The following is a 288,358-nucleotide window of genomic DNA, read 5'->3' as shown; positions in this document are numbered from 1 at the left end:
CCTGGTGGCGCAGTGGTTGAGAGTCCGCCTGCCGATGCAGAGGACACGGGTTCGTGCCCCGGTCCGGGAAGATTCCACATGCTGTGGAGAAGATTCCACATGCTGTGGAGCAGCTGGGCCCGTGAGCCATGGCCGCTGAGCCTGCACATCCGGAGCGCCTGTGCTCCGCAACGGGACAGGCCACAACAGTGAGAGGCCCGCGTACCGCAAAAAAAAAAAAAAAAAAAAAAAAAACTGATGGCAGCAATCTTTTCCTTGACAATTTCAGTAAGGACCAATGCCCTCTAATTACATAAATGCCCCTTTACCATGAAAGAGGTGGTGAGTTATACAGGAAAGATCACTGTACTTCTGAATGACATTGGGAAAACCGTCTTCTCTCTGCCCAAGCCACCTGACCTCCAACCCTAGGCAAACCTTTTTGTAAAGTATCTCTCCTTCAGCCCATTAATTGATGGTGAATGTATTCGTTATCTCAAGCTCAGTAACAAATTACCTCAAAACGTAACAGCTTAAAACAACGACAAATGTCATTTCACAGTTTCTGCAGGTCAGGGACAGAGTGCAGCTTAGCTGGGTGCCTCTGGCTCCAAGTTTCTCCTGAGGTTGCCGTCCCGTGGCAACCTGAATTCCTGCTTCATGACCAAAGGTAAGTCATCCAGCCATTGTCTTCTTCACACAGACACTCCTTGAAGATGTCTCTTTCACCATCCTAGCCATTTTGTGTGCAACATTTTGTCCATCAACAGTTCAGATGCAGCACAGGTAGACTTTTCTTGTGGTTTTACACCATCACTCCCATGGCTGGCAAGGCCAGTGCCCTCTCTAAATACTCAGTTCCCAGAAAACCATCTGCAAGGGTATCCTCCAACACCATCTCTCAGAAGCCAAGATGCCCTGCATCTCTCAGGCCTTCCATCACAAGGATGTCTCTCCCTGATTATGTGCTGTGCTTTGTCTTCAAAACCCCACACAGCATTTCATGCACTTCATCTTCCTTAAAATCCCTCTTTAGAGCTCTTCTCCAAAAGTCAAGGGCTGGGCAGTTACCGAGTTGTGTTTTATCAGTGCATCTCAATTACATTAGATGCAGGACCAGGAATTTGTTGTTTTTGTTTGTTTTCTCTTTTAATTCCAATCCATCACTACCTGATATTATCATAAAACACAATAAAAATGAATTACTATAAAAATGAAACGTCTGTTGGATTCCGCAGCAGTGTCAGGTTGCTATGACAGCTCCCACGTATTACATCTGTGGTCCGAATTTCTTTCGTGGATGGGTAACCAGCAGTTCATGGGTCAGCACCAGTGCACAGAGCACACTTAGAGAAGCCTTGATCGACCGTCTTCCTCCTTCTACTCACCTCTGTCCCCCAAGCCTTCCCCTCAAAGACCCTGTTCTTCCGTGGACATTTTTCCATTCTTCTTCCATCTGACATTGAATGTCAACTCAGGCAAAAGGAGTCCTGCAGTTTCCTGGCCCTCCAAGTCATCATTTCTGCTCCTGGATGTGAATGTATCCTGGATCTCTGTTCTCCACATGTGTTCAAATCCAAATCTCTCTCCTCACCAAGTTTGCTCTTTCTCTCAAGCTATCAACTCTGTAAAGAGATTGTGATTATCCCCGCCACTGATTGGAGACCACAGCCTCATCTACACATTTCCCTTCCTTTTTTCCCAACACATCCATTTGGTGGTCAGGACCCAGGGATTCAAGTCCTGCAATGTTTTCTTGTGCCTTCCCTTTTCTGCCCCACCCCATAGACACACTCCTAGCTCAGGGCCATATTATCTCCCAACCAAATTATTACGGTTGCTTCTAAATTGGCCTTCATGCTCCCTGCTTTCCTCATTCTCCAACTTGTTATGCAGAACGAGTCCAGAAAACAATTTCTAAACCAGAGCCTTGATGATTATCCCACAGCTTCTCTAAAGCCTTTAGTACATCCCCAGAGTCTACAGCATAGAAGCTTGTAGTCCTCAGATGCACATCCAAGCCCTCCACAGCGGCTAAAGGTAGTGTCTTTCCTACAGGTCTCAGCCTGTCTCAGGTGAGACCTGTCTTTCCTTAGGTCTCAGCCAACCCCAAGAGTATTCAGGGAGTGCCAGAGAGGTAACACCACAGGAAGAGCCCCTGACTAATGAGGGAGAGGAGTTGGTGGATCAATATCTCAGAGGACCCCCAGTGGTGGAATTAAGCCCACCATGGTAACTCGTTCCATGCCAACTGGAGCCTGAGGCAAAAGAAATAGGTACACTCCTATATACAATTTTAAAGTAGTTTTAAATGGTTAATGGTTTTAATAAAAATATTATCATTGATGAGTTTGTTTCCATGAAAACGAGTAAAGTAAAATTATAATGAAATTTGTGTTTCATGTAAACTAGTATTTAAATTTAAAATAATGGTGTGAGTTTTAAATACACTTATTTGATTTTTCAATATCTTTTCAGTTATTTTCATGTTCTGAAGCAAATTCACCATTTTAAAAAATACACTTAGAATGTGTTTTTACATAATTTTTTCCTTTTGCCTCAGGCTCCAGTATGGCTCAGCACAGCACCGTCAGATCCTATCTTTATTTAAAATGTTGATAATTTTTATCACATTTTTGTGGTATTTTGATATTTAAAAAAATTATTTCATTAAAATACTATACATCCTGATTACTGAGTGTTTGGCACCCCTTACAGTAAGTTCCCTACATACAAACAAGTTCCGTTCCAAGAGTTTGTTTGTAAGTCCAGTTTGTTTGTAAGTCCAACAAAGTTAGCCTAGGTACCCTGCTACACAGTCATTATCGCTTGGTGCTTCTTACCAGTAACAGCTACATCATCGCTGCTTTTACGCTTGCTTCCAGACATCCTGGGCTTGAAATAAAGATACAGTACTACTGTACTCTATAGAGTATTGTACAGTAAAGTACACAAAAGCTCAACCAACTGTAGAGGATGCATGCATGTAACAACGTATACCAGACACGTGAACTAACTTACGTGATTGGACGTGTGAACCCATGTTCGCATCTTTGAAAGTTCGCAACTTGAAGGTTTGTATGTAGGGGGCTTACTGTACTTCCTGCATCGAGGTCAGTGCCTCCCTTACTCCACCCTATCCTGGCCCTGGTGGGATCTGCTCATTCTTTCCCTCATCTCTCCCTTGATTGGCTTTCCTCCCTTCCCTGCCTCACTTTGCACTCCCCTCACCCTACTTCCTGGGATTCCTTCCCCAAAAGAATAAAGTCTTTATTTTAGGATCTGCTCTTGGAGGTATCCAAATTAAGATATCCTTTGTGGTCTAGTAACAATCGACTGTCACAGAAACACTCACACCACTGTCCTTCGAACCTACACTCAGCCAGTTCAGGGTGTTTTCTACTCCTACCTTGATTAACTGTAATAAAATATGGGGAAGCCCTTGTTCAGAAAGCTCTAAATAATCATGGACAATCTTTATTAACTTCTTGTTTGTCTAGGAAACTCCCTCTCCCTAGAATTCCTTGAGTCTATGTTTACCAGTTAAAAAATGAGTCATGCCACCACCCCCATGAAGTCACTGTTCCCACATTTCCTCACTCAAATTTATCCCCTTTCTCTCTGTCCCCATAGCTTAGTGATCATCTATATGAGAGCCCCTATCCCAGGCAATTTATATCCTGGGTATTTTAATACCCTTTATCTCTTCTACTAGACCATCAGACTGAAAAAATGGGGACAACCACTGCATCCTATCTTGTAGTGGCCCATTGCATGTTAAATGTCTGGTGAATTGAATTAAATGAAGAATTCAATAAACTCAGAACCAAATGCATTCAACAACAGGACCTTCACTTGGGTGAACAGAGCACGTGGAGATACACACAAATATATTCAAAGCAGAGCTATCAGGGAACACAGCATACCAGATTAGTTGGCTTGACTTGTGCCTGGGTGGTAGGTTCAGAAACATGCACCCAGCAAGCTGGAGGTAGATCTGGCAAACAAGGATACACAGAAACTCCTGGCCTCACCCAACAACTAAAGGTTCTATCTTTACTGTTACCAAACTCTCCGATGCTGATGTTTGCCTCCTCGTGTATTAGGTGCCAAGTATTCCTGACAGGTGTCCTCAATCAGGTCAGAATTGGGGCATGAGAAAAAATAGCTGGCATCTGCTCTGATCCTGATGGTAGGGTTGATTTAAGCCTTGGCAAGCTCTTCTCAAAACCACCCGACAGCAAATCTGAACACACCCACATATGCCATTCAGTTGGCATTTTATAGAACTTCCATAAATCTCTAGGTTCTCCAAATTGCTCTATGGACAGCTGAATTTTCCTTGGCCATGATTAAACTGCTCATGTCACCAGCCCCACCTTGCCAACAATTCAGGCGGTGCAAGAGCCAAACAAAATAACACCCTGTATTTCTACCTCACAGGCTTTCCCCACCATCTAAGTCATAACAAGTTGTTCACCACAGCATAATTTATCATAGTGGAGAACTGAGAAAAAACCTAAATCACAGAGTAATGATTAAGCAAATTATTCCCTTTTCACAGGACTATATATAGAAAAAAATTACACTAATAGTAATATACTAATAATACTACTAGTTGTAATAATTTAGATTATACAAACATGGACGATTGTTTTCTCCCTTCCGTTCATAATCCATTTTAATGCATTATGGATATGTATTCCTCTAATAAATATATGAAATAATGATACATGGTACACAGTTTAGAAAATTAACTGCATGGACAACCTAAATTAGAGAAAAGTCATAAAAGAAGAGCACTTGGGAGAGAGAAGTTCTAATCTGATTCTTTGCCTTGACAAAGACTGACAAATTCTCAATGTGAGTGGTGGTGGTATGTGTTTGTGTGTGTTTATGTGTGTGTATAACATCTAGTTGTAATGCTCATACATGTTTAACAACTGGCTCTAATAAATATCTCAATCTGTAGCATTTGCTGATTTCCATGACGTAAATATTCTCACTGTAGACAAGGGTTGGGCAGAAATGCACACAATTGATCTCACAAGGCTATAAGAGCAGAGCCAGCCCAAGGCACCTTTGGACTTCATTTACCATTGAGAGCGTCCCTGAGCTAGCCACCTAAAAGTGGCTCCAGGAAAACAACTATCATGGTCAACTCAAAGCTCCTCTCCAAAGTTCATAGCTCCCTGATAAGACAAACTCATTGAGATACAAGATAGAAGGAGAAGATGCACGTTGCCTCTGCCCATCTGTCCATTCCCCTTGAGTCCCTCTTCTTCTCCTGAACCACTGGAGCCTTAGAGGGCTAAAGCCTGAGCATCAGATAGGAAACTCAGTGTGGGCTTTTTTAACAGAAATGGCCAAGTTATGAAAAATGTTAAATGTGAAAAACACGTGTGAAGAAGAGCAGTAAGCATACTTTGGGATTTGTAAGTAAACATGAGAAAACCAAAATATCAATTGAAAAATTGATCAAGGAATGGCAGGGCTAGTGGGGGCCTCAGTGAATATTTAACTGTTCATTCTATAGAAAACAAAACTGAGAACCAGAGAGTTTGACTGATTCAAAGTCAGATTTCAAATCACTGTATCCTGATTCCAAATAAATTGCTTTTGCCATTAATTCAGCACCATACAAAAATTCATGTGAGCTCAAATTTTAGACGGTTATAATGATATATTTCAAGACAACAAAGACTCTAAGAATTTTTTATATTTTTCCCAGTGAGTTTAAGTAAGAAGTAAAATTTTTTTTAATATCTTCAATAAGTTTATATTCTAAGCAGAAACTTTTCCCACACCTAACAGGAAGGTATTGGTATTCATTCTAAATGAAACCCTCTCTGATACTTTTCTGTTCCCTGTTCTGGTAGAAGGTAGGCTGCCCCCATTCACCTCTTTCCATTTCATCAAAGTGAGTGTGTCCCACGCACACACTGCAAGGAAGCCGCATCTTTGACTTCACTGCAGACGTTAGTCTTTGTGGAATGAAATCTGGAAATGACTTTCTCGGGAGAGCTGGCAGCTTGCTTTCGCTGTTACTGCCAGTGGGCTGCATCTTGTCACAAGTGCCTACATTTCTGAGCGAAAACCTGAGCACTCTGAAACCTCATAAAACCATCCAGTTAAACATAAAACAGTGGAAAGCCAAATTCATATCCGTGCTTATATTCTCGCCATCACATTTGTTAATTTTATGAGCCTGTCTTGGGATGTGCAAATCAACCCAAGCATGTCAGACACATTAAGAGGTTTTCTTGATTTGGCCACATAACTCCAGTTAGAATTTCATGTGAGCATTTCTCATTACTAACATGCAAATATATGTTAATATTCTGTGTCACTGGCTGGAATACAGATTCAGTCTCAGGATGAAAAGTAGAAACATACTACAATACAAGCAGTTTAAATGAAAGTAACTGGTTCGGCAATTAAGGCATCGACATAATCCATTGTTTATGGACCATAAATTTAGCAAAATCCTAAAAAGCATAATTCCCCAGCTGATATATTGAATCAGTAAGCTTGCGATACTTATTTAAGTTTCTTCTGGGTTGTATTGGAGGGGGATTAGAAGGTATCCAATGGGCAGAGAATAATATTTGGGGGAAAGTAGGAAGATCATTACTCCGAAAGCTCTTACTTCTGAGACTGACGTTTTTCCTGCAATGAGAGTGTGAAATTGTAGAGAATCCATCCAGGTACCAAACCACATTCACATGATGATTTAGGGAATTTGGACTTCAGTATCACACTTAATAGAGTTATTTAAAATGGCTTTAAAGTTATCTATCTATCTATCATCTATTATCTGTCTATCATCTATCTATTATCTATCTATCACCTATTATTTATCTATCTATCATCTGTTTATTTGCTTATTTGCTTACTTCCAGAACTGGAAGTTAACTTGGGGAGAATCATCTGTCCACTTGCTACTCAGAGCGTGATTTCAGATTTCACAGCATCAGCATCACCTTGGAGACACTAGAACTGCAGGATCTCGGATCCCAACCCAGACCTACTGAATCAGAGTCTGCAGTTGACCAACATCCCAGGGGATTCAAGTGTGCATTAAAGTTCAAGAAACACTGGTCTCAGTCCATTCACACCTGGAGCAACTGAAGAATTGTTCCAAGTTCTCATAGCTAGTTAATTGATGATCAAAACTCATGCCCATCCTTCTCTCCACCCCCTTGTCATTTCTGTTTGCATGAAATATCTTTTTCCATCCCCTCACTTTCAATCTATGTGTGTCCTCTGCCCTAAGGTGGGTCTCTTGTAGGCAGCATATTGTCGGCTCTTTGTTTTTTTATGCAGTCTGCCACTCTACGTCTTTCGATTGGAGGGATGGACTGGGAGTTTGGCCTTGGTAGATACAAACTATTACATTTAGAATGGATAAACAGCAAGGTCCTAATGTATAGCACTGGAAACTATATCCAATATCCTGTGATAAACCATAATGGAAAAGAATATTAGAAAAGAATGTATATATATATGTATAACTGAGTCACTTTGCTGTACAGCAGAGACTGGCACAACACTGTAAATCAACTATACTTCAAAAAAAAAACAGAAAACTCAGACCCAGAGTTCTTGAATTCCAGAATTCCAGAACTACATCTTTCCCCTGCTTTCCGCTCTTCCCTTGACGCATTTTTAGGCAAAAAATGGACAACTCTTTCTCCATAACCACTTATTACTAATCCAGTTGTTATCAATGCCCATCATTAATGCCGGGTTTGGCTGGATCTATTCTCTGCAGTGATTTAAGTTTTGACATCTTTTATGTTAATATAGTCCCAACTTTGACACAGGTGCAATGGTTGGCAAAGTCAAGAGGAATGTATTGGTATCTGTTGGCAAAGATGAATCTACTCAGGAGACCTGGACAACGGTCTTTGGAGGATTTGTCAGTTTATCAGCAAATTAGAGAAGCTTAATTCCCCCCACCTCGTTCCAATCAGGAGAAAGCAGAAGTAGGTCTTGAAATATCTTATGTTTTCCTAGAAGCAACAAAGTAAACGGAAATTTACTTCAAAAAGATGGCGAAGTACAAACCAACAGAGGAAAAAAGCTTCAACTGACAACTCTCTACGGATGGGAGATTCACAGCTGGTGAGAATGACCTGGAAGCAGATCATAGGAAAAATAGTTTATTTTCTATCACCCTAAGAGGAATGAATTGGAGAATATGGCTTGTTTTTTCCAGTCTCTTAAGTTATATCAATGAAAAACAACAGCCATTACACAGCAGGAATGGGGGGAGGAGGGGGGAGCCAGCACCAAAGCAGTGTCATTGCAAAGAGACAAAGACCCACTTAGTGTTTTAGCTGAAAGTTTAAAAACTGGCACAATAGATTTGCCGTGGACTGTTATCGCATAGATTTCGCCAGATTCCCATTTTTTTACGAAGACGCTTTTACATTATTAAAAGTGAATGTGAGAAGGCACTGTCATTTGACAGTAAAGGAAATTAGGTTCAGAACAGTCTGAAGGTCAAAGACAAGGTGCGTGTGAGGAACCTATGAATCCGGCTCTCCATCCAGCACTCAGACTTGGCATAATACCCGCACTGACTGCCTGGATTTCAAGCTGGATTTTGCAAATGGAAATAATCTTATTTCTTGTTTAACAATTCCATAAGAGACTATTTCACAAAAACAGAAAAAATGTTAAGATCTGGGGGAAATAACAAAAGGATGTGGGTTAGCTTTGGAGGAATCTATTCTCCGGAATTTAAAATTTTGACATCCTTTTATGTTAATAACATTCAGGCGTAGAGATCTGGTTCAAATGGGCTGAAGGTCACGAGAAGTCTGCTTGCATCAGTTGCCAAAGAATAATGCATTCAGGAGGACTGGACAGGGGTCCTTGAAGTCTTTGGGGCTTAATTAGTAACTCAGTAGTACATGTGGCTTTTGGTAGCGCTCCTACTTCTGTTTCCTAACTTTAGGAAATGAGAATTTGGCCTCAAAGCTACAGACAGCTGTGAAATTGAATGCTCTATTGGAGCATTTTAAGTAGCACATTTGGCCCTTTGGAGGTAACTAAATGGGCTTCACTTCTACAGATTTGTAGAACTTGCTCTTTTGCCCAAATTTCCACCTCTTCCAGCTTGCTCATTCTCAGGACTTTTGAACCATGCCCTTCATTACCCTCATTCCCTACAGTCTGTAAGGTAAGCTGGGATTGACTTCACACAAGACTAGCAAAGCTTATTTCCTTTCAGATGCTAGAATTTTTATCCATCTCTTTTCCTTCCCTATCCATACACTGAAAAGTACAAATTGCAGATACTCTAGTCTTGTGCCACTAGAAATGAAGATATGGTCAAGGGGTGACTTTTAACCTTGGGTGCACATTTTAAAGTCTGGGCAGCTTCAACTAATCCCCATGTCAGACTGTTTTCCAGTCCAGTTTCAATAGAACCGGCTAGGTAAGACCCAGGCATTGGTATTATTTAAGCAACTCATCAGGTGGGTCCAATGTCTAGCTAAGGTTGAGAACAATTGGTTTAAAATAGTTCTTCTCAAACTTTGGTAAGTGTCAGTATCACCCAGGGGCTTGTTAAAACACAGACTCCTGGGCCCAACGGCCCAACCACTGGTTAGCAGACGACTGCCTCAGTGTTACTCAGGCTGTGGCCCTCAGCCAGCACGACAGCATCACCCAAGAGCTTATAGAAATGCAGATGCTCACGTCCTACCCAAGACCCAGTCACGGGAGGCGAAGCTCCTGAATCTTCAAGACTACTAGCTCTCCAAGTGCTATTGATGTTCACTAGAGTTTGAATAACAACCCTCTAACAATGAATACAGCTGAAAATATCTCACCAATAATATTTCAAACTATTCTAATAGTCTAATCACTCTTTAACTGCCTGATTGATCTTTTGATTCTGCAACACCCTGACAACTGTAGAAGGCCTGGTCAAATTCATTTGTTTTGTTTGTTTGTTTGTTTCTTCAAGTATAGTTGATTTACAGTGTTAGTTTCAGGCGTACAGCAAAGTGATTCAGCTATATATATATATTCTTTTTCAGATTCTTTTCCCTTACAGGCTATTATAAAATATTGAGTATAATTCCCTGTACTATACAGTAGGTCCTTGTTGGTTGTCTATTTTATATATAGTAGTGTGTATCTGTTAATCCCAAACTCCTAATTGATCCATTTTTGATTCCTCATCTCACCTTATCTCCCCAGATGAACCTTCCTGATTCTCTCACAGACAGTACCCGTAAATGTTGAGGTCACCTCAGAAGAAGAGAACCCCTTACGGCTAAGCCAAGTCTCTGAAAATTAACACAGTGGTATGTCTGCCAAGGACCCAGATTCTCATTTTTTATCAAGGCTGGAGGAGGGGAGTATGATTTGAAAGCAAAGTCCATGACACCTTAGAGGGAAAGTGTCCAGGACAAAAATGTACGTGGGAGCCTGGCATATCTTGCTCCAGCTTCAATCAGGCACGATGTTCAATCAGGCTTCTAGCTGCTTCATGGGGCCCAGACAGTGCTCCAGACACAGAGCATACAGGCAAAAGAGCTTCTACATGGACCTGTTTCCAGCCCCTCTTCCTCCAGCACACTTCCCTGGATTTAGACCCAGGGCTCCACTGCTTCCCTTCCCTAAACCCTCCCTTATTATTTGCCAGGTCCTCTGAGGTACCTCAGCCCCTACGGTTTTTTTTTTTTTTTTTTTCTGTTCAGCCATTGTCTGCCTCAGGTGAACACTGTCCCAGAGCTGAACCAGAATGTCAAAGTCACCAACAATTACAGGGTTATCTTTCAGTACCATCATTGGCCTTCAGCAGTGTTATAATGAGCCTATGAACTAGCCCCTTCTAACCAGAGAAACTCCAAAAAAAAAAAAAAAAATAGCTTGGATGCCCCGATGGTTGATACACAAATCACGACTTCCCGGCCTCTATCCATTTTGAGCTCAGGGACAAAAACTGTGACTATCACTTACGAGCACAAGTCACTTTTTTTCTTCCCTAATTAAAATGCTACCTCATGTCACAATACGAGGTAAAAACAATCACTAGTGTTTCAGACACTTGATAGACATCAGGGAAACTCACTTGAAAATTAACCTAAATATTTTCACTGTGAGATTTTGAGTGGCAGGACCAGAAATTTGCCTTTCTCTAACAAAAGGAAGAAATATAAATCTAAGAACAGTGGGGTGAAGCTGACCTATGTTGAAATTCCCCATAGGGAGCAGCAAGCTTCTTATGCTGGTTGTGGATTGTGTATAATATTTTATCATTTCCCATGCGTTTTGGCTTATAGAAGTGCGAGTGGAACAGAATGCCTGGGATCAGGAAAAACATGCAGATTCAATAATTGCATAAAAGCCTTAAACAATTGCTAGTCTCCAGGTTGGGTTGTTCTCTTTGTTATGAGTTTTAATATAACCACCTGCCCCCTTAACATTATATTTTAAAAATTGGGCTCACTTCGCACATTGATGTACGTCCTCCTTAGGAAGGTGCTTTGTAACCAGGAAGCTGCATGCTAATGCAGGGGTTGCTATGGTAAGCAATCTTTTCTATTGAGCAGGAGAATAAACAGTTCCATGAATTCCTAAATCAATAGCTGGCACTGAACAGGATCCAACCAGGTATTTTAGCCCCTAAATACAGGTTTGGAGCTAGCAGAGAGTGTCTTCTCTGTAAATTCCTAATATAATTATAGGTGCTTCAGGAAATCTTGTGTTTTCCTCTTGCAGCTAGCTGATTGTTGATATTTTTTTTCAAAGTTTTTCATAACCCTCTAACATTTGTTCAAACATTTTTTTTTTTTCAGCCAGATAAAGGCAGCTGAGAAAAAACTGCTGATTTTCATAGCTAAGAAAAGGAGCTTGCAGACTTAGGCCCTAATTAATGAATGCTTAATGAGCTAGAAGTGTTTAATGAACATTAACTAATAACAGTACAACAGGTATGCACTTTTTAAGAAAAGAACACAATCTAAGCAAAAAGCTTTGTTCTATTTTTTTGAGAAACTTAACTATCCATATGCTGCTGGGTATTCTCCGCTCACCTCTGGCCCTCTTCTGCTTGAGAGCAAGAGGAACTTACCCGCATGGACCAATCAACAGGCTCCTTGTCCCCTCCCCCCAGCTTCCAACTGGATTCATCCAATGGGTGATACCAGTGGGGGATGGGAGGAGGACGGGAAAGTAGGGTTTGGCTCCCTCCTGCCGAGTTGCTGCAGGTTGGCTGAGATTCTCCACCTATAGTCACAGCTCCTGGGTGCTGGTCGCTGTTTTCTCCCTTATTCCATTCCCGCCTTGTAGTGATAAAGAGCCCCTCACTATTGCTAGCCCCAGGGGCTTCACAATTCGTTGTTGGTTCCTCTTCATCCTGCACACAGTTTTGTAAACATATTTTTTTAACTCCTCAAATTCCCCATCTGAGTGTGCATGTGATTCCTTCTGGGGCCCTGACCCCTACTCCTAGGGAGTCAATTTTTCATTAGGATAAGAAAATAAATAGATTAAAAAGCATAACTAAATTTTTAAGTATACTTTTTAAGCATATCTTTTAGGATATAAAGCTCCATTGGGCAATTTCAGGGCCAAATCAGCCACCTCTCTGACACAATTAGTAAGGTCAAAAATACTCTCTCATATTCTTATGAATCACTTTGATCCATAATTTGTACCTTATTTGCATCCTGTTTCCTGTATGTTTTCCTTGTCTTCACCGAAGTGAAAACTCTGTGAAGGAGGCTTTCCAGACAGCTTTTGTACTCACCAAGGGGCAAGAGACATAGGGAAGAGCATAAAAATTCAACCTGCTACGAAGGAGGATGCTGTGATGAAGTTTTCCACTGTGCACTTTGTCTTTTACTCCCATTGGTCACTTCCATCTGAAAGGTAGGCCCTTTGGAGGGAGGCCACCCACTCTATATTTTTTCTCTCAACTCTAGATTCTCTTGAGTAAATTTATTGGTCGTGATTGACAAGCAGACACTGAGCAAAAAACTCTCTTTGACCGTCACAGTGGGCAGGTGCTTTACCTCAGAGCCATAAGGAATGGTAAGGTATGCATTTTAAATAGAAGTAGCGGTGTCTTTTTCTTTTCTCCATGGGCATGTCCTCCTTCAAATCCTGAGGCTCTGCCACCCTCCACAGAGAGGCATCCATGTAAGAAGCATCAGGAGAGAGGCAGGGGCCCCTCTTGCCCTGACAGAGCAATCATCTCATTAGCACAGCCCTTGAACAGGCCTCTCCCTCTCTGTGGGACTCTACATGATAAATGACTCTGTCATTGGGACTCATTCGGCACACTCTAATTTTCAGACACATCATCCCTCCCAGGAGAATATTGGATGATGGTGTATTAGGACATTTTCCCTGTGTGTGACGGTGTTGATGGCAAGAACCCGCATCTCCTACCAATTTATGAGTAATATTGGATATAGCCCCAGGGAGATAAGAAGCTAGTTGGGCTTTCAAAACTGCCTAATTCACAACAAAAGAACAGCTTAGGCCCAGAAAGATATAGGCTTGTGAAGTTTTAAGTGGAAAATCAAATGTAGCCACATGCTCCTATGACTAAGTCTACTCTCCTATCAGACTCTTGAAATAGAAGCTGAAAGTGCCCACTAACTATGAACATATATAAATTCTATGACCCACAATGCAGGTTTTACATCTGCCCATATATTTACCTTTACTAAAAAAGTTTACATTTTCATATGGCTTTGAGTTACTATCTACTGTCCTTTTGTTTCAACTTCAAAGACTCTTTAGCATTTCTTGTAGAGCAAGTCTATAGCAACAGACTGCCTTTGCTTATTTTTTAAATCTGAGAATGTCTTATTTCTCATTCTGTACTTCTGAAGGATAGTTTTACTAGAGGTAAATGGTTTTACTGGATATAGATGAGATATTGACAGGTTTTTGGGGTTTTTTTCATCTAGCACTTCAAATATATCTCCACTGCCTTATGGCCTACAGAGTTTCCACTGAGAAGTCAGATGTTATTCTTACTGAGGATCCCTTGTCTATGAGGATCCCTTGCTGCTTTCAAGACTTTATCTTTGTGTTCCAACAGTTTAATTATAATGTGTCTTTGTGGGTATCCCTTTGCTCAGGAATCACTGAACTTCTTGGATGTGTAGGTTCACGTATTTTATCAAATTTAGGAAGTTTGAGGCTGTTATTGGTTCAAATATTTTTTCTGCCCTTTTCTCTCTTCTCCTTTTGGAAATCCTATAATATTTATGTTGGTATGCTTAGGCTCTGATCATTTTTCTTCAATCTTTTTTCTTTCTTCTCCTCAGGCTGAGTAATTTAAATTGCCCTATCTTTGTAGTCACTGATTCTTTTGTCTACCCGTTAGAATCTCTGGTTTAACTTCTGTAGTGAGTTTTTCATTTCATTTCAAATCCAGAATTTCTATTTGGTTCCATTGTTTATTTCTATCTTCGATCCCCTACTTGTTCATGCACTATTCTTCTGGTTGGCTTCCGTTCTTTGCCCATGATTTCCTTCAGCTCTTTGAGCATATTTGTTTTAAATATGCAGTTTAAGTAGACTGTTTTAGTCTATTTAAAGTCTTTGTCTAGTAAGTCCAATGTCTGGGCTTCTTGAATGGTTGCTATTGATTAATTTTTTCCTGAGAATAAGCCATATTTCCCTGTGTGTGTGTGTGTGTGTGTGTGTGCTTTGTAGTTTTTTGTTGAGAACTAGGCATGTTGAATATGGTAATACGGTAACTCTGGAAATCAGACTCCCTCCCCTGGGATTACTGTTGTTTCTTATTGAGGGCTACAGTTGTATGTTTGTTTAGTAACTTTTCCATATTATTCCTACAAAGACTCTATTTCTTGTCTGTGTGGACACTGAAGTATTTGTTCTGTTATATCATGGTCAGCCAGTAACCTGACAAAATTTCCTTGAGTGCCTAAATCCAATAAGAGAAACAGAGAGAGAGAGTAGGTGTTCTTTCATAGTTTCTTCTGTAGATGCTGCCTGGGAAGCCACTTTAGCCAAATGAGTTTTAAACAATGGATAGCCTCTATGCTGGTCCCAATGACCCACCGGGCAGATAAAAACACACAACTTCAATTTTTAGAGAACAAGGTCCTTATTCCACATTCTGGCACAAACAAGCTGTACCAGGATCTCAGGCTGGAGATCTCATGGCTGCTTGCCACAGGGCTAGGAGATGGAGGAGGGTAATTACTGTGCAAAACCCTAAAATCCACTGAAATTTATTAGCCTCTTTCTTCAAGGACTCCCTTAGATACTATATGACTAGATACTAGAATTCCAAAATACTTCATTCTAATAGTTCTTACCAGCTCAGTAGTTGTTGTGATGTAGGGACCAATTCCTGAAGCTTTCTACTCTGCCATCTTCTGTGATGTTACTCAACATATTTCAATATTTGGTAAACCAAATTCCTTATGTGTCTTCTATTGTCAGATTCTTTTTTTTTTTTTTGCAGTACGCGGGCCTCACTCTGCTGTGGCTTCTCCCGTTGCAGAGCACAGGCTCCGGACGCGCAGGCGCAGCGGCCATGGCTCACAGGCCCAGATGCTCCGCGGCATGTGGGATCCTCCCAGACCAGGGCACGAACCCACGTCCCCCGTATTGGCAGACGGACTCTCAACAACTGCGCAACTGCGCCACCAGGGAAGCCCTGTCAGATTCTTTTTCTAACTTCTTTTGCATATTTATTTTTCCAGGCAAACATTAGAATAGTTTTTGTCACTCTTAAAAAGAAAGAAAAACAAAATCATACTTGTTTTTCTTTGTAAACTGAATTCAATGTATTGGTTAATTTTAGGAAAATTGACTTATTTCCAGTATTATAGCTATACCTATATAAGATATAGTTCTCCATTTATTCAAGTCTTTTTCTAAATCATATGGATTTTAATATTTTCATATAATGCTTGTCCATTTATTGTGATATTTTTATTATTTTATATTTGTGAAATAATATCAATATTTAAAATACTACTATTGTAAATGCAATAATTTTCTGTATTACAACTTCTAAAGTATCATTATTTTACAAGAAAACTATATTTGATTGTTTATTTTGTGATTGGCCACACTACTGAATTCTTCCATTAATACTAATTGTCATTTTTCTTAGCATTTCTTGAATGTATAATCAGATAATTTGCAAATAATAATTATTATTTTCTTCCTACTTCCAGTATTTCTATTGCTTGTATTTTCAGAACAATTATAAAGAATAGTGATGATTGCAATTGTCCTTCTTTTGTTCCTAGTTTAAATGGGAAAGTGCCTAGTGTTTCAATATTAATCATGATGCTTGCTATTATTGTGTGCTATGAATACATATATAAACTTACCTATATATACACATATAAGTATGTGGAAATTATATTTTAATTAAATATTATTCTATTATTATTATTAAAACTACTAGGTGCCTTAGATATAATGTGAATTATATACCTTTTTAAGATGTACTGAGATAACCGTAACCTTCATATTTTTTAATAGATTTATTCATATAGTAAATCTGTTAGTAGATTTCTGGAAATTTGGTTGTTCTTCATTTTTAGCATTAACCTCACTTGATCACTGTAATTGATAATATTTCCTAACACGGTTCATAATTTTATTGCGTATAATTTAACTTGATCAGTCTTTTTTTTCCTCTTCAATTTTGTCATGATTTGTTTAATTAAGTTCACTGGAAAACTTGTATTCCCTTTCTTTATTTTAAAATTGTATAAAATGCAGACATTTATAGATTTTTTTTGATGTTTAAACATAGTAATGATAAAAACATATATTGTTTTCCTTTTGTGTAGGTAGATGTTTAAGTCTTTACTGTATTTTCTACATGATTATTACATTATTTAGACTTTAAATTTGGTAACTTAAAATTTCTTAGAAAATCACCCATTTCAATTGTTTTCAATTTATTAGCATAAAGCTATGTAAATACTCTCATAATTTTCTAAATTGCCTCTTACAAGTCAATATCTGCCTTTAGACGTGATTTATTTGGTACATTTATTTTGTGGCTATATATATGGGTGTACATATACAAACATTATAAACATATATATATTTATATATTATACAAATATATACTAGCATTATGTATGTTTCATTCACCTCTCAAAAACTACCTTTCATTACATTTCTGTCTTATATTTATTTATTACTATTTTTAATCTATTAAAAAATATAAGGTAATGAGTTCTCAGATATGTCACCAAAACCACAATCTATGAAAAAACCAATAACTTAAACTTTATTAATAATTTAAAATTTTGCTCTGCAAAATACTCTTGTTAAGATGATAAAAGACAAACCATAAACTGGGAGAAATTATTTGACAAAGGTTTGGATACAGAATATATTAAGAATTTTGTAAACTAAATAATAAGAGAACAAACAATGCAATTAGAAAATGGACAAAATCTTGGACATTTTGTGAAAGAGAATATAAGGATGACAAATGTTCATATAAAAATATGTTCAACATCACTGGCATTAGTGAAATGCAAATTTAGGCTATAATAAGATGCAACCATACACCGATTAGAAGGACTAAAATTTTTTAAAATAGTGTTAATTTCAAGTGCTAGCAAGGATGTTAAACAACTGATGTCTCATACATTGTTAGTGGAGATATAAAATGGTACCACCACTCTGGAAAACAGTTTCACAGTTTCTTGTAAAGTTAAATATAACAATCATCATTTGACCCAACAATCATATTCCTGGATATTTATCCTAGAATCATGAAAATGTATGTTTACACGAAATCTGTGCATGAATGTTCATAGCAGTTTTATTTGTAATTGCCCAAAATTGGAGATAACCCAAATGTCCTTTAACAGTTAAATGAACAAACAGAGGTTCATGCACACAATGGAATACTTCTCAGTAATAAATGGGAATGAACTACTGATGTATGAAACAACTTGAATGGATCTCAATGATATTATACTGAGAAGCTAATCTCAAAGGATAATATGCTGGGTAAAGATGAATATATATATGTATATGTATATATATATATATATATTACACACATACACTCTTTAAAGAAACCAAATTATAGTCACGGAGACTATATCAGTGCTTGGTAAGGGGTAAAATCTCTCTGAAGAGGACTACTTAGGGAATCCCAAAGTCAACAAGGAAGAAGAAAAAAAGGCACGCTAGAGGAACTTAAGGTCATTTGTACCTATCGCTAGGGTAAACGTTAAACATAGTCCAATTTTTAGCCAGGTTAACCTAAAACCTCACACTAAAGCCTACTTACTTTAATTCCTAGTATCTAAGTTCCTTTCACATGTGCATCTTTCAACAAAAATATTAAAAGGCATGTCAATAGGCAGATGTGGAGGTTGTTTGTTATATAGCATTTTGTAGTAACAAGCTGACTAATAAAGAAATCATCATCTATAAATGTTATCTAAATTATTCTGTCTTGTTTATGGCATGTGAAGACATTTATGGCATGAGGTTGAAATCCCAGAGGCCCAGGCAACGAGCTCCATAATTCATCACCGAGTCTGGGCTGAGGCCTCACCTCCCAGGGCTGCTCCCATTCAATCATGGCTCATGCTAAGGTGGTTCTTTCTGGGAGACACAGGACTCCTCCTCTGATGACTGACTTTGGCTCAGAAACACCCAGAAAGCCTTGCTAGAACTCAGACTGTAAAGTGGTCTAGGAAGTTTTCATCCCATTTTTATTCACTCTCACTTTCTCTCCTGGTCAGATGTGCATTGTTGTCTGACAGCTCTCCCAGATATTCCCAGCTCCCTCCTTATTTTTTCTTACAGCTGTTCCCCCCCTAAAAAAATCCTTTGTGTTTAATGCTTTCTTGCCATCTGTTTCTCAGAGGACCTGGACTAATAATCTCTTATCCCCTCACTACCCCAGACTGATGAACAGTGTTTCCTGGTGGGCATTTTTAAATCACAGATATTCATAGATAGAAACCGTCCATATTTTTAGATTTATTTTCTCCAGGAACACAGAGAAATTCAGGGAACTTCCTCAAATATACACTCAGGGTTAGTTTTTGAATCTCTTGAGTTTCAGGATGGGATGTCTTTTTAGAAAACAGTGCCATATCCTTTACTGTAAACTGGCATCGTAATAAAAAGAAAAGACTAGATCTAAGAAATGTAGAGCCTGTCCACAAGATTCTGTATGATAGCCACACATGTCATGGATACTTAAACAAAGCCAGCAAGATGAGCTTTCATTTTTCAAATTTAATTATGAATCTTAAACACACTGAGGTTTTGTAGACACATGGCCTCTGAATTAGCTCATGAAGTGATTGGGTTAATAGGACACAGTTGGATCTTTGCAATTATATAGCTATGACCTTGGTTTTATTTCCCTAAGCTCTGAGGAATTTGGAGGCTAGGAGCAGATTTTAAATAGATTAAGTAGTGTGTGTGTGTGTGTGTGTGTGTGTGTGTGTGTGTGTGTGTGTGTGTGTGTGTGTGTGTGTGTGTGTGTGTGTGTTGTGTGTTTATGTAAAGTAGGCCAATGTGTGTGTATATTGTGTGCATATGTAAACTAGGCCAGTTATGTTTTCTTAACTGTCACAACAGCATGTACGTGTGGTTCAATAATTGCATCTTTTGTGTATTCAATTTTGAACACTGCACCCCAGCTAAAATCCACAAAGGAGATGGAACCATAATTTCCTTGAAGCTATTAAATTCTTATGGAAAATTACTGATGCACTGAAGCCAGTTTTCAATTTGAGACTCACCAGGAGTTTGGTATTCTTAGGGGAAGTTAAGATCCTTTTTGGTATCATAAGTCCAAAAACACCCTTGAGGAAACTGCTCTTTGACACTGGTCTTGGCAACACATTTTTAGATATGATACCAAAAGCACATGAAACAAAGGCAAAAGTAAACAAGTGAGACTACATAAAACTAAAAAGTTCCTGCACAGCAAAGGAAACAATCAACAAAATGAAAAGGCAACCTACAGAATGGACAAAATATTTGCAAACCATATATAGAATAAGGGGTTAACGTCCAAAATATATAAGCAACTCATTCAACTCAATAGTAAAAAACCCAAATAACCTGACTTAAAAATGGGCAAAGGACGTGAATAGACATTTTTCCAAAGACAACATGCCAAAGGACAATAGGTATATGAAAAAGTGCTCAACGTCACTAGTCATCGGTGAAATGCAAATCCAAACCACAATGAGATATCACCTCACTCCTGTTAGGATGGCTATTATTGTAAAAACAAAAGACAACAAATGTTGGCTAGGATGTGAAAAAAGGGAACCTAGCACACTGTTAGTGGAAATGTAAAATGGTGTAGCCATTATGGAAACAGAATGGAAATTCCTCAAAAAATTAAAAATAGAACTATTATATGACCCTGAAATCGTACTTCTGGGTATATATCCAGAGGAATTGAAATCAGAATCTGGAAGAGATACCTGTGGCATTATTCACAATAGACAAGATATGGAAGCAACCTAATGTCCACTGATGAAAGAATGAATAAGGAAAATGTGGCATATACAAACAAAGGAATATTATTCACCCTGTAAAAAGAACATTTGGCCATTTGCAGCAACATGGATAGACCTGGAGGACATTGTGCTAATTGAAATAAGCCAGACACAAAAAGTCAAATACTGTATGGTTTCACTTATATGTGGAATCTAAAACAGTCAATCTCATAGAAACAGAAAGTAGAATGGTAGTGACCAGGGGCTGGAGGAATTGGGAAATGGGGAGATGTTGGTTAAGTTTCAGTTTTGCAAGATAAATAAGTTCTGGAAATCTAATGTATAGCATGGTGCCTCTAGGTAACAACAGTGAACTGTGTACTTGCAATCTGCAAAGAGGGTTAATTCTAAGTGTTCTCACCACTGCACACCCACAAAAAAGTTAACTATGAACTGTGCGAGGTGATAGATATATTAATTAGCTTGATTGTGGTGGTTATTTCATAATGTATGTGTGTATCATATCATCAAGCTGTACACTTTAACTATATTAAAAAAAATCTTGAAGCCAAACTTGCTTGGGTCAAGACGGAGGTGGGTTAAAAAGTGCACAATATTTCTAAACAAGTAAATTACCCAAGAGTCATTTGAATTTTCTGTGGACAAATGAATACAAACAGTTCTGTGTATCAACACTCAGGTACCCACATACCTGAAAAACACCTGGCTAAGAAACCATCAGTTCATACCAGTTGTTCACATGGGCACAACTGATCTGCTATAGACCTAGTAAGTCAAACTTTGGACAACTGACCATTCATCAAGATTGCTGGAAAGAAAAAAAATTCCATTGGAAAATGGTTAATCTATTGTTTCTGAATAGAAAGAGCTTTAGTTAGAAAGATAGAAAACAGTTTTTCAAAGTAGGTAGTTGAACTGCTAATATCTTAGAGGATAATAAGAAGTAAAAGAAACTCATTAAAATGAGTGTTTGCACCACACCAGAAAACTTGGAATCCATTCTTTTCCCATAACGAAGGGGAGTGCCTCTTTAGTCAGAGCTCAGTTTTGCACTTCCTTGATTTACAGATGGAAAGAATTCTAATTCTCTATTTACTTTGTAATGCTTGGTATGTGAACCTCTAGCTGGCTCAAATAGTTCTGATGAAATGCAGGACAATGACACCTTGAAAAGTGGTGACAGTGTCTCCACTTGAAAAGTAATTGCTCCTGGCTTCATGCACAGTAACTTCAGGACGGAAAATACATTCAGAATAGCAAATGCCAAGAATGCTTCTAATCCAACTCGAGTCCCTCCTTTATCATTTTAGGGAGGCAGATAGGATAAAAATAATGCTAAAAAGCATTATTTATTACATCAAAATTTAGTGTTTAAGTGTCTATGTTCTCTACTTTTCCTGTCTCTTTGTGTCTGTCTCACTTTCAAACTCTCTTTCTGTCCCTCTTTGTTTCTCGCTACCTTCCCTCCTTCTCTCTACACCCCCCAACCTACCCCTCAATTTCTCTATTTTTAATGCTTTTCTTCTTTTCTTATACAGGGCTTCCACCCAAAACTATTAACTGAATTCATTTTCAAAAGATTAATTAGTCTTTTAAAATGTAAAGCTCTGGAGATATTTTGTCTTTTTATTGTTTTGAATTTATTTTAATTAACTTTTGATAGGGTGCAAAGAACTGACAAATGGATTGATTTTACTTTTTTAATATGTAAAGTTTGATGCATACAAAAGAATATATGTAACATATATGTAAAACATGTAGCATACCACTAACAACCCATGAAACATCTCTCACTTTATTTTAAACTATTCTTAATATTGATGCAGTCACTTGTTTCCCCCTTTCCTACACTTTACCCCTGACTCCTCCTCAACCCCTGAAGTAACTATTATTCTGTATTTTGTTTTTATCATTCCTCACTATGTTCATGATTAGTTTGTCTCCTATGTATACAATAACTACTTCTTTAGTCAAATGTATCTATCTGGATTTATGTTTAGTACTTTTTGACTCATTTAAGACAGACTTCCTTCTCCAAAGTTATGGATATATTCTTCCAAATATTTTAGTTTGCCTTTTAAATTTAAGCCCTCAATCTATCAGGAATATACTTCTGTTGGGGCTATTTTATTAGGTGCATACAAATTTAGAATTTTATATTTTTCTGTTTTAATTTTTGTTATTGTTGCACAAAGACCCTTTCCACCCCTAATCTTGTTTTATGTCTTAAGGTCTTTTTTGATTTATTTTAATATATTAATTATACCAGACTTCTTTTGGTTGATATTTGCTTTGTATGTTTTCCACATACTTCTACACTCAAATTTTCCATGCCCTTGCCTTTTGGTTATGTCTCTTATAAAAAGCATGTTGGTGGATTTTTAAAAATACAATCTGACCATATTTCAAGGATTGGAAATTATCAATAAAATTTAACCTTCCAGCTAGAACTCTTCATTTACACAGGAAGTATATGTACAGAGGGCACTATCTTATAAAAATATCAGATTGGATTTTATTATGCAATTGATTATTACCATAAAGATGAATTAGCAGCTTTAAGAGAAGTTAATTTTATCTCCAGCCTGATTCTTTTAGAACAACTTATGTGGACACAGCCCTAAGTATACGTTACGTTCCTTGGATCATCTCAACTCTTAGAAGAAAAATCTTCCAAAGAGAAATGAAAATGGCCCTATCAAATATTATAATCAATCACACATTTAACAATATGTCGTATTTCAGACTCATCTAAGCAGGGTGAATACCGAATTATTTAATCACATTTATTCTTGACTGCATTTAGCAATTTAGCCAGGAAAATGCCCAGGTGTAACTAAAGAAATCTTGTGAGATGTCCCCTTCCCCACCACCTCCCCAGGAGAGTATTTTCTCCTATTGGGAAGATTATTCAAGCCACAGTTCTGGTTCTGAAGGTCTGGGCTCATGAAGGAAAGTAAGAGATTTATCCACAGGGAAGCAAAGGCTTCATGCTTGTGGGTTGGAAAAGAAGTCTTCTGGTCTTGGTTAGGCTCAACACGTAGGTAGGTGTCACTGGCTATTGGCCGACTTAGGATGGGCTTGGCTGGGTTGCCTTTTATCTACTCTTACATCCTCCAGCAGGCTTGCCTAGACCCTGTTGACACAGACATTACAGAGAGCAAGAGAAGCATGTGCAATATGCAAACACTTTTTTTTTAAGTAAATGTATTTATTTACTTTTATTTTTGGCTGCATTGGGTCTTTGTTGCTGCACGCGGGCTTTTTCCCAGTTGCGGCGAGCAGGGGCTACTCTTCATTGCAGTCCGCGGGCTTCTCATTGGGTGGCTTCTCTTGTTGCAGAACACGGGCTCTAGGCACACGGGCTTCAGTAGTTGTGGCACTCAGGCTCAGTAGTTGTGGCTTGTGGGGTCTAGAGTGCAGGCTCAGTAGTTGTGGCGCATGGGTTTAGTTGATCCGCGGCATGTGGGATCTTCCCGTAGCAGGGCTCGAACCCGTGTCCCCTGCACTGGCTAGTGGATTCTTAACCACTGTGCCACCAGGGAAGCCCCTGCAAGCACTTTTTGAGCCCCTTCTTGCATGAAGCTTGCTAACATCCTATTGGCCAAAATAAGTTATATAATCTAATTGAGTTTAGAGTCAGACAGGAGGAATTAGTGGGGCCATTAATGCAATTAATCTACCACAGAGACCAATTTCCTTCCTGGACTCTGAGAAATATAGGATATGAGCAAAACAAGCCTCTGGAGAGGACTGACAGGGAACCATCGTCCCCAAGGAAAGGTGAGTTTCGTCGGAGGCATGACCTCTCTGAAGGACATCTTGTCCTTCAGCCTGGGCCCTCAGCAATCTCTGCTTACTTTTTGATAGCTTGCTTTTTTGATAGAGCATCTAATTGCCTTGCATCAATTTTTACAAGGAGAAAGAAACAACCAACCACAAAGAAGCAGGGTCCTTTGTCTAACATTGCATTTATGGCAGGCAGGAAGCAAGATGGTAAAGTGACAGTGCCCATAAAGGAAAGGTATATTTCTTCTCAGGGATAGAGAGAGCTTTGGGGAAAAAAGACAAGTCTCTTATAACTGCTGGTGGGGAAGTGTTGATCCTTGATTTGCATAAGCTGTGGGCATCTCCTTTGAATTTTCAAAAACTTGCAAATTGAGAAGGACAGATACATTGAGAGGGAGCATCTAGATTTCTGAGACACAGTAACAAAGTACTAAAGAGCCTTGATTTGGGATAATAAAAGGTACTCATGATTTCCATATTTTATATTTTGGAACATCCCTTTAATTGTTTTAGTGTGTGTGTGTGTGTGTGTGTGTGCATGTGTGATAGTCACACTACAGACTTGATACATAATTTTATTGGGGTTGGTTCCACAGTGTAATATTAATGAACGTTTTTGCATTCACTGCTGGAAAACAGGGCAATAAATCTTAGGACATTCAGACCTAATCTGTGTTGTCATATGAGAATGAAAAGCTAGAATTTCTGCACATATTTTAAGCTGCTTCTTTCCTTAATGCCTTGTGTCATGTTCTTAGCAGTTTCTCCCATATAAGTTAGGCTTTCAGTGTGCATGTCGGCTTGGGGGAAATCTTGCTCCTATGTATTAACTGCTGACTCCTTTAATCCTGTTAGAATTTAATTTCCCTTGATTGAAGGCGGTGTTATCACCAGGTGCTGAGTGGCCCTTTCCTATCAGTACATATAAATCCTGTTAGTCCTCCCCAGACTCCACATGTTCCAGAGTCTTCTGAGATCAGACTCTTCTGAAAGAGTGTTTACTCTCAGGCTCATACAATGCAGAGAGTGACAGTCAAACTTCTGGACACAGATGTCTTCTTTATTTGTGTCTGGCTGAGTTGTGGAACTGAGGCCTCTCTGTCGACAGCCTGTGAGAGTCCCAGCTATTTTTAATCGCTTTTGCATTAAACAGCAAGTTCAAGGACTTTTTAAAAAAAGGCTTAAATTAAGTTGAAAGGTGTTCATTGATTAGCAAGATACTGACTCATAAAACTCTGTATGGTTTTCAACTCTTCCACTTTTACTAAACAAAGCATTTCATTTTTATATGTGTGACCTGTTTTAGCTACTTGTCCCAGGAAACTTACTGGGATTTGTAATGAAATCAATTCACGAGGATCCCAGTGACTTTGGTTCTCGGTGAGACAGTCTTCCCGCTCCCAGCTTTGTCTTTCTGCATCTTATCTGTTGGCCATTTCCTGCTAATTATCTTCCTTCACCAGACCAACAACAACAACAGAAAACACCAGTTCGGTTTACAGTCAATTTTGCTACTTGTTAGCACCTCTATTTTTTTCAAAAGTTTGATTTAAGAAGAAATTATTGGATAAATTGAGGTGTTTGGGCATCTGTGGAGTTCAGGAATTAATTAAAATAAATCCACTGTACTAGCAATCAAGTTTGGTATGTATACTGACAATTTTTTAAAGCTCTAATTGAACTATTTCACTAACATTGAAATAGATCACATAAAATGTAGTCTAAGTGCTCTGTAGCATGCTGTAATTTAAAGATAATTCATTGAAAGCACTTGTCCTCAAGCAAATGAGAGTTTACCGTCAGATTTTTTTTCAAGGATCTCAAATTCAAAAGCACCTTTACAAAAGAATTGGGCCAAGTGGCAGTGTGCGGATCCCAGGCCCCAGCTGAAAGAGGGAAACCAGCTGTATTAAGCACGGCCATTGTTTCTATGTAGGAATGCTAGTCTACTGATGCCAGGATTCAGGATTTCTGGTTTTTCAAGAGGAACTAGAATTTTGGATTTTTATGCACTATCTCATTATTTATAAAATTTAACCTTCATACTAGCTTTATAAATGATTAATCCACTACCTTTACTGTATATTTACCTTTCCAGTGAGATTTATTCTTTCACATGTGTCCTTGTTACTAATTAGTACCCTTTCTTTTCAGCTTAAAGAATGTCCTTTAACATAACTTATAAGGCTGGTTTAGTGGTAATAAGCTCCTTTAGCTTTTGCTTGTCTGGAGAAGTCTTTATCTCTCTCTTTCACTTCTGAATGATACCTTGCTGGGTAGAATATACTTGGTTGGAAGGTTTTTCTTTCAGCACTTTGAATTTCCCTTCTGGCCTGCAAAGTTACTCTTGCAAAAACCTGCTGCTAGTCTTATGGGGGTTTCCCTGCATTTAAATTGTTTTCCTCTTGTTGCTTTTAATACTCTCTCTTGTCTTTAACCTTTGACATTTTAACTATAATGTGTCTTGGTGTAGTTCTCTTTTGGTTTCCCTTATTAGAAATTCTTTGGGCTTCCTGGATCTGGCTGTCTGTTTCCTTCCCCAGGTTAGGAGACTTTTCAGCCATTATTTCCTCAAATAAGTTTTCTTCCCCTTTCTTTCTCTTTTCTCCTTCTAGTAGCTCTATGATGCAAATGTTACTCTATTGGATATTGTCCCATAAGTCCCTTAAGCTATCTTTACTTTTTTCATTTTTTAAAATGTTTGCTGTTTTGATGGGTTGACTTCAAATATCTTCGAGGTGACTGATCCTTCCTTCTGCTTCGTCTAGTGTGCTGTTGAGACCTCCTAGTGTATTTTTCAGTTCAATTGTTGTATTCTTCAGCTCTGTGACTTCTACTTGGTACTTTCTTATATTTCCCATCACTTTCTTGAAATTCTCATCATTTTCATTCATTCTTCTCCCTAGTTCAATGAGCATCTTTATCACTAAGACTTTGAGCTCTTTATCAGGTAAATTACTTATCTCCATTTCATTAAATTGTTTTTTTTTAATGAGGTTTTATCTTTTTCTTTCATCTGGGCCATATTTATTTTTCTTCATTTTGCTCAAATTTCTGTGTGAGTTTTTATACAGTAGATGAAATAATCACCTCTCTCAGTCTTGAAGGAGTGGCAACATGTAGGAAATGAACCTTGTCTCTCAACCCTGCCTCAGCTCCTGGTTGTCTCTCAGACCTCTGTGCTCATCCAAGCAGCTTATTGTATCTTTAATAGCTCCCACTAGTTGAGGATGTGGCATGACCTGTCAATGTCCCAAGGGGAGGATCTCAGCACCTAGATGTAAGCTGACTGGAAGCCAGACCCTCAGGCATCAGCTTTTAAAAGTATATGATAAATACAATAATAAAAGTATGAAAAAAAAACCTTCCAGACAAACAAAGGTCCAGGACCAGACCACTTCACTGGTGAATTTTAGCAATCATTCAAAAAAGAATATAAAATTAAAATAAAAAGACATTTTGAAGTTACAGACCATGTTTAGCCTTCTGTTACACCCTTTTGCAAAGAACAGTTGCAGATCCAATGATCATTGACAACTGGCAGGGCATTTCTTATTGTCTCCTGCAAGATTGATTGTTGAGTCCTCAGTGAGCTATAGCCTAAACACCATAATCTACATATTATACAAGAGATGCTTCTCATTACTTGACCAGTAAGAGAGAATTACAGAGATAGTGGGCAGAACAAAGTAGAGATGAGGAAATATAAGCCCTGGGAAAGGGAGACCCTTGGATCCCAATAGTTTTCTAGTTCTTGGATTATTTTCCACTGAAGCTAGGGTGTATTTCCTGCACTAAGGTTTTATTATTTCTCCATGTCCTTTAATAACTTGCCCCTTTTAAAATATATAACAAATATATGGGGCAAAATACATATAAGAAAAACGTTAACCAAAAGAAATCTGGTATAGGGCTTCCCTGGTGGCGCAGTGGTTGAGAGTCCACCTGCCAATACAGGGGATACGGGTTCGTGCCCTGGTCCAGGAAGACCCCACATGCCGCGGAGCAGCTGGGCCCGTGAGCCATGGCCGCTGAGTCTGCGCATCCGGAGCCTGTGCTCCGCAACGGGAGAGGCCACAACAATGAGAGGCCCGTGTACCACCAAAAAATAAATAAATAAAAAGAAGTCTGGTATAATTATATTAAAATGAGTCCAAAAAATCTTTAAGACAAAAATGAAAATGAAAATTACAGTCTTTGAATAATGATTTAAAAATGTAACACAGAAAAATAAAAAGTTCTAAATGCTAAAGTCTAAATTAAAATATGGAGCTGGAGTCTTTTTGTGGTTCAGATGACAATGAATCACATATCTGTTAGCTAATAAGGAAAAGAAGGAGGCTGACTTTGGTCCCCATTTAGTTGTGCACATTTGTTATGATGTGATATACTGTAGTTTTATATGTTCCAGGTCACATTGAGTTATGGATTATATTCTCTGAAAGAGTCAAAACTTTATAATACTCATAAAACTTTGTAATGAATGGGATGGTACCAGGTACCTAATAATATGGCTTCAGAATATATAAGCAAAATTTGACAGAAATAAAAGAGAATGATTGAGAGTAACACATCATAATAAGATTTTCATACAACTCTCAGTATCTGATAGAACAAGTAGACAAAAACTAGTAAGACTCTAGAAAATATAAACAATTGGATTAATACGTTTGACCTGATTGTCATGTTTAGAATACTATACCCAACATCTTTAATATTATTTCAAGTGCACACAAAACATGTACCAAAATGAATCATATGTTTAGCTGTAAAACAAATCTAAACAAATTTCATGGGATGGGAATCACACTTAGTTTGTTCTCCGAACAGAGTAGAATTCAATTGGAACTCGATAACCAAATCAATCAAACAAACAAGCAAATAAATAATATTAGGAGACCCCTTTACTAGTGGAAATTAAATACTGACTCCTAAGTTATAAATGGGTAAATAAAAAACAAAGTATGTTAAAATGAATGAAAATAAGACAAATCAAAACTTGTGGAACATTGCTCAAACTATGATTCAATGAGACTCTACAGCCATATATACACAGAAGAGAAGAAAAACTGAAAATCCATTATCTAAACATTTATGCCAAGAAGTTAGAAAAGAATAGCAAATTAAACTTGGAAAGAAAAGTAGAAAGGAATAAAGATTAAGGAAGGAATTAAAGAAATGAAAAGTATATATAAAATAGAAAGAATCAACCAAGCCAAAAGCTGCTTTTTTAGAAAGAAAATGGAATTGATGAACCCCTGGCAAAACAGATCAGGAAACTAAGAAAGGGGCACAAAGCACCAATATGCAGAATGAAGATCAAGCACCACTATAAGTAAAAGATAATAGAAGAATATTATGAAGAACATTGTGGCAAAATTTGTTTTGTTTTTTCTCTTCTGTTTTTTCTTTTTCATTGAGGTGACTTTGCTTTATAACATTATGTGTTTTGTGGGTACAACATTAAATTTGACTTCTGTATACACTACAGAGTTCTCACCACCAAAAATTTAGTTTCCATCCCTCACCATTAAGTTGATCCCTTTTATCCATTTCACCATACTTCCCAATCTCTTCCCATCTGGAAACCACCACTTTGTTCTCTGTATCTATGTGGGTTTTTCTTAATGTTTTAATTATTTTATATAATTTTTAAAGGTTACTTTCCATTTACAGTTATTACAAAATATTGGCTAAATTTCCTGTGTTGTACAATATGTCCATGAGCCTATCTTATACCCAGTAATTTGTACTTCCCACTTCCCCGGCCCTGTATTGCCCCTCCTCCCTCCCCACTGGTAACCACTAGTTTGTTCTCTATATCTGTGAGTCTGCTTCATTTTTGTTACATTCACTAGTTCGTTGTGTTTTTTAGATTCCACTTATAAGTGATATCACACAGTATTTGTCTTTCTCTGTCTATATCACTTAGCATAATGCCCTCCAAGTCCATCCATGTTGCTGCAGATGTGTGGCAAAATTTTTTAAAAATTTAAACACAATGGATAAACTCTTGGAAAAATACATCCTACCAACTCTGAGTCCAATAGTTTTTTTGTTTTTTGGTTTTATTTTGCGGTACGCGGGCCTCTCACTGCTGTGGTCTCTCCTGTTGCGGAGCACAGGCTCCGGACGCACAGGCTCAGCAGCCATGGCTCACGGGCCTAGCCGCTCCGCAGCATGTGGGATCTTTCTGGACCAGGGCACAAACCCATGTCCCCTGCATCGGCAGGCGGACTCTCAACCACTGTGCCACCAGGGAAGCCCCAATAGTTCTTTTTTAAAATTTTAATATGTAATTAATAATTTTTCCACCAAAAAATCCCAAAAAAACAAAGACAACTTTGGACTCCAAATTACATTACCTGTGATTTCCACCAAATATTTAAGGAAGAAATAAGACCATTATTACATAAATTATTCCAGATAATAGAGAGGGAAATCACATGGCTTCTTTTTTTTTTTTTTTTTCTGGTACGCAGGCCTCTCACTGCTGTGGCCTCTCCCGTTGCAGGGCACAGGCTCCGGACATGCAGGCTCAGTGGCCATAGCTCATGGGCCTAGCCGCTCCGCGGCATGTGGGATCTTCCCGGACCGGGGCACAAACCCGTGTCCCCTGCATCAGCAGGTGGACTCTCAACCACTGCACCACCAGGGAAGCCCACATAGCTTCTTTTAGTAATATATCATGGCAAGGTGGAAGTTGTTCCAAGAATGTGCAGATGGTACACATTCAAAGTTCAATCAATATCACCACATGGAGGGAATAAAAGATAAAGTATTCGATAAAACTCAATATTCACAATAAAAAAATCATTGGCAACTAGGGATAGAAGTGAAGTCTTTGAATCTGATAAAGGGAGTGTAAACAAGCTGCTTTCCTATGATATTGGGAAGGGGATACACATACCTGCTGTAGGGGAGGAGGATTCGCCACCCCCAAATAGGTCTCTCTGGCAAATTCATTATCTTAAGCTGGTTATTTCCTATGAAACAGAAGACATGGGAAAAACTCTGAAAACGGAGTAGAAGTTATTCTTTTGTAAGAAACAATTGCATTTATAAGGGAAATCTTCATTTGTAAGCATGTCTCCCTAGATGTACCAGGGAGAGGAAGATCATCCTCAAAATCTCTAGATGGAGAAGACAAAGACTTAAATCTGCATAACGACCTTACCCCTGTTTACTATGCTTTTCCTGGTCACCGTCCAGAACTGACTGTCCCCACCCTCAACACCCTCTTTTGTCTTTAGCTGAGGGTGGTATTTAAAGTGAGGGCTTCATAAACAGTGTCCTACTGTATAGCACAGAGAACTATATTCAATATCCTATGATAAACCATAATGAAAAAGAATATTTAAAAAAAAGAATGTATACATATGTATAATTGAATCACTCTGCTGTACAGCAGTAATTAACACAACACTGTAAATCAACTATACTTCAATAAAAAATAATAAATAAACTGAGGGCTTCAGCCATTTTCACCTGAAGTGAGTTACTCAGTTCTCCTGGGTCTCTCCCGTGTATACATGTTATTAAAATTTTATTTGATTTTTTTCTGTTAATCTGTCTCATGCCAATTTAATTCTTAGATCAGCCAGAAGAACCTAGGAGGGTAGAGAAAAGTTTCTTTCTCTCCGACGCTACTATGCTATTATAACTTCTAATCATTATTGTAGTGGAGGCCTAGCCACTGCAGTAAAGAAAGAATAATAAATAAAAGGTGAAATAATATGACATGAAGGAATAAAGTTGTCATTATTTGTAAATGAAATGATTGTGTATGTAGAAAATCCAAAATAAAGACTATTTGTATTAAAAATAAAAAGGTCACTGTATACAAGATTAATTTAGAGGATCATTTAAATCCTATTTTCCAACAAGAAACAATTAGAAAGCAATTTTAATTGATATCTTTTTTTTTTTTTTTTTTTTTTTTCAGTACGCAGGCCTCTCACTGTTGTGGCCTCTCCCGTTGTGGAGCGTAGGCTCGGGACGCGCAGGCTCAGTGGCCATGGCTCATGGGCCCAGCTGCTCCGTAGCATGTGGGATCTTCCTGGACCGGGGCACGAACCCGTGTCCCCTGCGTCGGCAGGCGGACTCTCAACCACTGCGCCACCGGGGAAGCCCTAATTGATATCTTTGACTTAGACACTGAAGATTCCATATAATTCCTGCTCTATTAGCTTCCTCTCTATGATGGAGGAGATCATGAGATTGATGCTTGTGAGTGCTGTTCATATTCCTTGATGTATTTAAGGTTTTATTCACTTAGCATATACTTTTTGTATTGTTGAAAAGCACAGATATTTTTACTGAAGTGCTAATAAATGTTGAAATTTAATCAGTTAAAAAAAGGATACCCCTTTTAATAGCATTTAAAAAATCAAACACCTATTAAAAATTTAATGAAGGGTTTTTAAAACCTCTACAGAAAACAACAACAACTAAAGAAACCAAAGAAATACTTCAAAAATGGAAAGATTGACTATTTTCTTAAATTGAAAATTTCAACATATTTAAGATGTTAATACTCCTCAAATTAATCTATAGGTCCAATGAAATTAATCTAAAGATCTCTTTAAAAGCTGTGATATTTTTAGGGGAAATTAACAAGCTAATACTAAAATTTACATATGAATAGGGACTAGAGAGCCCAACAGTCTGGAAGATCAGACTCCTGGATATGATGACTTGTACTACCTATTATCACGATAAAACCTCGGTAAATAAATCAAAGTGGGATTGTCTGAGGGACGGATGAATAGATCAGTGTAACAGAATTTAGAGTCCAAAACCAGACCCGTTCATGATAGTTGATTGATGACAAAAATGGCACAGTAGAATCACAGATAAACGATAGTTTTTCAATTAGTGGTTCTGAGTCAGTTGAACATCTATATAGAAAAATGCAAATTTTCACCTATTATCATCTACAGAAAATCAATTCCAGGCTGATCATGATGGTAGAACAAAATATAAATGGTAACTAATAAAACTTCTGGGATGTAATATAGGAAAATGCCTTCGTGTGGCTGGGCTGGGAGAAGACATCGTAAGCTTTTAGCACTAACTATGAAAAAAGAGATGAGTAAATAGGACTTAATTATCACTAACCACAAAGAAATAGATGGATGAAATGGGAATTAATTAAAATTAGAAACTTCTGTTCATCAACTAAGTTGTTCATACAACTAAGAGAATAAAAAGGCAAGTCAGAGGATGGGTAAAGATTTTTGCAAAATAAATAACTTGTATCCACAAAGCACTTACATTTAGAAAACATAAACATTCTTACAAATCAATTTAACAAAGAAACAAATAATACGATGGAAAAATGGACAAAATTTCTGCATGGCTATTTCACAAAAAGAGATTATGCAAAGGGCCAATAAACATATGAAGAAATGCACAACTTCCCTAGTCAGTGTAGAAATACAAATTAAAACCATACCAAAATATTTTTTATTACACACCAGATTGCCTAAAATTATCCAGAATAACAATACCAAGTGTTGGGACATATATGGAGCAACTGGGTCTTTCACACATTGCTGGTAGAAATGTAAGATCATACAACCACTTTGGAAAACTGTTTGACAATTTCTTATAAAATTCAACCTATATTTACCATATAACCCAGCAATCATACTCCTAGAACTCAACAGAAATGAAGACGTGTATGCAACAAAAGATATGTTAAAAAATGGTTATAGCAGCATTATGTCATTATCCCAAATTTGAAGTAAGCCAAATGCCTATTGACATTAAAATGAATAAATAATTTTAGTTATATCCATATAAGCAAGCACTGCCTATGAATGAAGACAAATGACCTATCATTTCTTGCAACAAATTGAATGAATCAGATAAACATAAATTTGAAGAAAAGAAACTACTCACAAACGAGAACATGCTGTATTCTCTCTTTATATAAAGGTTGAAAACACTATTAGATATCCCTTTATGAGAGACTGAAGGCATAGTTACTCTACTGAAGGGTCAAAAAAGTAGCTTATGGGATGTGGGATTGCTCTATTTTGGGGCCTGGGTATGTTTATTTTGTGATAATTCATTGAATCATAGGATTTATTCACTTAGTGGATGGCATACTTCAAAAAGTATTCAAAAATGTATCTGTATAAATAAAATTATACACAGAATTGAGCCTAAAACTTTAAAATTGTGCTATTACAAGTTTTAAGCTAAGATTTTTAAAATAATGAGGAATATTCAATCTCATTATTACTAGAAATATTTTAATGTGTTCATTATTCATAACTAAAACAAATAATATATAATGATAGCAGCAATACATAATAAAACAGCATAGCAAATATAAAATAATGGTTTAAATATTTATATCATCTTTTTTCAGTTTTTACATTTCTAGTTTGTTTGAGCTTTATAATGTACAATCTATCTTACTGTAGCAGGTCATATATTTAATTTATAAATATGTAAGTATACTTATAGTATACACATGTAAGTATATGTACATGATAACAAATTTTTTACTTCTAGGATTGCATAGTTAATGACACATGGACACCAGTGATTTAACTGATTAACAATGACACCCAGAGTGATAAGCTAACAGCCAGCTGAGAATAAGGACATCCTTGCAGGTTTATCACCTTGAGGAGTTTGCAGGAGAGCAGTTTAAGAATATTTGTAAGAAACCAATCATCTTAAATTAAAATCTTATTCATTTACTCAACTAGTAAGTGTTCTATTGGTTTCAGAGGTAATATCATGTTATTGAAAGGATCCGTAAAGTCAATAAGACTCAAATTTATCTACTGATTGTCTGACCTCTTTCGAGTTTTTCTTCTCCTTATATCTTGATATAAGAAAATATGACATGACCATCCCTAATTATTAATATTGAGAAAAGTAAATTAAACATTATACCTGAAAGTTCTTAGCACATGGCTGGCAAATAACAGTTGATCAATAAATGGTAATTCTTTTGTCCAGCCTTTCCCTTGTTATTCTGAATTATTGTCACCCAGGTTGCTAGGGGATGTTTGCATGAACTCTGCCAAGGGTGGGTATGGAAGTATAATTCTCAACATCCAGAACATGCAAGGAATTTCCCCATCATCACCCCCTCCAAATATAAATAACATTCCCTGGCTATTTACATACAAGAGCACACATTAACTTGGACACTTTTAATATAAGTACCAATTTTTGGATTCTTATACTCTTGGGTTAATTCAGCAACACAGATTTACACTATGCAATATATTTTCAAATTTCCTCCTATTTACAGTAGTGTCCATGAGATCTGTGACTGAAATTGCTGTTTCCCAACTACTGTTGACATTTTGGATATGGAAAATATTGGCATACTCTACTGCCAACTTGCATCACTTTTTCTTCAATTATGACATATAAACCTAAAAAATCACAGCATGGTGATAGCTGAACAAAGGACCCCATTGTCTCGAGCTTTACATCCACTTCCTGCCCATTTCCTGTCTGCTGCATTTAATCTGCCTGTAAACTCCACGTCTTGAAGAAGCCAATACATCTTGCCAAATTATTCGCCAGGGTCAATTCTCTATTCAAATTGCCTTTTCATCCTTCTTAAATTTTACAAAAGGAGTTTGGCTTCTTTCTGTTTCAATTTCCCCCTCGCTTTACCATTCAATTCTTGCATTTGACAGCCCTGGAGTAGGTCTGGATTAATACCAATACGAGATGCCTGTGTTCTCTGAGCCTACTGTTCTCAACTGTGAAATTCCATGTTTTTTTTTTTCAAAAAGGAAATAGAACGTGTATAGCTGATCCAATGACATATAACAAATTACATAGATAAATGAAAAAGTAAGCTACCTTATTTCAAATAATAAGCCACCTTTCTCTGGTAATAGTAATACTTTGATGTATTCAACATATTTTAGTTGAAGTGAGCCAAAGGTGAAATTTGCCTGGCATAGGAAGTCATCCCTCCATCCCCAAATAGCAATATTTCTTAGACTTACTTTATGAATCATAACTCAATGGCTTATGAGGAAGGCCATGAGGATTATCATGGCCTGAGCCCATCCACCTGCTGGGATGTTGGTGGGAAGAGACTACACTCTCCCTTAGCCTCAAAAGGCTCCCTGGCTGCTTCTGGAAGCTTTCCGTGGCATTGTGTGATGGGCACTCAGAGCCTTTATGTTCCTGCTCCCTGCCTTCCTCATGTACCATCTAGCAATTTTCTCTTTGCCCAGAATTTCTCTTAGAATAACCCTATGCTCTAATATCAGCCCCCTCTGCTGGTTGAGGCTACCCCTGCAAGTCTGAGAAACAGTCACCCCCATATCTCTTTGTCCCAAGTGTGTACATCGGCCCTATTCTTTTTTTTTTTTTTTTTTTTTTGGCGGTATGCGGGCCTCTCACTGTTGTGGCCTCTCTCGTTGCAGAGCACAGGCTCCGGACGCGCAGGCTCAGCGTCCATGGCTCACGGGCCCAGCCGCTCCGCGGCATGTGGGATCTTCCCGGACCCGGGCACGAACTCGTGTCCCCTGCATTGGCAGGCGGACTCTCAACCACTGTGCCACCAGGGAAGTCCTGGCCCTATTCTGATTCCTTGGAACATACCAGAGGCCAAGCTTAACTTTTAACAAGGTGTCCCTGAAGTTTGTGCATGACCACAGATGAACTGATGGCAGCAACACAAGCGTAGCTCCATCTAAAATCTCAATGTGGCTGGCCACAGGCTTCTTACTGTCTACACTTACCAAGCCCATTTCAGCCTTCTCTAAGTTCTAGAGTCACAGCCAAACAAACTAATTTTGATTTTTAGAGAGAGGACGGTTCTCTTACATCCTTCTTTAAAATCTGCATAATGGGCTGAATGGTGATCCCAAAAAAAGAGAGGTCTGTGTCCTAATTCCCTAGAACCTAGTTATATGGCAGAAGATGTGATTATACTAAAGCTCTTGAGAGGGTTAGCTTATGCTTCATTATCTGGGTGGACCCTAAATGTAATCACATGTATCTCCATAAGAGAGAGTTTTGAGACAGACACACAGAGGAGAAAACACACAAAAGAGGAGGCAATGTGACCACAGAGGCAGAGATTGGAGTGATGTGGCCTCAAACCAAGGAATGCCAACAACACTAGAAACTAGAAGAGACAAGGAGTAGAATCTCTCCTAGAACCCCTGAAGGGAGACGGCCCAGCCAACATCTTGATCTCATACCTCTGGCCTCCAGAACTGTGACAGAATACATTTCTGTAGTTTTAAGCCACCAAGGTTATGGTCATTTGTTATAGCAGTCCTAGGAAATAAATACAATCTACCTTGCTAAGTTTTCATTCTTTCCCCAAGATTCACCCCTCTGTTTCAGGGGCAGAGTTCAACAAACTCTAGAAATAGGCTGGGTAATTTCTTATAAACTGAAATTATTTAACTGGACCCTGAATTGGTGTGGTCAGGGCCCAGATTGTCAGAGTCTTTCAAAATAGTAAAAAGTTAGATATTGTCTCCTTTAGTTAGAAAACAATAAAATAAGGTTCTGTGTAGGCAGTTATAGGAATTTCTCTGCCTCAGCCATGTGCAAAACCCATGTGCTGGGCCACCACTACATGTCTGGCACCTGCAGAGAAGCCAAAGGCCAACTTCTGTGAGAGAACAGAAGGCCTGGGATCTTCCTAAAGCCTCGTCTGCCCCTTCATCCCTCAAAGAGCCAGGGGTTAGTATTGTTCTAAATGAAACTCAGCTCTCCTCCCATTCTCTCCATGATTCCATGCTCCCCAATATCACTTAAACTGACCAACATTTATGTCAGAGGAAGAAAAGATCAGAGAAATGAATGTTACTCAAAACAAAATGATCCACTTGCATGTAGAAAAGAAAAAATTTACACAAAGCAAAAACAAAAGACCCAGGTGTGCATTAACCTTTCATGAACTTATGATTAAAAGAGAATGTAATGTTACTTCTTACAGATTTTATACACAGTGGAAAGGGAGAGTAAAAGGCTTTACATGGGTGATTGATTACCAGGAAAATTGATTAAGAAAATGTCAATTCCCTCCCAGAGAAACCCAACCCCAGTGGCTCTGACAAGAGACTCAGAAAATAGCTCACCTTTTGTATATTTCCTCAAGTCTTGGTTTCCCAGCCCTATTTGTTGCCCTTTATTGAATATCACTGGTGTTAGCACCTAAACAGAATTTCGAAACTCACCCCCTCCAGGTCTAAGATTTCATACTTTGCAAATCTGAATTGGAAGCATCAGGGTGTACTAGAAAGGGTGAGGCAGATACAAGTTCAAGTTTAGATTTAGCCACTTCTTAGACAGGAGAGCTTAGGAAAGTTATTGGTTATTTACCTTTTCTAATACATATTTGTTTAATCTACTAAGACAGGAAACTGACGTATCACAGAATTGCTGTAAGAAATCAATACAAAGAAAGATATTTGTGAGGCCACTTTCCTTCCATGAACATTATACCCTGCATTGTACCATCCATGAACAATAAGTATTATTAGGGCATAGTAATTACAGGTGATTCTTCTTATAGACCAGGGCTACAGTAACTATTTTAAGCTTTGTAGGCCATGTGGTCTCTGACACAACCACACAACATGGCTCTTGTAGCATGAAAGCAGGCTAAATGAATGAAGTGTAGCTGTGTTACAATAAAACTTTATTTAAAAAGTAAGTTGTGTCTCAGTGCCTTTGGGCCACCATAACAAAATATCACAGACTGAATAGCTTATAAACAACAGACATTTATTTCTCACAGTTTTGGAGGCTGGAAGGCTGAGATCAAGGTGCCAGCATGGTCACATTTTGGTTAGAGCCCCCTTCCTGGTTCCTAGCTGGTACCTTCTATGTCCTCACACAGTGGAAGGGACAAGGGATCTCTCTGGAGCTTTGTTTATATGAGCACTAATCTCATTCCTGAGGGCTCTGCCCAGATGATCTCATTGCCTCCCAAAGATACCATATCTTAATACATTACCTTTGAGGGTTAGGATTCAACGTAAGAATTTAGGGGGGACACAAACAAGTGACATCCTACATTTGGTTTGTGGGGCATAGTTTGCTGGCCTTTTGTATAGACTTCCTCTGATCATAGCAATAGGGAATATTTAGTTGGAAAATATAACTGTCCCGTATGGGGTCAACCTAAAACATTAAGCAATAATTCCTGAATCCCAAGTTCTCATTAATGATTCCCTACAAGGATGAATTTACTCATAATTTAAGCTATTGCATACTTACTGGTACTACTTAAAGATAACAAGTTTGGATTTTATCATTTAATACATACTTTGTTCATTCTTCCATTTGTTACTAAAACTGCCTTTTTCAACTTTCAAAGCATCTTGCTTGATTTTAGTACCCTTACTAATCATAAACATAATACCTGTTTGACATCATCTTTCTAAATGACAGCCTTTTTAAAAACATAAAATGTGATAGGTACCTTGTGAACATTCAAATACCTTTCCAGGGCAGGTAGTCCTGGAAAAAACACCCTAGTTTTTTGAACTCACCCCCTTTTAAAAAAATTTTTTTTGAGAATAACAGGCATATAGTAAAGTCAATGATCTTAAGTCTAAATTGATTATACATATGCATACACCTTTGCAACCACCATCCCCAGAACAAGATCTACAATATTTCCAGCCCTCCCGACAGACGTGTCCCCTGTGCCTTCCCAGTTAGTACCACCTAAAGGGTAACCATTATTCTTTTAAAGGTTTTTAAAACTTCAAGCAAATCCTATTACCAAATGCTTTCTTGCCTTTTTATTTTCTAAAAGTAGTAGATAAATTGATCAGGCATAGTTTTCTCTAATTAAAAAAAATCTGTCTCACCCCAAATGTTCTGTTCAATTAAACATTTGATGAAGCAACCTTTTTGCAGAAAACCCACCAGCTTACCAGGTATGCAAACGAGGTTCATTCTCTGTTATTGCCAGGGTCATTCTCCTTGGAAAGGCTTCTCATGGATGGAAGACATGTTGTCAGGACCCCAGTTCATAATCCAGCATGTACCATCAGCCCAGTGATTTCACATTTCTGTCAAGAGTATTCCAATTTTGCCCTTGAACTACTGCGGCTTCTTAACAGATATGTTTCTGAGCAATTTATGCAAATTGAATTTGATGTCTTCTCAAAATGAAGTATTTATAACAAAACCTGAATGTAAAAATGTTTAAAGCAAAGAAACTGCAGCTGGAAGGCAGGAATTTAATGGCAAATTTTTATGAAACATGAGAAAAATTTAAAGGAACTCTTTAACTGTCTGTATCCTCATATATCCAATTTATTTTTAAGCAAACTGTACCTATAGGGTGGATGGTAAAAAAATCATGTTCAGAATCCTTACACACCACTTTAAAAGGGCACTAGTTTGTGTTAGGAAAAGCACTTAAAATTTTATTCAAGGGGTGAAACTTAACCCCTATACTAAAGATTTAGAATTTAAACAAAATAGTGTGGACATGCTACACTAATTACCTGGACAGAGGTATTTAATGATGGCTAAAGTTGATTGGAATCTAGCAATGTATGTATCTGTTTATAAATATACTAATTCACTTGGCTATAGATGCTTAACGAACCACCCCAATATAGAGTGGCTTAAAACAGATATCATCAATTAGCTCACAATTCTCTGGATCAACTGTGTATTTCTGCTGATTTGGCAGGGATTGGCCAATCATAGTTGGGCTTACCCATGTTCCTATAGTCAGTTGGAGTCTATCTGAGGACTCCCTGGTCTAGGAAGTCTCAGCCTCATGGTTGATTTCTGCTTCACATGGTCTCTTACCTTCCAGCAAGCCAATCTAGGCCTCTCTCTCATGCAGCTCTCCTAGAGAGAGCAGAATTGTGCAAGGTCTCTCGAAGCTTAGGTGCAGAACTTGCTTCATTGTCACTTTTACCACATTCTATTGTCCAAACAAATAAGAAATCTGACTCTGATTCAATACGTGGGGATATAGACTCTTCCTGATGGAAGGAACTGTAAAGTCATATTGTAAAGGAGTGGAAGGGTAAAGGATTGTGGGTATTTTTTTCAATGATTCTCCCAAACATGTATATATGCATGGATATATGTGTATGCTGAAATATTTATATAAGTATATTAAATAACAGAAGTTTTCCACAAATGGTGCCGTTATATATTGACTATGTATAATCATTTTCTCCAAAGATAAGTTTTCAAACGCACATTTAAGTTTCACTGTTTCACATGTTGAGGCCACATTCCCCAAACTGACCTGCCTGAAAGGAAATTAAAACTAAATAATTTGGACTTCCATTTCTGGCCAAGCTGGAGTAATCAGGACCAGCTTTATGCTACCACCTGAAACCACCAGAAAACAGACAAAATATATGAAACATATGTCAAGAAACTGAGTATTAGGCAATAAATGAACAGGGATCCTCAAAAGACAGGAAACAAACATGGCCAGACCTACAATTTTCCCAGCTAACTACCTGGAGAGTTTCCACGCCATGGTGCATGGAAGGGGTGCACAGGATGAGACCAGTAGGCTCTGAGCTGTGAAAACAGAGATGACAGTCTTGGGAGACCAATGCAATCAAAGTTCATTGGACACAGAACCAGAGAGGAGAGAACTGAATATAGAGAGAACTCAAGAAATAAGCAGAAGGTTCCACTTGGGTTTTTAACTGAGTACTGATCAGTGCATATGTGTGAGGAAACATCTAGAGATGAAAGTTACAATGTCTCAGAAAATTACACTGATGTGTTAGGTAGTTAGTCAGACATTAGCAGCCAGGAGGCCACAGTGGCAAAAGACAAGAGGGGAGTAGTCAAGTTACACCCACTCGTCTGGGGACCCTCCCCTGACCCCACCCAGAATGGGCAAAACTATGGTCATGTGGTGGGCAATTTATCCTGATAAAGAGGGAACACAGTAACACTAGGGAACTTCCCTGGGCTGCGCATGCCCAGACTAGACAGGTGTATAACCTATAGTAAAACCAAACTCATTATACCATCACTATAATAAAATATGCATATGGTTTGGCAAACCGCCCCCCACCCCGCTGACCCCGGGCTGTTCTTAGCGAATCAAGGGTAAGGGCATGAGCAATAATGAACTTGTTACATAGATGGGGACTGTCAATCAAATAATGATACCCCTGTCACTCACCCATGATTGCGCCCCGCCTTCTCCCAGAACTCTCCTTATAAACACCTTTAAGCCTGTACAGGAGAGCTGGTTTCACTTAGTAGAAACAGCCCACTCTCCCTCTGAGAGTGTAACTATACTTTAATAAAACTTTGCTTTGCACTTAAGCCCAAAGTGGTAGTCTGCAATTCTTTGCTTGCTCTCACAAGGACCGAGATTGCTGGTCCGGCATTGACCTCCTCTGTTGGAGCTATTCTGACACAACGCACACCAACCTGGTAACAGATGGAATTAACGGCAGATTAAATATGCAGAAAAAAATTAGTAAACTTAAACACATAGACATAGAAGGGATGTAAAATGAAACAGAATAAAAAGAGAACAATAGGGACTTTCCTGGTGGTGAGTGGTTAAGAATCTACCTGCCAACACAGGGGACATGGGTGCGAGCCCTGCTCGGGGAAGATCCCACATGCCACGAAGCAACTAAGCCCGTGCGCCACAACTACTGAGTCTGCGAGCCACAACTACTGAGCCCTCACACCTAGAGCCCATGCTCCGCAACAAGAGAAGCCACCGCAATGAGAAGCCCACGCACTGCAACAAGGAGTAGGCCCCACTCACAGCAACTAGAGAAAACCCATGCACAACAACGAAGACCCAACACAGCCAAAAATAAAGAAATTAATTATTTTTTTTAAAAAAGAGAGAACAACAGCAACAAAGCAGGACATCAATGAGCCACGGGGCATCTTCAAATGGCCTAACATATGTGTGAGGGACATGCACAGAGAGAGGAGAAAGGGGGAGACAGAAGGAAATAGTCAAGCAGTAATGGCTGAAAATTTTCCAGATTTGATGAAAACCTGCAGATATGAGTAGCTCAAAGAATCCAAGCCCAATAAACTAGAAGTAAATGACATCAAGGTATATTATAATCAAAATACTCAAACTCAGTGATACAAAGAAAATGTTAAAAGCATCCAGAAAAAAGGACATATTATGTATAGTGGAACAAAGATAAGGATGACATGAATACACAAAAAGGATAACACATCATAACATGTCAAAACTTATCAACTTCCAATATGTGCAGTTTATTATATGTCAATCATACCTCAGTAAAGCCATTTGAAAAAAGGAAATGATGTTCTCCTGATATAATTTCCATCTTCTATTTGGGAATTTTGCCTTCAGACGCACTGCTGAACAACGTCTATATGAATGATTACACTATGAATTGTAAATATTGACCAAAAATATTCAATAGTTTTGCAATTCAGAGATGCACTAAGGGTAATTCTCTACTTCAAATTTTCCTTTTTAAATATTTTGAATTCCTTTTAAAATGGTTAAAGAAAACCACATATATTAAAATAAACTAAATATACTGAGGATTGGGACTTCCCTGGTGGCTCAGTGGTTAAGAATCCGCCTGCCAAGGCAGGGAACATGAGTTCGATCCCTGATCCAGGAAGATCCCACATGCTGCAGAGCAACTAAGCCTGTGTGCCACAACTACTGAGCCTGTGCTCTAGAGCTCATGAACCACAACTACTGAGCCCGTGTGCCACAACTACTGAACCCTGCACACCTAGAGCCCGGGCTCCACAACAAGAGAAGCCACTGCAGTGAGAAGCCCATGCACTGCAACGAAGAGTAGCCTCCGCTCACCGCAGTTAGAGAAAGCCCGCATGCAGCAACGAAGACCCAATGCAGCCTATATATATATATAATATATTATATTATATATATATATACTGAGGATTACTGATATTTTAATTTATACTGGTGGCAACTCATTTTTGTGCAACTCTCCAAATAAAAGTCCTCCTGCTGTCTCAGTTTAATTAAAGTGTGGCCTGAGTTTGCGAAGGCTCCCCATGTATTTGTACTTGGTGTAAACATGTTGTGGATCTGAAAGGTTGCTGTTCTGTACTGACCTTTCGTGACTTCAGGCCTGTGCATGTTCATCTACTTAAAACTGTACAAGTAAGTTCAAATCTACAGAAAAGGACACCATGCTCTATTAAATACAAGTAAGACCCAGGCATGTCAGTCTAGCATAATGGGATCCATCAGAGTAGAAATATATTATGCAAAATTTTGTATTCCTTATGTATTTAATGTGGTTCTTACCTATTTTATTTTTAGTACACTTTTTTGTTGTTGGGATAAAACAATAATTATTTAAGCCATAATTGGATCACTGATTAAAAACAATATTTGAAATGAAAATTTGATGATGTAACTGGCATGATCAAAAATGCTCAAGACGGAGCTACAAATCATGCTCTATTAGCACCAGGTGGATTCTTGAGCTGTTGCTAATCACACTGAAAACAATACATAAAAGCAAATGTTAAAAAAAAAAAAACCTTATGCAGTGACTTTTAACTAAAAAACTAATTGAAACTATAATGTAAGGAGTATGAACTTATCAACATATTTTTTAAACTTTTTAAAAATTAAATTTAATGACACCAAGCCGTGTTGGTGAGTTTTGCCATATTTTCTATGGCTTCCTTGGCTACACTCTACTGCCCTCAGTGCTGGTCTCCATCCCAAGTCTGGGCACTGCGTTCAAGCTCACCTGCTCACAACCTTGACCAAAGGGGACCCCCTAGATTCTGATCCTCAGAACTTGAGGCTTCGTGACAATCATCCAGGCATGTTCTTGACAGTCTGAGAAGGCCACAGTCTCACCCCCAGCCTTTGCCCTGGAGTCTCTCATCTTTTAAGACAATCTAGCTCTAGGACCCACAAGAGCTAAACTTTCCAAAACAGAAACTATCAATTCTCCCCTGGAGCCAGAGGAACTCAAATGACAGGAAGCAAATTCTTCCTTGCTACTTGCAGGTCCATGTTCCCCCATGCTCTCCGTGTGAAGCGTCTGCTTGTACAAGCGGGCTGGCGAGGCTACAGTGACCCAGATGTAGGGAGGGACTGTCTCATTCCTTTGCAGATGCCTGTAAGTGGAAGCTGGCAATCTTTCCTTCAGGTCATTCTGTGACAAAGTTATTTGCTATCTTGGCTCACCTATAGAATTTTTGCAAAATAAACTTATAGTCATTTTTGCAGACTAATTCTATAGCTAGTCCTATGAAGTCACAGTGTAATTTTTAATCAAAATAAGTTCAGCCTAAAAGTATTTCAGTTTCACTTATCATAAATCAAAACAATAAATGCTGTCAGAAATTTTATGAAAAACAATAAAATAAGCTTATAATGTCATTCAATGTAAGTTAATGCCTTCAATTTTCATACATTTTATGTATTTTAAAGTGTGTACTTATATTTTTTAATATATTAAAATAGCAAGGCAGTGACTTACATAGAACATATATACAATTTGCTTTGTTGTTTAGTAAATATAAATGTAGGACCAGTGTTCTCTTCACAAATTGTACCTTTTTCCTGTTGCATACTGCCTCCTTTTTTTTTCTTTTTTCTTTTTTTGGCTGCAGTGGGTCTTCGTTGCTGCACGCGGGTTTTCTCCAGTTGCAATGAGCCAGGGCTACTCTTTGTTGCAGTGAGCGTGCTTCTTATTGCGGTGGCTTCTCTTGTTGTGGAGCACGGGCTCTAGGCATGCGGGCTTCCGTCCTCTTTTACACCTTTATCTCTTTTTTTTATTTGATAGTAATGTTTCTGCCCCAATTTTTTATATCCTGTAAATAAGGTAAGACTATTTTGTAAACAAATTTAATCATCTGTTTTTTTTTTTTTTTTTTTTTTTTTTAACATCTTTATTGGGGTATAATTACTTTACAATGGTGTGTTAGTTTCTGCTTTATAACAAAGTGAATCAGTTATACATATACATATGTTCCCATATCTCTTCCCTCTTGCGTCTCCCTCCCTCCCACCCTCCAATCATCTGTTTTTTCATAGGAGAACTTAGCATGTTCTCACCTAAGATAATAAATGAAGTATTGATTTTATTCTGTTCACCTTTCTTCATATTTTCCTTTTTTTTTTTTTTTTTTTTGCTTTCTCAATTTTTTGTCCTTGTTTCTTTGGAAGAAACTACATGACAGTGTAGTTTCTGATTCCTATGATGATTCTCTTCAAAATGCCAGCACTCGTTATCAAACACAAATTTCTCTACTATATGAAAGCAAGTTACCACGTATTTCCCCTCAAAAAGAAATTCTCTTCCCCCACAACTCACATTTCAACAAAATGAGAGCTTTAGATATTTTTGACTATTTTTTAAAATTCATGTTATCAAGGAAAAATTCACATATAGCAAAATACACAAATCCTAAGCATACAGTTACAGGAATTTGACCTCTGTATGTAATCTGGTAACCACCGCTCAGGTCAAGATGCAGAGTATTTCCAGCAGCCCTGAAAGTTCCCTCAGGCCTCTGCTTAGTCAATACCCTCCATACTCCAATATAGTCACTACCCTGATGATTCTTGAACTTTTAATAAAAGGAATCATATAGTATGTGTTCCTTTGTGCCTGGCTTCTGTTATTCAGCCTTATGTTTCTGAGATTCATAAAAACATCTGTCAGTAAATTATTCTTTTTATTATTGATCATATTTTATTATATGAATAAACCACAATTTATTTATCCATCTCCCACTGATAGACAATTGGGTTGTTTCCAGTTTGAAGCTATTATTAATCACCCTCTCATGAACACCTGTATATGTAGCCTCATTTTTCTTGGGCATATATCTAGGGGTGGAATTGCTGGCTTATAAAGTAGGTGCATGTTTAACTTTAAAGTGTCAAATGTTTTCCAAAGTAGTTTTACCAATTTGCATTCTGATTAGCTATATATGAGAATTTCCATGGTTCTTAATTTGTTCCAACACTTGGTATTGATGGTCTTTTTAATTTTAGGCATCCCCAAAGGTTTATAGTTATATCTCAATGTGTTTTAATTTGAATTTCCCTGATAACTAATGATGATGAACACCTTTTCATGCCCTTATTAGCCACTCATACATGTTCTTTTGTGACATATATATTCAAGTCTTTTGCCATTTAAAAAAAAATTGTGCTTTTATTCTTATTAGGATTTTAGAAGAATAAAATATCCATTGTATATACATCTCTAAGAATTAGTAAAGAGGACATGGAAAGAGCTCACTTAAAATCAATAATAAAAAGATTACATGCAAAATAAAAAGAGGCAAAATATTTGAACAAGTAATTTATAGAAGTAGAAACCTGAATAAGCACAAAACATGAAAAGATGTTCCATCTTTTGAAAATTTAGGAACTGCAAATTAGAACATTAATGAAAAATCAATAACTATAATAAATTATGCAAAAAAAAACAAAAGTGTGACATAACCGAGGGTTGGTGAGGATGAGGGAAATTGAGAACCTTTGTAAACTACTGATGGCATGCAAACTGGAACTACTGCCTCGAAGACTCATCTGACAATATCTAGAAAATTTGAAAGTGTACATCGCTAATATTTAACCATTTTGCTCCATGGTATATATACACTGGGAGACATGTAGAAAAATCTTCATTACAGTCTTGTTTATAAAAGCAAAAATTTGGGAAAATGGGAATAACCAACAGTAGGGAAATGGATACATAATTGTTCTAGAGCAGTTAATATCAATGAAGTGTGTGTATAGATATGTTTCACATGGATAGACCATGGGAACACAATTTTGAATTAAAACAAGTGATAACATTACATAGAGAATATTTCTTAAAGTAAGAATTAATATATATAAGTGGTTCTTAAAATCTGGCGCCTGGACCAGCAACATCAGCATATCCTGGGAACTTACTAGAAATGCAATTTCCTGGGTTCAACCTCAGACCTACTGAATCAGAATCTCTTGAGGGTAGCATCCAGCAACCTGTACTAACAAGCCCTGAAGGGGATGATGATGCTTACTAACGCTTGATAACTATGCATTGTAGATCTACATATTACATAGATCTGTATTTACTAAAAATATAGTATAGATAGCTGGGACAATACAAAGAAATTTCCTGACTGTTGTTACTTTTGGAGCTGGAGCTGAACAAACGACTTCAAATATCTGTCATGCCATGTGTATAAATATTAAAACAGATCTTAAGAAGGAAGGATGAAATACTAATATGTGTTAATTCTCAGTGGTGAACATGAGGGTCTTTTATATTATTCTCTGCATCCTTCTAAATACTTTAAACTTTCCAAAATTAAAAAAAAAGGGGGGGGGTGCTACAGAGAACATGATGTAAGTGATTGTTGAATAGTGTAGGGATTTAATGTGGTAACCAAAACATCTTAGTTCTTTCTCAAGTCTCCAAGTTTAATTAAGAATATCTTGAGATTGCAAGACAAGCTCTTAAAAAACAAAACAGATTCCATGATTTGTAATCATTTACAATGTTTAAATTTACTGAATCAAACTTTTCATGATTTTCAGCTCAAAAAAATGTAGAGAAATAAATCAGAGAGCAGAGTGTATGTTAAATGTAACTGACATCTATAATCTCAATTTTAGCTATTTAATTTGATCAGAATATTGATATAATTGATTGCATAGTAAGAGAAGTTAAAATTAGAAAATATACTTAATTGAAAAAAATGTTACTTGTATTTGTTTATATATTGGGATTGTGTAATTAAACAAACAGCTCACTGCTTTACAAATGGTTAGCTTTGTAAGGTGATGTTTTAATTCACTCTTCTTCCTGGAAGGGCTCTCCTTCAACCCCCAGATAGAGATATTATTTTACTTGAGTAACTTCAGATTCCCCAGCTATTCTTAGTAAGGATTTTTTAAGTCTTGCAACTCAGATCTTAGGATGTCTTTATTATCTTCTGCCACATGACAGCTCTGAAAAGACAATAACCATTTCCTGTCACTCAGAAGATACTCCCCCAAATAACTAAGCTCACAATTAAGCCTACTTCACTTGTCAGTACTGGAGGTTAAGCCCATACAGCCAGTATACCCTGGCTTTCTTCCACTGAACAGGGACCCTCTCCATGTAGCACAAAAGAAGTACAAAAACTGCGCTTGACCACAAAAGGAAAAATTGAAGGCTTTTATGCTGCTAAAATATTTCCAAAAATTTACCCATATATGATAATGGGACCATTCCCAATGTATAAGCAAGAAGAGACTTCATTACATCTTTTCTAACTCAGAATCATATTTTTAATTAAACTTTTTATTTTGAGATAATTGTAGATTTACATACAGTTGTAAGAAATAATACAGAGAAATCCCATGTACATTTTACCCAATTTACCCCAATTTTGCAATGATCTTGCAAAACTTTAGCAAAATGTCACAACCAGGATATTGACATTGATACAGACAAGATACAGAATGTTTCTATCACAAGGATTCCTCATGTGGCCCTTTTATAGCCACACATAATTTCCTCCTGTCCCACACCCTCCTACTTCCAGGCGACCACTAACCTGTTTTCCATTTCTATACTTTGTCATTTGAAGAATGTTATGTGAATGGAATCATACCATGTGTAACATTTTAGCTTTGCCTTTTATCAATGAGTATAACCTTTAGGAGAATCATCCAGTTTGTTGCATGTACCAAGCCTTTGTTCCTTTGTATTGCTGAGTAATAATCCATGGTAATAATATCACACAGTTTGGTTTAACCGTTCACTTGCTGAAGGGCATCTGTGTTGTTTCCAGTTTGGGACTATCAAAAATAAACCTACTAAGAATATTTTTATTCATGTTTTTGTGTGAACGTACATTTTCATTACTCTGAGATAAATGTCCCCAAGAGTGTGATTTCTGGGTCATATGATAGTTATATATTTATTTTTATGAGGAACTGCCAACTGTTTTCCAAGGTGACTGTACCATTTTACATTTTCATCAGCAGTGTGTAAGTGATCCAGTTTCTCCTCATCTTTGCCAGCATTTTTTTAAAACTATTTAAGTATTTTTTAATTTTAGCCCTTCTGATAGGTATGTAGTGTTATCTCATTGTGGTTTTAATGAATCGTGTCATTTTTAATCTTTACTAATTTAATGCAAGAAGTGTTTTTTCATTTTAATTTGTTCTGTTTTTCAGCTTCTCAATTTTTCGACATTTGTCTTTCCTCTATAAATTATAACTCATGTGCTTTTTCCAATTTCTTATGTTTTAGTGCTTTGAAAGTATATGTCGTGTTTATATATTAATGATATTAGTCCTCCACTTTTTAACTTCTTTCTTTTCCTGATAGCACCGGAATTACTTGAGCAAGTAAATATTTTCATTTGCTTATAAAGCTTTGTTTTCAAGCCTTGAATGGCCACTATACTCTAATAGATACTTTTGACATCTATTTCACCTCTTTGTCAGGTCATTTGGTTGATTTGAACTGAACTGAAGGCTCTTAAAATTCTGCATAGAATCTTCCCCTGTATATTATACATAAACTACTCTATTTCTATTAAGATTATGCATGGTTCATTATTCATCTATAGTACCATGTTATTTGCTATTATGGATTATCCGTTCTCTCTGAAACCAGGTTTGTTGGTTTCCTGTTTTTTTTTTTTTTTTCTGGTTAGTATTTTGTAGTCTTCAGCCCATTTCTCAGTCCTGGAATGCAAGTACTATACCTGGAAATACAGGCATTTAAATCCACAGCATGTATATAGATTTCCGAAGAAAATAGAGATTACTCATGTAGTCAAAGGACTGACAGAGCTTAAGAATTTTGCACCTGGAGATGTTCATTGAGGCTCAGCCATGAACTTGCTCAGTGACCTCAGGAAAATTACTCAGCCCCTTGCCCTTTCCATTTCTTCTTCTCTAATCAGGGATCAAACCATTTTCTGCCCCCTTAGTCTGATCCAAGAACTTCACTGATGAGATAAAAGCAGTGAAAAGGTTATGACAAAAGACAGCCTTTAGCTGGGAACAGGTTCATTTTAATTATCCACCCAGGGAATATTTGTGTTTGCAGTAACACAAATATTGATTATCAAATGTGGGGGAGCGTATTGATGTCTGCAGCAGAAGGCATGGGGGGAGTGTTTCAGGACGCTCACCCAAGACCCCAGGTCTACACTAGCAGCCAATCACAATAACTGAAAGCACCATGGAGGTCAGCCTCAAAGAGTCTTAACTACACCAAGGATTATTCCTAAGGGCTGCTGTCCGCAGGTACAGTCAGCCCGCTCTCTAGATGAAACCAGATGAAAGAACTCATGGCAACGTACAAAGGTGAAACCATCTGAGACAGAGGCAAACGTTGTGGGCTGAATCTACTGCTTAGAGTCTGAGAAAGTCAACCCTTGTCAGAACCGATCCTAATTACCGCGGGAGGGAGCAACCACTTCCGGCAGGGTGAGATTCAGTGAAACATCCACCTCTCTCTGAAGCACATTTACCTCTGGAAGACAAGGATTTACCTGTGGAAGGCAAGCCCCTTCCTCTTGGCTGGAGGAAGCCACCTCCAGAGTATTCCAAGCAAGGCCAGAATCCTCCCTGCACCCCCAGACTCCTGACATTTTGAGGTTCATCTAGGCCAGAGGTTGGCAAACTAATGGTCACATGCCCAAAGCGGCCTGCTACCATGTTTTTGTCTGTGAACTAAGAATGATTTTCACATTTTTAAATTATAGAAAAAAAAAATCAAAAGATGAACAATATTCCATGACACGTGAAAACTGTGAAATTCACATTTCTGTGTTTATAAATAACATTTTATTGTAATGCAGGCAATGCTTATTTATGTATGTGTGGTCTGTGGCTGCTTTGGGGGATACAATAGCAGAGCTGAGTAGTTATGACAGGGATTGTATGGCCCAAAGCCTAAAATACTTACTCTCTGGCCCTTTACAGAAAGAAATTGGCTGACCCCTGACCTAGGCCATCCTTCCACGCAATCCTTGTATAGAGCCAATAGACCATCACCTTGTTTTGTGCCTCACTCCTGTCGTGGCAGGGAGTTCATCACCTCACAAGCCAACCTGTAACTGACAACAACACTTCTCAAGATGATCATTATTTTGAACTCAAATCTGCAGCCCACTTGGCCTAATTAGGCTGTATTAGAATGACCTAGAATAAGTCTACCCCCTTCCATGCCTGAAGGCAAAAGGACATAAGAAGAAAATTCTTCCTCTGTTTATACAGCACACATGAGTTGTTGTCAGCTGCTCAACACCATGAGCTTCCAGAGCAATCTAGTCCATTCCTCACTCTCCCCTCAGTGTCATTGAGGAGAGTTAGGGTGTGCAAGAGCTGGGAACCACAGAGACCCACCATGTCCCACCAAGCACGCTCTTGTCCGTGGCTGGTCACAGGGGCCAAAGCTGTGGTCCTTGAGGAGTTATATGCGGTTCCCATTTGGCAATCCCAGGTGAACACACGTGGAGCAGAGACTGGCTGACATTCTGGCCTCTCAATTCTCTCAGTGGCACATCTCGAATCACTGAATTCCTGTCATTTAACATTTTATCCCCAGCACTTTCACTTCTTAGCCTATAAACCAGTCTCAAGGAAGCAAGGAAAAGTATAAGGGAGTCTCAGGTATCATCTGGTCCACTGTTGCTCAAAAAGAGATCCATGGACCAGTAGCATAAGTATCACCTGGGAGCCCCCAGCCAGACCTTCTGAATTAGAATCTGCATTTTTACAGGATCTCTGGGTGATTCATATGCACCTTAAAGTTGGAAAAGTATGCAGCTAATCTATTGCCATTCTATAATTTGCAGACCTGAGGTTTAAATGTAGTAACTCAAATCTGGGACCTGATTCTGATCTTACTCTTGTGAGCAGCATCCAATAACATCCAGGAGGAGTCATGATCATGCCTTTCAGTGAGCAGCAACCCAGAGGGCTACCTCAGCTCCATTCTCTTAATTCAGAATCAGTGCTCCTGGAGATCAAACCCTATTCCATAATTGATCAGCTCTGAGCTTTATCTCTTCATGTCTAAGAAGAGAAATAGATACATAGAAATTCTTAAATAAGTTTTCGTCTTTTGTCTCCCGTGGGTGAATAGATAAACAAAGTGTGATACATCCATCCCATTCAGACCACTTAGTATTAAAAAAAGAACAAACTACTAATACACACAAAAACTTGGATACACCTCAAGGAAATTAGGCTGAATAAAAGTAGCCGATCTTGAAAGGATATATATTGCAAGATTCCATTTATATTACATTCCTGAAATAACATAATTAGAGCAATGGAGAACAGGCTGGTGCTTGACAGGGGTTGGGTATGGTGAGGAGAGGATGGATATGACTATGAAAGGATAACATGAGGTAGCCTTGTGGTGATGAAAGAGTTCTGTATTTTGATTGTGGTTGTGGTTACACAGAGTAGCACTAGTGAGAAAATCGCATAGAGCTACACACACACACACACACACACGAGTGCTTGTGTAATTGAATAAGCTTTGTGAATCATACAAATAATGATTTCCTCAATTTGATACAGTTCTCTAGCTATGCAGGATGCAAACACTTGGGGAGGCTGAGTGAAGAGTACACCGAACCACCCTGCTCATTTCTTTGCAACTTCTTGCGAATTGGTAGTTAAATATTTCACAAAATAAAAGGTTAAAAAAAATTTTAAAGATGCATTAATATGGATGAATAAATGAGCCAATTAACAAACAGAACATTATCCACAATATGAGTGGGAGAAGTAGGTCCCCTTCAATTGAGAATGTGTTTTCTCTATTTTATATTACCAAATGCTACTAAGATTTCATCAGTTATAAATCTGTCCTCTATTTTGTCTGGTTCTAACTAGACATAGTTTTGCTGGCATTTGGGAAATGAAGGGGCATTTTTAGACTTCTGATAAGTGTACCTAAGATATAGGTATATAATCAATAAATACATCACAAATCTAGAAACCCTCATTAATGAAAAATCTTTGTCTTTCTGTAAAGCCACAAAAATACATCATGTCTCATGCGTAATACTTTTATCTAAGACATCTATCTGGGGCTGAAAGTATTAAAAACACATTCATGGGGCTTTGAAGTCAGGATCTTAGTATATAGGCCCTGTCTCCACCTCCGGTATCTCAGATCCTTTTCTTAACAGCCAACTTAAGTAAAATGAAAATGGACTCTGCATTTTAACATAATAGCCGCTTTTGCCCTTGCACATGTAATTGCTTGAATTTTAGTTTTAATTCTCCCTCTCTCGCTGTAATTATGAGAACAATTAAGGGCCAGAGTTCAAAGCTTCTCAATTTTAAGAAAAGAGGGACAGCCAAATGAACTCCCTTTTCCTGCCTTGAAATTCCAATTTGCTAAAACAGCTGCAACTAACATCTTCTTAATGCTTTGCAACTGACAACACACTTTCGCTTAGAAAGCTCCACTGAGGAGTGGCCTCAGACGGTATGGAAAATGGTGTTAAAAGTTATTAAACTAGGAACAGAGGATTGTGTGGACATTTTCCAACCAATCATCAAAAGCCTGTCTAGGTCCAATTGAGTCCACTGACACCAAAGAAGACTGGAACCCCCCAAAATCTCTCATTCTGACTTTTTGGACTCCTGACTATGGCCCCCATCACTCTCTAGGAGAACCTGATTGTGTCCTGAGCTTGGGGGAAGGAAACAAAGCTTGAACCAGGACCTGAATCTACTAAACACTGGTGAAAAGTAATGGCTCAAACTTGAGTGAGCCAAAGTCTACTCATTGGGTGACGGCCTCCCACTAACTGGCTGTAAAATTTACCATGACCCAGCTTCTTGGTTCTTTGCGACTCCCAGTAGAAAACCTGAGTTCTTGTGGAAAGCAAACAGGGCAGTTATTCCCATGGGCTGCAGAACATACATATGTATTGAATCCTTGATAGGTATGTGATTTGGGAAAGCAACTCTCACCCAAGGCTGCAGGGAATATTAGAATGAGTTGAGAGCAGAGCCAAACTAGAAACCAAGTATGAAAGTTCAAAAGGACAAGCTCAAGACACTACATTGAAGAGGCAAGGAGAAGGAAAAAAGCAAGGGTAGATACAAAGCCTGGAATTCAAGCATCAGGGTGCTGTGTGTCTATGACGAATGGTTGGGGCATTACCTAGGGCAGACAATGTTTTCAGCATCGGTCTTATGGGCCATGTAGAATGTAGGTAAGCTGGCCAAGCTGAAAAGATCAGAAGGTAGATGGACTGAAGAGATGTGAATAGAAGGGAATAAGATGTATTTTCGTCAAGTACAGTGGAGAAGTGAGATGACTTCATTGGTAATAAAAAGAAAAGCAGAATATGGAAAGTGCCTTGCTAGAGAAACAAATAAAGATCCAAAGGAATATGGGAAAAAGGGACATTGGTTTTGATTCAGGGAATCTTGGAAGGCTTCATGGAGGAGGAAGCATTTGAACTGGATTTTCACAGATAGCATTTCAAAAGCAGAGAGGGTGAGGAGAAAACATTCTGAGTGGAAGAAATTCAAGTTCAAAAGCAAGAAAGCTGAGAATATACAGAGCATCCTTGGAATGCATTTCTGGAATATATAGAGGGCAAAATGTTCCCATATTAATTTGGTTGGATCATTTAGGTCAAGTTACCTAGATGCAGAGCCTGAGACAAGAATTTGCGTCCCAAGACACATGATTTATTGAGGGTGCTCTTGGGAGAGGAAGAAGAAGATGTGTCAGGAGAACTAGCTGAGCAAGACAGCTTCCACTTGATCCCACAAGCAGCTTTACAACAGGAATTGTACCACAGAGTTGGTCCCAACTTAAGGAAAAAGGATCAGCCTTCTGTACCCCTGAAGCCATCACTCATTGGCTTCAGGCTGTCCTGAGTCCAAGGAGATGAGCCTCACGTCCTGGGCACAAAGGCTTCCGCTGGCTTAGGGCAATTTTCTAGACAAGGGAGCAGCTGTGAGTCTTTAGTTGCCAGCACACAAAGCAGCTGGGCATGGATGTACTGTCCTAGTATATGGGATAGAGGTGAGGCACCAGTGCCTGCTGCCTACCAGTTTGGATGTTCACCTTAGATAACCATATCCTAGTGTATTTCAAATAAAGGATATTTTGGTAACTCATAATTTCTTTAATTGTCCCTTGTTTCCTCCATGGAGGATGAGCTGGAAGAGAATATGTTCCAACTCATATCTCTAATGGACACACCTTGAACCAAGGTCCTGGTGACAGCAAGAGATCTGGCAAGAGAGTGCCACACTCTCTGAAACTTCTTCCACTTCTAATCCCAGCTTTTCTTTTCCCCACAGAGTGTCATAGTCAGGATATATTCTTGTCTGAATTTGAGTCATGATCTTCGTTGCCTGGGTAACATTTTAGCTTAACCATCCATTGATCTCAAATTGCAGGAAAGACCTGAGCCCAGAAGTAAAGCAAGCACTGTATAAGAATACAAAACAAGTGACCAGAATTTGGTGCTAAAATTCTGGATCAACCAAGGCCATTTCTAAGGTGAAGGACTTTTAAGTGAGCTCTGTGTGGTTGAGAAGCAAGAGTATATGATTTTCAGGAAATACCAGGATCATAGTTCAGTTGCTTATAACAAAGAATTAATGAAGGCAGTAGTTCTGGATTTGTTCACTTAATGAGCTTGTTAGTTTCTGGAACATGATCGTAGAAAATAGTCTGCCCAAGGTTTGTTTGTTAGACCAGAAATTTTCTTTCAACTATAAAGCCTTGGGGTTATATCATAAAGACATGGGAGTAACTTGAAGGACCTCTTGCTGGCCAAATCTAGAACAATTTGAGCACCAAAATATTTAAGGAAGGTAATCCCTGAGTCCATGCCCAAAATAGCTAGACAGACCAATAAATAAACAGGGGAGGAGGAAGGCTCTTGCTTCAACAAAATGCTGATTCCTGGCTGGTAGATGAAGCAGATGAGCAAGTGTTTGAAAACCATTATTTTGTAGCCATCATAGCAAAGATAGGAGCAGGCAAGAATCATCAAGGGATGCTTAATTCATGGAGAAATTTTGATGAGGATCAAGATAGTTGCATGGTCGTGTCTTTGACAAACTGTTTTATTAGTTGCAAGTGAAGCATATTAACTACACTGTGAAGAAACTGGACAACCCCTGGAAGGGGAAAACCTTAGATAATACTTTGGGTGATCAAAATCATCATCACCAATGATGGGCCGGTGGACATCCTGTGCCTCTGAATGTGATATCTTGACAAAGGCACAATATCCCCCATGCGATATCCCAGCTGAAAATACAGAACTGGATCTGGGCATGAGGAACTCTGGGAAATTCCCAAATGAGGAATATTCAACTAAAAAGAGGCAGTCATACTATTTAAAACTGTCAATGTCATAACTGAAAAGACAGGCTGAGAAACAGTTCCAGATGAAAGAAAACTAAACAATTAAATGAAATGTGTGCTCCTACACTGGATCTTGCAGTAGAAGGAAAATAATGCCATAAATGTCCTGAAATTCACAAGTGACTGTGGTTTATTTAAAGACTATCCTTATCCTTAGGAAATATACACTTAAGAACCTTCTGGTAAAAATTCATAATGTATGCTACCTACTCCTTAATGGTTTACAAAAAATATATTTATGTATATGTGTATGTATGTATATTTAGAGAGAGAAAAGGAAAATAAACAAATAAGTCCAAATGTTGAAAACAGATAAATTTGGGTGTTTGTTGTGCTACTGCTGCAGCTTTTTTGTAAGTTTCCAAATAAAAAGTTATTAACAATTATGATGTTAAAAAAAAGTAGGGGCAACTCAGTACAACTATATCAATAGCATTATCCCAAAACTATTCCCTGTCAGCTGAATAAAACGGAGTCCATTCCTTCTACCTTGACTCCCATGCACAACCAGTGACCTGACACCTAGACCAGTGTTGATGCTTCTGGAGTGGTTTCTCAGGCTCTGAAATTCACCCTCTCTAACCACTTGGATCACCGCACACAAAATGAGTTACCCTATGGAAGGAAGCTCAGTTAGGGTGGTGTCTGTCCTCTACAAAAAACCTTTTAGGGCCCCAAGTTGACTACGAAATACTGATCAAACACATTTGCTTGACCATCAAGACCCTCCAAATGTGACCCCAAATCGATGTTCCTTCTCTACCTTCTGCTGATATCCACAACAAAAGCTAATGTAATAAAACATGAGCTTTGGGGTCAGAAAGACCCTGAGTCCCCACACAACTCCAAAAGGCGTTGTGTGAGATTTGGTAAGTTCCTACCCCTCTCTGAGGTGTAATTCCTCCATTTGTCAAAAAGGAAATCATAGCACAGAATAAAATAAGATGATGACAAGGATGATTATATTATTCCACCTCATCAGCTCCCCTGGGTCTGTAATGATTGCCATTCCCCAATTTTCTGCAAAAGTTTCTTTTGACAGGAATTCCCTCATCCTTGAGTTTTCTGTCTCCATGAGAGCATTCTTTGATCCACCCTGAACCTCGCTTCTTCTGTAGAAAGTCTTCCATCTTCCCCACACATCTGTAGTTGCTCTCCATTCTACATTCTCATAACCCTTTTTTTCATAAACCCTTTGTTTATAAAAACAATATTCTATTCCCCAGACTTGTCTCAAGATCAGACCAGATGAGCTTTCAGTAAGTGTGGGCTCAGGGCATGTGGGTCCTTCTGCCCTGCTGAGCATGGGGTATGAGCACTGAGTATCCCATGTAGTAAGTACTTGTATAGTATTATCTCCCATTTCAGATCACACATTTGTTTAGGGCAGTCACCACGTCTTGTATTCATCCGAATTCCCCACAGGGTACTCAGCAGGGTGCAGTGGGCTTCTGTGCCCTCAGTTCTGGTGAAATAATAGTAATGATAATAACCACTAACATTTACTGAGTACTTACTACCTTCCTGGTCCTTTTCTAGGTACCTTATACACATTAAAACATTTAATCTTCACAGTGATTTTTATGAGGTAGACAGTATTACTAGTCCATTTCCCAGATAAGAAAACTGAGACACAAAGAGGCCAAATAACTTTTCAAAGCCAGCAAAGTGGCATAGCCAAGAACAGAACCCAGAGAGTCGGGATCCAAAATTCACCCTCTTAACCATTACACTTTATCCTTAGACCACATTAGGGCATCTGAAGGACAGCACAGTTCACCACTGTGACAGCAAGCAGAAGGTCTGCAAATAGAGAAGGTGTGTCACTTGAGGTGTCCATGCCACAGGCTAGCCACCCAACTGGTCGTTCTCAGTGGGCCATGTTCTATCTGTTATTGTCTGGGGTCTCTCCAGCGAGGACACTGCTTTCTTCCAGCATCTTCCCTATTCCTTCCCCCAAGCCAGCAACTACTCTTTTCCTACCACTTATCTGTGAGGACTTCGGACCCTGGATGTCTCACCACCCAGTCTCTCCCTCTATTAGATTTTCACTGCAGTAATGCTTTGTAAACGCCCCCCCCATCCCCCTGCCACCCAAATCTCAGTGGCTTAAACAACAGATGCTTATTTCTCTTCTCTAAAGGTCAGCTGTGGTTTGGCAAATCTTGATTGAGTTTACCTGGTTCAGGTGGGCTAGGTTGGACTCAAATTCAGATCACATTCAAGTCTTCTCTGTGTGTTTTCATAATTTTGAGACCAGATAAACATCAAAGACAAGTTCTTCATAAGACAAATGGCGGCACAAAAGCAGCTAAACTAACCACAGAGCATATTTAAGGTTTCTGCACATGGTATGTCTGCTAATGCTTTATTGGCCAAAGCAAATCATATGAACCCAAAATAAACAACATAAGAATGAGTACTCTGCCTACTCTACCAGAAGGGAAAATCACGTGGCAAAGGAGCATGGAAATATAACTATATTTCAAGAAGGACCGAAAAATTGGGAATGGTAACCCAGTCTACAGACCCCTCCAATGCCCCAGAGACAGCAATGCAGTGGGGTCCCAACACAAACAGCATGTTTTGCCCTTGGCCTCCGATGTGGACTCAGGCCCAGCCATCGTTTGGGAGTGGCTGGATGAGACCACACCATCAGTCACGGCCAGAGCGCATATCAGGTATAACACACATGCCTCAGAAATGTCATGTTGCCCAGTTTGAGTAGGCGGGGTACCATTATGCAACCAACCAACAAAAGCTATTAAACACCTCACCTGCAACGTCAACTCAGTGTTATTGAGTCTGAAAGAGAAACGGTGTGTCAAGGACCAATTGACCTCCCCAGAAAGACGTGACTAACACACCTGGCAACACTGATTGAACAAGCCGGTGTGTGTGATTAAGTTCTCAGCCACATAGAGGACCTCCTGGAGAAAAGGATGGTGTTTTATAAAGTGGTAATTGCACAGCACAGAGCACATGCAGAGAAAGCCTTGGGGAGCTAAGAGCTTTGAAAGAGGACCTTGAACGTCCTAGAGATAGAAAAAGCAAATAGAAAGTGTTAGATATGCCTTTCCAGAAAGGATAACCAAATAACTCAGGAGTGACGGGGGCCGATAATAGTGTAGGATATTATAGGATTGTCATTTAATAGAGTTTTAGAAAATGATATTCCAGGACCAAGAGGGAGATAAAGGAAAATAGCCTGGGCTGACAAATACCTATGGCTGCCCTGATCGGGGAGAAATTCCTAAGCTGTCTTTTCGTGTTAAAGTTCCATTTTCTGTGTTATTTTTTTACTGCTTCAAGCCCATGTACTCTCTGACTAAACTGTGTAGAGAGAAACAAAATTCAAATGATCCAACATATATCACCCAGAACCACCGAGCCCTGCCGTTCTTTTTTAAAGACAACCCGCATGAGAGTTCTAGTTCCGGTTTGAGATTTCCATTTCAACCAGAGCTACCTGGGATGATATTTTTCTCTTCTCTCCTCTTCAGTGTGGGAGCCAGTTGGGATTCTTTAAAAGGCCTGCTGAGGAGCTGAGTGTTCTGGAAGGATGCAGCATTGCAGTAGCTCTGGCTGAACCAATAAATCAGGACCTGGAAGCACCAGCCATTTTGGCCGCCTGTTTATCACAAACAAAAGGAAATGCAGGGCTTTTTCTTTCTTCCTTTGTGGCAATGTAGGACCCGAGGGGTTTAAGATGAGGAAAAAGAATTAAAAGCTGAAAGCTAGATCATTTTCTAGCTTGAGTTAAAATCTACTTTGGGATTATAAATGTCATTAGAGCGATTTCTAGCTCTCACCCAAATCTGGTTTCAGGAGCACAGGAAGATTAAACATCCCTGCCTCTTGGCAGTGGGGTGCAGGTTTTGGACAGGTTCTGGCCAATGGCCAGAGATGTGAATGAAGCAGTGAAAAGTTGGTGCATGTTTTTCTTCCCCTGCCTGTTGAACAAGGAGGCTGCTTGTTCTTGATGCTGTGGCTAAAAGTAGCGCCCCCATCTGCCTGGACCACTATTATCTGGAGGACTGTTATCCTGGGGGATTTTGTGGACACTCAGTGGATGTTGCCTAAGCAAGAAATACTCCTTCCTTGGGTTCAGGCACTGAGATTCCAGGACCATTTGTCAATCAGGCACTGAGATTCCAGGACCGTTTGTCAATCACAGTTCAAGCTACCTACCCTGACTCATAAATGCTAACCAATATCTATAAGGGACAAAAATACAGTAACTTTAACTTAGGCTAGAATAATTATGACTAGATAAAGTAGACCCCGAAGGGCAGAGGGCTTGAGCAGCATGAACTGATCCTCCAAGTTCCTCTGTGGGTCTTACTCATAGATGAATCCCTCAGAATATCATTTAGAAGCTAGTAGTTCTCCCTTTAAATACAATTCAAGCAGGGTTTCTTCTTTCTAGATTAAAGCAGAAAATTGGAAGGGAGGGTGTTCAGAGGTACCCTTGCAGCAACAAACAGAGGCAGCTGACAACAACAGCTTATCCACTGGGTGTTTTTGCTGCATTCTTGATCCTGAAGTAGGTGAATTATCAAGTTCTCCTTTTTAATGTCTGATTTTCTGAAATGTCACTTTGAATGTATCTTGACAATGATTGTTCAATGTCTCCTCCATGACCTAGATCACCCTGTAATATCAAACATTTCGTAGAAAGGATACAGTTTAAAGAATATCAGGCGCATGGTGTTGTTGACAGGAAGCCAGTGCAAGCACATAGCTTGAATATACGCCATGGTTTCTTACCACTGGTCCACAGCATGGATCTGAGTGTAGAAACAGAACGCCTAAGAAGTGTAGGGCATTAGCTTCTTATTACCAAAGAACAGTGTGATTTACAGTAGGAACTTCATCATACACGTGCAGACATACAGCAGCCCTGTCTAGGATTGCATGCTTCACCTGTACTGTCACAATCTCTTGGGGACTCTTTTCTAAGGCCAAGTCTACCTGCAAATTAGGAACCCCAGGTAAACAGAACTATAGATCTTTGGTTGTCATTTTCTCCTGCACACTTGACCACTGTTCATATACAGCAAAGCTGGCACGTGGTGCAGGAGGGAAATTTGATGGATGCAAACAGATCACATTGTTCTAGAATCATTAGATGTTTATGTCCCACTTTGAGATAGTCATAACCCACCTCTACAAGCTAATCAAACCATAGGGTTTCCTAAGCATCATCCATCACTTCTCCACATCAGAAGCCAAGCAAGGAGGGTGACTAATAGAAAAACTATGGTGAAGTTAATTTCTAACCAGTTACCTCCCTGAGTGGATGTCTTGTCTTTCTTTTGAAAAGTGCCTTGGAATTTAAAGATGGGTACCCTGTTTTCTGGGCCAGCCTATCTTCCAGAATTGCAACTGAAAAGTCTTTGCCTGTGAGCACTGGCTAACATTTCTGTTTCACAACAAGGAGTTTGGAGTGATGCTGAAAAGAGGATAAATAGGGCTGAGCCATGCCAAGTAACTAAGTACAACCTCTAGGAGGTCCCTGTATCTCTATGGCACATGATTAAGTGTCTTTGGTAAAAAGTCCATGTTGAATGGGGAAACTTACAGAGAAAGAATTCAATGGTGACTAATTCTTTCACAAATTAGGGGCAGTCAAGGGCCGCTCATTCTACCTTTCATGGCCACAGGAATAATCAGACCTTTGCAGCCATCATGTACAAAGTGGGTAGTCAGACACAATCATTTGTAAGCACAGTTAAGAATAATGAATTTGTGGACAGGGTCCTGATCTTAGTTGTAGCCTTCTCTATCAGTTAGACCAAATGGTCAGGCTGAAATGATGGGATTTAACTGTAAGGGGACTTTAAAGTGGGCCTGTGGGTGTCACTAGTAACTATGCTCATATTTTCAAGAGCAAGAGTCATCTGGTTTAAGAACAAATATACTGTAATTCAGGGCTTTTCTTGATGTAGACTCAGCGACTTGCAAAACTAAAAAGAATAAAAAAAAGAAAAAAGGAGTTAAGAAGTTACTCTGTCTGATCTATCCACTTTTACCAAGGAATTACTCTTTCCCCTGCGCTCCCCAGGAAACATGGAGCTAAAACAAGACAAGTTTCTGCTATAATAATTGAGATCACATCATTTATGTCTTGCAAACTCAAGAATGCATATATTTGATTGAGGAATTAACATTTGCTTACTTTTGAAGAACTTCTCACTAATATGTGACAGTTAAACTATTCAAAGAAACCACTTTAGTTTCACATGGCAGAGATTTTGCTTATTTCTGAGAGGTCATGAAATGAACGATTGAATCATTGTATTTTTGTTCTCTCAAGCCTGTAAAAGTAGAGTAATCTGCTAATTCTGCCCCTATAGGTATGATATTGAGGCCTGCCCTTTGCTGACTGAAAGACTAGAACAAGAATGGTATAAGACCAGAGGGTACTGTTTCAATGTGGTGTTTTTCTTTTAGGAAACCAGACTAATTGAGAGGCCAGTAAGCATGGAGGAGTAGTTGATATTTCAATAATGGAATGTTGTTAAGGCCTATTGATTCTTTCCTACTTAAGTGATTCTGAAACAGTCATGGAAGAAGGATGACTGTGTGGGTGTGTGTGTATAAGAGAGGGATGGAAAGGGTTGAGCTACCTCCCAAAATCATTCTGCATGAAAGCATAGGTCTGTCAACTTAAAGCTCATCCTTAGGCTGTTTTGTTGGTGATCTGTCTTCAAACACACCCCAGCAAAGGCAGGAAAATGCAGTGCGGATGAAAGAGGCTCAGAAGCTTTGTGCCGACTGGGTCTTGGTGCTCCAGCCGGTTGTCAGGCCTGAGGCTCTGAGGTGGGAGAGCCAAGTTCAGGATGTTGGTCCACCACACACTGCCGGCCCCTCATAATATCAATCAGCAAGAGCTCTCCCAGAGTTCTCCCTTTCAACACTAAGACCCAGCTCCACTCAACGACCAGCAAGATCCAGTGATGGACACCCCATGCCAAAACAACTAGCAAGACAGGAACACAACCCCACCCATTAGCAGAGAGGCTGCCTAAAATAGTAATAAGGTCACAGACACCCCAAAACACACCCCAGGATTCAGTCCTGCCCAGCAGAAAGACAAGATCCAGCCTAATCCACCAGAACACAGGCACCAGTCCTCTCCACCAGGAAGCCTACACAATGCACTGAACCAACCTTACCCACTGGGGGCAGACACCAAAAACAACGGGAACTATGAACCTGCAGTCTGTGAAAAGGAGACTCCAAACACAGTAAGTTAAGCAAAATGAGAAGACAGAGAAATACAGAGCAGATGAAGGAGCAAGGTAAAAACCCACCAGACCAAACAAATGAAGAGGAAATAGGCAGTCTGCCTGAAAAAGAATTCATAATAATGATAGGAAAGATGATCCAAAATCTTGGAAATAGAATGGAGAAAATACCAGAAATGCTTAACAAGGCCCTAGAAGAACTAAAGAGCAAACAAACAATGATGAATAACACAATAAATGAAATTAAAAATTCTCTAGAAGGAATCAATAGCAGAATAACTGAGGCACAAGAACGGATAAGTGACCTGGAAGATAAAATAGTGGAAATAACTACCACAGAGGAGAATAAAGAAAAAGAATGAAAAGAATTCAGGACAGCCTCAGAGACCTCTGGGACAACATTAAATGCACCAGCATTTGAATTATAGAGGTCCCAGAAGAAGAAGAGAAAAAGAAAGGGACGGGGAAAATATTTGAAGAGATTATAGTTGAAAACTTCCCTGACATGTGAAAGGAAATAGTCAATCAACTCCAGGAAGCGCAGAGAGTCCCATACAGGATAAATCCAAGGAGAAACACGCCAAGACACATATTAATCAAACTATCAAAAATTAAAAACAAAGAAAAAATATTAAAAGCAGCAAGGGAAAGGCAACAAATAACATACAAGGGATTCCCCATAAGGTTAACAGCTGATCTTTCAGCAGAAGCTCTGCAACCCAGAAGCATGTGGTAGGATATATTTAAAGTTATGAAAGGGAAAAACCTACAACCAAGATTATTCTACCCAGCAATGATCTCATTCAGATTTAAAGAGAAATTAAAACCTTTACAGACAAGCAAAAGCTAAAAGAATTCAGCACCACAAAACCAGCTTTACAACAAATGCTAAAGGAACTTCTCCAGGCAGGAAACACAAGAGAAGGAAAACACCTGCAATAACAAACAAAAAACAATTGAGAAAATGATAATCAGAACACACATATCAATAATTACCTTAAATGTAAATGGATTAAAGGCTCCAACCAAAAGACATAGACTGGTTAAATCGATACAAAAACAAGACGTGTATGTATGCTGTCTACAAGAGACCCACTTCACACCTAGGTCACATACAGACTGAAAGTGAGGGCATGGAAAAAGATATTCCATGCAAATGGAAATCAAAAGAAAGCTGGAGTAGCAATTCTCATATCAAACAAAATAGACTTTAAAATAAAGACTATTACAAGAGACAAAGAAGGACAGTACATACTGATCAAGGGATCAATCCAAGAAGAAGATATAACAATTGTGAATATTTATGCACCCATCATAGGAGCACCTCAATACATAAGGCAAATGCTAACAGCCATAAAAGGGGAAATTGATAGTAACACAATCATAGTAGGGGACTTTAACACCCCACTTTCACCAATGGACAGATCATCCAAAATGAAAATAAATAAGGAAACACAAGCTTTAAATGACACATTAAACAAGCTGGATTTAATTGATATTTATAGCACTTTCCATCCAGAAAAAACAAAATACACTTTCTTCTCAAGTGCTCATGGAACATTTTCCAGGATAGATAATATCTCGGTTCACAAATCAAGCCATGGTAAATTTAAGAAAATTGAAATCATATCAAGTATCTTTTCTAACCACAATGCTATAAGACTAGATATCAGTTGTAGGAAAAGAACTATAAAAAATACAAACACATGGAGGTTAAACAATACACTATTAAATAACCAAGAGATCACTGAAGAAATCAAAGAGGAAATAAAAAAATACCTGATAACAAATGACAATGAAAATATGATGACCCAAAACCTATAGGATGCAGTAAAAGCAGTTCTAAGAGGGAAGTTTATGGCCATAAAATCCTACCTCAAGAAACAAGAAAAATCTCAAATAAACAAACTAATCTTACACCTAAAGCAATTAGAGAAAGAAGAACAAAAAAACTCCAAAGTTAGCAGAAGGAAAGAAATCAGAAAGATCAGAAATAAATGACAAAGAAACAAAGGAAATGATAGCAGAGATCAACAAAACTAAAAGCTGGTGCTTTGCGAAGATAAACAAAATTGATAAACCATTAGCCAGACTCATCAAGAAAAAAAGGCAAAAGACTCAAATCAATAGAAGTAGAAATGAAAAAGGAGAAGTAACAACTGACACTGCAGAAATACAAAGGACCATGAGAGATTACTACAAGCAACTATACGCCAATAAAATGGACAACCTGGAAGAAATAGACAAGTTCTTAGAAAAGCACAACCTTCTGAGACTGAACCAGGAAGAAATAGAAAATATAAACAGACCAGTCACAAGCACTGAAACTGAAACTGTGATTAAAAATCTTCCAACAAACAAAAGCCCAGGACCAGATGGCTTCACAGGTGAATTCTATGAAACATTTAGAGAAGAGCTAACACCTATCCTTCTCAAACTCTTCCAAAATATAGCAGAGGGAGGAACACTCCCAAACTCATTCTACAAGGCCACCATCACTCTGATACCAAAACCAGACACAGATGTCACAAAGAAAGAAAACTACAGGCCAATATCACTGATGAACATAGATGCAAAACTCCTCAACAAAATACTGGCAAACAGAATCCAGCAGCACATTAAAAGGATCATACACCATAATCAAGTGGGGTTTATCCCAGGAATGCAAGGATTCTTCAATATACGCAAGTCAATCAAGGTGATACACCATATTAACAAACTGAAGGAGAAAAACCATATGATCATCTCAATAGATGCAGAAAAACCTTTCAACAACATTCAACACCCATTTATGATAAAAACTCTCCAGAAAGTAGGCATAGAGGGAACATACCTCAACATATTAAAGGCCATATATGACAACCCCATAGCCAACATCATTCTCAATGCTGAAAAACTGAAACCATTTCCACTAAGATCAGAAACAAGAAAATGTTGCCCACTATATTATTCAACATAGCTTTGGAAGTTTTAGCCATAGCAATCAGAGAAGAAAAAGTAATAAAAGGAATCCAAATAGGAAAAGAAGAAGTAAAACTGTCACTGTTTGCAGATGACATGATACTATACATAATGAATCCTAAAGATGCTATTAGAAAAGTACTAGAGCTAATCAATGAGTTTGGCAAAGTAGCAGGATACAAAATTAATGCACAGAAATCTCTTGCATTCCATACCCTAACAATGAAAAATCTGAAAGAGAAAATAAGGAAACACACCCATTTACCACTGCAACAAAAAGAATAAAATACCTAGCAATAAACCTACCTAAGGAGACAAAAGACCTGTATGCAGAAAACTATAAGACACTGATGAAAGAAATTAAAAATGACACAAACATATGGAGAGATATACCATGTCCTTGCATTGGAAGAATCATCATTGTGAAAATAACTATGCTATCCAAAGCAATCTACAGGTTCAATGCAATCCCTATCAAACTAGCAGTGGCATTTTTCAAAGTACTAGAACAAAAAATTTCACAATTTGTAAGGAAACACAAAAGACCCCGAATAGCCAAAGCCAAAACGGAGCTGGAGGAATCAGGCTCCCTGACTTCAGACTATACTACAAAGCTACTGTAATCAAGACAGTATGGTACTGGCACAAAAACAAATATAGATGAATGGAACAGGATAGAAAGCCGAGAGATAAATCCACGCACATATGGTCACCTTATCTTTGATAAAGGAAGCAAGAGTATACAATGGAGAAAAGACGGCCTCTTCAATAAGTGGTGCTGGGAAAACTGGACAGCTACATGTAAAAGAATGAAATTAGAACACTCCCTAACACCATACACAAAAATAAACTCAAAATGGATTAAAGACCTAACTGTAAGGCCAGACACTATAAAACTCTTAGAGGAAAACATAGGAAGAACACTCTATGACATAAATCACAGCAAGATCCTTTTTGACCCACCTCCTAGAGAAATGGAAATAAAAACAAAAATAAACAAATGGGACCTAATGAAACTTCAAATCTTTTGCACAGCAAAGGAAACCATAAAGACAACCTCAGAATGGGAGAAAATATTTGCAAATGAAGATGAAAAGATGAAAAGACAACCCTCAGAATGGGAGAAAATATTTGCAAATGAAGCAACTGACAAAGGATTAATCACCAAAATTTATAAGCAGCTCATGCAGCTCAATATGAAAAAATCAAACAACCCAATCCAAAAATGGTCAGAAGACCTAAATAAACATTTCTCCAAAGAAGATATACAGATTGCCAACAAACACATGAAAGGATGCTCAACATCATTAATCATTAGAGAAATGCAAATAAAAACTACAGTGAGGTATCACCTCACACCAGTCAGAATGGCCATCATCAAAAAATCTACAAACAATAAATGCTGGAGAGGGTGTGGAGAAAAGGGAACTCTCTTGCACTGTTGGTGGGAATGTAAATTGATAGAGCCACTATGGAGAACAGTATGGAGGTTCTTTAAAAACTACAAATAGGGCTTCCCTGGTGGCACAGTGGTTGAGAGTCCACCTGCCGATGCAGGGGACATGGGTTCGTGCCCCGGTCTGGGAATTTCCCACATGCTGCGGGGCAGCTGGGTCTGTGAGCCATGGCCGCTAAGCCTGCGCATCCAGAGCCTATGCTCTGCAACGGGAGAGGCCACAACAATGAGAGGCCCGCGTACCACAAATTAAAAACTACAAATAGAACTACCATACGATCCAGCAATCCCACTACTGGGCATATACCCTCAGAAAAACATAATTCAAAAAGAGACATGCGCCACAGTATTCTTTACAGCTCTATTTACAATAGCCAGGACACGGAAGCAACCTAAGTGTCCATTGACAGATGGATGGATAAAGATGTGGCACATATATACAATGGAATATTACTCAGCCATAAAAAGAAATGAAATTGAGTTATTTGTAATGAATGGATGGTCCTACAGTCTGTCATACAGAGTGAAGTAAGTCAGAAAGAGAAAAACAAATACCATATGCTAACATATATATATGGAATCTAAAGAAAATAAAAAAGGTTCTGAAGAACCTAGGGGCAGGACAGGAATAAAGATGCAGACATAGAGATGGACTTGAGGATATGGGGAGGGGGAAGGGTAAGCTGTGACAAAGTGACAGTGTGGCATGGACATATACATACTACCAAATGTAAAATAGATAGCTAGTGGGAAGCAGCCACATAGCACAGGGAGATCAGCTCCATGCTTTGTGACCACCTAGAGGGGTGGGATCGGGAGGGTGGGAGGGAGACGCAAGAGGGAGGAGATATGGGGATATATGTATATGTATAGCTGATTCACTTTGTTATTCAGCATAAACTAACACACCATTGTAAAGCAATTATACTTCAGTAAAGATATTAAAAAAAAAAACAAAAAACTCCTTACCCACACCTAGAGATGTAACCTTTTCTACAGGTAGCATTCTAACTTAGAGTATCTTCGTATTTCCACCAGTCTCAATATGTCTATTTAAAGTATCCTTGCTACCCAAAACTCATATTCTATATGGAATTGTTAGTAATGAGAGACCCAGACCATTGTTCTCCATGATCTAATGTCTCCAATCATACTGGAGCTCTGACCTTGCACTCTTCTAAATGTTTGACTGTTTCCCTGAGCTTGGGGCCCACGAGTAGACATCAGGGGATCCACGAACATGTTACATTCTATGAAACTGTGTGTGAGCTTGTGTATGTATGTGAGTGTGTGTTTCTGAGAGGAGGGTGCATAGCTTTCGTCGGGGTCTCAGAGTGCATTCTTAATCTTCACCCCAAAAAAGGGCAAGAAACAGTGCCCAAAGGAAGAATTCCTTCTGCAGCACACACCCAGCTCAACAGTACAGGTACTCCTTCTGTCCTCTCAACATCTCTAAGGAGAATGTAGGCAAAGCTCATCTTGGTCCCTCTTTACATCCCCCTTCTGTTTCTTCTCTTCCCTGCACTTTCTTGTCCACCTGGAAGCATCCTTGGCCCTCTATGAATCACATCAAGGTGCTCTCTGTTGAACGTATCCCCTCATGGGTGTTAACTACAGAATATATTAGCTCTCCCAGCACTCTTTTGCTCTACATTTAAAAACAAACAAAAAAGTCAGAGAGTTTACACCCAAGGAATAAATCTGATAGAATTTCAGACACTGTGGTCTCTAAATTGAAATTACTTCAGGGTTCCCCCAAGCGCCTTTCCAATCTCACCCGTAGGCAACAATATTATGCTGCTTACAGGTGTGGCTGATTCTAGACAAAGCATTTTCTTAAACCACAAGAAGTCTCCAAAAGGGCACAATTCTAGTTCACCGGGAGAAAAATCAGCCAAACTTGTTGAGAGAGCAAAGAAGGGCTGGCTGATTTTCACATTAATTTGTATTCTGATCACATAGCCTTATCTCTAAATTGTATAATGTCTCTTTAATAACCTTGAACTATACAGGAATCTATACCAGTGCCCTCTCTACAAAGAGAAAAAAGTAGGGTACGGCTGAAGTTGCTTATCTTGCTTTTACTAAAACACAGAAGAGCATCTTTTAGAAGAAAGTGCAGGCAGGGGAGTGCTGTGCACTTTCTTGGCTTGCACTGCACTTCTCCAGCCCAGAGCAGCCTTTAGAGTCTGTGTCAGCTCACATGTACAGACATCATCTTCTTCTCCTGGAGAGGACAATGTAGCCAGTTATCTGTTGATGGTTCTAAGAAAAATATACGTGTCTAATGAAACTGCTTAAATAAGCCTGGAAAGAAGGACCATTTTAGACCATCCCTGCAGTTTCTATGGGTTTCCTGTGACATTCCCCAAACCTAATCATCTTTTGCCCACTTTTCTGAGCAAGGGTGGGTGTATGTGTTTCTCTGTTCCATTATCATTAATGGGAATTGGGAGCACTTAAGAGGAGGCAAGCCTTTCCCTAGAGATGTAATTTCGTGCATTAAGATATTAAAACATGAGAGGATACACATTGATACATAGTGGATTCATGTGATTGGCTCCATTAACACTAATGGGAATGAGGCCCCCATCTCCCCGCTGCGCTGATGGGGCAGATAGAAAAACCCTTGCACCCCAGGAGGCCCAGGCTTGCTGACCAACCTCACCCTTGTGTGTATTTTCCTTTGTTTTCAAATCCAGCTGAATATATATGGCAGAGGCCCCTGATTGAATATAGATACCGGGTCTTCACCCTGCCAGTGGGTAGTCTATGGGGAATGGCTTTAAATGAATGCATGAGCCTGATTCCATAAGCCACATATAAACATCAGTCCAATCAATGTATGGTCACATGCTTCAAAGAACAGGCAAAGCAAATTAGGGGTATCAGTTTTCCCAGAAAGGAGATGCAACATCCTGAAACTCAAAGATAACTGCATGCTGCAGACTCACGCTTACGCCTGCTACCCAGGGGACCAGCTGTTCCCTGATGGGCTCACCGTCCACATCATTCCACTCCAAGCCTCATCTGCCTTCCCTCCTTTAAGATAAAATGTGTACTTAATTGCCTTTCCTTTGATGTTTTTTCTCTGTCATACTTTCTGATATTCTCTCCCCTCTGAATGTTTTGTGTATGTCATATATACTCAATTACAAAATTCCATCCCTCCCAAGCATAAAGAGGGGATACAACATTATAAGGAAAAAGACAACATGGTCAAATTATTCACCAAGAGCCATAAGTCAGCAAGGAATACAGGTCAAGGATCCAGGGGAAAGTAAGAGTAATGTGTAGCAATTAAAGCCATGAAGTTGGCTATTCCTGGGTTCCAGTCAAATGTTTAATGTGTGATCACAATCAAGTCATTTAACCTGTCCTGTTTCCACATCTGTTAAAATTAAAAAATCAAGTCAACCTTGCAGGATTGTGAAGCTTTGGATTGGCAATCTGTGGCCACCATAATGCATCATAAAAAACATGCCCCAAATCCCAATGACTTACAAGAGTAAACATATTTTTGCTGATGGATCTGTGGGCTGGCTGTATGGTTCTGAAGATCTGGCGTGGCTGACATCGGCCAGCTTGCTTATGTGTCCTTGATGAGTTGGTCACTCAGGTCTGGCTGGTCTAGGATGGTCCCAGATGGGATGGCTCATCTGAGCTCCCTGTGGCCTCTCCTTATCCAGCTGTGCCCCCTATGCTTGTTCTGGGGACGGGGCTGAGAAAGACAGAGGGCAGTACACAGGGCCCCCTAAGGCTCAGAGTGGTTACACAGTCATTTCCATTGCATTTTATAGGTTCAAGCAAGCCACATGGCCAAATTCAAAGTCAAGGGCTCAGGAAATAAACTCCACCTCGTGAAAACAGGCATTGAAACAGGACCATATTGCAAAGGCTGTAGCAAAGGAGAAGTAGAGGATTGCCGCCATTTTGCAGTCCGTCTTTCACAAGTCCAAATAAGTCAGTTGTTAAAGGGCTTAGCAATGCCCAGCACACAGCAAATTGCTCAGTAGAATACACCTATTGTTAAAACCATGACAAACATAATGTCAATCCTACTTATTAATTATGAATTGTATAGTATTTTATCTGACACGTTATATGTGTCTTCAGATTCCTTTGGTACTGACCTCTCCCAGATTCTCTAAGACACTTGCTCTGTCTTAGTTTATTGTACAAATGACCGACTCTGCTCAGACCTCTTTGGCCCGACTACAAGTCACTTACCCCAGGAATGTCAGGCCCTCCACCTAGCTGAGCTTTTGGTTTGTCCCATGACATCCGGACTAATGAGAAAGACCACTGTGGGGTCTGAGGTCTGTCACTCTGAGGGGCTGAAAAGCCATTGGATAAATAAGTCTGGATGTGTGGGGGAGCCAGTCCCCTAAGGGGTCACCTTTGACCAGTGGAAAATAGGACACAAAAAGGAGCAGGCAAATAAATGTCCTCCCCTCATCCTTTCCCATGGACTATTCCACAGGCATAGTCTTTATAAATCTGGTACAGAGACATTGCCTGGGGCTGAGCAAGCACATCTGCCAGTCAAACATACTATATCTGTTCACAGATCCTCAGGAAGTAATGACTAGTACAGTACCTGCCATCTTGATTTCCTTCCTTCCCCGCCTCACTTTCCTCTGTCTTCAGTCCCACTGTCCTGGGTTTCCAACTCCCAAAGAGAGCTTTGACATTTAATCCTTGCCTCAGTCTCTGTTTCCAGGCAACTCTGGATAAAATAAGTGCATTTTTTATATAACTTGTGCATGTATTACACATCTAAGTTACATATGAATCCATTTAAGATCATCAATGTACCAATATTCATCTAATGACTGGAGTTTATAGGCATAACTTCTATATAATTCACACTTGTGTTCAGTGTACTGATGAGGAGAATTCATATCCTTTTTGTGATGAAGTGATACGACTGCTTCTGGAACAGCTCGGAAAACAGGCACAGAGGCAGGCATTGGGGGGAAAAACAAATCTCTCTAGTGCCACAGTTAGTGCTGGTTTCAAGTTGGATCTGAGTCATGCAGCAGTAGATGTTCTGCAGAGCAGGTTGAATGGTTGTGGGGGCTTCCTTCCTTGTTCTCAGGTGTAGAAGAGCTGACACAAACTCTCAAGTCTGCTCTGGGCTGCAGAAGTGCAGTGTGTGCTAAGAAAAGTGCCCGCCACTCCCCTGCCTGCACTTTCTTCTAAAAGATGCTCGTCTACATTTTTAGAAAAGTAAGATAAGCAATTCTGGCTGCAACCTACCCTTTTCTCTTTGTCGAGAGCGCACTGCTATAGATTCCTGTATGGTTTGAGTTTACAGACATAATTATACAATTTAGAGATAAGGCTGTGTGATCAGAATACAAATTAACGTGAAAATCAGCCAACTCTTATTTACTCTCTCAACAAGTTTGCCTGGTTTTTCTCCTGTTGTACTAGAATTGTGTCCTTTGGGCAACTTCCTTTAGTTTAAGAAAATGATTTGTCTACAATCAGCAGCATAATATTGTCACTTCCGGGTGAGACTGGAAAGGTGCTGGGAGGGACCCTGAAGTAATTTCAATCTAGAGACCACAGTGTCTGAAATTCTATCAGATTTATTCCTTTGGAGTAAACTCTCACTCTTTCTTTTTGAATGCAAGGAAAGGCTGGCCAAGCTGTACACATCCTGCAGACAAAGTCCGGAGTCCAGAGAACCAAGTGTTTTATCTCATCGAGTCTGCATTTCCCAAGTAGAGCCCAGTTGTTCTCCTTCCATACCTGCCTTTAATATCCCTCCTTACATATCCCTCTCTTCCCTATGTTGTGACACAATGTCTAAAGCATTTCTCCAAAAGGAGAAATAAGAAGGAAAAAAGAAGAAAAAAGAAGAGACATGAGAAAGCTTGCTTCCTCTCTCTGCCCTCTGCCATGTGAGAATACAAGAGAAGATGGCCATCTGCAAACCAGGAAGTGAGCCCTCACCAGACACGAGCTCTGCTAGCATCTTGATCTTGGACTTCCCAGACTCCAGAACTGTGAGAAATAAATGTCTGTTGTTTAAAAATAAAAATAAGAAAAGCAAAACTGAGATGCCAGAAATGGACTAACAGGGGAGGAAGTTTTGCTCCCTCCTCCCACGATTCCCAGATCCTGCTGACTCTTATAAGAGATGCTCAGAGAGCCTCAATATCTTGAATATCTGATAAAAGAGTTGTTCTGGGGTTGAAGGCAGTGGGGGTGGGGTGGGCTTTATCAGAGTCATGATACTGTAATGCTAGCTGTCTAGGTTATCCCTTAGTTGGTGTGACCTCAGTTTATTGGGAGACACTATATGATGGCATTTAGAGCAGGACTTTGACAAGGAGCCAGACCTGAGTTAATACGTGGGTTGTCACCCTAACTAAACTTGTGACCTTCAGTAAGTTGTATCATCCACCCTCCCTGAGTCTTGTAATTGGTAATATAATCCTCTTGGGCTAATGTCTTGGGTCAGCTCCCCGTAATATGAGAACTCATGTGCAAGTAATTTTCTAAGGACTCGTGCGCAGGAGAGACTGGTGAGTGAGGAAAGCTGGTCGAAGGAAAGAAGCCAAACAAGTAGGGAGAAAGTTCAGGTAAATTCCTAACATCAGCCTGCTCCCAAGGGAAGCTTTGGAGTATGAATTACACTCCACAGAGTTGTTGCCACCTCAAAGCAAATGAGCTGAGCTTTCATATTTCAAGACCAATCAGAAAGGCTTGCCTCTTCATCTATAAAATGAGAATCGTATCTACATTACTGGGCTATTTGAATTCTACACTGTAAGTGGGTAAAACACTTGGCAAAGTGCCTGGTGCATGGAAAGAACATGACATGTGGTGAGTTGTTCATAATAATGATCATCATCATTATTGAAGAAATTGAGCAAGCTGCTTACGAGTCACATATCCGGCCACAGGAGAGCCTTGAAAGAGGACATGTGCTTGATCCTTTCCCTTGAGGCTCCCTGAGGAGTCACAGAAACTCTAGGCTGTGAGTTTACACTCTGGGTTATTTGGTACCCAAGTGTCTTCTTCTGCATGGTTCTAATTCTAAAACCAATTAGGATTAAAGTGAAGAGTAAAAATGAAAATGATTCTGTCATGTGTTTGTCAGAGTTGTTCTGAAAACCTGAATATAAAGATCAGACAATTCAAAAGGTCTTCATCCATGTGGATGCATTCACATGGAAGCAAAGTTGAATTGGAAATATTTCACGTTGACCAGTGTCATATTTTTGTTTGAAAGTAGAGTTTTGTCATCTCCCATTAGGTCTCTAAAACACACCTAGTACGTGGTAAAATGGAAATATATAGTGTGAATGAACCATATTATTTTTTGAAAATATTCAGCAATTTTCCATCTTTCTTCCTCCTCATTCTGTGCACTTTGCTTCTAATAATGAGGCGCTCCGTGGTTCTTATTGGAAGAATATTCTCAAGTTACTAAAGACATTTTTCCTGCACACCCAGAGCCAGGAGGGCTGGGAGTTTACATCTTCCAGGATGAACGTTAATAACTGTTTGGCACTGAACCATGAAATGCCAGTTCCCTTGTCCTGAGGTAGGGTGAACTGTGGAGCTCCCCTTGAGGTCAGGCGGAGCTGAGAATTTGCCTGAAATTTCTCCATCATCACTCAGCTACTTCCTGTCCCACGTCTACCTTTCCTTACTCCTTCATCAGTCTTCTTTGGGGACAATTCCATAATAAATCACTTCTAAGTGAATTTTTGTCTAAGGGTTAACTTCTGGAGTCCCAACCCAAGAAGCCACTAGTACAAAAGGAGTTTCTTAACAATTGTAAGACCAAGGTAAGCTAGTAACACTGCATAATAAAAGTTAACATTTTTTGCATGACTGCAATTTATTAGGAAATGTGTAAAACAATCTATAGGTTACAGTATCTATGGGCTAAATTTATAGATAAGGGACCCATACTAATAAAGGTTAAGTAGACTATTCATAGTCACGCAGCTAATTAGTGACTAACCACACTTTGATTCAAACTGATTAAAAAAAAAAAAACTAGATTCTTAAGCAGCCACCACCTTTGAACCCTTGAACTTGAAACTAAGAAAGTGTGAAAGGAGATCCTTTAATTTTTATTCCAAGAGGCATCCATTTCAACCTCTGGATTAAGAGTCCAAGGAAATTCTGTCTTTGCTTTCAGATTTTCTCCTAGGTCAGCTTTGTGAATGTTCCTGGATATTTCATCATATTCCATGGAGAAAAGTGTGGACTGACATTCCTCTTGCACTTTCATACTCTGTTGCTTAGATCTTCTTAGAGACCCCGTTGAGTCCCAATGCTAGCTGCCAGAGATTCTCCACCAAGGAGTGGAGTTTTAAATTATCAACGACAATAAAGGCTCATCCTCCAGAAATATAATATCCCTGAAACCTAACCTTCTTGAAGTTCAAAAGATAGTATCACTAAATTAAAAGGAAATCCTTGTATGTAGGATTGATCTCATTGGCCCTAATGAGGACTAGAGTTTCAATATGCCTCTCAAGTGTGTTGTAATGAGGAAGGAAAGAAAGACAAACAAGAAAGTGCAGATGAGGCTAATTCCGTGAACTCAGTACCACAAATGTATTGAACGTCTTCGACATTTACTCACTTTGTTACACTAGGGCAGAACCCACCCCCCCACCCCTGTCTTCATTTTGAACTTCACCATAACTCCTACAACCACATTCAACACAGCACCAACACTTCATAATGATTCTAAGGATAATACTCCCTTGGTATTTTTCCTTCATTCATAAAACCTATGTGGAAACCACAGAGCTAATGGTCATAAAAACGAGTGAACACAGATGTATCGTCAAAGAGAAAAGAGCCATGGACTTAGAACCTTTCCTTGTTTCTTTGTTCTTTCCCTCCTGCCATGTATTAACTTAAAGAAGGACAGATAGTAAATCATTGAGATGCTTACATTTTTGAGTGGATCCTCCCACATACTGAAGCATGTAAAAGATACTGTAAGTAGGTGCAGGAATCTTCTTTCCTACAAGAAGTATACAGTCTAGATGAGTGGTAAGACATTTAGATGGATGGATAAAGTGTGAAATAAGTAGATTCTATTTACAGTTCTATGGGTTTAGTGGATGAAGAAATCATTTAGAGCCTGTCTGGTCAAGGCAAGCACTGTGAAGGAGGACAATTCTGAACAATAGCCTGCTGTGGGCAGGCTAAGAAGACTACAATAGGCATCCCATGCTCAGGGTTCATATAAGCAAAGGTGTCACAGAAGGAAATTTATAGGACATTATCTGACGCACAGTGGGCCTACGTGCAGCAAAGAGTTTACAGCAAAAATTTGAGATATTTTAACTAAGGCTACATAGCCTTTTAAATAGTTTTGAAATGCCAAAGTCTTCCTTTATTAAACAACAATTGGTTGTTGACTAAAAAATTGTATTACTAGCCTATCTTTGAATAACAAACCACCATAAACTCAGTGACTTAAGACAACCACCATTTTATTTACTCATAATAAAGCAATTATGGACAAGCAATGTGGGTTGAGCTCAGCTGAGTGGTTTTTCAGTTGGTCTAGTCCGGGATCAACTCAGATTGGGCTGGGTGGTTTTGATGGCCTTGAATATATGCTCCTATTTGGAGACAGTCTAAAAGCATGGATTCATTTGCATTGGGGGTATATGTTCTACCTACCTCACTCTGTCCATACCCCCAGACACTTCCATCCTTTCTATTCTGCACTAGGTGGTATCTGGCTCATGGACTCTGCCCTTCCAGCAGTGTCTTGGTGAACACTGATAAATGATAACCAGAGAGATAAGAGTAATGGATCTGAAGCCAAAACATTTATCATTCTTTCATTATAGAGAAGGAATTCTAAGCAAGATTTCAAATTTGGAGATAAATCTTTGCTATTTATCCTACTTAAAAAAAAAGTCACCTAGTACCATGAATGTTCTGGAATAGTTAGATTGAGAACTGATCAGCCTGCTTTGTTCAGTGCCCTACAATCAGGCATGGAAGGAGTCCATGGTCTCAGGAGAACATAGTTGTGATGAGCCTGAACAGTAGTCGTGACATTCTTTACTCAGTGGGGTGAAAATAAATCTGTGCGCTCCTGGTAGATGTCTGCAGGCCCTGACATAGATATGAAAAGAACATCTTCCTCCCTTTCGGCTTAGACATGAGACATAGAGCATACCAGCAACCTTTTCCCCTTAACACTTACATAGGGATCTGTCAATACCTGAAGTACATTTTCAGTATTGAAAATCTAGCTTCTTAACCTCCTGGTATTTGAGAAAAAAAATATCATTTGGTGGCCTGAAATAGAATGTAACTAAATGGTACCCAAATAGGTTCAAATTTTTCATGTCTTTTCTAAAAGAATCCAAGACAGTCTTTTTTACAAGGAGAATACTTTGTTGCAATGCTCCGTCTGCTTACTGCTGCTTTCCCAAAGGTGGGGAGGGTTCTCAAAGTACTTCAGAAGTGTTAATACATTTGTTCCTCAAATGCCCTTAATTAATGTATAAAGAGCAAGAATTTATTGCCATTAAATAAAAGAGCCACATTAGCATCTGTCCACATCCCCTTTGCTCCTAACCCTGTGGTGCACATTGACCTAAAATCTAAATGTCACCATTTGCATCTCTTTGCCTGAGGGCTTCTCTTGCCCCCCACATTTCTCTGCCCTGTTGCACAGCAGGCTGAAAAGGACTAGAGAATGAACATTCCTCAGGAGCAGCCATCAATGGCTGTCAGCAATGACTGACAAAAATTGAAGATCCATAGACAGCGGCCTCCCCCTACAGCAACCCCTCCCCTCTGGTGGCATAATTCTGAGGCCTCTGTTTTATACCGGCTCCAGGGTCCCCCAACAGGAGTAAGCTCCAGTTACCCACAGTGACACTAAACTTGAGAATCTACCCTGAATCACCTACCTTGCTGCCCTGGAGCTTCCTCCTAAATAAATCACTTGCTCTTCAATCTGCATCTCATATTCTGCTTCTGGGGAAAACAAATCTCATGCAAACACTGATGTATAGAGGTTGCCTTTAATTAAATGAGATCTAATCTTTAGGTTTGAGACCCAGAGCTCCTTCTATGAGAACATTCTCTTCTTTCTATATTTAGAATTATGGAGTTTAAATTAGAAAAGACCGTAGAGAGTTTTATCCCAATTGCCTCATTCTACAGTTGAGGAAATTGAGGGTCAGAGAGGTGGAGAACTTGCTTCTTAGGGGTAAAGCAAAGCATCTTTTTGTTCCCAGAACATCACTGTCCACAATAAGCCACACCATATCGATTGTTTTGAGAGCATCTTTATGTCTTTCCTTATTGAATATGATGCAATGAAAATAGTATACATCAATGAGGGAGAGAGACAAACTTGCAGATAACAAGCAAAACAGGCAAGAAGAAGAGAGAGGGAAAGAATGGAGGAAGAAACAAACAGGTTAGCATAGCAGTGAAATGTTATGTGTGCAGTGGTTCTCAATTTTGGACATATTGGAATCACTTGGGGAGATTTTAAAACTACTGAAGCCTGGCTCCATTCCCTAGGCATCCTGATCTAATTGACTTGCTGCATAGCCTTGGTATTGGGACTTTAAAAAACCCTTCAGTTGACTCTAATGTGTAGCCAAGATTGAGAACCACTGGTTTGGTGTATCCAACTGTGCAGTTCTTCCATGATTAGAAGATAAGAAATCATATTGCTTCAAGAAGGGCCTCTCAGAAGTCAGAAGAGGCTCCAAGGTTATTTAAAAATGAATAAATATCAGAAGTTGTTTAAAAAGGTATATTTTTAGAGGTTTACATTTAATCATTTAACATTTAAGAGCACTGTGTGATATACATATTCAATCGTGGTGCTTGTTGTAGGTCAAACAACAGCCCCCAAGAGGTCTTAATCCCCAGAACCTGTGAATACAATACCTGACTGATAAGAGGGACTTTTCAGATATGATTAAGCTAAGGATCCAGAAATGGAAAGAGTTTCCTGGATGTGCTGGGTGGACCCGATGTAATCACAAGCGTCCTTATAAAAGAGAGGCAAGAGGGTCAGAGTCTGAGAAGAAGGGAGGCTAGCAGAGGCTGAGTGATGTCATTGCTGGAAGGGGTCCACACACCAGTGCAGGTAGCCCCTAGACATTGGAAAAGGCAAGAGATGGATTCTCCCTTAGAGCTTCTAGAAGGGATGCACCCTACCAACCCCTTGATTTTAGCCCCCAAGACCCATTTTCAGACTTCTGGTCTCCAGAATTGTAAGGTCATAAATTTGTGTTTTCTTAAGCCACTAAATCTATAGTAAATTGTTACAGTGACAGTAGGAAACTAATATAGGGCTAATGGTGTGGTCTATTCATGAGATAAAACTTTAAAGTTGTTTGATAGATATTTCCTTTCACTCCTGCACCCACTCCTCTGCTGATGGATAATGTAACCTGAAGATACCGAAAGCCTGGAATTAAAACCCTTTGTGACTGTGCAGCCCAGGCCAAATGACCCCCTGGCTCCGGGTGATAAGCTCCTACTCCAAGAATACATGACAGTGTTACAGTAGATATGAAATAGGATAATGCCGACATCTGCCTAAATGCAATGCCCAAAACAGAGAATCAGAGATTCTAAATAATCATGTATTCACTTATTTATCTATTCTTCTATTCATCCATTTATTTATCCATTCAACCAACACCTTTTGGCTCCTGCTATTGTGTTAGGCAGGGCGTATGATATAGTACAGTTAGAATTGCCAGATAGAATACAGTACGCCCAGCTAAACTTGAGTTTCAGACAAACAGCAAATGATTTTTTTAGTATAAGTGTGTCCCAAATACCACATCATATTAATATTGTAATATTGTTTGGTGTTATTTGAAATTCAAGTTTAACTGGGCACCTGATATATATTTTTTGTGAAATCTAGCAACTCAAAACATAGTGGTTTTCTGCCAGAGTTCCAGGATACACTACTGTTATTGGTAATTGGTTGCTATACTTTGCTGATGATCTATGTTTATAAAAATTAAACCTGGTTCTGTCTCCCAGAATTTATTCTGATATATAATCTGGTGCCAGAGAAAGAAGAGTGGGCTTTTGGTCAGACTGAAAAGAAAAAGGCTATGCCCACAACACTTGGGCACTCCTCGGGGGATGGCAGATGCCAAGTTTTATTGAAAGGTAGGAAAAAAGGGAGTGTATGGTTGGTCTTATGTGTATTTCAGAGGCTATGGACCATCTTTGAATTTTGGCCCTGACATTCACCAGCTGTGTGACTTCAGAGAAGTTACATAATATCTAAACTTCTGAGGTTTTTTCCTAAAAAAAACTGGAACATTAGCCAATTTACAGGTCATTCAGTTAATCAACTGGTGTTTATTGCATACCTGCTAAGTTTCAGGCATCATTTCCGCTACTAGAGATACTAGGTTGAAAAAGCCAGACAAAGTCCTTATTCTCAGAGAGCTTATGTTTCTTTGGTTATTGTGATAATTAGAGAAACTGTCCCAGTAGGTGTTCAATAAATATTATGGAATGACTTCTTTGAGTACTGATGACTTAAGACTCTACCTTCAAGGGGCTTACCCTCAAGTGAGCAGGTTAGTACTGCCTGCATTGTTCTATCATAGGCCTAGGACATTCTGTTCAGGGAAAAACTAGTTTAATCATGTGCAAAAATCTGGCAGTAGCCGTGTACTCTGAGATTATAGAGGAAAGAAATGTCTGATGGAATCCATAATGTTCTCCTCATCGTGACGTGCTATAACTTCTTTAATCTGTGTGCATGCCTAGGAAAGTATATGTAAGAAAGACATTTATCCACAGAATAAAAGAGAAGCATCTGTTTATTCAACAACTACCCACTAGATGTCCTTTATTAAACATAGTGCTGTGCGCTAGGGAGAAAGAGAAAAAAAGTCATGTAAGACCTTGCTACTTAAAGTGTGATGGATCCATGAACAATTAGCATCATCATCTTCTAGAAGTTCTTCAGAAAGTCAGAATCTCATGCTCCACCCCAGACCTACTGAATCAGATTCTGCATTTTAACAAGGTCCCCAGGTATTGATAGTTTGAGAAGCCCTGATATACGATACAGTCATGATTACCTGGATCACCCCAAGGAGAGAGAATTTACACACAAGTTATTAAATAACAAGGAGAATAACAATAGGATTTTTCTCAAAGTAAAGTCTAAACTTCTACAATGTTGTTCTTCTCTTTCTTTTCTCTGTGATTTGAAACTTTTCTGACCACAAGCAACAGTGCTGAACTAATTGAAAACCATATTATTGATGTTTGTATTATTTACTTCCTGGGTTTCATTTCTTCCTCATGAATTCTTAGCTCTGGGCATGCAAATTCTCTATTTACCCTCTTTTTGAATAATGCAACTTCACTAATATGGAGATGCTTTTTGCCCTCAGCTTCAAATATTTCTGCCAATGGATGGTATCAGATTAACACAACAACAGGTAGAAAAATGACCCCAACATCGATTATATCAGGCTTTACAATATTCTTTTTATTTGTGGAAAGCTTGGTATGTCTGCTTTTCTGTGAACTCACATTGATTTATTTTAATTGAAATGTGATTCACATACAAAAAATGATAACCCTTTTAAAGTATACAATTCAGCAGGACTTCCCTGGTGGTTCAGTGGTTAAGACTCCACGCTTCCACGGCAGGGGGCACAGGTTCAATCCCTGGTCTGGGAACTAAGATCCCACATGCCACGTGGTGTGGCCAAAAAAAAAAAAAGTATACAACTCAATGCTTTTGAGTATATTCACAGGACTGTGCCATCATCACCTCGTTTCCAGAAAAATTTCACCTCCCCTCCAAAGAAATCACATACCCATTAACAGTCACTCTCCTCCCAGCAGCTCCTGGTCACTGTTAATTTACTTTCTGTCTCTACAGATTTCCCTATTCTGGACATTCATATAAATGGAATCATGCAATATGTGGCCTTTTGTATCTGGTTTCTTTCACTTACCATGTTTTCAAAGTGCATCCAGGTTGTAGCATGTGTCAGTTCTTCCTTTTTATAGCTGAATAGTACTCCATGGTATAGGTACACCACATTTGTTTATCCATTAATCAGTCTGTAGACATTTAGGTTGCTTCTGCTTTTTGACTATTAGTAAAGCTGCCATGAACATTCTTTTACAAGGGTTTGTGTTAACAGACGTTATCAGTGCTCTTCTGCATATACCTGGAAATGGAATTGTTGGGCCATATGGCATCTCTATGTTCAGCATTTTGAGGAATTGCCAAATTGTTTTCCATAGTAGCTACACCATTTTAGATTCCCAGCAGCAATTTCTCCATATCCTTGCCAACACTTGTTTTTGTCTGTGTTTTTTATTATAGACATGCTATTTGGTATGAAATGGTATTTCATTGTAATTTTTATTTGTATTTCCCTAATAACTAATGACGTTGAAAATACTCTCATGTGCTTATTGTCCATTTGCATATTTTCTTCGGAGAAATGTCTGTTTAAATCTTTTGTCCATATTGGTCTTTGTGCTGTTGTGTTGCAAGGGTTCTTTATATATTCTGGATACTAGAACTTTAAGAGGTAAATTATTTGCCAGTATTTCCTCCCATTTTGTGGAATATCTTTTCACTTTACTGATGATGTTCTGTGCAGCACAGTTTTTTTTTGTTGTTTGTTTCTTTGCTTGTTTGTTTGTTTTAATAAATTTATTTATTTACTCATTTATTTAATTTTTGGCTGCTTTGGGTCTTTGCTACTGCACGTGGGTTTTCTCTAGTTGCTAAGAGTCAGGGCTACTCTTTGTTGCAGTACACTGGCTTCTTATTGCAGTGGCTTCTCTTGTTGCAGAGCATGGGTTCTAGGCGCGCGGGCTTCAGCAGTTGTGGCACACAGGCTTCAGTAGTTGTGGTTCACGGGCTCTAGAGCACAGGCTCAGTAGTTGTGGCACATGGGCTTAGTTGCTCCATGGCATGTGGGATCTTCCTGGACCAGGGCTCGAACCTGTGTCCCCGGCATTGGCAGGCAGATTCTTAACCACTGCACCACCAGGGAAGCCCCGTTTGATTATTTTAATGAAGTCTAATTTATCTATCTTCTTTGGTTGCTTGTGTTTTAAGCATCATATCTAAGAAACTATTGGCTAATCCAAGGTCATGAAGATTTACACTTCTATTTTTATAAAAGTTTTGAAGTTTTAGTTTTAACATTAACATCTTTGATCCATTTTGAGTTAAATTTTGTATATGGTGTGAGGTAGGGGTCCAATTTATTTTTTTCAATGCTGGTATTCAGTCATGCCTATTCATATATAGTTTTTTTTTCCTTGTATTGATAATATCTTTCTCAATTCTGGGAAGTGTATCTTCCTCTTCTATATTTTGCAAGAGTTTGTAAAGTTTTTTGCTAATTTTTCTTTAAATATTTGATAGATTTGCCAGTGAAGTCATCTGATCCTGCATTTTTCTTTGTGAGAAGTCTTTGATTACTAAGTCTCTACTTGTCATAGCTCTATTCAGATTTTGCATTTCTTTTTGAGTCAATTTCCTAGTTTATATCTTTCTAAAAAGTTGTCTATTTCCTCTAGGTTATCTAATTTATTGGCACACAATTTTCATAGTGTTCCCTTATAATCCTTTTTATTTTTGTAAGGTCAGTAATAATGTCATCTCTTTCAATCATGATTTTAGTAATGTGAGTCTTCTTTTTCTCTTGGCCAGTCTATCTCAAGGTATGCCAATTTTATTGATCTTTTCAAAGAACCAAGATTTGGTTTCTCTGATTTTCTCTACTGTTCTCTACTTCCATAATGTCCTCTCTAATGCTTACTAGTTCCTTCCTTCTGCATGCTTCAGATTTTGTTTGCTCTTTATTTCCTAGTTTCCTAAGGTTGAAGATTAAGTTGATTTGAGAATTTTTTTCTTTTTTAATGAAGGTGTTTACAGATATAAATTTCCTTTATATTGAAATATAAATTATAAATTTATAATATAAATATAACTTATACATTTTAGTGAAATTTCTTTCCATTTTATCCCAAAAGTTACAGTATTTCATGTTTTTGTTCTCATTTCAAGTTATTTCCCCATTTTTTTTGTCCATTGGTATTTAGGAGTGTGTTCTTTAATTTACACATATGTGAATTTTCCAAATTTCCTTTTTTTATTGATTTCTAATTTTATTCCATTGTGGTCAGAGAACATATGCTATGTAATTTATCTTTTTACACATATTGAGACTTGTTCTATGGCCTAACACAGGTATATCCTCAAGGATGTGGCATGTGTACTTGATAGAATGTGTATTCTGCTGTTGGGTGAAGTGTTCCACAGATACATGTTAGGTCTATAATGTTTATAATGTTTATAATGTTGTTCAAGTCTACTGTTTTTCTGCTGATCTTCTATTTGTTTTATTCATTATTGAAAGTGGAGTATTGATGTCTCCAACTATTATTGTTGAATAGTCTGTTCCCTTCAATTCTATCAGTTTTTGCTTCACATATTTTGGGGCTCTGCTTTTAGATATATATATATATGTTTACAATTTTTAGATCTTCATATATTCATGTTTTATCATTATAAAATGTCCTTATTTGTCTCTAGTAACAGTTTTTGTTTTAAAGTCTATTTTGTCCAATATTAGTAAAGTCAATCCTGGTATCTTTTGGTTATACTTTGCATCATATATCTTTTATGTTTTTTTATTTCTAATCTATTTGTGCCCTTGAATATAAAGTATATCTCTTTTAGTATATCTCTTTTAGACAGCATATAGTTGGATTATGTTTTTGTTTCAATTCATCATGCCTTTTAATTTGAGTATTTATCCATTTTCATTTATTATAATTACTCACAGAGTTAGGCTTAGATTTGCCATGTTTTGCTATTTGTTTTCTATGTGTCAAATATCTTTTTGTTTCTCTATTCACTCATTACTGCTTCTTTTGTGTTAAATAAATATTTTTCTAGTGTTCCATTTTAACTCCATCTTCCTTTCTTTCATTGCATTTTTGGTGTTATTTTCATGATGGGTGCCCTGGGTATTATGGTTAACATCTGAATTTGTAACTATCTAGTTGCCTTAACACAAGCTTAGTTTCAATAGTATACTGAAACTTTGCTCCTGTATTGCTTGATTCTCTGTTTGATCCTTTGTGTCTTTACTGTCATATAAATTACATCTTTATACATCATGTGGCCATCAACACAGATTTATAGTTGTTGATTTATGCAGATTATTCTTTAAATCAGATAGGAGAAAAAAGAATTACAAACAAAAATACATTTATAATGTCTTATATATTTACTTATATAGTTAACTTTACTGGTAGTCTTTATTTATCATCTGGATTTGATTTACTGTTTGGTGTTTAACTTCAGCCTGAAAGACTTTCTTTAGTATCTCTGTAGGGTAGGTTGGCTAATGATAAATTCTCTGTTTTCATTTATCTGGTAATGTCTTCATTTTGCCTTCATTTTTAAAGAATAGTTACACTAGGTACAGAATTCTTGACTGAATTGGTTGAAAAAAAAGTCTTTCAACACTTTAAATATATCATCCCATTGCCTTCTGGCCTGCATGGTTTCTGATGAAAAATCAACTGTTAATCTTATTGATGATCCCTTGTGTGCAATGAATTTTTTTTCTTTGGTGCTTTTAAGGTCTTTGTCTTTCAATAGTTTGATTATAGTGTATCTAGGTGTGAATATCTCTGAGTTTACTTGAAGTTTGGTAAAATTCTTGTATGTTCAGATTAGTATTTTTAATCAAATTTGGGAAATCTGAGGCCATTATATATTTAATAGTTTTACCCCTTTTCTCTCTCTTCTCCTTCTGGGACTCCTACTATGAGTATATTGATATGCCTCTGAGTTTCTTTCGTTTTTCTTCATTTTTTTTCTTTCTGTTCCTCAGAATGGATAACCTCAATTAATCTATGTTCAATTGTGCTGATTCTTTCTTCTGCCTTGTCAAATCTGCTATCATGTTCCTCCAATAAATTTTAATTTCATTTATTGTACTTTTCAACACTAGAATTCTTATTTGGTCCTTTTAGACATTTTTCTGTCTGTTTATTGATATTCTCTACTTAGGAGACATCATTCTTATATACTCCAATAGACTGTATGTTCTTCAAGCATAATTAAAATAGCTGTTTTAAAATCTATGTCTAGTAAGTTCAATGAGATTCCTCAGGGATGATATCTATTGACTGCTCTTTTTTCTGTGTATGTGCCATACTTCTTTTTTGCATGCCTCACAATTTTTAGTGGAAATTTGAACATTTAAAATAATGTGTCAGGACTTCCCTGGTGGCTCAGTGGTTAGGAATCCACCTACCAATGCAGGTGACATGGGTTCAAGCCCTGCTCTGGGAAGATCCCACATGCTGCAGAGCAACTAAGCCTGTGCACCACAACTACTGAGCCTGTACTCTGAAGCCTCTGAGCCGCAACTACTGAGCCTATATACCACAACTGCTGAAGCCCACACACCTAGAGCCTGTGCTCCACAACAAGAGAAGCCACCACAATGAGAAGCCCACACACCGCCATGAAGAGTAGCCCCCACTTGCTGCAACTAGAGAAAACGCATGCAGCAGTGAAGACCCAATGCAGCCCAATTAATTAATTAATTTTTAAAAAATTAAATAAAATAAAATAATGTGGAAACCCTGGAAATTAGGCTCTCTTCCCTTCCTGTATTTTGCTGTTGTTACTGTTTTTTGGTTTATGTTTGTTTGTTTGTTTTTGTGGTTGCAGTGGTGGTGGTGGTGGTTGGTTGGTTTAATGGCTTTTATGAATTAATTCTGCAAAGTCTCTACCTTTTTTCCCATTGTGGCCACTGAAGTCTCTGCATAGTTCACACCATGGTCAGCTAATGATTGGACAGAGATTTCTGTAAGTGTCTACAACCGGCAAGTCTCCCAATCTTTGTTAAAGAGCTCTGTGTGTACATCAGGAACACTTTCAGTACTCAACAAGTATTTGACAATTCTGCCTTACCCTTTACTTCCTGCTTGCAAAAAGCCTCAAGGTCAGCCACAGGTGAGGTCTTTCCCAAGCATACACACTGCTATGCATGTACATCACCTTTTTTTTTTTTTGCAGTACATGGGCCTCTCACTGTTGTGGCCTCTCCCGTTGCAGAGCACAGGCTCCGGACGCACAGGCTCAGTGGCCATGGCTCACGGGCCTAGCCGCTCCACAGCATGTGGGATCTTCCCGGACCAGGGCAAGAATCCCTGTCCCCTGCATCGGCAGGTGGACTCTCAACCACTGCGCCACCAGAGAAGCCCACACATCACCTTTTAGATCCTTGTAAGTATGTAAGCTTTTCAAAACCCATGTGGACATCTCATTTCCCAGCTTTTCCTTTTAAGCATTTTGGTTAGCCTATTGTTTTCTCCAACTGTCATCTACTACTTCAGACAGCCACAAAAGTAGGCAGTCACTTCTAATTTTTTTTAACATCTTTATTGGAGTATAATTGCTTTACAATGGAGTGTTAGACAAATACCCCAGGTTAAAGGTTAGTTGAGGTTCAAGTCAAGGCAAACAAAGACAAACTTGCAAGTGGAGTCTTCCAGAAAACCACTAGACAGGTAAAATAATGACAATCTATGGGCATGAGGTTTGAAGGAGCTTCAACCCTGTTCCTCTTCTAGTGGCTGTTGGACTGCTATATTTAATCATGAGAGGTTTCCATGGCTACCAAAGAGCTGAAGGGTGGGGTGATGGGAATGGAACAAGTTAAAATGCACTAAGAATAGAGCTCATTGTTTTTACTGACATTCACCCATTGTGATTGAGTAATACTTCCCATATGATGGCAAGTCTTTGGGTAATTTCCAGAAGTATGAAAACATTTATTCTGTATTTTTAAACAATTTTCTTGTAGATTTTATAAGGAAGAGAATTTTCAAAGGTCCTAGACCCTTACTCTGCCATTTTTGCTGACATCCACTGCATTAATTATTTTAAAGTAAAGATATAAAAGATATAAAATATTGATCTGAGTGGAAATTAGTAAATTCATCTTGTTTTACTATTCAACACTCCCCTGTGAGGAAACAGTATGTTATGTGTGTGATATTCTAGCTTTATAAACATTATGCATATTCATTTTACTGAGAATACTGTAAAGGTATTTAAATGGTCTGTATTACCTTAAACACAAATAAATAGGAGGATATTTTTTGAAGATGCATATTTCTCAGGATAGTAGCTCGACCTTGAAGACATAGACTACCTTTCTAGGAGAAATAAGTTACTTCAAGGCTGGACTTAGAATTCAAGAAGTAGTAAAAGAATCCTTGATTTAGGTGTTTTGTGTTCAAGACGGCCTCAAACTTGAAGCATTGCAGGAGCCAAGGGTAGAATTGTGGAGTGGTAACCCAAAGAGGAAGCAAGCTAGGGTGCAATCAGTCCTTTTTTGTTATAAACCAGACTTCTTATGATCCCGGTATTGACTGTGTTTATTTTATTTCTGTTACCATTATGGTGATATGCCTTTCTGAAAGCTACATAAGGATATGTATTCAGGAGAAATCTAGCCTTAGCCTGTTCCGATCTAGAAAATTAATTGATCAAAAGTCAACATTTATCCTATTTCAGATCATGTCCAACACCATTGTATGTCCTTAGAGCTTATCATCAGGGGCCAGGAGGACAATTTGGCTTAGGCTACATAGTCATGAAGGATCTCAATGTTTGTTAGACTTTCAATCTTGCCTTTAGATTATATCATCTGTATGGTTACAGAGGAGGGAAAAGCACTATAGCACTGAAAGGAAATATAAGACCTTGCTTCTTACTACTTAAAGTGCAGTCTGTGGACAATTCATATTACCATCTTATGAGAGATGTTCATATATGGAAAATCTAAGGTATCACCCTAGACCTACTGAACCAGAATATACATTTAAACAAGAGCTCCCGGTGTTTCATGTGCACACTAAGGTTTGAGAAGCACTGCCATTGATAATCTAGGCATGGATTGTTGAAATTTGCTTGTACACACTCCATTAAACAAAGCCTTGGGGGATTTAAAAGGTTGTTTTTGGTTTTTCTAGATATTCTGCTGCTTCAATTGCAAAAGCAACAGGGCAGCTAAAATATTCTAACCTCAAAGTGTCCTCTTATAAATTATTAGCTGAACTATATTAAATATCATTCTATATAATGTCACAGTAAAGTTTTTCTGGCAAGAAACAGAAACGTCAAGCTTATTTTCCCAAGAAAGTTGATTTATGCTTCCTAGAGAAATTCCACAGTCATGTCATTCCATCTACTAAACAGAGTCCACACCCTCTTTGGCTGCTTCTTGAAAGAGATGCCAGATGCCATTCTTAGACTTTAAATAGGGAGAGGGGAAAATGAAAATAACGGCTTCAGGTGCAGATGTTACCTTGTTTCATAAGTAAAATTTCTAAAATTTACTAAATATATGAATTGTCACATTATATGAGAAATGCAGTAATAAGCTGTCCAGGGTTCTTGGGAGAAAAAGCCCAGGAAGGTAAGAAAGATCAGTGGAAATCAAGAGTTGTCTTAAATTCAGTTCTCTAAAAGTAGAGCATGAAATAGGGATTCAGATGCCTGTGTTGTACTGAGGGAGGGCTCTCAGGTAGAGGGGTGTAAGGGAAACGGGATGCGGCAGGGAAAGCAGACGAGCTCATGACATATCTAGCTTCACCCTGATCCCCAAGTAACTCTGGGGTATGAATTTCACCACAGAGCCCACTTTGAGGCAAGAGGACTAACCCGTGGTGGCCCCATGTCAGTCAGTCATTAACCGCTTCTGGAGGGTAGACATGACCTCCTGGGTGAGGCAGCTCCCTTTGGCCAAGGGCAATTCTCCAGGAAGCAGTCCCTGTGACAGTCAACAGAACAGGTGGAGGAGGGGTGCTCATCTGGGAAAGGAGATCTGGGCAGGGCCTCAACAACAGGGCTGCAACAGATGCAGGAGGGCAGGGTTCTAGGTCATGCTCTCCCAATATGGCATTCCACAAGCTTTCCCTTCTCTAGGACTCCATTCCTTTTTGTCTAAATGTAAGGAGACTGGACTTGAGAATGTCTACAACCTTACACTCCAGACACTGCTCTGACAAAACCCCAGCCCTCGTCTGATGGAACTAGTCCCTGGTGAATTTCCCACCTCCTCAAAAATGTTACTCATCCAACATGTTCCTCCAGAAAGGTCCAGGAATGCGTTGGTCCTGCCTTAAACCAGGGTGGCAAAGTCGTTCCTCACATTAAAGGTCATCTGCCCGTTTGCAAGGTACATAAAGCGATCCCATTCTGTTTTATTTGTTTCAAGTTAGCCACCTTGTATCTCTGTTAAATAAAACTCTAGTGGAAATTCTTCACCTCATCAATTTTCATGACTCACAGCCAATTCAGACACACCTTCCCTCGGTGTAGAAAGCTCTTCTACAGTGTGTCTTGGTTTTCAATCTACACGAACAACTATCTTTAAATGAATTTATACAAAATGTATTATTTCCCACTGTATAATATTTTTAAAGAAAAAAATGATACTTGTGAGAAAATGTGCTGATGGATAACAGAACAGACTATGCGTATGGAAAGCCTTTCCATTCAGAATACACAACCACCACAATGCCAGGGAGGCGGGGGCTTCCAGAAACCTTAGCCATAGAATCTAGGAATAAATAAAATACCATCCCAAATCTAAAAAATGACAATAAATGTTAGTGCTTATAAGTATTCCCAGATCTACGTGGTCAATAGCAGAATCTAAACATGCCAGGCGATCAACCTCCCAATTTAGACAGAGATCTGAGCTGTGCTTCTCTGAATAAATCCATCTGAGAGAATCAATAGCATATGTTACCCTTGAGTTTGGAGTAAGTTGGCAAATGCAAGTTCAATCAAAGGCAATAATATAACAAGTGTTCCACGTGTAATAATGGTAAATTTCAACAGCCACATTAATAGGACAGGCAAGACCCAAAACCTAGGTGGCAATTAAAGCTCCTCTTTTAAATGGGAAAACTCAAGCTGTGTAGAAAAGAGGCACGTAATTGGTCACACATGCTAGAAAGGTCTAGATTCCCAAGGACAAGGGGCATTTTTAAATTCCACTAAAATAAATAAATAAATAAATAACCATTCATGGCTAATGTTGCAGGACTAAACTGCACTCAGTGAAAATTTTCATTTGGCTGCTTTTTTTTTTTTTTTTTTTTAGCGGTACGCGGGCCTCTCACTGTTGTGGCCTCTCCCGTTGTGGAGCACACGCTCCGGATGCGCAGGCTCAGCGGCCATGGCTCACGGGCCCAGCCGCTCCGTGGCATGTGGGATCCTCCCGGACCGGGGCACGAACCTGTGTCCCCTGCATCGGCAGGCGGACTCCCAACCACTGCGCCACCAGGGAAGCCCCTGGCTGCTATTTTTGATAAACCATTTCTCAATGTTCAGTAAGAGCTGGACTCCAGAGGGATCAGATTATAAATGTCATGTGTTTATAAGAATTTGAAGGAAAAAAACAGTATATCTGTCAGCCTTATGACATGCAGTAATGATGTCTCAAATTTTATGCATATAACAACTTTGGAAACATTTTAGTTTTGCTCTTTTGGATTTGAAAACGTAGCTGCAAAAACAAAACAAAACAAAGGTAAGTGTTCACTTTATATATTTGCATTCTCTAGCCAGACACATTATTCAAAATCTGAAGTTTCATTAAAAAGAGGGACTTGGGGACTTCCCTCATGGTGCAGTGGTTAAGAATCCACATGCCCATGCAGGGGACCCAGGTCCGAACCCTGCTCCGGGAAGATCCCACATGTCACGGAGCAACTAAGCCCGTGCGCCACAACTACTGAGCCTGCACTCTACAGCCCATGAGCCACAACTACTGAAGCCAGCGTGCCTATAGCCTGTGCTCCACAACAAGAGAAGCCACCGCAGTGAGAAGCCCCGTGCACCTCAAGGAAGAGTAGCCCCTGCTTGCCGCAACTAGAGAAAGCCCGCACACAGCAAAGAAGACCCAACACAGCCAAAAATTAATTAATTAATTAAAATAAATAAAATAAAAGATGGACTTGGAAGGGACTTTAAAAGCCATTTAGTCCAACTTCCTATCCATGCAAGAATTCCAAACAGGTATTCATTCTTGGTTTGGATACTTGTCGGGGGGAGGATAGATAGGTCATTTGTCAAAAATCTCACTCTGCTACAGGCCAGGATTGTATTTCCTCCTTTCTTCCTCCCTCCAACCCTCCTTCCCTTCTAAGCCCCCTCTCTTTCCTCTTGCTCTTCCTCTTTCTTTCCTTCCTTTTCACCTTCCTTCACCATCTTCCTTTCTTCCCTTCCTTCTTTCTCTCCTTCTTTACATCACCACTCTCTATAATTTCTTCCCTCTTTCTATCCCTATCTTCCTTTCTTCCTTTTAGGGACTTCCCTGGCAGTCCAGTGGTTAAGACTTCGCCTTCCAGTGCAGGCGGTGCAGGTTCTATCCCTGGTCAGGGAGCTAAAATCCCACATACCTGGTGGTCAAAAACCAAAAAACATAAAACAGAAGCAATCATGTAGCAAATTCAATAGAGACTTAAAAAAAACAAAATGGTCCACATTCCCCCCAAAAAATCTTTGTTAATGAAAAGTTTAACTGATTAATGTGCTAAAACTCCATTCCCTCCAAATTTCCCATTCATGTGCAGTTCTCGGCCTCAGGGCCCATCAGGATGAGTCTCTTTGGTTTGTCGGATAATTTTCTCCCAAATTCAACCAAAGCGTCCACACCTCTTTTTTCCCAACTTCCAAATCTCTCCCCAAACTCACACACATGGTTTGCAGAACTGGAAATCAGGACTGCAAATTAGGGAAGGAGCATTGTTTTGAATGCTTCTACATTAGCTACATTTTTATGACTTTGTGACTTTGTCTTAGCGATAGAAGAGGAGCTGGCCAGAAATAACACAGTAGACCAATCTACTGCATATTTATCATCTGCCAGGTAACTTACAAGTACTTACAGACACTATCTCACTGAATTCTCAGTACCTCCAAGAAAGCTACTTTTAGCCTTTTTTGCGCTGAGAGTTCAAGAAACATGCCCAGGGTCAGCCAGCTCAGAAAGGACACTGTCGGGTGTTAAGCCTTTATTAAGTGCTCTCATCCACTACCCAGGCCTGCCTTTACATGTGTGCAGTGTCTAATTTCCAAAAAGGCACTGTACCTAACTTTTCATTCCAGCCAGTTTCATAGTTAGAATTCCCAGGAGCCCCAGAAGCTTCACTCGCATTTCTGAGCTCTCTACCCCAGCAGGAAAGGTACCCAGCAACCATAAGACCTGCTGGGTTATCTCCAGCCTGCTGTCACGTGATGTCTGCACCCATCCTTTCAGACCTGTGCGTGTCCAGCCTGCCTCATCACAGTACCTGGAGATCACCTCCTGTCCCCGCCCCGACCTCTCACTCCACACTTTGCCTCAGGCCAAAAAACATGCTGACCTCTGGTTGAAGTTCTGCTGTGGGAGCCTTTTCATCTCCATCAGATTATGAGAGCTTCAAGGGCTGAGTCCAGGCCCTACATAGTGCTTTGCAAACAACAGGTTCTCAACTCATGTATTTTTATATATATGTATGTGTATATATATATATATATATATATGTATAAAACAGAGTATAATTGATTTACAACGTTGTGTTAGTTTCAGTTATACAGCTAAGTGATTCAGTTATAGATATACATGTCTCTATTCTTTTTAGGATTCAACTCGTGTATTTTGGAAACGTTCATCAACACATCTTTCCTAGCATCTCCACTGAAGGTTCAAGATGCCTTCCCTCCCCTGACCTTCACTCACAGCTCTGATTTCTTGAAAGAGCATGAACATATCTCAATTCCCAAATTCCTTTTTAAGCTTGCCCCTTCTGCTTTATAGCGTCACCCAAACTTTGAGTTTCTCCCAACAGCCTGCACGAAGAGGGAATTTAGTAAGCAGTCAACAGTATAATTTGTGCTAAAACTCTTGTTCACAAGCAACCAAAAAAGAAAAAGGATACTACAGGCCCCTGAGGATCTCAGCTTCCAAAGGAAATGTTAGAAGATTTCCTTTGCCGGAGGCCCTCAAGAGGAGCCTGGGCTTCCCACGGCTCGTGTAACCGTGAACGGGAGGGCCCCAAAGCATTCAGGCATAATTTAGCCTCTGAATAAAACATGAATTCCAATGTAAAAGGCTGCATGGGGACCCTGATTACTAGTTAGTGGGGCCATTCCGTCTCCCCATGCCGCTCTGACCTGCTCTGGGAAGCTCTGTAACATGCAGAGATGGAGGGATGCAGATGAAACCAAAGAGGAGGCTGCACAGACCCAGAAGAAGATGCCAAAGCTCTGCTCTCAGGTCTGACGTTCCCATTTTCATCAGCTGATCTTCCATTCCCATTCATCAGACCATCTCACGGAGGCTTTCTCCTCTTGGGTTCTGTGTGGCATCATCTGCACGTTATAAACACACATGCAAGTGCTCTTCCTTCTGCCTAGGAGCTCACTGCCTTACTTTACGGTCTGGCTGATTTGTGGTGGCAGGAGCAGCTGCTTTCCACTTTTTGAACACTCCCCAGTAGACAGGCCCAATGCTTGGCACATTAGTTTGAGTTATGTCTTTTAACGCTCATAAATCCTGAGACAGATACCTATATTATTATTATAAACCTGTAATCAATAATACTATGTTACAGAATTCTGTGTAATTAAATTAACATTTAATAAAATGTACAATGGCATGTGCAATTAAATAATAATAATCCCCATTTTGCAACTTGGGTTGGAAAGATCATCCCATGACCCTCAGCTGATAAGAAATGAGCATTGCATTCAAGTCTGGTTTTCCTATCTCTCAAGCTCTTACATTTAACTACTGTGATATACCACCTGTCTGTTCATCTTTCAAGGCCAAGTTCAACCGTTATCCCCTATGTGAAGAGCCTTCTTTGGTGACAACAGAGCTAACTGGGTGATTTTTCTCCATCTCCCTATAACACTTGGACATATATAACTGAGTAAAACTGAGTCTCATAAAGGCTGATCTCAACATAGTGCAAAAATCAGAAGAAGCATCAGTCCCAGATACAGAAATTGTAGAAAAGTAGTCTAAACCTTTGTTGCAGGCTCTTGAAAGATACCAAAGGTAGATGGTATTCATTAAACCTAATGCAAAATATTTTAACACATAGTTTTTTTATATATATATTGGGTTGGCCAAAAAGTTCGTTCGTGGTTTTCCCTAAGATGTTACAGGAAAACATGAATGAACTTTTTGGCTAACCCAATATGGAGAGAGAGATTTATATATATATACACACACACACACACACACACACACACACACATATATACCCACCCACATATGTATTTATATAGGCAAACAAATAATAAATGTTACCTAAAAAGCATAACTCATGGTTGGAGTGGGTTAATCATAAAAGTAGCTTTATTTTTTCCCCTATTTTCTTTAAAAATCTATTCGGTGTTGGTTCTTCCCTTGCCCGTGGGTGAGAAACCCTAGCCAGCCCCATGACACATCTGGTCACAATTATGTAATAAAATGTCCCATGACTTTAAATTAGAATAGCATTTAAAATGTCCAGTCCTTGTAAGAGTCACAGGCACTTGCCAGCGTCTGCTGCAGGTAGGGAGGCCTGCCATTAGGAAGGGGGGAGCCGTTGGGAAGTTTCTTTTCTTTTCCTGCACCTCCTTCCATAGCTCTCTAAGTTTGCTTTCTCAGGATTAGAGCCTGAGAAGAGTTACAGAGAAGTTTATACTTGACTGAAACTCTTGCAAACGCCTTTGTAACTTCTGATAACAAAGCAATACATACTGTGTAGCAATATATCATATTAAATGTAGCAAATATTTTTTTAAAATCTAAAACAGAGCAAAGAAGGAAACAGAAGCCACCCATAACCCCATCAACCCCAAATGACTTCTGTCAACATTTGGGTGAACCCCACTGATATTTCATTCTCATTTGTAGATGTACATATTGCATATGCATGTTTATGGGAGATTTTTTTTCCTACATTGAAACTTAGTAATGAAGCTTCACTGTCATATATTTCTTGAGTGCAATAAATAAAAAGAAAACATACATCATCTGTTGATAATAACTATAACTACTTTGCCTTTTACAAATATGCCAGAAAATGGTGTAGTGTACAGGATAAGACGCTACACTCCTGGGGTCACTACAGTATCCCCCCACTGATTAACTGAGTGCCCTTCAGTAAACAATCAATGCTCTATGTCTCGGTTTTCTACTCCGTAAAATGGGGATAATCATAGTAACTTTTCTCATAGGGTTGTCATGAAATATAAACACAGAAGTGAATATGTATGTTTAACATTCTTAGAAGAGTGTCCAAAAGATGGTAAGTCCTTTATAACTGTGAGTTACGAAGATGAGGATGATGACAATGACGCTGAGAGATTCACACAGATGGAAATATAGTCCTCAAGAAGTTTGTAATTTACTTTGTGAGATAATGAATGTAAAGCAAACAATTAGAGAAGATTTAAATGCTAATCTAATCACTTTGATTCTTAAAAAAGTCATAATAGGTTTGAATAAGCAAAGTAGAACTTGGGAGAATTTCAGTTCATTTGAGTATGATGTTTGGCAAATATATAGATACATATATGTTTTCTCAACATTTGTCTGGGTCTTTTTCATGCCTCCTAAAATCCAGTTCGTTTTCTGGGATGAATTGATGAGAGTAAGCTTCTCTAATCCTAATACAAAAACAAAATGCATCCTCCCCCCATAAGAAAAGCACACAGGAACCTCACTGGTGCTATCAGCTGTCAGCACTGCAGTCCCCTGCATCCTCCTAGACTTGTCTGATAGGAGCAAATCAGAAAAAAGGATGAAGCTGACAGACTGTCATCATTCCCTCCTCCCCAGTCACCTGCCAGTGGATCCCCAGAAACTGGTGTGATTGGATCATCTCTTCTAAAAGTAAGAGGCCTAAAAAGGATTGGGTCAGATGGTACACCCTAAAGGATTGGGGCAGCTGAATTCTTCAGGTGTAAGCTGTCAGGATGTAGATGGGCAGTTAGTGATCATAAGTCCAGATATTTCAATACTGTCATTCTTAATGTTTGCAAGCTTTTTCTTTCCCTTGATTATTTCCTTTTGTTCACTGGACCTAGGTTTTGAACCACGAACAGGAGCTTTTCAAGGAGTAAAGAAGTGAGAGCATTCCATACAGAAGTATTTCTCTGCAATGAAATGAAACATGTAGGGTCCTACAACTGGCTCTTGGAGGCCCCATATGGTTCCTCTCAGTCAGTGGTTCTCAATCCAGGCTGCAGAGTTGGAAATATTTGGGGAGTTTTTAAGAAGCCCAATACCCAGGCTGCATCAAGACCAATTTCAGTCAGGAAAGCAGAGGGTGGAACCAAGCATCAGATTTGTTAAAAGCTCCCTGGGTTATTTCACTGGGCAGGCAAGCTGGACAACCCATGCAGTAGGCAATAGCTGAAGAGTCCAGCTTTGTCCAAACATGTGTGTTCCTTCTCTGTGTACTGAGAACCCACATCTCAGCTTAGCTCCTTGATCACAAGAGGAACAGGATGAGATTTGCAGGACTGCAGCATGATGGAAGAGAAGACGCCAGGTTTTGTGGCCTGAAAGTTCTGTGTTCATATCCCAGCTCTGTCACCAATTTCTTAGCTGCATGGATTTGGATCAGTTTCTAAGCCTCATTTTCCTTCCTTGTTCACTCCATGGGAATAATAATAATATTAACTTTGCAAGTGTTGTCTAAAATTAGAGGGATGAGATGAAAAGTGCTTTGCACAGTACCTAAAACATGACAAGGGTTTGCGAACTGGTAGCTGTTATAGTTATTATTTGCTAAACCTACAATTTTAGAAATAAAATCGAGTGTGTGCTATTGACAGGGGAACAATGATACCACAGTCACATACATAGGAGAGCATATTTCAAATGAATATATGTTCACACTACTGATTTCTTTAATGTTAACACCTGGCTCTAAATTCATAAGTATTCATAATTATGGATATTAACTTTCTAAATGGAGGAGGTATTTCCCATGCAGGATGTGATGCAGAAAGTGAATTGACATTCAATGGATGCACTCAGTGTCTCTGTTGAAGACCTCTAAGCGACGCAGAGACATTATTGCATCCATTTTGGCAGGTATCCAGTGGAGTAGATAAGAATATGTGCTATCATCCAAGGACAGATCAACTAAGTGGCCCAAGAACTCCGGGAGTCATAAAATCATAAAATGTTTAAGTTGCAAGAGATCATCTAGTTCAATGATTTTAAAATATATATATTCTCTCAGCAGTGGAACACTTTTCTCAGTAGAAATTTTAACTGGTAATGCCCAATTTTGGCAAGTGAAATTCTTATTATTGAAGTGAGGCTTACCTACTTTACCCTGAAGGGTTGTTTGGAGTTCTAGAGATACAAAAGAACACACTTTGAAAACCAATGACTGAGTTAAAACCACTTGGGGTAAGATTGTTACTTTGGTAGCATCCAATGAAACTCACCTCCTGCTATTCTCACTGTTGTGTATTCTCTTCCAGCATTGAGTATAGCCTTGGCCATGTGACTTGCCATCGCCAATGGGACATTGACATGCATGATGCGAGTAGATATGGTTTTGCTTCTTGGTATATCCACTCTTTGAACCAGTTGCCACGCTCTAATAAAGCTTGGGCTAAGCCACTGTATGATGAGACCAGGTTAAAAAAAGAGACCACAAAGAGGAACATGGAGGTACCAGATTTCTGAGTGAAGTCCTGCTGCATCTTCCAGCCCCACTTTAGCCTCCAAACAACTACAGCCTTATGAGAGACTTCAAGGGAGACCAGAAGAAGAAACACCCAGCCACGCCCAATCCAGCTTACAGAATCATGAAGAAATAAAATGATAGTTGCTTTAAGCCAACAAGTTTGGGGATGAATGGTTATACAAAAACAGCTAACTGAAAAGTTATTTACTAGAGCCCCTCATATCTCTGGCATATCCTTGTAGCTTGCATTTTAAAAATTCTTTAATAATAAGCACTGAACGGGATTGGAACCAAGATGGCAGAGTAGAAGGATGTGCTCTCACTCCCTCTTGGGAGAACACCAGAATCTCAACTAGCTGCTGGACAATCATCAACAGGAAGACACTGGAACTCACCAAAAAAGATACCCCACATCCAAAGACAAAGGAGAAGCCACAATGAGACGGTAGGAGGGGCACAATCACAGTAAAACCAAATTCTATAACTGCTGGGTGGGTGACTCACGGACTGGAAAACACTTATACCACAGAAGTCCACCCACTGGACTGAAGGTTCTGAGCCACACATCAGGCTTCCCAACCTGGGGGTTCGGCAACGGGAGGAGGAATTCCTAGAGAATCAGACTTTGAAGGCTACTGGGATTTGATTGCAGGACTTTGATAGAACTGGGGGAAACAGAGACTCAAATCTTGGAGGGCACACACAAAGTAGTGTGCTTAACAGGACCCAGGAGAAGGAGCAGTAACCCCAGGGGAGCCTGAATCAGACCTACCTGCTAGTGTTGGAGGGTCTCCTGCAGAGGTGGGGGGGGGGTGGCTGTGGTTCACCGTGGGGACAAGGACACTGGCAGAAGAAGTTCTGGGAAGTACTCCTTGGTGTGAGCCCTCCCAGAGTCCATCATTAGCCCCAAAAAAGAGCCCAGGTAGGCTCCAGTGTTGGATTGCCTCAGGCCAAACAACCAACTGGGAGGAAACCCAGCCCCACCCATCAGCAGTCAAGAGGATTAAAGTTTTACTGAGCTCCGCCCACCAGAGCAACAGTCAGCTCTACCCACCACCAGTCCCTCCCATCAGGAAACTTGCAGTAGCCTCTTAGATAGCCTCATCCACCAGAGGGCAGACAGTAGAAGCAAGAAGAGCTACAATCCTGCAGCCTGTGGAACAAAAGTCACTTTCACAGAAAGACAGACAAGATGAAAAGACAGAGGGCTATGTACCAGATGAAGGAACAAGATAAAACCCCAGAAAAACAACTAAATGAAGTGGAGATAGGCAACGTTCCAGAAAAAGAATTCAAAATACTGATAGTGAAGACAATCCAGGACCTTGGAAAAAGAATGGAGGCAAAGATTGAGAAGATGCAAGAAATGTTTAACAAAGACCTAGAAGAATTAAAGAACAAACAAACAGAGATGAACAATACAATAACTGAAATGAAAACTACAACTAGAAGGAATCAATAGCAGAATAACTGAGGCAGAAGAACGGATAAGTAACCTGGAAGACAGAATGGTGGAATTCACTACTGTGGAACAGAATAAAGAAAAAAGGATAAAAAGAAATGAAGACAGCCTAAGAGACCTCTGGGACAACATTAAACACAACAACATTCGCATTATAGGGGTCCCAGAAGGAGAAGAGAGAGAGATAGGACCAGACAAAATATTTGAAGAGATTATAGTTGAAAACTTCCCTAACATGGGAAAGGAAATAGCCACCCAAGTCCAGGAAACGCAGAGAGTCCCATACAGGATAAACCCAAGGAGAAACACGCTGAGACACATACTAATCAAACAGGCAAAAATTAAACACAAAGAAAAATTATTAAAAGCAGCAAGGTAAAAATGACAAATAACATACAAGGGAACTCCCATAAGGTTAACAGCTGATTTCTCAGCAGAAACTCTACAAGCCAGAAGGGAGTGGCATGATATACTTAAAGTGATGAAAGGGAAGAACCTACAACCAAGATTACTCTACCCAGCAAGGATCTCATTAAGATTCAATGGAGAAATCATAAGCTTTACAGACAAGCAAAAGCTAAGAGAATTCAGCATCACCAAACCAGCTCTACAACAAATGCTAAAGGAACTTCTCTAAGTGGGAAACACAAGACAAGAAAAGGACCTACAAAAACAAACCCAAAACAATGAAGAAAATAGTCATAGGAACATACATATCAATAATTACCCTAAACGTGAATGGATTCAATGCTCCAACCAAAAGACACAGGCTTGCCGAATGGATACAAAAACAAGACCCATATATATGCTGTCTACAAGAGACACACTTCAGACCTAGGGACACACAGAGACTGAAAGTGAGGGGATGGAAAAAGATATTCCATGCAAATAGAAATCAAAAGAAAGCTGGAACAGCAATACTCATATCAGATAAAATAGACTTTAAGACAAGGAAGGACACTACATAATGATCAGGGGTTCAATGCAAGATGAAGATATAACAATTATAAATATATATGCACCCACCATAGGAGCACCTCAATACGTAAGGCAATTGCTAACAGCTATAAGAGAGAAAATCGACAGTAACACAATCATAGTGAGGGACTTTAACACCTCACTTACACCAATGGACGGATCATCCAAAATGAAAATAAATAAGGATACAGAAGCTTTAAATGACAAAATAGACCAGATAGATTTAACTGATATTTACAGGACATTCCATCCCAAAACATCAGATTACATTTTCTTCTCAAGTGCGCATGGAACATTCTCCAGGATAGATCACATCTTGGGTTAGAGATAAAGCCTCAGTAAATTTAAGAAAACTGAAATCATATCAAGCATCTTTTCTGACCACAACACTATGAGATTAGAAATCAATTACAGGGAAAAAAATATAAAAAAAAACAAACACATGGAGGCTAAACAATACATTACTAAATAACCAAAAGATCACTGAAGATTCACAGAGGAAATCAAAAAATACCTACAGACAAATGACAATGAAAACACGATGATCCAAAACCTATGGGATGCAGCAAAAGCAGTTCTAAGGGGGAAGTTTATAGCTATACAAGCCTACCTCAAGAAACAAGAAAAATCTCAAATAAACAATCTAACCTTACACCTAAAGGAACTAGAGAAAGAAGAACAAACAAAACCTGAAGTTAGCAGAAGGAAAGAAATCATAAAGATCAGAGCAGAAATAAATGAAATAGAAACAAAGAAAACAATAGCAAAGATCAATAACACTACAAGCTGGTTCTTTGAGAAGATAAACAACATTGATAAACCATTAGCCAGACTCATGAAGAAAAAGAGGGAGAGGACTCAAATCGATAAAATTAGAAATGGAAAAGGAGAAGTTACAACAGACACCGCAGAAATACAAAGCATCTTAAGAGACTACTACAAGCAACTCTATGCCAATAAAAATGGACAACCTGGAAGAAAAGGACAAATTCTTAGAGAGGTATAACCTTCCAAGACTGAACCAGGCAGAAACAGAAAATATGAACAGACCAATCACAAGTAATGAAATTGAAACTGTGATTAAAAATTTTCCAACAAACAAAAGTCCAGGACTAGATGGCTTCAGAGGTGAATTCTACCAAACTTTTAGAGAAGAGCTAACACCCATCCTTCTCAAAATCTTCCAAAAAATTGCAGACGAAGGAACACTCCCAACCTCATTCTATGAGGGCACCATCACCCTGAGAGCAAAACCAGACAAAGATACTACAAAAAAAGAAAATTACAGACCAATATCACTCATGAATATAGATGCAAAAATCCTCAACAAAATACTAGCAAATAGAATCCAACAACACATTAAAAGGATCATACACCATGATCAAGTGGGATTTATCCCAGAGATGCAAGGAATCTTCAGTATACACAAATCAATCAATGTGATACATCCTATTAACAAATTGAAGAAGAAAAACCATATGATCATCTCAATAGATGCAGAAAAAGCTTTTGACAAAATTCAACACCCACTTATGATAAAAACTCTCCAGAAAGTGGGCATAGAGGGAACCTACCTCAACATAATAAATGTCATATATGACAAACCCACAGCAAACATCATTTTCAATGGTGAAAAACTGAAAGCATTTCCTCTAAGATCAGGAACAAGAGAAGGATGTCCACTCTCGCCACTATTATTCAACGTAGTTTAGGAAGTCCTAGCCATGACAATCAGAGAAGCAAAAGAAATAAAAGGAATACAAATTGGAAAAGAAGAAGTAAAACTGTCACTGTTTGCAGATGACATGATACAATACATAGAGAATCCTAAAGATGCCACCAGAAAACTACCAGAGCTAATCAATGAATTTGGTAAAGTGTAGGATACAAAATTAATGCACAGAAATCTCTTGCATTCCTATAAATTAATGATGAAGAATCTGAAAGAGAAATTAAGGAAACACTCCCATTTACCACTGCAACAAAAAGAGTAGAATATCTAGGAATAAACCTACCTAAGGAGACAAAAGACCTGTATGTAGAAAACTCTAAGTCACTGATGAAAGAAATTAAAGATGACACCAACAGATGGAGAGATATACCATGTTCTTGGATTGGAAGAATCAACATTGTGAAAATGACTATACTACCCAAAGCAATCTACAGATTCCACACAATCCCTATCAAATTACCAATGGCATTTTTTACGGAGCTAGAACAAAAAATCTTAAAATTTGTATGGAGATACAAAAGACCCCGAATAGCCAAAGCAGTCTTGAGGGAAAAAAACGGAGCTGGAAGAATTGGACTCCGTGACTTCAGACTATAGTATAAAGCTACAGTAATCAAGCCAATATGGTATTGGCACAAAAACAGAAACATAGATCAATGGAACAAGATAGAAAGCCCAGAGATAAACCCAAGCACCTCTGGTCAACTAATCTATGACAAAGGAGGCAAGGATATACAATGGAGAAAAGACAGTCTCTTCAATAAGTGGTGCTGGGAAAACTGGACAGCTACATGTAAAAGAATGAAATTAGAACACCCCCTAACACCATACTCAAAAATAAACTCAAAATGGATTAGAGACCTAAGTGTAAGACCAGACACTATAAAACTCTTAGAGGAAAACATAGGAAGAATACTCTTTGACATAAATCGCAGAAAGATCTTTTTTGATCCACCTCCTAGAGTAATGAAAATAAAAAACAAAAATAAACAAATGGGACCTATTGAAACTTCAAAGCTTTTGCACAGCAAAGGAAACCATAAACAATACGAAAAGACAACCCTCAGAATGGGAGAAAATATTTGCAACGAATCAACGGACAACGGATTAATCTCCAAAATATATAAATAGCTCATGCAGCTCAATATTAAAAAAACAAACAATCCAATGAAAAAATGGGCAGAAGACCTAAATGGACATTTCTCCAAAGAAGACATACAGATGGCCAAGAAGCACATGAAAAGCTGTCCAACATCACTAATTATTAGAGAAATGCAAATCAAAACTACAGTGAGGTATCACCTCACACCAGTTAGAATGGGCATCGTCAGAAAATCTACAAACAACAAATGCTGGAGAGGGTGTGGAGAAAAGGGAACCCTCTTGCACTTTTGGTGGGAATATAAATTGATATAGCCACTATGGAGAACAGTATGGATGTTCCTTAAAAAAACTAAAAATAGAATTACCATATGATCCAGCAATCCCTCTACTGGGCATATACCCAGAGAAAACCATAATTCAAAAAGACACATGCATTCCAATGTTCACTGCAGACTATGTACAGTAGCCAGGTCATGGAAGCAACCTAAATGCCCATCAACAGACGAATGGATAAAGAAGAAGTGGTACATATATACAATGGAATATTACTCAGCCATAAAAAGGAACAAAATTGGATGATTTGTTGAGACATGGAGGCATCTAGAGACTGTCATACAGAGTGAAGTAAGTCAGAAAGAGAAAAACAAATATCGTATATTAACGCATATATATGGAACCTAGAAAAATGGTACAGATGAACTGGTTTGCAGGGCAGAAATTGAGACACAGATGTAGAGAACAAATGTATGGACACCAAGGGGGGAAAGCGGGGAGGGGGTATGGGGTGGTGGTGTGATGAATTGGGTGATTGGGATTGACATGTATACACTGATGTGTATAAAACTGATGACTAATAAGAACATGCTGTATAAAAAAAGATAAAATTCAAAAATTAAAAACAATAATAATAAATAATAAGCATCGAACTAGTCTGATTAACCAGTAAGTAGATGAATTAAACATATAACCAAAGTCTTCTTGTTCTAATACAGCCCTTGTGCTACAATTCACCTGATCCCATATTAGTGGGATAAAACCTTTAAACTCTAGATATTCAATCTAGATTCCTTAACATTATTTACATTTTGAGATAGAAAGAACTACTTTGGTCCTTAAATCCTTAAGTTTCTGTTAACTACGAAAACAGCTAAGAACAAGAGGCTTTTAAGCAATGAACTAAGATGTTACAACATCCACGGACTTTTCTTAGGAGAAGCTCTCTCAAAACCTGCATGCCCTTATTCTAGAAAAAATTCTATTTTAACATGGTTTTCTGGATTCCTGATTCATAGGAATCACACACATATATGTGTGCGTCTATACATTTATATACAATGGATAATAAATAAACTATACATAATAAAGGCCAGGTATATTTCTAAATAAATTTAATTTACTAGATGAAATTTATATTTAATCGGATTATATTGTGTATGTCAAGACCAGATCAAATCACACTTGCACACCATTCAAGGATTCTGTTGGAATTCCACTATATCGGTGAGCACTCAATCTGAGATATTTCTCAGCAGAGCGTCTGTGACAGGGTCTCTGACCTGTAGGCTCTGCCCTCACAATGAATCTTTGACTCTAGTCTCAGTGTTTCACCACTGCTACCATCACTGCCACACCCGGTAGTTGTTATTATTCTTTTAATCTTACTGACCATAGATCTGGCTTTTATAAGTGCACAGAAAGAAGTTAGGAGGCTACTGGTGGGTTTATTTCTTTCCTTCCCCCAAAAGAACATGGCAAGGAAATTTATTTCCTCTTAGAATGTGAGAGGATTGTGGAGCCTGTGAATTATACCCCACAATGTTGGGTTAAAAAATTCGCTTTTCTCTATTTCTCAGAATCAAATACTAAACTCTATTCTCCTGCTTGTTGATGAAAAATCCCATCTTACTGTTAAAGTATAATTTTCAAAAGATAACATAAGAATGCTCAGGCAAATAGAAAGTGAACACATGTAAAAGATTTACTCAAGGGCTTCCCTGGTGGCGCAGTGGTTGAGAGTCCGCCTGCCGATGTAGGGGACACGGGTTCATGCCCCGGTCTGGGAGGATCCCACATGCCACGGAGCGGCTGGGCCCGTGGGCCATGGCCGCTGGGCCAGCGCGTCCAGAGCCTGTGGTCCACAACGGGAGAGGCCACAGCAGTGAGAGGCCCGCGTACCACAAAAAAAAAAAAAAAAAAAAAAAAAGATTTACTCAACTCATTAATTACTGAGAGAAGCAGTAAGGTGTTAAAAACAGTCCGAAGAACATTTGAGAAGATAGGTATTTATAGGTAAACTAATAAAGGCAGGTGAGGATAGGATTTCAAGGATAGATATAAAACTGATTAACGTCTAACAGGGTGATAAACCCTAGCCTCTGAGGTGACCTGTTCTAGTGATAAGAAATAATTTGCATCTCAACTGAACACAATTCTGCAAGATAGCATGTAGCTTAAGTCTGGGACCGCTAACCAATAGCAAACCATGAGTTAAAGAACAAGCATTTGCCTAATCCCTGGGTGGGCTTGCACCTCCATAAAACACTGAAGAAACAAGTCACCCACCACCTTTTGCTTTTGTCCAAATTTTGAGTAATTTTTATCAATACTCATTTTTACTGCACCTCTCTCTGCTTGTCAGTGGGTTCAAGCAAGAATTATGGAGCTTTCAGAAGCCAGAAAATAGGAAGAAGGCCAGGCCAGCTAGGCCATCATCTTTACCAGTGCCCCTTCTGTGACCTAATCTTGATGTCATTTCAGGCTTCTACCACATCCTCCTCAGTGTTGGGGACAGACCCTAGGATAACCCCCAGTGACCACCACCTTCTGGTATCCCTGCCTTTGTATAATCCCCTCTCCTTGTGTGTGGGTGAGATCTGTCCCTTGCCCCTAGCTAATATACTGAATAATATTGCAAAGGTGAAGTGATCTTGCACAATGTAATTTAAATCCCAAACCAATTCATTCTTTGTAAAAGGAGATTTCCTAGGGTGAACCTAAATTAATCAGGTAGGTTTGGATTAAGCAAAGCCCTTAAAAGGGAGACTGAGCCATCCCTGAGCCACGAGATTATCCTGCTGGCTCTGAAAAAGTTAGCTGCCGAGTTAGAGAGCCATGTGGCAAACAGCTGCAGGTGACACCTGTGATGAGAGTGGACCCAAGTGAGCCAGCAAGGAAACCTCAGTCCTACAACTGCAAGAAACGGAATTCTGCCAACAGCCGTGTGTGCTTGGAAGAAGACCCCAAACTCCAAAAAGGGACAAGCCCAGGCAACACCTTGATCATAGACTTGTGAGACCCCAAGCAGAAGGTCCAGCTAAGCTGTGACTGAACTCCTACCCCACAGGAACTGTGAGATCGTAAGTGTGTGCTGCTATAAGCCACTAAGCTTGTGGCAATCTGTTACACAGAAATAGATAACTAATACACTCAGGGGAACGCCACACAGCGCGTACTTCCCTGACGGCAGACATGCTCAAAGAATTCCCCTCCAATGCTCTCAAGGCCATGGTGCTTATTTTCAGCCATCTTTAGCATCCATAGAGGCAATTCCTCTGTCTAGGAAACGGAGTAAAGCCAGCCTAGGTCTCTGCCAGTCACAGAAAACCCTGAAGACTCCATTCTTTATCTTAGACCCAGAGATGTACCGTCACCTTATCACCTCCCCGAAATCATCTCTTCTTTTCAAGTCAGCCTCCTAAAAGCTTCTACATCTGAATGATTACCCTCTACGTCTTCCTCTTCGGAATCCCCAGGTAAAATCTTCTCCCTGGGCCTGAAACTCCAAAGCTCTACACTTACCAGTTTTGGGAAGAGGGAAAAAGAGAGACAAATTGTTATAAGGATTGCTCTGGCTTTTAGAAGATTCAGTGTTGGCCTCCATTTACTGGAATGAGAGAGGAGAAAGAAGATTCTAACACCATTTCAGTGTTGCTTGTTTGTTTTTTATTAGTAGTAACTCACCGTTTTAAAGAGAGTTACTGTAATATACACTATATAATCAGGCTACAATAAAGTCTTTTAGGGGCAGAATTATAAAATAAATGGAGGTTCTTGACACCTTCCTGATGATGCCCTTTGTATCTCTTAAGATCATGAAAGAAAAAAAAAGGAACCAGAGGCAAACATGTAGTGTTTAGTGGTAAGGAGTCAGAGGACATGGCAGCAGAGGAGGACGAACCCGGTTCAGCTCAGGAGAAACTGCTGAGAGGGCTTCGCAGAGGTGAGCTTTGGGGATCAACCCACTGGTGAGGCCAGATCTGGGACTTACTGGTTACTACCTTTGCACCGGCATTTCTCAAATTTGCCTGCACAGTAGACTCACCTGGGGAGTTTTTAAAATCCCAGTGCCCAGGCCACACCCCAGATCAATTAAATCACTGTTTGGGGGGCTGAGACCCAGGTATCAGTATTTTTTAACGATCACCACTTTTTAAATTCCCCAGGGAATTGTAATGTGCAGGCGTTTTAAAACCACTGCCTCACACTCTCTTCTTTTGTTCAGGAAGAATGCGTTCTCACACCTTAGCCCCAAAGCATCACCTGGAGAGACTGATAACACCCAGTTTCCCCTGGCCCCAGCCCCTGGGGTTTCTGATTCAGCAGACTTAGAGTAGAGCCCAAGAACGTACATTTCTAACACACTCCCAGGAACTGTTGACACTACTAATGGGGGAGCATTCTTTGAAGAGACAAGGGCTAGATTTTTACCTTAATGAAATTGCAAGCACAAATCTTAATAAGTGGCTATTGGCTAAATATTTAATGAACCATAACCGTATGTGACCTGTGTTTCACGCTTATGGAGTACTTACAATTAATAATTCCAGGGGCTTCCCTTCCCTGGTGGCGCAGTGGTCGAGAGTCCGCCTGCCGGTGCAGGGGACACGGGTTCGTGCCCCGGTCCGGGAAGATCCCACATGCCGTGGAGCGGCTGGGCCCGTGAGCCATGGCCGCGGAGCCTGTGCGTCCGGAGCCTGTGCTGCGCAACGGGAGAGGCCACAACAGTGAGAGGCCCACGTACGGCCAAAAAAAAAAAAAAAAAAAAATCCAGATTCTACTCTAATTTTTAATTTGTCTTGTTCCCTAAGCAGCATCACACAGAGACCAATGGCCTCCAGAGAGAAAGACCTTTGCACAAAAACCACTAGGAAAGGTTTGTATATTTATCTCATGTTCCCTGCACGTTAGAGTCTCCTGGGGGTTAAGTAAAAGATACCAGTGCTTTGTTCTCACCCTTGGAAATTCTACTTTACTGACCCTGAGGAGTGGCTTGGATGGGCAATGACATATATACATACATATATACACACACACACACACACACACACACACACACACACATACAATATACATACACACATATTAATATATACACATATGCATACATTAGAATAATTGATAAATATAATTGTTACATATTACACATAATATGTATAATGTATAATATATCATTAGTTAATTAATTATTAGAATTTATTTCTTAGAGCAGTTTTAGGTTTATAGAAAAATTGAACAGAAAGTGCAGGAGTTCCCATATACCCTCTCTTGCCTCCCTCACAGTTTTCTGTATTACTAACATCTTGCATGGTGGGATACATGTGCTACAATTAATGAACCAATATTGATACTTTATTAGCTAAAGTGCATAGTTTACATTAGGATTCACTCTCTAGTGCTGTAGAGTTCTACAGGTTTCACCAACTGTATAACAGCATGTATCCATCATTATATTATCATGCAGGATAATTTCACTGCCCTAAAAATCTTCTGTTCTCCACCTATTCGTCTCTCCCCTCTATTCCCGAAATCCCTGGCAATTCCTGATCTTTTTGTTGCCTAAAGCTTTGCCTTTTCCAGAATGTCATATAATTGGAATCATACAGTATGTAGCCTTTTCAGGCTGGATTCTTTCACTTAGTAGTATGCATTTAAGTTTCCGCCATGTTTTTCTGTGGTGTGATAGTTCGTTTCTTTTCAACACTGAACAATATTCCATTGTCTGGATGTATGTTTGTTCATTCATTCACCTATTGGATACCATTGCCTCCAAGTTTTGTCAATTACCAATAAAGCTGCTATAAACATATGTGTGGATATAAGTTTGCAACTCATTTGGGTAAATTTAAGGAGCCTGATTGCTGGATTGTGTGGTAAGATTACGTTCAGCTATATAAGAAACTGACAAACTGTCTTGCAAACTGACTGTACCACCCTAGCCCTTGGTATTGTCAGTGCTTTGGATTTTAGCCATTCTAAGAGGTGTGTAGTGGTATCTCATTATTGTCTTAATTTGCAACTCTGATGACATGTGATGCACAGCATCTTTTCATAGGCTTATTTGCCATCTGTTATCTTCTTTGGTGAGATGTCTGGGCAATAGTATTTTTAAAACAACTTCCTAGGTGATTTTCTTATGAAACCAGAGTTGATGATTACTGAAGCCTGGAACTCCCAGAGAAGACCAAACGGGGAACCCAGGGACATTGTGAGAAGAATAAGTTCCGTTTTTCTGTCTTGTAAGCCGACTCCATAGCATCCTTGTACATCTTTGCATTCCACCCATATCCCCTCAGCCTTAGGGTCATAAAGCGTAATGGCCTGATTTCTAAGCCCTAGGCTTTCTCTGATCCCACAATCCCTCCATACTGCACAGGGAAGACTGTAAGTGTCAGAGAAGTAACCCCCATATATTCCTCAGGAGCAGCCCTCAACCAAAGAAACTGATAGGAATTGGTGTATAAACTCCTTGGCTGTCTCACCCCTCCAGGGGATAATTCTAAGATGTGTTCTACACTGTCTTGAGAGTCCCCCTAGCAGGACTGAGCTCCAGTTCCCCATAACGGTAACTCATCTGTTTCATATCCTTAATTCTCTGCTTTCCTAATCCTCTACCAGTGTTTCCTGGCATCAACTGACAAATAAACTACTTACTCTTATAATCTGGTCTCAGGATCTGCTTCTAGAGGAGCCCAAATCAAAACAGCCTCTGGATAGAGTAAGGTTGGTGCTGGAGGAGATTGTGCCAGGGCATAGAGGGGAAAACTGAGTGACGCTAAGAAGGCCACAGAGAAGATTAGTCACTGGTCAAAGGGACTGGTTGGTAGTCAAACAACATAACATTGGGAGCCATCAAGTGGCTTACCTGTATCACTCTGAAACCCCTCTGCCATGGATGGATTCTCAGGTCACTAAACTATTTCCTAGAAAATGGGGAACTACACAAATCAATCAAAACCTGCTCTCTTTTACCATTTTCACAAACATAATTGATCTTACCCTGAGTTCATCAGACAGCTGAAGGTGAGGTTAAGGGCTTATGTTATATTATTTTATTAGGGTATGTAATGCCAGGGAAGAGGAATAAGAAACAGGGAGAGTCTGGAAGGGAAGGAGGGAGAACCAACAGGGGGAGGCTGCACTATGCAGGTGGTTGCCACAAGGGAAAGTGGTTACTCAGTCATGGACCACTGAGCCTTTGCTGACCCACACAAGCTACATCCCAAGACTGATGGCAGCTGAGTGTAGTGAGAGAGGAGAAACGATGTAACCACTGGCTCCCAGCACCAATGATCCGGAGACGAATTTCCAGGGGATGGTTGGTGAAAAAGAACAGAAACAATCCTCCCATAGTTGATTGACCTCCAACCCCTAATGAATATTCTACAGAAGAACGTGTGGCCTTCATTGTCTCTCCTTTCTGCCTTTTTCAAGAGGTTGGGTGTCCTAATTTCCCAGAGACTGATTGTGAGGTATTTCATATATATCTTAATTCTCTGTAAAAATTCAGTAGCTCTCTTACCTTAAGAAAGAAAGAAAAAGGAAAGGAATAGGAAAGTCAGCACTTTCCCAGCCTTTTCAATATAACAGAGCTGAGCTGAGCTCCTCTGGCCCTGATCTCTCAAGATACTGGAGCCTCCGTGAAACTCTACCCCAGGATCTAGGGTCACAGCCTCTCCTGTGAATCCCTGCAGCTGTGATCTGCCCCAATTAGGGTGTGACGAGAAGCACAATCTTCCTTCCAGAAAGAAGTTCTGCACAGACAAGGAATACAAGGCAGCTCAATTACATTATAATTGACTCTAATTGGCTCTCCCACGGGCTGTTAAGTTCTTTATCTGCAGCCTGGTAGCACATTAGAAAGCTGTAATACCTCTATCCTGCCCTGAAGAACACAAGAGAAAATGTTTAAAAAAAATCCACCAAGCAGCTGAGCTTGGAAAAAGAGAGCTCCGGTGGGGTCAGTAAAGTGGAGGTGTTTTTAGGAAGAGTGTGAGGAGATATCAGGGGGAAAGTGAAACTTCTGACTGCCTTCTAACTGCAGACAGAGAAGAAAAAAGTTCTGGAGGAGTTATTATTGACATACTAAGAGAGTTTCTTAAATGGACATATCTTCCAAGAAGCGTTTCTACTTGCCTTCATTTGTTGAGTATGCATAGACTCCACCGTGTCAGGGCTGGAGATACAGAGTGGAGAGACATCCTGTAGAGTCTGGCCTGGGAAAGAAGATCCAGCAAGATGACCCCAGGCCCAGATGAAGGTGTGTGAGTGGAAGGAGAGGGCAGGTGAAGAGAACTGGCCAGGAATGTTCCTGGTAACTGGAAGAGCCAGGGTGAAGAGCCAGAGTTCAGAGTGGACCCAGCAGGATTTACCTGAGCCCCGTGCTCTTGGAAAACAGAGAAGCAACCCCAATTCTCTTGTCTTCCAGAATGGCCTACTGCAATGAACCACCCTTCCACATCGGACTTAGATGAAACTCACCAGGACCTCCTTGTTCACTTAGACAGCGCCAGACACAGACCCTCCAAATTCCCATTCTTTGCTCCATAAGTGATTAGCTAAACCTCTCGTCCCCACTGATCAAATGGAACAAAATGCTTGGAAACCAAACGTCACTTAAGATTCTCTCCTTCCCCTAGAGCCCTGAACTTTGATCCCCCTTCAACCTGAATCAGCAGATAGCCCCTCCTTACAGCCCCTCCTAAGAAAAGAACATCCTCTGATTGACTGTCTTGTCATGCCAGCCCCCCTTCATTCCACCCCCCACTCCAGGTTCTATCCAGCTGTGTTCACTCTTCTCTATACAGGCAGACCTCGGAGATACTGCAGGTTCGGTTCTAGGCCACCTGAATACAGCGAATACCTCAATAAACAGGGTCACATGCTTTATATGCACTGGTTTCCCAATGCATATAAAAGTTATGTTCACATTACACTGTAGTCTATTTAGTGTGCGATAGCATTATGTCTCAAAAAACAATGTACAGACCTTAATGAAAAAGCAATGTTGTTGGAAAAATGACATCAATAGACTTGCTGCTCAATGCAGGGTTGCCACAAACTTTCAATTTGTAGAAAACGTACTACCTGCGAAGCCCAATAAAGCAAAGTGTAATAAAATTAAGTGTGCCTGTAAAAGAAAAGACTTCTGGCTTAACCCTTGGGCTGCTTGAAGATCTATGGACAGGGTGCTCTCCCTATTACAAAGGTCCTTCTCCCCATAGTAATACTCTTTAGAAGAAAGTCTCCCGTTACTAAGTCAGTCCTGATTTGTTTTTTATTTGACATGACCACACATGTGTACTAGCCGTTCATAAAACTGAGTAGTACTTTTTTTTTTTTAAGTGTAGTTGATTCATAATGTGTTAGTTTCTGGTATACAGCAAAGCAACTCAGATATATATAGATAGATAGATAGATAGATAGATATAGATATAGATTATTTTTCATATTTTTTCCATTATAGGTTAGTACAAGATGTTGACTATAATTCCCTGAGAGTAGTTCTTAAACTGGAGCTTCATCAGAATCCCCTGAAAGCCATGTTAAAACACAGGATTCTGGGCCAGAGTTTCTGATTCAGTAGGTGCGTGGTAGGCCCTGGAATTTGCATTACTAATAAGTTTCTAGGTGATGCTGAATCCTGCCCACCCAGTGCCTGCCTTAAGAACCACTCACATAGACTAGGACAGGGAGAGGCAAGTGTGAGGGCTGCCAGAGAATTAGGCAGAGGCCAGGCGTGAGGGACCATAGAGTCTACACTTTTATCTCAGGCACTATTGAAGGATGGAGCCAGGGAGGGACTTGACCACATCTGCCTGTCTTGGAAATCCCTCTGTCTGAAGTTTGGAGAACAAATTAGAAGGGGTACAAACCAGGGACAGGAGGTCTGGAGGAAGCTGCTGTGCGATCCAGGTGAGAATGGTGGGGCCTGGGCTGAGGTGGGCAGGGGTTGTGTGCTGGTGCCTGAGGAGAAGCAGAGATTCAGGTGGTCTTTCAGCAACAGCGTGCATAGGACTCTGTAACTGACTGAGGGTGGGGCATAAGAAAGAGGATGGGGCAAATTATTTTAAATTAATTAATTAATTTACTTACTTATTTTTGGCTGTGTTGGGTCAGGGCAAATATTTTAATTAATTAATTTATTTATTTACTTACCTATTTATTTATTTATTTATGGTTGCATTGGGTGTTCGTTGCTGCGTGCGGGCTTTCTCTAGTTGTGGCAAGCGGGGTCTACTCTTCGTTGTGGTGTGCGGACTTCTCATTGCAGTGGCTTCTCTTATTGCAGAGCATGGGTTCTAGGTGCGTGGGCTTCTGTAGTTGTGGCACGCGGGCTCAGTAGTTGTGGTGCACGGGCTCAGTAGTTGTGGCGCATGGGCTAAGTTGTTTTGCGGCATGTGGGATCTTCCGGACCAGGGCTTGAACCCGTGTCCCCTGCATTGGCAGGCGGATTCTTAACCACCGCGCCACAGGGAAGCCCAGGACGGGGTTATTTATGACTCATCTTTCTGTCCCCTGCTAGATTACAACCTGAAGAGCACTGCTATTTATTAGTAGTTTTTGCCAGTTGTCCCATAAGGAGTTTGATACCAATTCCAGTGTGCCTGTGTGTGTGTTAGGGGGATCCAGGGGGTGGTTCTACACCACCGAGAAATTCTCAACCCAGCTGGGTGTCCTATCATTCAACTCAATTCTGATGCCATCTACCCAGAGACAGCATCAGGTTCCACAGGCGAAGGGCTTAGTCCAAGACTGCCCCTCACTTCAGATGCCCATCACAAGTCCAGGTTGTTACCTGTGCTTTGGACCAACTGACTATAAATCAGAGGGTCCCACGACCCCCTCCTTAAATTCAATTAATTTGCCAGAATGCCTCACAGAACTCAGGAAACCTGTTTGCTCACTAGATGACCAGTTTATAACAAAAGTTATTAAAGGATGTGGTCAACAGCCAGATGAAGAGATACACAAAGTGAGGTTCCAAACAAAGGAGCTTCTGATCTCCTGGAGTTTGGGACCCATCACTTGGAACTGTTCTGGCTCCCAACTTGAAAGCTCTCCAAACCCCCCTTTTTTGGGTTTTTAATGGAGGCTTCATTACATAGGCATGATTGATTAACTTAATTGGCCATTGGTGATTGATTCAACCTCCAGCCCCTCTGCCTTCTCTGGAGGTCTAGGGATGAAACCATCCCTAGAAACTGGTTGGCTCCACTGGCAACCAGTCTCTATTCTTAAGTTTGGTCCAAAAGTCACCCTCATTAAAATAACAAAAAACACCTTAACACACATCACTTAGGAAATTCTAAGGGTTTTAAGAGCTCTGTGACGAAACAGGACAAAAACCAAATAAATATATATTCCTTATTACAAATCACAATATCACATCCCATCTAATGCTTATTCTTCTTGGAGAGTGTGTTTGACAGAATCAACAAAATCAATATTAATTTGTCAGTGTTTGTTTTTAAGATATAGCAAGGAAGCAAGTGACAAATATTAGGAATGTCTTCTCCCTTGGCTCCTTTCTACCAGCATCATTCAACAAATAGACACGTGAGAGATGACAGATTGACCCAAGGATAAGACACTGATCAGCAGGCCTGAGCCGGGCACACAAAAGAGGAAGCCACACTTCCCAATAGTGCTCTAGACCTATTGTACTGACATTTTTAGAGAGGATAAAATGTAGCTCTGTGCCCCAGAAACCATTTGTTATATGGTTGTGCATATTTATATAGAGACTGTTATATTTTTAGTTGGAGCGAGGTGGGCTTTTTCTCTGTTTCTATGGTAAATTGCTTGTACAGTCTGCATTTGTATGATTAAAGTATTGACACTGAGGCTTCCCTGGTGGCGCAGTGGTTGAGAGTCCACCTGCCGATGCAGGGGACGCAGGTTCGTGCCCTGGTCCGGGAAGATCCCACATGCCGCGGGGCGGCTGGGCCCATGAGCCATGGCCGCTGAGCCTGCGCATCCGGAACCTGTGCTACACAGCGGGAGAGGCCACAACAGTGAGAGGCCCGCGTATCGCAAAAAAAAAAAAAAAAAATGTATTGACAATGAATTGGCCAATTTGCCCAAGTAGGAAATGCACCCCACTGCCCAATTTTAAAATACATGTACCCTTTATAAGTAGAACCATGCTAATGGGAAAAAAAAATGGAATATATATATATTTTTTAGTTTACCATCCTTGAAACGAAGCAGAACCCTGTGGGGTCCTCCCAGGTACAAATCCTTCATTTCTTGTTTGTAAGAAATAGGCTTCATTCAGCCTCCTTGACCTTCCCTGAGTTCCAAAGTGTAAATTCAAACAGTTGCTTATCAGGGAAGGGAGGGAATGCAGAAAGAAAGGACGAGCAGTCAAGAAATAATAGTGCAGCCATGGGGCAAGGTCCTGGTTCCTCCTCAAGGAATATACATAACAAAATACCTCTGAATTCTTCTGCAGGAACTAAGGTCCAAGATTCCTGGAACACCACGAACCAATTAGAAGAAAGTCTGTACACAGTGGAAGATAACAAAGACTCTGACTCCTTCCCCAAACAATTCTCCCTTTAAAAGCTTTCATGGCCGAGAATAATCTTTGAAGTTGGTTTTTGGACATGAGTCTGCCTTCTCCCCAGGTTGCCAGACTCCTGAATAAAGCAAACTCTCTGTGCCTACTAGCACCCATCTCTTGAGTATTGGCTTTCGAGTGGCGAGCAGCTAAACTTGAGTTTGGTAATATCCTCAGGCATGAAGTTAAAATCCCCCAATCCTACTTGTCTCCCAAGGACAACACTCGGGAGTGATGGGTCTGCTCCCACCTCCTACTCACCTTGGGGGGGATGGGGCACAGGGCCCACCATCAGGACCAGGCTCAGCTCACAGTAGTGCACACTGTGGGACCCACGAGCCACACGTGGTTCCTGGGCACTTGAAATGGGTGAATCCAAACTGAGATGTGTTTTGTCAGGTATGCACTGGATTTGGAAGAATGTAAAATGTTTTTATGTTGATTACACGTGAAATGATAATATTTTTGATATACAGTGTTGACTAAAATATGTTATTAAGAAAATCTTTTCACTGCATGTGAGTTTGCTAGGGCTGCCATTCACAAAGGACCACAAACTGAGCAGCTGGATTGCCTCTAGTTCTTGGATTGCCTCTAGTTCTTCTTGCTAGAAGTACAAAATCAAGGTTTCAGCAGGATTGGTTCCTTCAGAGGCTAGGAGGGAAAGGTCTGTCTCTCCTTGGCTTGCAGACGGCCATCTTTTCCCTGAGTTTCTTCACATCCTCTTCCTTCTATGCATGTCTGTCTGTGTCCAAATTTCTTCATTATAAGGCCAACAGTAATACTGCATTAGGGCTCATGTTAACGACCTCATTTTAACTTGATAACTTCAGTAAATGCCCTATCTCCAAATAATGTCACATTCTGAGGTACTGGGGATTAAGACTCCAACATACTTTTTTCGGAGTGGACATAATTCAACAAATAACACACTGTTAATCTTTCCTTTGTTTAAAAGTGGCCACTAGAAAATGTAAAATCAAATATGTAGCTCACACTTTTCTTCTTTTGGATCACACTGCTGTAAAATTACTTCTCTCCCATAGTCTGGTGCAGGCGGGAGACGGAGCACAGGGAGACAGGGATTCCAATAATCTGAAAATTCACCAGCCTATTGAATGACATTGATAGGGATAGAAGAGGATAGTTAGTTATACAGGTAGTTGTAGAGGTCCCGGTAGGGGATTATAGATAGAGAGGGAAACCTAGGAAACTTTGGGAGACCACTGTAAGTTAATGATCGCTCAAGAAAGCTATCAGTACATTGTGGAATGAAGCAGACTTGCTTAACTATAAAGCTATAAATAAAAGCCCAAGATAGGCCCCAGGTCATTAGATGAAAGAAAAATGTTACCACCCTTCTGCTGATTTGAATAAGTGCTATGACAGTCCTAGTTTGACCTCATAGGGTCAGAGACTCTCCTGCCCAATACAAAGGAAGAGCTAGTGATGTAAGCCTGACATCTACTCAAAGAAGGCGGTCTTTTCCCCTCCCCACTTTCCTTTGATTATAAAATTGTAGCCCACTTAAACCTTGGGGCAGAGCCTCCTTGCCTGCCCGCTTCCATCTCTCACAAGCGTCCTATATTCATACATCTACTTCTTGCCTACCACTTTGCCTCTCACTGAATTCCTTCTGCACTGAGACACAAAGAACCTGAGCCTCAGTAAGTCCAGACACCAGGTGAGTGATTCTAACTAAAAGACTGTGGGTTTGAGTCCCAACCTGGGTTTAGGCTGGGTTCGAATCCCGGCACGTTGGTTCAAGTCCCAATCTGAGGTGCACAGTTTCAACATGATCCTGTTTCCCATAATCCTGCGAGAAGCCTGGACCTAAACTGAGCTGGGAAGACCACCACACTGTGGGTAAATGGAATTTTCTTTATTATTTGGTGGGAATTGGCTGCAGAGAGAGTGGAGCCCATTTTACCCACTCACTCATTCATCCACTCATTCAGTCCGTCATTCACTTTTCATATTCTATCCCATTGATTTGGAAACCTACTAAAGCAGAGAGCTTGGTAATGGTGTTATTCAAAGAACTGGGTTCACTTCTTGAGGGGCGTTGAGCCAAAAGACACAGCCAAGCCAAAATTTGGAGAAGGAAGGATTTATTTCTTGCAGCAAGTAAGGAGAACACCGGCATCTTTCCCAAAGCAGTGTCTCCCCAAACAGCAAAATTGGGGACATTTTAAGCTAAGGGTACATGCCTATTCATGGTGGGGCTTGGGTGGTTCACAGAATCCAAGGTTTAGTTGATTGTGTTAGGTAGGTAGTCTGACATTAGCAGCAAGGAGGTGACTGTGGTGAAAGACAAGAGGGGAGTAGTCACATTATACCCCAACCACCTGGGGACACTCCCCTGACCCCACCCAAAATGGGTGAAACTATGGTCGTGTGGTGGGCAGTTTATCCTGATAAAGAGGGGCAGCATAACACTCGGGAACGTCCCAGGGCTGTGCATACCCAGACCAGACAGGAGTATAACCTACAGTAAACCCGCCCAGGTGGGCGTTTCTTAGCGAATCAGGGTGAGACCATGCGCAATAGTGAACTTGTTACATAGCAGGGGACTGTCAACCAAATAATGATCCCCTGTCACTCATCCATGATTGCACCCCGCCTCCCCGCAGAATGCTCCTTATACACCTTTAAGCCTGTACAGGAATGCTGGTTTCACTTTGCAGAAACAGCCCGCGCGCGCTAAGTAACTATGCTTTAAAGAAACTTTGCTTTGCACTTAAGCCCAAGTGGTAGTCTGCAATTCTTTGCTTGCTCTCACGGGGCCCGAGATTGCTGGCCATTGACTTCGGGTGAAGCCATTTGACACAATGCACGCCAACCCGGTAACAACTGAAGTCACGAGGGTCAGCAAAGGTCAACATCATCATCTTTTAGGTTCCAGTCGATCTGGTGGTTGAGGCTTCAGGCTAATCTTTACCACTGAAACAGAACTGGGAGTCTTTACCACTGATGTATTCTCTTTGCTGTTTTTACTTCTCTAGCCTGACAACAGGCAATGTTTCTGCATTCTTTCATTCCCTTAAGATCATTAATTACTGAGACCTGTTCAAAGGCAAGCACTGTGGCCAGGCTTAGATCACAGAAGGTCTTAGGCCCAAAATGGCTTCTCTTCTGTCAAGAAAGCCCTGCCTGGTTCTCTTTCTCCGGGACACCCCCCTGCCCCACCTTATCTGCTTACTGTGGGAGCTGAGGAACATAGGTTTTTAAATAGGAGGGTGGACAGCATTCCAAGCTATGGAGAGAAACATGGAAAAGAGGTCAGGGAAGGCAGAGGAGAGACACATGAGAGCAAGAGACAGGGACCAACATTCAGGTTCTATCCAAGAGCTTTCTCTTCCTTATTTCCTATGCACGTGGCACGGGAAGGCTTTTTTATTTTTTATTTTTTTTAAGAAAGTTTGCCCAGAAGTTAGATGTGAACTCTTCTCACTACATACCATTCCTGTCAGCACTTCTTGACACCTCCTGAGCATTCAACACCTGTGGGAATTTCTGCTTTGCCAAAAATAAATAAATAAAACAAATTAAAGATTGGGAGGGAGTGGTCACCAATTCCTGCTCTTTTTTACCAAGTCATGGAGCAAAATTATTCTACTTCAGCAAAGGCACAGAAAATGAGCTGGCTAGTTATGGGGTCCAGGACGTGCTACCCTGAACTATGGCATCTTAGCCTCTGGAATATTTTTAGCTGAAGGAGTTTGAGAAAACAGCAGAAGCAGGAAGGACATTCTGACCTTCCCTCTCCCCTTCTCTCCTGAACCAGATCATAAAACCTTCCTGTAAGGGGTGCCCTCCATATACCTGGAGGCAAGGAGCATCTTCATCTCTGAAGACAAAGGGACACAGAGCAGATGCTGAACAAACAGGCCTCGCCAAGTCTCCTGCAGTTTACTCCGCTTCCGTCACACTCCTTGACCTATCATATTTCTCCTGACTGTCCACTATTCATCAAACAGCATAAAAATATGCAGGTTCAACTGTTTCTCTGGGTCTTCATTTCCTTACGAAGCCTCCCACATCACATAAAACTGACATTAAATGAGCTCGTATGCTTTACTCCTGTTCATCTGTTCTTGTCAGTTTAATTTTCAGACCCAGCCAGAGACCTTAAGAAAATAGAAGAAAATGTTTTCTTTCCTGACAATAGATTCTTGAAAAGTACAGAAATCTGAATTTCTTTTGGACCAAATTGGGACTGAGTTGTCTCCTGTGTAAAAATCACGTGCAGGGGGCTTCCCTGGTGGCGCAGTGGTTGAGAGTCCGCCTGCCGATGCAGGGAACACGGGTTCGTGCCCCGGTCCGGGAGGATCCCACATGCCGCGGAGCGGCTGGGCCCGCGCGTCTGGAGCCTGTGCTCCGCAACGGGAGAGGCCACAACAGTGAGAGGCCCGCGTACCGCAAAAAAAAAAAAAAAAAAAATCACATGCAGGTCCTCTCCCTGGATGCACAGCATGAAGTCTTTTTAACAAGCTTCTTTAGAGTTGTTTGCATCTCTCAGATGAACCCCTTAGAGACTGAGTTACTCAGAACTAAAATTAACTGCAGCCTCTCACTTCCCAGATTCATAATAACCGGGCACAGTACGGGAAGATGGTGGTAGGCATCCTAATCTCCCTGGATTGACCTCTTTACCATCCTCCTTATCACTACAGCAAAGCACATTTCCTTCCCAGGGAGAAGACGCAAAACTATTCCAAGTTGGCAGAACAGCCTGGAGGAGATAAGACGGCACTGCATTAACATTCCCACCCAATATGCTCCTGGTTCCAAAAGGAGAGAAAACCAGACTCAAATTAATTGGGGTTATTACTGACATACTTAGGGCAGGTCACAGATTTTAGTCTGACTCTCCCTCCCAGGTCTGGACATCTCCAGCAACGCTTTCTCTGGGATAAAGGGGCAGGTGGGTGAGGCAGCTTATTTCTGACTATCTAAGATTCAAGAGACAAATCCATCTTGTGGTACCTGCCAGCCAACAGCTTTCTCAAATGCTGACACAAAAACACTTTAAAGGCAGACCACGACAGGAGGTCCGAAGTAAACCATGGACAAAGGACTTGGCAGAGATAACTGGTCACACACAAGTGCCACACTGGTACCCAGTAAAGTTGAACTGGCCATAAATCATCTGGGCAATCATAAACTTAGCTTTTGTTGAGTACATGAATAGGACAGAAAGGACATGGTATCTCCCAAACCGGAAATGAGAAATAGAATGTGTTCCATATACTTTTCCCTATGTTATCATAATCTAACCATCATATTATAAAGCCATCAATCTATCCACTTTGTACTAGTGCTCATCATTTCTGGCTGCAGTTCACTGAGATCCAGCTGTCTGAGGTATCCCTGTTCCAACAGTCCCTTTTTCAGTGAGAACTGTAATTCTAAGGCTGAATTCCTGCCAATTCCTATTTAAGACCAGGTGTAGTAGCTCGATGTTTAATTTAATTAATTTAAATGCAATTTAATTAATTAATGCCCTCCTTGCATCCATACTCTGTCCTGTAACGTTCGAGCCCCTCCCACTCTAGCTCTGGACTTGGCCATGTGAGTTGTTTAGACCAATAGGAAGTTAGCAAAGTGGGGAAAGCAAAGGCATGGGAAACGCTTGCACGTGTCTGCTTCCTCTGTCGCTTCTCTGGGATTCCCTGGACTCACAGGCACACGTGAGCTGGCTTAGTGGAGAGATGGGAGAGACTCCTCAGCAGAGGACACTTCAGACCAGCCAGCCCTAAGCAATGTGCCAGCACACCTCAGAAAATGAGCTGTCCCGGCCCAGACCAGCAAGTCTCCCAGTCAACCCACAGATTAGTGAGAAAATTTTTAAAATAATAATAATGCCTTAAGGCACTGAGTTTTGGAGTGATTGTTATACAGCTGTATTATGGGAATAGCTGAGAAGAAGGGAAGGTGATAATTGAATATTTGAATTTGTTGTTGAATAAGAACTAATAATACACCTTGCCAAATGAGTGTAAATACACCTTACCACTGATGACATAATTTGCTATTTGACCATCTTATGTCTTATGCCAAAATCTGACATTCCCTAAAACTTGGCTCAGAGACTGGAAATATTGGGGGAGCTGCCCTGCTCCTCCCCTGAGTTCTGGGGGCATTCAGCGTGAGCCTGTCTCCTGGGCCTTGGGCTGGGACAGCATCAATTTCTTCCCTTCTGCAGAAAGCAGTGTGTCCTCTCCTGGATTTCTGGCAGTCCTATCTCAAGCTAATCCTACATGGGCTCCAAAAAAATCAAGTTCGTATGCTTGATATGGTATTCATTGTTTTCCTTTATACCTATCATAAATTTGCCTGTCTCTTGTCTTGAAGAGAAAGTGTATTTGCGAAACTTTTAAGCGGAAAGAATGTTGATGACCATCAATTTTCTTATTTGCATTAGGACCTGTCTTTCTCAAAAGGAAATATCTGGGCACTGCTAATTATCTTTTTAAGGCAAAAAACAGCACTTCCTGTTTGAGGCAGGTCAAGGGGAGCACAGTGGAGAGAACCCCTCTTCTCTGGACCTTCTCTTTCCCTCTCCCACAGCCCCCAGAGGAGCCCCAGTCACCCAGGATCAGTGTTTCTCAAGCTTTACCAAGTGTAGGTATCACCTGGAATCTTGTTAAAATTCAGATTCAATATCTCTGGATGGGGGCCTGAGATTCTGCATTTCTCACAAGCTCTCAGGTGATATAACACAGCTGGTGCAGGAACATACTTTGTGTGGGAAGGCCCTAGAACATTTCGGAGCAACTCAAAAAACACTGACTTTTCCCAGTCCCTCCTTTTGCAAAGAGCGGGTGTGACTCCAGGAAGGTGACATTTAAGGTCAGACTGGGACTCCCCACACACATATGAATGTTCTCTCTTCTCATCTCTGCTTCTGACCTAAATCCTCGCAGGTTCATATCTGACAATAAAAGTACTAGTTAATAAACATGTTGATCTAGGCTTCATATATGCTTTTTCTTTCTGCTAAGATGTTTTAACTCACGAAAAGAATCTCTGGTTTTAAAATCAGCTAGTTCCAAGAAGTTTTGCAGAATAAAAATACTTGCAAAGATGTCCAGTTTAAAATAGCATCTGTTACAACACCGTCCGTGCCACTAAAACACATACAAATCCACAGAAGATGAAACGAGCAAAACAAATGATCACATGACCCCAAAACGAAGGGTGCCAAGTGGCCTAGTTCCAGAATTTGGAAGGAATGTCCTCTCTCTGTAAAGTCGTTGAGAGGGTGTTGTTCATGTTTTGCTTCATGACACAGAGCAGCTCTACTTACTGGGAGAAAAGAAGAGAAAAATGCTTCTCATGAGTCTGACCCTGAGTCCCAGAGCCTTGGCATCTAACCCCCCAGCAAAGCCGCAGCCAATCCTAGTGAGAGAACCACGTGGAGAGGAGACACACCCAGCCCAGCAACGTCACACTGGATGAAATCCACACGTCTGAACTGGGAGCTCTACAAACAGCATTAGCTCAGGGTCTAGCCTTGACCTGAGAAAGAGCTTCCCCATCACCCATGTGGACAGAATGCTGAGCTTAGGCCAATCCGCTGGTTCTGTGCCCTCCCCAGGTCCAGAGAAAAACTCCCCTCAAGGCTAAACACAAAATGCTCAGATATGATCTCCTTAAAAATTCTGCAGATCAAGGGAAAGAGGATTTTATGCTAAAAAGTCAGAGGATGAGCACAATGGAAGGAGCAGAATTTTTTACCTCCTGTGCCCACTTTGCCTACAAGGCTCTCAGCCACCTCCTCCAACACTAGCTCACTCCTGCTCTCCATTCAGGTTTTAGTTTCAATGTTACCTTCTCAAGGAGTCCATTCGTTACCCCCAGATCACATACTTTCAGGGTACCCTGTGATTTTGTCAGGATATAATTATTTGTGTGATTATTCTGTTTAATGTCTATGACTGATAAAGATGCTACTGACATGAAATAGGTGTTCAGCAAATAATTGTTGAATGAATGACTCAATCCCCATTGACACAAAAGTTATGTCTTAATCATTATAAAATAGAAACAGAAAATCAAAACAAACAAAAAACAAGATGAAATATAAAACCTCAGAGTAAGATACAAAAGGTGAGTGAGGAGATAGGAAAGGCTTTTAAGGACAATGATGTTAGAAAATCCAATAAAAATCCTCACTAGAGGGAAGGGAGCAGATCCAACATCATTGAGAATTTAATCCATGAGGCAGAGACTGCAAAGGACAGAATTGAGAGGTTTTTTTTTTTTTTTCTCAGAATTTAAAGAAAAAAGATAAAGAGATGAAAACAATGTGGTAGAATATCACATATAAGGAGATAAAGAATAAAAATCTAGCTTCAGAGTTATAAACATACCTGGTGAGACAAAACAAAAGAAAATCAGAAACAAATGCAATAAAGACTAAGTTTAAATGAGAAGAGGTCAATAAACTACCCAAGTATGATGGTTAAAAAAAGTTCACACATTCCAGCAAAAAGAGTTAAGGAAAAAACCCACAACTAGACACCTGCTAGATGCATGTTTGAATGTGTAGAATACAAAATAAATAAATAAATAAAAACAAAAAATCCAACAAAACAAGGTGAGGAAGATAAATAACCTCAAAAGAAAGAAAAATAGCGCCAGTAGATAATGGTGCAGAGTCTAGAAACGACAAGGATGGTAAACCAGTAATTTCATAGACAAGCAAATCACTATTTGTGGGAAGGAAGAAAAATAAGATAGTAAGCATGCAAGACTTCAGAAATTATATCAATCCTATACCCTTTCTGAATAATATTAATAATAAATTACCAAAAGTTTACATTCCTGCTCAATGAAAGATGATTCAAATTAGTGTCGTGTTTTATTGTTCAAATATACACTTGCTATGTAAATTTAGCAGTCATAAAATGGTATGCATAAAATAACAGCTCACCAATGTATAAATTAAAAACTTTAAGATGAAATGGACAGAATTACAACTAATGGAGAAGACTTTAAACAAAGCGTTTCAGGGTTTGATAGATGAAGAACACAGAGGTAGATGAAGAGGTAAACAAGTGCATAAAGAATTTAAATAATATAAAATAAAATGTGTAGGGAAGGACTGAAAGATATAATTTGTAAACAAAAAAAATGCACCTCTTTTCCATCTTGCCTTGAAACCATTACAAAAATGTATCATGTATTAAACAACATGAACAAAACTTTGCAATTTGTAATTAACAAAACTTACATTTGTCACATTTTCTAGCACAGATGTTTTACAATTAGAAATTACCAGTAAAATTTTAAACAAGATAAAAATAAATCAGCCTTTTGGAAAAGATGGATTTTGTCATAATTTTAGTGGAGTCCTAGATATGAGTGTGAGTTTTCACCTTAAATTATGTGACCTGAAGTTTAAGATACTTCAGTACAAGTAGAGAATAGACACATGTATGTTCATCTCAATCTAGACCACTGGTGGACATTCAGTTGCCTTGGGTAATGATCCACCCCCTAGAGGAGTTTGTTACCATTCCATTAAAGCCCACACTCTAAGGGTGATTACTACAAGTTCTGCAGATATGTTGACCTCAGAACAACAACTAAGTTTTTGTTAATTAGCATAATTGATATCAGAAATGAATTTTCTTTAGTAAGCCTAGTAGTCTCCCTAACGGTCACAATGGATTTTAGAAATGAGTGTATCTTGGTCCTGTTAATTGTGCTCAGGATATTTGGGTTGGTTAGAAATAAGTGAGAGCCATTCAGACCTGTACAAGCAGAGAGCATAGAATTCAGGGTCTCCTGGAGTCTTCTCAATCAGGAATGGTACCCTAAGCTTGATTTGTAAAATGATTCAGCCTTCAGCAGATAATGAACAGGATTCTTAGTTGTCTGAGTCCATTGTAGGCTTAGCTGCAACTTGCTGCCATTGTCTTGGGTGGATATTTTATGGAAACTACTATTAAGTCACCAGAAAGTAGAGACAGAGCTTTTATTGGGCCTGCAGAGCAACGTGTGTGGACACTTAGGTCTGCTTGCTAATAAATGTCTGTAGGTGAAGCAGAGCTAACTAGATCTGAGACTTGGCTTCACTGCAGGTTTTAGCAGGTTCTCCACTATGGTTGCTGCTGGAAGTCCCCCCAAAGAATAAACTGGCTGAGTTTGACCTCATCAGTTTAAGTCAGTCCCTAACAGGGCACAGCAATGCTTCAAATATACCAAATTAATGGCCTATTTTGACCTGTTATACGAACTTCTAAGTATAATAGCACAATTTTTCACCTCACTGATTTAGAGTAAAATATTAGCAACAGTAATTAGTATACTGCTAGCTCTAAAGACACAAATGTGGCTATTATAATTAACAAACTCATTTTCTAATTTTATCTCATTTAAGTTAAATGTAAACTAAATAGCCACATATGGCTTGTGGCTACCATATTGGACCTCAGAGATATAGAACATTTCAGTTATAATAGAAAATTCTATGGGGGTGACACCAGAGTCGAGAAGGTGATAGCATGACTCTCCTGACACATTGCTTCTCTTGACTGCATTCATAGCCCCAATAAATAGGATCCCTGAATTTTCCTTGTACTGTAACTGTGTATTTCCTTCCCACTCTGAATCTGGACATGGTTATGTGACTTGCTCTGGCCAATGAAACAAGAGGAAATGTGCCACAAGCAGAGACTTTCTTGCCCTTGCTTTTCTGCAATGATCATCAGGACATGCCCACACTAGCCTGCTGGAGAGATTGTCCCAAGTGAGGCCATCCTAGACCAGCGAGCCTCTAGTTGACTCCCCAGTTGACTGCAAGTGGATGTGTGGGCTGGCCCAGTCAAGGTCAGTAGAACCACCCAGTTGACCTACAGACTCACAAGAGACAATGAATGGTTATGGTTTTAAAGCACTAAATCTTGGGGTGGCTTGTTATATTTGTCCTGAAGAGTCAGTCACAATCAAACTCAACTATTGACCTAGTTGTTAAACTCAAGTAGATAAGAGGAAATAAAAGTCTGGGGAAGTTTGGGCAGAAGAAGGATGGTGTTATGGATTGCATGTTTGTTTTCTCTCTAAATTCACATTTGAAGTCTAAATACTCAATTTGATGATATTTGGAAGTGGGGCCTTTGGAAGAGAATTAGATTATGAGGGTGTAGCCCTCATGATGGGATTTGTGCCCTTATGTTAATATCTTAAGAGACATGAGATATTCTCTCTCTCTCTCTCTCCACACCCTCCTTTCTCCATCAGTGTCCCCTCCCCTCCTGCCATGTAAAGAAAGAAACTGGGAAGAGGACCCTCTCCAAGAACCCAACCATGCTGGCACCTTGATCTCAGACTTTCTGCCTCTGGAAATATAAGAACTGAATGTTTGTTGTTCAAGCCACTCAGTCTCTGGTATTCTATTATGGCAGCCAGAACTGACTAGGACAGATGGCATGCCCCATTCCTCAGGTACTTATTTTGACCCTCTCCCTCCTCCCCATTCAGGGAAGTGCCTGCAAAGGAGTTTCTGGTCCCTTTCTACTCAATTACTTACCCCTCTCATAGAAGGAGGAGTTGATAATCAGATGGACCAAAGTATGAAAATTTTACTGGGTCAGGTATCATAGGCATAGGAATTCTGTCTAAAAAAGGCAGTGTCTAAGACCCCACACATTCTCTTTCACTTACTGGTCCACATGAAGAAGCTTACTGCTTACTGTCAACATGTTCTAAGCACACAAGGAAAGGCTACAGACCTGGTTTCCAGAGGAAAGCACCATTCTTGCCCATGTGACCAACTGGAAAAGAGTTGTCAGAATCACTTCACTGCAGCAACATTATTTAGATTCTGAATAGGACATGGGTGACAACACACTTTGGCTCCAGAACTAAGACCAGCTCAGCTGTAATTTGAATATGGGATTAAGCTGCCTGACACTTGAGGGCCATAAATTAACAACACTGCTCTTTGCTTCTCTTTTGGCTACTGATCCTTGTGTACATTTTTTGCATGGTCAAGTCCTACCAGGAAAGGAGGAATAAGAGAAAGCCAATGCCTCACAGCTTGTTAAAAGTAATCTAAATTGATTTAAACTCAACTGTGGCTACCTTCCCTTATTCTATGTGTCCCACTTCTTAAACAGACATCCAACAGGCAACATTTCAGACATTGTGATTAAATTGGTTTGGAGAATTATCATACAGAGAGGTGTTGGGAAAAGAAGACATTAACAAATTGTCTATTATTGGAGAGTACACACCTAGATTTGTAGTTCAGGTTGAGAAAGTGATTAATAGGAATAAAATCACTTTAAAATATTGGTGTTATGACAGAAAGATGAGCCAAAGGCACAGAGGTGGAGAAAATATCACCTTAAATGAAACACTTGAGATAGAGTTTGTACCTTTAAATAAACTCAGGCTGCCTACAATCAAAAGAAAAGGCAAGAGGAAATCAACAGAGATCCTATACAAAACGTTGGTGATCCAAAGGGTGCAAGGTATCAGACACGCATGGAGTAAATGAAAGCGCTTTTTGGTTCCTCATTCAAATGTGAGAATGTAGATTTGGAGCAAAGGTATTGAGAAGTAACATTCTGCTTTACAGCTCAAAAGTTATCTGAATATGATCTTCCTATTGACAAATCAGACCTGGGGTAGGGGGCAGTGGGGCATGGAGAGATTGAATGCATGGATAAATGGAGTTTGTGTCAGCAGAGATTTCAACACAGTGCCAAAGCAATTGTTTCTTCAAATTTCCCTCAAATAAATGACAAGTAAGGCCAGTCTAAGCAAAATTGTGAATCAAAGCCCATCTCTATTCTTGCCCCAACCTCCCAAAGCTTGCTTTCCAATCATCTTCACTCTATCTCAACTCACTTATATCATCATTCTCGTTGATCTCAGACAATCCTATGTTTTGATGATTTACTATTCAGCATAAATTTAAAGTAAAGCCATTAAGTCTTCCCACAGAGGATGCTAGCAACTCTCCCTACCTTGAGTGCTCCTCATGTGTAATACCCAAGACCTGAATCAAAAGACCAGACTGCTCCCACAACTGGATTCAACCAGGTACCCTCGGCAACACAGTAGGTGTTAGTCACTTACTGCTGTGTAACAGATCACTCCATAAGTTAGTGGCTTGGGACTTCCCTGGTGGCGCGGTGGTTAAGACTGTGCTCCCAATGCAGGGTGCCCGGTGTTGATCCTTGGTCCAGGAGCTAGATCCCACATGCATGCCACAACTAAGAGTTTGCATGCCACAACTAAGGAGCTATCTGCCGCAACTAATGAGCCCGCGTGCCACAACTAAGGAGCCAGCAAGCCACGACTAAGGAGCCCTCAAGCCACAACGAATGAGCCTGGCTGCCACAACTAAGGAGCCAGTGAACTGCAACTACGGAGCCCGCCTGCTGCAACTAAGACCCAACATAACCAAATAAATAAATAAATAAATATTTTTAAAAAGTGGCTTAAAACTATAATCATCATTTATTATCTGTTATGGTTCCTGTGGTCAGGAATTTGGGGCTGACTCAGCTGGGCAGTTCTGGCTTAGGGTTTATCATGAAGCTGCAATTAGGCAGTGGTGGAGACCAGCGTCACCTTTAAGCCTTCTTCACTCACCTGTCTGGTGACAGGGCTGCAGAGACTTAAACAACTGGTGACTTGAATATCTGGGGCTCCTCAGGCTACAATCTCTATCTCATGTGGTCTTTCCACATGGTTTCTTCAGAATGGTGGCTTTGGTGTAGCTGAACTTTTTACACCTCAGCTCATGGACCCAAGGTGCATGTCTCAAGAAAGAACCAGGCAATAGCCATGTAATCATCTCTAATTTAGCTTTAGAAGTCATATAGAGTTATTCCCACCCTACTTTATTGAATGAGGCAGTTGAAGACTTGTCCAGGATCAAGGCAGGAGTGTCAGCATCACAGTATAAGAAGAGCTTGTACACAGATTGGTGCAGATGTTTCTGGAAAATACAACCTGTCACTTCTCGTTTGGTAACCCACAGAGCTCTTCAATTTGTCCTGTCTGATTAAACATTACAACGAACGTAAATGAAGTCAAATCAAAGAGTTTATTAAAGCTAGTAGAGAATGTTAATGCAAGATATATCAAAATCAATATCCAGAATTATCTCTTGGCAGACTTGGACTGCTGAGTTGAAAATAACAGGATGAAGTTTATAAAGGGCCATGTGTGACGTTTAAAAATAATTCTTTGAATACGCAATAAGGAACTCCTGGGTTGGCAGGAGTTCCTATGAGAAAGAGCTAGGAATTTTAGTGAATCATAAGCATGATATGTATAAGAGTGGGATGTGATTGCTTAAACAAACGAGAAGCTGATCTACACTTAGGTTGTATTTATGGTATATGGTGTTCATATTATGGGAAGTAAAAGCCCAACATCCCCTGCATTCATTTAACCATTCATTTGCTCCATTGATGTTTATTGAGCTCCTGCTATGTGCTAGGCACTGTCCTAGGTGCTAACAATATAGCAATGAACAAACACCCACAAAACCCTACCTTCATAGAACCTGAATTCAAATGGAAAGGACAAATAATGAGCCTGACAAAAATGCTAGAGAAAAAAAAAATAAGAAGAGGATGGAAAGAAGGAATGCAACAGGGAAGGAGGGAAAGAAGGAAAGGGAATAAATGTTGAGAATGACAGGGTTACAATTTTGGATAAGTTGGGTAGAGAAGTCTTCGCTGAGAGGGGCTATTTGAGAAAATATATGAAGGACGAAAGTGAGTGAGCCATGCATACCTCTGGAAGGAAAATCCCAGAGAGAGGAAATATCTGGGCTAGAGGTCCTGAGGCAGTGATGCCTGGCAGTGAGAATCCCAGTGTAGCTGGAACAAAGTGAGCACATTGGATAGTAATGAGACGCAATCAGAGAAGTGATGAAGAGCCATTTTCCAGGCCCCCGTGGGTTACTCTCTGAGCCCTGGATCTCATTCTGAATAAAGAGGGAAGTAGCTCAGGGCTTGAACAGGGAAGAAACATGATCTGACCTGGAATTTAACCAGCTCAGCAAGAGTGGTCACTGTGCTGAAGGGCTGCAGGGAGATTAGTTAGGATATATTTTCAATAATCTAGAGAGGCGACGGTGGTGGCTTAAATTACGATGGTAACAGTGAAGGGTCTGAGAGGTGGTCAAACTACGGGCATATCTTGAAGGAAGAGTAATAACTTTTTCTTGTTTATCAGATATGATTTATGAAACAGAGAAGTCAATGATAATACCAAAAGTTGGGGCCTGAGCATTTGCTGAGGTAAAGAAGATTGCAAATGAGCAAGTTTGGGGTCAAATAATGGTAGCTCAGCTTTGGATGTATCTATTTTAAATAACTATGAGACAACCCATTGGATATATCAATCAGGAGGGTGGTTAAAAGGGTCTGTAGTTCAGGAGAGAGGTCCAGGCTGGTAAGATAAATCTGGCAGACATTGATAAAGGTATTTAAATCCATATCTCTGGTTGAAATAACCAAGAGAAAGAGTATAAGAAGTTCCAAGGACTAAGCTCCTGTATACCCTAAACTTTAGTGACTGGGAAGATAAAGAGTGGAAAATAAAAGAGAAAACCAGGCAAATATGGTCCCCAGAAAGCCAAATGGAAAAAGCATTACATGTAAGAAAGGAGTTTATCATCTGCTGCTGAAAGCTCAAGTGAAAGAAGGAATTAGGTTGAGCTTATGATGAGATTTGTAAATGTAGAAATCATTTGAGACCTTGATGGAAGCAGTTTTAATGGTATGAAGAAGGCAGAACTTGATGGAGTGAGTTCAAGAGAGAAGCGAAGACTGAACAACTAACAACCCTTCAAGGATTTTACTGTAAAGGGAAGGATAGAAGTGAGGTGATGGATGGATAGAGAGAATTATTGTTAGGATTGAAAAAATAACCGTGTGCTTCCAGTGTGAAAATTCTGGTAAAGGAGAAATATTATGAAAGAGAAAGACTTCCTTGATTGATGACCTTGGTAACTTGCGGAAGGGATGGGATCTAGTGGGCAAATGGAGGTACTGCCCTTCGCTAGGAGCGTGGGGCATTCAGGCATGCTAATAGGAGAAGAGCTAAATAAAAAGGCATGGATGCAAACAGGTGGGTATAAGTGCTGATGGGAGACTGTAGGAGTACTACTCTGAATGTTTCCATTTTCCTTATGAGATGGAAAGCATGGCCATCATCTGAGAGTAAGATGAGGAGGGAGGTGTGGAAGGTTAGAGCAGAGATCAGAGGGTTCGGAATGGTTTTCTTGAAGGTTGGGAGAATCAATGAATGGAATAAATAAAAGTGCCATGTCCTGGTAAGACACACTTGAGGTTGATGACCATGAATGAATATGAGACCCATCAGTATGGCTGTATATTTTTCTCCAGCCACTTTCTGCTACAGGTGAGCAGGTAGAGGGGAGGCAGAAAGTTGGATTTAGCAAGGCTGTGGCTTAATTTACCAAGTATCTCAACAAGGGTGTTGAGTCTATAAACAAGACTGTGATGATGATGGTTAGTCGTGGAATTTAAGCTGGATAAGGAGAAAAGTGAGGGGTTTAGGTAGTTGTGAGGGACTGAGAGAAGGTGGTAGTACCAGCTTAGAGTTCTCAGTGGGATCTAGGAACTAGTGTAGCTGGTGGACTAGAGGGATTGGGAGAAAGGTGAGGAAGAGGTTGGGGAGATGTTTGACTCTGAGATAATAGAAGAGGATGCAGTCACTGGCAATGACAATGCCTAGAGGATGAAGATGCAAAGTGAGTGAGGTAGGGTGCAGGACAAGAACATAGCAAGACAGGGCAAGTAACTGAGCTACCAAGGAATTGAAACCAGAGAGCCTGGCAATTGCCCAGGAGCTAAAATGTTCAAGATATATGAACAGAGAGCTGGGAGTCTACACGTAATTGCAACAAGGAAGGGGAAACCAGTGGAATAAGGTAATGGCATGAGAGTCAAGTTGAGGGACGGTATTTAGAGAGGGATCAGAGAGATTTTGAAATGGCAATAAGGAGCAAACAGGACACTCACTCATCTTCAAAACCAGTGGTACCGACAATGTGAGAGAGAAGACAACCACCAGTTGAGTTGCAAGGGAAGTAGGGTGCGTCCCTTAAGGCTTTCCATTAGAATGAGAAGTGAAGGAAATGTTCCCAGGAGAAAGTGAGATTATGAGGGATTTTACTCATGACTCTGAGTCCTATGGGTACAGTCGGATGTTTGGGAAATGGAAAGAGTGGGCTATGGGGTCAGAAAAGATGAGGTACAGAGTCATGTGAGAAATAAGGAATTCCCTGGGATACCTGGGCTTCTTAAAGTTACTGATGTTTACAGGGGATACAGGTTATAGTGCGATTAGTCCTCATAAATCCAAGGCACAGAATGATCTCCAAACTGAAGCTTGGAAGGTGGAAAAGGTGAAAGCTCTTGCAAGCAGTGTGCAGACTCCCATGTCTGGAGTTCTCTGTTCAATGCCTGATGCTATTTTAAGAGAATATAGATGAATTAGAGTTCATCAAGGTGAGCAGGCCCAGAGCAAGGAGAATCCAAGGGAATTCCATTTTAGGAAAATCAATACAAGAAACTGAGGTTTCATAGGTCCTTTGGGAGCAACTGTCTTCAAGTATCAGGAGTGTTGTAATGTAAAGGAGGGTTTCACTTGTGCCTCATTGCTCCAGAAAACAGAACTTGAACTTGTTGGCTGGAAGTTATAGGGAAATAAGTTCCTGCTGCTCCCCGATGATGAAGCAAATGACATCTACAGAAAGTGTGGTCCAAAAACCAGTGCTGATCAGCAAATTACTGGTTACCAATCTGTGATGAGGGAAATATAAACCTTGAGAGTGGGCACTTAGAAACTTTATAAGCAATTTTTCTGTTTTATGTTTACTCATTTTTTGAAGCTCAATTTTAATTGTTTACTCAAATGTGTTTTACGTGTCTTTCATTTTATTTTTCTAGTATTTTATTTTTATTGTATTTTGTAAAAATGTTAGTCCTCAGTGGAAAGGATTAAAATAAAAAAGATTTGTCACCATAGATGGCTAGAGAGATTGAACTAACCTGGAGTATCACAGGAGGCATTTAACTGTCTATTCAAGAAAGTCTTCGGGGGACACCAGACAGAGCCTGCCATTCAGAGTGGGAGAGTGAATGGAGATCTGGAGAGGGACCTGGCTGTCCCTTTACTGAGATAAAGGCAGGTCACTTGGTTTCACTGGGTTTTGATCTCCTCATCCATAAAGGGGAATGGGAGCACTTTTATCTATCCCATACAGCTAAGACTCAAATGACAAAAGCCATGGAAGGAATTCTGGAAAAATATTATAATCTATATATTAGGAAGTTTGGGCCCTGTTGTTACACACAGAGAAATCCCTGCATGGAAGATCATTTGAACCGACTCCAATGACAAATGACACATGTAGGTAAGTGCCAGAGTGGTGATGTCATAATCACTTTAGAAAGCATTTTTTAAAAAAATTGAAGTATAGTTAATTTACAATGTTGTGTTATTTTCTACTGTACAGCAAAGAGATTCAGTTATACATATATATGTATATATACATATATATACACATTATTTTTAAAATTCTTTTCCATTACGGTTTATCACAGGATATTGAATATAGTTCCCTGTGCTATACAGCAGGACCTTGTTGTTGATCCTTCCTATATATAATAGATTGTGTTTGCTAACCTGAAATTCCCAATCCATCCCTCCCCACCACCCCCCTTCGGCAACCACAAGTCCGTTCTCTATGTCTGTGAGTCTGTTAGAGAGCACATTTTAAAATTAATTAATTAAATTTAAAATAGACAAAAATATATAAATGTATATAAAAACTGATCCCCAGGTCCCATTCCCAGAGGTGCTGATGCAGTACGTCTAAGATACTGTCTGCAAATCTACATTTTTAACCAACTCCCCAGGTCATTCTAATACATAGCCAGACTTGAGAAACAGTAAATTAGGCTATTTCTAAAATCTCTTCCTCTTATTTTGTGATCAAATGTTAATGCCAAATGATTATTTTTTTCAGATATGTGGGCATCCTTTGAGAAAGAGTTAAATGTTTGAAATGAGAATAAAATTTTAGGGATCAGCCAGTGGGTGAACCAAAGGTGTTAGTCATAGTTTGCTCTGCCTATGTATACATTCAATTCAGCAGGGAAGGCCTTCAGAGTAGTATGGAAAAGTCAGGGTTGCTAACTCTTCATTTAGCTGGGGTCCCTCAGAGTGTGTGTAATGTGTGTGTGTGTGTGTGTGTGTGTGTGTGTGTGTGTGTAAATCAATTGGAACATAGCATATATACAATAACATGCATAAGGTGGAAATCTTACGTGTACAGTTCTGATAGGCACAGAGTAAAGGGACAAATTAGGTAATTAAATAGCTAATCCCACTAGGGGATTGTAAGTAAAGAACAAACTATGGGAGACCCCTGTAAGTTAATGATCATTCAAGAAAGCAGGTTTAGTTAACCACAAAACCAAGCACGCTTGCTTAGCAGCAAAACCCATGCAGCAGAAGCATGAAACATGCCCCAAAACAATAAAACAATGGTGGCATGAGACCCACATCCTGCCCAGTGAGCTCAGTAAGTTAATGACCCCCAGGACATGCTCTCTGCACACATAAAAAACAATAATTTATGGAAAGGTGACATTTCAAAGTGAAAGACCCTCATTGTACTGAAACTTAAAATAATTTTTCCATAGTGCCATGGCAGTTCTGGCTTGACCAGGTAGGTGCAAGAAAACTCCCTGGCCCAACCTGGAGTAGGAGCTGATGATGGAAGCATGATGTCTACTGAAAAAAGAGGAAGAAGGTGGTCTTTTCCTCCTCACCACTTTTCCTTTGATTATAAAACTGTAGCCCACTCTTTGGTGGGGCTAATGGTGGACGGGGGGAGGGCTCACACCAAGGAGTACTTCCAAGAACTTCTGCAGCTAGTGTCCTTGTCCCCGTGGTAGACACAGGCACCCCCCCCACACCTCTGCAGGAGACCCTCCAACACTAGCAGGACAGCAGGAGGGAGCTTCAAGATGGCGGAAGAGTAGGATGCAGAGATCACCTTCCTCCCCACAGATACATCAGAAATACATCTACATGTGGAACAAATCCTACAGGACACCTACTGAACGCTGGCAGAAGACCTCAGACCTCCCAAAAGGCAAGAAATTCCCCCACGTACCTGGGTAGGGCAAAAGAAAAAAGAAAAAACAGACAAAAGAATAGGGACAGGACCTGCACCAGTGGGAGGGAGCCGTGAAGAAGGAAAGGTTTCCACACACTAGAAGCCCCTTCGCAGGCGGAAACTGCGGCTGGAGGAGGGGGGAAGCTTCGGAGCCACGGAGGACAGCACAGCAACAGTAGTGCGAAGGGCGAAGCGGAGAGATTCCCGTACAGAGGATCGGTGCCGACCGGCACTCACCAGCCCGAGAGGCTTGTCTGTTCACCCGCCGGGGCGGGCGGGGCTGGGAGCTGAGGCTCGGGCTTCGGTCGGAGCACAGGGAGAGGACTGGGGTTGGCGGCGTGAACACAGCCTAAAGGGGTTAGTGCACCACGGCTAGCCGGGAGGGAGTCCGGGAAAAGTCTGGACCTGCCGAAGAGGCAAGAGACTTTTTCTTCCCTCTTTGTTTCCTGGTGCGGGAGGAGAGGGGATTAAGAATGCTGCTTAAAGGAGCTGCAGAGACAGGCGCGAGCCGCGGCTAAAAGCGTGGACCCCAGAGATGGGCATGAGACGCTAAGGCTGCTGCTGCCACCACAAAGAAGCCTGTGTGCGAGCACAGGTCACTATCCACACCTCCCCTCCCGGGAGCCTGTGCAGCCCGCCACTGCCAGGGTCCCGTGATAAAGGGACAACTTCCCCGGAAGAACGCACCGCGTGCCTCAGGCTGCTGCAACGTCACGTTGGCTTCTGCTGCCGCAGGCTCGCCCCGCATCCGTACTCCTCCCTCCTCCCGGCCTGAGCGTGCCAGAGCCCCCAAATCAGCTACTTTAACCCCGTCCTGTCTGAGCAAAGAACAGGCCCTCAGGCGATCTACACGCACAGGCGGGTCCAAATCCAAAGCTGAACCCCGGGTGCTGTGCGAAAAAAGAAGAGAAAGGGAAATTTCTCCCAGCAGCCTCAGGAGCAGCGGATTAAATCTCCACAATCAACTTGATGTACCCTGCATCGGTGGAAGACCTGAATAGACAACAAATCATCCCAAATTGAGAACATGGACTTTGGGAGCAACGATATATACCTTTTTTTCTCTTTTCTGTTTTTGTGAGTGTGTATGTGTATGCTTCTGTGTGTGATTTTGTCTGTATAGCTTTGTTTTTACCATTTGTCCTACGGTTCAGTCTGCCCTTCTCTTTCTTTTTTTTTTTTTTTTTTTAGTATAGTTTTAGCTCTTGTTATCACTGGTGGATTTGTTTTTTGGTTTGGTTGCTCTATCTTTCTTTCTTTTTATTACTTTAAAAAATTTTATATACATCTTTTTTATTTTAATAACTTTTTTACTTATTTATTTTATTTTATCTTCTTCTTTCTTACTTTCTTCTCTTTTTTTTCTCCCTTTTATTCTGAGAAGTGTGGATGACAGGCTCTTGGTGCTCCTGCCAGGGACAAGGCTGTGCCTCTCAGGTGGGAGAGTCATGTTCAGGATATTGGTCCACAAGATACCTCCCAGCTCCACATAATATGAAACGGTGAAAATCTCCCAGAGATCTGGATCTCAATGCCAAGACCCAGCTCCACTCAATGACCAGCAAGCTACAGTGCTGGACACCCTATGCCAAAAAACTAGCAAGACAGGAACACAACCCCACCCATTAGCAGAGAGGCTGCCTAAAATCAAAACAAGGACACAGACACCCCAAAACACACCACCAGACGTGGACCTACCCACCAGAAAGACAAGATTCAGCCTCATCCACCAGAACACAGGCATTAGTCCCCTCCACCATGAAGCCTACACAACCCACTGAACCAACCTTAGCTACTGGGGGCAGACACCAAAAACAATGGGAACTACGAACCTCCAGCCTGTGAAAAGGAGACCCCAAACACAGTAAGTTAAGCAAAATGAGAAGACAGAGAAATACACAGCAGATGAAGGAGCAAGATAAAAACCCACCAAACCTAACAATTGAAGAGGAAATAGGCAGGATACCTGAAAAAGAATTCAGAATAATGATAGTAAAGATAATCCAAAATCTTGGAAATAGAATGGAGAAAATACCAGAAACGTTTAAGAAGGACCTAGAAGAATTAAAGAGCAAACAAACAGTTATGAACGACACAATAAATGAAATTAAAAATTCTCTAGAAAGGAACAATAGCAGAATAACTGAGGCAGAAGAACAGATAAGTGACCTGGAAGATAAAATAGTGGAAATAACTACTGCAGAGCAGAATAAAGAAAAAAGAATGAAAAGAATTGAGGACAGTCTCAGAGACCTCTGGGACAACATTAAACGCACCAACATTCAAATTATAGGGGTCCCAGAAGAAGAAGAGAAAAAGAAAGGGACAGAGAAAATACTTGAAGAGATTATAAATTGAAAACTTCCCTAATATGGGAAAGGAAATAGTTAATCAAGTCCAGGAAGCACAGAGAGTCCCATACAGGATAAATCCAAGGAGAAACATGCCAAGACACATATTAATCAAACTATCAAAAATTAAATACGAACAAAAAACTATTAAAAGGAGCAAGGGAAAAACAGCAAATAATATACAAGGGAATCCCCATAAGGTTAACAGCTGATCTTTCAGCAGAAACTCTGCAAGCCAGAAGGGACTGGCAGGACATATTTAAAGTGATGAAGGAGAAAAACCGACAACCAAGATTACTCTACGCAGGAAGGATCTCATTCAGATTTGACAGAGAAATTAAAACTTTACAGACAAGTAAAAGCTAAGAGAAATCAGCACCACCAAACCAGCTTTACAATCAATACTAAAGGAACTTCTCTAGGCAGGAAACACAAGACAAGGAAAAGACCTACAATAACAAACCCCAAACAATTAATAAAATGGTTATAGGAACATAAATATCGATAATTACCTTAACTCTAAATGGATTAAATGTTCCAACCAAAAGACATAGATTGGCTGAATGGATACAAAAACAAGACCCGTATATATGCTGTCTAAAAGAGACACACTTCAGACCTAGGACTGAAGAAAACACTCCCATTTACCATTGCAACAAAAAGAATAAAATATCTAGGAATAAACCTACCTAAGGAGACAAAAGACCTGTATGCAGAAAACTCTAAGACACTGATGAAAGAAATTAAAGATGATACCAACAGATGGAGAGATATACCATGTTCTTGGATTGGAAGAATCAACATTGTGAAAATGACTATACTACCCAAAGCAATCTACAGATTCAATGCAATCCTGATCAAACTATCAATGGCAGTTCTCACAGAACTACAACAAAAAATTTCACAGTTGTATGGAAACTCAAGAGACCCCGAATAGCCAAAGCAATCTTGAGAACGAAAAACGGAGCTGGAGGAATCAGGCTTCCTGACTTCAGACTGTACTACAAAGCTACAGTAATCAAGACAGTATGGTACTGGCACAAAAACAGAAATATAGATCAATGGAAAAGGATAGAAAGCCCAGAGATAAACCCACGCACATATGGTCACCTTGTCTTTGATAAAGGAGGCAAGAATATACAGTGAAGATAAGACAGCCTCTTCAATAAGTGGTGCTGGGAAAACTGGACAGCTACATGTAAAAGAATGAAATTAGAACACTCCCTAACACCATACTCAAAAATAAACTCAAAATGGATTAGAGACCTAAATGTAAGACCAGACACTATAAAACTCTTAGAGGAAAACATAGGAAGAATACTCTTTGACATAAATCACAGCAAGATCTTTTTTGATCCACCTCCTAGAGTAATGGAAATAAAAACAAAAATAAACAAATGGGACCTAATGAAACTTCAAAGCTTTTGCACAGCAAAGGAAACCATAAACAATACGAAAAGACACCCCTCAGAATGGGTGAAAATATTTCCAAACGAGTCAACTGACAAAGGATTAATCTCCAAAATATATATAACATCTCATGTAGCTCAATATTAAAAAATCAAACAACCCAATCAAAAAATGGGCAGAAGACCTAAATAGACATTTCTCTAAAGATGATATACAGATTGCCAACAAACATATGAAAGGATGCTCAACATCATTAATCATTAGAGAAATGCAAATCAAAATACCATGAGATATCATCTCACACCGGTCAGAATGTCCATCATCAAAAAATCTACAAACAGTAAATGCTGGAAAGGGTGTGGAGGAAAAGGAACACTCTTGCACTGTTGGTGGGAATGTAAATTGATACAGCCACTATGGAGAACAGTATGGAGGTTCCTTAAACTAAAAATTGAACTACCATACGACCCAGCAATCTCATTACTGGGCATATACCCCGAGAAAACCATAATTCAAAAAGAGTCATGTACCACAGTGTTCATTGCAGCTCTATTTACACTAGCCAGGACATAGAAGCAACCTATGTTTCCAACAACAGATGAATGGATAAAGAAGATGTGGCACATATATACAATGGAATATTACTCAGCCATAAAACGAAACGAAATTGAATTATTTGTAGTTAGGTGGATGGACCTAGAGTCTGTCATACAGAGTAAAGTAAGTCAGAAAGAGAAAAACAAATACCGTATGCTAACACATATATATGGAATCTAAAAAGCAAAACAAAAGAATGGTCATGAAGAACCTAGGGGCAAGTCGGGAATAAAGACGCAGACCTACTAGAGAATGGACTTGAGGTTACGGGGAGTGGGAAGGGTAAGATGGTACCAAGTGAGAGAGTGGCATGGACATATAGACACTACCAAATGTAAAACAGAAAGCTATTGGGAAGCAGCCGCATAGCACAGGGAGATCAGCTCGGTGTTTTATGACCACCTGGAGGGGTGGGATAGGGAGGGTGGGAAGGAGGGAGACACAAGAGGGAAGAGATATGGGGATATATGTATATGTATAACTTATTCACTTTGTTATAAAGCAGAAACTAACACACCATTAAAAAAAAACTGTAGCCCAGTAAGTTCTCAGGGCGTGGCACCCTCTTGCCTGCCCACTTGTAAGCCTCACAAGCATCTTATTCTAATAAATCACTTCTTATCTATCACTTTGCCTCTCGCTGAATTCTTACTGTGCTGAGACATAAAGGACCGGAGCTCCTTGGAGCCCCCCAAAACGACACCCATTGGTTTCAGTTCCATGATTTTTTATGTCTACATAAAACCCACATCATACTCATACAAATCAAGATATAATTTTCAACACCCCATAAGGCTCCCTGTGCTCCTTCCCAGTGTGTAGTCACCCAGCCAGAGGTAACCACTCTTCTGCCTTCTGTCACCATCTATTAATTTTGCTGCTCTTGAACTTCATATAAATGGAATCACGTAGCATGAGCTCTTTTGTGTCTGGCTTCTTTCCACAGAACACTCCACAAAATATCTGTGAGATTCATCCATGTTGGTGCATGTATCACTTTCATGGTATTTCTTTATTGCTGGTCTTTCAGTTCTTAGCAAGCGCTCAAGATGATCAAGTTCATTGTCAATGTGTAAATGAAAGGATTATACAAATACAAGGACAGAATGACAAATCAAAGATGGGAAATTTCAAAGATGTTGAGGCTCAACTAGGGTAAACCTTGCCATGAGAAAAGAAGGAATCATTCACAGTTAACCCCAGCAGAATCTCCAGGAGTAAATCAGAGTGTGTGTTCCACACCACCACCACCACCACCAAGAAATCTACGTTTTTTCAAAACAGTCTTCATGAACTGTGCATATGCTAATATTTGAGAACCATTGCTGTGAACTTTAAAGAGAATGTAGATAAAGGGCTTTTATTAATGGAGCTGCCTACAGGCTGCTTAACAAAAGCTAAGGTTTTAAAATTTGGCTACAGGGATTATCACCTAGAAGGTCTGAGTTTGATCTAACAGTGAGTTTAACTCAGCTCTTTTTTCCCCCCTTCATCGAAAGCTGTCTGCCCTGGGGTAAAAACTTTTTTTGCATATGACTTAATAGAGCATTTTTAACCTGAAAGGATAAAGAAAAAGATGGGCCAAACAAGAAGAGTGCTGATTTCTTTTCAAACATAGCGTCAAAGCTGATTATCAAAGCCACTCTCAGGGGTTCCAAGGAAGACAGCCTTCAACAAAGCCACAGGAGCTCTCCCTTATTCTCTGTGGTCCACTGTGCAGTCAACCACAAAGGCACACAAATACACCCACAGCAAAACCGCTGGGCTCTACTGAGCACACTGACAACAAAAGAACAGTAGTCTCAAATACTGTTTCAAAACTCTTTGTGAAACACCATGGTTGCCCTTCCCTGGGTTAGTCTGTATTTATTAGCTAACACAGTTTTCATGTACTAAGTTCCAATCAGATAGAACAGTCAATCAACATGTTATACTGACCATCATTTTGTGTGGGTTTCCAATTGCTGCCCTTAACTTTATTGCACGTCCCACCATACCATGGTCTTCTTGTGAGGTAGAGATGGACACAGGAAAACAAGAATGCAGAACTCACAGCATCATAGAACCTCCAAAAAAATCCCACTTGGGGAATGTTTCATTAGAACTTTCAATGACACTGACGGCCAGCATTGGTAACTGTGACTCAAAAAGCTCTTTACCTAATGGATTTTATTTGATCTCCAGCAGAATCCTGTGAGATAGAAAATGCTCTACTCGTTTCACAGATAAGGAAATGGAACTTAAGTACCCTTTTTTCCTGAAGTTTCACAGTAAGTAGGCACAATGTCCAGTATTCAAATTCATGACTTCTAGCTCCGAATAACATGTGGCTTTATTTTTCTATGATAAAAATGCTTCTGTTAAGAATAAATCAGAAGCTGGGACAAAGTGAGACAGTGGCATGGACATACATACACTACCAAATATAAAATAGATAGCTAGTGGGAAGCAGCCGCATAGCACAGGGAGATCAGCTCGGTGCTTTGTGACCACCTAGAGGGGTGGGATAGAGAGGGTGGGAGGGAGAGAGACACAAGAGGGAAGAGATATGGGGACATATGTATATGTATAACTGATTCACTTTGTTATAAAGCAGAAACTAACACACCATTGTAAAGCAATTATACTCCAATAAAGATGTTAAAAAAATGATATGAATAAATAAATCAGGAAAAAGTCAAATTCCTAGAAACAGAGAGTAGAAAAGTGGTTCCCAGGAGTAGGAGAGGTGGAAGAAATTGGGAGAGGTTGATAAAAGGGTACAAACTTTTAGCTATAAGATGAGAATAAGGTTTGAGGATAATGTAAAACATGGTGCTTATAGCTGATAACACTATATAACAAAATTGGAATTTTCTAAGAGTAGAACTTAAATGTTCTCACCATAAATAAATAAATAGATAAGAGAGGAGATGGATGTGTTAATTAACTAGATGGGGGCATCCTTTCACTATGTGTGCATATATCAAAGCACCATGATGTATACTTTAAATATCTTACAACTTTGTGTGTAAATTTACCACAATAAAGCTGAAAAAAATTTTAAGGCAGAAGAGGAAAGGGAAATAACCGTTCAGTGCAGACAGGTGTGCCCTGCAATGGACGGCAGGAATCCAGGTGTCTAATCCAGCTCCACCAAGTATCCAGATGTGGTTTTTAAAGTACTCTTACCTTTCTTGGTGTCTAGTAGTCAACATTAAATAAGCCTCTTGTCCCTACACCATCTTTGAGTCTCCTTCAGCTTATGTTGGATTTCTTTAGGGTGGAGAGAACACTTACGAGCAGAAATGTGAGCATGCTGTAGCAAATGCCTCCGGTGCATTGTACCCCATCGTCTCAGCCCACCTGGTTTTTGCACAGGTTCGGATAAGATACAGGCAGTGAACGACAGCATCTCAGCTGTGAAAGGCTGCCAGATGGCAGAACCCCAAAGCCCAGGGCATTAATACTCCTGGAAGCAGTTCTCCACCAGAGGTTGGAAGGAGTCATTGGATAATTATTCCAGCGTCCCCATCCTCCTGTGGGACAAGTCAGGGGCAATTTCCACACAATTCATCAGAATCTCATCAGAATTGAGCCCTTCTCCCAGAGCAGTAACTGGCTCATTAACATACCCTTATTGGCTTTCTCCCTGCCCCATCTCAACTCCCCAACTACCCTACTTTTGTGCTTCCTACTGTACCCACCTCCAGAGAAACTACTTGCACTGATATCTTTGTCTCAGGCTCTGCATTTTAAAGAACCCAGAGCAAGATTTATGCTTTAGAGAAGTGTAACTATCTGAATACAGAATGGGGTGGTACACAACATATTAGCAATTAATGTATATGCAATTAACCTCTTTAAGCTGTTTCTTTACAATTTAATGTGATACTTTCTAAATAGCTCTTTACGTGTACCTGCAAAGTTTAGATAGAGAAATGAGGGCCTGGCATAATTAGTGTGTGATGCGGCCGTTTCTAAATAGGGGAATCCCCATGAAGTTTTTTTTTTTTTCTTTTAATAGAGACTATTGGATACATCCTGTTTGTACTTTGTACAATTATAATTCTTCATTTAGCATCCCAAATCATATCCTCGTCTTAAATAATTGGCTTGAGGGTAAGATGTTAAGGCAAAAATCTGTACCAAATTTCTCATCAGGTGATTTTCTTTTCTTTCTTTCTTTTTTTAAAAAATATTTATTTATTGAGTCTGCACCAGGTCTTAGTTCCAGCATGCATGCAGGATCTAGTTTCCCGACCAGGGATCGAACCCGGGCCCCCTGCATTGGGAGCGTGGAGTCTTACCCACTGGATCATTAGGGAAGTTCCTCATTAGGTGATTTTCATTTGAAAGCTGATCACAATAGTTTCCTACCTTATTAGTCAGGATACTTTTGGTTCAATTATAAAAAACCTCATCTGAATTTTGAAAGTGACTGACTATCCTGATTTTTCTGTGACTATCCTGTTTTTAGCACTGAAAATCCTACTTCCTGAGAAATGCTTGACTTTTTGCCACAAAACTTCATTTTCTAAAGAACACAATATCTGTGAAACATAATAAAGCAAAGCTCAATAAAGCAGGGTATGCCTATATTATTTTTGCCCCTTTTTTTCCCTCTGCCTCCTAAATGGGTTTTTCTCCCTCATTTTATATTCCAGTCCCAACCCTCTCATTTTCTCAGTATCCCAAGGGAATCACACTTCCCTCCACCATCTGCACCACCAGATCCAAATAAAAATATGCTCCAAGAAACATGTTACTCTGAGAAAGGAATGTATAGATGCATTACAAACTAAACATAAAAATATGTTATAGAAATTTTAAATGTATACCTTCTTCCCTTTGGCTCACTGTTTTGATGAATGCTATTCGCTCTAAAAAATTTAAATGCCCTTCTCTTAATTCACATAAAACTTCGTGCTTATGAAACTTGTGGCCAGAAAGTAAGCATTTTGAATAGTCACTAGGGCCCTGTTTGGTGTCTAAAGTAGTAACTCACACAGGCTTAAAAACCCACCAGAAAGATTGTTAAATCTTGCACTTGAGTGCAACTACTGCACTTGAGTTTTGATTCCTATGTTTAAGGTTGAAGCAGCAAAGCACGCAGAAACTCTAAAGGACTGTCTTGACCAAAATGGTGTTAAGGTCTCCTCAGCTTGACTAAACCCTAGACAGGCTTCTTCCGGACTCCAGTCCACTGACCTCCTTTTTCTTAGAGCACTGACTTTAGGAACTTGTAATTGTAAATCCTTTCTCTGCCCTCTGATATGTAAATCTTTTCTTAAATAGCCCCTGCCAGTTTTCCAACCCAGAAATGTCTTTCTCAAGGATCAGGGAACCACCTCTCTTTTTTTTTTTTTTGTATTGAAGTATAGTTAATTTATAATGTTGTGTTAGTTTCTGGTGTACAGCAAAATGAATCATATATATATGTATATTCTCTTACAGATTATTTTTCATTATAGTTTATTACAAGATATTGAATATAGTTTCCCATGCTATACAATAGGACCTTATTGTTTATCTATTTTATATATAGAAGTTTGTATCTGTTGATCCCAAACTCCAATTTATCCTTCTCCCCTTTCCTCTTTGGTAACCATAAGTTTGTTTTCTATGTCTGTGAGTCTGTCTCTGTTTTGTAGATATTATAAGTTCACTTGTATCATATTTTGTTAGTTTCTACATATAAGCAATATCATATAATATTTGTCTTTCTCCGTCTGACTTATACTTCACTTGGTATGATAATCTCTAGGTCTGTCCATGTTGCTGCAAATGGTATTATTTCATTGTTTTTTACAGCTGAGCAATATTCATTGTATATATATATATATATATATATATCACATCTTCTTTATCCATTCATCTGTTGATGGACATTTAGGTTGCTTCCATGTCTTGGCTATTGTAAATAGTGCTGCTATGAACACTGGGGTGCACGTATCTTTTCAAATTATAATTTTCCCTGGATATATGCCCAGGAGTGGAATTTCTGGATCATATGGTAACTCTATTTTTAGTTTTTCAAGGACCCTCCATACTGTTTTCCATAGTAGCTGCACCAATTTACATTCCCAGCAGCAGAGTAGGAGGCGGGAACATCTCTTTCAAATGTAATCACCCAGGAAGAGCGCACCCCTGTCACTCAGTCTCTGTGGGAAGAGGAGAAGCCTGACTTCCAAGTTGTAAAATGACCTCCTATCATGAGGACATGAGAAAGTTTACTTTTCTTTCAGATAAAGCCCAGTTAGTAACCAAAGAGGGCTATGAGCTTCCCCTCACCTCAGCTCTTAAAAATCCTACTCTCTTTTGTTTCATCAGAGCTGAGTTCAGACTCAGTCCTGGCCTCTCTCCTATTACAATTGCCTTGAATGAAGTCCTTCTTGCCTATTTAACTTTCTCCAGGGACATCTTTGCTCTGACAGTCTACAGAGATGCCATCGGTTAATAAATAATTTGCAATTGTTATCAAAAACAATATAAGGGAAAATGGTGTATTCAGGGGTCTTTTTCTAGGACACGTCATCATCCCACCCCTATCTCCTCAGGTTCACATATAGAAACATACTCACTGCACTGCATTTCTAAGATTCACCTGACAACAGCAACTAACATTTATATGGAGGAAGCTTAACATGTACCAAGCACTGCTCTAAACACTTTACATAAATTAAGTTACTGAAACCTCATACAACCCTGTGATGGAAAAAAAAAAATTATCTCAACTTTTTTGTATGAGGAAACTGAGGCACAGAAAGGTTAAATGTCATTTAACCAAGATCACACAGCCAGGAAATTTCAGAGACTGGATTTGAATCTAGGCAGTTATAGATGCAAAGTCATGTATTCACACCTTAGAGTGAACATACCAATTATGGATATTGCTGACATTAATAGTTCCAGTTTCTCACACTTCCTGCTATCCATAGCCTTTGGTAGTGCCCTCCCATGTGGACTCTGGGCTTGACCATATGGGTTGCATTATTCAATGACAATAGCTAATTTGATATAAGCAGAGCATTTACAAAGTACTTGAGATTTTAGCATTCTCTTTTATGTCCCTTGCTACTGATATGAAAATAATACCAGGCTACCATACTGGAAATTTTTAGAAACAGAGATCGGAGACAATTTGCCCCAGCTGAGGTCATCCAACTGACCCATCAGCTGAAAGCAGATGCATGAGAGAACCCAACCAAGACCAGCCAAGCCAGATCCATAGCAGCAAAACTCTCCTGGGCAACCTACTGGCCTGTAAAAAAACAATAAACCGTTGTTTTAAGCCTCTACATTTTAGATTTGTTTGTGACACAGCAACAGCTAAGTAATTCAAATGCTTAGTTTTAAAATTCAAAGTCTTCAAAACTTTGGTGCCAATATCTTGCCACCCTCCCAGATTTTATCTCAAGAGGACTCTGTCTTATCTCAGGTCATTCCTCATTCTGTGGAGCACCCTCGATCCACCATCTTATCAAAATCCTGATCAACCCTTCAACGTCTTAGAGCCCTGCCATCTCTTCCATGTAGATTTTCATGATCAATGTGACCAGAAGTATTCTATTACTGCTCCTAAATCCTACAGTCTCTATCGTCTTGACTTGTCCTCATTTGTTCAAGTCATCTCTCTCCTGCTATGATACAAGAGTACTTTAGAGCAGGGCCATATTTTACATAACGTTGGATTGTCTACTATCAGCCTGGTGCCTTGTTACAGTGGCTCAAAACCGCTTGATAAAGTTCGATCAATGGTTTTACATATTTGTTGGGATAGGCTCACTGCTACAGCAAATAATCCTTAGGTTTCAGCCAGTGACTAAAATAAATATTTATTTCTTACTCAAGTCCAATGGGGAATTATTGGTGATTGAGCTGGGAAGGAGGCATTGCTCCATACAGTCAGCCAGTGATCCAGGAGCCTTCCATTTTGGTCATCTACCTTTCTCTACTCCCTTTGAGTCCTCCCTACATGGCCAGCAGATAAAAAAGAGAACACAGATGGCTACCTGGGTGTTTTTGTTTTCGTTTTTAAGGAGGCAGGCATGGAAGTGATGCTTTTAGGCACATCACCCCTACCCACATCCCAGGACTCAGTCACATGCCACACCCAACTCCAAGGGAGGTTAGAAAATTTTAAATCTCAGAGATTAAGAAATCTTTTGCCTTATTATTCCAAATTAGGGTTTGAATACCATGCCTCTCCAAAACTGCAGATGTGGACTAGAAAGTGGAGTCTGTTTGGAAACAGGAGAAAAATACTCTGGTTTGGCTCTGCCACTAATTATATGGGCATGGTGATCTCCTTGGTTATGGTTTCATCTTCAAAGCATCATCAGGTTGAGTAACGTTTAAGCTTCTTATGGATTTCTGTTCTCATGGATTTCTGTTCTCTGTTTTCTGTTTCTGTTCTGTTTTCTGTTCTCTGATCTCTTATAATTCTATGGGCCTTTCATCTCTGCCTTCGTTGCTATCACTGCTTAATAGGCTATTTTCTGTCTGGAGATTTTGATGTTTTTCAATTCAATAATTTCAGTGTCTTTGAGTCAGGGTCATTCTAATGTCATTCGAATGACAAATTTAATTCTAATAAATTTCATTCTAATGACAATTATGGCATTACCACCTGTAGCAAACACTGTTTTGCTCTGCTCATGTTTTGTACCCCCATCCCCAAGCTTCTGTTTGCCTTGCAGACTGAGTTTCTCAGAGGCCCATATTGGGCTGTTGGAGTTGCTTCACCCATATTCACAGAGAACTAGAAGTTTCTAGAAGTTCATATCCCTGGGGCAGCTTGTAGCCAATGACCCACCGGTGGGGGATTAGGAATCCTAGATTGTTCACCTTTATGCATGACTCACTCTGAGATGTATTTATGCTCCCAAGCACCCCCTGCAATTAGGTGGAGACTGGGATTTTACCTGAAAGTGAGCTCTTGATTGGCCTCTTTCCCTTCTCTGTCCTTCTTCATCCACTCAGTTTCTCCTGGGGATGTTTCCTTAATAAATCATTTGCACTTGGATCCTTGTCTCAGGGCCTGCTTCTGTGAAACTTGTCCTAAGATACCACCTTCCCCAATAATTTTGATGTCTTGTCAAACACCTCAACAAGACATGTCAGGCTCACTGGGGTCACAGTGACTTTCCCAGTCTTATCTCTTGCCTCTCTTCCCAGGTTCCTCAGTGGGCCATCCTGAGCTAAGTGCTTTTTGCTCGTGTTGTTGCTCTTCCATCTGTGCTCTTCTCCTTGCCCCCCATCCACCCATCCTTTAAGACTCATCTAAATTACGTAGGACCAATGCTGGAGAACCTCGACAAATTCTCTTTCTTCCCTCCAAGTCTAGGCAGAGGTTTTCATGTCCTTTGCAGAAATAAAAACAGCTCAAACATAGCTCTTTAAAAATACACAAATAGGGCTTCCTTGGTGGCGCAGTGGTTGAGAGTCCGCCTGCCACTGCAGGGGACACAGGTTCGTGCCCCGGTCCAGGAGGATCCCACATGCCGCGGAGCGGCTGGGCCCGTGAGCCGTGGCCACTGAGCCTGCGCGTCCAGAGCCTGTGTTCTGCAACAGGAGAGGCCACAACAGTGAGAGGCCCACGTACCACAATAAAAAAAAAGAAAGAAACCTAGAGATGAGATGTGACTTTAAATTTTTTCCTCTTTCTCCCTTTTTATTTTTGATGACTTTTGAAAACCTGTGACCCTGAAAACCTTAACTCCTCAAAATGAGATTCTTCATTTTCAAAGGATGCTAAAAAAAGCATTATTTTAATGCATGGACTTCATCAAAATTACTCTTCCCTGGGACTTTGTCTCTAGAGATTTTAAGAGAGCTTTCCATTTAGTGAGTCATTCTAAAATTCTTGGAAGTTTTCTTTAATAAGTTTTTAGATTCTCAAAGATGTTGAGAAAAGTTCCTAGTACTTAAAATTACTGGGAAATGATTTTAGTATATAAAGAGATTAACTCATGAAATCATAGCTCTGTTTGCCCCTATTTAGCATGCAGAATTATTTAATAATATCTCTAATGATGTAGATAATGATTTCAGGGACACGCCACGTTTTCCTCCAGTAGTCACTGTAGCTAAAGATAATGTATTCCCTTCTTAATCCCCATAGTGTTTCATGTTTGCCTTTTTTTAATATAAATTTATTTATTTTATTTATTTTATTTTTGGCTGTGTTGGGTCTTCATTGCTGCACGCAGGCTTTCTCTAGATGCCGTGAGCAGGGGCTACTCTTCGTTGCTGCATGGGCTTCTCATTGCAGTGGCTTCTTTTGTTGCGGAGCATGGGCTCTAGGTGCACAGGCTTCAGTAGTTGTGGCACGTGGGCTCAGTAGTTGTGGCTCACAGGCTCTAGAGTGCAGGCTCAGTAGTTGTGGCACACGGGCTTAGTTGCTCTGAAGCACATGGGATCTTCCTGGACCAGGGCTCGAACCCATGTCCCCTGCATTGGCAGGTGGATTCCTAACCACTGCACCACCAGGGGAGCCCCATGTTTGTCTTTTAACACACATCCCTTTGCATCCTGATTTGGAGTTCTATTTTTACTTTTGTTCCCATATTAGATCATACAGTCTCACCGAAGTCTAGCATTGAGTCGTGGGTACAGTAGGAGCTTTAAAATATTGGCTGAATGAATAACCATGGCCAGGAGGTATGTGTGTGAAAATAAATCAGTGAAATACTCTGGACAGCACATCCTTTATAGTTATAAAATAGCATATAGATTCATTTGACTCACACAAGCATACTGATAATATTAATGACCAAAAGCATTGAGTTTCCTTCTCCAAATATATTCAATTTATTCTTCCAAAGAACTTAAAACCTATAACCAATTTCTTTCACATATTCACATCCCCATGAAATCAGTAGACAGTGTAAAGAGGAGAGAGCACAGGTCATGCCACACAAAACACATTTAAACCCAACTCATATCCACAGTTCTCTCCTGACTGATGGAACAAACCAGCTTTGACTACAATACCTAACACAAATGAATGGAAACTTCACCTTGCAGTCAGGTCCTTAGGGGAATATAATTTCCTTTCTTCTGATTTCCTAATTAGAATTTCTTGTCCAGTCACTCTGCCACCAGAATGCCATGTCTGACTCAGTATTAAGAGTCTAGCTATGCCTTCAGCATCTACATATTAATTTCCTCTGGGCATCTGGTTGATATTACAGAGAACGCTCCCTGCTAGTTCATGCTCCTGCCGAGCATGAAATCAATTTTATGACAATCCCAAACCACTTTTCCATCTATGGTTCCTCAATTCTATTCACTGGGGTAGCAGTAAAATTAGTCTTAAGGCAAAGATACTTTACTCAGATTGAGGATTCTACTTCTAGGTGGTTTGAATGTTTCAGTGAAAGAGATTCAGAGCAATCTAAGATTATGTAGGATTTGGTAAACAACTTACTTTCACCTTGTATAAAGATTAGTTTTATAAATTTTTCAGTGGAAAATATATAAGTTTTACCAATTCATTTAAAAAATTGGCAACTAGAGTAGCCAAGATGGTGGAGTAGGAGGACCCTGAGCTCATCCCCTCGCATGGGCACACCAAAATTACAACTACAGACCAACTATTAATGAGAAAAATTGAAAGACTAGGAGAATAGGTCTTCTACAACTAAAGAAGAAAGGACCACAATGAGACAGGTAGGAGGAACAGAGATGTGGTATAATCAAAACCCATACCCTCAGGTGGGTGACCCACAAACAGGCAGATAATTACAACTGCAGAGGTTCTCCCCAAGGAGGAATGGGTTTGAGCCTCACATTGGGCTCTCCAGCCTGGGAAGATGAGCCCCCAGAATGTTTGGCTCTGAAGGCCAGTGGAACTTCCTTTGGAAGAGCCAGAGGGCTAGAGGAAATAGAGACTCCCTCTTAAAGGGTGCACACAAAATCTCACCTGCTCCAGGACCCAGGGCAGAAGCAGTCATTTGAAAGGAGCCTGAGTCAGACCTACCTGCTGACATTCCCTTAACCCCTCCCTGGAGGTCACCTACAGCTCTGGAGGACAGGTCTTGACCATGCAGGCAGCTTCCTACCCAAACCTCAACATCTAACTCTCTGTAAGGATTTTTTCCTGGTGTAGGAGCCACTCCAGCTAATGGAGCTGGAAGTGCAGGGATGTTAACAACCCTCCCTAGGATCAACCTTCAATGAACCAGGAATGGGAATGGGAGGATAAACACTCCTGTCTCCTCCCCACTTGGAAGAACAATTATAAAGTACATTTTATAAAGTCTCCCAGAGCATATCATATCATATCCCAGGGCTGAACCCCAGTTGCCCACAGAAGCAACTCAGTAATTAATATACCCATTACTGACTTTCTTCTTCCCCCATCTCACTTCTCTGCTTCTTCATCGAGAATCTGGGATCACACACCAAATAAGGCACCTCCATTCAAAATGTTTCTCTTAGTGTTTGCTTTTAGGTAACTCTTCAAATCAAGACACTTTGTTTAGGGGACATTGCCTTAACATAATAGACTATATATTTAATGATCATGAATTTTACTAATTTTTACTAAAGTATATTTTGAAGCATAAAACTAACCAGACATTGGTTCAAGATGACAGAGTAGAAGGATGTGCTCTCTCTCGCTCTTGTGAGAGCATCAGAATCACAACTAACTGCTGAACAATCATCGAAAGAAAGACACTGGAACTCACCAAAAATGGTACCCCACATCCAAGACAAAGGAGAAGCCACAATGAGACAGTAGGAGGGGCACAATCACAATAAAATCAAATCCCATAATTGCTGGGTTGGTGACTCACAAACTGGAGAACAATTATACCATAGAAGTCCACCCACTGGAGTGAAGGTTCTGAGCCACACATAGGCTTCCCAACCTGGGGGTCCGGCAACGGGAGGAGGAATTCCTAGAGAATCAGACTTTGAAGGCTACTGGGATTTGATTGCAGGACTTTGACAGGACTGGGGAAAACAGAGACTCAAATCTTGGAGGGCACACACAAAGTAGTGAGTGCATTGGGACCCAGGGGAAGGAGCAGTGACCCCATAGGAGACTGAACCAGACCTACCTGCTAGTGATGGAGGGTCTCCTGCAGAGGCAGCAGGTGGCTGTGTCTCACTGTGAGGACAAGGACACAGGCAGAAGAGGTTCTGGGAAATACTCCTTGGTGTGAGCCCTCCCAGAGTCCGCAATTAGCCCCAACAAAGAGCCCTGGTAGGCTCCAGTGTTGGGTTGCCTCAGGCCAAACAACCAACAGGGAAGAAACCCAGCCCCACCCATCAGCAGACAAGCAGATTAAAGTTTTACTGAGCTCTGCCCACCAGAGCAACACCCAGCTCTACCCACCACCAATCTGTCCCATCAGGAAACATGCACAAGCCTCTTAGATAGCCTAATCCACTAGAGGGCAGACAGCAGAAGCAAGAAGAACTACAATCCTGCAGCCTGTGGAACAAAAACCACAGTCACAGAAATATAGAAAAGATGAAAAGACAGAGGGCTATGTACCAGATGAAGGAACAAGTTAAAACCCCAGAAAAACAACTAAATGAAGTGGAGAGAGGCAACCTTCCAGAAAAAGAATTGAGAATAATGATAGTGAAGATGATCCAGGACCTCAGAAAAAGAATGGAGGCAAAGATCGACAAGATGCAAGAAATGTTTAACAAAGACCTAGAAGAATTAAAGAACCAACAAACAGAGATGAACAGCACAATAAATGAAATGAAAACTACACTAGAAGGAATCAATAGCAGAATAACTGAGGCAGAAGAACAGATAAGTGACCTGGAAGACAGAATGGTGAAGCTCACTGCTGCAGAACAGAAAAAAGAAAGAAGAATGAAAAGAAATGAAGACAGCCTAAGAGACCTCTGGGACAACGTTAAACACAACATTCATATTATAGAGGTCTGAGAAGGAAAAGAGAGAAAGGACCTGAGAAAATATTTGAAGAGAGTATAGTCAAAAACTTCCCTAATATGGAAAAGGAAGTAGCCACCCAAGGCAAGGAAATGCAGAGAGTCCCATACAGGATAAACCCAAGGGGAAACATGCCAAGACACATAGTAATCAAATTAGCAAAAATTAAAGACAAAGAAAAATTATTAAAAGCAGCAAGGGTAAAGCAACAAATAACATAAAGGGAACTCCCATCAGATTAACAGCTGATTTCTCAGCAGAAACTCTACAAGCCAGAAGGAAGTGGCATGACATATTTAAAGTGATGAAAGGGAAGAACCTACAACCAAGATCACTCTATCCAGCAAGGATCTCATTCAGATTCTATGGAGAAATCAAAAGATTTACAGACAAGCAGAAGCTTCGAGAATTCAGCACCACAAAACCAGCTCTACAACAAATGCTAAAGGCACTTCTCTAAGTGGGAAAGACAAGAGAAGAAAAGGACAAACCCAACACAATTAAGAAAATGGTAATAGGAACATACATATCAATAATTATCTTAAATGTACATGGATTAAATGCTCCAAGCCAGAGACACAGGCTTGCTGAATGGATACAAAAACAATACCCATATATATGCTGTCTACAATAGACCTACTTCAGACCTAGGGACACATACAGACTGAAAGTGAGGGGATGGAAAAAGATATTCCATGCAAATGGAAATCAAAAGAAAGCTGGAGGAGCAATACTCATAGATAGACTTTAAAATAAAGAATGTTACAAGAGACAAGGAAGGACACTACGAAATGATCAAAGGATCCATCCAAGAAGAAGATATAACAATTAAATATATACATGCACCCAACAGAGGAGCACCTCAATACATAAGGCAACTGCTAACAGCTATAAAAGAGGAAATCGACAGTAACACAATAATAGTGGGGGACCTTTAACACCTCACTTACACCAATGGACAGATCATCCAAACAGAAAATTAATAAGGAAGCACAAGCTTTAAATGACAAAATAGACCAGATAGATTTAATTGATATTTATAGGACATTCCATGCAAAAACAGCAGATTACACTTTCTTCTCAAGTGCGCAAGGAACATTCTCCAGGATAGATCACATCTTGGGTCAGAAATCAAGCCTCAGTAAATATAAGAAAATTGAAAGCATATCAAGTAACTTTTCTGACCACAACACTATGAGATTAGAAATCAATTACAGGGAGAAAACCTAAAACACACAAACACATGGAGGCTAAGCAATACATTACTAAATAACTAAGAGATCACTGAAGAAATCAAAGAGGAAATAAAAAAATACCTAGAGATAAATGACAATGAAAACACGATGATCCAAAACCTATGGGATGCAGCAAAAGTAGTTCTAACAGGGAAGTTTATAGCAATACAATCTACCTCAAGAAACAACAAACATCTCAAATAAACAATCTAAGCTTACACCTAAAAGAACTAGAGAAAGAAGAACAAACAAAACCCAAAGTTAGTAGAAGGAAAGAAATCATAAAGATCAGAGCAGAAATAAATGAAATAGAAACAAAGAAAACAATAGCAAAGATCAATAAAACTAAACGCTGGTTCTTTGAGAAGATAAATAAAATTGATAAACCATTAGCCAGGCTCATCAAGAAAAAGAGGGAGAAGACTCAAATCAATAAAATTAGAAATTGAAGAGGAGAAGTTACAAGAGACACCGCAGAAATACAAAGCATCCTAAGAGACTACTACAAGCAACTCTATGCCAATAAAATGGACAACCTGGAAGAAATGGACAAATTCTTAGAAAGGTACAACCTTCCAAGACTGAACCAGGAAGAAATTGAAGATATGAACAGACTGATCACAAGTAATGAAATTGAAACTGGAATTAAAAATCTTCCAACAAGCAAAAGTCCAGTACCAGATGGCTTCAGAGGTGAATTCTATAAAACATTTAGAGAAGAGCTAACACCCATCCTTCTCAAACTCTTCCAAAAAATTTCAGAGGAAGGAACACTCCCAACCTCATTCTATGAGGGCACCATCACCCTGAGAGCAAAACCAGACAAAGATACTACAAAAAAAGAAAATTACAGACCAATATCACTCATGAATATAGAAGCAAAAATCCTCAACAAAACACTAGCAAATATAATCCAACAACACATTAAAAGGATCATACACCATGATCAAGTGGGATTTATCCCAGGGATGCAAGGTTTCTTCAATATACAAACATCAATCAATGTGATACACCACATTAACAAATTGAAGAAGAAAAAACATATGATCATCTCAATAGATGCAGAAAAAGCTTTTGACAAAATTCAACACCCATTTATGCCCACTTTCTCTCCAGAAAGTGGGCATAGAGAGAACCTACCTCAACATAGTAAAGGCCATATATGACAAACCCACAGTAAACATCATTCTTAATGGTGAAAAACTGAGATCAAGAACAAGACAAGGATGCCCACTCTCACCATTATTATTCAACATAGTTTTGGAAGTCCTAGCCATGGCAATCAGAGAAGAAAAAGAAATAAAAGGAATACAGATAGGAAATGAAGAAGTAAAACTGTCACAGTTGACAGATGACATGATACTATACATAGAGAATCCTAAAGATGTTACCAAAAAACTACTAGAGCTCATCAGTGAATTTGGTAAAGTAGCATGATACAAAATTAATGCAGAGAAATCTCTTGCATTCCTATACACTAATGATGAAAAATCTGAAAGAGAAATTAAGGAAACACTCCCATTTACCATTTCAACAAAAAGAATAAAATACCTAGGGATAAAGCTACCAAGGGAGACAAAAGATCTGTATGCAGAAAACTGTAATACACTGATGAAAGTAATTAAACATGAAACAAACAGATGGAGAGATATACCTTGATCTTGGATTGGAAGAATCAATATTGTGAAAATGACTATACTACCCAAAGCAATCTACAGATTCAGTGCAATCCCTATCAAATTACCAACGGCATATTTTAGAGAACTAGAACAAAAAATCTTAAAATTTGTATGGAAACACAAAAGACCCCGAATAGCCAAAGCAGTCTTGAGGGAAAAAATGGAGCTGGAGGAATCAGGCTCCTGGACTTCAGACTATACTACAAAGCTACAGTAACCAAGACACAAAACACAATTTGGCACAAAAACAAATATATAGATCAATGGAAAAGGATAGAAAGCCCAGAGATAAACCCACACACCTATGGTCAACTAAGCTATGACAGTGGAAGCAAGGATATACAATGGAGAAAAGATAGTCTCTTCAAGATGTGGTGCTGGGAAAACTGTATAGCTACATGTAAAAGAATGAAATTAGAACACTCCCTAACACCATTCACAAAAATAAACTCAAAATGGATTAGATCCCTAAATTTAAGACCAGACACTATAAAACTCTTAGAGGAAAACATAGGAAGAACACTCTTTGACACAAATCACAGCAAGATCTTTTTGATCCACCTCCTAGAGTAATGGAAATAAAAACAAAAATAAACAAATGGGACCTAATGAAACTTAAAAGTTTTTGCACAGCAAAGGAAACTACAAACAAGACGAAAAGAGAACCCTCAGAATGGGAGAAAATATTTGCAAATGAATCTATGGACAAAGGATTAATCTCCAAAATATATAAACAGCTCATGCAGCTCAATATTAAAAAAAACAAACAACCCGATCAAAAAATGTGCAGAAAACCTAAATAGACATTTCTCCAAAGAAGACATACAGATGGACAAGATGCACATGAAAAGCTGTCCAACATCACTAATTATTAGAGAAATGCAAATCAAAACTACAATGAGGTATCACCTCACATCAGTTAGAATGGGGGTCATCAAAAAATCTACAAACAACAAATGCTGGAGAGGGTGTGGAGAAAAGGGTATCTTCTTGCACTGTTGGTGGGAATGTAAATTGATACAGCCACTATGGAGAACAGTATGGAGGTTCCTTAAGAAACTAAAAATAGAACTACCATATGACCCAGCAATCCCACTACTGGGCATATACCCATAGAAAAGCATAATTCAAAAAGACACATGCACCCCAATGTTCATTGCAGCACTATTTATAATAGCCAGGACATGGAAGAGCCTAAATATCCCTTAACAGATGAATGGACAAAGAGATGGTACATATATACAATGGGATATTACTCAGCCATAAAAAGGAACGAAATTGATTCATCTGTAGAGACTTGGTTGGATCTAGAGACTGTCATACAAAGTGATGTAAGTCAGAAAGAGAAAAACAAATATTGTATATTAACGCATACCTGTGGAACCTAGAAAAATGGTACGATGAATGGGTTTGTAGGGCAGAAATTGAGACATAGATGTAGAGAACAAACATATGGACACCAAGGGGGGAAAGTGGTAGGGTGGGGGTGTTGTTGTGATGAATTGGGAGATGGGGACTGACATATATACACTACTATGTATAAAATGGATAGCTAATAAGAACCTGCTGTATAAAAAAATAAACAAAATTCAAAAAAATAAAAATTAAGTAAAAAATAAATAAATAAAACTACCAACCAAACTTTCCTCACCCTACGGTCTAAAAAATTTCAAGAAACAGGTCATGCCCAAAAAAGAACTATAATACTTAATTTTAAATAATCAGTTTTAAACGATGGAAGCACTGGTTAAACATACTCTTGGGATCCAGGCATTCTTTGTTTCTCCACTCTAAGTCCCAAATGTGTATGCAGTTAGAGTGTGGATGACATTTGTGCTGTCCAATATGGTAGCCACTACCCATACGTGGTTAAATTAAGATTATATAAAATTAAAAATTCAGTTTCTTAGCTGCACTAGCCACATTTCAAGGACTGACTAGCACATGTAACTAGTAGCTACCATTGGACGCTGTAGATATAGAACATTTCCATTATTGCTAAAAGCTCTATGGGATAGCACTAAGCTAGGATCTCATGGTTGGCAAATACCATGGGGAGGACACTCCTCCACTTATTCATGATAGACACACTGATCACACCATGCTTTCCTTTCAGCTTGTCTTTAGTTTCACAGTCTTTCCAAAAACAAAACTTCAGACTGTCATTTCAAAACTATTGGAATTGGCACATGTATTATTAGTCAGGGTCATGCTAACCTATGCTGCAGCAAAAAATTAACCCTGAAAATCACTGGCTTTCTCAGACAAATTTTAATGTGAGTTAGGTAACCCTCAAGCACAACTATCCTCTATGCTCTACACAATCCAGGCTGGAAAGAGCATTATTTTAATGCATGAGCTTCATCAAAATTACACTTCCCTGGGACTTTGTCTCTAGAAATTTTAGAAGAGACCTTTCCATTTAGTGAGTCATTTTCTAAAATTCTTGGACGTTTTCTAGAAAAAAAGTTTTTGGATTCTCAAAGAGTATGAGAAAAGTTTCTAGTACTTAAAATTACTAGGAAATGATTTTAGTATATAAAGAGATTAACTCATGAAATAATGGCCCTGTTTGTCCCTATTTAACATATAAAATGTTAATGGAGGCTCCACCAAACGGGGGCTCTGGTAAAAATAGTTTCTCCGGAAAACAGATCTTTTTAAGAGCAGAAGGCTTTAACTATTTCCAAATGTCTACTTCCTCACTCCCCCTAGCAGAAGCATAAGGGAATTTTTCTCCCATTTTCCCTACGGGACTCTGGCAGGGCTCCTGGAGGTAAAACTCATAAATGTGACCCCGTCCCCCCACCGTGACTGGGTCCCCTGGAGTTTTCAACTCTCAGGCTTGTCCACCCTGAACCTCCAGCTATCCATCAATTCCAGTTTGGGTTTTTCTGCCCCAATGCTGGTTCTTGCTGAGGTTTTTGCTCACGGCTTAATGACCTGGTAAGTTGTGATGCTCTGAATCTGCCTGTCCATCTCTCCAATTTTGGGTGCAGTGGTTTGCCCTGGGATCTCAATTTTCTGATAGAGCTAAGAAGAGTTGTTGATTTTCAGTTTGTTCAGCTTTTTACTTATTGTTAGAATGGAGCTATCACTTCTAAGCTCCATACACGCTGGGCCAGAAACCAAAAGTGCATTTTTCTTTTCCTTAGTTATGTGTTTCTTTTGTAAGTCGAGATGGGCTGCTCCTTTCTCTCCCCTGCCCCTTTATTTCTCTTTTTCCACTCTAAACTTTCTTAGCCAAAGCCGTCTTTATTGTTCTGATTAAAAGTGGCTTCTTTCACTAATGTTTTCTTCCCTGTGGTTATGGTTATTAACTTTCTCTACCCCAAGTGCATTGGACCAAAAACTCATTATTACATCTCAAGTGTTCTCTTTACCCTACTTATAAAGAAACTTGTCACAGTGACTCAGTCATTAGGAATTCTTTCTCTATAGAATGACACACCACGTAATCATTTCAAACACTTATAGGGCATATGCTGCAATTATAGGACAAAAAAAGCAATGAGCAAATTGCCATGTCCATTTGAACCCAAATACCTGCTGTTTGTATGTTCCCAGCTGGCCCATCCCTCATAGTATAGCTTCTGTTTCTTAATTTTTAGGACTTTGCACTGAAAACAGATTGATTGGTTTGCCACCCAATGAGCTAGATGTTCTCTTTGGTTATTTCTGGACAGGCTGGAGTAATATTGACCTGCTTGCTCTCTTCTTCCAAACCTTATTCTTCCAAGATGAGGCTTTTTTGAAGAATTTTCTGTTAGTTCTTCAGAAGAAGAAATAAAACCCAGGTAGAGGTGACATGTCTGTAATTTGTAGCCTTGTACTAGATAGCATAAGTGCTTTGAACTACTAAGGACCAGTCTGACTGATTTGGGGGGTGGGTGTCTCAATTTCCCATATATTGGTTTTTATATCAATATATGAATAGATAAAATATATTTGCCTCTTGCACCCTCCTATATATTTTTACAGATGTGCTGGCTTTGAGCAATCAGGTTACAGTAAACTCAGGGTTATCCCGCCAGGCCAAGGAACAACCTTCTCTAGTTAATCACGTTGCCTTTTTAATTGAGATGCACAGATTTTCAAATAATTAAGAAATATATCTCACACAGGTTTGTGTTAAATGGAATCTAATTTTCTTTGATGATTCAGAGGTCATTTTAACTCTGATGTTACTTAATCATCATTATTAGGAAAGTCAATTGCCAATTAAGCAAGATGCAGATTAAACAGTTTTTAGAACCTAGTACACCAAGCTCCATTCTTTTCAGAAGTTTTCCATATTCTCTACTATTTAAATCAAAGATCACATTTCTAAAGTTATAAGTCTTCCTCCCATGATCTCCCCAGGTTACATAGATTTCTTCAAAGTTTTGTTTTCTTCTGTAAACTAAGGGCCAGGAACAATGCCTGACACATATTAAAAGCTCAATAAGTATGTGTTGAATGGAGGAATGAATGATTATGTTCATAAAATATATTTTGAGACCTCCTTCTTACTCCAGGGAGAACCATTAACTCTACCTAGGAGTCTATCAGTTTTTCATGCCTCCATTCCCACCGAACTATTCAGAGCATTCTTGGAAAATACGCATTGCTCATTTTCTTCAGACTATTTAGAGAACAAACCTCAGAAATGGTACAGAATGAACGTATTTTCTCTCTATAAAGTCTCCTCATGTCAACTTATGAATATCATCTCAGTATCAAATATTTTCTCATATAAGTAGTCCTTTCTGCCTGACCAACGCCACCAAGGGCAGCCCTTGCAGAAGCAAAGTTGATCACATGACATCTCCCACCTGCCCTCATGCAGGCCCCTCCACTCAGTAGTCACAGCCTCCTCAGAGAGGTCTGAGTTCCATTTAACAGGGGAAAGCCTGTTTGTTCTTTCACTCGTTTTTAAAAAAATTTATTTATTATTTTTGGCTGTGTTGGGTCATCCTGCTGTGCGCCAGCTTTCTCTAACTGCCACGAGCAGGGACTACTCTTCGTTGCGGTGCGCGGGCTTCTCACTGTGGTGGCTTCTCTTGTTGCGGAGAATGGGCTCTAGAGTGCACGGGCTTCAGTAGATGTGGCATGCGGGCTCAGTAGTTGTGGCTTGCGGGCTCTAGAGTGCAGGCTCAGTATTTGTGGCGCACGGCCTTAGTTGCTCCTCGGCATGTGGCATCTTCCCAGACCAGGGCTCGAACCTGTGTCCCCTGCATTGGCAGGCGGATTCTTAACCACTGTGCCACCAGGGAAGCCCTGTTCTTTCACTCTTACAGCAAAATAAGGTTTAGACGCAAGGCCCCAGGCAGAAAAGAGCAATAGCTTGCATTCTTACTAAGGTGGAATCTTTCTGAGAATAGATTTGAGAAAGATGAAGGTGAGCAGATTCACAAAGAGATCTGAAGCCAGATAAAGGAGGCCTAGAGGCCTAAGGGCCAGGAGAGGATGAGAGACAAAAAAATGCAGTCTTATCTACCCATTTAGGGGCAATTTAAACATACAATTGCTTTTACACGGAGTTGCAAGTTTGCTCTTTAAATCTTTAGTTACCACCTGTCTCCAAACTGTCATACAAAATGGAAGATGCTTTTTCCAGAGGAAAAGATGCTTTTGGTTTCAAAATTTACTTTCTCACTTTTAAGTGAAAAAGTACAAAAACTAAGAAAAATCTCTATTAGATTCATGAATGCATTGCATAACCCACACTTTGCCTCTCTAACTTTTTTGTCTGTGATTTCTCATTCTTGCTTATCTATTGACCACAGGCTGTCTGCACATATCAAGCAAGACAAAGTATACCTCTGGTGTTTCCGTAAATGTATCTATTTTCCCTACTTTCTCGACCTTTGCACACTAACCTACTATCACACTTGTTTTAAACATAATGATTATATCCATTCCAGTTTCAAGTAGTTGTGACCATTTTAGCCTGTGAATCTCAAATAGTGACAACTCACTAAGTCACACATAACTTTTCCTCCTTGCATGGAACACTCATTCCCTATAATATGTCAATGGTTTCTTAGAATTTTACCTTAAAAATATAACGAACACTCTGATACTGTATTTAAACTTTTGAAGATTTTCTGCATTAATTTTAATTTTTTTAAATATTGTTTCACTCTTGCAGCAGAATAAAGTTTAAATGCAAGGCTCAGGCAGGGGAGAGCAATGCCTTACGTTCCTACTAAGGTGGAATCATTTTGAAAGGAGATTTGAGAAAGATGAAGGTGATTCAGACATCAGCAGGATGGTGGGCTAGGAAGCTACAGGTCCTCCTCCCCCAACAGAGACACCAAGTTAACAGCAGCATATGAAAACCTCTGTGAGTATTCTAGAGACCAACTGAGAAGCTATAATAGCCGGGCTAGTGTAAGGACACATATAGACTAAAAGAAAAAATATGAAAACAGATGTTCCATGCAAATGGTAACCAAAACAGAGCAGGAGTGGGTATACTTAAAAATACACTTTATATCAAAACCTGTTACAAGAGATAGAGAATATTATTTAATGATAAAGGTGTCAATTTGCAAAGAAAATTAACAATTATAAATATGTATGCACCGGGCTTCCCTGGTGGTGCAGTGGTTGAGAGTCCGCCTGCCGATGTGGGGGACGCGGGTTCGTGCCCCGGTCCGGAAAGGTCCCACATGCTGTGGAGCAGCTGGGCCCGTGAGCCGTGGCCGCCGAGCCTGCGCGTCCGGAGACTGTACTCCACAGTGGGAGAGACCACAGCAGTGACAGGCCCACGTACCGCAAAAAAAAAAAAAAAAAATTTATGCATCAAACCTCAGAGCTTCTACACATATGAAGCAACTTTGGCCAAATTGAAGGGAGAAATAGATGGTAACACAGTAATAGTAGAAGACTTCAATATCTCACTTTCAATAATGATCAGAATGAGAATGAGAAAGATCCATAAGAAAGTAGGACTTGAATGACACTACAGACCAATTGTACTTAAAAAACATACAGAGAACACACCACCCAACAACAGAATATATATTCTTTTCCAGTGCACCTGGAACACTTTACAGGATTAGGCTAAAAGGCAAGCCTAAACAAATTCAAGAAGATTGAGATCATATAAAGTATCTTTTCTAATCACAATGGAATGAAACTAGAAATCAATTGTATAAGAAAACCTGGAAATTCACAAATATGACAAAACTAAACAATACTCTTAAAGAACCAGTGGGTGAAAGAAGTCACAAGAGAAATTAGAAAATGTCTTGAGACAAATGGAAATGAAAACACAACTTAGCAAAACTTATGAGATACAGTTAAAGCAGTGCTATGAGAGAATTTTATCACAGTAAATGTCTATATTAAAAAAGAAAGATCTTAAACCAACAATGTAAGCTTACACTAGAAACTAGAACAAACTAACCAAAATCTAGCATAAGGAAGAAAATAAGAAAGATTAGACCAGAGATAAATGAAATAGACAATGGAAAAACAAATAAAAAATCAATGAAACTAAAAGTTGGGTTTTTTGAAAATATCAACAAAACTGACAAACCCTTTTTTTAGATTAAGAAAAATGGAGAGAAGTCTCAAATAACTACAGAAGTGAAAGAGGGGACATTACAACCAATGCTACAGAAATAAAAAGGACTATAAGAAAATAGTATGAACTCTTAAAACTCAATATATAGAGGTTTCCATGGGTTGCAGGGTGGCAATGGGGAGGGACACATAAATGAAACACATAGGAGTTTTAGAAGAGTGAAACTATTTTGAATTATATTATAATGATGGATACATGTCATTATACATTTGTCTAAACCCAAGAGTGAGCCGTAATGCAAACTACAGGCTTTGGGTGATTATGCTATGTCAATGTAGGTTCACCCTTGGTAAAAAATGTACCATTCTGGTAGGGGATATTGATAATGGAGTATAGCATGCCTGTGTCAGCGGGGAAGTATATGGGAAATCTCTATACCTTCCCCTCAATTTTGCTGAGAACCTTAAACTGCTCTAAATAAAATAAAGCAAACAAAATAAAATAGAATAAAGACTTAAACCAATCCTCTAAAAACTCTTCAAAAAAAAGATGAATAGGATTGAATACCTCCAGCTAATTGCATGAGGGCAGTGTTACCCTGATATCAAAGCCAGACAAAGATACTACAGAAGAAAAGGAAACTACAGATGAATATTCTTGGTTAGAATTTGTGCAAATTCCTTAAAAATTACTATCAAGTCAAATTCAACAGCATATGAAAAGGATTATACACCATGACCAAGTGTGATTTATTCATAGAATGCAAAGACGGCTCAACATAAAAAAAATCAACATACCACATTAACAGAATGAAAGACAAAAACCACATGATCATCTTATTTGATGTAGAAAAAGCATTTGACAAGATTCAATGCTCTTTCATGATAAAAAAAATCACTCAAGAAATTAAGAATAGAAGGAAACTATGTCAACATAATATAGGCATTTATGAAAAGCCCACAGCTAACATCATACTCAATGGTGAAAGACTGAAATCTTTTCCTCTAAGATCAGAAACAAGGCAAAGAAGCCCAGTTTTGTCACTTCTCTTCAACATGGTATTAGAAATTCTAGCCAGAGAGATTATACAAGAAAAAGAAATAAAAGTCAACCAAATCAGAAAGAAAGAAGTAAAATTACTCTGTTCACAGAAAACATAATCTTATAAGTAGAAGATCCTCAATATTCTATATACACCCCCAAAAGAGAGAGAGAGATTTGTTAGAACAAATCATCAAATTCAGCAAAGATGCAGGATGCAAAATCAATACAAAAAAATCAGTGTGTCTCTATACATGAACAATCTGAAAAGGAAATTAAGAAAACAATTCCATTTATAATAGCCTCAGATATTATTATAAAATACATGAAAATAAACCTGACCAAGGAAAACTATACTAAAAGCTACAAAACATGGCTGAAAGAAATTACAGAAGGCACAAACATGCAAACACATCTTGTCTTCATGGATTGGAAGACTTCACATTGTTAATATGTCTATACTACCCAAAGTGATCTGCAGATTCAAGCAATCCCTGTTAAAATCCCAATGGCAATTTATGCAGAAATTGAAAAATTTATCTTAAAACTCATATGGAAACTCAGGGGACACCAAATAGCCAAAACGATTTTGAAAAAGAAAAAGTTGAGGGACTCATATTTCCTGATTTCAAAACATTAAAATGCTTCAGTAATCAAAATTGTGTGGTATTGGCATAAATACAAATTGTCTAATGGAATACAATGAGAACACGGATAAAAACCCCTCATGTATAGAGTCAACTGATCTTTGACAAGTTATCAGGACCACTCAATGGAGAAAGAATAGTCTCTTCAAATAGTGCTGAGAAAACAGGATGTCCACATGCAAAAAGTTAAGTTGGAGCTTTATCTTTCAACATGTACAGAAATTACCTCAAAGTGGATTAAAGACCTAAATAAAACATGTAAAACTATTAAATTCCTAGAAGAAAACACATGGGAAAAGCTTCATGACATTGGACTTGGTGATGATTTCTTGCATATGACACCAACAGAATAAAAGGTTAACAAAAGCAAAAACAAATGGGACTACATTAAACTTAAAAACTTCTGTGTATCAAAATACACAATCAACAGGGTAAAATGTCAACCTATGGAATGGGAGAAAATATTTGCAAATTACAGATCGGATAAGAGGTTAACGTACAGAATATATAAAGAACTCTTAGAACTCAACAAGAAAAAAAAAAATCAAATCACCTGATTACAAAATGGGCAAATAAACAGACATTTCTCCAAAGATGATATGTAAGTGGTCACAGTCAACAAGCATATGAAAAGATGCTTAACATCGTTAAACATCAGAGAAATGTAAACCAAACCATAATGTAGTATCACCTCACACCCATTAGTATTGCTACTATCCAAACCAAAAACAAAAGCAGATAATAACAAGTGTTGACAAGAATATGGAGAAAGCAGAACCCTTGTGTACTGTTGGTGGAATTGTAAAATGGTGCAACCTCTATGGAAAACAGTATAGAGGTTCCTCAAAAAATTAAAAACAGAATTACCATGTAATCCAGCAATCCCACTTTTGGCTATACATCGAAAATATTTGAAAATAAGGTCTCAAAGAGATATTTGCACACCCATGTTCATAGCATCACTATTTATAACAGCCAAGAGGTAGAAGCAACACAAATGTCCACTAATGGATGAATGGAAAAAGTACAGTTGGTATATACATACAATGGATTTTTATTCAGTCTTATAAAAAGAAGGAAATCCTGTTACATACTCAACATGAATGAACAGAGAACATTTTGCTAAGTAAAATAAGTTAGTCACAAAAGTACCAATACTGCATGATTCCACTAATATGAGGTATCTGAAGTAATCAAATTCATAGAAACAGGAAAGTAGAAATTTGGTTACCAGGGACTGTTAACCAAAGTGGTAAAAGTGGAGTTGTTGTTCAGTGGGTATAGAGTGTCACATTTGCAAGATGAAAGACTTCTGGAGAGGTGTTTCATAGCACTGTGACTAAACTTAACACCACTGAACTCTAGACTTAAAAATGACTAAGATGATAAATTTTTATATGTTTTTTTACCATAATAAAAAATATTGTATTAAATATTATTTATCTTTATTACTGAGGTTTTTTGGGGGGGGGGGTTTGGCATCCACTTAAATTTTGCACTTTAGATGAGGGCCTTGTCCCAGTCCCAGCTCTGCACTGCCCTACCAACCAAGGGATATAACTGAAATGGTGGGAAGGAAATTGAAATAAAAATGTTCTGGGGGTGAAAAGGGGTCAAATTTCTCCAAATTCCTTTCATTTCTCTCTCTATCCATCAAGAAATATGTACACTTGGTCCTTGACAAGAAAGATACTAGAAGAGATATTAACCCTACTGAACATCTCAAAGACCCTGATATCACATCCTGCTCCAAAAACCATTCAAATGGTAGAGGAATCCTATTAGTCATTCAGCACCACACAGTCTCCCTAGAGGACAAGAGACCTCAGATGGTCTGAATAAACATCAAACTTGGTTTTTAAAATGGCATTTAGAATTGAGTAGCAATGCAGCTCATAGAAATTGTAGCTTAGAGCCCAGACATGACAGATATTTGAATACACAATTCTGAAAACAGCTAACTTCTCTATAAGAAGCATACTCTCTAAAGGAACAAAAAAATCAGAACGCAAAAAATGGGGAAGATAATCAGTATTTAATAAGACTTGTTCCACTTCGGTGAAAGAAGTAAAGTTGATAATCTTATCCCTTAAGCCTGCCATTTTTTAACGTCTTTATTGTATTCCAAATGCACTCAGAAAAGTCCACCAATGAGATATTTTTGGAACATTTGTTCTAACACATTCAATACGTATTTGAGCATCCTCTGTTACTAACACTGAGGATACGGTTGTGAAAGAAAAAAACACCTCCAATTTCTTGAATAAGAAAACACACTAGAAATCTTACTTTCTCTCTTGATTTTTACACATTGAAGAGAGATTTGGGAAACCTGAAAAGGGAATGAAATCCAAGCATTTCTAAATCAAAGGCCCCCACACTGTTTACTGTGGACCTCAATTTTTTCAGTAGTGTTCAATCCCCAGCCAAATCTCACTCTCTGTGGCCTTCAGCCACCTGAACTATGTGAAGTTCTCTAGCAGCAAAGACTTACCTAAGAGTGGTTTTTTGTTTGTTTGTTTGGGTTTTTGTTTGTTTGGGATGTTGGGGGGGGAGTTATATTGCTTTTTTAAAAAAAAAATTTACACTGGTGTATAGTTGATTAACAATGTTGTGTTAGTTTCAAGTGTACAGCAAAGTAATTTAGTTGTACATATACATGTATCTATTCTTTTTCAAATTATTTTCCCATTTAGGTTATTACAGAGTATTGAGCAGAGTTCCCTGTGCTATACAGTGGGTCCATGTTGGTTATCTATTTTAAATATAGCAGTGTGGACATGTCAATACCAAACTCCCAATCTATACCTACCCCCACACTTCCTAACCATAAATTCATTCTCTAAGTTTGTGAGTCTGTTTCTGTTTTGTAAATAAATTCATTGGTATCATTTTTTTTAGATTCCTTGTATAAGCGATATCATATGATACTTGTCTTTCTCTGTCTGATTTACTTCACTTAGTATGATAATCTTCAGGTCCATCCATGTTGCCACAAATGGTGTTATTTCATTATTTTAATGGCTGGTGTGTGTATATATATATATTTAATGGCTGGTGTGTGTATATATATATATATAATATATATAATATAAATATATATATTTATATATATTATATATATATTATATATATTATTATATATATATTATATATTTTTTATATATATATGTGTTATTTCATTCATTTTAATGGCTGGTGTGTGTATATATATATATATATTTAATGGCTGGTGTGTGTATATATATATATATTATATATATATAATATAAATATACCACATCTTCTTATCTTCTTTATTCATTCATCTGTTGATTGACATTTAGGTTGCTTTCATGTCTTGGCTATTGTAAACAGCACTGCAATGAACACTGGGGTGCATATACACTTTCAAACCATGTTTTTCTCCAGATATATGCCCAGGAATGGGATTGCTGTATCATATGGTAGCTTTATTTCTAGTTCCTTAGGGAACCTCCATACTGTTCTCCATAGTGGCTGTACCAATTTACATTCCCAATGTAACAGTGTAGGGGGGTTCCTTTTTCTCCACACCCTCTCCAGCATTTATTTTTCATAGACTTTTTTTTTTTTTTTTTTTTTGTGGTACGCAAGCCTCTCACTGTTGTGGCCTCTCCTATTGTGGAGCACAGGCTCCAGATGCGCAGGCTCAGCGGCCATGGCTCACGGGCCCAGCTGCTCTGCAGCATGTGGGATCTTCCCGGACCGGGGCACGAACCCGTGTCCCCTGCATCGGCAGGCGGACTCTCAACCACTGCGTCACCAGGGAAGCCCTTTCACAGACTTTTTGATGATGGCTATTCTGACTGGTGTGAGGTGATATCTCATTGCACTGTAGTTTTGATTTGCATTCACCTAGGAGTAGTTTTGCAAATGACTTGTTGACAGAGTGCTGCCAAGAAAAACCACTGAGAGAGAAGCAGGATGGAGCAGGGAAAGGAGCTGATAACACTGTGGTCTCAGCTGACGTCTAGACTCAGTGTGAGCCTATGAGGAGCTCTGGAGTATGAATTTCACCACAGAGTGGTCTTACCTGAAGCAAAGGGCTAGGCTTGAAAATCCAACATCATTCAGCCATTGGCCATGGCTACCTAAGACCTACAGTGGGTGGGTTATGGAGACTAGGGGATAAGCACCCAGGCATCTTCACAGGTGAGGTGGCTCTCATCAGCTAAGGACCACTGGAGGATGGACGCCCAAGACCAGTAAAGGAGATCTAGGCATAGCAATATCAGTATCTACTGGACATAAAAAGTCTGAGTTTTTCAGGGAAACAGCCGCAAAGTAGCAGACTTCGAAAAGCTAAAGGATGAAAATATCCCTCCCCCTAGAGAAATGTTCTGAAGAATTTCTTAGTGATGCCCAAGGCCTTCTCCAGTCAACCATATTTTCTTTAATATGTGACCTGTCCCCATTCACTCTCATATCCCAAGAAATCTGGAGCACGATTATTCAGTGAGTAGTAGAGAAAGCTCTCCCAGAACTGTTGAGCTAGGCCCAGCTTTAGATATCTGGTCCAACAGCTTTCAGATATTGGTCTCCAAGAACTCTCACCAGAATACCTGTGGAAATCCAATCTATAGATCCTATGAAAGGGGACTCCCACTGGTTGGAGGGTGGAGGGTGGAAATCAATCCCTCATAGACATTGGTGGCTCCCATTGGGCTATGAGGGATGCATTTTCCCCCAACTATTAGCATGTGTCTCAGGTCAGATTCCCTAGAAGCAAAGTCTCATGTTGGGGTTCTTGCAAGTGATGTATTGATGGAGTGGTCTCAGGAGAAACTGTAAGGGGATGGGGAGCAGAATAGGGCAGGGAAAGAGATAGACAGGATGTGGGTTCAGATAAAACAAACAAACAAGAACAACGATCTAGTTCAAGTTTGTTCTTGTGTAGCAGCATCGCTGAGAGGTCCAGACACTTGCTGACAGCCCCACAGCTCCCTAGTGGTGGACGAGGGCTTGAAGATGGGTGAGCTCATGCCTATTCCAGAGTTATTCTCATGATGTCTGTTTTAGGATATGTTCCCAAGAAGCTGATTCTGAAAAGATTATTTTGCAAGTGTTTTATTGAGAGGATGATCTCAGAAGAAACCTCTAAGAAAGTGAGGGAAATAGAGCAGAGGGAGAAGCTGAACAAGGAAATGGTGTCCTCTGGTGTCTGGCTTAAGACTGACCCCACAGGGAAGTTTGACAGGAACCACAGTTATGTCCTAAATTGAGGCAAGGAGTCAAGATTTTGTACCCCAGTATCCATCAGTCATTGGTTTGGGGCTGTAGGGAAGGCACAGCTTCCCCGGCATTTCCTGGAGAGGACCAAGGGCAGGTCTCTGAATAAGAAGCAGCTGTGAGTCATTAGCTTTCCACATTCACAGCAGCTGGTGGAGGGGGATGAACTGAGGGGCACTGGACAGGCACCAATAACTTTTACTACAAATCCTCAAGGACTCCCTTGTGGTTTCAGTGACTGAATGTGACTTTCAATGCGATAAGAGCCCAAACCCAGAGGAACCACTTGAAAAGGCAAAATCACAGCTCCTGCCTACAGTTTTCATTTGGTCTTCTGTTTTTCCCCCCATAGTAAGTTTTACCACACAAAACAATTTTTTTTTAAATACGCTCCCATTTAAATTGTCCCTAAAGAAGCCAACTTTGGAATCCAAAAGGAAGTTGCCAAATATATAGATAAACCTACGTTCAGGGAGGAGGAGGTTCACAGCTTCTGTTAGGTTGCTCCTTTCCAGGCTCAGTGGAGAGCCCCCTGCCAGCAGAACCCTGCCCTCAGCACCCACATCCCTCCTCCTCCAGCTTGGAGTCACATCCAGGGAGTAATACTCCTGGGTGTGTTACTATGGCTACCCTCCTCTGAATAGTCTATGTGGGTTCTAAATAGCTTTCCAATCAGCTGTGGGTTTTTTGCATTTTGTTGTGTTTTTTTCAGCCCCCAGCCAGTCTTTTTTCTTTTCCCCCACCATGAGGTTTTGAAGGACCTTGTTGTCTTGGTTTTGTTTTTAGGAGGAGAGAAAGCAGAGAAGGTATTAGTAGAAGGCAGCTTGGTACAAAGATATCAAACAGAGACGAGAACTAGAAATGTCCTTAAAGATCTAAATCATGCATTTTCAGACTATTTACTGGGGAGCCCTCGCATTCCTCAGAGGTGGCTCTGGGTTGGCTTTCAGGGCCACAGGGACAGAGAGAACCCTGGGCGCAAGCACACACAAAATTACAGTGGCTCCATTTTTTTTTTTTTTTTACCAGTTTTATACGCTATTTCATATTCAAAAAGGATTTGAGCAGCTAGTTAAAAAACATAGGTTCGAAAATCAGGATTGAGTCTGGAACACATGTTGCAATTCACAATCCACATTCACTGAGTTATCATCATCACGCATCTCACTGAAGTCTTTCTCTGGTTGCAGGAGTCCTCTCTGCCACACAGGCTGGAAGCAGCCCTCAGCCACAGATTGATGGCAGTGCGTGTATAAATGCCCCAGCTCCCTCACCTCACAGGTGGGATCATATGGTCTGCCCTGCCTCCCAGGCTTCCCCAGAGGGATTAAGCCAAAGGTGCCCACAGTTGATAACCACCTTGGTAATGCACCTCCTATTAGCTACTTCCCCTTCCCTGTCTCACATCCCGCCAATGTTTCCTGGGCTCCCTTCCTACCCAGATCAGCTTCTGGGCCAACCCAAACCAAGAAATAGCCCAATGACGTTGAATGCACTGATCAAAATTGGATATTCAAAGGAAATAATGTCATACTTTTTTTCTAAATTTTACATTTTTTCTTCTCTTTAAAGATAAAATTAAACTGAATTATTTTTCATGATTGAATGATGAAGGAATGACTTCTCACTGAGGGCACAGGAAATTCTAGGCAATATGTTAAAAACAACAATCCAGTGATAGAAACTCTTAGAGGTGCAACAAGTGACTAAATCATTCTTCCAAGTGTTTAGGTGAGGAACTCAAGGGACACAGGCAAAGCTTGGATTCAAAACCTAATTTTGGTTCCCCAATTCAGTATCAGTACAATATACCCATTGATCTTTTTATTAATCTGTGATCATCAATTGATTCTTTTCTTACACATTAGTGGTCCTCAATATAATATACAGTCGCAATATATATTCAAGTGGTTACATGAAAATAACAATGCGTATAAATTATGTATTATATAAATCAAACGTATATGGCTCAATGTAGAGTTCAAATATTATGACTTTGTATTTTTTATCAAATATATGACATTTTGTCAACCTTATCTAGTTTGTCTCTTTAGTTCTGTAAATTGAGAGATCATATTAAATCTCTGACTTTCTGAATAAAGAGATAAAGATGGAATAGAAAGTTTTCCTTTTGTATAGTAAAATGTCCCTTTCTTTTTAACAATGGATTCTCCTGGCCTCGATATCATGTGCCTCTGTTTAAATCATATGTGGGACTGTGAGGTCTCTCTACCCTCTGTGATGCAGGTTTCTCCCCAGCAGAATCTCCACACCAACTACCAATCTGAAATGTATAGAAGAGAGAGGCTAGGGTCTCAAGGGGAGAAATAGCAAGGCCAAGGTGACTCACCTCTTTGGGATGTATAAAAGCCACCCCTTCCCAGGACCTTACAAATGCTGACCACTTGAAAGGGAATAGCAATGCTCTAGTTATTGCCTCTGCCCATTTTCATGAATTAAAGAGGTGACCCTTGGAGAATTTACTAGATTGTTTTCACTGATGGTCTCAACTAATGGCTTTCCTGTATCCATGCTCGTTTCTCTTAACTGTGGAAGCCCCACCCACTCTGACTCTGGGGTCCACCTTGAGATTCACATTGATTGATCAAGTTCATCAGAAGTGATGTTGAGCAGCTCCCAGCCCAGGCCTCAAAAGCTGCTGTGCACTCTCTGTTGGAACCCTGCCTCTGGTATGAGAACAGGCTCTTTCCATGAGAGACCACATGGAGAAGAACCAAGGTGTACAAACAAACACCCATCCTGCCCCGGAAGTAGAGCTGACTAGTTGACCAGAAAGCAAACAAAGAATCATGAAGGAGCCTGCCTGAGACCCAGAGAATCTCTCAGTGGATCCCAGTCCAAACTGCCACCCTACACAATCAGGAGCTAAATGAATACTTGTTGTCTTAAGGCACCAAGTTATGGGATCATTTGTTATGAAGCAATAGCTAGCTAGTACCACTTCCTTACTCTGAAAGAAACTTGGGAAGACATACTTAATGTCCAATGGCTTTATGCTGCCTATGGGACCAAGTTATAGTACCTTAGCTTTACACAGTAGGAATTTCCAGCTCATTGTCCACTTACCTTTACAGTCTCACACTCACCTCAGAAACCCCTGTATATAAGCAATGAACCTGTTCCCATGAACGTTTCTCCATTCTCTGAAAAAGTTCCCCTACCCTTCCCTTTGGAATAATAACAACAACATAAGAATAGCTACAACATTTGTTTAAAGTATGTTATATACTAGGTATTGTTCTAGGAATCCTAAAATTATTATTTTATTTAATTTTCACCATACTTCTAAGAGAAAAGTCCTATCATTAATCTAAGTTTAAAGGTGAGGAAACTGAGGCATAAATAAGTAGTTTGTTCAAGGTCTTGCAGTGGTGGAGTTGGGATTCAGTCCTAGAATATCTGCCTCCAGAGGCCCAGGGCTTGCTTAACCCTTGCCCTCTCCTATTCTGTGCCTGGGCCACATAGCCTCTCATTTCAAGACCTCGCTTCCCTAACAGAGCCTCCCTTCCATGGCACTGACTGTATTCCCGCCAGCATTCAAAGACCTCTGCATACTCTCAACAGCCTATATCTATTTTATTGTGCATCATTATCTCCATTTTACAGAAGAAGCAGCTGAGGCACACAGAGATTAAGTTACTCACTCAGTGTCACACAGCATGTTAGTGACAGAACCTTGATTCAAGCAGAGGCCATCTGTTTCCAGAATTCAGGCTCTGTAGCTCATGTCAGGGACAGGCTTCTGTGGCATACCCCACCAGTAGGGTTGTTCTTTCCTTCCCTCATTATCCCATATCTTCTTATGCAGACCACTGTCCAAGCTTTTGTATTTATGCCAAAACTTAACTTTCTGACTGTCCGTCTTCCTATGAAAGAATTTGCTCTACAAAATTAGGGGCCATATTAGGAGTCATAAAAATTATAGGTTTCCCTTTCTTCCCAGTCTTGTCCGATGGGGAACCATAGATCACACATTTATATATTTAAAGATAAGGAGCTGTAGAGGACACAGGTGGTGGCTGCACAGGTGTCCTTCTTGGGCTGGTGCACCCATGACCCAGCTTCAGGAGTGTTGGCTGGACTCAGTTCACAGCAGTCCTTCTCTCCACAGGTTTTTCCCTCATTCAATAAGAGCCTGTCCTCCTAGAAATGCTTGGGAGGTTCCACCAGCCAAGGACTGACTAACATAGAGCCTCAAAAAACTGAACCCTGCCTCAAGCAGGGACAACTCTGTGGTGAGATGCATACTCTAGAGCTCTCTGTGGAATCAAGCTGAAGCTAGTATCCAGATGAGTCTGCATCTTCTCTCGGCTCTTTCCTCTTCCCCATTTTGCTTCCTTCAATGCTTTATATGTTTCTCTTGAGAGTCCTCATTCAGTAAAATGCAGGAAAATCCCCAACCCAGGCTCTGCTTCTAGGAAATCCAACCTAAGACAAGAAACTTTTAATGATATGAAGCAATTTCACTGTGGATAAAAGTGATGTTTATTCAGGGAAAGTGATATGTGTTTATTTTTTCATGGTAATGTGGTTGCTACTGACATCTAAGGCTGAAAAAAATTTCCAAACAAATTAAGTCTGCATCTGCTTTAATGCAAATTAGGGTAATAACTTGCTAACAGACCTCAAAATGCACTGTGTTGAATAAAGTGGAAATTTATTTATCTCTTACATAACAGTTGGACTTTCATGTTATTGGACCACTTGACTCCACACAACCTTAAAGACTTGGGCTTCTTCTCATGTTTTTCCACCATGCCCTACTTAGAGTGGCTTTCTTTTCCATCCGTTGGAAGCCATGGTATAGAAAGTGACTTGCAGCAAAGAAAAAAGGAATATGAAGGAAGCGCACAAGCCCACTGAAAGACTCTGTTTAGAAGTGATGTCACTTCTGTCCACATTCCATTGGTGAGAACCAAATCACCAGACCCAGCTCTAAGAAAAGGTAGGTACTGCAGTGTAGATGGTCAGCCAGGTAGCACTATATTATTACATTAAAAAAAAAAAAAAAGAGGAGAATGGATTTTGGTGAAGTCAGTAATCCCAGCCATAATCCATACTATTAGTTTTGCATTGGCTCACTGTCTTTTCTAACGTTCAGTATAAAGAACATGAGGACACAGGATGTGACAACTTTTCTAATTAACTGCAAAGTCTTTTTGTAACTTCAAAGCTTGTAAAACATGTCTTAGAATATTTCTTGCCCTCGTAAATGTGTCTCTAGTAGGAAATAGTGTTAACTCATAAATTGTGCCTCATATTAATCAAGTTGTAAATGAAGTCACTAGTTTGTTTGTTTTTTCATTCCATCTTCTACCTCAGGGCTGATCAATAGAATTTTCTGTGATGATAGAAATGTTCTACATTTGTGCTATTCAATACAGTAGCCACTAGACACATGACTTATTGAATATTTACTGTAAGGCTAGGATGACTGAAAAACCGAATTTTAAATTTTATTTAACTTTAATTCATTTAAATTTGAAGCACTACACATGGCTAGTGGCTACCATAGTGGACAGAGCAACTCTATATAATATATAAAAACTCTGGTGAGAGAGAAAGCAGTTCAGTTTGTTCATCTTGTAGCAACTGCTTTTACCAAATTTGTCCTGATGGTTCCTCTAACAGCTTCTGATCCAAACACAAGGCAAAGCTTTGTTTCTGCAAAGTCCATTATCCTTGTCACTATCTTTCAGCACCAGGCAGAGCTGTTGGCACAGCGCAGGCTTTTAATAAATATTCACTAAGTAAATAAATGAATTAATGGTATGTCCTCTGCCCAGCTGAGCTAGGTCTGCCACATACACTATGATTTGACCTAGCCTCTAGTTCAGAACATTTTGCAATGCAAGTAACTAAGAGTGAAACAACAATTCACAAAAAGTATGCATCAATGTGATTTAGTTTTTTAGATGGGCACGATTATTGGACCAAATATATCATAGCTGTAGCATCCTCTGGCTAGACACTAGCAATGACACACAAAGAACTTATACTCAAAATAAATTCTTCACATCCCAGATATTTTGCATCTCTCCCATATACGCAACACATATTATTCAGTTAACAGCTGTATGCAACTTTACCAGGATGGCAGTGCAGTCAACTACCAGAAGTCATAAGTACATTTGCCATCTGGATTCAAGATGAATGTAATGTATCCATGTCTCGGTTAATCAGAGTTTAAACCCAGGCAATTGATGGACCAGATACGAAAAGCCATCATTTCATAAATGTGGGCCAAGTCAGTCACGGAGCTATCAGCACATGTATTTTACGCATGGCTCCTCTTCTCTCTAGAGTAGAGCCTCCCATGCTTTTCATGATTTTTACGTGTTTGTTTACTGAACGACATAAGTCATCTTTGCAAAGGCAGTCTGATTTAGAAATAAATTCCTAGTTATGTAGGTAGAGCCAGGAGCAGGTTTTTTTCCTTCTCTGAAGTGACAGGGCTTTACACAAGAAGACACACTTACAGACATGATTAAAAACAAGCTTTCTTAGCTACATCCCATTTCCTCTAGACCCAGCGTGGAAGAAAAGGAGGGCCCTTAACCAAAGAGTGAAATAAACGTCTACAGGTTCTCACCACAATGGACAGAGAATGAAATAGAGAAAGAGATGAGAAAATTTGAATTGATATTTCTCCAAAGAATATGTACAAATGGCCAATAAGCACATAAAAAATGTTCAGCTTCGTTACATTTAGAAAATGCAAATTACAACGCCAGTGAGATACCACTTCACACCAATTAGAATGACTTTAATAAAAGAAACCTGACAACATCGAGCTCTGGGAAGAAGGTAGAGGCAACTGGATCTCTCATCCATAACTGGTGGGCATGTGAAATGGAACAGACACTTTGGAAAGGGTTTGGCCTTCTTTATAAAGTCAAACATATAGTTGCCACATCAGCCAGTAACCCCGCTCCAAGGTATGTACCCAAGAGTAATGAAAACGTGTCCACAAAAAGACCTGTGACAAGATGTTTAAAGCAGGTTTATTCATAATACCAAACTGAAATTAACCCAGTCCCTGGCTTGGGAATGGATACAAAAGTGTGATACTACTCAGCAGTCAGAAGAAAATGAAATACTGATACATGTATCAACATGGATGCATCTCAAAAACATCAAGCTAAGTAAAGAAAGCCAGACTTAAAAGGCTACACACTGATAAAAAAAAAAAAAAAAAAAGACGCAGACTCACAGAACAAACTAGTGGTTACCAGTGAGAAGAGGGAAGCAGGGAACGACATAGGAGTGGGTATTAAGAGGTACAAACTATTAGGTATAAAATAAGTTACAAGGATATATTGTACAACATGGGGAGTATAGCCAATGTTTATAATAACTATAAATAGAGTATAACCTTTAAAAATTGTGAATCACTATATTGTACACCTGTAACATATAATATTGTACATAAACTATACTTCAATAAAAAAAGACAGCACACTGTATGACTCTATTTATATGATACTCTGGAAAAGGCAAAATTATACGGACAGAAAATACAGCAGTAATAGAGAGTGGTGTTGATTGCAAAGAAGTGTAAGACTTTTAGGGTGATGGTGAAAGAAATATTCTATCTGTGATTATGGTGGTCACATCACTACTTATTTGCCCAAACTCCAAGAACCATATTCCTATAAAATGTGAATTTTACTACATGTAAATTATGCCTTAATATTCCTAAGAAAAGAAATGCACTCCAGGAACTTAGTACTCACTTGTTCTTATATCAGTCCATTAACTATTTATATTTTCAGCTTTTTTTTTTTTTTTTTCCGTCTGACAGGAAAAAAAAGTTTGGGGTGGGGAAGAACAGTGCTCTCAGATGCTATAATTGGGCTCTTCTTTAAATCTCATCTCAACAGAAATGAGCCAAGATAAATGACACACTGTCGATTTGGCGGCACAAAGAAGAGGCAAGGCAGACAAAATAAAATAACATGATTTCATTTGCTGAAATATATGAAGTCATTGGTTTATAATGATTACAGCTGTGCAGACATCCGTCAAGGGGCTTAGCTCCCTCCCTGAGAATGTGTACTGGCGGAATCGTAGGCACACAAGACACTTGAAAGGACACAGGCCTTCAGCTCAAGACTCAGCCAGCACCTAAACACACTGCTTGGTAGGTTTTCAAGGTCAAGCCTGATTTCCACTTGGAACTATAACTCCAGACACAGTTAATATATAACAAAACTTGGATTGTTTACGGTTTATAAGCCTCTCGGAAAATGTCAATATGTCTTAGTGTTTCAGATTATGGGAGAGCATAAAACTAGAAAGATTCCTGGTATTTTCCAGCATATACTATTCTCTTTGAATCTCATCAGCCTGTAATAGAGATTTATGGGCTCTGCTTAGTATAATAATAAACAAATTATCTTTAAATCAAGGATCAGCTGTTTGTGTTTAACAGCTAACATCTGCTGTTAATCATAGAGAAAGCAGCCCTGATGTGAGAGTTGTACGCACCCTCCCTACTCTCCCTTACCCTGCTGGGGGCTGCCCTGTCGTTCCTCCAGTCTGGATGCCAGTCAACATCCAATGGCTGAATTGGGATGCAGGGGACGAGGGAAGAGGAGCGTCATAGCAGGCAATTTATTGGCACTGAAGAGTGAGAATCCACCACATTCATACTCTTGAATTAATTACCGTCTTTCACTTTAGAATATATTAACAACCTGTGATAGGACAAGAAAAAAGAGTTTGGGGTAAGTGCTATCTACCAGTTGAACCAGCTGTTCAATAAACATTTCAGATCAAACCTCCAATAAGCAATCTCTTGCTTGAACTGCAATCTGCAGGCCTCTAAAAGTCTGCAACATCCTTGCATCAAAGGGATCTGAGAACTCTACAGTTCAGATCTTTTGCTCTCCTCATTATTAATTCCAAATAAAGATTGGTTTTGAAAAAAATTAAAATATTGCTGACATAAGGTTTGCGTTATTTCTTTGCAGACTTGGGTCATGTAATTGTTTCCATCACATATTTATTCATCCCCAAAATACAAAGCTAGTGTGACTTGTGATCCACAGAAGGTAACCATGAATGTCCAGTCCATTCATCCATTTGGCACATATTGGCTGGGCACCTCCCATGCTGATGGGAGAGATGACAGTCAACAAGACAGGTAAATTCTATGGTCCTCATGGAACTTAATAGTCTAGGGGCAAACAGGAAAACAAGAGCAAATAAATTTACAGAGGGGAGAACTAGAGAGTGTGGTGAGTAAATGAAAGAAATAGGAGATGAAGTAAAAAGATCACTGCACAAGGCCTAAGAGGGACTGGGGTGGGGAGGCCCCCTCCAGCTCCCACTGTGACTGATGCCTGATGCTCTGGTATGATGTGGTTTTACAGCTGAAAGGGAGTTGAGAGACAATTGATTCTACATAAAATGATCCTTTGGCATACAAGAGGAGCAGATTCTGATAGAAAAGCCAAAACTAGGCCACATGAAAAGGTCTGGGTGGACGTTGATGCCGAGAGCCCACTGCAGGTATTGAGTAGAATTAGGGGTCATCAGGATCCTGAGCTATGGGTCTTTGCGACATCTCATTTTCACCCCATACCCCCGCCTCTTTCCATTTTCTCTGCCAACTCTGAGACAACTGGTGTTGGAGCCATGCTCACTGTGGCTTTGGAGAAGTCTTCAGGACACAGGCTCTCAGCCTTGTATAACCACCTCCATTCTGGAATTCTCCAGGTAGCCCCTTGTGGCCCAAAGAAACAACATCTTCAATGACTGCACTTGCTGATGTTGGTACAGTACCACACAAGACACAAAGCATGTTAGTGGACACTCCCGCACTGGATTCTTCCAATACTACTCGGCAGATACTGTTATTTCCACCTTATAAAAGAGGAATCAGGCCTTAGGAGACCATGGGGCCTGATCAAATTCACAAGTTTAGCTTGTTCTAAATGACAAAGCTGTAGCTTAATTCCACATAGAGTGATCGACTGTACTGGTTTGCTCAGAACTGAGGGGGTTCCCAGGAAATGGAGCTTCCAATGCTAAAACCAGGACAGTCCCAATCAAACCATGTTATTTGGTTAAACCTAATAGCGGGTCCACTTACTGTAATGGCAGGTATGCTCACCACCAAATGAAAGCCAGAGCAGGACTTTGAGGGTTTATTCTTTCTCGGGGCCCTAAGACAAGTCATCCTCATTAACCTGCATCCTATAGATATAATGAATCACCCTCGTCATCCCACCTGCCTCCAGCAGCTGTGGATATTATATTCTAGTGCCATGGCCAGGCTTTGAACCACAAACCTAGGAGAGGATCATAAACTCCATAAACTATCAGAGCATTTCCAAGTACTCACATACCACCCACTCCTCAGCAACTTCTAGCCTCTTCTTGCCTAATGGGAGCATTGGCTGGAGAAGAGGAACGGAGTTATTTTAGAAGTTTTACATACATCTCATCAGGGTATTTGGCAAAGCCACGCTCATGCTGGGTTAATCACTGCTGTGGGTGTCTCGGGATTGACAGTGAGCAATTTTATGAAAACCTTATAGTCAGTAACATCACTCCCACAGCACGGCAGGGAGGGGAGGAAGGGAAAGTCGAATGGATCCTCACCGTCACTTGAGCTTGAGGGAAATACAACCCCGACAAATATCAAATTGTAAGAAAGACCGGTAAGTTCCTTTTGCAACTTTACTGGAAGTAGGCAAAGAAGTTTGCAAAGAAGTTAGAATAACAGCTATAAGAGATGTTCCAGACAAAAATCATTTAATTGGGTTTTTAAGTTTTAAGTTGTATATAACTTTTAAAATATTTGAGAAAAAAGCCTGGTTCTCTTAATAAGAGGAACATATGTTGAACGCTTACAACTTGTCAGATACTCCTCTCAGCATTTTACTGCGTTGAATTACTTACAATAACTGTATTAAACCAGCACAATATCCATATGTTGAAGGTACTTTATCCCCCTTCCCCCATTTTACAGCTGAGGAAACACTACACACAATGGTTAGAAAACTAGAGCTTTCAGTACGTGTAGAGGCCAGGATTTGAACCCTAAGCATCACACTACAGTGCTTTCCCTTGGTGCCAATGAAAGAATTTCTGTCTACCGAGATTGGTAAGAAAATCCCGAGACGTTCAGAAGTATAAATAAATTATGAACAGAATGATACATTGCCCACCAGAGAAGATTTGAAAAATAGCTCTTTGAGAGGAGGGTAAAGACTGGTTTGGCTTCCTCAGTGTTTAGTGATGGTGAAATTCAGTCAAGGAGGGGCCCATCCAAATGCTATTGCTTGCATGTAATTAACATTTTCTCTCTATGGAGTTTAGAATAGTTTAGCTTAGTCCTTAGAATATATACACATGGTTTCCAGGATAAATGACAGCAAAGTAATGGAGTTGGCCACACATTCTCTCTACCTTTATAAACACATCCAAGGGTATAAACAAGTTAAAGATGGAAAATGACAACAATGCAAACAAAAGTTAAGAGAAGATGACACCAAGCGGGAGAGAAATTTCTACTGATTACAGTGACAGGGGATTGGGTGAGGGTCTTTATTCTTAGACTATACAATACTAACTCAATACTCAGAAAAATTCAAAACAGGCCCTGATAAGGCACAAAAAGACTGATTCTTCCTCACTCTGCACTATATCCTAGATGAAAGAGCTGGAACCTTCAGAAAGATGGGCAGTCAATTCCCAGAAACTAAGAAATCATTTCCTGAGCCATCCTGAGGGTCCTCCTTCCACCTCTGGCCCCAACAGCTTCTCATTTTTTGCATCCTTAGGAGACTACAGCTCCTAGCATGCACTGTGCAGAAGGATAAGTGGGAGGTTTAGAGATGGGTGTGTCCTGAACAGAAGGATAAGTTTTATAAGACAGGATGGAAAAGGGAGGCCCTTCAGGATAAGCCAGGCTGGGCATGGGGGTAGGAGAAAGTAAGTTGGGAGATAGAGCAGTGTCTGAATCAATCTCTGGCTATATTTTATGGAAGGGGAGGGTAGGACATAAAGACAGTCAATCACTTTTTAAATTAGTAAACACTTAAACTCTTCATTTAAAGACAATCTGAAAACACCAATATAAGTTTTCTTTTTTCTTTTAACATATAAGACATCAAATGTCTTATATGAAAGGTATATATCTAAAAAAAATCTACAATCCATAATAAAAAATTTAGAATATATATATATATATATATACACACATATATATATATATATATCTCTCTTCATTTCTTTTCAAGAAGAAGGCAAATATCAATAAACCAGAACTAGGAAAATAAGTACAAAAGGGGAGATTAAAGGAGATCTAAGAAAGTAAGAAAGCCTGGCTGAAATAAAATTTAAAAATAAATGAAAATGGGGCTTCCCTGGTGGCGCAGTGGTTGAGAGTCCGCCTGCCGATGCAGGGGACACAGGTTCGTGCCCCGGTCCGGGAGGATCCCACATGCCGCGGAGCGGCTGGGCCCGTGAGCCATGGCCACTGAGCCTGCGCGTCCAGAGCCTGTGGTCCACAATGGGAGAGGCCACAGCAGTGAGAGGCCCGTGTACCGCAAAAATAAAAAATAAATAAATAAATAAATAAATGAAAATGGAAAATTCAATTCACACAATTAAAATGGAAAGCAGTAAAGAACATTATGGTCGCTGCAAAAAATCAAAGCGCTGTTTAATGGATCAAGTTAAAAAGCCTGTCTCAGAAAGAAGAGGTAAACCAAATAAAGATAGAAATATGAAGGAAAAAATAAATACATGTAGAGAAAACAAATTCAAGCAAAGAACTATAGATGTTCCTAGGTCAGAAAACAGCATCAGAACAAATTAAATAATCTCAACTAAAATGGGAGAAATTTTTTTCTGACATAAAGCGAGCCTGAAAACTTCAAACATGTAGAAATACCTCTTTGAATTCTAGGGGAATTCAAAAGAACCTACATCTAGACCAACCCCTGAGGCTTATTTTCTAAAATAAAGAGGAAAAAAAAAAATGTAAAGAAAACCTGGAGCATTCAGGCAGGGCAAAATCAACAAATAAAATCAAGAAGATTGGCGTTATACATCTCTACAATGTTGTATGTATCAGATTAGTAAAACAGTGTCTATATGTTTCCAACAGCAAACTGTGGGGTCTGTATTTCACACTCAGCAAAATTGTATCACTAAAGCAAGTCAGGGTGACATTCTCAATTCTGCATGACTCAGAAAATATAATAGGTATGACCCCTTCCTCCAAATATTACTAAGAAAACTCATGAATCAAACTCCAGGATACAAGTTGTGATAAATGTTGAAACAATTTAAATATATTACCTAAATAACCAAAAATAATGTTTCAAAATTGAATATAGAAGTTAAACAATTCCTGAAGATGAAGGCTTTTTGGCCAAAATAGGTAATTATTTAGTAATAGTCTTAGTCTTTCTTTAACAATTTTAAAAGGCTAAGTGGAGGGGAGAAAATTAAAAGACGTGCCGTATTCCTTTTTCCACATACAGATAAAAGAGAGTCAGTCTTTCTGATAAGAAGAGATTTTATAAGGTTAAAGTTATCCACATGTATAATTTAAAACCATATGTCTCTTTTTAAAATAACCACTAAATGAAAGTACAAATAAAATAAAGCCGAAGGACAATCAATAGAAAACAAGGCAAGTTCAACCACGATTACAAAATTTGAGCCAAGTATTCGTTTTCCTTAGCAATATAAAGAGGTTAATTTTCCCTTTTGAAAGGGAACTATTTTTAGATTTAGTGAAAAATTTGACCATACCCAATATCATATTCAAGACCACAAAAACTATTTAAATAAACAAACAAAAAGCAATAGAAAATCGAACTCAGCGGATTCAAAAGACAAGTACAAACCACATTCTTTTATCATTATTCAATAAAACTAGAAATTGTTAAAGAAAGTAAGAAGCAAAACTCAATTCTTTGATATTTAATAATGCTCTATATGCTTCTAATTATTTGTTCACAGAGAAAATAAACATTTCAAGTACACGACATTTAGATTATAGAGAGACTATTTCAGATGCAAATATATGGAATATTGCAATTTGCACTCAGTTATACAGTCAACACTTTACTGGTTTAGATGTTAAAGGAGAAAGTAAAGTAAGTGAAATAATTAATAAAAATGAACATATGAAAAGCAGAAGGAAAAAATAACAGAATAAAAAGAGCAATTAATGGATTTGAAAAGAGAAAAGGAGAATTAATAGATACATTCAAGAGCTAGATTATTTGTGTGTGTGTGTATGTTTGTTCAAAAACTGGCCCTGAACACGGAGGGCAAGGAGAGACCCAAGAAAGGCAGAACACTCCAGACTGGTAGGGGGCAGGGTTAATAAGCAGGGGAATTTACATACCAGGCGACGCTTGTCTTGGGCATTGTTCTCAAGATGAGTAGCTCTTGGCACCTGCCTCCAGAATCTTAAAAGTTTACACAGAGGCTGCAACAGGGTTCAGTCATGTATTCAGTCCAGATGGTCCCCCAAACACGTGCTCCCTCAACTCTGCATCCTTAAAAATGGCTCCCACAGGGGCTTCCCTGGTGGCACAGTGGTTGAGAGTCCGCCTGCCAATTCAGGGGACACGGGTTCGTGCCCTGGTCCGGGAGGATTCCGCATGCCACGGAGCGGCTAGGCCCGTGAGCCATGGCCGCTGAGCCTGCGCGTCCGGAGCCTGTGCTCCTCAATGGGCGGGGCAACAACAGTGAGAGGCCCACGTACCGCAAGAAAAAAAAAAAAAAAAAGGCTCCCACGGTGGGAACAGTGGGCAGAATGTACATTTCAAGGGCAGGGGAGGGGTGAGCCTCTGATAGATTGCCGGGGTTGCAGGAGGTCATGTCTTCTCAATGACCTCCTCTAGCAGTAGAAAATACAGGGAAATCTCATAAATTTGAGATACAATAGAGCTATCCCTAAGTTCACACATTTCTAGGTATGAATCCTGGCTCCATCACTTACATAGCTGTGTGACATCAGACAAGTTGTTTAGCCTCCCTGATCCTCAGATTCTTTATCTCAAAAATGGCAATAATGGTAATATCTCTTTCACAGGATGATAAATTGTGTGACACCCAATTAGCACCCCATGACTAATATATTGTAAGTACTCAGTACATAGTGGTTATTCCATCTACTACAATCCTTAAGAAATATAAGAGAAAAATACAAATGAACACAATTTGACATAAAAAGAGCATTGTAACAATAGATGGAGTGATATTAAAACCTATGAGATAACATTGAGTAATTTATGATAATAAAAAGAAACTTCTTCAAAAATTTTAAATTTTTTGGAAAGAAATATAAATTGACTGGATTGACCAGAAAATTGGTCATATATATGTATACTTGAAGGAAACATATTTTACGCAACCTGTATTGGAAAAAAAAAAAAAAAGCCACACGTATCTTTCCTTTTTCTTTTTCTTCCCTCCGCGGCACGCGGGCCTCTCACTGCTGTGGCCTCTCCCGTCGCGGAGCACAGGCTCCGGACGCACAGCCCCAGCGTCCACGGCTCAGGGGCCCAGCCGCTCCACGAAACGTGGGATCCTCGCGGACCGGGGAACGAACCCGTTTCCCCTGCTTCAGCAGGCGTACTCTCAACCACTGCACCACCAGGGAAGCCCGTATCTTTCCTTTTTAATGAACAAACTTAAGTAACCTTTATACCAAAACCTTACACAGACAACTCTTTGAACCAACATATTTCAAAAGGATGTTTCCTAGTTGCACTAGAGCCATGCAATATTAATAAGTTTAAGTTTCAATGTTCTTGAGAATTCTATATTAACTTACCCCAAACATGCCTACACACACACGCGCACGTGCACACGCACACACACACACACACACATACACACACAGTGGCACCCCAAATGTGGGCAGGAAATTCTGTGCTCCCAAAGCATCCTGGTTTCCCTTATTGTCACATTTATCAAAATGTCTCATCATTGCCTATTTACTTCTCTGTATCCTCTCCCTAATTGTTTCCACATTAGTTGGTGCAAGGACCATATCTATCTTTTCATTATAGTTCCAGCTCTGTTAATACTTGTTGTTTGAAAAAAACTGTTACAGAAAAAAAAAATAGTTTTCCAACAATTTTGGAAAACTCCAAGTAACAAAAATGTTAATCAGAATTCTTGCCTACAAGATTGCTCATTTTGGATCTCTCAGAGGCAATATATATTTCTTATAATTTGTCATTATAAGACCACAGAAACATTGTTTTCAGAAAAGATCCACTTTATACTTGTTGCCACATAATACCAATTTAGGAGACACTCATTAACTAATTACACCATGGATATTGATGGAAAAAATCCAGATAAAAGGTTAGCCAATTAAGTTCAATGTTACATTTAAAAATCCTTCTTGATAAAGTAGAGTTTATCCCAAAAATACGAGGATAACTTGTTATTAAGAAATCTACTGATGAAATAGCAGTAGGTTAGAGAAGTTTAAAAATATATATTATCAGCTTAACGTATACTAGGAAATATTCAATAAAATTTAGCCGTCCTTCAGGATGGAAACTTTTATGAATTATTGGTAAAACAATTTTTCCTGACATGGGAAAATACCTGTCTTCTAACCAACAATCATAGGCACCTCACAAACCTTCCCCTCTCTTGCCCATCCTGGTTTCCTAAGTTTCCTCTTTCTCAAGTTAAAGCAAATTCCTTAACTCAGACCATGTGACAAGCAGGAATTCATCCTGAAGTTTCATACAAGGTGGGTATTAAACATGAAGGGCTTTACTTTATATGCCAAAATGTATGTTTAAAAATCATAAACAAAATTAAAAGGCAAATAAAGAGATGTTTGCAAACATAAAAAAGAGAGAGTATCCTTAATATACTAAAAGTACATAAGCATCAGTAAGAAAAACAAACTACAGGCAAGTGAGCAAAAGGTATAAACAAACAACACAAAGATAAACATAATTCATCTTTTTATATTCTATTTATGTTTATTACATATATAATATGTTATATATATATTATGAATCTGCTTATTTTTTATTCTATTCTCTCTTATTTTTCTAATTCTATGGTCACAATGATACTCAAGAGCCCTATCCTCTCTTACCAATCTTCCCAATTCCAGTCTTTCTTTCTTTACCTAAATCAATGTTATATTCCACGAGATTAACTGTCTAAAAGCAAAATTCTGATTGTTGTCTTCAATACTAGCAGTCACTAAGGACTCCCAAATATATTAGCCAAATTAACAATGCATATAATTTTACCTCAGGCAATTTTGACATTAAAGAAAAACATCTTGTAGGTATGTGGACCCACAAGAGTATGTGGACACCTATAAATGCAACCACCTGAGCCAGCAATTTATTCACTCATCAAATTTGTGTTAAACCTCCAGTGACACAGTACTGCACCAGGTTGGTGCCCAAAGATGAAGAAGATCCAGTTCTCACCCCTGAGGATCTCACAGGCCAGAGAAGACAAGCAAGAAAATAATGATAGCAGTACACTGAGCTAAGGATTATGTTGGCCCTCTTCACAGAATGATCCAGGAACAAAACAAGATGCACTTGACTCAGTCTAAGTCTTCCTGGAGGACAGCATCCCCAAGATGCAGCTTGTAGGCTGAGTAGGGGTCACTCTGAGAAATAGGGAAAAAGGACAGAGCACGCCTGAGAGAACTGATGTTATAAATAAAGTCTGGAAGGAAGAAGTATTTTCTATGTGGTGAATATAGCTAGACCTTAAATGGTAAGCTCAGGAGAGGTGAGAGATGAGACAGCAAAAGGTAAGTAAAGACAGGCCATGGGGGTTCTTTTGTAAGTTTCCTGGAACTTGACATGTAACAAACTATAAGCTGGTTGAGGGTAGGATTATTGTATCTTCCTCGTGGTCTAACACATCACCCTTTCTGAATAGCCAGCTGTAAAACTGCATTCTCCGTTCCTAGCATCCAATGATCAGCCTCTTCTATGAAGCTGTCTTTTCCAAATCAGCCGGAAGAAAATAAATGCTGTGCCTGCCACAGAACCCTTGTCTCAAGCGGCAAATTTATGTTTCTAGGAAAAAGCTCCTCAATAGCTCAGAATGCACAAACTTTATTTCTCTGGGGCTGTTTCTCACTCCTCTAGTCACTTATATAGAACTTCATGGATGCATTTTACTAGGATATGAAGCAGATGTAACCAGAGGGAGAATGTGTTTAAACTCCAGGTTTAATTCCGTTCCAAACCAGAGTTCCATTGTGTGCATTATTTATCAATAGCATTAAAGTGCTCGCAGTGAGCCAGCCCTGACTTGACTGTATACATAAACTATGTCAGACTTCATTCCTGTCCTCTGAGTCCTCACACCCTAAAGAGGAAAATGGAGAGCGTATATACAGTTTACATCAGGATAATTATGACTAAGCAATGCTTAGCTAATAGGCCAACTGTAGCAATAAGCCATTTAAGCCTGGGGGTTAAGGAGCACTGTTAGGAACCTTAAGCGCTTTTTGCGTGGTTTTTTTTTTCTTTTTTAAAGGTTTTGCCTCTAACAGTGTAGAGATTCTCTTACTCAGTTCTGCTTCAACTCAGCTGTGAAAGGGCAGGTCTCTGAGTAAGGAAGTCTTTGATGAGTGAGCAGAAGGCCTCTTGCTATGCTAGCATCTGGTGGAGAATCATCAAATCTCAAGAATTAAAAGCAACTTAGTGGGAAGTATGCTGGCCTCCATTTATGTCCCTTATGAGACAGTTTTATTTTGGGTGGTAAGAGAGGACTGGAAAAGAAAACACGCTGACCCTTGGAGGTACTCATCATCTGGAGATTCTCGGTGATGTTTGCTGAGATGGAGGCAAGAGATGGAGTAAAGGGATCGCATTTCAGAAGCAGTCAAGTGCAGTGCGGTGGTCTGAACATCGCAGAAAAGACCTGAAGTGGGTGTAATCCCAACACAGAAAGAAAGGAAAGGAATCCCATGCATAGCAGGCTTGTAACAATTTGACAGAGGGGATGCCAACGGAGAAGGAATGAAAGAGGATAGATATTGAAAAGGAAATCCTGGGTGTTGAATAAGGAGCAAAAGGCAAGGAATAGAGACTGGAGGTGGACTAGAGCACTTGGGAATCCTCCCCATTCAGAGAACAGTGGCGTGATACTGGCAGGAAGTGTGAGCCTGACAGATGTGGGAGTCCCAAAATAAATAGCCATTTGAGATAAACAGCCAGCCTAGAGGCCACAGAGAAAGCAGAGACATTACTGGGAAAAAAGAAAGGAAGGTATGAGAATGGGTAAGATAATGAATGCCAGAGGCAAAAATCAAAGCCTCAGAAGATGCAAGGGATGACCCCTAGGTGACAAATTTGCATTGAGTTGATTCTGATAGACTGAAAATACTAAGGGACAATGATCTGAAAAATACATAAAAATATATAGAAAAATTGAACTCTGACCCGCAACCCCCAGCAACCACCGCAGGAAGCCAAACCACAACCTCTGCAGCCGTCTGCCCCAAACATCCAGGACTTCATCAGTAACCGACAGCTTTCCTAAATTTTGCTCCTACTTCCAACTTGGAAGCAACTGGAAAAAGCCAAATGTGCCCCAATATCCTATCACATAGGATGCCCTGCTTCTCACCTCTGGCTTCCTGGTTTTCTTTTGCCACTATCAAGCTTTCCCACTCTTCTGCCTGCCTTTGAGTCTCTGCCAAATGCAAGTGACGGAGCCTGATTCCCTTGCTATAACAAGCTCTGAATAAATAGCCTTTGCTTATCCTCATTTGGATGGTTTTTGTCTATTTCCATACGTCTATGTACCCAGCACTGTTCTGGGTTCTAGGAATAATGGTGAACAAGGCAGGAAAAGATTTCTGCCCTTACGAGACCAGATTAACATTCTTTTGGGAGGGACAGACAAGAAGCAAGGAGAGAAATTAAGTTAGCATTAAACTATTGTGAAGGAAATAAGACAGGATGATGTAATGGGGGTGGATAATGTTATACTGAATAGTGAAGAAAGGCCTCCTTGAGGAGGTGACATTTCAACTGAAAACTAAGGAGTAAAGAAGAGCCAGTCTTGTGGGGGAAGAGACTCCAGACAGTGAGAACAGCAAGTACAAAACACACTGGGGCAGACTGCCCTTGGTTTTGTTTGGAAGACACAGAAAAGACCAGGGTGGAACGGATGTTATGAGTGAGGGGAAGGTGGGGTGAGGTTGGCGAGGGAGACGGGGCCTGATCACACAGGGCTGGGGCTGGAAGGACAGCCTCGGAAGGTTTTAGGCAGGAACACCTGAGATCCTAAGAGAAGTATAAATGTACGAGCAGAGCCAGTTTTCAGTGCTCCTTTCCAGTCAATTACCATTATCAAATCAGGGCAGTTCATCCTGAAGATTTCAAGTGTTTATAGCCATAACAGAAGTGCTGCTGGGATAATAGTGCTTCAGTGTAATTAAGCACCTCTGCCCTTCCATCATGAAGACGTAACAAGTATCCAGCTCTTCTCTGAGATCCCACGCACAGCTGATAATGGACACTCCATCAGTATCCTCTTCTCACCACACTAGGACTGTTTTATGAGGATGCTGAAAGCTTTAATAAACCCTCTTAGATAATTTCTTTATGAGGCAGGGAATTAGTAGAGCCGAGCATGAAATAGTTTAGGGTCTGTCAACAAAGGGGGCACCATTGTTTTTATGACGTCTCCCTGTGGTCCCTGGGTGGGAAACTCTAATTAACTGGAATATTGGTAACATATGCGGTTGCATCGATCTGCTCTGTAAATAGCAGCTGTCCCTTTGCTCAGACAGGGACTTTGCTCAGCTCCGCCATCATCACGCCTGCTCTATCACTGCAAAGAGGCCCTTTGGAAAGCTAAGCTCACTCATTTCTCCCAGTTGTTAGAGGAGCAGGGCTCACACTAACTCCCAAGTCCCCAAAGATAAAAGAATTGTCATAGAGGGATGATGCTTGTAGTTTCTGCCTCCGTCTAATTTATAATACAGAGCAGTTCAGGTTATCAGAGCAATCTTGCTCCTCGTTTTCTGTTTCTCATTCCACATAAAGAGCTGTGCAGAATGATGCAACAAAAAATGTATTGTCTGGTCAGCCTCGCCATGCTCGTGGACATACTGTCAGGAAGGATGCCCTCTTTAGCATCAGTGATCAATGGAGCTGGCGTCCGAGAGACTGCCCAGTATGCCTCTGTGCAACAGTTGTAAACCTCCAACAAGCAAGTAAAAGGAGATTGGAAGGGAAATGCAGCTGACTGATAGAGTCGAACAAGCTAGCATTTCATGAAATGTTTCCTCTTTGTCCTGGGCACACAGTTAGACTACTTTCCCAGACCTCCTTGCCCACAGGCATGGCATTATGATGGAGCCTTAGCCAGCTGAATGTGAGTGGAAGCAAAGCTTGTCACTTCCAGCCCCACCAGCCCTGCCACCACCACCACCATCACCTCCATGCTCTCTTTATCTTCCTTTGGCTTGATGCCAATGAACAACACATTCTTAGAATCTACGTTGGAAATAGAAGAACCACGAAGTGGGAAGGGTCTGGACCCCTGAAAAGCATCTGAAGGAGAGCTGCCTACCAATGGGAAGCATCCACTAAAGACGTATAGCAACAACTTTTATTATTTTAAATCACGAAGGTACTGAAATTTATCTGTTACAGCCACTAGCATTAGCCTAACTAATATAATGGGTCTCCAAATACTAGACCCAGACTTTCAAAGAATTCGCACAAAGTTTGAATCACCTTAGGGTTTCTGCCACGGCCTCTACCAAGTGAGAAAACAGTAACATTTTTTTTTTTTTTTTTATTAACATCTTTATTGGGGTATAATTACTTTACAATGGTGTGTTAGTTTCTGCTTTATAACAAAGTGAATCAGTTATACATATACATATGTTCCCATATCTCTTCCCTCTTGCGTCTCCCTCCCTCCCACCCTCCCTATCCCACCCCTCCAGGCTGTCACAGAGCACCGAGCCAATATCCCCGTGCCATGCGGCTGCTTCCCTCTAGCTATCTACCTTACTACGTTTGTTAGTGTGTATATGTCCATGACTCTCTCTCACCCCGTCACAGCTCACCCTTCCCCCTCCCCATAACCTCAAGTCCGTTCTCTAGGAGGTCTGCGTCTTTATTCCTGCCTTACCCCTAGGTTCTTCATGACATTTTTTTTTTCTTAAATTCCATATATATGTGTTAGCATACTGTATTTGTCTTTTTCGTTCTGACTTACTTCACTGTGTATGACAGACTCTAGGTCTATCCACCTCATTACAAATAGCTCAATTTCGTTTCTTTTTATGGCTGAGTAATATTCCATTGTATATATGTGCCACATCTTCTTTATCCATTCATCCGATGATGGGCACTTAGGTTGTTTCCATCTCCGGGCTATTGTAAATAGAGCTGCGATGAACATTTTGGTACATGACTCTTTTTGAATTTCGGTTTTCTCAGGGTATATGCCGAGTAGTGGGATTGCTGGGTCATATGGTAGTTCTATTTGTAGTTTTTTAAGGAACCTCCATACTGTTCTCCATAGTGGCTGAACCAATTCACATTCCCACCAGCAGTGCAAGAGGGTTCCCTTTTCTCCACACCCTCTCCAGCATTTATTGTTTCTAGATTTATTGATGATGGCCATTCTGACTGGTGTGAGATGATATCTCATTGTAGTTTTGATTTGCATTTCTCTAATGATTAATGATGTTGAGCATTCTTTCATGTGTTTGTTGGCAGTCTGTATATCTTCTTTGGAGAAATGTCTATTTAGGTCTTCTGCCCATTTTTGGATTGGGTTGTTTGTTTTTTTGTTGTTGTTGAGCTGCATGAGCTGCTTGTAAATTTTGGAGATTAATCCTTTGTCAGTTGCTTCATTTGCAAATATTTTCTCCCATTCTGAGGGTTGTCTTTTGGTCTTGTTTATGGTTTCCTTTGCTGTGCAAAAGCTTTGAAGTTTCATTAGGTCCCATTTGTTTATTTTTGTTTTTATTTCCATTACTCTAGGGGGTGGGTCAGAAAGAATCTTGCTGTGATTTATGTCATAGAGTGTTCTGCCTATGTTTTCCTCTAATAGTTTGATAGTTTCTGGCCTTATATTTAGGTCTTTAATCCATTTTGAGCTTATTTTTGTGTATGGTGTTAGGGAGTGTTCTAATTTCATTCTTTTACATGTACCTGTCCAGTTTTCCCAGCACCATTTATTGAAGAGGCTGTCCTTTTTCCACTGTACATTCCTGCCACCTTTATCAAAGATAAGGTGTCCATATGTGCATGGGTTTATCTCTGGGCTTTCTATCCTGTTCCATTGATCTATCTTTCTGTTTTTGTGCCAGTACCATACTGTCTTGATAACTGTAGCTTTGTAGTATAGTCTGAAGTCAGGGAGCCTGATTCCTCCAGTTCCTTTTTTTGTTCTCAAGATTGCTTTGGCTATTCGGGGTCTTTTGTGTTTCCATACAAATTGTGAAATTTTTTGTTCTAGTTCTGTGAAAAATGCCAGTGGTAGTTTGATAGGGATTGCATTGAATCTATAGATTGCTTTGGGTAGTAGAGTCATTTTCACAATGTTGATTCTTCCAATCCAAGAACATGGTATATGTCTCCATCTATTTGTATCATCTTTAATTTCTTTCATCAGTGTCTTATAGTTTTCTGCATACAGGTCTTTTGTCTCCTTAGGTAGGTTTATTCCTAGATATTTTATTCTTTTTGTTGCAATGGTAAATGGGAGTGTTTTCTTGATTTCACTTTCAGATTTTTCATCATTAGTATATAGGAATGCCAGAGATTTCTGTGCATTAATTTTGTATCCTGCTACTTTACCAAATTCATTGATTAGCTCTAGTAGTTTTCTGGTAGCATCTTTAGGCTTCTCTATGTATAGGATCATGTCATCTGCAAACAGTGACAGCTTTACTTCTTCTTTTCCGATTTGTATTCCTTTTATTTCCTTCTCTTCTCTGATTGCTGTGGCTAAAACTTCCAAAACTATGTTGAATAAGAGTGGTGAGAGTGGGCACCCTTGTCTTGTTCCTGATCTTAGTGGAAATGCTTTCAGTTTTTCACCATTGAGGATGATGTTTGCTGTGGGCTTGTCGTATATGGCCTTTATTATGTTGAGGAAAGTTCCCTCTATGCCTACTTTCTGCAGGGTTTTTATCATAAATGGGTGTTGAATTTTGTCAAAAGCTTTCTCTGCATCTATTGAGATGATCATATGGTTTTTCTCCTTCAGTTTGTTAATATGGTTTATCACATTGATAGATTTGCGTATATTGAAGAATCCTTGCATTCCTGGAACAAACCCCACCTGATCATGGTGTATGATCCTTTTAATGTGCTGTTGGATTCTGTTTGCTAGTATTTTGTTGAGGATTTTTGCATCTATGTTCATCAGTGATATTGGTCTGTAGTTTTCTTTCTTTGTGACATCCTTGCCTGGTTTTGGTATCAAGGTGATGGTGGCCTCGTAGAATGAGTTTGGGAGTGTTCCTCCCTCTGCCATATTTTGGAAGAGTTTGAGAAGGATAGGTGTTAGCTCTTCTCTAAATGTTTGATAGAATTCGCCTGTGAAGCCATCTGGTCCTGGGCTTTTCTTTGTTGGAAGATTTTTAATCACAGTTTCAATTTCAGTGCTTGTGATTGGTCTGTTCATATTTTCTATTTCTTCCTGATTCAGTCTTGGCAGGTTGTGCATTTCTAAGAATTTGTCCATTTCTTCCAGATTGTCCATTTTATTGGCATAGAGTTGCTTGTAGTAATCTCTCATGATCTCTTTTATTTCTGCAGTGTCAGTTGTTACCTCTCCTTTTTCATTTCTAATTCTATTGATTTGAGTCTTCTCCCTTTTTTTCTTGATAAGTCTGGCTAGTGGTTTATCTATTTTGTTTATCTTCTCAAAGAACCAGCTTTTAGTTTCATTGATCTTTGCTATTGTTTCCTTCATTTCTTTTTCATTTATTTCTGATCTGATTTTTATGATTTCTTTCCTTCTGCTACCTTTGGGGTTTTTTTGTTCTTCTTTCTCTAATTGCTTGAGGTGCAAGGTTAGGTTGTTTATTCTAGATGTCTCCTGCTTCTTAAGGTGGGCTTGTATTGCTATAAACTTCCCCCTTAGAACTGCTTTTGCTGCATCCCACAGGTTTTGGGTCGTTGTGTCTCCATTGTCATTTGTTTCTAGGTATTTTTTGATTTCCTCTTTGATTTCTTCGGTGATCACTTCATTATTAAGTAGTGTATTGTTTAGCCTCCATGTGTTTGTATTTTTTACAGATCTTTTCCTGTAATTGATATCTAGTCTCATGGCATTGTGGTCAGAAAAGATACTTGATACAATTTCAATTTTCTTAAATTTGCCAAGGCTTGATTTGTGACCCAAGATATGATCTATCCTGGAGAATGTTCCGTGAGCACTTGAGAAAAATGTGTATTCTGTTGTTTTTGGATGGAGTGTCCTATAAATATCAATTAAGTCCATCTTGTTTAATGTATCATTTAAAGCTTGTGTTTCCTTATTTATTTTCATTTTGGATGATCTGTCCATGGGTGAAAGTGGGGTGTTTAAGTCCCCTACTATGAATGTGTTACTGTCAATTTCCCCTTTTATGGCTGTTAGTATTTGCCTTATGTATTGAGGTGCTCCTATGTTGGGTGCATAAATATTTACAATTGTTATATCTTCTTCTTGGATCGATCCCTTGATCATTATGTAGTGTCCTTCTTTGTCTCTTTTAATAGTCCTTATTTTAAAGTCTATTTTGTCTGATATGAGAATTGCTACTCCAGCTTTCTTTTGGTTTCCATTTGCATGGAATATCTTTTTCCATCCCCTTACTTTTAGTCTGTATGTGTCTCTAGGTCTGAAGTGGGTCTCTTGTAGACAGCATATGTAAGGGTCTTGTTTTTGTATCCATTCAGCTAATCTGTGTCTTTTGGTGGGAGCATTTAGTCCATTTACATTTAAGGTAATTATCGATATGTATGTTCCTATTCCCATTTTCTAAATTGTTTTGGGTTCGTTATTATAGGTCTTTTCCTTCTCTTGTGTTTCTTGCCTAGAGAAGATCCTTTAGCATTTGTTGTAAAGCTGGTTTGGTGGTGCTGAACTCTCTCAGCTTTTGCTTGTCTGTAAAGGTTTTTATTTCTCCATCAAATCTGAATGAGATCCTTGCTGGGTAGAGTAGTCTTGGTTGCAGGTTTTTCTCCTTCATCACTTTCAGTATGTCCTGCCACTCCCTTCTGGCTTGTAGGGTTTCTGCTGAAAGATCAGCTGTTAACCTTATGGGGATTCCCTTATGTGTTATTTGTTGTTTTTCCCTTGCTGCTTTTAATATGCTTTCTTTGTATTTAATTTTTGACAGTTTGATTAATATGTGTCTTGGCGTATTTCTCCTTGTATTTATCCTGTATGGGACTCTCTGTGCTTCCTGGACTTGATTAACTATTTCCTTTCCCATATTAGGGAAGTTTTCAACTATAATCTCTTCAAATATTTTCTCAGTCCCTTTCTTTTTCTCTTCCTCTTCTGGAACCCCTATAATTCGAATGTTGGTGCGTTTAATGTTGTCCCAGAGGTCTCTGAGACTGTCCTCAGTTCTTTTCATTCTTTTTTCTTTATTCTGCTCTGCAGTAGTTATTTCCACTATTTTATCTTCCAGGTCACTTATCCGTTCTTCTGCCTCAGTTATTCTGCTATTGATCCCATCTAGAGTATTTTTAATTTCATTTATTGTGTTGTTCATCATTGCTTGTTTCATCTTTAGTTCTTCTAGGTCCTTGTTAACTGATTCTTGCATTTTGTCCATTCTATTGTCCATTCTATCTCCAAGATTTCGGATCAACCTTACTATCATTATTCTGAATTCTTTTTCAGGTAGACTGCCTATTTCCTCTTCATTTGTTAGGTCTGGTGCATTTTTATCTTGCTCCTTTATCTGCTGTGTGTTTTTCTGTTTTCTCATTTTGCTTATCTTACTGTGTTTGGGGTCTCCTTTTTGCAGGCTGCAGGTTCGTAGTTCCTCCTGTTTTTGATGTCTGTCTCCAGTGGCTAAGGTTGGTTCAGTGGGTTGTGTAGGCTTCCTAGTGGAGGGGACTAGTGCCTGTGTTGTGGTGGAAGAGGCTGGATCTTGTCTCTCTAGTGGGCAGGTTCACGTCTGGTGGTGTGTTTTGGGGTGTCTGTGGCCTTATTATGATTTTAGGCAGCCTCTCTGCTAATGGGTGGGGTTGTGTTCCTGTTTTGCTAGTTGTTTGGCACAGGTTGTCCAGCACTGTGGCTTGCTGGTCGTTGAGTGAAGCTGGGTGCTGGTGTTAAGATGGAGGTCTCTGGGAGATTTTCGCCGTTTGATATTATCTGGAGCTGGGAGGTCTCTTGTGAACCAGTGTCTTGAAGTTGGCTCTCCTACCTCAGAGGGAGAGCCCTGCCTCCTGGCTGGAGCACCAAGAGCCTTTCATCCACACGGCTCAGAATAAAAGGGAGAAAAAGTAGAGGGAATTAGTAGACGTATGAGGAAAGAAAGAAGGAAAGGAGGGAAGGAAGGAGGGAAGGAAGGAAGGAAGGAAGGAAGAAAGAAAGAAAGAAGCAAAGAAGGAAAGAAGGCAAGAAGGAACGAAAGGAGGGAGGGAGGGAGGGAGGAAGGAAGGAGGGAAAGAAGTAAAAACAAAAAGAAAGAAGATACAGTAAAAATAAAATAAAGTATAATAAAGTTATTGAATTAAAAAATTCTTAATTAGAACAAAAAAAAAAGGACGGATAGAACCTTAGGACAAATGTTGGAAGCAAAGCTGTACAGACAAAGTCTTACACAGAAGCGTACACATACACCCTCACAAAAAGAGGTAAAGGGGGAAAAATCATAAATCTTGCTGTCAGAGACCACCTCCTCAATTTGGGATAATTCGTTGTCTAAAGGAGGGAAGGAGGGAGGGAAGGAAGGAAGGAAGGAAGAAAGAAAGAAAGAAGCAAGGAAGGAAAGAAGGCAAGAAGGAACGAAAGGAGGGAGGGAGGGAGGAAGGAAGGAGGGAAAGAAGGGAAAACAGAAAGAAGATACAGTAAAAATAAAATAGAGTATAATAAAGTTATTGAATTAAAAAATTCTTAATTAGAGAAAAAAAAAAAAAAGGACGGATAGAACCTTAGGACAAATGTTGGAAGCAAAGCTGTACAGACAAAGTCTTACACAGAAGCGTACACATACACCCTCACAAAAAGAGGTAAAGGGAAAAATCATAAATCTTGCTGTCAGAGACCACCTCCTCAATTTGGGATAATTCGTTGTCTAAAGGAGGGAAGGAAGGAGGGAAGGAAGGAAGGAAGGAAGGAAGAAAGAAAGAAGCAAGGAAGGAAAGAAGGCAAGAAGGAACGAAAGGAGGGAGGGAGGAAGGAAGGAAGGAGGGAAAGAAGGGAAAATAGAAAGAAGATACAGTAAAAATAAAATAGAGTATAATAAAGTTATTGAATTAAAAAATTCTTAATTAGAAAAAAAAAAAAAAAGGGACGGATAGAACCTTAGGACAAATGTTGGAAGCAAAGCTATACAGACAACGTCTTACACAGAAGCGTACACATACACCCTCACAAAAAGAGGTAAAGGGGGAAAAATCATAAATCTTGCTGTCAGAGACCACCTCCTCAATTTGGGATGATTCGTTGTCTAAAGGAGGGAAGGAAGGAAGGAAAGAAAGAAAGAAAGAAAGGACGAAGGTAAAGTATAATAACGTTCTTAAAATTAAAATTGATTATTAAGAAAAAAAATTTTAAGAAAAAACCATGGACGGATAGAACCTAGGACAAATGGTGGAAGCAAGACTATACAGACAAGATCTCACACAGAAGCATACACATACACATTCACAAAAAGAGGAATAGGGAGAAAAATCATAGATCTTGCTCCCAAAGTCCACCTCCTTAATTTGGGATGATTGGCTGTCTATTCATGTATTCCACAGATGCAGGGTACATCAAGTTGATTGTGGAGCTTTAATCCGCTGCTTCTGAGGCTGCTGGGAGAGATTTCCCTTTCTCTTCTTTGTTCTCACAGCTCCCAGGGGCTCAGCTTTGGATTTGGCCCTGCCTCTGCGTGTAGGTCGCTGGAGGGCGTCTGTTTTTTGCTCAGACAGGACGGGGTTAAAGGAGCCGCTAATTCGGGGGTTCTGGCGTACGGAGGCCGGCGGCGGGGAGGGAGGGGCACGGAATGCGGGGCGGGCCTGCGGCGGCAAAGTCCGGCGTGACTCTGCACCAGCCCGAGGCCCGCCGTGCGCTCTCCCGGGGAAGTCGTCTCCGGATCCCGGGAACCCGGCAGTGGCGGGCTGCACAGGCTCCGCGGAGGAGGGGAGTGGAGAGCGACCTGCGCTCGCGCACAGGCCCCTTGGTGGCGGCAGCAGCAGCCCCAACGTCTCCCGCCCGCCTTGGGGTCCGCGCCTCCAGCCGCGGCTTGCGCCCGTCTCTGGAGTCAGCGCCCTCAGCCGCGGCTCGCGCCCGTCTCTGGGGTCCGCGCCCTCAGCCGCGGCTCGCGCCCGTCTCTGGGGTCCGCGCCCTCAGCCGCGGCTCGCGCCCGTCTCTGGGGTCCGCGCCCTCAGCCGCGGCTCGCGCCCGTCTCTGGGGTCCGCGCCCTCAGCCGCGGCTCGCGCCCGTCTCTGGGGTCCGCGCTTTCAGCCGCGGCTCGCGCCCGTCTCTGGGGTCCGCGCTTTCAGCCGCGGCTCGCGCCCGTCACTGGGGTTCGCGCTTTTAGCCACGGCTCGCGCCCGTCTCTGGAGTTCCTTTAAGCAGCGTTCTTAAACCCCTCTCCTCACGCACCAGGAAACAAAGAGGGAAGAAAAAGTCTCTTGCCTCTTCGGCAGGTGCCGGCTTTTCCCCGGACTCCCTCCCGGCTAGCTGTGGTGCACTAACCCCTTCAGGCTATGTTCAAGCCGCCAACCCCAGTCCTCTCCCTGCGCTCCGTCCGAAACCGAAACCCTAGCCTCAGAGCCTCAGCTCGCAGCCCCGCCCGTCCCGGCGGGTGAGCAGACAAGCCTCTCGGGCTGGTGAGTGCCGGTCGGCACCGATCCTCTGTGCGGGAATCTCCCCGCTTTGCCCTCCGCACCCGTTGCTGTGCACTCCTCCGCGGCTTCGAAGCTCCCCCCTCCGCCTCCCGCAGTCTCCGCCTGCGAAGGGGCTTCCTAGTGTGTGGAAACTTTTCCTCCTTCACAGCTCCCTCCCACTGGTGCAGGTGCCGTCCCTATTCTTTTGTCTCTGTTTATTCTTTTTTCCTTTTGCCCTACCCAGGTACGTGGGGAGTTTCTTGCCTTTTGGGAGGTCTGAGGTCTTCTGCCAGCCTTCAGTAGGTGTTCTGCAGGAGTTGTTCCACGTGTAGATGTATTTCTGGTGTATCTGTGGAGAGGAAGATGATCTCCGCGTCTTACTCTTCCGCCATCTTCCCTTCGAGCTCCAACAGTAACATTTTTAACAGCTTTACTGAGGTTCAACTCACATATCCCACAATTCGCTCATTGTAAGGGCAGAGTTCAATGGTTTTTAGCACATTTATACAAGTATGTAAGAACACTTCTCTCTCTCAACCCCTAAATTCCCTCATCCTTGTATGTAATCAATCCACGATCTCAGCCCCAGGTAAGCACAAATCTTCATTTCTGGCACATATTCCTCCGTATAATGATTTTGAAGTTCCCCTATGTTGTTACACGTGTCAGTACTTTGTTCCTTTTGGTGGCTACAGAGTGCTCAGTTGTGTGCATATACTAAGTGGTGATTTTCCATTCACCAGTTTATGGACATTTGTGTTGTTTTGGTTTGGCATTATTATTTCTGATGCTGCTATATGTTAAGTCTGTTTGTACACGTTTTCATTTCTCTTAGGTAGATGCCTAGGAGCTGAATTGCTAGGTTGTATTAACTACCATTTTATACCCAATGAAAGCCTTCTCTGACTCCCTTCGAGTCTGCTCTTTGTTCTTTTAAATAGTTTTGTTCATAACTGAAATACTATATTTATCCCATTGAAGTCATTGAATTTTTGTTTTTATTCACTTATGTCTCTTTCTGTTAACTAGACTACAAGCTACTTAAAGGTCAAAAACATGATTTTTTGTGATATGCTAATGTTTAGAATAGTGATGAGTACTCAGGATATGTTTACTGAAATACGAAATAACCGGACAGCTTGAGGTACAGTGAGCTACTGTACAGTCAGAGGGCTCGATTGTGTGATGTCAACTTGGCTAACGCCGGGAACTGTGTTTCCAAGAATCCTTTCTCTGCTTGATTCCAGTTAGGGTTGGCCACAGAAGAACTTGCCTGATACTTGGAAGGAGGAAATGAAACAGAAGCCCTTACTTGCCAAAGGTCGGGGTGGTAAGATAAAGCAGTGGGCGGAGTTGAACTGGTCCCCATCTCTGCAGCACCTGGTCCTGTCCCGCGTCCTCACTCCAGCTGCAGCCCCACCACCAGATGCTTGGCTGTGGAGGTGAGGTCTATATAGGAGCAACAGCTGCCCACAGACTCTCCGTGGGCTCCTTCTTTTCTGGCTTGGCCAAAAATGCCATACTCATTGTCAAGATGGTTACAGCAGAGGAAATGGGTCAACCTAAGTAAAAGACCAAGACCCAATCCTTGCTCCTTGAGATGCACAAGTGAAGGAACCCATTCCTCATTAGACCAGTTAGATGGAAGGTGAAGGTAGTAAGTCTCCACCAATGAATCTGTTTTTCAGAAAACACAATTCATTCTGTTTGAGAGCCAAGCTCAAAAATAGAGCCTAAGTGTTAGGTGATGGTGGAGAGGGGAAGAGGGGCTGACTTGAGCACAGCCCGTGGAGTGGATCTGCCTAACTCTGCCCCTTCTAAGTATATCCAGATGCTTGGCTGTGGAGGTGAGGTCTACACAGGAGCAACAGCTGCCCACAGCCTCTCCGTGGGCTCCTTCTTTTAGGATCCCACCCTGTGACCTGAATGTTGGCTACAGAATGTTCCTTCAAGTTCTGATGTCATCCACACCAGAGCCGCAGTCAGACTAGCAGTCGATTCTCGGATTCTCCGATTCCTTCTCCAGATCTGCACTTCCCCAGCCTTGCCATATTTTTTTGCATCAGGTCTAATTCCCGTAATAAAGCTCTCATTTCATATTACTCATAGTAGCTCTGTTTTCCTGGCAGAACCCTGACTACTACAGTTCTCCAGGCGTGGACCACATATAAACCCACATTCTTCTGAGAAGCCAGTGCTGTGGCCTGGAGGCTCTGAAAAAGCTGCCCGGTCCCCTCTAAGTAGGTGGGCCCTCCCTGTCCTATGTGACATTTACTTAAAAAGGTCTCTCTATGCACAAAGCATTACCTGTGAGATCTGGGAAGTTTTGTTTCCAGCATTAAAATGTCACTGAAGATTTTTAAGTGATACTGTTTTTCTTGTTTTTTCAGTTACAATTTAAATTTATCCTGATAACATTTTAATTGCCATTAGAACTCCCAGGTAATTGACATCCCTTAAATTTCTGTTATAGGTGTTAATTGCTGTCTTGAATCTTGGGGAAGATAAAGAGAATTTAAAGTAAACATAGGGGAAGAGACAGATCTAGAGTAAGCAGAGAGAGAGAGAGAAAATCTAGGAAGCAGTTAGGGGTAGTGCCATTTTATTTTCTTCTTTTTTACTTTCTTTCCATAGTTGCACCTCAACTGTTTACTTTAGAGAAAAAATATCTTATTGGGTAAAATTAACATTTTCTATCCTTTACCCTTTTCAAACAGCAGAGCTGAAGCTTTCAATATTCCTGGCTGGTAGTAGATTATCTTCTGATATCTTGTCAATGGTAATTGGAGCGTATTGCAGATCAGAGGCAGAAGGAGTGTCACCGCTAATGGTCTTTATGGCCAGTTATTACACAGGGATGTTCCCCTGCCAAGGAGACAGTTGTCTGGCCATGATCTATGACAAAAGCAAGGCTCTGGGAGTTGTGAGATAATTTGTGTTGCTGTCAGTAGTTAGGGGCTCTAATGAGTCCAATTTCTGAGAGCTTAACTATGAATTGGGTGCAGCTTTTTGCTGAATTTTGTTTTAATTGAGAAAGATGGACTTACTTTGTTCTGCAGAGGCTCACTGGGGCTCTTCCCTGCATTATACATTTCTAGGGTCAGTATGGGACCCATTTTCCTGGAAAAAGGATGAAGGAGAATCTACTATTTTAGAAGCTTGGCCAAAAATACCATACTCATTGTCAAGATGGTTACAGCAGAGGAAATGGGTCAACCTAAGTAAAAGACCAAGACCCAATCCTTGCTCCTTGAGATGCACAAATGAAGGAACCCATTCCTCATTAGACCAGTTAGATGGAAGGTGAAGGTAGTAAGTCTCTACCAATGAATCTGTTTTTCAGAAAACAAAATTCATTCTGTCTGAGAGCCAAGCTCAAAAATAGAGCCTAAGTGTTAGGTGATGGTGGAGAGGGGAAGAGGGGCTGATTTGAGCACAGCCCGTGGAGTGGATCTGCCTAACTCTGCCCCTTCTAAGTATATCCTGATAGCAGCTCATGGGTACCAGTGCCATTCTGAGCAGGGATTCAGAAGAGCAACACTGATGGGGCCTGGTGGCTAAGTCGGAAGTCTCATTGCCTGAGTTCCTGGGCTTAGATGTTCAGTGACTGTGGGAAAGTTATACAAGTGTTTCATGTCTCCATTCCCTCTTCTGTAAAGTGATAATAACATCTACACCACAGAGCTCAAAACATTGAGTTAATGTATGTAAAGTACTTTAAGAAGTAGTTGGACCAAGAGTTGCTATGCTGTCTCCTGACCAAACCTGCATGGGTGTCATCACAGAGATTCTGTTCCAGCCCTGCCCACCTTCCATAATCACAACTCCACCTTGGTTTGGAGCTCCACCAATATACACACACACACACACTCTCTCTCTCTCTCTCACACACACACACACACACACACACACACAAACACACACGTATTTGGTGGCCAGTCATGGCCAATTAGTCTATTAAAACTATTTTCCTTGTCTACAAACCACCCAGCTACTGGTCCCAATCAGAGCCTCTGGCCTACTTCTTATCTCTAAGGAGCACTTTCCAAAATGCTTTGGATCCCTCTGTGGATTCTCCTCCATCACCAGTAGATGATAGGCAGATGAAACACTGGCCCCAGGAGTTTAACTCCATTGCCGTAGTGGCTGCAGATAACAACCTGTTCTTCCCACCTCACCACCATGTAGTTTACTCAGGATGAGTTATGGACCACACCACCCAAAACACACCTCTGTCTCCCATCCCAACAAATTCACTAAGCCAGTTAGTTATGCTGCGCCAGGACCTAAGAAATTGTGGGCTACCCAAGACATGCAGGGAGCTCATTAATATTGATAACATCTCCCCATTTCTCCTTAGAATGAAGCATTGGCTTCATTCTGGATGGATTCATTATCAAAATGAGAAAAATTATGGCAATGGTATCAGGGACATTATTCCTATTATTTTCTTCTATTTTTAAAAATCAAATTAGTAGCCAATATGACATATATAACCAATAAATTTGAGCATATATTAATAAGATTTAGATTTGAAATCAAGACAAACTTCAATTAAGTCAATCTTGCAAATGTAATAATTTGTACAGTCATTTCTTTGCAGACTGGTAATGAGGTATACATGGCAGGCAGTACACAAATGATTATAACTTGCATTATAACATAATCACAATGAGCATTTTTTGGATAAACTAGAACGAAGAGAAGTGAAAACTAGAAAAGTTGTGTTGCTGATCCTTTAAATGTCCTTGAACCTCAAGGCTTAACATTTTCCAAAAGGACCTTGATAACTAAGTATTCTAGAAGATAAAGCACACAATTTTTTCTTCTTTCTAAAGGAATACTTTCTATAAAAGTTAATAAAAGTTGTCCAAATTACAAAAACTTCTACCTGGAGAGATATGATCAAATATTTTTAACCCTGGAACTAAGATGTAAATTGCTTACAAATCACTTTCTTACCTAGGCTATTTACATAGGAACATATAAAATTTTGAGTTGGTAATATTATAGGTAATATGCATGTTAGATTATGGAGATAATGGAGAAAAGATGTAAGATTTATAATATTATTTATAATGTTAGTGCTGTTCACTAATATATTACTGATAGCACTTACAGTTCTCCAAAGTAGAGGTAGGATCACTGTCCCCTGCACTCTTTCAGTTAGTTGGGGCCCTCCAGATGTGAGCAAAAGCGCTGTGCATTATTGCAAGAAGAAGCTTTATGAGCCAACATATGGTTTGCCATGCTCTTTCCCCTCTGCCATGACAACCAGGAATTTACCATCTATTCTGTCAACCTGAGTCCCTGAGTGAGGACGATATAGAGGAGTCCCCAGTCAATCCATGATGTACACATAGAAGAAACTACATAGTGTCATTATGGGGCTGTGTGTTAGAGTAGCATAACTTAACCTACCCTGACTAACTGGATTATTCTGCAGCTAGATCAGGATAGGATAGATTATGCTATATAAACAAATAATTCAAAATCTCAAGTGCTTAAATCAACTAAGATTTACTTGTCACTCATGCTACATGCCCATCATGGGCTGTCTGAGAAGTCTGCTTAACGTGGTCACTCAGGGACACGGGTGAAAATCCTTCACTGTGATGGAGAATGAATGTGGGACAGGGGACATGGCAAGTTGTTCACTTGCTCTTAAAATGTCTGTCTAGAAGATATCTACCAATCACTTTCACTCATGAGTGCAAGTCACATGACCACACCCACCTTCAGATGAGATGGGGAAATGCAATCCTATCATATGTCCAAAAGGAAATAATTTTTTAAAAGTTGTCTGTAATATTCCTTAATGATCACAAAACAAGTATGATACCCATTTTCCAGATGAGATGACCAGTTGAGAAAGGCTTAGTATCTGGCCTAAACTCAGAGTTAGGAAATGAAAGAAGAAAAACATCTGAATACTAGCAGCCTGAATTCCAGGGTCTAGACCCTTAAAAACAGTGAAATCACAGTTATACTCTGCTATTAATAATAATAGTGTGCCTTTGGAGGCGGTACACAATAGTAATGTGGAGTATTGGTAGTACGCAGTATTATTATTAACCATTAGTAATAATAGTTAAAGCAACAGACAATTAGCTAAAGAATGTACATTTATTTTTATTTGGGAAATCTCAGCTGTACATCTAGAAAAAGCAAATATATCAAGTGGGTTGAAAATAGGTTCCAGTGTTGGCCCTTCATTAATTATTCTTTACAATTTTGTGGGAAGCTGGGGAAGCCACGTGACTCCTCTCTGCCCTGGTGCCAGGTACTAAAAAAGGAAACCAGGCCCACAGACAGGGATGTTCACAGAGCATAGCCATCAGGAATCAGGTCAGTACTTAGCTACGAAGCATGTGGAGTTCCTTATTTGAAGGCTCTCCTGCACCTGTACAGAGCATCGTTGTTTTATACTAATTAATTTTAAATGGGCTGTTGGCTGAGAACATCGAAGTCTGGAATTCCAGGCTCCCATCATCCCTCTGGTCAAGACTGAGAAGACAGCCTTCATTACGTTCTGTCCTGTTTAACCTCTGAAAATGTCAGCATTTCTCCATTGGATTAATCCCTCTTTATCAGATGCTGGCTTATTGGAAATAAATTCTAATAAGAATCATGCCTGCCAAATTAGTTTTACCCTCAACTCCCAAAGAGCCTACAATACAAAAAGGATTTGCTAAGGAAAGGTCATTTTGGAAACAAAGAAGAAACACCTTACTGCAAAACTTGGGGAATAAGTGATCTCCCAAGACTGAGAAAACTGAACCCTGGTCGGGGGGTGGGGGGCAAGCAGTTGGGATCCCAGTGCCTCAGTGGTTAAGTCAGCAAGTGCCTCATCCTCAGTCAATGGCAAGAAACTGATGCAGAATCAAACTTATGAATGAGATAAACAGTGCGAAGTCTGAGAAGATACCAGCACCCCTGAAGCCACATGTCTCCATGCAGAATTCTTTTGATTAGTTATTGGGTTGGCCAAAAAATTCATTTGGATTTTTCCATAAGACATTACAAAAAACCCGAACGAACTTTTTGGCCAAGCCAATACATTTTTGGGGGCCTATTGTTCATACCCTCTGCCACCCATGGAGGCATCATTTACCCTCATGCATTTGTGTGAAAGAGGCAACATTAAGTAAAATACAAATTAACTAACTATGAAATATAGAAATAGATCTCTTAATATATATATATATACATGTACACATATATGCATATATATTGCATTTGAAGTATTAGTTGATTACATATAAAGTATTATTTTTAAATTTCCTCATTTACTAAGAGACACACTGACATACACTAAATTAATATCAAATATCATGATTGGTTTTGGTAATGACTATATCTAAAACCGTAGTTTGAAATATAATTTCATATCACAGAGTTCAATATAGACACCACAGAATACTAATTTGTGTGACTCGATACTTGGGGTTCTTGCATTTTGCACACAAATTTAATAGCTTATGTTTATAATTTTTGTGTTGTGTTTCCAAATGAGTAAATATGAGAGAAGATTTCTGACTCATATTTAGATGTATTTCTTTCCAAAATACACTGTGGAAATATGGTTAGTCTTTCTTTCAATAAATAATATGCCATATGCCAACTTGGATATAATAATCACTGCTATATGTTTTCCTTTTTGGCACTGGCTCCTGAAGGGCCATGGAAAGTTTCCCTGCTATATGAGGAATAGATAATGTGATTGTAGCCCACAGATCTGGCAAAGATGACCTTAATGTGATTTTTAGGTATCTCAACTTTTTTCCAATCAGCATTTCTTTGTCCTCCCATCTAAATACCAGTCTCACCTGGGCATGAAATAAAAAATATATGACTAAAAATGAAAATACCTATACCTGATAATGGCCCAAACCACCATGATGGCTGGCGGGGTTCCTCTGAATAAGAAACTGGGGGCACAGGACCCTGCATGCTCCTCTGCTCTCCATTAACTGTAGTACATGTCCGCTCAATATGCAACCTGAATCTCTCAGCTTAATTTAAAATAATAGTTAAATAATTATCATGGTATCAATATTTTTTTTAAAAAAATCAATTAAGAAAGACATCAGTTCCTTTGAGCCCCAGAATACCACAGAGTTGGGAAATATTGGCTAACCCTATGATAGAAACAGCCTAGCTGCCTAACTAATATCCTTTCTTACTTTCTCCATTACTAATATATAGCCCTAATTTTATTTAGGGAAGGTGTATCAGTTAGCCTTTGATGCATTATAATACATCCCCAAACCTAGTGGCTTTAAACAACCACCATTCCTGATTCTGAGTCAGCATCATGGGCTTGGTTCAGGGGGTGGTTCTTTAGGTCTCGGCATAACGTTGCCATGGCAGCAGTTAAGTCCAGGTTAAAAATGAACAAGCAAGCGGCAGTAAATCCCTGACACACACCAAAAATCCCACTGCATATTTCCCAGCCTTCCTTACATTGAGGGGTGTTCAGATAACACAGTTCTGGTCAAGAGAGAGAAGTGAAAGTCACGAGTCGGGGCTTCTGAGAAAGCTACTCAATGGTGGAGAGACTTAACCGGCTTACATATTTTGCCTTAATCTTCCACTTCTTTCTGGAATGTGGAAGCAATGCAGGGGTGGAGCAGCCATCCTGAAATCTTAAGGCAACAATGATGAGCATGGAAGCTACATCCCAAGACGGCTGCATGGAAAAGAAAAAGCAGATACAGCCTATTTCCTGACCACTTTGTATGTGAGAAAAGTATAATTCTCTACTCGTTTAACCCATACTGGATCATTTCTGTCACTCAGGGCTGAATATACATCCTCACTGATACAAAACAAACAAAAAAAAATACGGCATGTCTTGACTTGGGAAACTCAACACATTTACAATGGTGTGGCCATATAGGAGAAAAAAGAAAGTGTTTCCAGGAGTCACCACAGTGTCTGAAGGAAGAGAGAGCGTTAAATAGAACACGGATGAGAGGCTAGGAGAGAGACAAGCTCACCTGGATCCTCCTTAGAGTAAGTGAATGGTTGCCCACTCTAGAGCACAGGCCAGCACGGGACAGATGCCTTTTCAAAAGTTATATACCTGGAGCAATACTTGGTGCCATGGAGACAAAGATAAAAAATATACACAATATAGAAATTAAAACAAGAAAGCCTGCAGATAGACTTTTCCTACAAATATAGGGAAAAGTTCATAATATAGGAGAACTGACAGGATTTGTGTGTTAAGGTCTTTGGAAATTCATTAGTTCATTCAACAAATATTAATTAAGTTCCTTGATTCATAATGATTCTTTTTAAATTTAACGAATGCTCCCTTACTTCACAGTATACTGAAGGGCTGTCAGATATGGTGATCTTGAAGGAGAACACAAGTACTGTCTTCCTTTTTTCCTTCCCCCCTCCCTTCCCCTCTCCCTCCTCCCCTCTGTCCTCTCCCCCTCCCCCTTCCCCTCTCTTCCCTCTCCCCTCTCCCATCTCCCTCCTCCCCTCTCCCCTCTCCCCTCTTCCCTCTCCCCTCTCAATATCCACCCCTTCTCTTCACTTACTTTTCCTTTCCTTCCTTCCCTTCCCTTCCTTTCAGGAAAATACGTTGGAGAAAAGAATCTCATTAAAATTCCTTTTCTTTCTTTAGGTCTGGGATTCTCAAACAATAGAACAAGTGATGCCAATGTTATATAAGGAAGCTTCAGATGGTAAACAGACATGGCATTAAATAATGCTGAGATACATGGTGAGAAGGTTTTTCTATTTCCCATTTTCTTTATTTCTTTGCCTTTAATTTTTAAAAGTTTTAATAAAATAGTCGTGAGAGGGCTGCAAAAATAATAATACAAAAACTGTCCCCTACTTCCCCCTCCTGATCTCCCCAGTTCTCCTCCTCAGAGACAACCACTTTCTCCTTGTTTAACTATTTTTAATAGTACTGACTTTCATATGTTAAAATAAAAGGTTTAGGGCTTCCCTGGTGGTGCAGTGGTTGAGAGTCCGCCTGCCAATGCAGGGGACACGGGTTCATGCCCCGGTCCTGGAAGATCCCACATGCCGTGGAGCGGCTGGGCCCGTGAGCCATGGCCGCTGAGCCTGTGCGTCCGGAGCCTGTGCTCCGCAGCAGGAGAGGCCACAACAGTGATAGGCCCGCATACCGCAAAAAAAATAAAATAAAATAAAAGGTTTATACTACTTTTTTGGTTAAATTTAGAGTTTATCTTTTGACACGATTTATAATTGATAAAAATTCCTATATGGGTTTCAAAAATATGTCCACACGGTCTCTGATACTCTTTGCTTGCCTTAATCCTCCTCCTCTTAAGTGTGGGATGGAATCTGTAACTCACTTCTGACAAATGAAATAAAGCAGAAGTGACAGTGTTCAGCTTTAGAGATCAGGATGTAAAAAGGCACTGTGGCCTCCATCATGGTCTCCCTCTCTCTCTCTCTCTCTCTCATCTGCCTCTGTCTCTCTCTGGCTGTCTGTCTCTCAGGTCACTGGTACTAGGAGAAGCTGGCCGCCATGTGGTGAGAAGAGTCCCACATGGTGAGGAACTGAGGCCCCCGTTCCACATCCACTCAGGAACCGAGGCTTCCTGACAGCCACTGAGTGATTGAGCTTGAAGTGGTTCCTCCAGCCCAGCCAGGTCTTCAGATGACTGCAGACCCAGCCAACATCTGGATTATAACCTCATGAGAGACCCTGAGCCAGAGCCACCCAGCTAAGCTGCTCTCAAATTCTTGATCCACAGGGAGTGTAAGGAGAATAAATATTTATTGTTTTAAGATATAAAGTTTGGGGGTAATTTGTTATTGCAGCAAAAGATAACTAATAAAGTACTTTAAAACCATTTTCCCATGCTCTTAATATAGTTATCTGACATTTACAGTTAATCAATGACATCTGTTTATTTCATTATCCCTAAGTAAACATTATTCACTAAGCCAATTATTGTATTGTAATTATATGTCCTTCCTTTTACAACTTTTGTTTTTCCTGGAATTAATAATTGCCATTATTCTATCAGCCAGTGATCTATGTATTTATCCTCATTACCTTTCCAAATATTCCATCAGATCTACCATATACCTTTCAGAAGTTTTCTTTTCTCCAAGTGGCATATCACAATAGATCATCTAACAGTCACTTATTTTTCCCACATGGAGACCTTCCTCCCAGAGCTATTGTCTTCTTGCTCCAAACCAGATATCCTTTCTCTAGGCCTGTCATCCTGGGACATGTCTTTCCTTCATTCTGGGGCTTTTGTTCACTACTTTTGTGTGTCATGACCCCTCCTGCTTGGATCTTATGTCCCTTGTTTGTGTGTCATTTCCTCTTTTACAGGGGAACATTATATAATAACTTTCAAAGTATGGTTGCATGGCTGAAAATTATATGAATTTAGATATATAAAAATATTTAATTTCTCTAAGATTATAAATTAGAACAGGAATTCCATGTGAAGATTTTTTTTTTAATTCTTGAAATTTGCTTCTTCCTATTTGTGTTCCTATTTTTTTTACACTTTAGTTTTTTCTCAGTCAGAAGTTATTTCCAATGTACAAAGAAATGAATGGACAATATACAATTAATGCATTATAATAAATAAATTTTTAATTTCAGAAGAAATGTGGATATGAGCCTATTTTAATTAGTCTAATAACTTTTGTTATTCTTCTGTATGCCCACAGTACTTCTCTATGTATTTATTTCAGCATTCATTCATCTGCCAGTTTCCATTAAAAGGTGAACTCATTACTAATCTTCAGTGGATGCTATTTCATCACGTCTAATTTACAAGTAAAATTGATAGTTTAGCAGTTGTTATCACTACTTTTATATCTGCTCAAGATGTCTGAGCTGGAGTTTCTTTGTTTGGAAGATGGAGCTGAGTTCCACATACTTGAGACTTAGAAGAAGCCAACCCGACATTTTGGACCTCGGTATCTTTATCTCTACAATGACAAATTTAATAGATGATCTGGAAAATCAGGGACCTCTCAAATCTAATGTCCAAATGGGAGTGGTTTACATAATTTTAAGTCCTAAATTTCCCTTCTCTGATCTTAATCATTATAAAAAAATATTGGGGATTACTCAGGCTTTCTAGGCTTCTGCCCTTTAGCCCTCATAATTCTTATACTTCAAGTAAATCACTTATTTCCCTCATTTGTAAAATATTTTAGCTTCCTCGTTTATACGTTAAGGGCAGTAACTATTTGCCTCAGTAGTATAAAACATTAATTACTGTGGAAATAAATTACTGAAAAATATAAAATATCATGTCAATGTAAGTAACTATCTTTACTGCTATTTGTTATTTCTCTTCTACACTCTATTACTTGACAAAAATTCAGAACGACTGAACCCTAATCAAGGTCTTGCTATGAACTTAATTGTGCCCCTCCAAATTCATATAGTGAAGCTCTAACCTTCTTGAGACTATATTGGAAATAGGACCTTTAAGGAGGTCATCAAAGCTAAAAGGGGGTCCTAACGGTGGAGTTCTAATCCCATAAAGCTTGTCTCCTTATAAAAGAGGAAGAGATACCAGAAATGTATCTTCCTCCACCATGTGAGGACATAGCAAGAAGTCAGCCGTCTGTCTGTAAGCCAGGAAGAGAACCCTTGCCAGAAGCTAAACACTGCCTAAACCTTGATCTTGGACTTTCCAGCCTCCAGAAAAGTGAGGAATACATTTTTGTTGTTTAAACCACCCAGTCTATGGTATTTTGTTATAACAGCTCAAAATGACTAAGACCAGTACCTTTTAAAAAAAATTCAGCCTTTCTTCTTGTTTTAATTTTTAGCACTTTTTCTAAATGGACATGCTCTACTAATTTTCCTTTTTTCCCAGAATTTTATACCTAATATTGACATTCTACTGCAGCTGTGTGAAGTATTAACCCTTGAGTCACCACATCAGTACTCTCTTGTGTAAGTATCAGATTGTCTTATTTGTATTAGTAAGCATTTCAGAAACTGAAAAAACATACTTCTGAGCTTTTACGCCATGGCTGTTGTCATCAGTTAGTTGTTGCCATGATAATGCTACGTAATAAACCATCCCCAAACTTAGTGTCTTAAAACAATAGTTTTTTATGCCATTGATGTTCAGGTGATGGTGGACCAGCTTCAGCTGGTGGACAACTCTGCTTCAGGCTATGGGATCAGGGTGGCTGTGCCTTTTCTATGTCTGTGGAGAAGCGGATGCAGCTCTGCTTGATGTGTTTTTCATTCTTGTATCAGCAGACTTCTTCTTTCCATGGTTCAAGAGGCTCAAGAGGGAATTAGAAACACATTAGGCCTCTTATGACTTAGAATTCACATGAGGTCATTTCATCCCCATTCCACTGGCTGAAACAAGACAGCATAGGACAGCCCCAAGTCAAAGGGCTGGGAAATATACTCTGCTTATGAAGCCATGCCAGAGTGTGGATGCAGGAAGGGGACAGAATGGAGGACAACCATGCAATGTATCACCACTGAAACACAAGTTACCACAGCTTTGTGTTTTCATTTCTCCATTCTTCACTTTATCTTCTGTTCATTCCAAGAATTTCTGGTCCTCTCTGTGGGCTTTCTCACCATTTGCTGGGCTTCCTTTCCCTTCTTGGCCCCTGACTGTTAGAGCCAAACCCCATGCGTAGGTTCTTTTTGGGTCCACATATTGGGGCCAGTCAAGATTCTATATGGGAGATTTGGGATACGGTGTACAACACAGATTAGGGAATAGAGCCAATATTTTATAATAAAATGGGATTTTATATAAATTTATTTTATTTAAATTTATTAAATTTTATATAAATGGAACATAACCTTTAAAAATTGTGAATCACTATATTGTATACCTGTAACTTACATAATATTGTACATCAACTATACTTTAACTTAAATTTTTTTTTAAATAAAGGAAATACAGTATATATACATAAAAAAATTATTCCACATGGGAGATTTGAAAGAATTTGAGAAAACTCATACTTTGGTACTGTGGTTTGAATTGTGCCCCCCCAAAACATGCGTTCAAGTTCTAAACCTTGTTATCTGTGAATGTGACCTTATTTGGAATTATGGTCTTTGCAGATGTAATCAGGTTAAAATGAGGTCATAGTGGATTAGGGTGAGCCTGATCCAATAACTGGAATCCTTGTAAGATTTGGACACAGGCATTTGTAGAGAGAAGAATGCCATGTGAGGACATGGGCAGAGACTGGTGTGCTACGTCATCTACAAGCCAAGGAATGCAGAGGATTGCCAGCAACCACCAGAAGACAAGAGAGAGGCATGGAAGTGATCTCCTCCAGAGCTTCCAAAAAGGAATCGACTCTGTAGATACATTTATTTTGGGCTTCCAGTTTCCAGAAGTATGAGATAATCAACATTTGTTGTTTGAGGCAACCAGTTGGTTTTAATTTTTTTTTTTTTTTTTTTTTTTGCGGTACGCGGGCCCCTCACTGCTGCAGCCCTCCCGCCGCGGAGCACAGGCTCTGGACATGCAGGCCCAACGGCCACGGCCCATGGGCCCAGCCACTCCGCGGCACGCGGGATCCCCCCGGACCGGGGCACGAACCCACGCCCCCTGCATCGGCAGGCGGACTCCCAACCACTGCGCCACCAGGGAAGCCCAACCAGTTGGTTTTACATTGTTAATGCAGCCATAGGAAACTAATGCACTTCCTACAGAAATGTAGTTCTTATTCATCTACAAACACGTACCTCGACTGAACCTTATTAGCAGTAATGTCATTGTATTCTTCACCTTCTTGCCCTACCAATGACTACCAGCCAAATGAATTGCTTTAGTTTGTTTTGCTGTGTTATGTTCTATTTTCCTTTAAGTCTGGGTCTGGCACCCAAGTTAAGGTGTCAGCCCCAATACCAAGTCCCTCCAGGAACTAGAATGTCTCGGTGCTGCCCCACCGTCTTTCCTTTCTCTGCCACACACACTGTATTTCTCACACTGACTCCCCACCTGCCTGCACCTCAAACACCAAACCTCCCAAATAAAAGCATGATTGTTTTCAGTGACCTACAGGAGCCTAAATCTCCTGACTCATCTTTACCTGACTTCATCTGTCTGGCTTTATCTCCTATGAATTACCTTTCCTTTCACTCCCAGCCACACTGGAATCCTTTGCACTGGCTGTTTCATCTGCCTGGAAGGCTCTTTCCCAAGGTACCTCCTTCAGGTCTTCATGGAAAACTCACGATCACAATGGGACCGTCCCTGGCCACACTAGCCAAAACTTCACTCCCCTGTCTTGAGGTTGCATATTTCCCTCTCCTGCTCTCTTTTCCTCCTTAGCACTACTTAGCACACTACATGTTTTATCTATATATGGTGCTTGGATTGTTCTTACCAAAATATAAGCTCCAGAAAGTGAGGATTTCTATATGTTTTATGAACACTGTATACTCTAGGAGTGTTGGTGAATGTGTTCTGTAATGGGCCAAATAGTAAATATTTTAGGCTTGATGGGCCATATGGTCTGTTAAAACTAATCAATTCTGCTTTTGTGGTACAAAAGTAGTCATACAGTACATAAATGAATAAGTGAGTATGGCTGGATTCCAACACATATTTATGGACACCAAAATTTAAGTTTCATATAATTTTCAAGTGTCATGAATATTATTCTTCTTTTGATTTTTTTTCAAATACTTAAAAATATTAAAACTATTCTTAGTTCACAAGCCATGCAGAAGCTGACAGCAAGCCAGATTTGGCCCACAGGTCAGAGTTTGCAGACCACTGCTATCAGAGAATACCCGGCATATGGTAGGTATAAAGTAAATTTTCATTGAATGAGTGAATGTGAAGATAGAAGCAATGTTTATAACTGAACATTTAATAACGAAGATGAATAATGAATTACATTAAATGAGAATTGATTGAAAGTAAATAATCTATAAAATACCATAATAATAGATTCACAATTTTATCATTATTAATCTGACATATGAAAATATAGAGTGCATCAGTGCAAGAAATTGTACAATAGAGGTTATAGGCATATGCTGATTTTACATACTACAATTGGAAAGCACAACTTTGCAAGTACTCAAAGAAAGTCTATGAAATTGTGTCAGTTTTTTTAAATGGGTGCATATTTGTTGGCATTCTGCACATTAAAGTAGAGTCTATGTCCTCTCAATTTGAATCTGGGTGGCTTTCTTTAACTAATAGAGTAAACAGAAGTGATGCTATGTGACTTCTGAGACTAGGCCATTAAATCCATGCATTTTCCCCCATGTCTCCTAAATGCTCACTCTCTAAATGTTTCCCTTTGGATACCACATCTCAGAATCCAGTCGCCATGTTGTGAAGAAGCCCAAGCCATTTGGAGAGGTTATGTGTAAGAGTTCAAGCTGACAGTCCCACCCGAGCTGAGTCTTCAATTTATTCCAACCTAAGCTCCAGAAGCCCCCAGGTTATGACAACCCCTCAGACCATCCCAGCTATAATTTCCCTGGCTGAGGCCCCAGACATCAGAAAGCACAGACAAGCCATTCTTGCTGTGCTCTGACTGAATTCCTGGCCACAGAAATCCACAAACATAATAAAATGGTAGTTGTTGACTGACTCCTCATTTCGAGTGTTTTTTTATTTAGCAATAGTTCCTAGAAAAAAATTAATCACGGTATCAGGCCAAAACAAAAATTACGATATAATTCAATAAAATCAAAGAAAAATTTTGGATTACTCATAAAAATAACTAGAAATTAAAGCACAGATATAATACAAAATCTAAATTTACTTTAACAATAGTGCCTTGAAAAGTAATCCAGTGAAGAGCATGAGACTACGCTACACAGTTTCCTTAAATACAAATAAATTGAAGTTTTAGAAAGTACCAATGAGTGGAATAACGGAATACAGAGAAGAAAAGGAAATTTTGAAAAAGCCTCTGGCTCAGAACCACATATTTTATTTGATTATTTCCACGACCAAGCATTGTGAAATTCTGCAACTTTTACCAGTATTTCCATTATTTCTTCCTTTAAAGTGCTACAGACAGACCGGATTTTCTCAGCTCCTCTCCTTCATTAATTGGATAACTTCCTTCTGACTTCAAGCCTCTTGTTCTTCAAAACAGCTCTCCCTCTGCCTCCAGAGGCTTTTATTTTAAGCACAAGAACACAGACTACATCATGCCATTCTTCTCTTCAAAAAACTTTAACGGGATTCTTTATGTAAAAAAATAAAGTCTAAAATCTTAGCATGGCAATCAAGGTCTTCAAAGGTTACTCCCAAAACACTTACCCAATCTCATCCCCTATTAAAACCCCACCTTCTATTCACATAATATATTTTCTATGTTGATAATGTGGGTATTAGTTGGAGGCACCACTCATTCACATTACCTTAGCCGAGGGTGTTCATAACAGAGAGGAGGATGGTGAAGAATCCAGAAATTTTGGATTTAGAAAGGATTATTTTGGAGGGAATTCACAGAATGCAAATCAAATGATCTTATTCTTTAAAAGGGACTTCATTGGCCATGTGTATGAAAAGCTGAGACATATCTTGCTTTAGGTAGGGTGTGCTCTAAGGATTCATGTGATGTTCTCAATCTCTCTCCATCTCTCCAACTCTTGGTACAGCCTTCCTCTGTGTGGGCTTCACTCTCAGGCAGTCTCTTGCCAAGTATTGATTCTGAGAAGCTCTGGGATTACATCTCACCATTTTTGCTTGGCAACACCACTAGTAAGCTTTTTTACCTAATAGTTGCAACAGAAGTCCTGGAGTTGATTTCTATTGGCCTGGCTTGGGTTGCAATTCCATTCCTACAACTAGGGGGAAGGAATTCACTGCTTAGCCAGGCTGAGGAAAATTGATCTGGTGGTAGAGTCAACAACTGGAACATGCAGAATGAATCGGGGACAAGGATAGTTACCCCAATATGGTGTCACATCAGAAAGAGAAATGAATGCAAGACACACGTGGACAACATTCAACTATTGTACAATTTATCAGAAGTTTTTGAAATAACATTCTTTTTTTTTTTTAACATCTTTAATGGGGTATAATTGTTTTACAATGGTGTGTTAGTTTCTGCTTTATAACAAAGTGAATCAGTTATACATATACATATGTTCCCATATCTCTTCCCTCTTGCGTCTCCCTCCCTTACCTACCCCACCCCTCCAGGCGGTCACAAAGCACCGAGCCGATATCCCTGTGCCATGCAGCTGCTTCCCACTAGCTATCTACCTTACGTTTGTTAGTGTATATATGTCCATGCCTGTCTCTCGCCCTGTCACAGCTCACCCTGCCCCCTCCCCATATCCTCAAGTCCGTTCTCCAGTAGGTCTGTGTCTTTATTCCTGTCTTACCCCTAGGTTCTTCCTGACATTTTTTTTTCTTAAATTCCATATATATATGTGTTAGCATATGGTATTCGTCTTTCTCTTTCTGACTTACTTCACTCTGTATGACAGACTCTAGGTCTATCCACCTCATTACAAATAGCTCAATTTCGTTTCTTTTTATGGCTGAGTATTATTCCATTGTATATATGTGCCACATCTTCTTTATCCATTCATCCAATAATGGGCACATAGGTTGTTTCTTTTTGTTGTAGAGAAAGAAGTTATCTAAAGGAGCTTTCATAAAAACTATCTTTGAACACTTACTCATGAAAAAGAGGGAATAACTGGTCTTTGCAGCTCTGGAGGTTGTGTGTAGGGCTAATGAGTAGAAGTAACAGGAGCTATCTGTGTTTTCTTCAAAACATAGGACAGGCTGGCCATAGGTAGAGAGTGTGGATGGAGCAGAATCCACGAGAATGAGTTAGGAGAAACATTCAGCTCTAACAAGGCTCTGGGGTCTTGAATAGGTTTCAGCTGGCACTGGTACACCTGACTGGGTATGTTTAGAATGCACTGGACACATTCAGTTGTTCCAGGAAACTTACTTTTACCTGTTTATACACCAATTTCCAGGGTTTTGAGTTAGTTGGAAAGCACATCCATGTCCCTCCTTATATAGACCAGTCATTAGTTATAGGCCAATCTATAGCATAAGTCTACTACATAATTGTTAAATAAGGGATTTAGCAAATGACTTGGACTTTAGTCCTCACTATACACTTAACTTTACATAAATAAACTATTGAATAATTTTATCTGTATGAGGCTCCATTTCCTCACCTGTAATGAAAAATAATAATACATCCCTACACCTGACAATGCTTTAAAGAACAAATAAGGGTGCTTTACCTAATGCAGAATTAAAGTGGCCATTATAGCTATTATTAAGCACTCTGTCTTTTGCTGATAATTTGGATAAGAAACTCGTTATTTCTTACTTGACTTTGAAAATTTTACAATGTTGGAGGGGAGAAGATCAGCAAACATAAATTAGGAGTTAACCTAAATACATAATAGTAATCTGAACCCAATCTGGTAATTAATTATATTTTTAAATCAATCTTATTTTACTCTAAAAATAATGACTAATTTGATTTCAGTTCTCTCTTCTCAACACCCACTCCTTACCCTCTTCCCATAAACTCTTTTTATTAAGTATTTATCAGTTTGTCTGATGAGTTTCTCATGCAAAATAACATAAAAAGTCTTTCTCATTTCTTCTCATAGAGACTGCTTGGGGAATGACTCTTGCAGAGTTTACAGCAAAAAATACACGTATATATGTCACTAGAATATTAAAGCAACACAGATGATTAAAATATCACACCTTGCCTGTTTCTTTGGCAAGCTGAATAAAGAAACAAAGATGAAATATTACCATGTGTTTTTCACATGAATATGCTGGGGAAAAAAGAACTTAAAAAACATTTTTAATTTTGTTTTCACTTACATCTGATATTTTTTAAATCCTCAGAATTTATCTTGATGCTTCTCCTAAATAATAGCTTGGACAACCTGGTATAGAATAATAGCTAGGACAACAACAGCCTAACATTGTTTTTGACCAAGGACAGAGCACCAAATACCTTTTTCTCCTAGCTTTCAGGAAGTTTGTCCTAAGTTAACAAATTTGAGTTTTATATATCTAGCTTTTTAAAAAACATGGACTCAAAATAAAAGATTCCTCTAATATCTCTTAAATACTGAAACCTGTCAAATTTATTTTTATTTGGTGAAGGACTTTAAGGTTTAGGTAATTTATTCACGTGAGGTTAAGTAAGTCATCTGATATAATTTTTAAAACATAATAGTTTCATTGAAATATAATTCACATACCATACAATTCACAAAATTAAACAATTCAGTGGATTTAAGTGTATTCACTAAGTTGTGCAACCATCACCACAATTAGAATATTTTCATCACCCCCAAAAGAAACCTCATTCCCATTAGTAGTCAGTCCCCATTCCGTCCTCCCATGAGCCCCCAAAAATCCACTAATCTATTTTCTGTCTCTATGGATTTGCCTCTTCTGGATATTGCATATAAATGAAATTATATAATATGGCCTTCTGTGACTGGTTTCTTTCACTTAGGATGTCTTCAAGGTTCATCCACATTGTATAATGTATCAGTACTTTATTTATTTTTATGGCCAAATAGTATTACATTGTATATATATATATGTCACATTTTATTTATCCATTCATCAGCTGAGGGACATTTGTTTCTAATTTTTGGCTATTATGAATAATGCTATTACAAATATTTATATACAAGTATTTGTGTGCACACACATATTTATTTCTTTGGGTGTATACCTAGGAGTGGAATTGTTGGATCTTACAGTAGCTCTTTGTTTAACCATTTGAAAACTTCCAGATGGTTTTCCAAAGCAGCTGTGCCATTTTACATTCCTAGCAGCAATACACAAGGCTTCCAATTTCTCCACAACCTCATCAACACTTGTCATTATCTGTCTTTCTGATTCTAGCCATCCTAGTGGATGTGAAGTGTTATCCTGTGGTTTTGATTTGCATTTCTTTAATGGCAAGTGATGTTCAGCATCTTTTCATGTGTTTATTGACCATTGGTATCTTAATTGTGGAAATGTCTATTGAGAGTCTTTGCCCATTTTTTAATTGGGTTCTTTGTCTTTGGTTGTTGAATTGTAATAATTGTTTATATATTCTAGATACTAGACATTCATCAGATGTATGATTTGCAAATAGTTCATCCCATTCTGTAGGTTGTCTGTTCACATTTTTTATGGTGTCCTTTGAAGCTCAAAATATTTTTAAATTTTGCCAATCCATGAACATAAGATATCTTTCCATTACTTTGTATCAACTTCAATTTTCTTCATCAATGTTTTATAGTTTTCAGAATATAGCTCTTTTGCCTCTTTGGTTAAGTTTATTCCTAGGTATTTTATTCTTTCTTGATATGATTTTAAATGGAACTGTTTTCTTATTTTCTCATTCTGATAGTTCATTATTAGCATATAGAAAAGCAACAGATTTATGTGTATTGATCTTGTATCCTGCAACTTTACTGAATTCATTTATTAATTCTAATAGTTTTTTTGGTGTAGACTTTAGTATTTTCTGTATATAGTATCATGTTATCTGCAAATAGTAACAGTTTTACTTCTTCCCTTCCAATCTTAATACCTTTTAATTCTTTTTCTTATCTGATTGCTATGGCTAGAACGTCCAATACTACGTTAAATAGAAGTGGTGAGAATGGGCAACCTTGTCTTTTTCCTGATTTTAAAGGAAAAGCTTTCAGCTTTTCACCATTGAGCACGATGTTAGAATGTCCATACTACCCAAAGTAATCTACAGATTCAATGCAATCCCTATCAAAATACCAATGGCATTTTTCATGGAACTAGAGCAAATAATTCTAAAATTTGTATGAAAACACAAAGACCCTGAATGGCCAAAACAATATTGAGAAAGAAGAACAGAGCTGGAGGAATTATGCTCCCTGGCTGAAGACTATACTAACAAAGATACAGTAATAAAAACAGTATGGTACTGGCACAGAAACAGACACATGGATCAGTGGGACAGAATAGAAAGCCCAGAAATAAACCTATGCACCTATGATCAACTAATCTATGACAAAGGAGGCAAGAATATACAATGGAGAAAATACTGTATTTTCAACAAGTGGGGATGGGAAAACTGGATATTTACATGTAAAAGAATGAATTTAGAACATTATATACAAAAATAAACTCAAAATGGATTTAAGACCTAAATGTAAGACAGGAAACCATAAAATTCCTAGAAGAAAATATAGGCAGAACACTCTTTGACATAAGTCATAGCAATATTTTGGGGTATCTATCTCCTAAGGCACAGGAAGCAAAATCAATAATAAACAAATGGGACATAAATAAACTTAAAAGTTTTTTTTTTTTTTCACAGCAAAGGAAACCACCTACAAAATAAAAAGACAACCCACTGAGTGGTAGGAAAATATTTGCAAATGACATGATGATAAGGGGTTAATATCCAAAAATAAGCAGCTCATACAACTCAATATCAAAAACATAAAACAAAAAACAACCCAATTTAAAAATGGGTAGAAGACCTGAATAGACATTTTTCCAAAGAAGATATACAAATGGCCAACAGGCACATGAAAAAAATGTTCAACATCACTAATCATCAGAGAAATGCAAATCAAAACCACAATGAGATATCACCTCACACCTGTCAAAATGACTATTGTCAAAAAGTCTATAAATAGCAAATGTTGGCAAGGATGTGGAGAAAAGGCAACCCTATTACACTGTTATTTGGATTATAAATTGGTGCAGCCACTATGGAAGATAGTACGGAGGTTTCTCAAAAACTAAAACCCAAACTACCATATGATCCAGCAATTCCACTGCTAGGCATATACCCAAAGAAAACAAAAACACTAATTTGAAAAGATACATGCACCCCAATATTCATAGTAGCAGTATTTAGAATAGCCAAGATATGGACATCCTAAGTGCCTATCAAAGATGAATGGATAAAGAAAATGTGCCATGCATATATATATATATATATATATAAAATATATATATATAAAATATATATATATAAAATATATATAATAGAATATTACTTAACCATAAAAAAGAATGAAATTATGCATTTCATTTAATATTAATATTAAATTTAATATTTAATTCAATATTAAATTCTTAATATTGAATTAAGTCAGACAGAGAAAGACAAACATTGTACAAAATCACTTATATGTGAAATCTAAAAAATAAAACAAATAAATGAATATAACAAAACAGAAGCAGACTCACAGGTATAGAGACCAAACTAGTGGTTACCAGTGGGGACGGTGAAGGGGAGCAGGTCAAGATAGGAGTAACGGATTAAGAGGTACAAACTACTAAGTGTAAATTAAATAAGCTACAAGGATATATTGTTCAGTGCAGGGAATATAGTCAATATTTTATAATAACTTTAAATGGAGTATAATCTATAAAAATATTGAATCATTATATTGTATACCTGAAACTAATATAATATTGTAAATTGACTATACTTCAATTAAAAATGAAAATATTAAAAAAAGGTTTTAGGACTTCCCTGGTGGCACAGTGGTTAAGAATCCTCCTGCCAGTGCAGGAGACACAGGTTCGAGCCCTGGTCTGGGAAGATCCCTCATGCCGTGGATCAACTAAGCCCGTGCACCACAACTACTGAGCCTGTGCTCTAGAGTCCGCAAGCCACAACTACTGAGCCTGCGTGCCACAACTACTGAAGCCCACGCACCTCATCTACTGAAGCCTATGTGCCACAACTACTGAAGCCCACGTGCCTAGAGCCCATGCTCCATCACAAGAGAAGCCACTGCAATGAGAAGCCCACGCACCACAATGAAGAGTAGCCCCCTCCTGCAGCAACTAGAGAAAGCCCACACACAGCAATGTAGACCCAACGCAGCCAAAAATAAACAAATAATTTATTTTTAAAAATTAAAGAAGTTTTTAATTGTGATGAAGTCTAATTTATTTTTCTTTTCTTTTAGCACTTGTGCTTTTGGTATCATATCTGAGAAGACTTTGTATAATTCAAGGTCTCAAAGATTTTACTACTATATTTTCTTCCAAGAGTTTAACAGTTTTAGCTCTTACATTTAGGTCTAGAATCCAGTTTTAATTAAATTGTTTGGTGTAAAGAAGGGGTCCAAGCCCATTCTATTGCACGTGGATATCCAGTTGTTTAGGCTCCATTTATTTGAAAAGACTATTATTTCCAAAGGAATGGTCTTGACACCTTGATGTATTTCAAGTTTGACCCTTGAACTAGTTGTGAAAAATCTAAATAACCTAATCTAGATATTTTCAACTGTGGTGAATCTAGATTGTTAATTTTTTCCTTTAGAGTTTTCTTTAATTTGATAGCCCTTTAAAAAACAAAGATAATTCCTCAATCCTAAACTTTAACTGGGCTTTTGAATTATTTCCTAAAGAAATCTAGTTTTCACTATCTCTGAAAAAGTGAAAGTTCTTGGAAATATCCACTGACTTTCCTGAATAGTGCTGAGCAAATCCTTGTCTTTGTTAGTTGGAGAGCTGAAAATCCTAACTAATGCTCCCTTGTGAATTTTACAGTTGACAAAGCCTAACATTTAATCCCAGTTCAATCTTTTACCTAGTCCTTTTTGTGCTGGTGGTATCTCAAGGCAGGTTTGATGTACAAAGCATTGCAAAGCAGTATCTGGGCAGATTTATGTGATCGTAAATAGGTACAAGTATTTTTAGCAAGAACGTTTGTACCACAGACATGGAACAATGAAGAGAGAGTCACATAAATTTTGTGAACCGAAAAACTCATCATGTATTTAAAGATATATTTATTAAATATACACTATTAATCAAAAGATACACTAAATTTGCTTTTCCAGTAATATCTCAAGAATCTTATCCATTCTGATCTTGTTAGTATTCACAAAATTCCTATGAGATGGTAGTAAGCAAAATGCCCATATTCATAGGAAGTGTTATCAGTTGGCTTTGACGACATAACAGACAGTTCAAAACATAAAACAATGACCACTTTCTTAGCTCACAGTTCTGTGATTTGGCTGGACAGTTCATCTGATCTTGGATTGTTCAGCTGGTCTTGGCCAGGCTCACTCAGGAGTCTTTGGTCAGCTAGCTGATGGCTGGATAATCTAGCAAAACCTCATTCATATCCTAGATGTTGGTCATCTCTTGGGGACCACATGCTTCTCATCATTCAGTAGCCTACTCAGATTTCTTCACATAGAAATCTCAGGTTCCAAGAGTAGCAAGTGTAAGCCCCAATTTATCAACACTTTTCAAGCCTCTTGTTATCTCATTTGCTACTATTCCACTAGCCAAAGCAAGTCACAGGGCCAGCCAGGTTCCAGGGGATGGGAAAAACCCACCTCTAAGAGAAAAGAGCTGTGAAGTATGAGGCCAACTTTGCAGTCTACCACAGAAAGCAAAACAAGATCATTTCACAGGGGCACCAAAATAAGGTCTTTAGCATAAGACTTCCAACTATGGGTTTTGTATACGAACTACTACTTAAACTTTTCTGCTTCTATAATTTCCTTAACAATTATTTTTGTCTTAATTGAGAATCTGTATATGAACGACTACATAAACTTTTCTGCTTCTAGGTAATTTCCTTGACAATTATTTTTGTCTTAATTGAGAATTTGTATTAGTTATCATTTTAATAGATGTAATGCAAGCATATAGACAGAAAGCATAAGGAAAAAAGAAAGAGGCACAAAATGAAAAGAAAGGCTCTCCCTTATATCTTTCTCATTCCCTCACCCTCCGCACCCTCTCTTCAGAGACAACGATTATTGTCTATTCTACCTTTAGGCCGTTGGAGGTAATATTAAGTAAAATTGATTGTGCCTTTGTGTCTGGATTTATCAACACTAAGCAGTGTCTGTTCAGGCTTTATATTGACACAAGAAATATTTATTCTCTCTATATGTCCTCCATCTACTTTCTCTTCCTCCTTCTATGTTTGTTAATTACATTTTTAAAAAATTTAAATCATATGCCAAGATCTCTATTTTAGACACATCAGCCTTAAGCTGTAACTCTCAGTTTCTCACCATATAAGATGAGGCATTAATGTGCTTTGCACTTGGCTTTCACAGCCCCCATCTCTACCACTTGTCAGAATCTGCCAAGCATTGCATTGCTTTGACAGTATTGTGTAGCATTTACATTCTGATCTCTATTCATAATAAGGTTTTTCATCCATAGTTTGGTTCTGAAAATCATGAACCAATAAGCAATGTTAAAAATATGATGATTAACAGAAATCAGTGATGTGACTGAATTCACAAAGAAGTAATCCTAGGTCCCTTACCTGAGTCACTTGAAGGGGAATATTTCAATCAAGGTTAAATATATTCTATTACATTCCATCATTTGTTCAATATAATGACACATTTCAGTTTGCTTCAAATTTGTAACGTAATTTTCTTATACAACTTTATAAATCTCTTGGAGAATTTTGTGCATTTCTTTTCTTTTTTTTTTTCTTGTCAGAAAGAATTTGTATCTTATCACATTGCTTAAAACATCCACTTTCCTTATCATGCTACTTGTTGGATGATATAAAATGCTTCTAGGCCATAAGCACAGTTGTCATTATTTCTTTTTATTGTTCTCCTGGGTTAGCTCTATTGTTTCCTGAGGACTTTGAATTTCTCCTGGATTCTTTTAGAAATGGTATATAAGAGGTGAATTTAATGAGTCCTCACATGAATGAATATATCTTTTATTTCCTCGAATTCTGGGCCCCTATTTTTTTCCTCAAAGTTTTGAAGGCATAATTACACCATCTTTTAAGATACAAGGCTGCTGATGTGAGAATTTTAATGCCAATCCAATTCTTAATCTTTAGCATGTAATTCCGTTGTGTTTATTTTAAAACTTTTTAATTAGGTATAATATGCATATAGAAAAGTAGTCAAATTATAGCTTGATGAATCATCTCAAAAATGATCACATAAGTATAATCACAACACTAGGCAAGAAAGAAAACACTATCTCTGCCTCAGAAGCCCCCTTTGTGCCCCATTCTCAATTACTACCCCTTCTTCTCATAAAGCATCATTTTCCTGATTTCTAATACCTTAATAGTTCTGCCTGTTTTAGAAATTTATATACGTAGAAACAAAATACTAAAAATTCTTGCATGACTGACTCCTGTCACTCAAAATTAGGTTCGTGAGCTTTATCCACATTGTTGCTTATAGAAGTGGCTTATTTATCTCAATTTCCAAATAGTATTTGATTTTATGAATATATAAAAACTTATCCTTTCTAATGTTTACACGTTTGAGTTTTTTTCCCCAGTCTTTGGCCATCATAAATGAAGCTGTTAAGAACATTTTTGTTTGGTGCACATATATTCACATTTCTAGTGTGTTCTATTTTGTTACATCTAGGGCATAGAGTGTGGTTACATTGTTTTAGAAGATATTACCAAACCATTTCCAAAGCAGTTGCACCAATACCACTCCTACCAGCAACATAGGAAGATTCTAGTTCCTCTAAATCTTCACCAATATTGGTATTGGCAGTCTATTTAACTGTAGCTATTCTGACTGTTGTGTAATGGTATTTTGTTTTGCAAATTTTAATTGAGTATCTTTTTAATATCTGTGTTGGTCATTTGTTGTATGACTGGTCAGGTCTTTTGCCAGTTTTCCTATTGGACTGATACATTTTTACTTGATTTGTAGGAGCTCTTTGCATATCTAGATAGGAGCCTTCACTTGGCCAAATGTGTAGTAATTACCTTCTCCCATTCTTTGATATGTTTTAATGAACAGAAATAATTGATTTCATCAATCTTTTATCGTTAGTGCTTTTTGTGTGCTCTTTAAGTTCCTTACACTTATGCCATGAAGATACTTTGTTTTGTTGTCTTCTCAAAGTTTTGCACTTCTACTATTTACATTCTGATTTACAGTCACCTGAAATTGATTTTTATTTAAAGTAGGGGTCAAGATTCAACTTTTCCATGTTGATATCCAATTGACCCTGTACTATTTATTCAAAGGAAAGATGTCTTTTGTTCTGGGTTCAATGCCTCCTTTGTCATTAATCAAGAAACCATTAATACATGGGTCTGTTTCTGGACTCTATTTTGTTCCATTGTTCTATCAGTGAGCCCTGGCACCATGCTACCCATTCTTAATTTATGGTATCTTTAAACTGATGGCACGGGTAGATTTGGTAGTATAGGTCTTCCAACTCTATATTTTAAAGATTGTTTTTGTTATTCTTGACCTCCCACTTTTCCATATACATTTTAGAATCAATTTGCCAATTTCTACAAGATAACCTGCTATGATTTTGATTGAAATTTTATTGAATATATACATTTGAGAAGAATTGATGCCTTAACAATATTAATTCTTACTGTTCATGAAAATAGTATCATTATACATTTTGAGTTTCATATTTTCTAGCAATAATATCTTATAATTTTCTATGTAGAGGTCCTATACATTTTAATTAGACTTATTCTATGCACTTTATATATTTTTTAATTAATCAATTTATTTTTATTTTTGGCTGCATTGGGTCTTCATTGCTGCGTGCAGGCTTTCTCTAGTTGCGGTGAGTGGGGGTTACGCTTCGTTGCGGTGCCTGGGGGCTTCTCTTTCTTGTGGGGCACGGACTCTAGGCATGAGGGCTTCAGTAGTAGTTGTGGCACGTGGGCCCAGTAGTTGTAGCTTGCGGGCTCTAGAGCGCAGGCTCAGTAGTTGTGGCACATGGGCTTAGTTGCTCTGCAGCATGTGGGATCTTCCCGGACCAGGGATCGAACCCATATCCCCTGCATTGGCAGGTGGATTCTTAACCACTGCGCCACCAGGGAAGTTCCCTAAGGATTTTTTCAAATCATAAGTGATAAAATGAATGAATTTTATAAACTGCTTTTTCTGGATCTATTGAGGTGATTTTAATTTTCTCCTATATCCTGTTAATAATATAAAATATTTTTATTGATTTTTTTTTTAGTATTTAACCAGCCTTGCATTCCTGGAATAAACTTAACTTGCTCATGGTCCTTTTCATATATTGACATATATTGTTTGCTAAGTTTTAAAGGATTTTTTCATCTATTTCCATGTAATATATTCTTGTTATTTTTATTTTCTTGGAATATAATTGCCAGGCTTGGGTATCAAAGTTATTCTGGCCTAATAAATGAGCTGAAAAATGTTGTTTGTATTACTGTTGGAAGAGTCTATAAAATTTGTATTATTTCTTTCTTATATGTCAGGAAAAATTTTCTGGAGAAGATATCTTTGCCTGATGAGCTTTTTCCTTCTTCTTTAGCTATTTTACTGGCAGATTTAATTTCTTCAACTATGAATTCAATTTACAATGTTTCTCTCTTTATGGGTGCAATAACACCTCAAATACCTCTGGGTCTTAAAGTTAAGTTTGCACCTCTTTCCCTAATTTTTTTTTTTTTTGTGGTACGCAGGCCTCTCACTGTTGTGGCCTCTCCCGTTGTGGAGCACAGGCTCCGGATGCACAGGCTCAGCAGCCATGGCTCACGGGCCCAGCTGCTCTGCAGCATGTGGGATCTTCCCGGACCGGGGCACGAACCCGTGTCTCCTGCATTGGCAGGCAGACTCTCAACCACTGCACCACCAGGGAAGCCCTCCCTAATTTTTTTATGTAACTCCTTGAGTCTATTTGTCTTTTGGCTCATCTTGTCCTTTCTCCTTTTCATTGCCAGTTTTCTTCAAATGCTTGGACATGCTGCTTGGTTATCCAGTGATTTATTGTTGAAGAATTAGGTTAATAGTGTCAGCAGCTGTGCTCAGCCTTTACCAGCTTCAATACTAAAGGAGAGGACTCACTGTGAATCTGTGTATGTGATGAGAGTATGTCATCTGGCTGGCTTCTCTTTCACTCCCTGAGAAGAGAGCATTCAAGAGGCCCTGCCTCTCCTCCAAATGGCATAATGAAATGGGTCCTAATCTAGAGCACTAACCCCTGTTCTGGATGCCCAAGCTCTGCCCAGAACTTCTTTCTTTAGAGAGAATCTCTGGCTTTATTCTGGGAATGAGTTCTGCAACTGCACTCAAGGGATGAAAGAGGGCTGGAGAAGCTATTCTGTAAGCATTTAGCAAAGAAATCAGCTACCCAATACATTCTGTCCCTTCTCCAAGTTCTGTTCTCTGTATCAGCTGATTTCACAGGCCACGAATGAAAACCCCACATTCAACTACCAACTTCCAAGCTCATTCAAATCACCTGTTGGTATGATTACAGCCACCTTCTGCCTTCAGAAACCTGGCAGCACCTTAATACTGCTGATGCTCCCTTCTGTTATAATTCTTTCCTATCATTTCAATGTCTTACTTTTTGTTTTGCTTTGTTTTTAAATTTTGTTTTATGACTTTTTTTTTAGGAAGAGATAAGACTAAAAGGTTTACTGAGGCAGGATTCTTGAATTTAAATATTAATAATAAGTTTTAAATTTAAATACTGTTTATTACTTATTAATGTTATATCAATAACATGCAACTAGGTAATTTAAGATGATAGTAGAGAATGTTCAAGATTACTTTTATAACACTTGAGCGATACAAACACACATGTAGGTGTGGAGAAGGGAAAGTGAAAACAAGAAAGAGAGAAAGTATAAAATTTAGGGCAATATCCAGGCAGCTGCTTTGGTGGTTTTCTTATTTTAATGAAAAAGAATCACAAAAACACTGGAAGGAGGTTTCAAATTTGCATATGCTATAAATCTTTGAACAAACACTTTCGAAGTCCTTGTATGCTAAAAATACTGTTTTATCTTCATTTTACTCATATATATCAAAACAGATTATGCAAATTATGTGTGAGATATCTGACCTAGGAATGTCCTAATTTATCAGTAGAATTACTCATTCTATTAACATGATAACTTTGTGCTTATACAATTTTAAAGGCATGGATATTATTGGTCTTGAAAATAAAAACATACATCTTCAACTTCCCTTTCCCTGCCTCCCCTCCAGTGCCAGCCTCATTTCCCTACAGCTAGCTAATCTACATGGAATTGGAAAACTTAAAACTGAAATAAGGAGGCAACCCCGGGCCCAGGATTGATGCGTAAGTGATTTAACTGTCAGTCTCCACCTATAAAGGAAGCCACTCTGGTAAATTATAAGGCATAAAGTATTTCCATGTTATGCCTCTTTTTAATCTTCAAAATATATTTTCTCAATCTGAAAAATAATACATCAATTTCAAGGTGTGATGGTTATTCTCCATTTGCCTATGCCAGTTACCTTCTCCCATTCTCTGCCCCACTTTGTACCCCAGGAGGTCTCTTCCCTCTGGACAGCTCTTCCCAGACCCACTGGGCAGCTGGCTTCCCCTTGGGTTGGATCATTAGGAAGTACTGGCAGGAGATCAGAGAATGGGAGGTGAGAAAAGTCAGAGGATTTCTCCCTGTTCTCTTCCTGCTTCTATATCTGGTCTCTTCCCAACTACAGAGTCCTTCCAGCTCTCCATGGATTCCAGAGACACCAATTCCCCCCACAGGTGGTAATGACCTCCCACTACTGCTGGTCTCAGTGTGCATCTCTGTCCCTCCATTGTTCCCTGAGCCCCACCCACATCTCTGTAATTAATCTTTCCACCAATGGCTCTTCAGTTGAACTATATGGGTGAGCTGTTACTGGGTGGAACCCTGACAGATACACTAGGTTTCAGAAATGGTGTAATTTAAATCCCACAGGCAGTGCTTCTCTCAGATGGTATATCTACTGTGAATTACACTGGGCTTTTAGTAAATCTCTACTACCCCATAGTTAGTCTATTAATGTCTTGATTGGTGAGGTATTTTTGATGAGTAGAAGATGTATTTCTTTAAAAAATTACTGTGTTTAAAGGTCACTTTTGGTCTACAAATAAATGCTGGAGATGGTGTGGAGAAAAGAGAACCCTCCTACACTGTTGGTGGGAATGTAAATTGGCTCAGCCACTATAGAAAACAGTATGGGGGGTTCTTTAAAAAACTAAAAGTAGAATTGCCATATGATCCAGCAATCCCACTCCTGGGCACACATCCAGAGAAAAGTCTAATTCAAAGATTCATGCACCCCAGGGTTCATAGCGCTATTTACAATAGCCAAGACATGGAAGAACCTAAATGTCCATCAACAGATAAATGGATAAAGAAGATGTGATATGTACACACACACACACACACACACACACACACACACACACAAAGGAATATTACTCAGCCTTAAAAAGAATGAAATAATGCCAGCAACATGGATGGACCTAGAGATTATCATACTAAATAAGTCAGACAGAAAAATACCATATGATATAACATATATGGAATCTAAAATATGATACAAATGAACTTATTTATAAAATAGAAACAGACTTACAGACATAGAAAATAAGCTTATGGTTACCAAAGGGGAAAGGGGGTGGAGGAGAGATAAATTAGGAGTATGGGATTAGCAGATACAAACTACTATACATAAAATAGATAAACAACATGGTCCTACTGTATAGCACAGGGAACTATTTTCAATATCCTTTAGTAAGCCATACTGGAAAAGAATATATATATATATACACATATATATGTATATATATATATATATGTGTATATATATGTATATACACATATCTGAATCACTTTGCTGTACACCAGAAACACAACACTGGGAAACAACTATACTTCAATAAAAATTTTAAAAAAATAAAGGACAATTTACATTGGCCTTTGAAATATATGACAGATTTAATCCAGTGTTTCTCACTTTCATCTGGGGAGTTGTTTAATACCAATTGTGGTAGGCAAAACTCTAAGGTGGCCCCAAGGTTTCCTGGACCCCCCTCCCTAGTTTACACACCCTGCATAATCTCTAGGACTGAGTTTGATGGCTTTCATTTTTGTGATTAGTTTTATAATATATACCACAGTTGGCTTTAAGAAAGGGAAATGATCTGTTAGTTATGCTACAATGCCAGTCATGTTGCAATATAAAGGTATCAAAACAATATGTTGTACACCTTAAACATACATGATGTTGTATGTCAAATGTATTTCAATTTTTTAAAATCAGAAAGGAAAAAAGAAAAAAAAACACCAAAAGAAAAGAAGAAAGCGAGATTATCTGGCTAGACCCTTTAAAAGCAGAGTTTTGTCCAGCTGGTCACAGGAGAGAAGTCAGAGGGATTTGAAGCATGAAGGGCGTTGACACCAAGGAGGTTCTCTTTTGCTGAGATGGAGGGGTTCAGGTGACAAGGACCTCAGATTGGCCTCCAAAAGCTGAGAGTGATCCCAGGCCAAAAGCTAGAAAACAACAGGAACCCTGGTCCTATCACCACAAGGAAATGAATTCTGCCAATAACCAGTGAGCTTGCAAGAGATCAGGAGCCTCAGGGAGAACTCCAGCCCCAGCCAACAAACTGCCTTCAGCTGATAACATGAACTGAGAATCCAGCCACTATGCATCTGAACTTCTGACCTACAGAAACTGTGAGCTAGTAAATTCGTTGTTTTAAGCTGCTAAATTAATCTAGTAATTAAGCATGTAATATATTAAGTGTAATAGAAAACTAATACACCAATGCCCCAACCTCCAAGAGTCTGGGTTTTTTGGTTGGTCTGGGTTGGGATCTAGGCATCAGTATTTTTCAACACCTCCTATCCTAGGTGATGCTAATATTCACTCAGGAATGAGGATCACTGCTTTTTTTCCGCCTGCCCCCCCTCCAACTGAATTGGAAAAATCAGCTGAAAAATAAACTCCTCGAATAGTTTTCTTCTTTCCTGTTCACCCATTCAAGACAGTTAGTGAATGTTTACTGGGTGCCAGGTGCTCGGTCCTGAGGATTTATTTAATGGTAAACAAAATCAGACATAGTCACTTCCTTCATGGAGCTCATAGTCAAGAGAAGGAGATACATCTTTTAAACATCAAATGTTTTCCTGCACATAAGGCAAGGTTCATTTTCACAAAAACTGTCTGGCAGGAAATAAGCACTTTCTTAACTCTTAGATCCTTGGGCTGCCTCTCATATTTCAGGGCACCCTCTCAATGGCTTTAGTTTGAACCATAAAATTCTGTTTGGGGAAGATAAATTTGCTGGAAATGACCTTGATCAGCACAGGTTTGGTTTGCTTACAAAGGTCATTGGATTAATTCAGAAAAAAAAAAAAAAGTAGGTTAAGAATTTAAGTCAGACCCAGTCATCAGTCTTGTCCATCATGAAGATACCAGGCTTGCAAGTGTTGAGTGTCTTAGTAGATAAGTCTTTTAAAGAGTATTTTAAAAAGAAGGAGAAGAGGGGATTCCCTGGTGGTCCAGTGGTTAGGACTCTGTGCTTTTACTGCTGAGGAAGTGGCTTCAATCCCTGGTCAAGAAACTAAGATCCTGCAAGCCGCTGCATGGCGCACCAATAATAATAATAATAAAATAAAAAGAGGGAGAAGAAAAATATTAAACAAATAATGTCACAAAGAACTGTAAAATAACTACCATGAAAAGAGTTTCCAGAGAAGAGGTACATGCACCAGAAGGCGATTTGACTTGGGGTCGGGGCAGGGAAATGTCAGGAATTGTGTCTCTGAGGAAGGATTATTAAGCAAAGGAAGGCAAAGAGGAGTAGGTGTGAAGTGGGATTGTGAGGCAGACTGAGAAACAAAGTACCGGGACAGGGGTTTTTAAGCTGGGGTGAACACTAGAATCTCCTGGGGAACATTAAAAGGTACCGATGCCTGGATCCCACCTCAGAGATCCTGATTTAATGTGTCTGTGGTGTGGTCTGGGCATCTCCAGGTCATCCCAATGTACATCCAAGCAGAAAAAAACATCACATGCAAAGGCCCTGTGGCAGCAGGGGACCTGATAGATTCTAGAAGCTGAAAGAAGGCTCAGCTGAAAGAAGTCATGGCCCTTCCCAAGATTCTCAATAGCTGCAGACACATTGTGACACAAGCTTGCCCTCTCCTAGTTACTATTGTCCAAAGAATTTCTAAACATTTTACCTTGTGTTGAAAAGTACTTTAGGAATTCAATATATGGAGTAAGAGGGATTTCACCAGAATTCAAAGGATCATCCCAGGTTAAAAAATAAAGGGGCTTATAACTCATTTTTACAACCCCCTGCTCTCACCTTGCCCGGAGCCTTGGCCCAGATAGAAACATGTTTCTAAACTGCAACAAAATGATGGCAGAGGAGCAAGAGAGCTCTCCTAACACAGAGGAAGAAGGCACCATTTAACAGCACTGGCATTCTCTTCCTGGCTTGCCCAACTGTGCAGGCAACATTACATCCCAGACAGCATATAAAGAGTTCATCATTACTGACAGGAGAGCAAACTGTCCTCTTAATTGCATTTTGGTTTCAGCTGCATAATTTGCATAGAGCATAGGAAATGAAGTTGATTGATTTGGGAAAATGCTCCAAAATCTCTTTTGGCATGGAAGGAGATGATTGCTCTCACACTGCCAAATCAAATAGGTTTATGTAACTTACCTCGGCTACTCTCTTCTCTTACTTAGCTTCAGCCAACTTGGCCTAATGGCTATTTCTCTAAAACCCCAGCACGCTCCTGCCTCAGGACCTTTGCACTCTCTACAACATATTATACCATTGTTGATTTTTTGTCTGTGTCCCCAACTCCAATTCAGCTTGTAAGCCCCCTGAGATCAGCAGCTGCATTGGTTTATTACTAATTTATTCTTAAAACACAGAATGGTGGCTGGAATATACTAATATATGAATATCAATAGTAATAGAACAAAAAAGTGTTTCAGCACTTTTTTTAGTGACCACTTTTATAGATGTGACCACTAGAATAAAAGTTAAAGTAGTTTTCTATAGCATTCCATTAAATTCCATGGCATTTTATTTCATCAAGGCAAATAAAAATATGATTTGAATCTGAACAGTTCATCCTTCTGTTAGAAATCTCTGTGGAATAGATAGTGATGTGTTTGATATATATCAAAAGAGAGCTATATAATTTTTTTAAATCAAAAAGCAATATACAAGGTATAAAGTGTGGAAAATAAAAAGTGTGAATAGATATATTTTTCAGTTGCCTTCTTAGTTCTTCAGTTCCCAGTTTTGGTATTGTACTAAGATGACTAGTGTAATAATAAATATATTTCAGTACAGTAAGAGCTGAAATTCCTGCTTTAGCTGCCCCATTTCTCATCATAGTCTCATGGAAACCTCCTGTAAACATTTCGCAGTGCGACTGGAGTAATTACAAGTCATTGCTTAGATGCCAGTAACTGCTAATTATTTTAAAAGAGGTTGTGGGGCTTCCCTGGTGGCTCAGTGGCAGGGAGTCCGCCTGCCGATGTGGGGGACGCGGGTTCGTGCCCCGGTCTGGAAGGATCCTACATTCCGCGGAGCGGCTGGGCCCGTGAGCCACGGCCGCTGAGCCTGCGCATCCGGAGCCTGTGCTCTGCAACGGGAGAGGCCACAACAATGAAAGGCCCGTGTACCACAAAAAAAAAAAAAAAAAAGAGGTCGTGACCGTGTTTTTCAAAGTTGGGTATGCATTGGAATCAACTGGAGGGCTGGTTAAAACAGAGATTGCTGGGCTCCACCCCCAGGTATCTTGATTCAGAAGGTCTGGAGCAGGGCCCGAGAACCTGCATTTCTCTCAAGCTCCAAGATGATGCCTGTGTTGCTTGTTCATGGACCACCCTTGGAGTAACACTGGCCAATGGGGTCTGAGGGTTCCATTTTCTCCTTCTATCCCTAGTCTATTTCAGGACCACTCCATGAAATGGAGCCACCAAACAAGACTGAGTTAGGGATATGCACATGAAAAGTTTTTATTGCCATTGTTGTGTGGGTGACAATACCTCCACAGAGATATTCTCTTATACTCACTTTATCTGTAAGTGGACCCTCTCTTGGTTTTGATTAATAGAGGCTGGTCTGCTCTGACAATTTGCTTGAATACTGAACAGAAGCCTCCTTGGGTTTTGTTAACTGGGTTTCTTTCTTACATCACCAACCCTGCTGTCATGTCATCCCAAGAAAATGTCAGTTTATTTGCATTGGTCCATTCAGTCATATATAGACTTCTTTCTTACATGGGTAAAAGAGTTCTTCATGCTTTCCTAGATAGAACTCTGTATGTTTCATGTGTACAGAATATTTCTCTTAGAATATTTTTAATATTATGAATTATTTCACAATTAAGAAGAGTATACCAGACCTATATTTCTATTACCAATTCCTTAAAGACATAATTCAGGCACAGCAGAATCCAGCCCTTTTCCCCTCCCTCTCTTGCTGCTTCTCTTCCTCTCTTCCACCTTCCCAGAGGGAACCACATAAGTTGGTATTTTACTGCATATGTTTCCATAAACAAAGAATCACTTTCATGCTGTGTTTCTGTTACTTTAATTTTCATAAATAATAGTATTTTCTACATATCCTTCCTCGACTTGCTTTCTTTACTTAATATTTGGTTTTGAAGATTCATATCTTGTGCAAGCTATAGATCTAGTTTACTCATTTTTGCTCTGTCATGGTATCTGTTGTATGACTCTATCAAATTTTTAACATTTCTCTTGGTGGACATGTAGGGCCTTTCCAATTTCTTTTTATAATTACAAACAATATCATAATCAATAGACCTATTCATGTCTCCTTGAACATATAGGTCAGAGATTTATGAATGGAATTGTTAGGTCATAGGATAGGAGTCTTCCATGCAACTTGATGAGTCAGATAGTCCACACACTTTTTCTTATAATAGTGTAACCCTGAACTTGGCTATGTGATTTGCTTTGGCTAGTTGGATGGCAATGAATGTGATGCAAGCGTAGGCTTGAAAAGTGTGCATTTCTGCTTGCATCCTTGCATGATTAAACTTGCTCACTCTTGCTTCTCTGAGATTTCCAAGAGAATGTGCCTAGCCTGCTGGAGGGTAGAACAGACACACATAAGAAACATGTGGAGGAAAACCCAGGCATCTCATCAGCCATCCTAGACCAGCCTTTAGCCAGCCCCAAACCAACCATGTGACTTGTCAAGACTTGCTAGACTTTTCTAGCTGACCTATAACTGACCACAGATGCCTGAGTGAGCCCATCAGAAGCAATAAATGGTTCTTAGTTTAAAACACTAAATTTGGGTGGTGGTTTGTTACACAGTATTATTGTAGGAAGAGATAACGATACACTTGATATTGCTAGATATTTCCCCAACGTAGTTGAACCAATTTACATTCCCATCAATAATGGTTTCCCACATTCCCCTAACACTTGACATTATTAGATTTAATGACTTTGCCAATAAGATGGTTGTGTAACTATACCTTACTATACAATACCATACCATATACTATACTATAGTTTTAATTTTATCCCCATAATTACTAGTGAGTATTAGCATGTTTTCACACGCTTTTTGGTCAAACATTCCTTTGCATTTTGTACTTTTCTTTGCCTCAGCATGAATTAACAAGAGTCAAAACTGCTCTAAGATCTTTAAAAATTAGGCTTTCTGTTAAAAGAATGAGAATATGATCAACGGGAATCATTCTCCCAAAGACCCACTGGATCATAATCAATTATTCTGACTAGTAGTAATAGGAATTATGTGTGTGTGTGTGTGTGTGTGTGTGTGTAAGACAGACACCATTATGATATCTAAGAATGCAGTAACATTGTTGGATTTGCCACAAACATGCCAACAATAATATTCCTAGTGTTTACTGAAAGAAGACAATCACAGGCTGATTCTGCTTATTTCAACATTCTTATTTTGCAGTTGCAAGAATTGAGGTAATATGCCCAGCTAGTGTAAAAAAGAGCCGAATCTTCTGACTCAAGGACCAGAGGCCTTTTCACTGGTTATCTTCATCTGCTCCTTAACTGGCTAATTGTAATAATTCCATATAAAAGAATTGTCCAGATACACATCGGTCACCCAGTTAAACATCACTTTCTGGTTTGCATTTGCTATATTAAAGAAAATATTTTTAAATTATACATACATCATTGCTTTGGGGATATATAATTTTTTAAATCGTATTTTCCAGATAACCCAGGGACCCTTTTCTCAATGAAAATTACACTGAGATTCCTTCATAGACTCTGAAAGTATTAGAAATTTTGTTCCCTTGCTGGAACCATAAAGCATTGTTCCTTCATTTTCTTTCTATGACACACATCTTGTACAGTGCCTGACATTTGTTGGATGGTAAAACAAATGTCAATAAAAGTCCTAATAGCATTAGAAGTAATACTACCAGAGGTAGATGAAGGGAAACATAATATCACTTGTAATCTCATTTTACAATCTTTTTTTCCCCCTAGAACAATAGCTGTCACTTCTATTTCCTATCATCTATGCCTTCTGAGGAAAGGCTTTGGTGTGTCTCCATCTTTCTGGTAGCAAAACACACATGTGTTTTAGGATAGCTCTTTGTTCTGAAGTCTTCACATTTCCTACCCTAGTGCTGGCTAAGAATTCAAGAAGTTTGTCGTGCAGTGAAATGGAGAGGTTGTGCATTTCAATGAGGCAAACACAAAAGGGAAATGCCAGGAGGTATAGCATGATATGGGTTATGGTAAATAGCTCAAGACAAACAGCAAATTCTTAAATTTTGTGGTAGGCAATTTTCTAAGAGCTTTGCATGAAATAACTCATTTAGTCCTCACCAAAATAAATAATCAAAATAGGAACTGCTATTACCTCCATTTTATAGACAGGGAAATGGAGACACAGAGGTGTTAAGAAACCTGCCAAGTTCGTGAAGGGCAGGACCCATTTGGACCCTAGTCATTGTTTCTCCCTTCACAGCACTTTCTAATCCTTTAGTCCATGGTGTTGACCAGATGTCCCTAAGATCCCTCGGACTCCTGACCATGGAGTTGTCCTGGGGGTTTTAGGAGGGTGGTGTGATGAACAAATTGCTCTGATTGGCCACCAGAACGTTTCTTTTGTGAGACTACATGAATTTGGGCCACTAGAGCAGGGCTGAATTGCTAAATTTGGGTGAATCTCACTCACCTCAGACACAGGACAAGATCAGGGCTCCTGGCTGCTAACAATCAACAGCTACCCTTGGGCTTGATCAGTGCTCATCCATTTGCGTTCTGATCCTGGGGCCTCTGGCGGCTGAAGCACCTGAAAGCGTGGGTGTGGCAGAGCCATCCTCTACCCAGTGAGCTCTCTGTCGCTAGTCCCCAGCATGGTTCCCCTGCTCCCCCCTCGGGCTCCATGCCTTGTGTGAAGAAGGTCTCTGGAGTTGTCCACACCTATATTCTCCAAAGGGTTTGCTGACCATTGGTCTCCAATGTAATGGACTTTTCAATCCACGTGGTGGAGTGATGCGTTCCTGAGTAAGTGTTGAGCCATGCCTCACAGGGATGGACATTTTTTGCTCTTGGGACCATGCTATGTGCTCCACCTATGGGTCCATCACCTAGCCTTCCTGCTGGTAGGAGATCACATTCTAGAAATAATGATTATGGCCTCAAGAGCTTAAGAGAAGAAATGGTTGGAAGAGGTGTTGTTCAAGTTTTAATCTATCAAATTCCAAATCATAAATTTAACATGATCAGAAAACAATTATCGTGCATATTTACCTGTATAGTCTAAGTAAGACTTACAATTGTGGTCATCTTCAATGAAGCACAGCAATGACCTTTGAAAGACTCACTGGAATCCAATGCTTACAGTGGTACAATGGATGATGCAACGTCATTAGTGATGAAGTCGCCACCAGGAAATACATTAGGGAACTGCAGAGTCAAAAAGTGTCTATATTGCTTCAAGATGTTATTATACAAACAGATTCTGAAGAATCTGGTTCTTCGTGTTTCTCTGAGTAATAACAGAGTTTTTACTTTTTTTTTTTTTTTTTGCAGGGAGAAATACAAAATTAGCCCAGAATGGTGCATATAACAATAAAAAACATGAAGAGATGATTCCTGGACCTGAAGAGAAAGCGGTGATAACCTAGATTATGCAGAATCTTCCTAAGCACTGATTGGACAACAACCAAATACATAAGTACCTCCTCTCTACCTATTATTATAAATCTTCATCAATATATCACTATACATGTCAGATGGGCCTATTAATTTTGTAACACATTTTAAAATCAAACTGTATAGACAGGGAACCCATAAAAAAATTATTGGGAACCCCACATACCCTCAGCACATCTCTGAACCATCATTTTATTGACCAAAGAAAAGCACGTGGCTTAGTCCATGGGAACTCCACAATGGACAGAACACTGCAGTCACATGGCAGAATGAATGGATACAGGGAGGGGTGAAGAATGGGGATAATTATTGCAGTGTTGTACATCTTATACATTCCCAGTCTATTTGCTTTCTTCCTGATTACCCAGCACCTTCTGACTTTTGCTTCTCCAAGTTGCTTCCCTTGCTTTTTGCACTTCTTCACTATGTAGTGGGTGTAGGGTTACTCTCACAGTACCAAACCTCTGGTGTACCTGTTTCAGAAGTCTCTCTCTCTCCCCTCACTCTCTTCCCCTTCCCCCCAACTCTCCTCCCCTCCCCCTCCCACTCTCCTCTCATATCTATTTCTATTTCTAATTTCAACAAATATTTATTAGGTGCCTACATGTGCCAACACTGCAGTGAAGAGACCAGACACAGCTGCAACTCTTGCCTAGCACAGAAGAGAGACATTTAAAAGGTAATTACAATTCTCCCAGGGATTATATTAGGCCTCTATTATTAGCCCAAACCTGAAGTCACAGCTCTAGTTTGATGCTTTACATTGAGTGCCTTGGAACTTAAATTAAAGCACAACCCGTATGTTTGAGCTGCTATTTTTAAGGTTAATATTGATTCCTGTCCTTAGTCTGTAGCCAGAGCCACATTTTCTCATTCTCATTCTCTCCATAGTAAAGAAGAACACATGCACATAAAAAAGAATAAATTTAATTATGAATCTGAACATAGTGTCACAGTCATTTCAATCTTGTGGAAAACCTGGTTAAACCTCCCAGAGGATGCCTGTCTGTGTCACAATATCATCTTCCTTGTGACAGATTTTACATTTCTTTTATATCATGGGGTAATGACTAAATTGCTGCTCAGGGAAATGGTATTTGGCTAAAGAGAAAAAATATTGGTGCAGGGGGAGAGATTTGTGCTGTCTGAATCCTAGGCCACTTTCTGATCTAAAGAAAAGAATAAAAATTATGTAATAAATCAATATATTCCCCACACCACAGTAGAAAAAAAAGGCGGGGGTGGCTGGGCTATTCCCAACTGAGATATATTGTAGAGCAGAATATGATACCAACTCATGGAAATTTTCTACCATATGCATCCCATGCAAAAATTTTTTAAAAAAAGAAAGAAAAAGGGAAAAGTGCCTTTTATGCCAAACATATATCAGATAATGACATATAATGAAATGCACATGTCTTCTGGGGGAAAAAGAGAAGCTATTATATTCCATTGAGTAGCATAATGTAGCAAAGAACTAAAAGGCTCCCTTCAACGCCGTAATTTTCTTCAAAAACTTTCTGGAAGCATTTCACCACTGTAAAATATACCCATTAAGGCTAATATTATCTACAATAATTTGGAAGACTATAGATTGAACTTTGATGCAATCCTTCATATCTATTCCCTTGCATATTGATAAGAGGAGAATAACAATGAATTCTGTGAGCCGGAATACCTACTGCCAGAACCTCAGAATAGCTCCACAGTTCTCTACAGACACTTCACAATTGGTGTTTTTTTTCATGCATCCATTACTATTCAACAAATATACATGAAATACCTACTCTGTGCCAAGCATTCTTCTTAGGATTGAAGAGAAAATGGTAAAAAGAAGGATGAAATCTCAGGCCTTGTGGAGCTTATATTGAGCAGAGAGCTATTAAACTTGGAAACAAATAAATTTAGGGAGAAAGAAGTGCACCAAAGACAATAGAGTCAGGCCATCAGATAGAGAGTGATGAGTGTACATGGGACCTATGTTAGATAGGGTTGTCACAGAAGGCCTCTTTGAAGGGGAACTGAGACATGGAGGACACAAGAGGCAGCCAGTAGAGATACGGGTAAGGAGTGTCTGGCACAAAGACACAGAAGGCCCAGGTGGCTGGGAAACGTTTGGGACCCTGCATCACTTCCATGACCGAATTCTCTGTAGCATACACTGTTGGCGGTCAGCCAAGGGCCTGACACCAGCCTCCTGCATCTTTACTTCTAACACCTTGGGCCTGCAGCTTCCTTCAGAGGTCTTCTCATGGGCTCCTGGAGCCACCGTATGCACAAAAACATCAGAAGTTCATGTTTTCCGAGAGGACTGACTGATAAAGAGGCATGAAAGCCCAGCTCCGTGGTCTTGAGCAGGGAGGTGTAATTTACTCTGGAGTGTAATTTCTGCACTTCTGAGATCCCTACAGGACCAGGTGAGGTGCAGCTGTGCCTGGAGTCACACGCTTGCTTGGCCTCTTTCCTGACCTGCTTCTTCTCTATCCTCTCTGGTTTCTCCTGGGAGCACATTTTCAGTGAATCACTTTTACCCAAATCCTTACTGTAGGGTCTACTTCTGGGGAAGCAGCCCTAATACATTCTTCATGCTAACATGAACTCCTGAAAATACATCATGGCACATGTTGTGAATTCCTGGTATGTTTGAGTGGCCGTGGAGTTTTGGGAAAAAACACTGATGATGATGAGGAGGAGGAGGGGGAGGGGAGGGAGAGGGGGAGAGGGAGGGGAGGGGGAGGAGAGGGAGGGGAGGGAGAGGAGAGGGAGGGGAGGGGGAGGAGAGGGAGGGGAGAGGGAGGGGAGGAGGAGGAGGGGGATGGGAGGAGGGGGGAGGGGAGGGGGAGGAGAGGGAGGGGAGGAGGAGGAGGGGGATGGGAGGAGGGGGGAGGGGAAGGGTGAAGGGAGGGAAGGGGAGGGGGAGAAAGAGAATGGGTTCTGGTCCCAGCTTTTCTACTAATTGTGTAATTGTGTGACCCTAGGCAAAGTCACAACTCTGGGCTTCAGTTCCTCATCTATATAATGGGGAGGTTGAACCCATGGTAAGCTCCAGGAAACTTTTCCTAGTACAAAATAATATGCTACATATATGTGTTGGTAGGAATGATGTATTGATACACAATCACATATGTTGCATGCATCTAGAGAGATAATGGTATTATACCAAATGGGACATGGAGGGATTAGTGAGTGATGATTGTTCCAGTAAGTTGTCTACTGCTGTGAGCAGTGATGAAAAGCAGCTGGTTAAGCCCAAGGGGATGATCAAGGGAGGTTATTTCGGAGTCAGGAGGGTTGTGGTACAATCATGATGGTTCTACCTTAGACCTGAGTAAGATTGGAAGACAGTCAATGAAGGCAACACAATCAATGAAGGGAAAGATGGAGGAGCCAGAGGAGAACACACTTAAGAAACGTCTGTTCTCTGGATGGGAAAAGTGGAAGCTGAGAGCAACCAGAACAAAAGCAGCCAAATCATGATCACTACTGAGTCACTGGGCCAGGACACGCCCACTAATTCCTGCTATGCCCTGGCTTGAAAGTGTCTTTCAAAGCTTGCAAAAAGGGAAAGACTGAGAACAAGCAAAAAAGAAGCTCAACTTGACACTAGGCAAAGGAAACAACTCTTCATATAACAGGTGTTCAGAACTTCTGTTTGAACATTTCTGTAACAACCATTATGGATAGGAAAAAATAGATCTAAAATTAGCTGTGTGGTATGAGTGACATTACTGAGTCTCAGACTTCCAACTCTGTAAAATGGAGAAATTATCTGCACTTCAGAGGGATATAGTGAGATTACAGAGCAGAAGAATAGTTAGTATGGGGTGAGGAGGGGCTGGGGGAGGAAGCAGAGCCTGTAGTAAATGGTTCAGAATCAGTCTTTTTTTTGAGCCCTAGTTCCCTACCCTTTGCTGCTGTGTGACCTCGCGCTAGTCATCTAACTTCGAGTCTGGTTTCCTTTACTGGAATATGAGACTATAATTGTGCATACTTCACAGAATTATTAAATGTTAGGCAATTCTGTCCATCTCATAATATACATGCTCAGTGTAAATCATTCCCTTTGGTCATGTCTGCCAAGCAAACATTTTTCTGAAATACATAAAAGATGTCAACAAGCACCCCATCTGGCCCTGACTGAGCTCCTTCCCCATTACGATGCCTCCTCTCTTTTTATCTCGTGGCTGGCTTTGTCCTCACTCCTCACCTGGTGACCGCTGCCTCCTTGATAAACTACCAATTTGGGGCTTGGTTTTCCAGTTTACTCTTTGCACTTTTCCTCAGAGCATAGACTCTGGCATTCACTCCCACTCAACACACAGTGGCCGTGGATAGGAGACCCCCCCCCACAGTGCCAGTCTGTAGCCTCAGGACACTGGAGAGGGGTACCTAACATCAGGTCCCCAGCCGCTGCCTTTTCACTTCAAGTGAAAATCATGACATACTTAACTTCTCCTGTGCTTACTGCAAGCTATTTCATATAATTTGATCTTGTAAGGGAAAAAAAAAAATCACATCTTTACATCCCCAGGCATTTTGTGTCCTTATCTAAAATTAGTACAGTTACTGCTCTGCTATTTTAGGAAATGCAGGACAACCCTCACCCTTCAGACTTATCAGCTTAACCAGTTGAGGTGCCTTATGCAACGTGGAGGGTGTAGATTCAGCACAAAACCCTAAAGCCACCAGTCTACTAGTTCTCCTCCATTTACTAAAATGGTTAGCAACTGTGTGATCAGGTAGGTGCAGAAGCCAGTAGAAAGGATCAACATGATAGGGACGTGAAGCTGTAAAACAGTAAAAACCCCAGAAAGATGATGTCTTAGGTCAGGGTCCCTAGGAGCAGAGTCTCAGGAGGACCCAGTCAGGGAGGGAGAAATGCAGGAGAGAACAGGGGAAAAAGGTAAGCAAGGAAGTCATTTCAAGTGAAGTCTAGTCTCAGCTTGACCCCCACGGGGAGTTCTTACATGTGCGTGGCACCCCGATCAGTCTGTCATTGGCTGAAAGCTGCCTCAAGAGACAAATGAACCTATCTATGAAACAGAAACAGAATCACGGACATAGAGAACAGACTGGTAGTTGCCAAGGGGGAGGGATGGAGTGGAAGGTTGGGGTCAGCAGATGTAAGCTTTTATATATAGAATGGATAAACAACAAGGTCCTACTGTATAGCACAGGGAACTATATTCAATATCCTATGAATTCTTTTCCATAATGGAAAAGAATATAAAAAAGAATGTATATATGTGTGTGTGTGTGTGTGTGTGTGTGTGTGTGTGTGTGTGTGTGTAACTGAATCACTTTGCTATACAGCAGAAATGAATACATTGTAAATCAACTATATTTCAATTAAAAAATATTAAAATTGAAAAAGAAAGAGAGAAGGTCACACCCTACAGATATTTCTAGCTGGTGCAGCTCCTGGAAGCCACAGGCAATTCTCTAAGGAGAAGAGGGGCTGCTGGGAGCTAATAACAGCCAACACTCCCAGCAGCCGGGAGAAGGGGCCTCATACAACTCAAGGATGGGTGCCAACGCTGGTGGCAAAAATAACAGAAACATCAGAGCAATTTCTAAAAAGCCATAGAGTCTTTAAGTTCAAGGATTAGATCTTATACATGCATTAAAATCTCCAGCACTAATGTTGGTCCTTTGGTGAGATAGATACTCAGTTGTAGGTGATCAGTGCTTAAACTAAATAGCAGTTTATTGGAGATGGAGTGAACTGGAAGACTTGGGAAGGATCAAAGACGGATATCCACTGAGATGCCAGGTGTGGTGTCAGAAGTTGGAAGCTCAAGTGTCGTTTGTAATATATTGTGTCCTTGGGGACATCGATAAATCTATCAGAATATCTTCTTCATGTACCAAATGGCAACATTGAGAAATATTTCACCAGGATGGTTGAGGATTAAAATAGAGAATTTATGGGTGAAGATGTTTGGTAAGATGTAATGTGCTTTCAAAAATGAGAATAAGGTATTCTTATGAATTATTGTGCATTAAATACAGAGCACTTCCAAGGCATGGATGAGTTTTAGATCAGTTTTTTCTATTTTTTATTTTTTTTATGGTACCTTGCCCCATTATAAATACTCTTACCAACACATAAGGTTACCATGGAGCTGGAAAAAGTCTAAAGCTTGATCCCTAGCCTGAAAAATATTATACCAGAAACATATTTTGAAAATCAGTGCCAGTAGTTATTTTTTTAACAGCTTTATTGGACTATCATTGCTTTATATTGGTGTGTTAGTTTCTGCTGTATAAGAAAGTGAGTCAGCTATACGCATACGTATATCCCCATATCCCCTCCCTCTTGCATCTCCCTCCCACCCTCCCTATCCCACCCCTCTAGGTGGTCACAAAGCACCCAGCTGATCTCCCTGTGCTATGCAGCTGCTTCCCACTAGCTATCTATTTTACATTTGGTAGTGTATATATGTCCATGCCACTCTCTCCCTTCATCCCAGGTTACCCTTCTCCCTTCCCATGTCCTCAAGTCCATCTCTACATCTGTGTCTTTATTCCTCTCCTGTCCTTAGGTTCTTCAGAACCATTATTTTTATTTTAGATTCCATATATATGTGTCAGCATACAATACTTGTTTTTCTCTTTCTGACTTACCTCACTCTGTATGACAGACTCTAGGTCCATCCACCTCAATACAAATAACTCAGTTTCGTTTCCTTTTATGGCTGAGTAATATTCCATTGTATATATGTGCCACATATTCTTTATCTATTCATCTGATAATGGACACTTAGGTAGCTTCCATGTCCTGGTTTTGGTAAATAGAGCTGCAATGAAGATTGTGGTACATGACTCTTTTTGAATTATGGTTCTCTCAGGGTATATGCCAGGAGTGGGATTGTTGGGTCTTATGGTAGTTCTATTTTTAGTTTTTTAAGGAACTTCCATACTGCTCTCCATAGTGGCTCTATCAATTTACATTCCCACCAACAGTGCAAAAGGGTTCCATTTTCTCCACACCCTCTCCACCATTTATTGTTTGTAGATTTTTTGATGATGGCCATTCTGACCTGTGTGAGGTGACATCTCATTGTAGTTTTGATTTGCATTCTCTAATGATTAGTGATGTTAAGCATTCTTTCATGTGTTTGATAGCAATCTGTCTATCTTCTTTGGAGAAATGTCTATTTAGGTCTTCTGCCCATTTTTGGATTGGGTTGTTTGTTTTTTGATATTGAGCTACATGAGCTGCTTGTATAATTTGGAGATTAACCCTTTGTCAGTAGTTTTGTTTGCAAATATTTTCTCCCATTCTGAGGTTTGTCTTTTTGTCTTGTTTATGGTTTCCTTTGTTGTGCAAAACCTTTTAAGTTTCATTAGGTCCCATTTGTTTATTTTTGTTTTTATTTCCATTTCTCTAGGAGGTGGGTCAAAAAGGATCTTGCTGTGATTTCTGTCATAGAGTGTTCTATGTTTTCCTCTAAGAGTTTTATAATGTCTGGCCTTACATTTAAGTCTTTAACCCATTTTGAGTTTATTTTTTGTGTAAGGTGTTAAGAAGTGTTCTAATTTCGTTCTTTTACATGTAGCTGTTCAGTTTTCCCAGCACCCCTTATTGAAGAGGCTGTCTTTTCTCCATTGTATATTCTTGCCTCCTTTATCAAAGATAAGGTGACCATATGTGCATGGGTTTGTTTCTGAGCTTTCTATCCTATTCCATTAATCTATATTTCTGTTTTTGTGCCAGTACCATACTGTCTTGATTACTGTAGCTTTATAGTATAGTCTGAAGTCAGGGAGCCTGCTTCCTCCAGCTCCGTTTTTCGCTCTCAATATTGCTTTGACTATGCGGGGTCTTTTGTGTTTCCATACAAATTGTGAAATTTTTTGTTCTAGTTCTGTGAAAAATGCCATTGGTAGTTTGATAGGGATTGCATTGAATCTGTTTTGGGTAGTTTAGTCATTAGATTGTTTTGGGTAGTATAGTCATTTTCACAATGTTGATTCTTCCAATCCAAGAACATGGTATATCTCTCCATCTGTTTGTATTATATTTAATTTTTCATCAGTGTCTTAGAGTTTCCTGCATACAGAACTGCTTTTGCTGCATCCCATAGGTTTTGGGTTGTCATGTTTTCATTGTCATTTGTTTGTAGGTATATTTTGATTTCCTGTTTGATTTCTTCAATGATCTCTTGGTTATTAAGTAGTGTATTGTTTAGGGTCCATGTGTTTGTATTTTTTACAGATTTTTTCCTGTAATTGATATCTAGTCTAATAGTGTTGTGATCGGAAAAGATACTTGATATGATTTCAATCCTCTTAAATTTACCAAGGCTTGATTTGTGACACAAGATACAATCTATCCTGGAGAATGTTCCATGAGCACTTGAGAAGAAAGTGTATTCTGTTGTTTTTGGATGGAATGTCCTAGAAATATCAATTAAGTCCACCATGTTTAATGTATCATTTAAAGCTTGTGTTTCCTTATTTGTTTTCATTTTGGATGATCTGTCCATTGGTGAAAGTGGGGTGTTAAAGTCCCTTACTATGATTGTGTTACTGTCGATTTCCCCTTTCATGGCTGTTAGCATTAGCCTTATGTACTGAGGTGCTCCTATGTTGGGTGCATAAATATTCACAATTGTTATATCTTCTTCTTGGATTGATCCCTTGATCAGTATGTACTGTCCTTCTTTGTCTCTTGTAAGTCTTTATTTTAAAGTCTATTTTGTCTGATATGAGAATTGCTACTCCACCTTTCTTTTGATTTCCATTTGCATGGAATATCTTTTTCCAGCCCCTCACTTTCAGTCTGTATCTGTCCCTAGGTCTGAAGTGGGTCTCTTGTAGACAACATATATATGGGTCTTGTTTTTGTATCCATTCAGCCAGTCTATGTCCTTTGGTGGAGCATTTAATCCATTTACATTTAAGGTAGTTATCAATATGTATGTTCCTATTACCATTTTCTTAATTGTTTTGGGTTTGTTATTGTAGGTCTTTTCCTTCTCTTGTGTTTCCTGACTAGAGAAGTTCCTTTACCATGTGTTGTAAGGCTGGTTTGGTGGTGCTGAATTCTCTTAGATTTGCTTGTCTGTAAAGATTTTAATTTCTCTGTAAAATCTGAATGAGATCCTTGATGGGTAGAGTAATCTTTGTTGTGGGTTTTTCCCTTTCATCACTTTAAATATGTCCTGCCACTCCCTTCTGGCTTGCAGAGTTTCTGCTGAAAGATCAGCTGTTAACCTTATGAGGATTCCCTTGTATATCATGTTATTTTTCCCTTGCTGCTTTTAATATTTTTTCTTTGTATTTAATTTTTTATGGTTTGATTATTATGTGTCTTGGAGTGTTTCTCCATGGATTTATCCTGTATGAGACTCTCTGCACTTCCTGGACTTGATTAACTATTTCCTTTCCCATATTATGGAAGTTTTCAACTATAATCTCTTCAAATATTTTCTCAGTCCCTTTCCTTTTCTTTTCTTCTTCTGGGACCCCTATGATTAGAATGTTGGTGTGTTTAATGTTGTCTCAGTGGTCTCTGAGACTGTCCTCAATTCTTTTCATACTTTTTTCTTTATTCTGCTCTGCAGTAGTTATTCCCACTATTTTATCTTCCAGGTCACTTAACTGTTCTTCTGTGTCAGTTATTCAGCTATTGATTCCTTGTAGAGAATTTTTAATTTCCTTTATTGCATTGTTCATCATTGTTTCTTTGCTCTTTAGTTCTTCAAGGTCCTTGTTAAATGTTTCTTGTATTTTGTCCATTCTATTTCCAAGATCTTAGATCATCTTTACTATCATTACTCTGAATTCTTTTTCAGGTAGACTGCCTATTTCCTCTTCATTTGTTTGGTCTAGTGGGTTTTTATCTTGCTCTTTCATCTGCTCTGTATTTCTCTGTCTTCTCATTTTGCTTAACTTACTGTGTTTGGGGGTCTCCTTTTCACAGGCTGCAGGTTCGTAATTCTCGTTGTTTTTGGTGTCTTCCCCCAGTGGGTAAGGTTGGTTCAGTGGGTTCTGTAGGCTTCCTGGTGGAGGGGACTGGTGCCTGTGTTCTGGTGGATGAGGCTGGATCTTGTCTTTCTGGTGGGCAGGACTGCATCTGGTGGTGTGTTTTGGGGTGTCTGTGAATTTATTATGATTTTAGGCAGCCTCTCTGCTAATGGGTGGGGTTGTGTTCCTGTCTTGCTAGTTGTTTGGCATGGTGTGTCCAGCACTGTAGCTTGCTGGTTATTGAGTGGAGCTGGGTCTTAGCTTTGAGACCGAGATCTCTGGGAGAGTTCTCACCGATTGATATTATGAGGGGCCAGGAGGTCTCTGGTGGACCAATGTCCTGAACTCAGCTCTCCCACCTCAGATGCTCAGGCCTGACACCCGGCCAGAGCACCAAGACCATGTCTGCCACATGGTCAGGTATGTGGGGGGTTTCTTGCCTTTGGGGAGGTCTGAGGTCTTCTGCCAGCATTCAGTAGGTGTTCTGTAGGAGTTATTCCACATGTAGATGTATTTTTGAGGTATTTGTGGGGAGGAAGTTTATCTCCACGTCTTATTCTTCTGCCATCTTGAAGGTCCTCTACTACATTGGTTTTTAGAATGATTTCGTTTAAAAAAGAAAATGTTTAATACCTGCCTTGTCAAGGTTTGCAGCTGAATCCACCAAACCATAACATGATAAAGACAAACAAGAAAACAGCCTTGGCTAAAGGTGGCACTACCTTCAATCCATAATCTCTAGGGAGTGATGTTGGGTACCCTTTGGAAAGGTGTCAGCTCTACAGAGTTTTCTCCGTTCATTCTGAGGAATCGAAAGTGAGCCCAGCATAAAGCATCTGCAGCTGTGTTGGGAAATGAGCTAGTCACGCCTCAGCAATTTATCACCAATTTTCCATTAATAAGAGAGAATGGAGTGTGGTTTAATCACTTTACAATCCAAACACTTGTACTTAAGAATGGGGGAGAGAGAGTACAATAGTTTTGTTGTTGCTGAAAGAGCATTAATTCAATATTGTGTATCTTTGAAGAAAAACATTTAAATGGCGTTAAGTGGTAGGAAGGTAAGTTTTATAGGAAAATACTCATCAAGATGTGCATTAGAAATACTGCCTAGATTCCACAGGTGAGGGAGGGGTCCAAGTCCAGGACCACAGTAGAAGTAAGAGGAAGGGTGGGGAGGAAAAGAGAGTTGGAAGTGGGCCTCGAAGTTTCAGGGCAGAAGTCCAAGACAGGGTCTTGGCTAAGTGGTAAATTCCTATAGTTAGAAGCTCAGAACCATAGGTAAATTGAGGTCTAGGTGAAGCAGACCTAAGAATCAGGATGGAAAACAGAAACTGGGACACACATGATGCCAAAGGCCCAGGATGGCCAGTTTGTGAAGTTCAAGGCAAATGAAGAGTTAAAGAGATAGACTAGGGTTTGGAGGACTGAGATAAATTCCATCAAACTCTTGTTCCAGCCAGAAGCTTGTAACAGATTCCCTGAGACATGTCCTCCTCGGGCTTACAACAAGGAAGGCAAAGCTGGTTGCAAGGAAGCACCATGTGTGTAGAAAACAAGGGCAGAAATTGCTTCATGGTCTGAGGAGGGAAAAACCAAATTAGATTTCCCAGAAGGATGGATATTTCTCACATGGCTTGCATTGAATACACTCACCTGATGTTGCCTCTCCATCCTCTCTACACAGCATCCTGAGCGGGACTTGTTTCAGGTTCAGTTTCCTCCAAGGATAGACCTAGAGTCAAGAATGTGGGTGCAATTTGTTGACTGGGGAGGTGACACTAGGAGGACCCATGAGGAATGGGGAAGGAAGCTGGAAGGAGAAGGACCTAATAAAGAGGCTATTAGTGAGCCAGTGATCTCCATGGGCTCCTACGGACTGAGTAAAATCCCACTGAAGCACAGAAAGCTGGACTGTTTCTCCATCAACTCCCACTCTAATGAATCTCATGCATTACGAGTGGCTCCCTGGCATGTCCAGACTCTCCTTAGTTAAAGAGACATGTCACTAGAAGGAGGAAGACGGCAAAGCTGCAGGTGACATCCCAGTGAACCAAGGAGCCAAGGGCAGGGCACAGCCAGCACCTGCCACAAAGCCCCAAACATCTGCAAACCCTCATTCAAAGTCTTCTCTCGAGAGAGGGGGAAGATGGCGGAAGAGTAAGACGCGATCACCTTCCTCCCCGCAGATACATCAGAAATACATCTACACGTGGAACAACTCCTACAGAACACCTACTGAACACTGGCAGAAGACCTGACACCTCCCCAAAGGCAAGAGACTCCCCCACGTACCTGGGTAGGGCAAAAGAAAAAAGAATAAACAGAGACAAAAGGATAGGGATGGGACCTGCACCAGTGGGAGAGAGCTGTGAAGGAGGAAAGGTTTCCACACACTAGAAACCCCTTCGCAGACGGAGACTGCGGGTGGCGAAGGGGGTAAGCTTCGGAGCCGTGGAAGAGAGCACAGCAACAGGGGTGCGGAAGGCAAAGCGGAGAGATTCCCGCACAGAGGATCGGTGCAAACCGGCACTCATCAGCCCGAGAGGCTTGTCTGCTCACCCGCCGGGGCGGGCAGGGCTGGGAGCTGAGGCTCCGGCTTCGGTGGGATCACAGGGAGAGGACTGGCGGTGTGAACAGAGCCTGAAGGGGGTTAGTGCACCACGGCTAGCCAGGAGGGAGTCTGGGAAAAAGTCTGGAGCTGCCAAAGAGGCAAGAGACATTTTCTTCCCTCTTTGTTCCCTGGTGCGTGAGGAGAGGGGATTAAGAATGCTGCTTAAAGGAGCTCCAGAGATGGGCGCGAGCCGCGGCTAAAAGCGCGGACCCCAGAGACAGGCATGAGACGCTAAGGCCACTGCTGCCACCACCAAGAAGCCTGTGTGCGAGCACAGGTCACTCTCCACACCTCCCTTCTGGGGAATCTGTGCAGCCCGCCACCGCCAGGGTCCCGGGATCCAGGGACAACTTCCCCGGGAGAACACACGGCATGCCTCCGGCTGGTGCAACGTCACACCAGCCTCTGCCGCCGCAGGCTCGCCCCGCATCCACACCCCTCCCTCCCCGCGGCCTGAGTGAGCCAGAGCCCCCGAATCAGCTGCTCCTTTAACCCTGTCCTGTCTGAGAGAAGAAAAGACACCCTCCGGCAACCTACACGCAGAAGCGGGGCCAAATCCAAAGCTGAGCCCCGGGAGCTGTGCAAGCAAAGAAGAGAAAGGGAAATCTCTCACAGCAGCCTCAGAAGCAGCAGATTAAATCTCCACAATCAACTTGATGTACCCTGCATCGGTGGAATACATGAATAGACAACATATCATCCCAAATTGAGGAGGTGGACTTTGAGAACAACATTTATTATTTTTTCCCCTTTTCTTCTTTTTTTGAGTGTGTATGTGTATTCTTCTGTGTGAGATATTGTCTGTATAGCTTTGCTTTCACCATTTTTCCTAGGGTGCTGTCCATCCATTTTTTTTTAATTAAAATATTATTTTTTCTTAATAATTATTATTTCTTTTAATAACTTTATTTTATCTTACATTATTTTATTTTATCCTCTTTCTTTCTTTCTCCCTTTCTTTCTTTCTTTCTTTCTTTCTTTCTCTCCCTCCCTCCCTCCCTCTCTCTCTCTCTCTCTCTCTCTCTCTCTCTCTCTCTCTTTCTTTCTTTCTTCTTTTTCTCCCTTTTACTCTGAGCCATGTGGCTGAAAGGCTCTTGGTGCTGCAGGCAGGAGTCAGTGCTGTGCCTCTGAGGTGGGAGAGCCAACTTCAGGACACTGGTCCACAAGAGACCTCCCAGCTCCACGTAATATCAAACAGCGAAAATCTCCCAGATATCTCCATCTCAACACCAACACCCAGCTTCACTCAACGACCAGCAAGCTACAGTGCTGGACACCCTATGCCAAACAAATAGCAAGACAGGAACACAACCCCACCCATTAGCAGAGAGGCTCCCTAAAATCATAATAAGGCCACAGACACCCCAAAACACACCACCAGACGTGGACCTGCCCACCAGAAAGACAAGATCCAGCCTCATCCACCAGAACACAGGCACTAGTACCCTCCACCAGGAAGCCTACACAACCCACTGAACCAACCTTAGCCACTGGGGGCAGACACCAAAAACAACGGGAACAACAAACCTGCAGCCTGCAAAAAGGAGACCCCAAACACAGTAAGATAAGCAAAATGAGAAGACAGAAAAACACACAGCAGATGAAGGAGCAAGATAAAAACCCACCAGACCTAACAAATGAAGAGGAAATAGGCAGTCTACCTGAAAAACAATTCAGAATAATGATAGTAAAGATGATCCAAAATCTTGGAAATAGAATAGACAAAATGCAAGAAACATTTAACAAGGACCTAGAAGAATGAGAGATGAAACAAGCAATGATGAACAACACAATAAATGAAATTTAAAATACCATAGAAAGGATCAATAGCAGAATAACTGAGGCAGAAGAACGGATAAGTGACCTGGAAGATAAAATAGTGGAAATAACTAATGCAGAGCAGAATAAAGAAAAAAGAATGAAAAGAACTGAGGACAGTCTCAGAGACCTCTGGCACAACATTAAACACACCAACATTAGAATTTTAGGCGTCCCAGAAGAAAAAGAGAAAAAGAAAGGGACTGAGAAAATATTTGAAGAGATTATTCTTGAAAACCTCCCTAATATGGGAAAGGAAATAGTTAATCAAGTCCAGGAAGCACAGAGAGTCCCATACAGGATAAATCCAAGGAGAAATACGCCAAGACACATATTCATCAAACTGTCATCAAACTGTCAAAAATTAAATATTAAAAATTAAATACAAAGAAAACATATTAAAAGCAGCAAAGGAAAAGCAACAAAAAACACACAAGGGAATCCCCATAAGGTTAACAGCTGATTTTTCAGCAGAAACTCTGCAAGCCAGAAGGGAGTGGCAGGACGTATTTAAAGTGATGAAGGAGAAAAACCCACAACCAAGATTACTCTACCCAGCAAGGATATGATTCAGATTTGATGGAGAAATTAAAACCTTTACAGACAAACAAAAGCTGAGAGAGTTCAGCACCACCAAACCAGCTTTACAACAAATGCTAAAGGAACTTCTCTAGGCAAGAAACACAAGAGAAGAAAAAGACCTACAATAACAAACCCAAACCAATTAAGAAAATGGTAATAGGAACATACATATCAATAATTACCTTAAATGTAAATGGATTAAATGCTCCCACCAAAGACACAGACTGGGTAAATGGATACAAAAACAAGACCCATATATATGCTTTCTACAAGAGACCCACTTCAGACCTAGAGACACATACAGACTGAAAGTAAGGGGATGGAAAAAGGTATTTTATGCAAATGGAAACCAAAAGAAAGCTGGAGTAGCAATTCTCATATCAGACAAAATAGACTTTAAAACAAAGACTATTAGAAGAGACAAAGAAGGACACTACATACTGATCAAGGGATCGATCCAAGAGGAAGATATAACAATTGTAAATATTTATGCACCCAACATAGGTGCACCTCAATACATAAGGCAAATACTGACAACCATAAAAGGGGAAATCGACAGTAACACATTCATAGTAGGCGACTTTAACACCCCACTTTCACCAATGGACAGATCATCCAAAATGAAAATAAATAAGGAAACACAAGCTTTAAATGATACATTAAACGAGATGGAGTTAATTGATATTTATAGGACATTCCATCCAAAAACAACAGAATACACATTTTTCTCAAGTGCTCATGGAACATTCTCCAGGTTAGATCATATCTTGGGTCACAAATCAAGCCTTGGTAAATTTAAGAAAATTGAAATTGTATTAAGTATCTTTTCTGACCACAATGCTATGAGACTAGATATCAATTGCAGGAAAAGATCTGTGAAAAATACAAACACATGGAGGCTAAACAATACTCTACTTAATATCCAAGAGATCACCGAAGAAATCAAAGAGGAAATCAAAAAATACCTAGAAACAAATGACAATGGAGACATGATGACCCAAAACCTATGGGATGCAGCAAAAGCAGTTTTAAGATGGAAGGTTATAGCAATAAAATCCTACCTTAAGAAACAAGAAACATCTCAAATAAACAACCTAACCTTGAACCTAAAGCAATTAGAGAAAGAAGAACAAAAAAAACCCAAAGTTAGCAGAAGAAAAGAAATCATAAAGATCAGATCATAAATAAATGAAAAAGAAATGAAGGAAATGATAACAAAGATAAATAAAACTAAAAGCTGCTTCTTTGAGAAGATAAATAAAATAGATAAACCATTAGCCAGACTCATCAAGAAAAAAAGGGAGAAGACTCCAATCAATAGAATTAGAAATGAAAAAGGAGAAGTAACAACTCACACTGCAGAAATATAAAGGAGCATGAGGGATTACTACAAGCAACTCTATGCCAATAAAGTGGACAACCTGGAAGAAAAGGACAAATTCTTAGAAAGGCACAACCTGCCAAGACTGAATCAGGAAGAAATAGAAAATATGAACAGACCAATCACAAACAATGAGATTGAAACTGTGATTAAAAATCTTCCAACGAACAAAAGCCCAGGACCAGATGGCTTCAAAGGTGAATTCTATCAAACATTTAGAGAAGAGCTAACAGCTATCCTTCTCAAACTCTTCCAAAATATAGCAGAGGGAGGAACACTCCCAAACTCATTCTATGGGGCCACCATCAGCCTGATACCAAAACCAGATAAGGATGTCACAAAGAAAGACTACAGGCCAATATCACTGATGAACATAGATGCAAAAATCCTCTTCAAAATACTAGAAAACAGAATCCAAAAGCACATTAAAAGGATCATACACCATGATCAAGTGGGGTTTATTCCAGGAATGCAAGGATTCTTCAATATATGCAAATCAATCAATGTGATACACAATATTAACAAATTGAAGGAGAAAAACCATATAGGCATCTCAATAGATGCAGAGAAAGCTTTTGACAAAATTCAACACCGATTTATGATAAAAACCCTGCAGAAAGTAGGCATAGAGCATAGAGGGAACTTTCCTCAACATAATAAAGCCCATATATGACAAACCCACAGCCAACATCATCCTCAATGGTGAAAAACTGAAGCATTTCCACTAAGATCAGGAACAAGACAAGGTTGCCCACTCTCACCACTATTATTCAACATAGTTTTGGAAGTTTTAGCCACAGCAATCAGAGAAGAAAAGGAATCCAAATCAGAAAAGAAGAAGTAAAGCTGTCGCTGTTTGCAGATCACATGATACTATACATAGAGAATCCTAAAGATGCTACCAGAAAACTACTAGAGCTAATCAATGAGTTTGGTAAAGTAGCAGGATACAAAATTAATGCACAGAAATCTCTGGCATTCCTATATACTAATGATGAAAAATATGTAAGTGAAATCAAGAAAACACTCCCATTTACCATTGCAACAAAAAGACTAAAATATCTAGGAATAAACCTACCTAAGGAGAAAAAAGACCTGTATGCAGAAAATTATAAGACACCAATGAAAGAAATTAAAGAGGATACAAATAGATGGAGAGATAGACCATGTTCTTGGATTGGAAGAATGAACATTGTGAAAATGACTATACTACCCAAAGCAATCTACAGATTCAATGCAATCCCTATCAAAATACCACTGGCATTTTTCACAGAAATGGAACAAAAAAATTCACAATTTGCATGGAAACACAAAAGACCCCGAATAGCCAAAGCAATCTCGAGAACGAAAAACGGAGCTGGAGGAATCAGGCTTCCTGACTTCAGACTATACTACAAAGCTATAGTAATCAAGACAGTATGGTACTGGCACAAAAACAGAAATATAGATCAATGGAAAAGGATAGAAAGCCCAGAGATAAACCCACATACATATGGTCACCTTATCTTTGATAAAGGAGGCAGGAATGTACAGTGGAGAAAGGACAGCCTCTTCAGTAAGTGGTGCTGGGAAAACTGGACAGGTACATGTAAAAGTATGAGATTAGAACAATCCCTAACACCATACACAAAAATAAGCTCAAAATGGATTAAAGACCTAAATGTAAGGCCAGACACTATCAAACTCTTAGAGGAAAACATAGGCAGAACACTCTATGACATAAATCACAGCAAGATCCTTTTTGACCCACCTCCTAGAGAAATGGAAATAAAAACAAAAATAAACAAATGGGACCTAATGAAACTTAAAAGCTTTTGCACAGCAAAGGAAACCATAAACAAGACCAAAAGACAACCCTCAGAATGGGAGAAAATATTTGCAAATGAAGCAACTGACAAAGGATTAATCTCCAAAATTTACAAGCAGCTCATGCAGCTCAATTAAAAAAAAAAAAAAACAACCCAATCCAAAAATGGGCAGAAGACCTAAATAGACATTTCTCCAAAGAAGATATACAGACTGCCAACAAACACATGAAAGAATGCTCAACATCATTAATCATTAGAGAAATGCAAATCAAAACTACAATGAGATCATCTCACACCAGTCAGAATGGCCATCATCAAAAAATCTAGAAACAATAAACGCTGGATAGGGTGTGGAGAAAAGGGAACACTCTTGCACTGCTGGTGGGAACGTGAATTGGTACATCCACTATGGAGAACAGTATGGAGGTTCCTTAAAAAACTACAAATAGAACTACCATATGACCCAGCAATCCCACTACTGGGCATATAACCTGAGAAAACCATAATTCAAAAAGAATCATGGACCAAAATGTTCATTGCAGCTCTATTTACAATAGCCAGGAGATGGAAACAACCTAAGTGTCCATCATCAGATGAATGGATAAAGAAGATGTGGCAATATATACAATGGAATATTACTCAGCCATAAAAAGAAACGAAATTGAGTTATTTGTAGTGAGGTGGATGGACCTAGAGTCTGTCATACAGAGTGAAGTAAGTCAGAAAGAGAAAGACAAATACCGTATGCTAACACATATATGGAATCTAAGAATTAAAAAAAAAAAGTCATGAAGAACCTAGGGGCAAGTCAGGAATAAAGACACAGCTACTCGAGAAGGACTTGAGGATATTGGGAGGCGGAAGGGTAAGATGTGACAAAGTGAGAGAGTCGCATGGACATATATACACTACCAAACGTAAGGTAGATAGCTAGTGGGAAGCAGCCGTATAGCACAGGGAGATCAGCTCAGTGCTTTGTGACCACCTGGAGGGGTGGATAGGGAGGGTGGGAGGGAGGGAGACGCAAGAGGGAAGAGATATGGGAACATATGTATATGTATAACTGATTCACTTTGTTATTCAGCAGAAACTAACACACCATTGTAAAGCAATTATACTCCAATAAAGATGTAAAAAAAAAAAAAAAAGGCTTCTCTCTAGTAAACCAGGGCACTTCAACTCTGACTTGATAACTTAGTACTGTTCACCAAGAATCAGCTGTGTTTATTCCCAAATGTGTTAAAGTTATAATTGTTATTGTTATTATGTAAGCAAATGAATCTTATGTAAATTAAATGTGTGAAATCGATGAAATATGAGTGCACAAAGAGAGATATATCAGTGAAAAATAAGTCAAATTCTTCAGAATGGCTTCATCAAAGCGAGCCAGTAAGAGTTCATACAAACCGTTGAATTCGTGTGGCTTAGAAAACTGTGAGGGGCTTGGGGAAAAATTGTAACAATCGAGGGATATTATTCAATCTGATTGCTTTGCAAGTCACTTTAGTTCTTGCTCCAATGTAAAGAACTGAAGTTGAAAATCTTAGGGGATGCATTAAGGATGTGATTTATTAAGAGAGACCACATATAGCGCCAATTAAGAGAAAAGACTTCAGCTTTACAGCAAAGATTGGCAAATGAATGTCAATTTATATGTTTTATGTTAGAATAAAAATGTTTAAGGTGTGTGTGAATCATTTTTTATGACCTCCTGCTTTCAATGATTTTTTTTTTTCAATGAATCAAGCAACTGCTAGCCTAGCGTGTGTTGCAGGAGATGTGCCTCAACTCCAATCCCAGGAAAATGCTCTGAGACTAAGGCTCCGTTTCTCACACAAAGGCAGCTCCTGGGTGTGTTTAAAGTGTCGCCACAAAATTGCAATGTACTAGGAACAAGCACTTCCTCGGTAGCTCAGAAATTGGAATTAAGGGTCAAAAAGGCTGAGATTTCACTCTGGGACCTGTTTAGTCCAATCACAGAGAGCAACAGGAGAGAAAAACTAATGAAGTGAAGTGAAGGCTGAGGAAGATGAATCTTTGAGCTTAGCTGCTGCACCTCAGTCAACCTTGCAGTTACCAGGGGCACAGCCTTCATTACTTCAAGGATAAAAAAGGGAAGGCCAGACAAACAAACTTTTAGCTAATTTTCAGAATAAGACAGGCATCACATTTTTAAAAACATAAGATGCAGATGTGGAAACTCCAAACACTGCCTGGAATTCTATCTTCTTGTGATTATTTAACACTAAAATCAGTTCAGTTTCTATCACTTACAGTCGAGAAAGTCTTGACTAATGTTGACCTGAAACAAACAGACTGCCAGACATTTCTCTGGCAAAGATGGGTCTATTTGGGTTCAACAGAGAATTGCAATTTGGGATCTGCAACCATGGCCAGCCATGTACAAGTCCCCCACGGGAAGGGAAGGGGCACTCTTTTGTAGCGGGGAAAAGGAAGTTACAAAGACATAGGACACAAAGGGTCCATGCTTTTTCACTGGCTGAGTCCTTGCCAGCAAAGAAGCAGACTCTTCTTTCTGTTGGGATCTGCTATTGTCACAGGGTGCGAGAGCTCCCCCCTCTGGTCTCCTGACTCCATTTAGTTGAGGTTTCTGTTTATTAACTTTTTACATTAAGAAGTTTCTAATTAGAGTGTCCCCTGTGTACTTTATTCTTTCTCTGCATTCACTCTGTCTTTCCCAGGGATAATGTTGGGTATCTCCGCGGAAAATACCATTCCAGGAACTATTAAGGAACACACTTTTTTAAAGGTCTTATTTTCCTCCAATTCTAGAATCTGTTGATAATATTATCCAGGAGAAAGTCTCTCTCAGTGGCCACACTGGAGAATCCCAGCACCTGCTTGTCCTTCCCTTCACCTAACTTTCACAGCATGATCTAGCCTACTCTTGGAAGTCTGAGAAGGAAATACATAACCATCTCCCAAAGATGTATTTTTAATGTTTGCTTATGAAGATGGGGAGACCACTGCCAAGGTTATATCAGAAGATGTTATTTCTTATATGTATTACGTGAGAATACTCTTTGGGAGCATTAGAGATTTTCAGGAGAAAGGTATTTTTGCCAAAACCATTCCTATCACCTTAACAAGGACGAGTATCATCTTACTAGAAACTGGTTCCCAGTAAGATACCCAGGAGTCTGGCTGGAAAGAAGATCCCCTTGCCCTTGGGGAAAACTGGGCAAAAGGTAGACAAAAGGTCTAATACCTTGAGCCTGGGAATTTGTTAGCAACAGAACCAAGAGAACAGGAGTTTAACAACTTTTCATTAATATCACACCTTGATATAAGCTCCTACATAATGCATCGGGAAGTGCCAGTGACCTTTCTTAGGAATAAAAATGTCCAGTTGGTCCTAATCCTCTCCTTCATCTTCGGCAGACACAGAAGAAAACAGGCTCCCTTCTGTTCCTCCCCATCCTGGTCCCAAGAACAGCCCGTAGAATCTTTATCCGGGGCTATTCGTTCGGTTCTGTCAAAAATATGATATGAAAGATCCCCTTCATATAGAACCCTCTTTCAAGGCCTATGCAGAGTTTAGGTTAGTTGGGAACATCTTTTTAAAATGTGCTACATACTAACAAAATCACTAAAATATTTCCTTGCTATTAGAAACGGATTCTGTGTGAGTAAGTGTGGGTGCTTTACTTGCTGTCCGAATGGAAACAGTGTTGGAATAAATCATCCCTCAATGTCCACCCCAGTGACACTAGTCTCTGGAAATAAAGACAAAGTGGAAACAACCGAGGGTGCTCAGTCTGGCCCAGTTATAATGTAGCAGAGAATTGTTCACTTCACACAATCTATGCAATGGTGAACAATGACGCAGTTTAAAATAGATAGGTAAAATCCAGGGTTGCCATTAGTTAGATCCGTTCAACTATAACCTGCTTGCCTAGTAAGTAGTAAATTGTAATCTGCCTTTGTTCTTGCAAAACTGCCTTCCCAGAATCATGTAGCCTAGACAGTAAGTCACAAGACGCCCTGCACTGCCCCTATAGATAGCTTCTCTGACATATTAACCTTAAAACATTTGCCCAAGTTGTTTTTAAGGAACTTGGCATCAGCTCTCCATCTACTTCGAAACAGTCAGGATCACCAACCCTTCAGCTGAGTGTGAGTGAGTGTCTCGTGGGCGAACTTTTGACATCAACGGGCTGAAAACTCCACCCTTGGATCATTCCAATACCACCAGGTTTTTGACAGACATCCTAGGGAGAAGCATGAAGCTCAGTAGCTCCCGTGCAGAACAGCCATCACCTTGCCTTTCCCTGCCTCCAAACACCTTACCTGCATCTCTGACCTTCCTGTACTCTTTACCCATAAATACCCCAAGCCCCTCGCCTTTGGGGAGGGGGATTTGAGACCTGTTCTCCCATCTCCTCGCTTGGCTGCCTCGAATAAACCTTTTCTCTGTTGCCAACCTCAGCATCTCAGCATTCGAATTGCTGCATGTCGGGCAAAACAAGCCTGGTTGGGTAAAGTAGTCTCTCTGAGAATATCAACAAGTGATCTTAATTGGGGGAGAAGAAAAAGAAGGCATTGAGAATCGAGTGTGTGTGTGTGTGTGTGTGTGTGTGTGTGTGTGTGTGTGTGTCCTGGCATTTCTTACACACTAAATGAACCAGGAGCTTTCTGAAGAAGACAAGAGGAAAGAACTGATTTACAGCATCAACAGCTAGAACTGATCATACTAGGAGTATTTACCAAGGTAAGGCTGTGAAGGAAGATGAGGTCAAGGGTTTTACTCTAGTAAAGAAGCAGGGAAATTAGGCTGAGATGAGAATTCTGGGCCATTAAAGTTGGAAGACCCATTTAGGGAGCTGGAAAACAAAAAGGAACCTCCCAGCAAAAACACTGATGTGTGATGCTTACTCCTTCCCTCTCCGAGGTGCTGAAGAGAACGGCGTTTAAGCCCAGAGGGAGGGCAGGCAATTTCGCCCACACAGGCCATTAGCTGCTCCTTGTCTTCCTTGAGGCTGTTGATTACCTAATGAACCCACCCACAGGCAGCATTGCTCTCCAACTAGAATAGAGGTACTCGCCTGTTTTAGTAGCTATTTGAAAAAAAGAAGTCCTCTATAGCCCTCATATTTAAAAACCTTTCAGAGTCAAGGATATAACCAAGGTACAGATACTGCAGTGGTGACCATATGTGCAGCACCATATTAGGTAATAGAAGAGGATAAAATACAGGTAGTGTATGCCTAATCTCAATGAATTTATAGCCTATTACAGTCAAGCTAAGGAGAAAAACAATAAAACTTCTGTGACTGGGTGATATTTGAAACTATTAACTTATGGCTTTCTCTCACTTTATTGCCCTTACTTTCTCCCATTCAAGTATTCATTTGAAGATATTAATAGTTGAATATAATACTTGTGTTACCACCTTTTTGCCCATTTTCATCTCCCCATGACAGTCCCGGCTTGATCACTCAGGGACAAAAAAACTCCCCCGACCGGACATGGAGGAGGTGCTGATAATGGAAGCATGACGTCTACTCAAGAATGAGAAAGAAGGTGGTCTTTTCCACCTCCCCTCTTTTCCTTTGATTATAAAAATGTAGCCCACTAAGTTCTCGGGGTGTGGCACCCTTTTGCCTGCCTGCTAGTAAGCCTCACAAGCATCCTATTCTAATAAGTCACTCCTTACCTATCACTTTGACTCTTACTGAATTCTTTCTGCATTGAGACAGAAAGGACCAGAGCTCCTTGGAGGTCCCCAGCACACGACCTAGCAGTTTCACTTGGAGATACTCATTTATGGTTTTCTCCACTTTAGTTTCTCTCATTCATGTTCAGAAGAAGGAGGGAAGACCAGTTCCAAGGGCATGTTATCAAGTGGACAGGTTCCATCCTGTCAGGGACCTGTTCCTGGTAGGGAGGAGAGAGGGGAGCTTTTACCCATCAGTTTCATTGGCTCTGTGTGTGTGTGTGTTTGTGTGTGTGTGTGTGTGTGTGTGTGTGTGTGTGTGTGTGTGTGTGTGTGTGTGTGTGTGTTGGTGGAGGGGCTGGCTATCTTAGATGACAAATCCACATATGTTGTCTGAACAACATCCTGGCTTTTGTCTGCAAAGACTTAGATCCAATGACAGGAATGGGAATAAAAGAAATACCTGGAGTGATCTGAAGAAGCAGAGAAGGTTCCTTTCCAGGTGAGGCAATAGAAGATAGTCCCTGTGCTCTGGAGGGGGCCAGAGAGAGGTGAGTGGGTACAGGAGGCTTGGGGGGCTGAAACCTTCATTAGATCTGGGGAGGGGCCTAGGAGGTTATCAAGGTGAGTAAAGGGTATTCTAGCCAGATGTTTCTTCAAAAGCATCGAAGCAAGAGCTTCAAAAAAGTTGCACTTTGGAAGAAATTGGGAGAAGAAATGGGGGACTAGCCTAAAATTTACACCACCTTTTGGCCTTGAGGTGCAAACAGCTTCAGCTGATGGGCACACATCCTCGTGTGCCTTTTCATCTTCCCCGTTTCACTGCACCCCAGACCCCACTTCTGTTTGGGAATCACTTTCCACAGTGATCCACCTGCACTCACACCCTTTCCTTGAGCTCTGTTTAGGGAGGGGAGTGGGGAAACCCCGACCAAGGCAACAGCAGAGGTGAGTAGGACTTGAGAAGCTTTCAGATCCATTTTGAAGACTTTTATTCCCATTTAGACTCCTTCACCACAAGTCATTTTCTGTTTCTATTCCAGTTAATGTCCTAAGACTCTGCTAAATCTGGAATGTCCTCTCCTGGACATTGAACTCAACCAGCTATTCTCATTTTCCATCCTTCCTGAATATTGGACAGTGATGACTTGTTAACTCCTTGAAGCTCAGGTCTCCTTTGCTTTCCAAGGGCTGCATATACTGTGTTCTTTCCTCCCTTTCTGAACCTGCCTCCTCTGACTCATTTCCTGCTCCCATTAACCTGAAGAATAGGCTTGAACCTAATCTCTCTCTGACCATCTCCAACCAGTTCAATGTCAAAACCAGCACTGTGACTTTTTCTGAATGGGTTTCAAATTCAGATTTCCCTGGAAACCCTGAGACTTCCTCTGAATTCCAACCCTGTATTCATACCAGTCTGGTGAAAATTCCACCCTGAATGTTATGTACAAGCTCAGTATATCCATAACTAAACCAAAAATCCATTCCAAACTGGAAATGCAACGATTAAAAACAACCAAAAAGGATAGATATAAGAAAAAAGAAAGAAATGGCACATCTAAAGGTCAAATCTTAGAGGAAGACAAGAAGATAAAAGACAAGGAGATAGAAAGAATCATAAGTAGAATATTCCAGCCTGGTAAATCGGAAGAATGGTGACATTTTTGGAGAGGGTTAGAGAAGTTGAGGAAAAAGCAATTTTAGGATGAAAGGAAAGATGAAGAGTTCTGTTTTGATCGTATTAGGTTTCTGTACTGAGTATTTTCCCTGTTCAGTTTTAAATATATCCATAGACCTGGGGTCCTTTCCTATTTTTCTCACTGATCTTGGTCACACGTTATCTCCTTGATTTCGACTTTCTTCAGCCTCACAGGGACTTCTTGAGGAAAACATCAACAACTTCCAACAAAGTCTTTCTTTTAATTCTCTCTTGAAGCCAAACTTGTGAACAAAATAGAAAAAAATAAATATATTATAATACATAAATAGAATCAAAAATAAAAATAATAAATATTAAAATATACAACATGTAAAAATAACCACCAAAACTCCCATCTGGAACCTTACAGCAATCAAATCTGATACAATCACTCTTTACTTTTCAAAAATGACTTAAAAGTTTGCTTTATATTCTTTTACTACTTGAGATGCACCAGGAAAATACCATTCTTTGTAGGTTTCAACCAGACAGTGTAAGGCCTGTGACTGGCAGCAGGTGTAAAGATTCATCTGAAGATACCAACGGCACAGAGTATGGATTTTATTTCATTTTAAAATCCTTCAAACCTCCTACTCTGTTTAGAGGCCTGACAGCAGCCACCTTCCTAATAGCCTGTTTTACTTGTCACCCACCTTTGAGCCATTACAAACCTGTTAATTGCTGTCTGGGTAACAAAGGGAAACAACACCATTGTGCTACTAATAAAAAACTGTATGAATTGCTTCTCCTCCAAAATGCAATGATTTTAATTGACTTTATTTTCTTTCAAGAGGAAACAGAGATGCACCATCATGGTGAGATCTGCCCTCATTAATGAAGATGCATCACTAATTTAAGACGCAAGTTGAAGGCTGGTAAATATCCATCTAGCAGCTTGCCAGCCTGCAGCATACACAGAATCTGGTACACAAGCTTCTCTATTCCTCTTCCCTCTCAACTTCCCCCTCCTGGGACCCAATAAAGGACTTGGGAGCAGGTAAAAAGCCATACATTATTCTGCAGCTTTATTCCAGCTGCACTTTGGAAGACAGATTTGCAGGCTCTGAACCAACAGGGAATGAGTCACTCAGCGCATTTTCTTAGGATACTGCTGCAATATTACTGTTCGCTTTCCCAATAACTGCATAACCACGGACAGTAACAAATACACAGAGACATTTTCTTCTCTGCACCTCAGAAAGCTGTCTCTTCATGAATATCTCTTCCTTAGCTATTTCCTAATCCAATTTTTTCATGTCAGAGCTAGGAATTTGTGTGACAGGGTATTTGGTACATTTCCATAAGGCAAGGATCAGCCACATCCACGATGATTCTAGGCAGCTTCGACTAAGAGCTCCACAGGGTAAGTCTGTGATAATTAGTTGGATTTCTCAGGTCCAAAAGTAGTCATCTTAATGAGAACCCCAGATTATAGAAGAAAGCTGAGGGACCAAGACGGTGAGTATTAGGCATCTCTGTGTTTTGAGCTATTGAACGAGTTAGGTGATAAAAATTTCATTCACTCAACCATTGTTTATGGTGCACCAAGTCTGTACGGAACCCCTGCTAAGCTACGTGGGTGGGGGGGGTGTAGAGCTGTTAACGTGATCCCTAAAGTTCCTGCTCTCCTGGAAATCACATACTGGGCAGGGAGTGAGATTAAAATTATGCAATTAAATAAATGCATTCACAGAAAAAAAAAGTCCATTCATTACCTGTGAATGCATTACCTGCATTCACAGGTAATGGTGATATGAAGAAAATCAAAGAAGTATCGTGATAGTGATTTGGGCAGTGGCCAGGGCTGCTTAAGAGGAGATGACCAGGCAAGACCTCTCTGAAGAGATGACATTCAAGATGATGTGGCAGTCTTGTAATGGGGCACCCAAATTCTTGGATATTCCTCCCACCAAGAGGTGGATTCTATGTCCCTGCCCCTTGTCCCTTGAATCAGGCTCTCTGACTACTGACAAAGAGAGAAAAGCAGAAGTGACGCCATGCCAATTCCAGGGCCGAGGGCTTAAGAAACTGACAGCTTCCACTTCCTGTCTCTGGAGGGAATGCTTGCTCTTGGAAGAAGTGAATGTTCTACCTTGGAGATGTGGATCTACATTGTGACCTCCTACCACTTCACTTCCAAAAGTGGAGATCACCTCTATTGATCTATATAGCCCCTTCCTAACCCAAAGTGCCACTTAGCAGGACAATGTAGAAATGTAGCTACTGAGATGTCATTCTGACCTCCAGGCCACTTGTTATATATGTGGTACCTATAGGTCAAAATATTTATGGTCCATATAAATGCATTATTCTTTGCATAGAAAAGGATGCCATAAAGCTGCCACCACTGGGATGTAAATGCTGAGTGGCAGGCAGGTGACAGATCAGTGTAAGAAATACCTTGGGGTCAGACAAGCATCTGAGCAGCCTTCAGATGTATGGTACCTTGTTGGCATCTGTGCCTTTTCCTACAATACATCTATGCTCGTCCCCGGGATAAGACAACAAGAAGTCAAGCCCACTTGCCTCTCCTTCTTGGAATGTCAGAAGTTGAATGCTTCATCAGGATTTTAAATGGTGACTCCAGATTCCTTTTCAGCTATTCTAGGATGAGCTGATTAAGTCATTTTACTTCATGAGCAATGAAGGATTTAGGGTTGATTTCTGGCCACAGTTAATTCTGGTGAAATGACATCATGAAAATATTGAGGGAGAACAGCAATATTAATTCATCAGACGTTATTTATTAGTGATGTGTTATGTAACAAATAGGACTCGTAAATTTAAGGAAATGCACTGTCATTAATCATTCACTATTTATAATGAAGGCCCAGAGAACTTCATTTGAACAATCTCCTCTCACAATCTGCTTGTTACAAGCTCAGCTGTGGCTGCCTTTTCTACCCTGTGACAAATCCTCTTTCCTTCTTTCCTTCCTAATTACTAATCGTCCTTTACAATTCTAAGGAAAGTAACTGTTCTATCTGTTGCTATGGCTTCCCAGCCTAAACCAAGTTCTCTCTTCCTTTTTGCTGAGAGTAACCTGATTTATTTTTTCAGGCAGCTGTGCCCAGCCCCCAGAGGACAAATCCTAATTGGTCTAAGCCAATCAAAGAAACCATTCTGTTTTGCTGTCATTTGTCTAGAAATAGATATAGTCAGCCCTACATATCCATGGGTTCCGCATCCATGGATTCAACCAACCTCGAATGAAAATTATTAGAAAAAAAAAATTCCAGAATATTCCAAAAAGCAAACCTTGAATTTTCCACCTGCCAGCAAATATTTACACAGCATTTATATTGTACTAGGTACTATAAGTAATCTAGCGATGATTTAAAGTATACAGGAGGATATGCCTAGGTTATATGCAAGTATTACCCCACTTTATATAAAGGACTTGAGTGTCTGTGGATTTTGGTATCTGAGGGGAGTCCTGGAACCAATCCTCTGCATATACTTAGGGACCACTGTACCAGTTTTTCCCTGCTACCTGAGAGTAGAGTGTTCCTATGACACCCTTCTTAAGTCAAAATGGCATAAAGTGAAGCAGCAATTACCTTAGGATACATCTTGTTAATGGATGCAAAAGGTAAATCAAGATAAAGCACAGATGCTCACAGACACAGTTCAAAGCTATGGCAGCCTGACACTGAGATGCTGAGTGTAGGTCCTGGGGAAAGAGCTTGGTGGCGCCCCTCTCGCTGCTCAGGGCACCTCTTATACCAGCTCACTGCAAAACAAACTTACTGAAAACAAATAATGGCACTTTGGCAAGAAATATTAGGGCCCTGGGTACCTGAAGAATAATCTAGACAAAAAGCCTTGGTCTCTGGAACACAGCCAGCATCGGGCCCTCCAAAGCGCATGGCTTAGAGCAGGGGCCCCTCCTGGCTGGGTCTAAAGTGGGCTGAGGATTGGCCAGTTAAGGGATGATGTTAACCCAAATGTGACAAAGAGATGGGCTGGAATGCCAAGGCCCGATCAAGATGCTAGTCCCCAGGAACACCAAAAATAACTCTTCAATTTTTCAGTTTATTTTATTTGCAGATCAGAACTTCAGTGATTTTCAGCAAATGAAAAGTAGTTGTCCTTGGATGGAAATATACAGAGATGGACTTATCACAAAGCTAATGAAACTGAAGCTCCAAGCCCCTCCCTTGCACTAGTTCTGAAAGAAGCTTTGGCAATACGCTCGCAGGATGACGGCGCCACCAACTTATGTCTAAGAGGGAAGACATCACCTCATCCTGAAGGTAGCAGAATATTTTTTTGTATGTGTAAACGTAAGGCTTTTTAAAAATTCTTGACTTTAAAAGGGCCCCCAGAAAGTAAAATGGTTTATAGTTTGGCAGTTCCTTAAGCAGTAAAATATACTGATAGAATTTCCATGTGATCCAGCAATTCCATTCCTAGATATATACCCACGAGAATGGAAAACAGGGACTTGAACAGATACATATACACCAATGTCCATAGCAGGCTATTCACAATAGTCAAAAGGTAGAAGCAACCCAAGTGTCCATCTACAAATGAATGGATAAGCAAAATGAGGTCTAAACATACAATGGAATGATATTCAGCCTTTATAACGAATGACATTCAGATACAAGCTTCAACATGGATGAACCTTGAAAACATTATGCTAAGTTAAATAAGCCAGACACGAAAGGAAAAATATTGCATGATTGCACTTATATGTGTTACCTAAATCAGGCAAATTCAGAGACAGAAAGTAGATTAGGGTGACCAAGTGTTGGGGAAGCTGAGGCTGAAGAGTTACACCTTAATGGTTACAGAGTTTCTACCTGAGGTGATGAAAGTGTTCTGGAAATAGTGTATTAGTCAGAGTTCTCCAGAGAAACAGAACAAATATAGAGATATATATAAGAGGAGATTTATCATAGGAATTGGCTCACAGAGTTCTGAAGGCCAAGTCCCACAATCTGACGTCTGCAAGCTGGAGGACAAAGAAAGCTGGTGGTACAATTCGGTCCAAGTCTGAAGGCCTGAGAACCAGGGTCCACTGGTGGAAATCCCAGACTTTTAGTTGCTGGTGCTGCTGGAGTGGGGTCCACACTTGGAGAAGGGTGGTCCAGCAGCCTGGGCATCACCTGGGGACTTGTTGGAAACGCAGTACCTCAGGCTTCCGTCGGACTCACTGAATCAGAATCTCTGTGGGGTGGGAGCCTGTGATCTTGTTTGAAGGCCCTCCCAGTCCCTAAGCGCATGACAATACTGGTCCAGAACTTGAGCTTCATGTGTGTATATTAGATACAGCTTTGTTTCCCCCTTGTCTGCTATGAAAGATTGAGGGATGGAAGACACTATATGATAAATCAGATCAGCATCAGTGAACACAAAGAACAGGACCATTTAAGGGACCCTGGGGATTCTCTGCGATCATATCAGATGCGTGAGTTTATGCATGCCAGGGGGAAGGGGAGGAAGACAGGGACCCATCCTAGAGCCTTTCAAACCCTTGTAGCCTGCAGACTGTGCTCCCTGGGCCCAGAGGACACCGATGACAATCTGAGATGAAGAAAGGAACTCATGATTGGGGAACCAGGAGCCCTCACTCATCACAGAAGGGAAAGAATTGTCCTGGAGATGCGCAAGACATGCAGAAAGGCCTCTCTATTTTCCCTTTTAATGACTTTTCTATGATTGCAAAAGCAATACTTTATCATCACAGAATATTGAGAAAATATAGAAAGATACAAAGAAAATAAAAGTGATCAACAATCCTGCTCTCCAGATAGAGCCACTTTATCCATTTGATATTTTGATGTATATTCTATATCCTATCCAGCTATATACACATACACACTGCTGTATATGTAAGAAACATTTTTAAAATGTAAATACACATTTATATACATATTTATACATATTTTATATATAGAAATGTAAATATGCCTACATATTTATGGTATGTATTATATATGCATATATACAGATACTATATATGACACTCACACATGTAATATATATACATATATTTAAAAACTTTAAAAACTATAGATATACAAATATGTACATATATATAACATTAATATGTGTATATGTTATATATAACATACTTTACGTGAAATATGCATATGTATAAATATATACATAAATATATAAACATTAGGCATATAAATACATAATATAGATAATATAATTTTTCTGTAAATGTAAATATACATACACAACTTTGTAACCTACTTTTTTACTCTTAGCAATATATTGTACTTCACTCATTTAAACAGGACAGTTACGAAGTGCAAACTTTAAATTGCCCAGGTGTCTACCACTGACCACTCCTCCCTTCCCCCAAACCCCCAGCCTCCAACTAGAGGCTATAAAACTTTACAGATTACATGAAGACTTCGTGGAAAGAGAAGAGGTAAAAATCACCTCTCCCTTCCCATGAGAACCAGTGAACCAGGTAATTCCTGGGACAGCCAGCCCCCATCCCAAGATGCTGGGTCACCACCTCCCACACTGATGCCCTTCCCACCGCAGCCCACATGCTCAGCACCAAATCAGGGGACAGAGCCATCCCAGCCCCTCTGATGATTCCCTGTGTTTGCAGCCACCCCAACTCTTCAGTATCACACAGAGTCCAAAAATTCAAAGTGAACTGAAAGTAATTATGTTTTGAGAGCTGTGTGTTGGGGGGTAGAATTCCAGATCATCTCTTGTGCTAACAGGGATTGATCCACTGCAGGGTCCTAAACAGGGTTCAAAATCATGGTCATAAAGCTACACACGGGCAGACCTACAGGACGATCCCAGCCCTACCCCCCAAACCTGAGGCTCTCTTTTTTCCTTTGTCTTTATCAAGAAGTCTACCCAGGCAGAGTCTAAAAAATTTTAAACAAAATGATGCAGGCTCTCATTTAAATCTTTTAAAAATAAATGATTTCACAGAGCTTATTTCCATGTTTATTCTATTGATTCAGTTTAAAACAAATTGTAACATGGAGCTCATAATAAGCCCAAACAGTCTAGGGATCATTTTCATTTTTGGAATAGTAACTCTTCCTTTTTTCTCCCTCTACTGCTGCAATTAGGATAGAAGAGAAAATTGGATTTTAATTAATCAGCAAGTGCTCTTCTCTTCCAATCACTGGGAATTTCAAGGCTGTAAAACTACAGTGTAGGGAGGTCACATTGGCTCCAAAAATAGCTGGAAAAAACCAAAAACAATGACTCCTCGTCCTGGTGCTTTTTTTCAGAATTCAAAGGCAGTTCAGTGTAAGATTGGAAAACTCATGCAGGGGCCGACCAGGGTCTCTCTGAGCAGGGATGTTTTGCTAAGGGTGGAAGCTAGTTGCAGCACCCATGTCCCTTCCTAAGACCTCAGAGGGGCAGTTTAGCTGCTTTCCTCATCAGAAGAGCTTGAGCCAGCAGAAATACTACCCAGAGACACCTGCTTCTGTCACCAGGAGCCAGCTTGGTATGTGGTACACCTCTCTCCTCTCCCTCCCCAGCCGCCCAATGATCTCTTTTGTCTCAGACACTGGCATTATAAGCCATATTAATTATAGATCAATCTCTAATTTGAAGGTATGAGGCAAGACTCTAGGGGGTCTCATTAACATAAGATTCAAAGCTGACTCAGAGCCTAATTATATTGTAACCAAAAAAAAAAAAAAATCAGGCTGGATTTAGGTTTGCACAAAGCAGTTTCTCAACAATGAGCACATCTGTAAAGGTATTTTAAGATACATGTGCCATTTTGGAGTCTTTCTGTGACTCACCTTTGTTTAATTTTTTTCCTTGCTGATGGTTACATGTGCATATGTGTGCTTGTATGGACACGTGTGTCAGGACCCAGCAGGCGAGAACAGTTTATGAACAGATCAAAGGAGCATCTACAGGAAGGTGTTGACTAAACTTGGAGGCCTGCTGTGAGCCAGAAAGATAGAGTCAAGTTCAAACATACTTATGAAGTGCTAAATGAGCTTCATTTACTAAAGTTTACTGATATAAGCCAAACAGAAGCTCCTGAATAAATAAATATTTTTTTCCCTGATCTACAACTCATTAAGGGAATAATGTCCTGTCGAATCTACTAGCTGCTACTAAATGTTGGTCTGAAGATGTCTGCAGATCTCAGACAACCAGACTTAATTACTTCTTTAAATTCCTTACTTTCAAATATGATTATACTCTGAAGTTCTGGAGACTAGAACTTCAACATATGAATTATGGGGGAAGTCAATTCATCCCATAACAGGAGATACGGGTGAAGTCTGAAGTTCTGCATTTCTAACAAGCTCCCAGGAGACGGCCGTGCTATTGATTGACCAATGGACCGTCCTTTGAATGATCCTGGTCTAGGAGATTGCAGCTGCCACCCCCATAACACTGCTCTTACGAACCACTGTTACTAAGGGAAGGTGGGGGGGGCGCGGGTGTCACATTCCTCAGGTGTGTTCAAGCAAAATAAATGTTTATTGTTCTAGGGAAGAGATTCTCCAGCTTTAATGTGCATCAGTGTCCCCTGGGTGATTTATCAAAAAATGTAAATTCCTGAGTCCCACCCCCAAAGATTCCAATTAAGGAGGTCTGTGAAGGGGCCAAATGTATCCTGTCTTTTCCCAAGTGTTGAAGGCCACTCAAATACAGCTGGGCCTCCAGACCACACTTGGAGAAACACTGATCTACCAAGTTCAACCAGATTACTCGGTGAGCTCTTCAAGGTAGTGGCCGTGTCTACATCATGTGTCTCAAAACTTAAGATGCATGCGCTTCACCTACAGACCCTGCGAAAATGTAGATTCAGATTCACTAGATCTGGGATGGAGTCGGAGATGCTCCATTTCTAACCAGCTCCCAGGTGATGTCAATGCTGCTGGTCTGTGGAGCACACTTTGAGGGACAGCGGCAAGATTCCAAATCTCACATGATGTCTGGACAAGGACTGATCCTACCATCTCGCTTAAGGAACTCTTTGTATAATTCATGCACTAACCATTTATCTTTTATACATCTTTTCACTTTAATGCAGCCCATAATAACCCTTCCATTATCTGATCTTCTCCAAATTGATTCTTCCTGGAGTTCATATAATTCTTAATTCAATTGTCCTGGGGACTCTCCTTTAGTACTAGGAATTAGAATGTTGGAGTGCAGGATCAGAATTCTAAGTAACTTTGACAAATTGGAGAAACGTTACATTATAAATGAACAGGATAAAGTCCAACAGGGAAAGGTGCTAGACGGTGCCCTTAGGCATGAAAAATAAAGAATACACCATGAGGCGACCTGTAAGGCACATGTGAAGTGGAAACCCAGAATCTCATCACTCAAGGTGAAAAATTACACTAAAAATAAGTATCCAGGCAAGGAATTGCGGAGGAGCAAGACGGCAAATGCCTCTCTTACAATACAGAGCCCTAAGTTAAGAAGAAATATATTACTAGGCATTAAAATTACTCAGCATGTGACTAAGTTTTAAATATTAGACTTGTGATAATTAGGTTTGCGTGGCTCCTAAACTCATTTTGACTTTGTTTTCTACTTGGGTTATACCTGCTATACGTTTAAGTTGTTTAATAGTTACAAAAATCAGTAAATCCATCCTGGCACATTAGAATCACCTGGGCCACTTTAAAAACTATCGATATCCAAGCCTGTTTGTATTAATTTCCTAGGGCTGCCATAAAAATATCACAAACTGGTTGGCTGAGAATAACAGAAATTTATTGTCTTACAGTTCCAGAGACTAGAAGTCTGAAATCTAGGTTCCCTCTCTGAAACCTGTAGGGAAAGGATCCCTCCTTACCTCTCCCAGCTTCTGGTAGCCCCAGATGTTCCTTGTGGCTGCATAACTCCAATCGAATCTTACCATGGTGATCTCTTTATGTCTCTTCATATAATCTTCCCTCCTGCATGTCTCCTCTGTATTCAAATTTCTCCTTTTTATAAAGACACTAATCATATTAAATTAGGGCCCACCCTGAAGACCTTAGTTTAACTTGATTACCTCTTTAAAGATGCCATTTCCAAATAAGGTCACCTTCAGAGGTACTACGGATTAGGACTTCAACATATCTGTTTGGGGAGACAAAACTCAACCCATAAACCAACCCAGATCAATTACATCAAAGTCTCTGGAGTGAGGCCCAGGCACCACTATATTGTGAGTAGCCTAGGAGATTCTACCATGCAGCTTGGATTGAGAATCACTGTGCTGAGGGAAGGTCTGCAATGGCCTCTATTGTCATGGGAACCGCTGGTACTGAGGGTGATAAATGTTGAGCGGGACTTTGTTGACTAAAACACCAAAGCTGAGGGAATAGGAGATAAATAACTAACATTCTAAAGCAGTGGTCGTTCTCAATCTCGAACATACATGGAATAACCTAGGAACTTTAAAACATACTGAAGCCTGGGTACATCCCATAGATTCTGATGTAACTGTCTGCGTGAGATTTGGGCGTGGAGCATTTTAAAAGCTCCCACAGGTCATCCTATTGTGCAATCAAGATGAGAACCACTGTTTACAAAGAAAGATTTGTTATGAAGTGGCCAAACTGGCCCTCAAGACTAGAAACACTGGAATAAGGGCCCCAGGCTCGTGATTCCAGGACTTTGCTCTTTCCACTCAACATCTTACCTTTTTAACAGATTAGTTTACAACATCGAGTTGAAGGATCTTTAAATGTTATCTTTCCATTCTTCATATAAATATGGGCAACTCTGTCTCATCTTAAAAAATGCAATCTTCCCCAACCCTACTTCCCAATCAATTACCCCTTTTTCCCCCTCACTATTACACAAAGCTTCTGGAAACATTATTCTAAACTCACCTTTGTCAAGTTCTCACTTCCCACATGCTTCATAAGCCTCTGAAACATGACCTGCCCTGATCATTTCCCTGTAGCTGAACTCACCAAAGTCACCAATGGCCTCCTAATTACCAAATGCACCTCCTCAGGTGGCCAACAGATACACTAAAAGATGCTCAACATTGCTAACAGGGAAATGCAATCAAAACCACAATGAGATATCACCTCACACCTGTCAGAATCACCATGCTCAAGGAGAACACAAATAACAGGCAAGGATGTGGAGAAAAGGGAACACTTGTACATAGTGGGAACATAAATGGGTGCAGCTGCTGTGGAAAACAGTATAGTGGTTTCTCAAAAAACTAAAAATGGAACTACCTATGACCCAGCAATTCCACTTGGGTATATATCCAAAAAAACCAACACTAATTCAAAAAGATACATGCACCCCCAATGTTCATAGCAGCATTATTTACAAATGCCAAGGTATAAAAGCAACCTAAGTGCCCATTAACAGATGAATGGATAAAAAAGGTGTGGCATACTCACACACACACAATGGAATACTATTAAGCCATAAAAAAGAATGAAATTTTGCCATCTGCAGCAACATGGATGAACTTGGAGGGCATTATGCTAAGTGAAATAAGTCAGACAGAGAAAGATAAATACTGTATCGTATCACTTATATGTGGAATCTAAAAAGTACAACAAACTAGTAAATAAAACAAAAAGAAGCAGGCTCACAGATATAGAGAACAAACTAGTGGTTACCAGCGGGGAGAGGGAAGGGGGGAGAGGCAATGTAGGGTAGGGGAAAAAGAAAAAGGGTTATTATGGGATTATATGAAATCATATAATGTGTGTGAAACTTTTGAAAACTGTAAAGCACTCTAGAATTTAAAGAGTGTTTCATTCAATAAAAAGAAAAAAATAATTTAAAAAATAAAAATAATTTTAAAAAAATACACACATTCTTCTCTCACCTGAACTTTACTACATAGTCTTCAAGACTTTTACCCCTTCTCTCCCTCTCCTGTGCTCCTCCTTTGGCTTCCACAGAGTCACTCTTTTCGATTTCCTTTGGGGGCTCAACTGCCTGTTAATTAAATTTTTGGGTCCACTTTAGACCTAGTTTTGTCTCATTTTGGATTAGGTTGACATACAAATTTATGCTCTTTGTAACCAGAAGTGGATAAATATAGGTCAATCATACAGCTTAACCTTATCCCCTATCCCAATGCAATGTTAACCATACTGTCCCTGGCTTCAGCTGTCATTTGTATACAGGGTCTGTCATTTGTATACTCAGACCAGTTGCCGAAGTATTGCAATATTTCCTGCCAATTGGTAAATAGTCGGTGCCTCGTGCCCTCCCACTACCCTCACTGTCCTTCTTCCTCTCCTGGTACTCCTGACACCTCCCAATGATCCAATAACTAAAGGGAAAATGCCTGGCGTAACAGGTGACCCCTGAGACCCTGCTTCAAGCCTATAGCCAGAATCTGTTCTGACTGGTTGATGTCCATGTTGTACTGATTGTGGAATATTTTCATATACCCCTATGTATTCATGATTTCCAAATGTCTCTATCCATTAATAAGAAATTATCTTTTCTTAGCCTCAGACCCATATTGTCACCTGACTCTCCCTACTTTGACATCACATAGACACATCAGAGCCAACACACCCAAGATGGGGCATCAAACCTCCCCACAGTGACAGACTTTAACTTTGGTGGCCCCAACAAACTACATCTCCAGGCACCCATGCCCTAGTGTAGACCCCTCTCACACTGACCCTGGGTTTGGCCATTGGACTTTCTTTGGCCAATGGGACGTTATCAAACATGGTGGAAACAGAGCCTTAAGAAGAACTTGTCCTCTTAGAATGCTCACTCCTGGGAGGCATCTGCCAAATTCTAAAGTAGCTCAGACTAGACTTCTTTGTTATGAGAGCAGGTAGAGGGAGAGGTCAGGGGGAGAAGGCTACAGGCCCCAGATGTCACCCAGCATCCCCACTCCATCCTGTCCAAATGTCTCACCTACAGAATCCTGAGAAGTAAAATGGTTGTTGTTTTAAGCTTCTGCATTGTTAGACAGGGTTCTCCACACAAGAAGAACCACCAACAGGATATGCATGTATGTATAAAATATTTATTTATTTGATTACTAATTTATTTATTTATCATAAGAAATTAGCTCATGCAGTTATGGAAACTGAGAAGTCCCAAGATTCACAAGGTGAGTCGGCCAGCTGCAGACCCAAGAGGGATGATGGGGTAGTTCCAGTCTGGGTCCAACGGCCTGAAAACCAGGAGTACTGACAGTGTAGTTCCAGTCCAAAGGCCAGGAAACTCAAGACCCAGAAAGATCAATGTTTCCATTTGAGTCCAAAGGCAAGAAAAAGCCAATGTCACAGTTCCCCGGCAGTTAAGCAGAAGGAATTCCCTCTGACTCAGGGAAAGTCAGCCTTTTTGTTCTATTCAGGTTTTCAGCTGATGGGATGTGGCCCACACACATCAGGGAGGGCAATTTGCTTTACTCAGTCTGCTAATAAAAACAAAACATCCTCACAGAAACACTCAGAATAACATTTGACCAAATACCTAGGCACCCCATGACCCAGTCGAGCTGGCACATAAGATTAACCATCACGACTTCTAAGCTTTTGGCTGGTTTGTTGTACACCAACAGGTAACAAAAAAATATGTTCTCCTTATACGATAGGGTACAGGACTGACCTATACAATACTGAATCAAGTCTACTCCTTGTATACTATGACCCACTTCAAGAAATGACATTATCATTCAATAGGACCTGAATCCAAAATTTAGGATTATCCTAGAATAAGAGTTTTCCTCCTTTACACTTGATCATTAATACGTTATAATTCCACCTCCTCGTTGATTTCATAAGGCTCTTTAACCTCACTGCCACTGCCCTTGATAGGACAAAAATGGCAAATACCTGGGATTGTGCTGTCACTCCCCCCTTCAATGACCATGGCCAATCCATCAGGCCTCGGTTTTCTGTTCACCAGGAAAGTGGCCACATAATTCTCCTCAACTCCTCACTGAAGGCATTTATGACAAATGGGTCAAACGGTGTGCAGCCTGATTGCTATCCCTGTTCTAGACCCTACTGTATTAAAGCAAAGCCATTTGCTGGTTACACCAACCTCCCCTCCCATTACCCCAATCAGTTTATCTACCACCTTCTAGAAGGATTACCAAATTAATCTTTCTAACATGCATTTGAAGTTGTCTGGGTTGCCAACCTGCGCTCACCCAAGACTCAGAGGTTTTCGGATGTGTTAGATTGTTTGCAAAGATGGCTCCAATTCTCTGCCCTTCCCAAATCCATATCCCTTGTGATGTGACTTTTCAGCTCCTCCCATCAAGTAGATAAAGTCTGTTTCCCCATCCTTGAATCCTAGGGGCTTGGTGACTTGCTTTGAACAGGAGAGGTAACATGGTGGAGACTCTGAGCCTCAGCTTCATGAGGCTGTGAGCATGTGCCCTCTCTTGGAGCCCTGCCACTGGCATAAGAACAAACCTGAGCTCGCCTGCTGTGGAGGAAATGACATGGAGTGGGGCCACATCCCTCAATCTAAGCTCCTCCCCCCGATATGTTAAAGGGCACAGCCAAGCTCAACAAAGCCACCTGACTACACACAGCTGAGCACAGGTAGATTATCATTATACACCAAGCCATAGCCACTCAGGTGACCCAAAGCTGAGGTTTTGTGGTTGGTTGGTACATAGAATCTCACGGCCATAGGTAATTGATACAAGGTTTATATGAAGGACCTGTGAGCAGGTCCATCACAGCTCTATTTGCATGAGAAACGAAACAAATACTACAGAAGAACTCATCCAACTGAGTCAAGGAACCAAATAAACCAAATATAAGAATCAGCAAATCTATAGGTGGCTATTGTAGGAAGCGCTTTATTAAGAACACAAGGGGGCACCTGCCAACCCAACAATGTTGATGCTAGCACTTTCATCACAGGTGGGAGACAAAGCCTGTATCAGCACCGGAGTATACGCAGAATCTTCAAAGGCCGTTTGGCAGCATCAGAGGCCTCGGCAGCTGACATCCCTGCAGGGAACTGAAGCAGGGAATATGGCAGACACCACATGGTCACTAAGAGGATTGTGATTGTGAGAACATTGGAGACGCCTCTGAGAAACTGTCAGAAATAAAACAAGGCACCCTGAAAGGTCCTGCCGAAGAAAGAATGCTTCGTGATAATCTTTTTGACTCTATCTTACTCCACCACCTGGTGTGGATTGGGAAAAATGACTTATAAAAGTCTGAAATTGTTCAGTAATTCTCCTTTGCTCTCCAAAAAGCAAAGAACAAAAAAAAACTGGTTAACACCGAAAGACAGGTTTATTCATCTCTCACCCCACATGGATGTAAAACAACCTTCTCACACACACATTGTTCACCTGTGTCTTTTCTATCTCTCCTTACTCTCCCACACCTCTTAGATCATGTGGTTTCTCATTCCCTGCCACAGCGACTAGAGAAGTGAATTCCTCTGTTTCTAAAAGAGCATCTCACAAGCCCCACAGTTGACCTCCTTCTAGGACATAGGATTTTATGCAGAGAGTAGAAGCTATAGTTCTTTTCTTCAAGCTACAGTATAAACAAGGGTATGGTGGTCCCTTCCCTTCATCGGCAGCAATAAACTTGCATTGTAGAATGCAAAAAAAAGGCCATAAATTCATTGCAGGTCCTACCCTTAAAAGAGAAGTCTATTTCTCCACCCCTTGAATCTGGGCTTGGTCATGTGACTTGTTTTGGCCAATGGGACCTAAGCAAATATAATGCAAAGAGAGGCTTGAAAAGAGCTTGCACATTGAGGCCTGCTCTTTCTCTGCTGTTCTTGGAACTCAGAGATAGCAGTTTGAATGAGCTCAAGCTAGCTTCCTGGAGAGGCCAAATGAGAGAAAAACATAGCACCTGAGCCTTCAGCCCACCAACTTCCAGATATGTGAGTGAGGTCATCCTGCCCAACCAGCAGCCAGGGCCAGCTGCTGCATGAGTGGGAACTTAGGCAAGACAGGCTGAAGAACGGCCCAGTCTAGCCCAGCCCAAATTGCCAACCCACAAAATTGTGAGCAAATAAATGTTGGTGTAAGCTGCTAAGTTTTGGAACAGCTTATTTACGCAGCAAAGGTTAATGGGCACATCACTAAAAATAAGGTATAGGATGTCAGAGGTGAATGTGCAGTGGGGAACCATAACATCTCCTCGTATGAGATGAGCCTCCCAAACCACAGCAAATTGTAAAGGGGATAGGATGGAAGAATTTATTTCTGTCTCTACCATCAGAATCTGATGTTAAAAGCCCATGGAGAAAGTAAAACAAAACAACAAAAAAATACAAAGTAAAATCAAAACAACAGCTCCTCTCAAATCTTAGAAAATGAACCAGGTATATTTTTCTGAAAACAGTAGTTCTGCTTATGTAAACTAGGTAGCTGGCCATGTGTTTTTCTTCTCTTTGGTTTAAAAAAAATCAGATCCAAGTTTAAGCCCTACTTCTAACAAATGACTAGGACTTCTCAGAATTCAACATACTGTTCATTTACTTATTTGGGAGGGGGGCATATTTTCCACAGTGTATTTTTCCACAGAGTATACAAACTGTTACTTCTATTCCACTTCATTTTCACCTTTTTTCTAATATATTTATCTTAAAACATTCCAAATGCCTTTTGAATGAAGACTTGACACACGTAACATTTACTTATTGATTTGTTCTATTTTGACTCAAAGGCACACCTTAAATTGAGGGGACCACAATGTCCATTCTTCCTTGTTTTCTGCTTCTACTTTTCCCCCGTGGCCATGGATAGAGTCACAGGAAGGGAGGAGGAAGTGGGAAATAGAGGTGGTAAAACATTTTGCAATTTTCCAAGAACTAGATATAATCTAGGAGATGTGCATTTTCTATTGAAATA

Source organism: Delphinus delphis, chromosome 15 (assembly GCF_949987515.2).
Source record: "Delphinus delphis chromosome 15, mDelDel1.2, whole genome shotgun sequence".
Lineage (NCBI taxonomy): Eukaryota > Metazoa > Chordata > Mammalia > Artiodactyla > Delphinidae > Delphinus > Delphinus delphis.
The sequence above is the reverse complement of the archived record's forward strand: the minus strand, read 5'-3'. Positions refer to the sequence as shown.